The 288,358-nt window shown below is 40.9% G+C and overlaps 1 protein-coding gene across 1 annotated transcript; it reads right to left on the bottom strand.

Moving 5' to 3' along the window:
• Nucleotides 1–83,940: 83,940 nt before the first annotated feature.
• Nucleotides 83,941–219,008, bottom strand: DOK5 (docking protein 5). The gene is made up of 8 exons (XM_065892278.1): nucleotides 218,683–219,008; nucleotides 145,973–146,080; nucleotides 123,991–124,105; nucleotides 123,787–123,906; nucleotides 120,803–120,992; nucleotides 108,422–108,557; nucleotides 93,379–93,499; nucleotides 83,941–84,701 (listed from the first exon to the last, which is right to left on the bottom strand). The coding sequence occupies exons 1-8, from the start codon at nucleotides 218,746–218,748 to the stop codon at nucleotides 84,637–84,639; spliced, it is 921 nt and encodes a 306-aa protein (XP_065748350.1). The 5' UTR covers nucleotides 218,749–219,008; the 3' UTR covers nucleotides 83,941–84,636.
• Nucleotides 219,009–288,358: the final 69,350 nt, after the last annotated feature.

Raw genomic sequence — 288,358 nt, 5'->3', positions numbered from 1 at the left:
TGCTCTGGGCCACCGAGGTGTAAAATTGATTCACCTGCTCTGGGAAAGCACATTGTGTCTGTCCTCCATAATCCATTGGCAATCTTAATTGATTGTAGCACTGCCTGTCTCTGGTTGGACATATAATCACAACCTCAGTTCTATAAAGTATTTTCTGCTGTAGGAGGATAAGAAAAACAATCTACAGGTGTTAACATTAAAGAACTTCATTACATTTTCTATGCAACTCACCCTCAAACCAATCCAGTGGTTTATTAATTTTGCGAACCTAGATGTCGCTCATTAAGGAGAGGTATTCAGGTATTAAATCCCACTGATCATACAGAACGGAATAGTTTATAAGGGAGCTGGATTCTTTTCCCACAGAAATTAAATTCAGAATTTGCAGCTTGCCTCTTCATCATCCATTTCCCCTTTTCCCAGCCATCCATGGATATTTAAGGGCATCTTCCCATTTTCCATTCTCAACCTACATGATCAGAGAATAGCTCTGTTCTCAATCCCAGGACTGAACCAATCAGTCGAACAACTTGCCCTGAGCATGTGCAGGGATGGGCATATTATCTAAGCTGGACCAATCAAAATGAACAGTGGGGCTTTTGCGAGAAATACTAGGGAAAATAGCCTCACTCTTCTCCACTGGATTTGACCTTGGAAGCATTTAGCCTCAGATTGTCCTGGCAGCCATGTTGCAAATACAAAAGGAAAGGTTGTCTGGGAATGGAATCAACAGAGAAGATACAGAATTGAGTGATGGAGAAACAGAAGCAAGTAACTTTTTTGACAGTTTCGGTCTCTGCTTCTAGCCCGATCTGCCATGTTCTATTCAGTTATGTGAGCCAGTACTATTTTCTTCTGCCCAGGACAAAGAGGAATAGATATTTTGACACACCACCAAAGGAAAACTAAAAGATACAGTTCCTAATAGTTGTTAAATAAATAGGGATAATTACCTTGTTCATTTTGATTAAAACATACAAGGGGAGGCCCCATTACACATCTGGTAGGCATGGCTGGAAGCATTTCCTGTCGTAGTCTCGCTACCCTAAGTTCTGCTTCATCCATCTGATATATATGACCACGTAGAGCATGAACTAAGTGCTCAGTCTATGCAGCCAGACTGGCTAGATTCAAAACCTGCTTCACTTACCCACCAGCTGTATGAAACTGGCAAGCCCCCTCAGCTCCCTGTGTTCCAGTCTCCCCATCTATAATAATAACATATTCCTCTTAGGGGCATTATAAGGCTATAATGGGGTAATTTATGAGAAGCCATAGAACAATGTCTGGCATGCTCTTAATATAAATGTATAAAATGTCAGTCTTGAAATCTCATTCACCTGAGAGTTGTCATAGTTATAATAAATGTTCTATATAAATTGACATGAATACATATCAACCATGGATATCAACTTTTAAAGTTTTAAAAATTTATCAGTACTTCCCTCTTTAGTATCACGTCTGCTCTGCTTGGTACCCACTGCCATTTTGCTACCCATGGTCCCACATCCTAAATTTACATCCAGAAGAAGCACATTGGAATTGCTTCCCTGCTTCTCCCCATCCTGTCCCAAACACATTAAACATTAAAAGGCACTTGTAAACTGATTCACATGCATTTGAAAATAGTTGGCTATTATTAATGCACTTACTGCACTTAATTTTATATATCTATATATATCCATCTGTTTAAAAAAGAAGAACATGCCCTAACACAAAAGAACAAATTGAGAACAGTAGAGTCTGAGGGGCCTGAAATAGGTTCATAGAGCAGACAGAGGAAAATTACCAGGATAAACAAATAATTCTCCTTACATGGTCACCTTTTTAAAGTGTCTACTCGGATTATGATCTCAAGAGAAATGTTTCTAGTTAAGGGTCTCAGTAGGCATAGCCCTTCATTAATCATTTTATACCAAAAACATCTATTAACATCTACTTGTATAGCAGATACTCTGAAAGGGGGTAGAGATACAAAAACTAATAAAATACCAACCTCTGTCATGAAGTTGTTCCCAGTCTAGTGGGAGAGACAAAACCAAAATAATACAAAAGCAATGTAATGATTTATTTCAGTAAATATATTCTGATTCTCACACGAGCTATGTTAAATGCTCGTGATACAAAGATGAGTTTTCACATAAATCCTGTCCTTGAAGAACTCACAGCTGTACACTTGTGACACATGTAACACTGTAAATCCAAATGTAGCATATTACTGCAGCACAAAGGAGAGGGAAGCAATTAATGATGTCTCTGAAGAGGAGGTTAGTTAGAAGAATACCAAATTCTGTAACAGGTTTTAATACAATGCTCTCTGGGGCCAGGTGGTTTGGGAAGTTTTTGGGTGCTCTTGGACTAATAGAAAATATAATCATGATGGGATCCCCAGTGTTGAGCATGGCACTGAGCTTAACATGAAGAGCACAACTGTATTTCTTCTCTCCCTGTGAGTGCAAATTTTATCGGCTGAGATGCCATCATTGAATCGCTTGATGATAAAACACACCCATGTAGATGTCAGCTTTCCTTCTAGGGGCCAAGTATTGCAACAGGCTGAAAGCTACATGAAATCTAAGAATTCTGTACAGCTTAAACTCCATAAGCAAAATAAAAGGTTTACCCCAAGATAGGGTTATGTGTTTGCAGGGAAGGGCTTGGCATCCTTATAAATCAGGGAGCAAAAAGGAACATCCCCAGAATGTTAAGCTCCATGAGAACAGGTCCTGAGTCTAATTTACGGTATATCCTCTGTGCCAAACCAGATGACTGGCCAAAGTAGGTGTTTAATAAATAGTCACTGAATAGACTCCTGATTTTTTTTTAATTTTTTTTTTTATTTTTTGCGGTACGCGGGCCTCTCACTGCTGTGGCCTCTCCCGTTGCGGAGCACAGGCTCCAGACGCGCAGGCTCAGCGGCCATGGCTCACGGGCCCAGCCGCTCCGCGGCACGTGGGATCTTCCCAGACCGGGCCACGAACCTGTATCCCCTGCATCGGCAGGCGGACTCTCAACCACTGTGCCACCAGGGAAGCCCTAGACTCCTGATTTTTAATCTAAATTGATGACGATTTATAGACTGTAATTTCCAGAGTGAATGGGGGGGGATGACCTTTCGTATGCCACGGTGAAAACACAATTTGATATGAGCTTCACAGAGGACAGTCTGGCAATATGCACCAAAAGCTTTGAGCGAAACCTTCATCCTCATCCCCATCATTATCATCATTATAAGCTCGATACCTTTTAGCTGATATTCCAGGCACTGTGTCAAGTATTGGGTTGGCCAAAAAGCTCGTTCGGGTTTTTCCGTAAGATGTTACAGGAGAACCCGAGTGAGCCTTTTGGCCAACCCCATACTTGCTATGCATGCTTCCATTTATTCCTCTTCACAGCATTATGCGCTGGATAATCATACTAACTCCAGGCTTCTGTACAAGGAAGCATTCTTGGAGAGAGCCGTGTGCCAAATTCCCCAGCAAGCAAGTGGCAGGACCAAAATTCTAACAGCCATTTCTGATTCCAGACTCAAGCTCCTGACTGCTATGGTAAATGTTCTCTTAACAGACAATATAAGGTTTTTTGTTGTTGTCGTTTTTATCGTGCAGTACCATTTATGCTCAGTATACTGGAAGAAATGTGTGCTGTGCTTCAAAACTTAGTCAAAGTGTTAAGTTTTATTTAACATGTTTGCTTTTTCCCCCTCTTGTTTTGCTAAAATTATATAACTTGAGCCTTTGGTTCACATTTCTCTGCAAAAATGTCATTTTCCACTCAATAGTTTGGAGAATTTGAAGCAACAGAAGAGCTTAAAATTAAACATCAGCTATTAAAATCTATTGGTGTTCCACATTCCAGACCCCTACTGGACATCTCTCTCTTTAGGTCACCATGCCACCATATTTCTAGAATGAGTGTCTTCCATACCAAGTCACTCCTCTCATTGCTTTTCATATTCACCACTATAGACTTCCCTCCCCTCTTTTGGTAAATAGACCATTGGATGAATTGACTTTCAGTGAACTAGCCCATACTTTCTACTCTGGGGCCGTCAAGAAAAACGATATTCAGTTCCTTCATTATGTAGAACAATTGACTTCCATTAACTCAGTCACTCCATTTTAGATTAGACTCTGGGACTGGTTAAGTAATTTACGGTATGGTAATACTATATAATACTTAGAGCAAATCAAAATTGCACACAAAGTTATGAATCTGGCAAGACATTGTAAATATATTGAGTAAATAAATATATTCAGGTTACAAAAAGGATAAAATATATTACACCATTTCAAAGCAAACATTTAAATTGCATTTCTGTTTGTAATGATATACATCACAATTTTTAACAGTATTATTTTCTGCATTGTGGGATTATAGGGTTTTTTTAAACATATAAAAACATATACATAAATACACACAATTACATACATAGAGTAAACCCTGGAAGAAACTTCAGAATACTCTTCTATATTATCTAATTATTCTAAAATAAATATTACAGGTTGTAACTCCACAGAGCAGAAATTTTTGTCCATTTCATTCACTGTCTGTATCCTAGTCTCTACAGAGGTCCCTGAAATATAGTAGGCTCTTAATATATATTTTTGAGGGAATAAAAGGGTATTCTTTTGTAAAATAGTTCAAAACAAGATAGACTATTTTTTTTAATTAAGTGATGCTGAGAAAATCATCTGTAAAGAAAAATAATTGGATATCTACATCATACCATAACCAAAAATAAATTGTAAATAGATACAAGGGTTGGATATAAAATATAAGTCTCTGGTCTTACCTCCAATCTTTTCCTGATACAGCCAGAGTGATCCTTCTACAACACACTGTTGATCTTATCACTCCTCTATTTAAAAACTTTTAAGGCTTTCCCAGTGCATTGCTATTAAAGTTTAAAATGTTAAAAGTGCTGAGCACAGCCTGGAGGTCCTGCAAAAGGTACAGAACCTGCGCGCCGCTCCACTTCATCTTGTCCCCTCTCTGTATCCCAGTTGCATTTGGAACTGGGACTTTTCTCTCCTTCTCCGAGAACTCAAGATCCTTAGCTTCAGAAACTTCCCACATGTGGTTTCCTTCCTTCTGAAACACCTCCCAACAGAATTCTCCTAACTAACCACTCATTTCTCATCTTTCAAATGGTACTTCTTGGATATTTACACCGACTCGAAGTATCTCGCCACAAAACACATACTTATTAAAAAAGGAAAAATGGTAACTCTACACTACAGAAACTGGCAAACGACGCCTTAACCAAGTGGGCAAATCACCCTGATAGTAAGCACTAAAAAGGACACAGCATTGCTTCTGTGGCATTCCTGCCACCAATGTATAGCCTGAAGCTACTCATGGGGAAACACCCCCAAACCCAAACTGACGGGTATTCTATGTACAGCCAAGTGCTCTGCAAAAACTGCAGGTCTTGAAGGACAAACACTGAAGACCTCTTCCACACCAAAGGAGAGTAAGAAGACATGACAGATAAATGCAATGCAGAATTCTAGATTGAATCCTGGACTAAGAAAGGACAGTAGGGGGACAATTGGAAGAATCTGAAAGGTCTGTTGATTAGGTAACAGTATTGCTATTGTTAATTTCCTGGTTTTGTAACTTGAGCTCTGATTATGTAAGAGAGTATCCTTTTTTATTTTTAGAAAATACACTGAAATATTTATAAATGTAGTGGCATCATCTCTGTAGCTTACTCTTCAAACATTTGAGAAGATAAAAATATAAGTATAAATAAGTATATCTATGTGTAAACACACACACACACACACACACACACACACACACACACACACCGGGGGTGGGGCTGGATTATAAAGCAAGAAGGGAGTTAAAATGTTAACATTTGGAGGATCTAGGTGAAGGGTATATGGAAACTCTTTGTTCTATTTTTGCAGTTTTTTAATTAAAATTTTTATCTTGAGTTAATTGTAGACTCAGATGCAGTTGTAAGAAATAATACAGAGATGTTGTTGTGTACCTTACCCAGTTTCCCCCAATGGTAATATCATGCAAAATTATCATACAGTATAACAACTGTGATATTGACATGGACACTGTCAAGATGCAGAAATTTTCCATTACCACAAGGCTCATTCACTGACCTTTTATAGCTACACCCTTTCCTACTCACAGCCCCTCTCTAACCCCCATCCACCACTAATCTGTTCTCCGTATCTGTAATGTACTCATTTCAAGAATCTTATATAAATGGAGTCATACAGTTTATCCGCTTTTTTTTTGGCTTTTTCCACTCAGCAAAATTCTCTGGAGATTCCTCTGGGTTGTGGTCGATATTAAAAGCTTGTACCTTTCTGTTGCTGAGTAATATTCCATGGTATGGATGTACCAGTTTGGTTAACCGTTGAAAAGCATTTGGTCATTTCCAATTTAGGAATAAAGCTGCTGTAAACATAAACGTACAGGTTTTTAATTGAACATAGGCCTTCATGTATCTGAGCTAAATGCCCAGGAATATATGGCTGTGTCATATATTAGTTGCATGTTTAGTTTTTTAAGACACTGCCGAACTGGTTTCCAGAGGGGCTGTGCCATTTTATATCCCTCTCAACAATGTGTGGGTGATTTAGATTCCCCCCATCCTTGCCAGCATTTGGTATTGCCGTCACTCTTTTTACTTTAGCCATTCTAAAGGGTGCATCGTAGTATCTCATTGTAGTTTTAACTTGCCTTTCCCTGTAAGGGGCTAATGTTGAACATCTTTTCATATGTGTATCTGACACCTTATATCTTCTTCACTGAAATGTCTCTTCATGTCTTTTGCCCATGTTTTAATTGGATAGTTTCTTTTTTACTGTTGAGTTTTGAGTGCTTTTATATATTTTTAATACTGGTCCTCTGTTGAATATATGGCTTGCAAATATTTCCTCCCACTTGTCTTTTCATCTTCTTAACAGCTACAGGAAATATTGAACAGCTCAACTCGCAGGAAGGATAACATAAAACTTCATGCTAAGGACCTATTTACCACAGTTCCTATTACCAAATACAACATATTTGGCTTTCCACAAAAAAATTAGACGTAAGGCCTGAAGGCAAGAAAAAACACTATCTGAGCAGACAAAACCAACATTTGTACCAGACTCAGATATGGTACAGATGTCGGAATTATCGGACAGAGAATTTTAAATAACTATGATTAATATGCTAAGTGCTCTAATGAAAAAAGTATTCAGCATGCCAGAACAGATGGGTGATGTAAACAGAAATGGAAAATCTAAGAAAAGAAGGAAAAGAAATACTAGAAATTAAAAAAACACTGTAACAGAAATGAAGAATGCTTTTGATGGAATCATAAGTAGACTGGATACAGACAATGAAAGAATCAATGAACTTAAAAATAGGTTGATAAAAAACTTCCCAAATTAAAATGTGAATAGAAAAAAAAAAGCAGAACAGAATGTCCAAGAACCCTGGGACAATTTCATAATGTGTGTTCTATGTATAACTGGATTATCACAAGGAGAAGAAAGTGAGAATGGAGAAGAAATATTTAAAGTAATAATGGCTGAGAACATTCCAGAATTAATTACACTAAACCACAGATTGAAGAAATTCAGAGAACACCAACAGGATAAATACAAAAAAAACAAAAATCTACATCTAGTCATATCACATTCAAATTGTAGAAAACCAGAGATAAATTCTTGAAATAAGCTGAAGGAAAAAATAAACACCTACATTATAGGAGAATAAAAGAGATGAATTACAGCACATTTATCAGAAGCCACACAAGTAAGAAGAGAATACAGTGAAATATTTAAAGTGTTGAAAGAAAAAAACTCCACCAACCTAGAATTCTAGAGCTAATGAAATTCTTCTACAAAAGTGAAGAAGTAATAGTGATGTTCTTAGATAAACAAAAACTAAAGGGATTGTATCAGCAGCAGAACTGCCCTGAAAGAAATGTTAAAAGAAGTTCTTCAGGAAAAAAATAAAATTATATAGATTAGAAACTCAGATCTACACAAAGAAATGGAGGGCATCAGAAAAGAAATAAATGAAGGTAAAATACAATATTTTATTTTCTTATTCAGAATTTTAAAATAACTTAGGGAATATTTTATTATAAGGTACCTGCAGTACACATGAAGTGGTGTAGTGTTATTTGAAGGTACATTCAGATTAGATTAAAATGTTTATTTTAAACTTGAGGGCAACCACTAAAAATTCAAATAAAAATAATTGATATGCTAACTGAGGAAATAAAATGGAATCATATAAAATGCCCAATAAAACCAAAGAAGACAGGAAGAGGGGAAGAAATGAAACAAAGAACAAATGCAACAAAAGTTACAAACATGGTAGATATTAATCCAATTATATCAGCAATCCATTTGAATGGAATACCTAATTAAAAGACAGATTTCAGAGTGAATTTAAAAAAATACCCAACTATGTGGTATCCAAAAGAAACCCATTTTAAATATAGAGATTCATGTTAAAAGTAAGAGGTTGGTAACACTAATCAAAATACAGCACAAAAATCTATCACAAACTTTGTAAATACAATTACCCTTTGTCCAAACAAATTTCCCTTTATATAGCTCAATATGGATTTTTCCTTTTCATAGACATTTATGTTACAAATGTAAACAACCAAAAAGTGTAGCAGAAATTGGTTGAATCAACAATAAATTGTGCACTTAGGAAAACTGTTTGGAGCATCTACTATGGTAAACATACACATACACTTCAACCCAGGAATTCCTTTCTTGGGTATTTATGCCCACCAAAGGAAATGCTCAAGAACGTTTATAACAGCTATATTCATAATAGCCAAAACTGGAGAACAGGGACCAACAAATGTCCTTCCATAGTAGAATGGGTTAATAAATTATGGTAAATTTATCAATGAAATGCTAGTCAGCAATGAAGACAAATGAAATACCATTATAACACAAAACATTGATGAATCTCACAAACATGATACTGAGTAAATGAAGCCATATATAAGACGTATATTGTGTGAATCTATTTATATGAAGTTCAGTAGCAGGCAAAACTAACCTATCATTACAGATGTCATGACAGAATAGCATTTAAATTTGGGGCTAAACACTGCTGGTGGAATTGTAAACTAGTAATGTCACTTTGGAAAACAGTTTGGTAGCTTCTCCAAATCCTCACCAAATCTTTATATTGCCTGTCTTTTTTTTTTTTTTTTTTTGCAGTACACGGGCCTCTCACTGTTGTGGCCTCTCCCAGTGCGGAGCACAGGCTCCGGACGCGCAGGCTCAGTGGCCATGGCTCACGGGCCTAGCCAGTCCGTGGCATGTGGGATCTTCCCAGACCGGGGCACGAACCCGTGTCCCCTGCATCGGCAGGCAGACTCTCAACCACTGCGCCACCAGGGAAGCCCGCCTGTCTTTTTGATTTAGTTATTCTAGTACATGTGAAGTGCCATCATCCTGTGATTTTAATTTGCATTTTCCTTATGATCCATGACGTTGAGCATATTTTCATGTGCCTACTGGTCATTCAGGTATCTTCTTTGGAGATTTATCTATTCAAATCTTGTGCCCATTTTTAAAGTAAGTTTCCTGTCTTACTGTTATTGAGTTGTAAGTGTTCTTTATATATTCTGGATACAAGCCCCTTACATATTTGATTTGCAAATATTTTCTTCCAGTCTGTGGGTTGTTTTATTTTACTTTCTTGATTTTTGTCTTTTGAAAGGCAAACATCTTGAATTTTTATAAAATTCACAGGTATTGGGCTTCTTTTCATGGTCTTGGGGAATGTAGAACTAAGCCAATGTTAGTTATATGTAAGAAACACAAAAAGCCAGTGGTTAGGGGAGAAATTGACTACCTAGAGATAGTTTTATCTAGAAGAAGAACCTTGTGCCCTAAAAATGAAAATCAGACTAGAATTTCACTAGGAAACTGTTAAGATGTTTCCATCACTAATTTATACACTAAGATGTTAAATGAAATATTTTAACAAAGAACATTTGGTGTTGCATGTTTAATAAGGAATAAGCATATTTGGATATGCTACAAGGTGAAATCCTACATTGCCTTGCTTTTTCCTCTTCTAATAGTTATTAATAAATTATTATACTCAGTTAAACTGATCACCAGTTTATAAAGTCACAATGATCAGAGTAATTATTATGGGATAATCCTTGGATATTTGCTGACCTGGAGATTAAATATTTGTTCAGAGAGGCGAAGTGATATGTCTTAGGGTATGTCTTTTAAACATCCATATTTCGAGAGAAAGCCTTTTATCTGCCCAACATTATTGAGTATTTGATGAGCAAATTCCATATTAAGCCATATGAGTCCAGACTGCCCCCTTCTCATTCATGTATTCAACAAATCTGTAAAACCCTATGTGCCTGGTGGTGTCCACCTTGCTGGTATTTGTGGAGGACTTACTAAAGTATCATGTATGTATATATTCACACAGTAGCCCTGTGTGAATAAGAATTAAGTGAAGAGGACTTTGAAGCGTGAAGAGAATCCGTAGCTTTCTAAAGGAGTCACATCCAGTGAATGGTTATGTCGGCTTTTGTCTTTGAAGCCCAACTTTTAACAGCCATGCCTTATTGTCTGTTTATTAAAAATTTAAGTGTTTTCCAAGTGAATACAAGTCTGCAATCCTTTATCTGAAACCCAAGGCGCAGAATTTGATTCTGCATTGAGAACTTTTCTATGCTATAAAGATAATATAGTTGACGCAGTAATCAATCATCTTACTATCTCTGCAGCCAAGTGTATGAATGAGGGTTACTGCTTGCTTCAGCTCTGTTTAGGTTATGTTTTACTATCGTATTAATTTTGACTACAATTTTACCAAAAACAAAAAGATCGAAATTCAGAACATTTTGTGCTTGAGAATTACAAATAAGGGATTTGTGGGTCTGTTTTTCAAGTCAGAGCTAGTGCCAGTTTAGTTGCATGGAGTTCACCTGGAAGCCCAGGACACATTTTCTGATCCCTTCTGACTGTCGGAGTTGGCTGCCTGAAAACCACAAGCTCTCTAGGGAGGTTACTGCTGTACAAACTCAGAATCTGAGATTTGAAGTCTCTGCAGTAACATGAATTCAGTGCAAAAAACAAAAAATCTCATTATCAAATGATCTTTTTTTAAGTAAAGTCTTCAAAACTCATTTTTTAAAAACTGCTTAGAAGTAAAGAAAGTTACTTACACTTTTATATATAAAGAATTAATCTCATCTAAGTCTAAAAGTATATTCACAGTAAAAAAAATGGCAGAAAGAAAACTAAATTGTTAGCAGGGTGTTATTAACAATGATTTCTCATTTTACCCTTTATACACTTTTTTTTCAGTTTTCTGTACACATTTTCATCATTTACTCCATAAACATTGTGTAAACACCAATTCTATGTTACTTGTTGCTCAATGAACGCATGACTGAATGAACAGTGTGCTTGGGATACAATAAAAAGTTTCTGATTTCCTAATGTCCACAGCCTAGTACAAAGCCAAGGATAAATTTTATTTAGAAAATATACAGGGAAAAGGGCAAATAGCATTTTAAATGGATATATACCAAAATCTCACTGAACTAGTTATATTAGGAAGGAAGTAGAGACAAATATGAATTAATTTAAATTTATATGTTCTTTAGAACTTAGAAAGATTTTTATTTTAAACTTTCAACTGTCTCTACTAATACTACTAAGGAAATGAGGTAAAAAAAAAAAGCTAAACATTTTACATGAAACTTGTAAACGTTTTAGTACCTTCCAGGAATAAAAAACTATTGCATTGTAAAGTTGATGAAAATTTGCTTTTAGTTATTTATTTACCTCATTTCATTACTAATTTCTTTTCCAACCCCTTTTTTAAAAATTGTGCAGAAATATATTCTACCACAAAAGGCCTGAGAGAATGTAATTTTCAAAAGAATGAATTCCAAATTAATGTGGAAATCAGTGTGTGTGATCTGCCTAACAGTAAGTGACTGATAAACACTGAATAAACCCGAGTATAGCTCTAGTATACCACACATAGTATATAGTGTAGATAGTGTAGCTGTAGCATACATGGTACAGTACGTGTCATATATAGCTATAGAATGTAACAGTGCACCTAAAATGATATCTTGAACAAATCTCAGTAAAAGTCCCTTTGACCTAACCTAAAATACAGTCCTTTCTGTTTATAGTTTCACAATACCACATCGAAAAATTCAGTCTAAACTCCATCTTTGATTTCAAACACAAAATACGTAGAGTGAGTGATCATTTTTCTCACTGAACTGACCGTTTGTTGACCCTTGTGGTAAACTGCATGATAGAAACAATTGTCTCCAATGATCAACTGACTGGAAAATGTGGATACCATTTATTTGTTTCCTGAGCAATTATTACATGCCAGAAATGATTCTAATGTTAAAGATGATCATTGAACCTACAGTTAATTTAATTGTATTCAAGTTAATTTTGTTAATTAATAAGTCTTATTTAACCCTATTATAGAGCATGCACTATTATAAACCCTATTTTATAGGCATGGAAACTGAGATACAGAGAGCTTAAATAAATTTCCCAAACAATATAGCTAATAAATTGTGGAGCTGGGATTATATTCTAAAAAGAAGGATCTGAGTGAATTATTTACTTAACTTGTAAATCAGTTGAGAAGAATTAAAGACAGAAAATTAAAATGAGTTTAGTGGAATCACTTAGGAGGACTGTCTAGATATCCCCACTAGAATCCCCCAGAGATCTGCTTTTCTTGTGTCCCAAGATGATCAGAACTTGAGACAGACTTAACACTGTTAAAGTTTCCAAAAGACCAAGGTAGATAGCAAAATGACAATTTATTAACTTCAGAGAAAAATCCAGCTGTCAAATGAATGGTGAATACTTGGGTTGGGAAGACAAGAACACGTTCCCTTTGTTGTCATGTAAATGTCAAGCTTCAGGCAAAATCAAGTCATAATCAGAAGACATTTGAAGAATATGCCATGCAACACTGCTCTCATATACACTGGAAAGCCATTTGTTGAGTCTTTCAACAGTTTACATAGAAATCATAATATTATTGATGCAACAAATAGGTAGAGCAAGCTGAACCCAAAATGCATCAACATCAGCTAAGATTCATTTATTAATTCAATATTCATTGCTTGAACTCCAACAGTATGCCAGACCCTGGGGCTACAGTGGTGAACAGGACACAGTGATCTGATACAGATATAACCTGGTGCCTGACAAAAACGTAACAATGAGTTCTTTCCACAATACAGATGTTTTTACTTATTTAATTATCACTTATATAAAATACAGTGTACTAACTGCTTTGCAAATATTAACTTGTTTATCACAACCATCCCATAAGGTAATGTTAAAAAAAATATTCACAATATTTGTTAAAACAGTAAGACAGACTTTATCCAGGGAGACTACTACAGTGGGATTTTGCAGTAAAGGAGAGAAATTGGGCTTGATTTTTTAATACAACAAAGGAAAATGGGCATTTATAGCCAAGGACCAGAAGTGGATGAGGGACTAGTGGATGCAAAATTACTGAGGGGTTAGGGTAATTCCTGCTGAGTAACCTAACAGGTGAAGGCAGACCAGGGAGATTAGATGTTAAGTATTACTTGAGGCATTTGGTCAGATATCGAGGGAGATCATGTACTGAGGGTGGGAGATTCTGGCTAAACTGACTTAGCAGAAATCTTGCCTAAACTGGACCCCAGAGCTTTCAGGATAGAAGCTGAAGCTCTAGTTTGGACCTAGCTGAGCATAGGACTCAGAGGATCCTGACTAAAGTTTGGTCAAGAAGATAATCTTTGTCAGTAGGATTACTATAATCCCCATTTTACAGGTGAGGAAACCAAGGCAAAACGTGGTTAAGTAACAATCTAGTTACAGACATCATACAGCAGGTAGATAGTCGAGCCAGGAAATCACTATCCATGCTGCCTTAAGAATAGAACCGAATACTACCCTGGTTCTCTTTCACCCAGCACACACACACACACAGAGTATCATTTGCATATAAAAGCACAAAGCCCTTTAACTCAGATTTACCATCTGGGCAGTACTTGGGATGGGAGCTGCCAACATTTCTCATGAACATGCTTTTACTATGCTCCCTCTGCTTGTTGACACGTTCTTTATTAAATAAAATAAATTAGGGACCTAATCTGAAATGAGTTGGCATTTTTTCCTGCCCTGACCAACAATATGGTAGTTTTATATGTTAAACAAGCACTGTTAGTTGCGTACAGGTGTCTTTTCACTGAATTTGTTCTAAGTAGCAATATACTCAGATAAAAGGTTCACCTCCCCAAACTTCCTTACAGCAATAGGTGGACCTGTGGCTGAGATCTCATCTAGGAAATGTAGATGGGAATCTACCACATGGAAAGTTATTATTTCCCTGAAAAGGGTGGTAAACCTGGCTGGCACCTGAATTGTACCCTTTGCCTTTCCCCTTCCTCCTGCTTGGAATGTACATACTACGGCAATAGCTTCTGCATCCATTCTGAGACCATGGGTGGAAGCCACATGACTGACGAAAGCAAAGCAGAACTATAGATGCAACCTGGATCCACACCAGAATCACAGAACTACTTTTTCATGGATTTCTTTTTCATCCCACTTGCTATGTGAGAAAAATAAATGCTCATTTGGATGAGGTGGTTGGACTTAGAGTCTGTCATACAGAGTGAAGTAAGTCGGAAAGAGAAAGACAAATACCATATGCTAACACATATATATGGAATTTAAGAAAAAAAAATGTCATGAAGAACCTAGGGATAAGACAGGAATAAAGACACAGACCTACTAGAGAATGGACTTGAGGATATGGGGAGGGGGAAGGGTAAGCTGTGACAAAGTGAGAGAGTGGCATGGACATATATACACTACCACATAAAATAGATAGCTAGTGGGAAGCAGCCGCATAGCACAGGGAGATCAGCTCGGTGCTTTGTGACCACCTAGAGGGGTGGGATAGGGAGGGTGGGAGGGAGGGAGACGCAAGAGGGAAGAGATATGGGAACATAAAAAAAAAAGAAAATGCTCATTTGGTTAATGCACTATAGTAGGGTTTGTATCTCATGCACCTGAAAACAATCATATAATAAGCAGACTTTCAAAGGAAAGTGATTGATGTTATTTTCTAATACTTGGTGAACATCTCACTATAACTATTAAGTACTTGTAGTAAATATTATCACTGACAAAACTTTATTGAATAAAGTATGAAGTACATATTTTAAGCCATAACATGCAAAAAAAAAGATTACTCAGAAATTGCTTTTCCAACTGTTTCTAGCACTCTTCCTTCTTCTTATTTTCCTACTCATTACATTTTATCAAATGGCTGCTAGAGAAATAAAAGTTGCATTTTGAATTTTGGCACTTTTACTATTGGTCAGTTATTTGAAACAATGGTGACCCTAGAAATAAAAATGGAGGTGGTAGAAATTAGTATTCTGAAATATCTATGGAATAAATGCAAATTGTACAGCCTAAATTTCAGATATAATATGATCTGAATTCAAAGAACCTGAACTGGTACTTTAAATTCAAGTATATTCTCAGTTTTCTGAAAACACACTCATTACTTTCCAAGCATCTTTGGCTCAAAACCAGCCACTTCCAGAAATGCAATCTTCGTTTGTAAGTGGTTTTTCAGGAATGATCAAGGAAAGAAGATCGAAAAATCTGATGGTCCAGATTATTTGGGGGGAGAGGCAGCATGAAAAATGGTCACTGGCATATGATTTCACTTTTGAGAAACAGAAAACTTAGAGGGAAAAAAATATAGACGCTAAGGTCTCTGAACTGCCTCAGAAGGAGAAAAACAGTTTAGATTGCTCTGCTGCCGTAACAAGCAGCAGAATTCATTGTTTTGTTTGCAGACTGAGGTCTGCAGAAAATAAATATCTGCAGCTGAGGGCATCCGAAGATAATGAACATCCTGAAGCGCAGCTACACCCTAAGGTACTCTGGGAATCATCTTGACAGAGAGAAAGAGATAAAGTAGCAGAGAAGAAATATTAGCAGTGGTGAAGCAAAGGAGAGGCTATAAGAAAGAGCAGTTGACTGGTAAGGAATAGAATTCCATCCCCAATCAGCAGCCACATCCATTCAGGGCTTACTGAAGAACAGGATTCACTTAATTTCTGCTGTAGAGTCGTTAACATCTGCAATACTAATCAACTAGGGAAGCAGTTACAATGCCACAAAGTTGAGCTGTATCCTTGTTCGTTCTCTTCCATCAGCTCCATCCCCTTGCTCACAGTGAGACCATCCTACCCAGGAAGGTTGGATGCATATTCATTTTAAGAAAATGCTTCAAGTGAATGGTAGAGAAAAGTTGGTACCAGAAAACTCAAGACAGTGAGTTAATTTCTCTTCCTTTTTTATAAACTATATATGTATCACTCTACCAAATGATAACCAAAAAATGATTTGTTGGAGTTTCTGTCTGTTTCTAATTCACATCTCAGGTCCTAGATTATTTCCACTACCTTGGGGATTAACTTGGAACGTCTGGCTTATTTGGTGTTTTAAAAAGCAAAATTTAAATGATCCGAAGATGAGACTGAGTCATTGCAAAATGATGACGTTTCTGATCAATCAAGCAGCCATTCAGTTGCCTTTATTCAATCACACATGAATTTATTGATTCCACAAATGTCTATCTTGTATCTCCTATACCCAAAGCACTATTCCAGCTGCTGTTCTGTACAGACAAGTGTACTAGACACAGATTCTGCCCTCAGGACGTGCAAAATATAATAGAAGGGGAAAATAAACGTATGTTTACAAGGAACTGTAAAAAGTAGGTGATGACTTCAACGATAGAAATTTATCTGGGGAAAACAGTATGGGAACATTTTCAGCTATGAGATAAAGGAAGACTTCATGAACACAGTGTGTGAATTTGACTCTTAGGACTGTTTAGAATTTAGCTGTGATGACATAGGGGCAACAGAGAGGAAACAGTAAGCTAAGGAATTGTAATTGGAAACTGTGTTGTCCCTGTGAAGAAAGATAAGCATACATCTGGAAAGCAGTATTCATCAAAAGTCAGAAAGTGCAATCATGTGCTATGTTGTCTTTCTCATTATCCAGTCATACCTGGACTGCTGTTATAAAGTTTACATATCAACTCACTTTCATTGACTTGATAAATTTTGTTAAAATTTATTCATTTTTTTCTTAAAAACTGTTTACATTTTACTTTAAAAAATCACAACCAAGCAAAAAACTCAGTATCATTTGACACAAATAGAAAGTAGACATAAAATTTAACTGAAAAGAAAGCAATGTGGTTAAATTCTCCTCAGGCCTTTTTGGTTGCTTGAAGTCTCCTATCAATGTTAAAAATGGAGATTAATGAGAGGGAGGGAGGCATTGATACCTACTGGAACCAAACCAAGAATTTCTCCCTGACACAGTGTAGGAGAAGGAACCAGAGAAAAGAAAACCAATGTCTCATCATTGAACGCTGTTGAATGCTATGTCTGAGTTCCACAAAAATGCAGCTCATATTTACCAAAGACGTAAGAGGTACACTGGGAAAATCAACCTTCAGAGGTAGGAAGGCTTGGATTTTTTTTTTTTTTTTTTTTGGCTTCATCGGGTCTTAGTTGTGGCAGGCGGGATCTTTCGTTGTGGCGCATGAGCTTCTCTCTAGTTGTGGCGTGCGGGTTTTCTCTTCTCTAGTTGTGGTGCAGGCTCCAGAGCCCGTGGGCTCTGGAGCTTGCAGCATGTGGGCTCTTTAGCTGAGGTGCGTGAGCTCAGTAGTTGTGGCGCAAGGGCTTAGTTGCCCCGTGGCATGTGGGATCCTAGTTCCCCGACCAGGGATTGAACCCGCGTCCCCTGCATTGGAAGGCGGATTCTTTACCACTGGACCACTGGGGAAGTCCCCAAATAACTAACAACTCTGTGTGTTAAACTTTCCTGAAAAGATTTCTCTCTCTTACAGATAGATGATAGATAGAGGTAAGATACATATATGTGTGTATACATGTGTATACGTGTGCGTGTGTGTATATATATATATATATATATACAGTTGACCCTTGAACAACAGATTTGAACCACAAGGGCCCACTTATACATGTATTTTTTTCAATAGTAAATACTACAGTACTGTACAATCCAGGGTGTATCCCTGGATATGGAACCATGGATACAAAGGAACTTCAAATACAGAGGAACCGCATATATGGAGGAACCATGTAAACAAAGGGCTGACTATAAGTTATATTCAGATTTTCAACTGCGTGGAGAGTCAGTGCCCCTACCCTCGCAAGGGTCAACGGTATAAAAAATCTATCATACAGGGCCTCCCTGGTGGCATAGTGATTGAGAGTCCGTCTGCCGATGCAGGGGACGCGGGTTCGTGCCCCGGTCCAGGAGGATCCCACGTGCCGCAGAGCGGCTGGGCCTGTGAGCCATGGCCGCTGAGCCTGCGCGTCTGGAGCCTGTGCTCCGCAACGGGAGAGGCCACAACAGTGAGAGGCCCGTGTACTGAAAAAAAAAAATCTATCATATATATGTATGTATTACATATATATGTATATATAACATATATGTCATATGTAAATATGTATACAGGGACAAACATATATACATATATAAAGAGACAGAGAATGACAGAGACAGCTAAATGTACTTTTATGTCTATGTCTATCATTCTATATCTCATATATAGATATATAGATAAATGTATTTAAAAAGAGACATATAGAGAGATAGACAAAGAGACATCTAAATGTACAGATGTCTATTTATCTTGAGAGAAAGAGAGAGGGGAAAAAAACACAGAAAGAGATTGGTATATACTAGGCATGCAGTATAGTATTGCAATCATAAAAATGAAGTTGGGTAAGAGTTTGGGACCAAATTATGGCTCTTTAGGCCAGATATGACTAAAAGTACATATTTCTGAGATGATAAAGGTACATCAGAACCCTAATATAGTGTCAGAAACATAAGAAAAACAATAAAAATGATCTTGGTTAGTGCTAAAATGAAGGCAAAATGTCAACTGAATTCCAGTCTTACAAAGATTCAAATTTAAGTGCTAATCAATATGCATGGCTATATATACAGATATATATAAATTTATTTTAATTTCATAAGATTTTGAAATAGGTCATATAGTTTTTATCAAAAATCTTAAGTAATGTTCTAAGACTTTTCAGGTGAAAAGAGAACAATCCAAATAACCAGTTGCCACCTATACACCTCATCAAGCAATAGGTGTGTCCTTTTGCGGGGGAGGGTGCTCCCCAAGAGATTTTACTGATCTCTTTTTTGTTTGGTAAAATGACTAAGTATCTGAGTATTCTGGCAAAAGAATATAAATGACTGCTGCTTAGTAAAGACTCAATTATCCATATGCAAATAATTTTTGTCGTGTTCATTATCCCAGTCTGCCATTACCCTTCTGCCAAGCAGAGTTTTCTAGGCCAATTTTCCCCACTGCTGATTGGAATATACTTAGGAAATTCACAGTTGCTTCACCATGAACCTCAACAAACCATAATTAGGTGAGTCTGCTGAAACAAAACAGTCAAACTAAATAATGCATTCCAAGACCAAGTATCAATTATAGTAGATGGGGCTTCCCTGGTGGTGCAGTTGTTGGGAGTCTGCCTGCCGATGCAGGGGACGCGGGTTCGTGCCCCGGTCTGGGAGGATCCCACATGCCGCGGAGCGGCTAGGCCCGTGAGCCATGGCCACTGAGCCTGCGCGTCCGGAGCCCGTGCTCCGCAACGGGAGAGGCCACAGCGGTGAGAGGCCCGTGTACCGCAAAAAAAAAAAAAAAAAAAAAAAAAAAAATTATACTAGATGATATAAGCCTCTGGGCTGCTGTCTATTGGCATGGATAAATGAAAACTACATTTTATCTTCATTTTATACTTGAGTCTATATGAAAATGGATGAATAAAACACTTAATTCTCACATCTGCCCCTCCCACCCTAAGTACTCATGTAGAAAAGATAGTTAAGAAAGTTTTTGTATATCCAGAGGAAGTGTCTCTGTCTGTGATGTTGATAAACCTGATTTGCCACTCTTGTCTTTCTTGGTCATCTAATTAGGGAAGTCATACCATTCTTGACTTCTAGTCTCCATCATCTCTTTCCCAGGGGAAATAAAAGCAAAAGAGAATGCATCCTACTGTGATAATATGAGTTTATACCTCACAGGTTGATCAGTAGTTGGCTTGTCCATCTCGTGATTCTAATTGAAGACGAGTTGATGATACCCTTAATTAGAAGAGTGCATAGTGCTCTCATTTTAGCAACTTTCATTTTCTGATTATTGTCGATGAGTATTTACTATGTGCCAGTCACTTTGCTAAGCACTGGTAAAATGAACTGTTACATAACACTTACAACAATACGGTAAGGTGGGAACTGTAGATATCTTCACTTTACAAATGAGGAAACAGACTTGAAAGTGTTAAGTCCCTTTGCCCAAAGACATAGTGGGAAAGTGGCAGAAGCATGACTTGAACCCTGGAATGCCTGACCCAGCATCCAAGTGATGTCTTAAGTCACTTTACTCTCCCACCTCCTCTCCCACTGCCAGATCCATGGACACCATAACACTAAACTATCACAAGCCAGAAACATTCACTAAGCTCAGCAGCAGCTAAACTCAGAAGCTCTCACCCTCAAATGTGATCGAAGCTTGGAGTCCTCACAAGCAGAGAAACAGAAGCTGGAAATTGTCTGGTGGCTGGAGGACAAGGAAGTAAAGGCCAGGAGGCTACAGGTCATATAACCCTCCATGTGGATTTCTGTGTTGGCTGTGTCAAGGATGCTGCTGAATTTTGTTGTCTTTTCTAATTTATTGAGTCAAAAAAGGTCATTTCAACCTCAATGTCTTCTTGGTGGTGGCATACTGATTTTTATCAGAATTTCCAACTGGATTGACTGACGGAAGCCGGAGAAGGTCAATGGAAGTGAGTCAAAGGCTCTGATCACACTGGAATAGAGATTGCATTTGGCTCACTGCTTTTTGCTCTTTCACTAATCACTCCTATTTGTTTAATATTGTGGTTCATTAGACAAAATCTCTTATGTTAGGCTGATGACTCAAAGACTCAACACCACTTCCCATCCACTGTCTGCTCTAATCAAGTTTGAATTAAATAAAATTCATTGGGAAAGCAGGAAGTTGTATTTTATGTAAAACGAACCTCATGTATTAAATTCATTTTTAAAAGAGGATTAACATATGTGCCAGGTGCTATATAACAATAAACCAGAGAGAGAGAGATTTTCTGCTCACACGGAGATTACATTGCAGAGAGCATCTCTTCTTGTGTATATCCAGTCCTCTTTACCGCTTCTTCTGGTTACTGAAAACTGATTATCCTTTGAGGAAACACTGTTCTGCCTCTCTGAGTCCATGTGGTTTGGGTAGACCTGTGCCAACCATGGTTGCTAAGGAGATAATGAAGGTGGAAGCACATGACCCAGCCCTGGCCAATCAGCATTGTCCATTCCATTAGTCATATTTATGGGTTCCAAGACAGACATATGACTCAAGTGAGGCAAATGAGAATCCATTTTTAGGACTGTCCACGGAATTTTGGAAGAGTGACTGCTTGACCAGAAGATAGAAAGTAATCCTGGAGCAACTAGTAGCCATCTTGCCACCACATGGAAAAAGACTGCCTGAGAAAGAAAGAAGAATCCAACACACCACACACACACACACATACAATTACACACACACCACACAACACACACACATTACACACACACACACATTCCACACACACCACACACACACCACACACATTCCACACACACACACCACACATACACAACACACACACATTCCACACACACACACATTACACACACATTTTCCACACACACACACATTTTCCACACACACACACACAGAGCAAAGAGAAGTAGAAAAATTCCTGTGATGCTATTTGAGTCCATAGATTCAGCTGAAGTTCTGTGTACCCCTACATCTCTTACATTGTGAGAGAGAATGAATTTTCCTTTTGTTTTTCTTTTCTTCTTCTTGGTCAGGGTTAAGGAAGAATTTGGTTCAGTTGCAAGCAGAGGAGTTCTGACTAATTCTTCCCCAAGAATAATTTTAGCTTTTATCCTTTTAACAAATATTTCTAAAATGAAGAGTTCTACTTTCCTGCTTTAATGAATGTAGGCATCATAAGCTTTCCTTGCCATGCTGTGGTCTTAATGCAAAATATCAGTTCTCAGGGTTATAGATGGAGGAGGAGGAGATTGGCTCTAATAATTTTGGCTCTGAGGCCACCCTGCAAGTAAGGGATTTTGAAATAAATAGCTGTCATCCATTTATTCCTAGTCATTTTCCATTCGTTCTAAAAATCAAAGGGAATCTATAAAAATGATTATACACATATATATATAACTGATAAATGACTTTTCTGATTGACAGGGACAGAGGTAATTTTGTTAATAGGTCTTGAAAGTCTACCTTCTGTCTGGCTCTTTTCCATTTAGCCTGATTTGTCCTCTGAGGAAAGTGCTTCCTTCCATGCCTCAACTTCCTGAAAGCTGGAGTGGCCAGTGTCATATCTAGTTTGGTGAAAGGGAAATCAGAAGAAGATAAAACACTAGCCAGTCACCTGAGGTCTTAGAAAAGGGTCTGTAATTGATTTCCTCTGGTCAACCAAGCCAACATTTGAAAGCCAAATTATCAGCAAGACAAAAAGAAGAAATCAGCTCTCTGAGGTGATTACATAGATGTTGGGTCACGTGATGGTTACCGAGCCATAGACTATCGAAGCCTCAGTGACCTCAGGAACCATCTAGCTCAATGGCTTCATTCTGCTTTTGCTCCCAATAACATAAATAAAATAAAATAAAATCATGAACTTCTCCTATTGAAACACCACCACCATCTTCCCAATCTACTTAGAATAAAGTAAAAAATCCTTAACCTGACTGATCACACATGTTCTGATTCATGTTCTCTTCATCTCCTGTTCTCTTCATCTGTCTAGACTTTCCCTCCTTCCTTACTCTCTGGCTTTTCTCATTTTCTAACACACCAAGTCCCTTCCAGACTTAGACCTGTTTACTTTGCTTCATTTGTCTTTAATGTCTTTAATCACTTTTCACCCAGGTAATTCCAACTCCTCCCAAAATCTCTGCTTACATTTAATTTGTTCAGAAATTTTCTTCGGTATTACTAAAAGAATCAAGACCTTTCATTTAAAATTAATTTAACACTTTATATATTCTTTACAACAATTCTTATAATCTTTAATTATATAGTTTGCATTTCTTTTTTTTTTTTTGCGGTACACGGGCCTCTCACTGTTGTGGCCTCTCCCGTTGCAGAGCACAGGCTCCGGATGCACAGGCTCAGCGGCCATGGCTCAAGAGCCCAGCCGCTCCGCGGCATGTGGGATCTTCCCGGACCGGGGCACGAACCCATGTCCCCTGCATCGGCAGGCGGACTCTCAACCACTGAGCCACCAGAGAAGCCCTGCATTTCTTTAAATACTTGTTTTTCCCACTAGTTTTTAAGCTATAAGGTCAGGGGCTGTGTTTGTGTTATGACAAAGTAATGGTACTGACATAGAGTAAGTATTCAACAAATTTCTTCAAAGAATTAGTAAAATAAATGCGAATGTCTAGAGGAATGAAATAACTTGCCCTTAGAACTAACAAATATTTTAGATGTTTGCATATTTTCAACCTATAGATTCCAGTTACTCTTTAGCATTTGTTTTTAATGGTAATGAGATACTGGTGTATACGTATGAATCATGGATATTTATATACACTGTAATTTCTTTTCAGCTTTCTGCTAACTTATTAATGTTCAACTGTAAGTTGTTACAATATCATCTTGTGATATAAAATATAACTGAAAGTATCAGAACGTACCGTATATAGTAAGGTAAATGTTATTTTATGTAACTAGTGTTTTATATACAATATAAATATGTGTGATAATCCCTTATTAGTTTCTAATTCTACATTAGTAACTTTTTCTTTTTCTTTTTTTTAAAATAATTTCTTTTGGTGGGTTCTTTTTGTTTTCATTCATTCATTCATTTATTTTTTTGGCTGCGTTGGGTCTTTGTTGCTGCGCATGGGCTTTTCTCTAGTTGTGGCGAGCAGGGGCTACTCTTCGTTGAGGTGCGCGAGCTTCTCAATGCGGTGACTTCTCTTGTTGTGGAGCATGGGCTCTAGGCATGCGGGCTTCAGTAGTTGCAGCACCCAGGCCCAAGAGCGCACAGGCTTCAGTAGTTGTGGCTCACAGGCTCTAGAGCGCAGGCTCAGTAGCTGTGGCGCACAGGCTTAGTTGCTCTGCGGCATGTGGGATCTTTCTGGACCAGGGATCGAACCCCTGTCCCCTGCATTGGCAGGTGGATTCTTAACCACTGCATTAGTCCCTACATTAGTAACTTTTACCCTAGCTCACCACCATACTTTAAAAAGTGACTGTTGGTATTTTATTTTGTATTTTGTGTCATTTTTACCTAAATGTAGAATGAACTTGGGATTCACAGCCAACCAAATTTCCTGAAGAAAAAACACGGATCCTAACTGTCTGAAAGTACATTTTAATATCACAAAACCACAGCAAGATCAATAATTCAAAGCCCACATTCCCAAATCCATCCAAAGGCATATATATATATATATATATATATATATATATATATATATATATATATATATATATATACACACACACACATGTATCTCCTATATATCCACTCCCCACCCCACCACTAAATATTTCTTTTCCCTCAGGCCCTGAGTGCTGCCCATAGAGAAACTAGTTCATAGATTAACCAAAAAACATGGACATGTAAGTCAGGAAACAAGTACTTCTTTGGTGAGGTTTGGGGAGACTAAAAAAGGAATTACAAATGAAAGAAGAACATAATCTTGTGCTCGAAAATCCATTAGGGATCTGGCTCCTATTTCCAACTAGTCTTATGTTTCTGTGGTCTTCAAAAGCCACTACTCTAGAATCTGTCAGATCTTAGTTAATAAATTTTAACTGGACCTTTAGTAGAGGCCAGTATATGATGGAAATGAAAAAAAATAGCAGTGAAGAAGGCTAAAGAAAGGTCTTTTCTAAGACCCAACTTGTCTGGATTGAAATTCCAATTCTGACACACACCACGAGTGGGATCTTAGGCAAAGAGCTTAAGCTCAGGGGATCTCAGATGTCTGTCTCATCTGAGAAGGGGACACTAGCAGTGCCTTGTACAATAATAAGGACAAAATGAGGGAATCCAGGTAAAGTTTATAAGCTTAGCAGCCAGTATATAGAAAGATCCAATGTGTATTTGCTACTGTTATTAACATTATGTTTACCATTATCATTATTAACCTTTTCCTTCAATTCTGATTAATCTGAAGTATTACGGCATCAACTGAGTATTTTCTAATGCTATCATGAAATTTTAGCTTCAGTAAAATAGCAAAAGGAGGAAGTGCTTGATCAGATTTTTGGGTCCCTTTTAACATGGGCCAACATCATTTCTCTTCTACGTGCCCAGAGTCAGATCATCCTTTCTTGCAAATCACACCCAGTGAAAACACTAAGAAAGTGTTCTAAGCTTTTCATCAATAACCCTATAGAATAAGTCTCCAACTCTACAGCAAAAGAAACATTTCAAATAGTACAGTCTTTTCTGATTAAAATATAAATCTTCTAATTTTTCATTGTATTTGCATGTCTAAATTTAATGTTTCACTTTCAGTGTACTGGAAGATCTAAGCTCCAGTTCCATTCAGTTCAACACCATACATATTTGTTGAGCATTTACTATGTGCAGGGCAGTATGCTAACTATTAGGGATGCAAACATGAAGAGGACACAATGCCTGTTTTCTTAAAGATTATCCTAATATTGTAATCTTTACAAACTTCTGGTATAATGGGTGATGTTATATGATCTGTGCACAGTTTCCTCTCTTTCAGGAAGACTTTCAGTAAACATCACTATAATTTTAGCCATATAACAACAGTATAATAACATTGATTAATTCAAAAAGTAAACAACTGCTTAGCTACATTTTCAGCAAAGCTTTACCAAGCCCAAAATTAAACATGTTCTGTTACCAAAGCTTATCTTCTCAAATTCATTAAAGCCAATTGAACAAAAACATTTTTAAGGTGTTCATTTGTTTTTATTAGATTTAAAGAAAAATAAAACTCGACATTTGGATTAAATTCTACTAAAAAAAGGGGACATTTGTAGGTAATTTTGCCCATTATTTGATTTCACGGAAATAATGCAAAATTTGTTTCTGCCATTAGTTAAAAGTTTAAGTACTTATTTAAAAACAAAACCTACATAGTTATTTTTCAGTGAGTCATTTGAACTGACTGAGGGTTTCAATATCATGGGGCCAACCCACAATGTTAAAAGAATAAAAATAACTGACGACACAAAGCATATGATTAAATACATCACTTGATTCTAGCTAGGATATGAAATCAGTTCTGCTTCAGTAATTCTCTTAACAAATTGAAGTCAAAATAGGGAGAAACACGGTATGTCCTGCTCAGATTCAGAACAGAGATGCTCATATTTCATACACTTCACTTTGCTCCCAAGGCTGCATGTGATATAACTGGGCTGAGTGTGCTTGAGAGGCATGATGGGAAGACCAGTACTTCAGGGACACCTGCCCTGTAGCAGACTCAGCAGATGTTATCTCACCTGGTCAAGGACACTGCCTGACAGATCAAAGATGGCGGCCACCTCTTTATATGTAAAATGCCCAACAAATTTAGCCTTCATTTTAATTTAAAACAATCCATTGTTTTTACCGTTACTATAGTTGGATTTTCTATACTCCTTAGCAAGTCTTGACCCCTCCTTAGGAGCAGCCAGAAGCAATGAGGAGAATTAATTAAGATAGAAGTGGCCATAGTGCAAAAGGCTTAGGCCAACTTAAAAAGCCACTAAGATACAGACTCGCCTCATGTTGCATGCCAGGATTATCCCCAACCCAGCTGCAACAGAAGAAGCAGCACACCGGAACGAACCCTTGTATTTGCAACTAAACCTCTTCCCTTTTGATCTCATCCTGCGTCCTCCACCCTCCCTCCCAACCCTCTTCCAAGGCAGTGTTAGCCAGAATACCCATTGCTCTACCTAATTACAATTTACTTAACTTGCGTGTGACTTTCCTCTTGAGGGGATCGGGGAGAGGCATCCCCTAACGGAGGCAAATGGGGAAAGGGCTACACAGTCTAAGCTCAACTGGACTTTTTGTTCCACTTGGTTGAGCCACTCTCTTGTCATCACAACACTGTAATTATTCTGCAGTCTCCTCGTTTTCATTTTGCTAGTTTTTCTCTCAGTGTTTGTCATACATCTTCTCTTTAATACCCTGATTTTTATTTCAATCAGTTAATATGTAAAAATCTCTAAGTATATTTAATCTTATAATTACAAAACCTCATAACTGACAAAATCTCTTGCCAAATAACAACTCTATTCAGAACGCTACATGACAGGAACTGTCTTAAGAGCACCCCCGTATTCAAACAATTACTTCTTAAAGAATTCCCATGGGTAGTTACTAATGTTATTCTTGTTTTATGGAATAGGACAGAAAGGTTACGGTCTCACAGCTAGTAAGCTTTGGTGTTGGGATGCAAACATAAGCCTTTTTAATGCAAAATCCACACTTTTAATTATCATACTTACGTTCCACAGATTAAATTCCCCAGTTTAATTTATAAACAGCATTATTCATCAAACAATAGGGAATCATGTGGAAGGTGGACACTGGTAGTACATTAGGGGACCTAAAAACCAAGTTCACGCAAGATAATGTCTAGACAGGAGGACCAGAGGCTGCCATAATCTCCTGCCCTAATCACTGGTCGCCCTCCTTGCTTCCTCCACGGAGAGGACCTTTCCCACCCTCTCATAGGCTCACTTCCAACAGGCCCTGATGAGTGGGCAGAAGTCCATCTGGTCTCACTGCCCCGCGTTCACCCAGGATCAGAGTTAGGCCCATCCGATTCTCTACCCCAGAGGTTTTGGAATTGGGTTTGAGACTCCCTTGGGCTCTGAACTTGAAAAGGGATGTACTGGTAGGTTGAGGTGGCCTAGCTAAAGAGATGGAGAAGAGCAAATTACATCTATGGAGACTGGCAGAAATGAAATCCCATTTGACCCTTGAGAAATAAAGAGAATAACTTTGCTTTTTATAACTTTAGAGTTTCCAGCCCCTCAAACCTGTGTATGCTTCCTGCCCCTGAGTTCTTATTACACCCTGAGCCTCCCAACATAGTTACACACACGTACTTTTCTAAAATTTAGTCAAGTTGCACTAGTTTTCTGTCACTTGGAATCAAAAATTACTGAAAACAAGAATCAAAATTATTATTACAAATATATCAACAAAGCTAATATCTCAGTTGAGTCTACTCATCCCACGTAAAATACTAACATTCCTGTACTACCAATTCAGTCAACAAAGATAACATATTAAAAAAAATCAGACACCCTGTAATTTACTTTGGTACCTAAATTGGCCACACATCCTATTGATTCCTATTTCATAAAATAGACAAATGCTTATGTTTTCCCTGATCTGGTCCACTGGGGCAGAGTCCCAGATTAGGACTAGATGACACTGGGTCTAGCAGACCATTGAAGAGTCATAAAATTTATAGGGCCAAGATCCAGTAAGTCAGAAATCTGAAATCAGGGATCCAGTTAGCTGCAAGAGTCCTGTGGCCCAAAATGCTATGAGACTCTATATGCGTCTGGTCCCTAAGGTGTTACTCACAGGTCACCAAGGGACATCTTGAGAGAGATGTGGTTTCCCTATAGGTAAAAATGTAAACTTCTCTTAGGAGCCTTGTGTCGCTCTTTTTGTCATTAAGTGGTTTAGACCCTTGCCTGAGTATTACTTCCGTACCAGAAAATGTGTTAATAAAATGTAGGTAACCATGATTGTTTTGTGGTTAAGAATGTAGTTCTCTGGAGTCAGACGGATGAGATGCCAGTGATGTCACCCCTTAGTAACTGCATGAACCTCGGCAAGTTGCTTCACTACTCTGAGCCTCAGCCTCACGGCTGTAAAATGAACACAGTGATAGCACCTCTTTCATAAACGTGTTGCAAAGATTAAATGAGATGATACTTCAGAAGTTCCCGAAGGGGCCCCATTCACAGAGTGAGCATTCATAAATGTGAGCCACCATCACCGTCTGCCCTCTTAGGAAGTCCCTACCACTTTCCATTGTAGCTTGTTAGACTAAGGTCATAAAAAGTATCCCCCTCCTGCTGTTAATCCAATTGTATCCACTTATCTACATTGTCTATGATTTACTCAATAGTTATAATCATGGTTTTTCTCAATCTAAACATTTAAGACCAAAGGCTCTTTTTTTTCAATTCCTTTTTCATACAGATCCTACTTCCTACCCCCTCAAATCCTAGATTCCTAGCAGTTTGGGTCTCTAAAGATTAATAAATCCTAGAGGACTGATGTGGAACTAAACAGGTTTTCCTCTTGTATCTCCTTTTGAGAATGACTCATGCCATTAAGTGAGCTGATGGGCCACAGTTCATCTCCTAAGCAAATGTTGTCTGATTAGTAAACATACTGACGTTATGAGGTGTAAGGTTCGAGACCTGAAAGCAGGAAACCTAAAGCCCCTTATCTGTGTAAAAGACCAACACTGACACTTGGTTGTAACCTCCAGATGTTGTTGACCACGTCCAAGTTTTATGTTAGAAAATAGCTCGCCTGCATTTCCCTGTGTGACTCACTCGTGTCCTGTGGTTAATAGTCGTGTAGTTTCAATTGTTATTCTGAAAACGAGGTATGAGGTCATGTGACAGATACATGATGACATTCTGCTGCTTTAATCTTCAGCACATTCCCTAATTAACATGCAATGTTTGGTATATGAGTGGACATTGTATAAACCAAACCAGTGATAATCATTTAAGAGATCTATTCTAAAGTGCATTTGCTTTATCTCTTTTGAATTAACTCTTTGCTTTTTCTTCCCATATTGTTTCAAGACAAAATTCATCTCTGGGGTTTGGCACAGTCAAATATGCATTCTCAGTGTGAAAGCTCCACTGCTTATAAGCTGCATACGTATTCACACTATCTCCTTGTAGCCCCCATCACTCAGCATTCATCTGCCCACACTTGCTTAATCATAGGTGCCTTCTGAAAGGTGGGAAATTATACAGGGGAACAAGTGGACCAAGAAGAGTAAGCTCCAGTGGAACCGTTCCATTTCCGAAAAATAAATGACACAATTCTTAACTTATCTCATCCCTCACTTCCATTTCCTTTGGGACACAAAGAGGAAACAGCTAAATTCTACTTCCATTCAAAAGCACTTTGTACTTAGGCAGAAACATAAACAAATGGAAGAGTTACATCCAGGAACCAGAATAGACAATCCTGTAACCCTTGCTAAAATATTTCCTTCAAACATATTAGTAGGTTTGGTGTCTCATATGATTAAACAGAGTGAGTCCAAGGTGATGCTTAGAAAATTCAGGGGAAGTCAGAATTTAGAGTTGGTGAGAAGCTCCATGAAGAATTGGAGCTGTAATCAGGACTAAATTCTGCCTGGAAATGTTAAAGAGAAATAGGAATTTTCTCTCAAACATGAAGAAAATGAAAATGTGTACCAAAGGAGATCACCATTAGTTTTATTGTTGCTGCTACTGAATGTATAAGCCAAGGTTTTTTAAATGGCTTTAGCCATGGACTCGTTTTTTCATTGCTATTTGCGGTCACAGTGAATCTTTCCATGGTGCATGGGAAGGAAAGTGCTGCACATCATGCCTGCAATCTTTCCTCCCCTTTATTGTGGATGTCTCAGAAAAGAAAGTGGCCCAGTCAAATCTCCTTGAAAATATGCTAATGACAGACCAACTGGCAAACTCACGGCATTCACTAGTAGGAGAATCCTTATCTACAAAATGCTTTTGGTAGGATGTACCTCGTCTGCCTGGGGTGGTCAGAGGTAAACAAGTCTGGACTCAGTGGATCTGTGGGATATGGGTCCCTGGAAAATGCTACATACTCTGTGAAAATACCAGAGTATAAAATGGAGATGCTTGTATAAGTCGTGTACTGCATACATTTCTTAGGTACCTTGCATGTTAAATTTCACTAGAGCATGCTCAAATAGGGCAAGAAAGGGCAGGCCTGGGGAGCTGTACTGGCAGTCTTCAGCTCCTCCCTGCTTCACCTTCACCTGGTGATCACCTGTATCCTTGAATTAACTACCCAGCTTGATACTGGATAAGAGCTTAGTTTCCATGCTCTTAACAATTTGATCAGTGCCTTAGTATGCAAAATGATGACATAGTATTTAATAGTATAAATATTAATTACTACACTCTAATTAGTTATATTAGTTTACATATAAATGCAAAGTGAAACTAGTTCAAATTATTAAATTACAGAATTGAATCTGTACTAAAATATTTGTTAAAGGTACACATTCACACTCTCACACACATTTGTAACTACTTAAGAATAATCTGGAAGATTATGTATACAAAAATGTTATATGAGATTAAAAATGAGTGGGGCAGATTCAAGAGTCTCTCTCTTCTTCTTTTATATACTTTTCAAATATAATTATGTATTATTAAAATAAAAAGCTAATAGAGACACATTTAAAGTAAAAAGAGTAAGTATTTTGTATGCAATGCCGCGGCTTTGAAGAGCACACCATGTTCACACTGATGATTAGAAACCGTAGCTCAGTCTCCTACAGTCCTCATCATCCAGTTTATTTCTGTTTTTTGCTTTGTGTGCCATAGAATATCAGGTAAACTCTGGGGCATACACGTAGCAGATCCAAATGCTAAGTGTTTTTCACCTTTCCCTGCAAACACTAGTTTTCAATCAACTCATTCAAAAAGTGAGAGTGAGGTAGTAAGTACAGTTGACCTTTGAACAACAGGGAGGTTGAGGGCACCGACCTCCCTGCACCATCAGAAATCAGCATATAACTTTATAGTCAGCTGTCCTTATCTGGGGTTCCACATCCAAGGATTCAACCAACCATGGATCATGTAGTACCGTTGTATGTACTTATTGAAAAACACCCATGTATAAGTGGACTTTGCACACTTCAAACCCTGTTGTTCAAGGATCAACTGTATGTTTGTTTCAAAGTTGGAAATTAAGAATATCTAAAGAATGCTTGATATTTTAAAATAAATAAAAGTGAGACAAGAAATTATAGCTGGGAAATTCCATTCTTACCTATATGCCCTGGAGAAGCTCTCACAGATTTGCATAAGGATATGGTTTGCACAACCATAAACACTACACCATTCTTTATAAGAATGAAAGATTGTAAACAGCTTTTACATACATCAGCTGAGAGATGGATAAATTCGCTGTGATATATTCTTACATTAGTATTACTGCACAGCAATCAAAGTGAATGAAATAGGGATGATTTATCAGCATGAATCTCAAACAAAAAAGTTGAATGAATAGAGGAAGGTGCAGAAAATTGCATACAGTAAAATATTATTTACATCGATTTTTACTGACAAAAATACTATATTGTATTTTAAATACTAGCCTGTGGATCATGCATTTGTGTTAAAATATTAAAATTATGGATGTCTAAGATACAGAGCAGCTTCAGAATAGCACTGAGTGGAGGTGGGGAGAGGAGGCAGGCAGGAAAGAAATGGAATGGAGGAGTAGTCATAGCTGTAGCGTTTTACTTACTTCTTTAAGATGTTAAGTAAAATCTTAAAGGTTGATATCCATTACATGTGGTTAATAGACACATAGGTGTTGGTTATGCTATTATCTTCACTTATCTCTATTTTTGAGATACTTTATATCTCAAATGATATAAAAATGTTTTATATAATATACACATATGTAAAATGTATGCATCTCTAAAGATATTTATAAATGATTATATTATAAAACAATGAATGTATTATAGATGTTCGTTTATAAATATATACAAGATATATGTATATATAAACTAGGTAGCATTATTTATGAAAGATATTTTCCATATAAAAATATATAATGGGTATTCTATAAATATATATATATATATATATATATATATATACACAATTCAAAATGAGAGTAAATTGCAGAGTATATTACATATACACATTGTAATCGGATAAGAAACAATAGGAAACACCCCAAAATGATATGATAGAATCCCTATGTGATGTTATACATTTCCGTGTTACTGCCTGTCTTTGCATAGTTAGCTAATAATATATATACATATAACATAGTTAGCTAATAATATATATGCATATATTTGTACACATATATATGATTATACATATATGAATAGGGCATAGCTTCGAAACTTCCAAATTAATGAAGCATTCATGAAAAGTTCATATAGATTACTGAGATGACAGAAGGTTAATTCTGAGCTCTGCACAGAAGCAGCAACATGAACAAATAAGAACTGATGCTTATTTTGTGATTTCTACGTGCCATACATACTGGCCTAAGTGCTTTACGTTCATTCGCTGCTTACATAGCTAAACGAGTTAGGTGTTATTTATTGTACCCATTTCATAGATGAAGACATGCATCACAAAGAACGCAAGCAACTTGCCATGTTACACAGCTGGGAAGTGCCAAAGGCAGCATTCGAAGCGGACCCTCTGGCTGCCAAGTCTGTTCTCAAAGAGTTAATTTGGCAGGAGAAGCTACTCTCCTAGTATTCTCCAATGGGGACAATTTTGTCTAAAACACACTAGGGTATGCTTGCTTTCATTGGTGTGCTCAAACCATCTGATATATAAGTTTTCAAATGAAATATAGCAACTTTTCACAGTGCCCTTTAAGCAGCTCTAAAGAACTCTAGGGGTCCACAGAAAAATGTCACAACTCATAGCAGGAATCTCTGATATCTGGGAGGTGTAATTTTGGAGATCTTCATGAATCGCATTTTCAAGAATATCAATTAGCATATAGCACTCCCCCATGAGACAAAAACCATGGGAGCACAGGAGTGAGCCCTCAGTTGAAACACTGGTTGGCCATTTTTCAGAAAGAAAAAGCTGTGGAGTGCTTGGGCTGTCTTATGTGGGATGATAAATAGAGACCAGCAAGCCCCGGTCAACATTCACATGCTCACCAGGCAGCTGGGTTCGCTCACTACCTTCTGCACCCCAAGCTCACGATCCCCAAACTTCAAATTCCAGCTTCCTCAAAGCAGCCAGCAGCTGCCCATCAAGGTCTTTGGCATAGCTTGCTGCCGCCATTAGTCTCTTTCAAGTCTCAGGAGAGAGCAGTAAGCTCAGATGTTGGAGGAGGTCATGGAGAGGACATGGGTTGACCCACGAGCTGGACCTGGGCAGTCAGAGGCTCCTCACTCCCTCCCCTGTCCTTGCACCGAACATTCTGCCCACTATTCTCACAGTGGGAGAGACGCAGCATTGAGAGAGCAAGGTGGTTTTGAGACCATCTGGGTGGTATACATGACTGAACCCCATTAAGGCCTCTGTATAAACGTTTAAGATTCTGGCAGGTGGGTGCGGAGATCTACTCATCGTGCAGAGCCCAAGACAAGCCTCATATGTTAGTTCCCTCACTTGTTAAAAGTGCCACCTGCCCATCTGGAGTGACTGCCTCTTTCTTGGTCTCTCCTCACCTTCAGTGTAAAGAGGCCAGCTCCACATTTCACCCGGGAAACTCCTGACCTTGCAAACCGGGAGCAGATGACCTGAGGGAAGGAAGGAAGGCAGCCACTCTCTCAGCAGGTGAGCAGAGTTCATGAACACCCGGACCACTGTGATGCAGGATCCCTACGATGTTTGGGTTGCCACAGGGCTCTCTGCCAGCTTACTCAGTCCTCCTGGGTAACTGGGTCATCTTCCAACAACAGTCAATTGCCGACACTCTCTACTCTTCTTCCAATCTCATCTCCTGTGCCTTCTTGCCATGTGCCTCAACTTTTATTCTACCCCAATTTATCCTGTGTCCCTGTCATGCCAAACCTTCTGAGAGAAGCAACCTGGTCATTAAGTCCCCAACACCCAACAGCCTTCTCGGCTGGAGGTCTCTAGCCAGGCCCTCCCTAAGGCTACTGGCCTCTCTCCAGACTTGGCCATTTCCAGATTTATGTGAACTTAGGAAGTTAATTAATCTCTAAGTGCCTCAGTTTCCCTATATGCAAAAGAAGGGTTACCAGAGCATAGTTTATTAAATGAATGATACATGGGGAGGTATTCAGAAGGTGACCAGGTGGTGAACCCCACTGTTCTATGCCTGGGCCCATGGTGCCCAAGCTCATACCAGTTTATACTGATGCCCCAGCTGAGTATTAATGGAGCCCTTTCCCTCTCCGTACTGCCCTAGTTTTGACCGTAGGTTATTTGGGCCTGCTACCTATGCCCATCTTACAGACACTTACTTTTGGATCAGACAGTAACCTCCAATACAAATTGAAATGGCTGTGTGTCATGGCCCCATGGCTCAAAGTCTGGCTGACTATGACCTGGGAGCTCTGCCAGCTATTTTATGGATAATACCATGTGGGTATGGCAGACCCTCTACGTGTCACAGGCTCCTCTCTGTAACACCTGTGAGTAGTACAAACCACTAATGCCAATCCTTAAGGAGCAAGCATTTTCCATAGAGAAGAAACAAAGCTGCATTTATCCCATAGGACACATAATTTAGGACCTTTAATTTTATTTTTTTTAATACCTTAAACTTTTTTGTTAACAGCAAAGTTGGTTGCCTCGGTTTCTCTTGGATGAGCTGGGAAACTAAGTTACGGCTGGATTCTCTTCTCTTTCTAATAGATTAGCTCTAGCTCTTCCTAAAGCAAAGCTAAGACCCAGACAACCGTTCTCCTAGTCCTGGGCTTCTTCAGACTGAGCATGTAAACAGTCAAAAGCAGAGGAGAAAATGTAATTCGACAGCCTTTCTACACAGAATGCTGAGAGGTACTTTGAGATGCTTTTCAACTGTTAAGAGCTCCAGGATTCCAAATGGCCAGACACGTGCAAGGCAGTCTCATTTGACACTTAGCTTGCCTTGGTCCTTTGGGTCAAAGGAAGCTTCCAGAGAAAGATCAGCAAAGTCAGCACCTTCATACCAAGATGCAAGACACCAGGGCGAACGGAACCATCTGTACCTCCTATTGAACTGGGGAAAGTGGCAGAAGGAGGAACTGGCAGCTACATCTGTTGTCTAAAATTTACTGAGCTGGCACGTACACATACATAGAGCCTTGGAGTTTATTTTTTTTTCTTATGACTAACTCATGCTATAATGATATCCTACATTTAATAGAACACAATAGCAGTGTAAACATATACCAAGAATGAATTTCATGAACCAGACAAATGTCTGAGAGGAGGGAGAAGAGACAAGTCATAGAAGCAAGTATTCAGCAGCTAAAAGAGCTGCTCAAATATTTGAAACGGGATATTTTTATGTGCCTTGAAAGAAGTATTGAAAACACTATGCATTATTTATTTTTTAATGGTATATTTCTTACTGTGTCAGCTAAAAACATTTTCTTCATACTGCTGATAAAACAACAAGCACCACAACAAAAATGATCCTTCATTGAATCAAAGATATAAGGCACAGAAAATTCTGCTTAGAGTGTCTAGCTTTCAAATTCTCACCCAGAGATTTCACTTTGTACAATATTTGCATGATCTAAGTTCAAGTGAACAGAAACCAAATACAAAGAATGTGAAAAACTGACTTTCAACCATTTGTTTTCATGACTTTGAGATTCAGCCCTTTTCTGTGGTATTAGCTTGAAGAATTCAAGCTAATAACACAGAAAGAAGAAAGAAGCCTGAAGAATTCAAGAAAGAAGAAAGAAGCTTGAAGAATTCAAGCTAATAATGTCTTTGAGGGAGAAATTAAAAAGGATGACAAAAACTTAACATAAAAGGCAAGATGCTTAAAGAGGAGATGATTGCTGCACTGTTTGGGATATTTATTCAAGTTCCTGGAAAATAGCACTGGTTTAAACACTTGGTTGTTTATTTCTCTCTCTGTCTAAATTCCCTCTTCTTCTAAGGACACCAGTCACACTGGATTAAGGTTTACCCTAATAATCCTATTTTCACTTAACCCCTATCTCAGATACAGTCACATTCTGAGGTACTGGGGGTTAGAACTTCAACATATGAATTTTGGAGGGATGCAATTCAGCCCATATCAGATAGTTACAATATAAGCACTAACCATGTATTGTTGGCCTCTTTTGTTCTTCAACAGAAGAACTGATTTTGTTTGGAGTCTGCTTTCTCCCACTCTGGGTCTACCTGGATTGAGGAGAGATCCAATACCAGATGCAGCACACCACATTCTGCAAGCCTAGTAGGAGGTTCAGGAACTAACCCAATGAGAATGGATCTCAGGAATTCTGTAAGAATGAGTGGAATGGTGCTTTCTGCTTCTGGCCAGACTTGAATGCAAGAGGTTGTCCTGCAGCCGATTTACCATCATTTGGAGAGACCCTGGAATGGAGTGGTGGGAGGCATGTACACCACATGGACCCTAACATAGCATCAATCCCACTGAACGAAGCAACAAGAGTTGGAAAGAAAGAAAGTTTGATTGACATCGTGTAAACCCCAAATCTAGCCACATGCCTGAAACCAGCATGACCTTCAGACTCTTCAGCTATGTTCTTCTAAAGTAAATTTGGGTTGGTTTCTTTCTCTTGAAGTTGGAAATAACCCTAATCAATCTAAAAGGTGCCCTACTTAATGGAGATGTTGAAACTTCCTCAGCTGTTGCACTGACATATCCTTTCTTAGAAACAGGAGGAAAAAAATTGATAGCATGTCATAGAACAAGTTTAGGCATTAGAAGTGCTGTTAAAAGTTCATTGTAAAAATCATCTTGATGTCTTTGAAGCCACGTGAGATCAAGATCCCCATCTTTGCAGTAAGTAGCAAGCATCCCACTCACCAAGCATTTAAGACATCCATGCTTCATGATATTAAGACATTCTGAGGATCATTTTTGTCCCCCCTCAAATGGTCAGTGTTTCTTCATTCTCTTTGAAGACTTCTAGAACTCATCATGGTATTCTCTCATCCAAGGTAAAATTTTGGGTAAGGGGCTTCAATTGACGCCACCATTCCAGAAACCTCAGAATCAAGGTTACCTCCCTTAAAAATGAATGGGCAATACTGTGTGCACATTTCTACTCTGTTTCTTTGGAAACCTAGTGGAGATAAATGTCATGGGCTTCTCAGTGTTGCACTCAGCTGGCAGAACAAGCCATTCCAGTACGAGTTGGGTCCTAAGTATTTATTATGGGAGGATGTTGATCTACGATGCACTTCAGCCCAGTCAGAATGCTACCTTGGCATTGCTAGAGTCTCTAGCAGAAGGAGACCCCCAAAGCAGTTGGCTTCTATAGACTTAAAAAATAAAATGAAAATGAAACCCTAGAGTCTCTGCATAATGTATGTATGTTAGAGAGGAAACACACCAATTAAACTGCAGCCTTTCAGAACATGATGTCACAAGTCAGATCCTATTAAAGGAAGCAGATGAATGTTTGCTGCAGGCAGCTGGAAGGAGTCAAAAAGAAAATACATTGTAAGTCTTTCCACTGCTCTCCTAAATTGTAAAAGATGACTTTGGGAGTCAAGCAGACTTCTTCCAGTAAATAACTTCCTCCCAAGGAAGAAATTCTAAGCACTCAGTAAATATAATACATGGGTAGTTTGCTTAGCAGAGGGGCGTTTGTGTGTGGTGCAGACCTAGCTGGATTTTAGGGGAGTGACCAGGGAGGTGCTGGAATCCCTACCAAAGTGGATGGGTAGATAATTCAGCAGAATAACTGGATTCACGTGAGCATCCTAACCGAACAATTCATCTTCTTTAAGCGTAAGACACACTTGTGATATTTCCCACAGACTGGACTACATGTGTGATTACCCCGTCTTTCCACCTCATTTAGGCACCTCCTTGGACCTAGAGTGTTGGTTTCGTTATCCGTAAATGATATTAATGGCATTTTATTTGGTAAAGCCTTGAACAGATTAAAACTAAGAATGGCGGGCTTCCCTGGTGGCGCGGTGGCTGAGAGTCCGCCTGCCGATGCAGGGGACACGGGTTCATGCCCCGGTCCGGGAAGATCCCACATGCCGCGGAGCGGCTGGGCCTGCACGTCCGGAGCCTGTGCTCCGCAACGGGGGAGGCCACAATAGTGAGAGACCCGCGTACCGCAAAAAAAAAAAAAAAAAAAAATTAAGAATGGCAATGGGCCTGCCCTCCAGCACCATTTCATAGGCATACATGGAGACAAGGCATGCACCCTATACCATAGTGTGCTGCAAGAGCAAGAGGCCTGCTGGAGGGGAAAGAGGGGCCGCTCATAACCCGATATACGGAAAAGGGAAATCCTCTTTGGAATAGGACCAAGAACCAAAACCAAAGCTACTGTATAATTTCAGAATATTGCTAAATATCTCTTGTATATTTTACTCACAGACATCTGCATACTTCTGGGCAGACAGCCACAGAATACGTCTTTCATTCCATGAGTGCACCTCAGTGATACATGCTTCAAAGCAGCTTAGGTGAATGTGAAGCAAAAGGAACACAAGAAGTGTTGGGGCAGGAAAAAGAGGAACATAAAGGAACAAGGTGACAAGGAAACACACGGAGAGGGAAGAGCTGGGAAAGGATACAGATGGAAAATGGCAAGTATCAGTAGGTTTATTATTAAGTGTTATTCACAGGTCTCCAAATTAGAAACCCACATTCTACTGAGTTGAGATTAATGAGTGGCTGCCATATAGAATTGCAGAGATACTGACTGTTGGACAGAAGGTTAGGTTGAATTTAGAGTGGGAAATTAATGTTCCAATTTATCATTCTAAAATAACAGAACTGGGACTTCCCTGGCGGTTCAGTGGTTAAGACTCCGCACTTCCAATGCAGGGGGCGTGGGTTCCGTCCCTGGTTGGGGAACTAAGACCCCACGTGCTGCATGGCACAGCCAAAAAATAAAATAACAGAATTATCCTCATCCCCTACATATATTGATTGACCTTAACATCTTTGGGGATGAGGAATTCTGCAGTTCAGATTTTCATAAAACATTGATTACAACGACTTTCTAGATAGCAGCCTTCAGGTTTTAGAATGGCTGTTACAAAATAAGATTCAGGGCAACTAATTTTTGCAAAACTCCCAAAGTTTATCCTAGCAATTTCAGAAGTATTTTATAAAATAATAATGTTAAAATGTTAACATACTATAAGGATTTACTATATAATATTTGATTTTTTAAGACATGTGACATGTGGCGAGATGTCAAAAAACAAAGAGCAATGATAAAATATTCAAGGCCCAAAATTTGGAAATCATTTACAGACCCAAGTGGGCGGGAACTCTACAAACCATCTCATCCAGCCATGACAAATATTCTTCAAATTCCATGTCAAATCTATCTGATTCCAAGTCATTACCTGTGTTGAGAAAGCTTCTGAGGCTAAGAGGAAAACAGCTGTTTTCTATTCACATTTCTATTTCTATTTCTACTCACATCACTTCTGGTTTTCCCCACATTGACCAGTTCTCCAACACCAGCTGGGTGTCCTACAACTCAGTTAAATTCTGATGTTATCTACCTGGAGTTAGCATCAGACCCCACAATTTAAGGGTTTAATCCCAAAAGACTGCCCCCACTTCAGATGTTAAATACATCTGACAGACCAGCTATAAACCAGGAGTTCCCGTGACCCCCTCCTCTGGTTCAGTAATTTGCTATAACAGCTCACAAAACTTAAGGAAACCCTTATTTATGTTTACCAGTTTATTATATAATAAAGAATATTTATAAAGTATCCAGATGAACCGCCATAAGAAGAGGTACATAGGGCAAGGTCCAGAGGATCCTGAACACAGGAATTTCTCTCCCTGTGGAGTTGGGGTGCACTACCCTCCTGCCATGTGGATGTGTTCACCAACCTGCAAGCTCTCTGAACCCTGCATTTTAGGAATTTTTATGGAGGCTTCATCACCCCCAGTAGATGGGGGTGGGGCTGAAACTTCCAAGCTTCTAATCATATTCAGTCGTTCTGGTGAACAGCCCCATCCTAAAACTATCCAGGAGTCACCTCCTTACAACAAAAGATGCTCCTATCACCCAGAAAATTCCAAGGGTTTTAGTTTTGTGTAAGACACTCCTATCATCCCCATCACTCAGGAAATTACAAGGGGGATTTAGGAGCCCTGTGTCAGGAACTGGGGGTACAGAGGCTTAGGAGGAAAGAATATGGTCATGAATAGAGAGAAGGTGACACCTCCACCTCATTCCCAATTACACACATATTTCTGTTAAAGATAGAGAAACTGAAGCCCTCATCTTCAGAGAGGTTAAATAAGTTGCACAATGCTATGAAGTGAATTACTAGAAATTCCACCACAAGGTTCTAAGTTTCTTGATATTCTTACCATCATCTGTATATCATTTGTTGCCAAGTCATGTCGCCTCCTACACTGATGGTCTGGTACATTTAATATATAGTTGAATCAAAAGTGAAATCAAGCAAACACTGAAGAAAGCAGATGGCTATTATGAGCAAAACCTTACCCAACCAAACAGTCCAAAATACCATCTCACTGGACCAAACAGTTACCAGGAATGTTTCCAAGTTATCATTTTGGTGAGGGAAATTCCCAAACCACAAATGAACCCAATGCTCCCTTTACTTTATGATTTCCTAAATTGCATCCCAAGGAGTTGGAAAGAAAAAAGAGACACACCACACATTCTTTCTGCAGAAATGTTAAACCATTGGTTAACTGTGAGTTTATGATTAACCAAATCTTCTTCATTTTTTTTGAAAAATAAAACACACAGGCACACATACACACCGCAAAAAGGGAACATAAACAGTTATGCTAAGCACTTTGCCATCGATACCTGTTAATAAGGGGTTTATCTCAACCTAACTGAACTTTTGCTTTTATGCCTGTTCCATGTTGCGTTTTTGGCTTCAATCTGTCATTTCAGGAACTGAGGTATTTTTCAGTGTGATCCCATTGGAAGATTTTGCTAACCTTGGGTCATTTGAAAATGTGAGCAGCATGTCTTTAATAGTCAAGTTGACGTTCAGGCAAAAGGCAATTTGGAATTCTGAGCTGGTGTTTAGGTGTCCAATTTAGCATTTAGATAATAGTATTTATCTTACACAGTCAACCCAATATGAACTAATCAATTAATACACATTAGCCTTTGTGAAAAAAAATCACAACCCTATATAATTCTGCTATCATTTAGCCTGTTTCTTCCTTTTGTCTAGTAGTATATGTGGAGTGTTGCCATATATTTTTCTGCACTCTCAGTATATCCTCTGTCCATGCCATTCATCTATTTTAATAATTTGATCTACCAATTTAAGTTTGATATTTATTTTTGTTAACTCACACTAGGGAGTAATCAATTCTTAGTGTACCTGCTTGTTTAATAACGTCTTCCAATATATCCCAGTGATTGAGCTCAACCCTTCTGCTCTGCGGTTCCCAGAAGTGACAGTTTACCACCTTTCAGAAAATTAGTACATGTGTCTGACTCCAAATCTGATCCTTCACTCAGCTGACAACATCTGTATGGGTGGATGACAGTGATTCCTTAGTCATATCTCCAAGTTGTTCAGGATGTTAGCATACTTTATTCAATAGTAGAGAACCATCTCACATTTAAAATTGACTAAGTGATCTCTCAGGCTCAAACACCAACTTTTTAAAAAAATATTTTTAAATGGTTAAAAAAATCAAAAGTAAAAATAACATTGCATGATATGTGAAAATTACATGAAATTCGAATTTCAGTGCCCGCAGATTAAGGTCTATGAGAACACAGCCACACACTCATTTATATTCACATGTGGCTGCTTTGGGGCTACAATGGCAGAGTTGAGTAGTCGCCACAGAGACCAGAAGTTTCCCAAGACCAAATATTTATGTTCTAGGCCTTCACAAAAAAAGGTGGCCAAACCCTGACTTATTTTAATGTTGTAGTATGTCTTTCATTCTCCCCTTAATGATGCTTGCTTGACACTTTCAGTTTGAAGGTCAGATTTCCTGATAAGAAGATGGAGAGAAAATGAGGATTGAATGGGGTATTGGATATACAAAGAGTAATTAAACGTGATCTAATTGTCAAAAAGTTCTCGGTTTAATTGCTTTAAATATGAATAATTTAAATGCATTTGTATAGATACATTATACGTTGTGTTGTTGTAATACAGAGGAAGTAAGAGAAGTATATTAAATTATGTCTAGGAGACTGAATAACCATATAGTCTGTGGGTAATGAAAAGAAGGTACCTCTGAAAGAAGAATTCGCATGGGCTAGATGACAGATAATTGAGACAGCCTGTGTTCGTGCAGCATTGGGGAGTTTGAACAACCATAAAAGGAGGCAAGGTTAGTTAAGTAGGACGGGGTTAAGAAACAAAAGGTTGTATAGGTCCTCAGAGAAGATTTATGCAACAGAGAACCCATGTTTTGTTTTGTTTTGTTTTGTTTGTTTGTTTTGGTTTTATAAAGCAGGTAACATAATACAGTTGGTTCTGTACAAAGATAACTTGGTTGGGAATGGGGAAGACGAACCAGCAAATTTGCATGGAATGGTTTGAAGCGGGAAACCAATTATTCCATTTAATATGTAAAGATATTCCCCAGATATATTTTCTGACTTGAACACTGGCAAGACAACTGATAACCACTTAGAACTTGGGAAGAATTTTAATTTCCCTGAAATGTGTTAATGTACCTTGCCATCAGTAAACGGAGTATTGAATGACTGATTATATTTATAAGTTATTCTACCACTGTGCAGCCATCAGAAGGCATTTCTGAAGCATATTCCCATTTGGGGGCTCATAACAAATTATTAATGTGTCAGCATGCTGCGGTAGCCGCTTCTTCCCCAAGCTCCAGCGAAATTCACGTGAGCAACATGTGCTTTCTCTACCCTTGACGCTTAGAGACCGATACCAGGGGAAAAAAATACAACACGAAAATGTAAAACAATTTAGAAAGTAAGTTCAAAATAACGTAATTAACATTTCCCAGTTGCCTTCCGCACCCAGATGGCTTTCTTCAATATGAAAACTTACGTAAGTAAGTAATGAAAGTATAAAACATGACTTGGTGCTGTCAGTCCCCATACAGACACTAGGGCAAGGAAATAGATCTCAAAGGCCACCCCCGTCCTACTGGACTGTACCGTCCTGGGCTGTGATATATGGAAAACAGAACGCATGCTATGTAACGCATCCAATCTTCAATTATCTGCTCTAGTGGAAAGGATAATCACCTTTCGTGTTATATTGTAACTCATACCTACATTCTGTCCCAACTAGATTATGAGCAGCCCATGATAAGAAAAGAAAATCCTCATTAAGTAAAAACAGCATGAATTTTGAGGACAATATTTAAAGCCTTTCTTTACTACTGTAAAGGGCATCTGTTGTGTCTGCTAATCTTCGTCATCCTTCTTCTGGCTACATCACCCCAATTTTTATGTTATTGACAACCTCTCCTTCACTCTGTGTCCCTGCAGATGGGTCAGGTCCATTCTCCCCTTACACCTTCCCAACTCCAATTCCACATATGGTCACACAACTCAGATATGATCAATGTTTCTGTTACCATGGTTGCATAACAAATCCCCCCAAAATTTCGTGGCTTAAGATGACAGCAGCATCCTTGTTTGTCCACAAACATGCAATCTGGGGAGAGTCCAACAAGGATAGCTCTTCTCCGCTCCACTCAGTGTCAGCTGGGGCAGCTTGAAGGCAAAGACTTGATCATCTGAAGTCTTTCTCGCTCATGTGCCTGGTAGTTGATGCTTGCTGTCAGCTGAGATCTTAACTTTGTTTCCCAGAATACCCATATGTAGCTCTCCACGTGGCCTGGGCTTCCTTGCAATATGGTGGGGTTTCAAAGGTGAGTGTCTTGAGACAGCGACACAAGTGAAAGCATTCTTTTTATGACCTGGCCTTGGAAGTCCTGCAGCATCCCTCCCGTAACCTTTTCTTCATTAAGGCAATCACAAAAACCCACCTTTTCTAGGAGAAAAGGAACAGACTCTTCCTTTCAATTGAGAGTGACAAGGTTCTGGAAGAGCATACCAGACGATTATTGTTGTAGTTATTTTTGGAAAATCCCAACTTCCACATCGGCATGTTGCATCTCTCTGACATTGGTTCAGGTGTTGGAATTCCACTCCAACAAGACTGAATCCTAAGACTTTTCATGGGGCTATTGTAAAATAGTCTTTCTTTATTCCAGGCATGCAGAGAGGCTGGGAGGGATATTGGAGCTTCTGATAAAATGTGTGTGCTGAGTCAGGCTAATCCAGAAGAACCAAGAAATATAGAAAGACAGATATATAGTAACATGGTTTTGGGGTCTATTTCTGAGCTTTTCAGTTTCACAAACTAACAAACTTCTTTTATTTTCTCAGTCCAGATTGAGGATATTTCCCTTCCATTTTGCTTCTAAAGCTTCCTGATTAATAAAACCATTTACCAGGTGAGTAACTTCAAACAAGATATTAATTTGAGTTTTTATTACTTTCCTGCAAATGGAGTGTGCTGGTCTATACCACATAGAGTTCTTTTGAGCGTATGATGGGAAAGCAAACATAGCTTATGTGAATTAGTCATAGAAAATGACCCTCACTTGCAGGTGCATCTACAAGAACTATTTTACCTCTGTTCAATTCAAGGAACCTGCTCTGAAATACATAGACATCCTAAAGTCATCATGATTAAGATGGGAACACTTCCACCCATAACTGTAAAACCTCAGTTAATCAAGATACTACAAATGGATTCTAGGTGTAAGATGCATTGTGCTCGGGAAACTAGGCATGTGTCCTTCATTGCTAGACCATCAGCTACATGGGAGTGGACATCAAATTTGCCTCGTTCATTCCCATCACCAACACCTGGCACAGTGCTTGCTGCAGTATAGATACACATCAATAGAAAAGGCTGATGATGGGCTAAACCCTTGATGAACTCCTTTAAAAAAACTTATTTTAGAAGAATAAGATACCTGACAAAAATCAAGCTGAAGTTGGTGATTTACTCAACGTTTAACTTCCAGTGGTTCTACTGTGTCTTCATCACTGTGTCTTCTGTCTTGTCTACCTGTAGTCCTATTAAAATTTCTGTCATTCACTTATCAAATACTTACTGGATGTCTGTCATGAGCCAGGCTCTGAAAAGGACTCTGCCAAGGTAATCTCTTAAAATAAACCAGGTTGACTGAAGTTTTGCAAACTCATGGTTCACCTGAATGTACCAAATCCATTATTTGGGTGTGTTACGACCTCAGTTGCTACCCAGGTCATCCACTGGATCTTCGAACAAGCACAGAAGTGTTCCAGGGGTCACAAACTGGCTTCCTGTGGGCTGTTTCCATCTTGGAAGCATGCTGGTTTGACAGGCACCATGATATGTAATAGATACCTTTACTGTACATTGTTTGCAATTGATAGCTGTAAATGTGAGAAATTCCCCCATGAAAATCCATATTTTCAGCTTCTTTTGAAATTTAAAAGATGCGGCAGACTTGTTTCTGCATTCCCAAGTGGCAGTACTCAGCTGGAAGTAGGTGGTGGCCCCCCATTCAGGTGCCCAGTCCTGTTGCCACCAGCTCGCACCTCACTCCTTTAGCTTAGCTGCTCAGCCACTGTAGGGATTAGCCCTCTGTACAGGAGCTAATACATACAGTGGTTCCACTCAGGCTGCTCATGGGGACCCATGGGGCCCCATGCGTGCTTCCCCGCTCTTCACTGCACTGCTTACGTGTTGTTTTATCTCTCTAAGCCTCAGTTAACCTGTCTCTAAAGTGGTGGTAATAACAGAACCCTCTTTAAGGATGCTGAGAAGATAAAATGAACTAAAACATAAAAATGTCTTCATTAGGGGCTGTATTAGTCAGCTAGAGCCACTATAGCAAAGTATCATGGACTGTGTGGCTTAAACAACAAGCATATTTTCTCACAGTTTGAGAGGCTAGAAGTCCAGGGTCAACATGCCAGCAGGCTTGGCTTCAGATGAGACCCCTTTCCTTGGCTTGAAGATGCTCTGTCCTCTCGTGGCCTTTTCTCTGTGTGCCCATACTCCTCGTGTCTCTTCCTCCTCTTATAAGGACACTAGTTCTACTGGATGAGAGCCCTACCTTATGACCTCATTTAATTACCTCCTCAAAGGCCCTCTCTCCAAATACAGTCATAGTGGGGGTCAGGGCCTCAACCTATGAATCTGGGGGAGAGACAGTTCAGTCCACAACAGGCACTTCCACAAATTAGCTTAAAATAATATGAAAACATTTTACGGAAAAAGAAACAGGGGCAAGGGCAACAGCGTTACTCTCCTATCATGATACAGGCAGCAAACGGAGGAAATGCGGTTAAAACTAAGTCAAGCTCCAAATTCTCTGTCCATCCTCTCCACATGGCTGTCCAACCAACTCTCTTCTCTGTATTTTTGATTCCCATCATCTCCATTTTCTCTTTCTACATTTACAGGAATTTGCATAAACTTGACTACGGCTCCTATTTGGAAAATAGTGTTAAAAAAGGAAAGGTCCCCTTTGAAAGGAAAAAAAGAAAAAAGCATCAGCTCAGGTCAACCAAGATAGAGCCTGGCACTGTCACTTCTACACCATGCTTTTTTGGCACCACTGGCTTCATCAAAGAGGTAAGTGACCAACAACTTGTGGGAATGAGACATTCAATTGGAAAGACATGAGGAAAACGTGTAACTTTTATAGTTACTCAAGAGCCATAAGTGAAAGCTAGGGCATCACCAGTGGAGTATGTGGTATAATTTTCACTTTATATATCCACTCTCAGTAATCCCCTGTATCAGTTTTGCATCACTGCTGTAACAAATGACCACCAACTTAATGGCTCAAAGCAGCATACGTTTATCATACCATAGGTTCGTAGGACAGAAGTCTGAGCAGCCTCAACTGGGTTCTCTGCTCAGGGTCTCACCAGGCTGAAGTGAAGGTTCCGTCAGTCTGGGATCTTATCTGGAGGCTCTGGGGGAAAATCTACCTCCAGACTCATTCAGATTACTGGTAGAACTCAGTTCCGTGTGGCTGTATGACTGAGGTCCCCATTTCCTTGCTGGCTGCTGGCCAGGAATAATTCTTAGCTTCTCCAGGATTCCCCACATTCCTAGACTCACAGCCTCCTCCATCTTCCAAATCAGAAAGAGTGCTTCCAGTCCTTCTGTTGCTTCCAGTCTCTCTGAATTATTCTTCTGCCCTCAGGCAGGAGAAAGCTCTGCTGTAAAGACTCATGTGATTACATCAGGCCTGCCCTGATAATCCAAGATAATCTCCCTATTTTAGGGTCAGTTGATTAGAACCTTAATTACATCTGCAAAGTTCCTTTAACCATGTAACAAAACACATTCACAGGCATGAAACTAGGGGTAAAGATCATGGGGACCAAAATTCTGCCAATCACACCCACCCAGCAAACATACACGAGTACAGGTCTTCATGAGTCATGCTACTTCCCAGCTCACTGAGTTGATGATAAACTTCGAAATGCATATAAAACTGGAGGGAAATGCATCACTTCTACTTCTCCTCTAGAATTGTTATTTTTAACACCTAAGGAATCTGATCCCTGGTATAAAGGGAAACACAGGGAGATTGTTGTAGGGTGAGAAAGCCTAAAGAGACATGAGTGCAGTAATCACTCTCTCCAAGAGGAAGGGAGGTGGGTGTTGCAGAGCCTGCAGTCATCCACCTGAATCAAGGAGAGAAGGCTGCTAGGACATAAATAATGAGGTAAAAAGGATTTTATATAACCTAACAACCATAAAAGGTAGCTTTAAAGAAACCAGGAGAAAGGAATATATATACATATATATATGTATACACATACACACACACGCATGTGCACATATATACACACACGTGCATATACACGCACACGCACATATACACACACGTATACACACACGCACATATACACACACGTATACACACACGCACATATATACACACACATACATATACACACATGCACACACACGCACATATACACACACACGTGCATATACACACACGCACATATACACACATGCACGTATACATGCACACACGTATACACACACGCACATATATACACACACATACATATACACACATGCACACACACACACGCACATATATACACACACACACGTATATATTTTCATTTTATTTTATTATTATTTTTTGACCCCATCATGCGGCTTGTGCTCTTAGTTCCCAGATCTGGGACCGAACCGGGACCCCTGGCAGTGAAAGCGCCGAGTCCTAACCGCTGGACTAGAATTCCCTATATTTTACATTTTAGACCGAATTTAAAAAGAAAAAAAGAAAGAAGTGTTCATTGAAAATGATTCGTATACTGTGTGGAGTCTCTGCTAAATGTGGCCGTGGTTTGTCAATGACACTGGTGAGAATTAACCTTTACCAAGCCTGCTGTGTGTGGCAGAACCATCTCATTCAACCCATAAACCTTACAGCATGAATGCTCTGGGGTCATCGCGATCAGCATTGTTTAAAGGTAAGAAAATGAAGTATAGGCACAGTTAAGACATTTGCCCAAAGTCACACTGCTGAGAAAGCTTGAAGCCAGATTAAAACCCCAGCGGTCTGACTCCACGACTCATGCTCTTAAGCATCTCTCTTCTTTTCAGGAAAACATTCTCCAGATTCGACGTGAGGGGTCCTGAAGATGTAAACATTGTAGTGACAAGAGGCTACAGAAATAATGAGGTCACTCATGGCTTCTTGAGCCCAATATAGCCAGGAAATGGGAGCAAAGAACTCAAAAAAGGCAGGGGAGTTATTTCTGTGTTTTAAGACATATGAGAAAAAGTGGATCAGTGACAGTGCCTCTAAGCAAAGACTGCATCTACACAAACCAAAAGGTCCAATGATCCAGGCATCTGCCATCAATGTCCTCAGATTCCTGTTTCTAATTTAAATCAACTTTTAAAAAGTAAGTTTAGTTGAAAGGCTTTGAAACTGGAAACTGAAATTTGCAGATTATGCAATAGGGAAAAGTAAATCTTGTGACTGAGACCCATTCATTTTAGAATAAACCGGCACAGTTCTAGAAACTTTCACAAAGCTTGTGGACCACAGACTCTTCTGTCCAGAGACTTCCAGAGATATTCACAGAAATAGGGTTCTTCCTCTTTCATAACTCTAATTGCTGTGGCCCTGGTATGATAGGCTGAATTATGGCCCCTAAATGTCCACATCCTAATTTCTAGAACCTGGGCATTTGTTCAGTTATGTGGCAGAAAGGACCTGATGTGACTGAGGTAGTGATCTTGAGATGGAATGATGATGAGATCCTGGATTATCCAGGTGGGTCCAAGAGAGGGTCAGAGACAGATGTGCAACAGAGCACACGTTAGAGATAGAAAGATTTGAAGACTGTGGGCTGCTGGCTTTAAAGATGGAGGAAGTGGCTTTATATGAGCCAAGGAGGGCAGGCGGGCTCTATATGCTTAGAAAAGGCAAGGAAGGCGATTCTCCTCTAGAGCCTCCAGAAGGAACAGAGTCCTGCTCATACGCTGATTTTAGGACATCTCACTTTCAGAACTTAAGATGATAAATCTGTGCTGTTTTAAATCACTAAATTTGTGGTGATCTGTTATAGCAGCCATAGAAAACTAATATATTTGGTCATATGGTTTAGCTGTGCATAGCCTCTCCCACCCTCAGTTTTTTTTCCTCTGTTAAAATGGGGGAGTTCTTCTTCTCTCGCAGGAAATAATGAAGATAAAATATTACAAGGTAGGCATGAGACAAAAGTTAATTCCCTTACCTGGCTGTCACAGTCAGCACTCAGTTTAAAAAAAAAAAAAAAAAAGGACTCCTGGGCTTCCCTGGTGGCACAGTGGTTAAGAGTCCGCCTGCCAATGCAGGGGACAGGGGTTCGAGCCCTGGTCCGGGAAGATCCCACATGCCGCGGAGCAGCTAAGCCTGTGCGCCACAACTACTGAGCCTGCGCTCTACAGCCCACAAGCCACAACTACTGAAGCCCGCACACCTAGAGCCCGTGCTCTGCAACAAGAGAAGCCACCTCAATGAGAAGCCTGCACACTGCAACGAAGAGTCCGCTCGCCGCAACTAGAGAAAGCCCGCGCACAGTGAGGAAAACCCAATGCAGCCAAAAAAATAATAAAATTAATTAAAATAAATAAATTATAAAAGATAAAAGGACTCCTGCCACTCCAGGCAACATTTCTTTTTTCTCTACAACTGGGTTTTCCAGTGAAAGTGCAAAAGGGATGAGAGGGGAGAAAACAGAGACTCCTGAACTTTGTCTCATGTATTGGAACTGCTTCAATGGATTCTACCCTTTTCCTTTTATTTGAGCAACTGTAAATTGGGTATCACTATGCATAAGTTGGAGATAAGTTTGTGCAAATTTTTTTACACATAAGAGCAACCTAGTGCCACATAAAAACTACCACCTGAGCATTAACTCTCTGGGAAAAGTCACACCACGTAACTTAGCAGGTGGACACCAGAGTAGCTTCCTTGGAAACACAATTGCTGAGTTCAGAAGCTGAAGCTAGAAAAAGAAACCATTTTGCCAGAAGTTCTCCTGTTGTAGCACATCTTTCTGGACCCTCCGGTCCAAAAACGTCTTCCCTGAGTCTAGAGGATTCATTTAGATTTCACTGCTTTTTGTCCTTGCCTTCAATTTATGATCCCCTCGTAAGTAGAAGTTTGTGACAAGCTCAGCTTTAGCTCCTGCACCTTCACATGAGGTGACAGCTGACTAACAACAGCCAAAACTTTCTTACCACGAAGTTTATTCTCCCCTGACGGCTCGAGTGTGCTTTAATGCACACCAAGCTGAAATTACAAGTGGAGATGCAGCCCAGGTTCTGCAGAATGATATTTTATTCTCTGGCTCTTCTCTCTGATAACTGTTTTTGTTATCCTATTAGCCAGATGCAGACAGGCTCTGAAGTCATCCACACAATGCTTATATTCTTGCCTCTTTTATGAAAACAGTCTTTACTCCCTTTCTCTGTGTGAGGAAAAAGATGTATATTAACAATTTCAGACAGCTCTGCAGCAAAAATGCAAAAGAGGCCACATTTAAACTTCAGTCGAGTATGACAATCTGAAAGTTGCAAATAAAAAGTAACAGATGACATCATGGATAAAGAACTGAGGTTACGAATAATCTCTGGAAAGTTGCGTTCTCTATAGCTTGGGCCAGACCAAATCTATGACTCAATCCTCCTCATCTGGTGGTATTTCTTTTTGCTTTGATTTTGGCTGTCTGGTCCACAGTTGTAGTGATAACAAAAGCCTTGCAATTTAAAGCAATGAAATTCAGTTGATAGGGCTTGGGAAGCTATAACCGGCAAATCTGACTGTGTTACAAAGAACTTTGCTCTCAAAAAAAAGGCAGCGGGAAACCCAGATGCTGCAGCTGCCCACCGAACAAGCAAATGACCACCAAACTCCACATCTGCAAAGATAATTAAACTGTAATTAAATGCTCTGTCCCACTTTAAGCGACGGATCACGCAATCTAAGCACTGTTCCGCTGGCATTGGACAGTCACGTGCCCCAGGAAGAAAACGACTTTGAATCGATTTTGCTTCACTGTATAAACAAGTAAATGAAATATTCCATTTGAGAAGCAAATGGCAGAAGTAACAGGCTTGCTCCGCCCCAAACCTGGTCTAAATGAAATTTGCATTGCACATGGCCGCGTAAGATCACTTCCAAAAACAAAGGATAGAATATAGCAGAGGGAAACGCCCCCGCCCAAGGAAGGGTTGAGGTGGCCCGCCCTGACGACAGGATCTCAGTTTCCCAAGAAATTGATGGTAAAGGAAAGAATACTTTAAAAGTAGAGACTTAGGGCTATCGCAGCTTTCCCCTGACAACGCAGGAACACGCGTGCAGGTGTGTATGTGCACACACATGGACACACACCCAGTGTTCTTTCCCTTTGGTCTCAGAGAGGATGGGAAGATGCTGGGATTTGCTTGGAATCACACTGCCCTGTTACAGAAATCTGGTTTCCCGTCCCTGACCTCTACATTTTGGCTCATACATTCATATCTCAATGGCCCTAAGCCTGTTTCTCTAGTTCCAAAATTCAAGTGTTTACTGAAGGGCTAGTTGTGTCATAATTATGAAAGGGCACAAAAATATAGGCGGTAACATTCCAAGCATATGTGTCCGGCTCTATTCTAAAGATTTGGTACGCTCAGTGAACCCCCCTAACAACCTTACCAAGCAGGTTCTGCCTCTAATTTTTTACCTCCTGGAAGAGGACTCCTCTAACTGTCCTCTCTGAAATACTCCTATCATACTTGTCCTTCCCCACTTAGCACTCATTGGCACCATGTTACAGGGTACTTGTTGTTTCCTTATTGTCTTTTTCTGCTAGTGACACCTAAGTTCCTTGAAGTCATGGACTTATTCACTGAGGATTTGTCAAATCCTCTAATGAATTATGATCCCGTGGCTCAAAGTTGTATAGTAACTCACCGAAGGTGGTAGAGTTCACAGCAGGTCTAGGGTCCAAATTTGAGTCAATCTGAATCAAGGCCTGAATCTTCAGCCAATGTTTTAAATTACAAATCAGGGAAAAGCATTCTCTCCTTAAACATGGCCTGCCACTGCTCTGCATAGGTCTGCCGATGCAGGGGACATGGGTTCGTGCCCCAGTCTGGGAAGATCCCACATGCCGCGGAGCGGCTAGGCCCGTGAGCCATGGCCGCTGAGCCTGCACATCCAGAGCCTGTGCTCCGCAACGGGAGAGGCCACAACAGTGAGAGGCCCGCGTACCGCAAAAAAAAAAAATAATAATAAATAAATAAATAAACAAACAAATATGGTTGCAAAATAATCAAGAAGCAAGCTTTCAAAAGGCCGGAGATCCAAGTTCTATGTTCAACTTGCGGTCTTCTCAATCTCTCTGTCTTTAAATAGATAGATAGATGATAGATAAGGAGATAGATACATACATGTATACATAGATAAAGAGAGAAAGAAACATATGTATATTTCTTTTTCTGCCATCTTCACCATCTGCCCTTATAAGACCCAAATCAGTGAACCGTAAATTATCAGAAGACCAAAAGGCCATCCCCACTACACTAAGCTTGCCTCTTCTCAGATTCAGTCTAGGGCATTTATTCCAGATGATTAATAAGCGAGATGGTTCCACAAGCTCACTGGATAATCCCTTCTGGGACTCAGAGGGATTATCATGATAGAGGGGGAAAATTGAGTTAGAAAAATTGGAACTAGAGAAACAACGCTTAATGTGTGTTCAGAAATTCAAGACCCTTTGATGGAAAGAAGGGCTTCTCAACATCATTGAATCCGAAAGTATTTCAAAATCAGTGTTAAAAATACCACATAAGTCCTCCTCGGTACAGTTTGCGTTTAAGGGGGATGTAATCACATAGATAGCGGTACCTGTCAGTGCACAGACCCCATCATTAGATATCTGAGGCCTAAGAGAAGCAGAACTAAGACACATAATGTTGGTCAAGAAGGTGACTACGTGTGTGTAATGATGCTGAAGACACTGCTGCCGCTGCTAGTGATGGACCAATAATCACAGGAACTGATCAGTAAATTTAAAGCTACTTGCCAGGCACTAGGTTAGATAATTTACATGGTTTTTTCCATTAAATAGTCACAAGTAGTAAATAAGATGAGCGTTATGTTTATCCCCTTTTACAGAGAGGAAAACTGAGGTTTAGAGAAGTTGAGAACTTCCCCCAAGGTCACATAGTCTATGCTGTAATCCATTAACTTGTGGCTTTTAGTGTAGCAAACACATGATTCTGTATAAAGTAAGTAAAACTCAACAATTAAAGTTCTTAAATCTCTCAAAACTAGTGAGATAGATAAATTAGAAAAACAGTAGCCGAGGCAGCTGGGGAGCCAGTAGTCTCATACACTGCTGATAGGAAGAGGAAATCTAGGGCCTTTGTGCTATGTAATTGGCAACATATTGTAATATGTAATTATATCAATCATTTAAGCAATCCAGTGGTAGGCAGACCCTAAGTGACCCCCATGAGTCAGACCCTTATATAATTCCCTCCTCTTGAGTGCAGGCAGGTCATGTGACTTGCTTCTAATCAATAGAATATGGAAAAAGTGATGGGATACCAAACCCACGATTAGATTATGTTATATAAGACTCTATCTTAACAGACTGGAGGGAGAGACTCTCCTGCTTACCTTGAAGAAGCAACAGCCATGTCATAAACTCTCAAGGAGAGGGCCACATGGCAGGGAACTGTGGGAGCCTCTGTGAGCAGAGGAGGACCCTGGACCAGCAGCCACCAAGTGAATGGGGACCTCAGTTACACAGCCCAGAAGACACCTTAGCTGTAGCCTTATGATACCCTGAGAAGCGGACCCAGCCAAGTCACACCTGCCCCACAGAAACTGTGAGATAATAGATGTATGTTGCTTTAAGCTGCTACATCTATGGTCATTTTTCATGCAGCAACAGAAAACTAGTACAAACGCTATTTGGGAACTTTAGCCTACAGAAATGAAGTAGAAGTCCATGAGGTTGTATGTTCAAGGATATTTGTGGAAGCGTTCTTCATAATGGAAAAAATTAAAATAATCTGAATGCATATCAACAGTGGAATGGTTGAATAACTTGTTAGTCCATTTTATAGACCATTAGATAGATTAAATATCAATAAGTAATCAACATCTATTGACCTGGAGGAATATCCATGATGAATTTGTTCAGAATAACATTTACATGTCATTGCTGTCAAGGAAAAGAGAGTGTGTTTGTTTACTTATATCAAGCGTAGAGAAATATTCGAAAGGATACAGTCTCTGCTGATAATACTGGTTATCCAGCTGGGGTAGAGGGAGGCCAGTGGAGGGGGAGGGGAGGCAGAATACAGAAGTATACTTCTCCTGTATCACTCATTCATCGCAACTGACATCTGCACTGAGCAGCGTTTTAGGCATTGGAGGTAACTTTAGTTAATCATGCAATAGGAGGAGCCAGACAATTGAATAAACAAATCAATAAACAGGATTGCATTAGGGAAGAACAGTGGCTATAGAGAAAATATGACAGGATAATAAAATAAAATGTGATCTAGATTGGGTGGGCTCACCCATCTTTTCACCAAATTCCTGCTATTCCATACCAGGACTCTTGAAAGGCATCTTCTGATGCTAAACTTCCAAGACAGCTGCCATTCAGTTTTGGGTTTTTGAGTTTATTCATTGTCAACCTTTAGAACACAATCTAGGGCTGCCAAAGTTATAAGCGTACACCCTAGAACTGAAGACAGAAGCTCATTCCAGTCAAATGTTGCCTGTGCGTTTACAGGCAGACGTGCAGAATGCTTTGATTCTGAGTGGCACTCATCTGAAGAAGTTATTTGTTTTATGCCACTATTTGTGATAAACCTGATTTATTTGTATAATTTTTGTTTATAAAATTGTTTAAATTTTAATTTAAAAACAAGTATTGTTTTTAAACTTAAAAAAAAAAACAAAAAACATGAATGGCCAGAAAGGCCAACCCTAAGAGCGTTTAACTAGACCTCTTCCTTACCCACGGAGCTTGCCTGGACGGTCACACCCCTCCCATTCTTGCTCCTACATGGGGTTTGTGTGCAACAGGTGGGGTGACGACTCACATGCTCTTCCAGCGTGTCAGCCGTGTAGATGGCACAGCTGCTTTTCTCTTACTTACCAGCCCTTTTTACGTATTGTGAAGGACTCAGACTGCTACTGATGTTTCCTCCAGATACCTTTCCTGGGCCTGCATCTGTGACTCCTTCATTCCTAAATTTGTCTCTCCCTGGTTCGTCCCCAAAATGTAGGGATATAATTCAAGTACACAGGGCTGTGACTTGGTTTGATGTAGAAATCTAGAACCAGAATGGACCTCAGAGACCATCACAGACAAAGGTAGCATCCTCCAGAAGAGGAAACCAAAAACTCAATAAAGCAGAACAAATGAAAAGGTTAAGCACGTGGCCTTTGGATTCAGACTCCCAGGTTCACATCCAAGTTGATCCCCTACAGCCTTCATGATACTGGGAGAAATACAGTCCCCCCTCGGTATCTGCAGGAGGATTGGTTCCGGGAATGCCTGCGGATACCAAAATCTGCAGATGCTCAAGTCCCTCGTATTTAAAACTGTGTAGTTCGGTGGACACCCCGCCCCCCCCCCCCCGCCCGGCTGTATCTGTGGGCTCCACATCCGTGGATTCAACCAACTGTGGGTCTGATGCTGGGTTGGTTGAATCTACAAATGCAGAATCCGTGGATATGGAGGGGTGACTGTATTATGTACAGTCTGTGGTTTAGCTTCCTCATCTGTAAAGAGGAGCAGTACGGGACATGTACTGATTATAATCACAATTGTTATAATAACAATAAGAATGTTGTAATAATAATCGTTATTGTTATGGTTATTATTTAACAATAATATACGTAACTACCTCATGGGGTTAGTGTGACGATCAAATAAATAATTTATGTTAAATACTTAGTAAAAACATCTAGAAATTGTGCAGTACATTTCATCTATCGTAATTATTGCTAGGTTAAGTGGTTTTTGCCAAAGGCAAAGAGTAAATTATGGGCAGAGCTGAACTGTGAATTTCTGCCACGTGCCTGAACCATTTTGCACAACTCACAGGCTGTAATACAATTAAGTGATTTCCTATCTGCCTCCCCTGTTCAGCCTTCAAGTATACATTCTATCTGGCTCGGATTCATCCTGCCAGGCCCATGTGGGATCTCTCTCCAGGGCCTCTGCACCATGATTTTAGACAGTTCTGGTATCTGTAGGGACCTTATATCATTATTCATTTATCCTGATTTAAATAAATATTTGGGGAGCCCCTAACAGGCACAACCCCCTCCCAACTGACATGTCCTCAGCATGTGGCATGTCATAGGTGCCCTACACTATAAATATTTATGAATTGGACAAACATGTCAGGTTCCTTCCCCCAATGAGATTAAATTCTAGTGGAGGACAAACTGCTAATGCAGGTCACAACATGGAAGCACCGCAAAAGCAGTACGTCAGGTGAAAGGACCAGGTGCAAACCACCACCTAGTGTATTGTACTGTACTGTACTGTATTGTATTGTATTGTATTGTAATATGTTTCCATCTGTGCTAAGTGCCCAGAACAGGCTAATCCAGAGAGACAGAAACTAGACCAGTGGTTCCCTGGGGGTTCCTGGGCTTGGGGATGGGAATGGGGTTGAAATGAAGATGGCACAAGGGATTTTGGGGAGGGGTGAAGGAAATGTTCTAAAAATGGAGTAGGGTGATAGTTGCCCAACTCTATAAATTTACTAAAATGTGTGAATTTATAATATGTAAATTGTACCTCAGCAAAGCTGTTTTAAACCAAAATATTCTAGTGGAGGAAGACCTTAACCAACTAATTACTCAATTACTTATTTGGTTCCAGCTGTGATATATTCTATGAAGGGAGAGTCGAGGGTCCTGATTACCTACCTCATCCTGCAATCTGGGTAGTGAATGTCAGAGAAAGCATCTCTGAGAAAGAGTTGTTTAAACTGAGTTCAGATGGGGTGGGGTCAGGGGGACTCTGAAAGGCAGAAGACATGGCATGTGAGGGGCTCAGGGATGAGAAAGACCATAACAGTGTGGGCTTTTTGGGGAAATGAGGGAGGAAGGGGGACAGCTGTGTGTCTAGAACACAGACTTTGCAGAGAGGAGCTCAAGGCGAGGTGACAACTACAAAGGGCCTTTTAAGAACTTAGTCATTTAAGGGCTTCCCTGGTGGCGCAGTGGTTGGGAGTCCGCCTGCTGATGCAGGGGACACGGGTTCGTGCCCCGGTCCGGGAAGATCCCACGTGCCACGGAGCAGCTGGGCCCGTGAGCCATGGCCGCTGAGCCTGCGCGTCTGGAGCCTGTGCTCCGCACCGGGAGAGGCCACAGCAGTGAGAGGCCCGCGTACCACACACACACACACACACACACACACACACACAAGCACTTAGTCATTTAAGCCCCAATGGCTGTGATGTGGACAGTGGCACTAGAGCCCACGGCTGGCCAAGAGTCACTGTAAGACTAACGAAGCTGTCCTCAAAGCCAACTTTTGGACTGCCTTGGTTTCCTCCCCTAGTTAGCCAAAGACGTGCATTTATGTGTAGTGTCTCCAATGTCCTGTACGTTGTTGATTCAAACCACGTTAGGAAGAAATCAGAAAACTGTCCTGCTAATGCAAGTCTGATTTATAGAACATTTGAATGGCGGTGAACTCGATTAGAGAACCCTTGGGTTCATCCCCTAAAAGATTTCAAAGAAAGGCTCCTAAAATTTCCCCCCTACACACACCTAAAAAAAAAAACTTTCAGATGAATCCAATACCACCAGTAAGTTATAGTCAGCTTTTAGTAGATGATCCATTAAGAGGATAATATTGGGAGAACACCTGGGTTTGCAGTCAGGCCTTAGAACTTTTGGCCAAAGATGCCCAAGCAGATCCTTGATTTAGACAAAATATGCTCCACAGACTCTTAACTCAGACACAAAACCAGATTATTTTAGTTTGGGGAGAATCTGAGCATCTCTTTTCAATAAGAGCTATTTTTTAAGAAATCTCCATTTTAAAAACATTATACACACATGCACACACACGGTCTACCTGAAACATCCTGTGTTCTCATTGGAAATCACTTATTTTCTTCTCCTGAATTCTTCTAAAAATACACACAGTACTTCATTATCACCAGAAGGTTCTCTTGAGTCATTTTACATTTTTGGAAAAGCAGGCATTCTGTGTAATGATGAACACCAGCTTTTCCAGTGCATTCCTACAGAGCCATGCAGTTATCAAGGGCATCTTAGAAATCATTTCCCTTGCTTGTGTTCTATGTTCCTCACCCTTTCCCCACCATCTCAAACATCTCAGCTTCTAGCTTCTACTTAAGAAAGGGAATGGCTCAGGTCACCACTCTCTGCTAAGATGTCCCCAGGGAGCACATGGATGGACTGTGTCACAACCCGAAAGGGGCTTCTGGGCTTCTGTTTTCTTTTCCATAATGAGTTTCCTGCTTTTAGGGATAAGTGAATTGAGGAACAGGGACCTGTGTGCAGTAGAGATTTAGTGGAAAAGGGGTTCATAGACATAGACGCCAATTATTTTCAAATAATATGTATAACATATACATAACTTTATGCACGCATATATATATATATATATATACCTGTGGCTATACACACACATATATTTACACACAACTTTACACACACGCACATATACCATGTTCCCCTTTAGGAAAATGAGGAAAACGAACCAGCCTTTTAAAATGTAGAAGTCATAGTAGATGAAAGCCCTCTGCTCAAAACCCTCTGAAAGCTCACATTTCACTCAAAATGAAGTTCAAAAGCTGGGACCGGCAAAGCTCCATATAATCTTTATGATTCCACCCCCGCCCCCAGTCTTACCAACCTCCTTTTCTACCATTTTCTTCTTACTTCATCAGAGCCACCCTGGATTCTTTGCTGTTCCTCTAACACATTCCTCCCACTCCTGCCTCAGGGCCTTTGCATGTGCTGTTCCCTCTGCCTGGCATGTTCTTTTCCCAGATAGCTGCTCAGCTCACTCCCTCAGCTCCCTGCCAAATATCATTTCTAACACACAGGTTTCCCTGACCACCCCTCTCACTCCCTTAGTTTTCCCTCCCAACCTTTTTGTCACCTAACACATGGTTTACATAGCATTTACTGCCTGTATCTACTCCATTCTAATGAATTCTCTGTGACAGCAGGAACCTTTTCTTATTCACCTTAGAGCTCCTGTGCCCAGAACAGTGTTGAGAGACTCTCAAATGTTTGTTGCATGAATGATGCTGGACTGATCCCATTGGACCAGACTGCTGCCAGTCACAAAGCTTTGAGCTGGGAGGGATATGGAGATGGCAACTCATCCAGCACCCCTGCCAAGAGGGCAAGACCATGCCCGACACCACATACAGGTGAAGTCGTGCTCTGAAATCAACATCCCGAGAAACATCACAGTTAGGAACAGGCAGCTCAGACGAGAGCCAGCCATTGGCAAAGGGCCCTTTCAGCACAGCCTGTCAGAGAGGTTCTAGATGCCAGATCCTTACCAAGCTGGGCTGTGCGGTTCTCAGAGCTGCAGATGGGGCTGCAGGGCCCAGTGAGGAGAAGCAAGTGGGACTGGGGGACTGCATGCTCCTCTGTCGTGGGGTTTTTGCGTTTGGGATCTCTGTGGGCAGGCCAGCTAAAAACCCCTAGTAGAAAACCTAGAAATCAACTTCAGCCAACTACCTGCAGACCAGATGAAGCCTTCCAGACAAAGTCCATTGCGAAGTGCTACAGTCCAGTGGCCACAGTTGAAGCTCATAGGGCAGAATATGGCTGAGAGGAGGATAGCTCAGCCGCCTGGGCCCAAACTGACTGCCCACCGGGACCTCGTGGCAAGAGGAACAGCAGGCAGGCCCCGTGCACTGCTTCAGCTGAGCCTGATGCTAAAAGCAGGTCTCCTAGTCTGTATCTCTTCCCCCAGTTTTCTACCCCACCCAGCCCCAGCCCACCTCAAAGGGATGTGATTTTTATGTAGCCAAGGAACAGGCTTTACCCCACCCTTCATAGTGAGAGATCCAGCAGATTTGCAGACAACAAATGCACAGCATCACCTTTCCACAAATGAGAGGAGAAGAAGAGGGATGGAGAGATGGAAACCAGGAAGGACCAATGGGAAGGGAAAGAAAAGCACCAGGAAAGAGGAAGGAAGCGTTTTATTCCCATCAGAGGGACAGAGGCAGATTCTGAATGTACAAGTATGAGAAGCAGAATTGGAAAAAGGGGACAAAAGAGACAGAATTGGGGGGAAGTGGAAGCTCTCAGTAACCCCAGAGCCTGGTGCAGAAGAGGAATGAAGTGAGGCTGAGTAGAATGAATAGATGAATCGTATTAACACACTGACCTGACCTCAAAGGAGACATGATAACACTCGCCCAGCACTTTGTAGGTCCTGGCTGCAGACAAGCACTTCCAGGCATTTCCTGTTTCACTGGGTCGTGAACCGGCTCCTATGAATCAAACTCTTTTCTTGCGGTGAAGGCTGACAATGAAACTCCTCAATGAACTGTCCTGATTCAACACTGTCATATGGGGGTGGAGGAAATCTACATGGGTCACCATCTATGGGGTCAAAGAAATAAATGGACAAATTATACCCTGCCTAGTGGTTGCCCCTCCATCACCTCCCACCTCCCCCAAGCCCTCACACAGCTCTGCTCTTTGCCCCTCGCTGTTATTCAGAAACGGGCCATTCACCTCTGGGGGGGTGCTCTGGCACTGAGCTTCTCCAGATAGGCTGAAGAAAAAGACCTTTTAGAAACTGTTGCATATTCTATGTCTTAAAACAGGTCTTTCAGCAGCAGATCTTCTATCTAAATCCACATATCTTGGAAAGCTGGAGTGGAAGACACAGCTTATTTTTCTTCTCCCCTCTCCCTCAAGAAAGTCCTCCAACCACCTATGCACATCTGCTTCTGTTCTGCTCTCTCTTTTGTGGCTCTGCTTCCAGAGAGGATGCTGGGAATAATACAGATGTTCCCCTTGTATATAGTTTGCATAGCAATTGCTGCAGAAATAAATATTATGGGCTTGGCATGGCGGGATCTATGGACACTGCCATAAGATAAATTAAAAAGGGAAACTGTGTAAGCTGTTTTTACTTTATTAGCTATAAAACCCAGGCTTAGGCAGGGATCAGAGAACCCAGCAGACATCATTCAACCAAAAGTGGCGCATTCTTTTGCTCTGCTTTCCTTTTTTTTCCAAATGAGAACATCGCCACCTGGTGGGAATCTCCAAATCACCACCGGCAGTTTCTGAAACAACTGAGACAGAAACCCAAAACCTGAGCACAGAGGTCAGCGGCTGGCTGAAAAGAGGAACTGGATATTAGAAGAGCACAGGTTTCAAATTACTTGCTGGCCTTGTAAAGTCTCTCGTATACAACTTGTTCCCAGGAGACCAAATCTCTTACAAATCTTTCTTTCTCTTCTGCAACTCTCGTCTTCCCTGATTGTGGTTTTCCGGGCCTTCCGGCTCTCCTTGCTACTAGGTACTCAGGTTGAATCCATTATTTAATGCCTAGTACACTACCCACCTTCTCCAAGAGTCCACTGAGACCGCTCCAACCACGCTGGATTTCTCCCTCTTCCAACCTCCCAATGCACCTTTGTGCCACAAAATACACTACTTGATAAAATAATCTGCTCATTGCTCCTGGGCTGTTTGAACTTTCTCCTCAACTAAGGTCTGAGTCCCTGGATCTCTTAAACATTTATGCCATGGTCTCCAACTGGAGGCCACAGAGACAACCCAGCCTGGAGATAGGTTGGGGTTTGACATTCACACAATGAAAACAAAAGCTGTTGTTTCAACATTGGGAGATTTCACATAAAAATTTGAATTTCTAGAATTTCTGTTAAAAAAGCTTAATTTCTGCTAGAGCTGGGCCCACACGAAAGAGGCATGTTTCTGGTTTTTTTCCACAGTCCCCACCGTACTTTGTTGTACCATTAATACCAGGTCTGAATTTCAGTTGCCATTTATCATTATGCTCGCTCTGAGTTTTCCTTATATCTGAGAAACATTTTTATATCCATGTCTCTGTTAAATGTGGGGAAGTAAGTAGTAGCCCAATAGGCAAAAGACAAAGGCAGAGGGCATATTTCTTTGGGATCTTATCTATGTAACGCACATACAATCCACTTTATTTATTTCTGGTATTTGTCTGACCCTTTGTGAGATTTGAATTTCTTAATCCTCGGTTTGCTATAAGAAGCTCTGGACCTCCCACCAGGGTTTTGCTCAATCCAGACGCTCTCCCTGCCAAGCCCTGCCCATGCTCTTCTCTCCCATTGCCTATAGATCAGAGACCGGTATATCTTCTTCTTTAAAGGATAAGAAAACCAGATATGGTTTTGCTTGAGGTCCATATGGTCTCTGTCACAACTACTCTACTGTTATAGCACAAAAGCATCTACAGATAACATGGAAACAAAGAGGCATAGCTGTGTGCCAATAAAACTTTATTCATATAAGCAGACAGCAGGCTACCAATCCCTGCAACAGGATATCTGACCATCGTGCCATCCTCCTTTTGGCATCACTTCCTCCAGCCTTGGTCAGGCTCATCTGTGATATGTTCTCAGTGAAATAACACTTAACTTCAAATCTTTCCTTCCCCACTAGGCTGAAAGCACCAGACTCCAAGAGCAGGGACTCCTGTATCTCCAGCGCTACCAGCAGAGTCCTATGATACACATAAGCGTAGCTAAAGAATGACTGTGAAGGACAGCAGGTGAACGCCATAACCAAGTCCAGAGTGCTCTGGCTGCATTGAGATTGAAGTCGGCTGCTTCTCTCTCCAGCAACAGATCTGACAGAAGCACTCCACAGCTGACATGGGACTTCCACTGCATCAGGGACCCAGGCTCCTTCTAACTTGTTCTGTCCCTTAAGAAACAGCTCCCAAGCCCAGCATCCAGGTGGCTGTACCAACTCCCACCATTGTGTTTGCACAAAAGAGCTTAAATTCTAGAGCACGTTTCTCAAAACATAGGTGAATATCAGTCGAAGTAACTAGAAGAAGTCATTAGAGACTCTGCTACAACCATTTTTACTTCATTTACTCATTTGTACGTAAGTAAATTAGTTCTCCGTAAGGAGTAGTTACTGTTAAAATCCCAAGCACGCCGCTACTCCACACTTCTGCATTGTTGCTGCCTGGAATGTTCAAGATTTCATATGACGCCCCTCCCAGAAACACACAAGCAGAACACCCCTCCTCCATCCTGTGATTTTTTTCATAGAAATTATTACCATCTGATATTTCTATTTGTTTGCCTCACATCTATCTCACTAGAGTATAAGCTCCATGTGAACAGGAAAGGTCTGGTACTTAGTAGGCCTTCAGTAAATATTGGTCAATAAATGAATGACTTTTGTCATTATTTCACAATGAGGAACTTAAGAGAGGATTCTCATTTCTGTAGAATTTACGTAGAGAATTTAACATCCCAGATCACATCTTAGGAAGGTCTTTCTTGCCCAACAAAGGCTATTCTGTTTAGAGTAGCCTTTCCTTCCCATCCCTGCCACACTCTGTTTACCCAGCTTTACTTCTTCCATAGCAATAATCATACCTGACATGTTAATTGTTTGTTTATTTGAATATTTTCTGCCTTCTCCCTTAGAATATAACTCTGAGAGAACAGTGGCTTGGTTTTGTCTACCCTTGTTACCCTAGAAAATAGCCTGTCACAGTGACAGCTCCCAATAAAAACTATTCAATGAGTGAAACCATCCACCCACCCATCCAACTTCCAACACTTAAAGTTCCCACAATGGGACATTCAAGGAGGTAGTGAGCTCACCATCACTGGAGACATCCAAATGGTGCCTGAACTACACTGACAGAGGTGTAGTAGAGATTAAGGTATTTGATGTATGAGAGCACTGAGAGGAGGTTTTCTGTCCTGAGGTCCATGGACAGCTGCATGAATAACCTCAGGGGGTCTGAGATCTTGTAGATTATCTCAGACTTTCATGTACCTGGCTGGATTGTTCCAAAGAGATAATCCTAGCAATGTTTGCTGACTATTCCTCAGATATTGTTGGAAATGCAGAGCACTCAGAGATGAACAAGTCCCTGCCCTTATGAAGGTTCAAGTCCAATAGGAACAACAGGTAGTAAAGAGTCCAAAAAGGTGAATGAGGTCCCTAAGAGGAGCACAGGGGCCACGGCAAGGGCCCTGCAACCAGTGGTCGGGGTCAAGGACGTGACTTGAGTCAAGGAAGTAACAAAGAATGATTTAGACTAGCTCAGGTGAAGTTGGAGATCAAAAAGGTTAAGAACCAGTGTTCTAGAAGATTACTTCCAAGAAAGAAAGAAGAGCACACAAGGAGTAGGGAAGACCCAGAACCGCCCAGTTCGGCAGATGATACCCACACTCTTCAGAGCAAACTCTCCTTGCTCTGAGAGACAGGAATAATCATTACCCGAAGAGCCAAAGCTTGACAACGATCAAGACACCAAACAGGGCTACAAGACAGCAGTGCCCGCGGAAATGCGTCATTAGTGCTCAGCGCCACATCAATCTGTCCTTGTGAAGTTAATGAGGACGTGGAAATACCACAAGGAGACCTGAGCGCTGAGCGGCTAAGGAGCCACGTTATTATGCACCGTTCATAGCTTGACAGAAACAAAGCTGAGACCATTCTTCGCTGTTCCATGCGAGTGCAGGAGTCTCATTTGTATAGTGTCTCCAGAACCCCAGACCTGGAGAGCTTACCACTTGCTGAGCAAACTCTCCAGCCCACAGGAAAGGCTTTGCAGGAGAGGACCCACCTCTTCCACTAGGTAGGACCCCATTGAGAAGGGTAGCTACGTGTGGACCTGCAAGGGCCCGTGGACACTCGGGGTCTTCTGTGAACTGTCCACTCTGTAGAGCCGACGAAGGTAGTGCCTACCAGCCCAGTGACTGTGGACAATTTAAATTCTACATCCCTCAAGTTTCTAATCGATTAAATGGATAGAAGAACGTTACCTCCCGCACAGAGTTGTGGTGACAGATAAGTCAGATGTTTTGAATGCATCATGTGAACTATTGCCAATCCTTCCCCCACCTCCTCAGCTTCCGAGTGAGCTCCGAAAGCACTGACTCTCTGGACTCTCTATAAGATATGTTTAACATACTAGGCACATCTTATCCTGTAATCAGAACCAGCTACATAGTTGGTGGCGCCCACTGCAAAATCAAGCTACAGGCCCCTTGTTCAAGAATTACTGAGAATTTCAGGATGGCCCCAGCAGAGCATCCAGCCAAGCATGGAGCCCTTATGAGTGTGGGGTCCCAGTGACTGCACAGGTCACATATCCATGGAGCCAGCAGGTCAGTTATATCAACGTTAATTTTTATAAAATGGCCACAATTCCCACTACTCCTGTTTATAAACATCTTGATTTGGGGTCAGATTCTTTTTTGTCGATTATCTTATTCCACTCACAATACCTAGGGGATGTGCACTGTTAACCTCCCTGTTTTACAAATAAGGAAACCAGGTTTCAAGGGATGGAGTCCAGTTGAGTGAGTTGATGGAGGGAACATAGATTTGGGAATCTAGGTCTTTATGACTCTGAGGCTGTAACACTAGCAGGGGTCATTCTTGGCTTAACTAAATATTCAGATGCATAAGATCACCATTGGTCACACTTAGCCCCTCAGGGGGATGCAGGAAAGACAGCAAGACAGGAGGACAGCATAAGTCATTCCTCTTCAGGTGGAGCAGACATTCCATGCAAGGGACATGCCCAGTGACAAGTCTTCACTCACAGGGGAACCCAAAGTTGGGGCTTTCCATCTTCTGGTGCTGGGGACCAGAAGAATGGCCAGGGGATGGGAGGCGGTCACTTTTAATTTGAATGGTCAGGTTAGGACACTGAGAAGTGTTCATCTGAGCCGAGATCTTGACCAAAGTGAGGAAAATCACAGATGGAAATTGCTGGTGGAAGAGCAGTGAAGCAGAGGGGCCAGTGCAGAGGCCCCTGCCAGCGCCCAGCGAGGAGCAGAGTGACCAAGGGAGAGAGGACGTGAGGAAATAGAAGCTGGCGGTGGGGGGTGTCGGTGGCAGACCGCGTGGGAGTTTTTGAAGGCCACTCTGAGGACTTCGGCCTTTCCTCCAAGCTTGGCAGGAAAGGATATGTGATTGACGGGCAATGGCCACCATGAATACGGAAGTGAAGGCAACCTCTGCGTATCGATGTAATGACGGTGCATCCTTGGTTGCATCTTCAGACGATCCCTGCCGGCCCACTAATTTATAGAAGGAGGAGTATGGTGGGTGGGTGATGCAATATGACCTTTATATTTCAGATCTGTGCTGGGAACAGTGGGTATTCCAGCACTTGATTCAAACCTACCGGTAAAAAATTGATTTGGCCGTTTCCACGCAGTGACGGAAAGGTGCACACACGCACGCGCACAGGGACAAGGGCGAGAACGTTCCTCTGGATACAAGATGAGCGTTGGAGATGAGCTGATTGACACACAGGTTTTTACTACCAAGTATAAACCCTTCAGCTTTCAGGGGCTGGAAATCGACACCTTTCACAGATGCCACCTGCTCCACGATTCTGGACAAAAGAGATGCCACCTGTACTTTCCTCCCCTAAGTCTTTTCCGTGACGTTCCCCAAACCTGGATGGTCCATGGCACCCTGACCTGCCATTGCATGGCTCCCCCAACAAACTCACTCCTCTCCAGCAAGACCATGGCCCCCACTTCTTGGTCCTCAGACATCCCCGCCTCATGGCTTTCACTCTCACTCCTTCCCTTCTTAGCATGTTCCCAGATGCTAGAAGGCCGAGCCACTCGGTGCTTCTCAAAATCACCTTCTTTTGTGACCTTCCTTGACCACCCCACTTAAAATTAAAAGGCCCCACCCAGAACTCCCTATACCCCTCCCTGCTTGGCTTTCTTAGCAGCAACTATCAACAGCTGGCAAAATATAAATATCACCAAATATTACGTATTCTTTACTTCCCTCAACTAGACTGTGAGCCCCATGAGGGCAGAGAATCTTGTCTGTTTTATTCACCACCATCTCCAACGTCTCAAGCACATAATAACACTTATTATTAGCATGCGCTGAATGGCCGAGTAAGTGAACCAGTGAGCAGCTGCCGGGAGCCCTGCTCATACAGCTTTGCCTCTTCTGCACTGCATCACAAAATCCACTCTCCAGCAGGAAATTATAGCGAGAGGCCTGTTCAATAGTTCCTTGGAATAGTTCCTTGAAATGGGGGCACCAGGGGCTTCTACACAACGAGATGGGACAGGCAGGCTTCCGGTACGCCGGGATGATTGGGAACATTGACCTTGCACCTCTGGCCTCTCAACCTCTCCCACACGGGGTTAAACAGCTGGAGAAAAATCACTTCAGTGTATTAGTTCTTCATATTTCCTAGCATCTAACATGAAGCTGGACACGTACCAAGGTCGTTAGTCACATTTGAGGGATGAAAAGTAAATGCATGAAAGAATGTATGTATATGTGTCACTCTGGGCTTTTTTTGACTGAGAGAATACAGTCATTCAATCAATTATTATTCCCTGCTCCCCTGGAGAAGTTCAGCTTGAAGCAGAAGAGTACGCTGAGAAGAGCTGAAATGGAAGACACGACAGGGAGCTTATTTGGGGGATTTGGGCATTCTTAGCGTCCCTGAATTATTTGTAAACATAATTAAATAATGTGTTGGTTACGTGTGAAACTTCCAGCTATCAGATCTCTTAAAGTAAGTGCCCTGTGCACTGCTGGCCACATCCTAGACATCATCTGATCACAGGCCAAATAAGAAAAGGAATATGCAGTCACCAGGACAGTCCCATGAAGATCTAAACCAGGCTGCTGTGACACGGGAGAGTGGAGACTTGGCAATTGTTGGGTTAATGTGCTACACACCAACGAGGCTTCAGTGGAATTGTTCCTGCTCTGGGTGGAATGCCTCTCTGGGACTCCCGAACCAGGCAGGGAGCAAAGAGGTTGAGAATGGGCACATTTGATAGAAGAGGGAACAAAATCTTGAGTCTCTTGTCTCCTGGAGAAAAGAAGCGCCGCTATTTCTTACATAGAATCTGAATAAGTTAATACAAGGGAAATCTCTTCTCTGCAGGCAACTTTGCATTAGGATATTTTCTTATCACAGGAGGATCTATCCTACGTTTGTCAAAAATTCACTTGGTATGTTCTTCTGCCTGCAGTTGAAAACAATAAAAGCACTCCTTTGCATCAGATATTTGCATACACATTATATTGGGCACTTTTATAATGTACTACAGAATCTTCAGTGTGCACAGTATATTATAATGGGGAAATACACATTTTTCCATTAACCGATTGCTTTTTTCACAGATGGATCTGCAAGGGAGTTACAAGAAGGCAAAAGGAAAAAAAAAAGAGAAAGAGATAAAAATCCCTGCAACCAAAAAATAAACCAGGTCTGAAATTCTGACAGCTTCTTCCAGTGAAAAGTGGTTAAACGGGTCTTTGAATTATCCTACCCTACACTGCTGTCTGATCGTTGTGCTTAGAGAATGAGTTTTACAGACACTTATACAGAACAAAATCATTAGAGAAGAGATAATGGGACACCACAGTAATGATTGTGGGAAGCTGCACTGGGCCTTAATTAAATTCAAGTGAAAAGCACTGTTCTTTTGCAAAAGGTAGATGGATCCCATCTCGAGAAGAAGCCTCTTTCATAATCCCAATGTTCCGTACAGCAAGAAAGAAGATAACAGTGGACCGTGTCCTAGGCTTGGAGCTCACAGCCAAGGGCAAGGGAATTAAAAACAGAATTGAGTACCAGATATTGGGGTTCCTATGCATCAATTCCTATAATCCTCTAAAGATAACTACCCTACAGACAGTGCCTGCTACATTGTGGGCCTTCAAATCACTGCTGAATAAATGTATGAATCAATCCATTTTATAAAACTGGTACCAGGAGAACTTAAGAAATTTGCCTAAAATCACACTGGGGTTCAAACCCAGTTCTGTTGGACCCAGAAGCCTTTCCAGTGCCCCTTGTTTCTTCTGTTGAATGGGGGCATGTTTCTGTATCCAGAGAAGGAAGATTCTGGAATGGAAAATGAGCAGGAAGCAATGAGACCAGTTCCTTTTTGAGATGAGGAGGTATCCCAGGCCACACAATGACTTTCATGGGCCAATAAATACTTTTGCCTTCCTGGGCCCCTTCCTCCATAAAATGGTATTAAAAACTACATTATACGACTGGGTTTGTATGAAGACCAATATAATCCAAATTGGATTTTTTCTTCTGATTTTAAAAGAAAGTAAAAGATTTTTATGGGCCTCTAAGAGAATCACGGGTCCCAGGCACTGCACCTACTGTTGTCTTACGGAGACCGCAGCCCTGACAGCATCACGTAAAAACTCCATCAACTAGAAACATTGCACACACAAAAATTTTATAGTGAGTCCACATCCCTGCAAGGTTTTGATGCTCGCAACATTTACCAAACACTATTGAAATCAGTACCTAACAGGTCAGTTAGGATCATGGTTCACTACCCATGCTAGAGACCCTCAAGTAGGAATTTTTCACATGAAATAAGTCCAGACAAGGGCAGTCCTTATACAAGGGCTGGTCCAGCTACTCACGGGGAGTCATAAAGGACCCTACTCCTTCTCGTTTCCTCTCTGACATCCTTACCAAGTGTCTTTGCTCCTCATGGAAGCAAGATGACTTCTCCACCTCCAGCCATCCCATCTACATTCCAGGCAAGATGAAGAAGAAAGTGCCAAGGATGAGGGATAAAAGCCTTTGCCTTAAAAGCTTTGTTTTATGGGGGAAAGGAAGCCTTCTGCGGGCTGGAATTGGGTCCCATGACATTCCAGAGAATCTGGAAAAGTAAGTATTTTCAAGTAGAATCACTGCCTCCCCCAAAGGGTTGTTAGTAAGGAGAAAGGTTTAGTATAGAAAAAAATGGAGCTTGAGTGGGCAATCAGCAGTGTCTGCTTCAACAGCCCTAATTCCTATAAAACAAAATGACTCCCTGGTCCCAGTGTGTGACCAAATCTTTGAAAATACTACCCAGTTCAGGAAAGTTTCAGCTCAGCAGAAAACCGGGCGAGTTCTTTGGTTTTCACCAGAATTCGATAATCCAGGCCACTCTGCCCTCTGTTAACACGCGAGCAAAATAGACATAATAGCATACTGTCGATTAGCTAACATGTCTACAGTAACCACCTCCCCAGGCTGTATTTATTTTTAATAAATGTCTTATTTCCCAGTACAAGACACTGGAGTTGTCTTTCTAGGCCAATAAAAATAGGTGTGTCACTCGCATCTACTTTTTCCTGGCTGGATCTTACCTGCTTGCTAAATTTTAGCTCGAGTGCTATTCTCTCAATAAAATCTTGCTGTTTGCAGCACAGGTGGCTGCAAATGCCTCTCGGTGCTCTCCCAGGGATCCAAAATTTACCTTATCGGCTCCCCTCCTACCGGACAGTGAGATACATTGAACCCTCGCTACTGAGCACAGTTCTTGGTCATTAAGGTACGCAGTCAGTGTTTGTGAACAAAACGTGAACATGACAACAAAATATTCAGCTGTTCTGCTGGGGTAGGATTAGGGTGACCAACTGCCCAGGTTGGCCTGGGACTCGGGGCTTCCCTGGACACTGGACTTTCTGTGCTAACACCAGGAAAGTCCAGGCCAGCCAGAGGAGCTGGCCGTGGTGAGTACAGCACCCATGCAGCACTCGCTTAGAGCCGATTGGGAATAATATCATCATTATTAACAAAAACAGTTATTGAGTGATAACACTGTACCAGGCCCTCTCTTAACAGTTTACCTGTATTATTTTGTCCTCACAAGAACTCTAAGAGGAAGGGACTAATGTTATTCCCATTTTACAGGTAAGGAAAGAGAGGTGCAAACTTTAAATCGCTGAGCCAAGGATATACAGTTAGAAGCAGCAGAGGTGGGCTCGAGCCCAGGCAGCCTGGCTCTAAAACCCAAGCTCCTGCCTCACCCGGATCCTTCTGAAGACGTCGGGCCCTGTGAGCTGAGGCCCATTTACTTGCTCAGGCTGTTGCCTCGCTGATGTGCATGAGAACTTCCATCTTACAGCTGGGGGAGAAGGAAGAAATCTGTGGGCAGAGGCGTTTTATCCAATGCAAACCAGGAGGCAGTTTTACCCCCAGAAGACACTTGGCAGTGACTCTAAAAGCACCTCACATCTGAAAAATTTTTTACAATTTCCAAAGAGTTTTCATACCTATGACTTCATTTGGTCTTAACCAAATGGACAGAAGAATTGTTGCTGTTATTTTGTTGATGAGGATGTTGAGTCACCTCTGCGTTCCAGCTATTTCTGGAGCTTTTCCAGCTCTTACTCTCTCTTTTATAGTAGCCTGCAAAGCACTTTTAAAAGTTATTATTATTTTTTTAACTTTAATAGCCTGCCCTATTGATTTCAGATTTGCCTAGTGAATCCTCACAATCACATAAACCAATTCTTTCCTAGATCTCTCTCTTTCTTATTTTTTTTAAATAAATTTATTTTATTTATTTATTTTTGGCCGCACTGGGTCTTCATTGCTGTGCACGGGCTTTCTCTAGTTGCAGCGAGCGGGGGCTACTCCTCGTTGTGGTGCGCGGGCTTCTCATTGCAGTGGCTTCTCTTGTTGTGGAGCACAGGTTCCAGGCACACGGGCTTCCGTAGTTGTGGCACGTGGGCTCAGTAGTTGTGGCTCGCAGGCTCCAGAGCACAGGCTCAGCAGCTGTGGCACACGGGCTTAGCTGCTCCGCGGCATGTGGGATCTTCCCGGACCAGGGCTCGAACCCACGTTCCCTGCATTGGCAGGCGGGCTCTCAATCACTGCACCACCAGGGAAGCGCTTAGAAGTTATTTTTATTGTTACCTCTGCTTCAGGAATCAGAGCATAGAGAGGTGGAATGACTTGCGCAGAGTAAAGCAACTACACAATAATCGAGCGAGGGCTCCCAGCCCGAAATTCTTTCCTCCTACACATCAGCTCCTAAAGTGGGGTCCTCGGAACCCCAATCCTGAAAGATGCTCCAGAGAAAAGAGTTACATTCGTTTTAAGCTACATGTTTAATACTTGCAGTACCCTAATGGGAAATCTGCATTCTAGGAGTTGTAAGTTGGCTAAAAAAAAGAAAAAACAAAAGCCAAACAACAGAAAAGCACATTCACCAAACTCCCTCAACTCCGGAAGTGGCTTCAGCTACCTTTCCATCTGGTCAACACCAAAAGCTTGGCTAATTAGCAGAATGGGTGTTAGAAGTGGATTTTCTTGGTGAATAAAGGGGTGTTCAAGCACATACAGAATCACCGAAAACACTGTGAACATTCCCACCCCTTTCGGGATTAGGGATGAGACTCCTGTGGGCCCAAGAACCTTCCTCTGGAAAAATGGTCCCACACAGGCTTCGCAATCTTAACTGTTCCTCTTTTCAATGGATAGCTATGGGACTCCTCCACCCCACTAGACCCTTAGCTGAATCTGCTGCTGGACTACTGTCCCATCTGCCTCAAGGAAATCTTCCCCACACCTCCAGTGAGAACACCTGAAAGTACCGGGGGGCCACCAGTCTGGCCACACCCCTGTTTTTATACCTCCTGGCTAGTAATCCTTAGCATGTTTCTAGACATTTGGTACAGCTGCACTGCAGACAACTATCCGATGGCCCTTTGGAGGGTGAGAAGACCTGCCCTCACCTGTCTCTAATCGCTGGAAACGACTGATGCAGAAACAACCACCACCAGCCAAACTGGTTTAAGACATGTCACAATAAAAAGCTCTGCATCTTATGTTACAAAGATAAGTAAATAAAAGGTAATATATATAAAGGAAAAACACAAACAAGCAAAAAAACCCTCTGCATCCTATAGCCCGCCCTTGGTTATTACATTACATTTACTAAATGTAAGGTGCCAAGAAGTTTGCAAAGTAAAGAAACTGGTTTGAGGTAACATTTACCAAAACTTCACTTAAGGATAAACCTTTTTTTTTTTTGCCCAGGAACTTGAGTTGGCCTCTCATAGGCCGCCCTGGGGAATCCTGGTCTGGCAGTATCTGACACCCGCCCCCCCCCCCCCCCCCCCCCCCCCCCCCCCCCGCGTCGCTGCTGCTGACATTTCCCCCAGCAAAAGGAAAGAACCAGAATTAGACACTGGGCTTTTATGCCTTCAGAGCCGAGTTTTTCCTATTGTTCTCGGCTCTTTCTTCCTTCTCCAAGTAAATCACAGGATCATCAGAAACCCCATTGAAGCCTCTGTAGGACCGCACTGTGATCTTTATCTTCAAAGCCATCCAGCTAGGCCTCTTGCTTGAAATTTGCATGACAGCTAAAGCAAAGTAAATTTGGGGGCTGGCTTCCTTTGATAACCAAATGTTTCTCTTTCTTTCTTTCTTCTGTAGGGACAGCTTTAAAAGGAATTCAGTGATGAGGAAAATAATTCTACACTATTTAGTTCTGGGCAGTCACCGTGACTGGAGCATTCGCTTAAAATAGGAACTGCGTGGCTTGTCTTCAATAGAGGTCAATTATTAAAAGACTGGACTGGAAGGTTTAAAAGGTGAGCAGGGGTCCTGGGTGGAAGCCACATGTGGAAGCAGGAAAGAGGCAGAAAAACTCAACTGGAACCTAATCCTCAGCCCCACTCAGCTTGCTTTCTCTTCAAGAAGCACCTTCTGCACAGGACCGGCCACAGAGCTGGTGAGACCCAGTATACAATTAAAGTGTGAGCCTCTGTGTTCAAAAAGCAAGAAAGAAGTGCCGCTCAAGGAACTAAAATGTAACCTGTTTTCCTTTCTTCCTTATTCTCTCTGTTGGTCACTGTTTCTTTTTTTTTTTTTAACATCTTTATTGGAGTATAACTGCTTTACAATGGTGTGTTAGTTTCTGCTGTATCACAGAGTGATTCAGCTATACATATACATATATCCCCATATCCCCTCCCTCTTGCATCTCCCTCCCTCCCACCCTCCCTATCCCACCTCTCTAAGTGGTCACAAAGTACTGAGCTGATTTCCCTGTGCTATGCGGCTGCTTCCCACTAGCTATTTTACATTTGCTAGTGCATATTTGTCAATGCCACTCTCTCACTTCGTCCCCCTGTCCTCAAGTCCATTCTCTACATCTGCGCCTTTCTTCTTGTCCTGCCCCTAGGTTCTTAAGAACCTTTTTTTTTAGATTCCATATATATGTGTTAGCATTTCTCTTTCTAACTTCACTCTGTATGACAGATTCTGCGTCCATCCACCTCACTACAAATAACTCAATTTCGTTTCCTTTTACGGCTGAGTAATATTCCATTGTATATACGTGCCACATCTTCTTTATCCATTCATCTGTCAGTGGACACTTAGGTTGCTTCCATGTCCTGGCTGTTGTAAATAGGACTGCCATGAACACTGTGGTACATGACTCTTTTTGAATTATGGTTTTCTCAGGGTATATGCCCAGTACTGGGATTGCTGGGTCTTATGGTAGTTCTATTTGTAGTTTTTTAAGGAACCTCCATACTGTTCTCCATAGTGGCTGTATCAATTTACATTCCCACCAACAGTGCAAAAGGGTTCCCTTTTCTCCACACCCTCTCAAGCATCTATTGTTTGTACATTTTTTGATGACGGCCATTCAGACGGGTGTGAGGTGACACCTCATTGTAGTTTTGATTTGCATTTCTCTAATGATTAGTGATGTTGAGCATCCTTTCATGTGTTTGTTGGCAATCTGTATATCTTCTTCGGAGGAACATCTGTTTAGGTCTTCTGCCCATTTTTGGATTGGGTTGTTTGTTTTTTTGATATGGAGCTGCATGAGCTGCTTGTATATTTTGGAGATTAATCCTTTGTCAGTTGCTTCATTTGCAAATATTTTCTCCCATTCTGAGGGTTGTCTTTTCCTCTTGGTTATGATTTCCTTTGCTGTGCAAAAGGCTTTAAGTTTCATTAGGTCCCATTTGTTTATTTTTGTTTTTATTTCCATTTCTTTAGGATGTGGGTCAAAAGGGATCTTGCTGTGATTTATGTCACAGAGTGTTCTGTCTATGTTTTCCTCTAAGAGTTTTATAGTGTCTGGCCTTACATTTAGGTCTTTAATCCATTTTGAGTTTTTGTGTATGGTGTTAGGCAGTTTTCCCAGCACCACTTATTGAAGAGGCTGTCTTTTCTCCATTGTATATTCTTGCCTCCTTTATCAAAAATAAGGTGACCATATGTGCATGGGTTTATCTCTGGGCTTTCTATCCTGTTCCATTGATCTATATTTCTGTTTTTGTGCCAGTACCACACTGTCTTGATTACTGTAGCTTTGTAGTATAGTCTGAAGCCCAGGAGCCTGATTCCTCCTCCAGCTCCGTTTTTCTTTCTCAAGATTGCTTTGGCTATTCAGGGTCTTTTGTGTTTCCATACAAATTGTGTCATTGTGTTTCTTATCTGCTATTAATCTCTTAAGAAAAATCAAGATTTTAAATTAGCACAAACTTTACTGGTCATCTTTTACGTCAATCATGCCATGTCCGTTTTTAATGTTAATATAAGAACATTCAATTCATGTGCTGAATCACCAAAGTTACACACCTCGTATTCCTTAGCTCATATATGCATATGCATTTTGTTCTTGTCAGAACAGGAGAAAAGCTGCACAAAAACTAACACACTTGTTTTTATTTCACTTCTTGACACATGGACATTCTACCAACACCCTTTAGCTTGGCCTTTCTGAAGAATGAGAAAGGATTGAAAGGAAAAGGAACTGTGGGTTTTCCCAGCTTTCCTTTTCCTTCTATGACAGAGGGGAGGACCATGTGTAAGAAAGCATATGATGGACTTCCTCGGTTGGTTGTGTTTCATAGACCACCACTACCTTCCTTCTGCATTTGAAGCAAGTTCTGGTTCAAAGGGAAAGCATCTTGGGCTGTCAAGGCCCCTGCTTACTCCATGATGGATATGACACCCTTGTGTTGTACTTGCTTTGGGGATCCCTGAACTCCCATGCATCCTGGGGCCTCAGGAATTCTGTGTTTATGGGGCACGACAAATGCTATGTACAAACACAGCATCAGGGAGCAGCGAGTAGACGCATACTGCAGGCACCTCCTCTGCTCATACGCATGCTCCATTGTCCAATGGGACTTTACTTACGAACACAAGTTCAAAGATAAAAGTATGAAGGATTTCAAGATGGCCCCAGCAGAGCCAAATGTGGGGCCTTGTGAGCATGGAGTCCTTGTGTGACTGCATGGATTTTGCACCCACGAAACCAGCCCTGCTGTGTGTACGTGTGTACTAGATACAGAACCAGGGGCTTAAATCTGAGAGCCCATATCTGAGGGCTGTTGCACGGCAGGAGAATATAATGGGGAGCAGAGCTTCTCACATTTTCTCTGTTCACAGTGTGTTTCGTAGCTCAGTAAGTTTTCCATAATACCCTTAGGCCAAGAGAAATATTTAGTAGTTCCATTTTTTTTAAACATCTTTATTGGAGTATAATTGCTTTACTCCAATTAGTTTGTTAAGTTTCTGCTAACAGTGTGCTAGTTTCTGCTTTATAACAAAGTGACTCAGCTATACATATACATATATCCCCATATCTCCTCCCTCTTCCATCTCCCTCCCTCCCACCCTCCCTATTCCCACCCCTCTAGGTGGTCACAAAGCACCAAGCTGATCTTCCTGTGCTATGTTGCTGCTTCCCACTAGCTATCTATTTTACATTTGGTAGTGTATATATGTCCATGCCACTCTCTCACTTCATCCCAGCTTACCCTTCCCTCTCCCTGTGTCCTTAAGTCCATTTTCTACGTCTGCGTCTTTATTCCTGTCCTGCCGCTAGTAGGTCCATTTATTAAGCTGTTTGGTCCAAGCCATTTAAGCTGTCCTAACAAATTAGGAACCATTAAAAAATACACCTAAATCAAAAGAAAATCTATTTTAAATTTTATTCTTAACCACAATTGCTTGCTAAGGGGATGTGTGTGTCTATAGGGCACTGAAGTTCCTCAAATCTGGGCATCAGACTGGACACCCACTGCCACCCTCATTTACTGGTCCACACCTCTTTTTCACACAGTACTTTTGCTTCTTATTGCCAAAAACCCAGTTTCACAAAAATGATATCACAGAAATGAATTTAATGTGATCTAATGTTGAAATTGAACAGCCTCCAGCCAGCAGTTCCCAAAGGTTCAACAGACGTTGAATAGCACTGTTTGCTGCAGAGCGCCTCTGTGAACTCACTGTGGCGCCCTGGGCACCTCAGCACGTAGTCTGGGAACCACAAGGGTAGAAGTAAAGCACGTGGGCTCTGGAGTCATCACCGGCACAGGGATGGTGTCAGGGTTATGCTTGGCGCACACAGGAGTTCCAGAAAAGTTAGGGCTCCCCGGCACGGAGCCACGTTAAGGGAGGTATTTTATTCGGTGCTGGGGGGACGAAGCTTAGCCAATTAGATACAGCTCCCGCCCTCAGGGAGCTCGAGAAGCATGGAGAAGGCAGACAATGCAATAAGCACACGAACATGTCACTATAAACAGTAATTAGTGCTACGCAGGAACCGCTCTGAGTACTTTAAAAGCTTATAACTGGCAGCGTCGTCTGGTCTGGGGGGTCCCAGGAAGGAACTCAGAGCCTGGTGTTTTAATTAATGTCTAAAGAAAGTGTTGGTTTTGCAAGAGTAGAAGAAAATAAGGTTTTGCCAGGCAAAAGGAACAGCAGAAAAATGACCCCTGCAGTGAGAGGGTGCAGGCACCGCTCAGGGGAGGGCTAAGCATTCCCTTCCACCAAGAACATTCATTTCACAAGTGATGCTGAGGACGAGCGACGCCTGAAGGACCAGGGTCCCCAGAGGGTCAGCTGGTTCCGGAAGGCCCGGATCGTACAGAGCAGGACTCTGCAGACCTTGCCTGTAGAGGGCACGTGGCCCCTGACACCACCACTCAACTCTGCAGTTGTTGTGCAAAAGCAACCACAGGTAACAAACAAATGGGCATGGCTGTGTTTGAATACAACTTTGACGAAAGCAGGGATAGGCTGGCTTTGGCCAGCATTTACAGACCCTTGCTACAGAAGCCTTCCACGTGTGCCTCATTAGGTAGGCCAAAGGAGGGTAGCTACCTACTTAAAAAAGCAAAGCTAGTGCTGGGCCTCCTAGGGTTTCCAATGGAAAAAAAGTAAATAAACACAACATGTAAGCACAGCAGAGAGACAACAAAGACGAGCAGTCACCGTCCGGTCAAAACTCAGAGCAAAAATAGTAATCCTTACCCTTCTCCGACATCTTTAAATCCACCCAAGCAACCTCTGCTCTTCAGTACAGGAGGGGACTGCATCATTACCAAAGGCCAAACATAATAACATCAAGGAGGAAAGCACTCCGGGGGAAGGGTGGGCGGGGGAAGCCTGATTGGCTAGTGGCTGAGCGCCGGGTCATTAAAAACAGCAGCTGGGTATCCGGCTCTCTGCTTCACCTGGCGCGCTCTTTGCAGTCTGTGCTCTGCTTTCCTGAGCCGCTTCTGGCCGGCTTTTTCCTATTAAAAACAACAGTGCGAGAAGCCCTCGCACTTTAGGCATCTCCGAGAAACAAAGAAGGTCAAACTGAGTCTCCTTATTAGTTGTTATGGCAACAAAGTATTGCAGAGGCGTGGGAAACGCCACTATTGACCTCACTGCCTGAGCTTTAGTCACAACACAGCTCCCCTTCCTGGGTGGAAGCACCCGCCCCTGCGGAATCTCACTGGTGCCCTCAGCCGGGCCGCATCCCAGCTCCGCCTGCTGACTTCCCCGAAGGCATCTTGTTTAAGAATACCTTGCTGACTGCCTCCAGGTAACAAATCTCACCTGATGGGAATTCTCTCCATTTCAATCTCCTCAAGGTTTCTTAAAACGGGATTTATACCTCCTGCATTGGAATTACCTAGAGATGCTGATTGAAAATATAGATTCATCAGCTCCAGCCCAGACCAGCTAAATAAGTTATCTTTTGCCAACATTTGATAACCACAAGCTCAGAGAGTAGAATGTGGGCAGCGGTATTTTTCTTTAGCACAAATGTAGGCAAATGATATCACCTGCTCTTGCCTTGGCGGACCCAAATCCCTATAGGTTGAGCCAAAAGCTCTCTTTGAAATCAGCCAGCACTGACTTTCATCAGAGGATGAGCAGCTTGACCGCCAACATTTAATCAAAAGAACTTAAAATTTCAGTATGAATGAGAAGTACTGAGTTTGTGTGGAAATCTCAAAATGGATTTACTTTTTCTGGGACTGAAAGGAAAAATTTTTGTTAATGGTACAGTATTCCCCTCTGCAAAGGTCAAGATTGCCCCCCCCAAAAAAATCATAAAATATCTCTTTATGTAAATGTACGTTCTCCTTAGTTTTTTCTGTCTCCTGCACAATTGGCTTAAGCACTTTGAGGTCATGGATAAGGCACTGTGAAGGAAGGTACACTGCTGGTTATATTCACACCGTATTTTTAGCAACTAACAGACAGCCTGGAATACCCAGAGACAAGACAATACATGGTAAATGAATAAACGAATCACAGAAACCCAAGCAGTCTTACGTGGGAAGCATCTTAATAACTACTGAATCATGCTGCCTTAAATTGGGTAAAAGGTCTTTTTAGCGCCGGCTACAATAAGCACGCAAAGGGGAAGACAAAACCACACCTTCTGCCAAAAAGTAGGCACTTTTCTCAGTACATAATTAAAACAGAAACAACTACGTCTAAGTGAATCCTGCCGCTTACCCTCTGGGTTTGTTTATTCGCAAGGTTGGTGCAAGTGCTTGAGAATTCAGTTTGGTTTGTGTACAAATCCACCACAGCTTTGAAATGTTCCCCCTTCTCACACTTGGATATTCACCACTGACGTCAGGGATTAGAAAAAGAAAACTCAAAACCACTTCAAATCACTATTTCTCTTATTTAAGGCCAGAAATTAAAGTGTTTAAATTTCTCATGGTTTCTACCAAAAACCTGAAACTGATAAAAGACAGTATTTGGTGTTCTTACGATCTAGGGGTAGGGAGGGGTTGTCAAGTACGGTGTGGGCGAACCCAGCCTGTGGCTTGTTTTTGTAAATAAAGTTTTACTGGCACATAGCCATGCCTCTCCTTTAAGTATTATTGTCTATGGCTCTTTTTTGCAATACAGTAGGAACAGTGACACCATATGACCCCCAGAGCCTAAAATATTTATATTCTGGCCCTTTAAAGAAAAAGTTTGCTGCCCTCCTAAGGCAGCATGTGTGAGGGATTTTACACAGCAGTCTCTGGAATCAGATTGCCTGGGTTCAAATGTGTCTACCATTTAGTAGCTGTTAACATAATCAAACAGGAAGGCCATTAGACTGGGGTGATCCTAACGCCTTGATAGCCTACATGAGCAAAGCAAAACGTAAGCCAGAGTCAGTGCATGAAAATCCGAGAAAACGAAACTTAGGAACAACCAACCACAAACAGCCAACTAGCCCTTCCCAGGTAAGGCAACCACTAGAGTCAGTCGAATAATTGCCTTGCTTTGCTTCCAAGTCTTCTCTGTAAAAACCTCCTGTTCATGGAGCACCTCTAACTACTTTTGGTTGGGCGCTGCCCGATCCAGAGATGGATACTCAAGTAAACTCTTTTCATCTGCCTCAGTTTACCTTTTAACAGAGCTAAGAGATCTTGGGCATATTTTTAGATTATTTAAGCTCCTTAAGGCTCAGTTTCTCATCTGTTAAATGGGAACAGTAGTTATACTTACCTCATGGAGCTGTGGTGGGGATTAAGTAAGATAAGACAAGTAAAGCTCTAAGAATAGCAGAGACAATAAACAGAAACTGTTGGGATAACCTAACAGCACTCTATTTTCTGTCAATATGTCTCTTTTCTGAGAAGTCCTAAAAGAGGCTCTGGTTTGTCGTTAACTATATTCAGCAACATTTCTTCACACACTCATTAGCTGTAGACTTGCTTCAGCAATTCTGACTTCATTAAAATTATAATTATTTCTTTAATTCCATTTGCTTTATCTACTTCTTCAACTTAATCCCCCGTTTTGGCTGCCAAGGCCCTGGGGATCAGGGAGAACCTCTTATGAGGCAGTTTTAGATGAGAAAAATCATTTCTACATCTCTAATCCACTAATTAATTCTTAGCTGAATTTAATCCTCCCTCCCCCAATATTTCTCCACCCCTGAGAAAAACACATCCTAACCAGCAGTGTCCTTGGAAATCCCAACCAACTCAGATCCAGGTGGGATTTTAGCAGGGCCTTTGGGGTTTTATCGGTCAATCTCCATTTTAGGAAATTATGCATTTTTGGAAGGAACATAAATGAAAATGAACCTTCTTAATGTCCCTTTTTTGGGGACTTAGCAAAATTTATTTTTTTCCTGGTGAAAATAATCATTTTGGAAGGGCTAGCCCCGGGCCTGACACTGAGAACGTAAACATACCATCAATGTTAATTTGCCTCCCCTGGTAGAAAGAATTCTATCCCAAGGATAGGAGTTTATTCCTCCATTTATTCAATACATATTTCTCAAGCATGAGCTACGTGTAAGGCACAGTTCTAGGGCCTGGGAAATAGGATTGCCAAACTTAGCAAGGAAAAATAGAGACCATCCAGTCAAATTTGAATCTAAGATGTACAATGGACATCTTTAAGTACAATTATGTCCCATGCAATACACTTATACTTACATAATTATTCATTGTGTATCTGAAATCCAAATTTAATTGGATGTCCTATATTTTATCTGGCAACGCTACTGGGAAGAGAGTCGTGACCGAGACAGACACCATCTCCGCTCTCTCGTGCAGTTTTATAGCAATTCTAGCCTCAGAAGCTCAAAGACTTGATCCCCACCTGGCAGTTTCCTGGTGGGAAAACCTGGGGAATAGAGTGAACACCTCTTTCGAAGTACATCACCTCTCGGGGTCCATTTAGCAGATGTCACTCTGTATTGAAATTGTGTCTCTATTTTCCTTGTCATACTCCTCTGCACTTAAGGTCCCTCGTGACAGAGTCTGTGTCTTTTAATCTCTGTCTCCTGACTGTCTAATAGATGCTTAGCACAGACCCAGCTGAATGAACAAGGGAACAAACGCATAAATGGTTGGATTCCATCAAACGCGATGCCGAACCACACTCATGGCTCATAAGGCAAATATTCACATACCTTCAGAAACACTGGAGATACAGAGAAAACCATATAGCCAGAATCCCACGACCATATGGGTGAAGAATGATCTTTTATTTTAAAATGTTTTGGGAAAGTACACCAAACAAAATAAAGGCTTTTTTAAAAAGGAGGGAGAGGGGAGATGGTGTGAGAGAGAAATTGTAACCCTATAAAGAATATAAAGGGTGCTTGGAAAGGTGATTTATTAACATAATAGGTAATACTGAGTTAAAGCACTGATTTAACTAATGGGGAATACAATAAAATATGATGGCCAACAGTTAAGCGGAACCAGAATATCAATAACAGGAATATGGTATAAACGAGTAACAAATAAAAGCCATTTTATTGTCAGTACTGTCATACAACTGAAACACTCAGAAGGAAAAACCACAAGAATCGGCAAAAGGATAGATTCAGAGAGGTGCCAGGGACATGGTATCTACAATAGAAAATCATTTTGTGGCATCGACTCCTTTCTGTCCAACTGTAAAAGAGGGAAGACGACGTCGATATCTATAGAACAGGTTTCGATTATGCTAAGGTTTTTTTTAAGGGGGAAAAAAAAAGAAAGGAAAAAAAGAAAAAGACAAAATATGGTATTGCAGAGTTTCCCAAGGACCACGCAGTTAGCCAGGACGTGTAGCTTCTTTTCTTCAGCGCTTCCCTCAGGGTCATCCTCTGACCTCCCGGGTGGATCTGTGCCTGACACATCACAAGCATGTCACACAGCAATTCTTGGCAGTTCCATCAGTGCTCAGATGGGTAGGCAGGAAAAGTCTCTGTTCGATGAAGCTTCAGAGGGCTGGTGACATCTTTTCCAAAAAAGATTTAGAAATCGGCAGTTATATTTCAAGAAAGCCCACAACCAGATTAGCTAGTCACAAGTTTCTCTATAGTGGAAATCAGTAACATAGGACATGGGATTTTTTTCCCAGAGGCCACTCACAGGGATATGCAAATGACAGTCATAAGAGATGGTATGATTAACATATCATTTGCATGTGGCCTTTGCACTGAGCTATGATCAGACCAGTAGCAGTTAAGGACAACCTCCTCCTTAATGTTTCGTCTTTTTCAACTCCTATACCCAGAATATTTAGAGGAGATGATATGGAATCAAAGGACTGTGGAATCTTTTGGCGAGGACACTCTTTGGAAACCGGACCAGAAGTAAGACAATATTATATTTATACCCAGGAAATCTTGCAGTACAACAGGACTTCTTAAAATCCATTTAGCCTTTATTATTTCAGGTTTAAGTTCCAAACCAAGAAAAATGAAGAAGCCAGGAAGGCAACACACGAGGCAACTGTGAGCCCCCTTTGTGACACAGGATAGGGCTGAAAACTTTCTCTATAAAGGGCCAGATATGAAATATTTTAGATTTTGTAGACTGTATGGTGTCATAGCAAATACTTAACTCTGCTGCCTGTAGCACAAAGGCAACCAGTTAATATGTAAGGAATGGGCGCGAATGTTCCAAGGAAACATGAAGAGAAACAGACAAGCAGGCTGGATTTGGCCAGGAGGCCAGTTTTCCAGTTCTTGCGGACAGAGCACCATCTGCTGGCTATAAGCGTTACCACAAGCAAAGGAATTCACATTGCAGACCAGGTGAACAGCTCTCTGAAGTGAGCAAAGCAAAACCTACACAACAGTACAGCATTCCTGGAACCAAATGTGTGGATCAAGCCGGCCTAACACACAGGGAGATGGGACCCCAGCTAAATGGAGCATGTTTGCCCCACCAACACGCGTTCAAAACACTGGACCTAGCAAAAAAGGTTCACAGTGGCCTCTTGCCCCCTAAGCCTTAAGCTCTACTTCATTATCACCAACAGCCCTGGCCTCCATCACACCTCGGTTGAGTCTCTTCCTGACATAAGAAATCGTGGATTCAGATATTTGCAAGCCTCAAATCTGAACCATAAGAAAATCTAGTCATACAGTCATTGGTACACAATAGCAGTGATGATTATTAAAGTAATTTGAACATTAAAATATCCCAAGTCACTAGAAATCATTTATTCCAGCCTCCCAGCCATTTTGGACAAGAATTCTATTCTCTTTCCAACACACACACACACACACACGCACACATAAGCACACGCTATAACGTAGAGAAACTGCATTAATGGGTTTGAATCCTACAAGTAAAAATCCAGGCAAATCTTTATTACAGTTTGATAAAAATTCCCTGCAGGAAGTAGACAGCATGCAAACAATATTGATGCAAAATCCATATCTTCAATCAAGTGCAAAGCCCTTCCTGAACCTTCAACGGTAGCTCCTTAGACTCTAAAAGTTTTCGAGAAAAGTGACTGACAGCATTCACTTGGGGTCAAGTCGAAATGAAGACACCTGCAGCTTCTATCATGATGGTTAACTGAAACTTCCTGGCTTGGTTAGAATACTGTTTTTAAGCTTAAATCCAGGAGATGGATTGAGAGATTATTTTTTACATTTTTGCAGTTCACACAAAGGTCACAAGCTGGTACTGGCCTGTGGACACCATCTGGGCCCAGCCCTGTTCTCTGGCCTGTGCAGGGCTTGGAACATTTGGAATTGCTTGTCAATAGCTGAATGACTGCAAACTTCCCGTAAAGGGCGGATGTCCCTGTTTTCTAGGCCTGCACTCTCCCTGCCATTTTTTACTAGGGACCCCACCACTCAGTCCTGGCACGTCCTCCTGGCCCCTACAGACATGTGACCTTGAGACCCTGGTTTATTTGTCATCGTTTCACATTTGCTCAGATCTTAATCTATTACTTCTCTCTTACCAGCTGCATATACAATGTATGTGACTGTGTTAGAATTAATACTGAAAAATCAGTGTTATAGAGAACACATTTTTGGTTGCCAAGGGGGAGGCGGGTGGGAGGGGTGGATTAGAAACTTGGGATTAGCAGATGCAAACTATTATATATAGGATAGATAAACAACAAGGTCCTACTGTAGAGCACAGGGAACTACATACAATACCCTGTGATAAACCATAATGGGAAAGAATGTGAGAAGCAATGTATGTATGTGTGTAACTAGATCACTTTGCTGTATAGCAGAAATCAACACGACATTGTAAATCAACTATACCTCAATAAAAAATAGATTATAAAAGAGAAAGAAAAACCAGTGTTAACTCCTCCAAAGTAGCCACTTGCTCCAAGAATCTATCATCCTTAAAATAAAAATGTGAATCGCATGGCCTGGAACCAACCCGCTGGAGGAGCTATTTCCATCACATGGTATTTGTCTTGGAAACACTTCGGGAAGAGCAGAACTTCCTCCCAAAGGCAAGGACATATGATAAAAGAAAGAGCGAGCCCTGGACTACAAGTCAGAACACTGAAGTTCTAATGTCAGTCCCTCCGCCCAGTGACTATGTGATCTTGAGCAAGTACTCGACCTCCAAGGGTCTCAGTTTCCGCCTTCATTGAAACGGAGAAGATAGTCCCACTCTTGCCAACTCGAGCTGTTGCCAGGTGAACCAAATAAGCAACACGGAAGATGTCCCGCAGAGTGATGCAAACATCTGATGCCACTCTTTGATTTCCTAAAATTATCCAAAGTCACATCTGATCAATGATACGTGCCTATTTTTTTTTTTTTTTAAACAAGGGATGCTATCTTCCGAGGCAATTCCAACAGAAAGGTTCTAAAATATTGAGTAACGGAGCTCCTTAAGATTAAGAGCAAAATTCCTGAGATGTTAACTTGGAGGAGGAGGTGAGGGCGTTTGAGAAGAACATCGCAGTGAAGCTGGACACACCCGCTGTCTCCTAAAGGCCCTTGTGCACCAGCCACACCACCTCCTTTCTGCTCTTTGAACACGCCAGCTCGTTTCTACCTCAGGGCCTTTGCACTTGTTGATCTCTCTGTGGACAATGCTTTTCCCTGCTTCTCAGTATGGCTGTCTCTTCTCAGACTTCAGGTCTTGGGGTAAATGCTGCAGCCCCTCTAAAGAAGTCCCTTTGTCATCATCCTCCCAAAACCGACAACAGCTCTGCTTCACCATTCTCTACTACAAACACTTTCTTTTCAACCTGACATGGACCAAATTTGAAATTAAATATATGTGTGTAATTACTGACTGTGACTCTCCTTTCGACTATAAGCTGTAGGAGGGCAGAAACAAGCCTGTCTAGTAGCCCCAGTGTACTTCCATCACCTAGCACAGTGCTTGGCATAAAGTAGATGCTCAATTAACATTTGCCAAATAAACGAATGCGTCAATGAATGGATGGAGAGATGAAAACCTCAACTCCTTACTAGACAGGTGATCCTGGACACATCACTAACCCTTCAGATCCTGTGTCTTAGCTGCATATGGGTGTAAAATACTCTCAGGTGGCTGCTTTGTGGACTAAATGAGACCATGTATGTTAAGTTCCTAGTGCGAAACCTGGAACGCAGCAGATCCTCAAGAAATGGTAGCTTTTATAAAGATAATGAGTGTGTCCAGTCTCCCTTGTATGGAACAAACCTGGCACTTTACTAGAGGTATGTTAATGTTTGTTTATATAAAGAAGGAGAGACAAGACTGCATGTTTCAAATGAATTTGCAGAGCTCTGATTTAAGCAAGACTAAACAGATTTTTTACCACAGGACATCTCAGAGTCTGAAAAATATAGATTTGCTTTCTGAACCTCCTAAAGGAGAATTTGACATGCAGCATTTTGCCCCAAACTTATTGGAGCATAGTACTTTTCTGGAGGAAGGTGATGTCGACCAGGGTTAGGACAATACAGAAGACAACTGGAAAAAGATGACTCTGGTTATTTTATACAATGAATTCTTAAAAGAATCCTGTGAATACGGTACTCAGCACACCGTTGAATGCTTCCGTTTCATGAATTCCTTCCCAGTTTTCGTGATAAACCTCACAAGTTGATTCTATATATACCTAAACATAGAAGAGAATTTAGTTTTGAAAACTGACAAATGGGGTGGGAAAAGCAGTGAGGGTGGATTGAATACGTCTTAGTGTAGGTGGGTGTGTCCGAACCAGCACCTTCCTCTCTCCACCAGAAACGGCAATAATAAGGTGGTAATTCCAAAACCAACCAGCAGGTGGCTCTCTAAGACTAAATTTGGAGAAGAAAATTTTCTCAGACCAGTTGGATAAATTCCCTCCTAAGGGTCTGATTTCCAAGAATAACCACCAGATCTGTCAGAAGACGTCGGCTTGAAATACATTAGGGTAGGTGAATTGGCCAGAGGAATTACAACTCATGGAAACCAGCAAAACAAGAAGAAATTACGTGCTGTGTAATCTCATCCTATGGCACACAGGGTCATGATGTTACTAGTTTTTCTCAATTTCATTTTTTTTCTGGGGGTGGGCAGAAGGGAAGAAGGAGAGCAGGTGGTATAGGTGGAATAGATGAACTTATCCCATTTATTTGTTGTGTAAATGACCACCCCTGATAATAAGCAAGATAATTTTAGGTAGTCTGTGAACATTTTTTTTAATCAAACTTACTGGTAAGTTGAGCCCCCAAACTGCATGCACAGCACGTGTTAGCACTGTATCTTAATGAATGCTGGCGACTAAACAGCAGTCCACAAGGTAAAATAAATATGGACAAATCTACACAGAGCACGCTGGTGAGGAAATATCTCAGTAAACATCAGTACCAAGTAAACAGCAAAATAAAATACATTTACATTGATTCCTACACAGAACAAAAGTATGTGAAAACAAATAATTTGATGAAATAACTGGTACCAAAAAGTGTATATGTGAAGCAAAAAAAAAAAAAAATGAAGCAATTACAATGCCATTCTCATGCACAGAAATATTCCAAGATAATAGGACATTTCAGTGAGTATCAGTATGCAGTCAAAAGAGGAATAATGTAAGAATTCTACTGGAAATTTGTGTTCAATGAAGGTCATACTATACAACAAAGAGCAAACAATAATAGTTTTATCATCTTCAAAACCTAGAACACAGTCATCTTCAAAACCCTATAAAATTATCAATCACAAAGTCTGATAATCCATCATCTCTGAGGGAATTCTGTGGCATTTTTTTCTCATCACTGGTTATTTATTTCATTAGAAACTAAGCTATCACTATCTTCAAATGACTGTTTTGTAAGTATTACTACTGGGCTCATTTGGAAAATCCATACCAATCAACTTGCACTCAAGTTTACAGTAACGCAGGCAGGACCTTGTTCTATTGCGCTCCACTTTACTATGCTTCGCAGATATCGCATATTTTTAATTGAAGATTTGTGGCACTCCTACGTCAAGTAAGTCCGTTGGCACCACTTTTCCTAACCGCATTGGCTCACTTCGTGTCTCCGTGTCACATTTTGGTAATTCTCACGATATTTCAAACGTGTACATTATTATTGTATGTGTCATGGTGACCTGTGATCTTGATGTTACTACTACGACCTGCTGAAGGCTCAGATGACGGTTAGCATGTTTTACAAGGAAGTATTTTTAAATTAAGGTATGTACATCTTTTTCAGAAATAATGCTATTTGTTGCACACTTAATCGACTGCAGTATAGCGTAAACATAACTTTTGTGTCCACTGGGAAACCAAAAAACTTGTGTGACTTGCCTTATCGCAATATTCGCCTTTTTGAGGTGGTCTGGAATCGAACCCCGAATATCTCCAAGGTCTGCCTGAATCTTTTGAGTGTTGGATTATAAAAATAATAGATAACAAACCTAAAGATAAAGATTTATCAAATAAACCCAAATCCAATTCTGATGAGTCGTTTGGTTGGTGGCTTGCTATTTTTGACAAAAACAACAGAAACTTCTCAAAGAACATGATTTTTTTCCTTTGCGGTGAGGTTTTGCGTTGCTCTGCTCCACTTGTAAACATAACATTATCACTACTGTTATTTTGGAATTAGTGGGTCACTCATCTTTGATGATCATCCCAGACCTGTCAGCTACGTATGGTTTTCCAACCATAATTGGGCTTTTTGCAGGCACGTAAATCTGCGTTTTTTGTCGTTGTGGTTTAAAAAAACTACGTCTGTATCCTGGAAAACAGAGTTGTTTTCTTCGTAGCAAACAGATGTAGACATTGTCAGAGGTAGTTGTATAAACCCAAGGAGCATACAAACCGCATGCTAACAGTATCTAAAACATCTGCTTTAAACTTAAGAAGATGTTTTAAAATATTAAAGGGTCTGATAAGACCCTTAGCCTTAAATCATTTCTGATGAATGCCTACTCATTTTGGTTAAAGGGAGTTAGATTAGTTAAAGTAAGGATTGTAAAGTGAGTGTCTTCTTCATATGACATTTTCTCTGTCCAGATTGTCCTGAGGATTTTTAAACTCTGGGATATCCGCTAATAAATTCTGAAACTGCAACACATACCAAATATTCATGATATCCTCACTCTCATCTTTCCAAACATGGTATTCTGGGGAAATCCAGTGATTCATCAACTTTGATACAAGTTGACTATTCTCAAATTACCAGGCTGTCTCTCAGGAATTCAAGCAATTTATCCATTTTCTCTTTACGAAGTTACATCACTTTGGTTCTCAACTTTCTTTTGCATTCCAGACACACAGAGTCTGAAAAGACATACCTTTTTTGTAAAGATTATTTGGGTTTGTGTAGACAGTCAAGTTACGAAGCAACTCCGTAGCTTTTTGTGAATATACGCTCATAACACATGCTTCTTTTAAACCTTCAGTAATTACTATTGGTATTTGTACAGTTGATCTTATTGTGTATTAGAAAAAATATAGGTAATTGGTATAGCAGTATAAAGACAGAAAAATATACTTTTAAAAATAAATATATTTAAATAGAAGAGACGGAAGAAAACTGAATAATGGTACAAGCGATATGTAAATGACAAAAACTGTGATGATATGAGTCAAATGCTGCAAAAATTTCTGAATTTGTTCTGACATGAAACCAATGGCATTTATAACAACCTGATCTAACCCAACCCTCCCTCTCTGTGTAGCTGTGTCTTGGAAGGCAAGCTTATTTATCAAGTATCAAGGCAGTCACTTGTCACCCCTACAGACACTCAGGACATAATGTCTGAGCATCTACACTACGCCAGGCTCCCCACAAGTGAACAGAGCCTACAGTCATAACGCCTAGAATGTAAGGACCTTCGCTGCCCTCTTAACATTATACGGCCATTCAACAAATATTCATGGACTCCATGCAAGGCACTGGGGGATAAAATAACGAGGAAAAAACAAAGACACAGGTCTCCAGCCCTCATTGGTGTTACTGCTTCTTGGAAGAGCTAGTCCTGAGTCAACTGGCCACACAATTAAATATGAAATGAAAACTGTGGTGGGGCTGTAAAAGAGGGTGCCCTCGTCTGCATCTTAGGGGTACACACGACCAGAGATTCCACACCAGTTATGATAAAGTCTGGGGGACCTGCCCTGGAGTCAGGGAGGGCCCTGGAGGTAAGACCTAGGGATGACAAAGAGTCACCTCGGACAGGGGAAAGGCACAGAATTCTAGGGAGAACGACCAGAAAAAGCTCTCTGGGGGATAGATGATCAGTAGAAAGGGCCACAGGGAAGGCTGGGTGACCAGGGCACAGAGAGCAGGTATTTATGGCCGGGGCCATTGTTTCCTGTGGTCATTCATTCGTTCTTGCATTCATTCATTTAGCAAGTTTCTTGCAGACGAACCAGGTTCCACCCCGTAGATGTTCTTCCATGTTTGGGGATCTTTGCACCTCATCAGTGAAAAAGTCTCCAGCAAGAACCCCCTACACAGACCTAGTCATTTATTTATACGTTACATATACACAGGTATCCTTATATATAAAACATACAAAGATACATCTGAAAGGATAAGAAAATCTTTTAACATTTTTCTAATTGTCCCCCTTGTCCCTCCATGGGCCATTGTGTACCCTGCTCCAGAGACCACTGTTCTGGAAAAGGGGCCTCTTAGGATTGGCTCAGTCACAGCAGAACCAGAGCCCAGAACTCCCTGTCCCCCAGGCCATTCCCTTCCCAGGAGAGCGTGGGTCCCAGGCTTGAGAGTCATGAGCATCACCGGGGGGGGCTTGGTAACACATTCGGGGCCGGGCCCCACCCTCCAAGGTCCTGGGGGGGCCCGAATGTCCGCACCGCCAGCGGCACGCTCCCAAGGAATGCCGAGCTGCTAGACGTGAGTCCGCTCGACTATTTCCCCGACCGCGGGCCAGACCTCGTGCCCAGACCCCGTGTAGGTCGTTAAAAGTGCACGCTGCTCAGCCGCTCCCTACACCTTAGAATCTAGCATCTCTGGGGGTGAGGGCCCAAGAATCTGCGTTTTAAACAATTCCCCCCAGGACATTGTGATACAGTATAAGTGATGGGGAGTGAGACCCCTCGACAGGGGCCAGGCTCTGGGAGGAAGGGGGCTCACCAGCCTGGCACGCATTAGAGGGGAGGAGCTGAGCCCTCTCCCCACCCCTCCCCCCCCAGCCATCTGCCGCCAGCCCTCCCCTCCCCCACACAGTCCGCCCGCGCTCACCTTGCAGGCGGTAGAGCTGCCCCGTGCTGTGCTGCCGCGTGATGTGCTGCCAGTAGGCGCTTCGAGGCAAGGGCACCATGGTGCTCAGCGAGGCGGCCCGCTCACTCATCCTCATCTGGAGCTGTATCAAGGCAGAGAGCGTGTGTCAGCAACCCCGGGGCCGCGAGAGACCTGACCCAGGAAGCTCCACGCAGGGAGCTGCGGAAGCACGAGCTGGCCCATCAGCCAATCAGTGCGTACGGCCCCATGGTGGTGGTGGACGCCTGTCGGTTTCACTGACTTAGCAGCATCTGTTCTTCAGCCGGCTGGCAACAGTGCATCGATTTTCCTCGGGGCAACTTCCCTCCAGCTCAATCGATTCCGTCAGACCCCACCACTGATTCTAGGGGTGACCCGGTGACCTACGTCAGGCCAATAAGAACAATCCCTGGGGACATTTATCAGGACTTTTGTGGAAGAGAGAATCGGTAGAGGTAAATCAAGGGGTTTTTCTGACTGTTTTTTTTTCGTTGCTGAATCCCAGGGTCTAGATTATTTCTGGAACGTGGTAGATGCACAAGAAATAACCGTTGAGTTAAATATTTGAGTTTTCTTGTGGGGTTGCTAAGAGGACAGCAGATGGGCCTGGAGCCTATCTTGGAACAATAAAGGGAGAACATGCCAGTCATTGGACACTATTCCAAAGGAGACAGCCAAGAAAAGGAGGGGAGAGTCCCGACAAGCTCCACTGAGACCCTGGATCCTACCTGAACCAAGAGACTAGCCTGGGACTTCTCAATTATACAGGCCGATTATTTCTGTTCCGTTTAAGCTGATTTGAGTTGGGTTCTATCACTAGTATAAGAAAAAGAGCCTTGTCTGCCCCTACAAGCACCTGACCCTCATTCCAGACACCGAGGGATGAAGAGGAAGTCGTAGCTTTTGGCACCAAACATCTAGGAGTATCCATCCTGAAAGATACAGTGTGAGGCCCCAGGTCTTTGGGGAGTAGTCAATGGCCTGTTCGAACACATGGGGTGGGGTGGGGGGTAGATTCCAAGAGAAGACAGCTTAGTGGGATGGGCAGGAGGGGAACAGAAATTTACATGGGATGGATTGGATTCTTTATCACAATAGCACAATTACCAAAATGAGTCTCCAAGTAGAATTACATAGCACTAGTTTCATGGGGACATTTCTTCCTAAACATGTCCTGTTAAATCAAAAGGGCAAAAAGCTGAAAACAAAAGCTAGTAGAGAGGTTCTGTGGCTGTTTCTCTATTTCTGCAGAAACGAAAAGTCTCAAAAGTTTAAGAGCAAAAACCAAAACCAAACAAACCAAAAAAATCTATTTACCAGTGACTTCTGGTGACATTCAACCTCAATAACATGGAATACAAGAAAATAAAGGGAGGAAAAGAACTGAATTCTCAAGGTACTGATTATAAGATTTTCTCAATGTAAAGGGATTATATTTAATATAATAAAATTTTTAATATAAAGCAAATATTTGGGAAATAGCTGTCAAATTCAAATTACTCACTATATTACTGTGAATGTATTTCTGCAGCCCAGCATGATCTGACTGTATTTTTAGAAAGCTTATTTAGGAACAAAAATAAAATGACACTAATGTCATGTGTCATAGAGAACATTACAAAGCTGGTTCTCTGTTTCTTCCTTAAACCTTTGAAACAATATCTAATTTTATGAAAGAGGCATTTTTTTTTTTTTTTTTTTTTTGCGGTACGCGGGCCTCTCACTGTTGTGGCCTCTCCCGTTGTGGAGCACAGGCTCCGGACGCACAGGCTCAGCGGCCATGGCTCACGGGCCCAGCTACCCCGCGGCACGTGGGATCCTCCTGGACCAGGGCACGAACCTGCGTCCCCTGCATAGGCAGGCGGACTCTCAACCACTGCGCCACCAGGGAAAGCCCTATAACAGCATTTTTAATGTCTACATAGTATTCCATTATATGGACGTATTTTTGTTTTTTTTAAACATCTTTATTGGAGTATCACTGCTCTACAATGGTGCGTTAGTTTCTGCTGTATAACAAAGTGAATCAGCTATACATATACATATGTCCCCATATCTCCTCCCTCTTGCTTCTCCCTCCCTCCCACCCTCCCTATCCCACCCCTCTAAGGTGGTCACAAAGCAGCGAGCTGATCTCCCTGTGCTGGCCCTCATCCTTCTTTATTGCTTTAAGTGACCCTTCCCCTCTGAGCTTGCTACCCTTCCCATCTCAGGCCGCACTATGGCGGGGGGCCTGCCATTGGCACCCACCTGTGGTGCCTCCCCCCTCCCCACCACTGCCTTGATCCCTCAGCCTGAGAGCTGCCCCCACTCCTCACCTGGCTAACACCTACCTTCCCTTCAGGAGGCAGCTCAGGAATCACCTCCTGACGACTCTTCCCCCTTCATGACACCAGGTACTTGTAGCAGACATCCCACAGCTCTGCTCTTACTCTGATCATTCCACTGTTTTGTGACAGCAGCTAAACTAGCCCACCTCCTCCTGTAGCCCATGCACTCCAAGAAAGTGGGGATTATATCTTTTATCTCTGTGTCCCCAACACCTATGTGGGGCCCCTGAAGGCTGAACAAATAGAGGATGGATAAATGAGCCAATGAACCCAGCTCTAGCCCAGGGAATAAATCCTAATCAACCCAGCAAATCAGAAGCACTGTTAGCCCAGAGCTGAATTCCTGCTGAAGCTCCAGGTCCAGGTTAAACTAACGTGGTTCTCAGGGGCTGTGGGGAACGTGGTAATAAGACGGCATCATTCTAAAGACGGAGACGCAGAGAATGGGCTTGAGGACACGGGGCAGGGGGGAAGGGTAAGCTGGGACGAAGTGAGAGAGTGGCATGGACATATACACACTACCAGATGTAAAATAGCTAGCTAGTGGGAAGCAGCCGCATGGCACAGGGAGATCAGCTCGGTGCTTTGTGACCACCTAGAGGGGTGGGATAGGGAGTGTGGGAGGGAGATATAAGAGGGAGGGGATATGGGGATGTATGTATATGTAGAGCTGATTCACTTTGTTATACGGCAGAAACTAACACACCATTGTAAAGCGATTATACTCCAATAAAGATGTTAAAAAAATAAACAATAAGACTGCATCATTCTACTCTGCGTTCAAGTGATGAGCAGAAGCAGGGCCTCCGGGAAAGACCTGCTTGCGTGTGTGTGCACAGTCGGTCAGGACAGTCCGACGGCGGGGGAGTTCAGCTCTACACATTTATTCATTCTACTAACAGTGTTACTCAAGATCCCGCCAGGGAAGAAAGGCAAGGCTCTGTGAATGTCAAAGAAATGCCTTCTTGTACTTCGACACTCAAACTTTCCCCCTAAACAACAGGGATGCACGTAGGTCTCTTCCTAAGTAGAAGTGTATGATTCTATTTATATGCAAGGTCCAGAACCGGCAAATGCAGAGAAAGCAGATCGGTGGTTGCCTAAGGCTGGGTGGATGATGCCTAAAGGAGATGGGTTTCTTTCTGGGGTGATGAAAATATTCTGGAGTTGACTGCAGTGATGCTTTCACAATTCCGTGAATATGGGCTTCCCTGGTGGCACAGTGGTTGAGAGTCCGCCTGCCGATGCAGCGGACACGGGTTCGTGCCCCGGTCCGGGAAGATCCCACATGCCGCGGAGCGGCTGGGCCCGTGAGCCATGGCCGCTGAGCCTGCGCGTCCGGAGCCTGTGCTCCGCAACAGGAGCGGCCACAACAGTGAGAGGGCCGCGTACCGCAAAAAAAAAAAAAAAAAAGGTGATAGGACTGTTCTGAAACAGTTACAAATTATTGAGCAATTACTTGGCATTGGCAGGCGAATTCTTAACCACTGCACCACCAGGGAAGCCCTGAATCAAATATTTTAATCCAAAAGCCTTTTTTTGAAATCTTCGAAGAAATCATAGCTCTTTTCCTCAACTGCATACCATTCCATGCACTAGTTTAAAGAACTTTGAAACTATGCATAAGGCACTGAGCAATATGTGTAAGTGCCCCGGCTCCTCGAAGAACAGGCTTGTAGAGAGGAAAGATATTCCCACTTCACACACTGTCGTTTTATAGGCCCTCCCCAGCCCCAGCCCTAAGCCCCTTGATCCTCTCCAGATGACACTTACTAGAAAATGAAAACGAGGGGAATTTAAAAGGAGAGTAGAAAACAGCTCTCAAAGAAGCTTAACCTTAATTTCAAATTTCTAACCAGAGAGAATTACTCCAACTATCTCATGAATAGTAAACGTGTTTTGAACAGAATCTTTAAAATGTTAGGTTTATACCAAATGCCTCTCTTAAAAGAGAATAGTCTTAGACAATACTTTTTTTTAAAAAGACATAAAAATCCAGCATGTGTTTGTGTAGTATGTGATCTGTTTACCCAGTTTGAGGTAAATCTATATTTCTGAGGTTTATCAAACACCCCTGTAAAGTTCTAGCAAGCTTGTACGGTTTGGTGCTGGGAGTAATTCATTGAGATAAACTACATCTGCTGCATTCTTCAGGGTTCTTTCTGCTTGATGAAGCACGTTCATTTAATCAATACAAACCGCTTAAAATGCTAATTGCTACGCTAAGTGACAGTAACCAAATCCTCTGGAAGCGAGATGCAAATGCTACTGAACAAGTTTTGTAATCATTCTGGGTTGACGACAGGAGCTATATCGTCCTGTCTGAACAGAGGTCTGCAGAGCGGCTCTTGCGCCCACCTTTCCTCCACCTACTGGACAGGTGCGCTCCCACTTCAGTTAGAGGAGTGATTTCTTAAAAGGATCTAGCTTTCTCCAGCGAGAGAGCTTAACCACATGTTCTTGCTTCCGTAAACACACGAAACACCGTGAACGTATCCTGCTGAGATGCATGTAAAGACTGGTTAAGGTCCGATATAATTAGACCAGGAGGGAATTATGGCTGCATTGACACCTCTTTTCTCAGCGCAATGTATGTTCACTGAATGATCGGTGTTAAGTCTTACTGCGGATTTTTGTATGTATAAAGGGCATCAAAGCACGCGGTCCCATGCTGTGCTCTCTCTAGCTCCAGTGCCATTTCTTCCATGGACCAAGGAGCTGGAATCTCAGAGTCGCTTTAGAGCCACAGTTCTCAAAGTGTGGTCCCTGGACCAGCATCAGCAACACCTGAGAACTTATTAGACATTCAAATTCCAAAGCCTCTGGGGCTTCCCTGGTGGCGCAGTGGTTGAGAGTCCACCTGCTGATGCAGGGGACGCGGGTTCGTGCCCCGGTCTGGGAGGATCCCACATGCCGCAGAGCGGCTGGGCCTGTGAGCCATGGCTGCTGAGCCTGCGCGTCCGGAGCCTGTGCTCCGCAATGGGAGAGGCCACAGCAGTGAGAGGCCCGCGTACCGCAAAAAAAAAAAAAAAAAATTCCAATGCCTCACCCACACCTGCCGAAACCCTGGAGGTGGAGCCCATCCACGTGTGGCTTAGTGCCCACCTTTTCTGCTCCCTCAGCTCATCTCCGCCCACACCACAGACACACACTCAGGCCCTAGACATTCTCTCTTCTACCTCCAAAGCCTCCCACATTTCCTCCTTCCTTTCAGCTCCCACTGACTCACACCCTGGGCTTTACATTCCTGTCCTGGCTCTTCACTTACTGACTGTAAGCCATGGAGCCTCAATTTCTCCCTCTGTGAAATGGACCTAATATTGCCAATAAAATGCATACCATTAAAAAGAATGAATGAGACCAAGGTTGGCAAACTTTTCTGTCAAGGGCCAAATATCAAATGTCTTCGGCTCTGCAGGCCATCCAGTCTATGGTGCCAACGAACCCCCTCTTTTATTTCTATGTGAAAGCAGCCATAACAATGTAAAAATGGATTGGGTGTAGCGGTGTTCTAATAAAACTGTACTTACAAAAACAAGCACAGGCTAGATTTTGCTCATCAGCCATAGTTTGCCAACCCCTGAATCAGACCTAGGCTACATGACTTTAAACTACTCCCGTGAGATATTTACTGTTGAATGAGAATACCAGGGGGTAGTTTCTTCAAATGTGTAATATGATCACGATTTTGTAAAATCAACAATGACCCCCAAATACCCATATCTTGTGTAGGTATCTGTGTGTGTCTATCCACCTCTGTGTGTATGTAGATGTCGATTTCTGTGTAGGATTATATGGGTACGGAGGAAAACATGGAAAGATAAGTGCACACTTTTAAGTTTTAGGAGTTGCTAAAGAGGGGAAAGAGGCATGCAAACCAATAATAAAAGGGAAAAAATAGAGCACAAATCATCTTCTATACGGTTACATTTTTGCAGTTAGTTAAAATTTCCATACATGTGTTTGTGTAAAAATAAATTAAATAGGATTCAAAAAACCAATCCCGATCTCCAAGGATAGTTGTGAAAATTTAACAAAATAAAGCATGCAGACACTCAGCGTCGAGCCAGATGGAGCTGCTCACTCCAACTTTAATTATCCCTCAATTAGACGAAGCCTCCGAACTCAGTTTTCCGTTCACGCTCTCCCTGCCTGCGTCCCTGCCTCCCCTCACCCCTTTCAGTGAATTCTGCACTTGGCGTTCTTTGGTTCATTCACTCCCTCATTCCACGCATTTATATACTCCGGGCATCATTTACAAGGCATGCACTCTGCTGGGGGCTGGAAACTTAAATAAAACACAGAACCTCTGTTTCCCCCAGGATTTTACAGTAAATGGCCAGAGAACTAGTTTAAAGCCCAGCTTAGGTCACGTCACCGTCTGCCTGCACAATGGTGTCCCGTCCTCTACAAAAGAGAGCAGACCCTCCCATAAGCAGAGCTCTCCTTCCCGTGGTGGAGAAGATGCCACATCTATGCTCATATACCTAGTGTCTGGTGTGATTCGTATGACGGCACTTAATAAAAAGTGGCTGAATAACTGAGTCACTGATGGACACACTGGCTGACTTGAGTGAAGAGATGAATCCATAAGTGGATGAGAAACCTCCCTCATCTTCCATCCCCTTGCCATCGTATCCTCTCTAACTCCCAAGTCAACATTAATAACGCAGGTGGACTTGGATTTAGTAGGTGCCAGACACGATGTCAGGAAACCACAGGCATTATGCCACCCAGTAAGGTATGTACTAATACAACCTCCTCTTTCACAGGAAGGGGAACAAACACTACAGGTGGGGAAGTGACCCGCCCAAGGACACTGAGCTGGTAAAGATGCCCAGCCAGGATGTAAGACCTGGCCTCCTACTGCAGAGCTAAAGTTCATATCAGAATCCTGTGTATGTCTCAGGAAAGCACAGAAGATATCATGAAGACCTTAAAGGATGGGCTCATGTTCTGTTCATAGTGATAAAAGGCACCTGAATTTTGGAAATAAATTTTATTTTAGAAATAAAATTTTCAAAGCTTAGAGAAATGGCAAACAGTCGAAGGAGGTGCAAGGAGATGGGAACACCCACGCAATCCTGGGGAGTAGAATCTCCTAGTGATTCTCCCAGCCCTTGGAACCCTCACTGTCCCAGGGGCCTCTGCTCAAGTGAAAATCAACCATCTGCCATACAAGTGGCCACCCGCGGCTTTCTCATGAAACCCGGGCTTCTGGGCTGCCGAATCCAGAATCCAGCTCCGACAGATGCTTGGCAGGAACCACCCAAAGAGCTGTCTTCACTTTCTCCAGCTCCTTTCCCTTGTTCTGACATTTACAGCAAAAGGGATGGGTATTCCTATCATCAAAGTGTCACCGAGCTATCACAGAATATTATTGAACTGTCAAGGAAATAGAGCGAGCAGAGGCTTACTTTTGAATGTTACAAACACACACACACACACACACACACACACACACACACACACACACAGAGACAGAAAAGAAAAAGTGAGCAGGAGAGAAAGTTTGCTAAGGGAAAAAATGCAGCAGACATTACTTGGTGAGTAGAACTCTGGCTGAAACAATGCCTCCACTGTCGCCTTGCAGCTTTGATAAAGCAGACTGTTAGTGGAATCAACCATTTGGGGCCAAATTTCCAAATACAGCAACTTGCTGAGCACCAGATGTGCTCAAATGGTTACTTGCATGGGGAATGAAAGTGATTTGCATCAATCTACTCGGAGCCATTTGAATTCTCAGCCATATGCATAAAATAGAATCACCCTTCCCTGTGCTTCTGGTAACTTTTTACAACTCCTTACCGAGGAAACCCTCTCCCCACCTGTACACTGAAATTAATAACCCCTGGGACTATTTTCCCCAGCCTCTCAGAGAAGACTTGCTTGGAACCTGTGCCTTGTTTTGGCACTGGGAGGGAATTGGATTTGGGATTCCGGCTTCATTTTCCTTTTTCTCTATGCTCATAAAATTGTCTATTCAAGGGCTTCCCTGGTGGCGCAGTGGTTGAGAGTCCGCCTGCTGATGCAGGGGACACGGGTTCATGCCCCGGTCCGGGAAGATCCCACATGCCGCGGAGCGGCTGGGCCCGTGAGCCATGGCCGCTGAGCCTGCACGTCCGGAGCCTGTGCTCCGCAACGGGAGAGGCCACAGCAGTGAGAGGCACGCGTAACACAAAAAAAAAAAAAAAAAGAAAGAAAGAAAAAAAATTAATGGAAGAGAAAAACATACAGAGAAATATAAAAGCCCCTTCTCAGACCCTCAAACCCCAGTCCTGCTCCCCAAAGGTAACCAACATTACCCAGTACGTTTGTATCCTGCCAGAAGTTCACTCTCTGTGCTGACAAAGCACGTGTGAGTGTGAGTGTGAGTGCGTGTCGGACTCTGCCTACTGTCCTGCCTCTTCTTCATCCATGTGCTTCACACAAGTTCGATAGTACCAAATGTGACCCTATTAGCTGCCTCATTTAGTTCCTGTTACATCACGTGCCATAACTTATCTAATTATCCCCTTTGGGTGATATCTCTGCTATTACACACAAGCTCCCCAAGAATGGGAACTTCATCTTCTTCAATCACTTCCCCAGCACCCTGCGGACAGCAGGGCTTAGCAAATGTCTGTAAAACAGCGGAATGTAAGCAAAAAGGAATAACTCCCTCCATTTGTGTCCACATCAGCTTTGCTTCTGGTAGTACATTTTTAGAGTAAATTCCTAGATGTACTATTGCTGAGTAAAGAGACATGTGAATTGAATTTTGATCAACAGGGACAAATTGCCCTCTAACGGGCACCAGAGCAAACTGAATCAGGATTATACTGTTGCATGTTTTGAAGGGTTTAAATCATAACTTCTTATCTAAATTTCAAGCTCCTTAAGATGCAAAAAAAAATTTTTACATCTCTGCAAAGATCTACTTTGCAAGCAGTAGACAGATGTTCAGTAAAAGATTTTTGAATTGTAATTAATATACCAAGCTATGAAAAGGGAGTGGATATTCAGGAGTGAAAAAAAGTTGATAACTGCTTTAAGTAGTACACTAAAAAAAGAAAAATCTGTAAGTTAACGCAATTAACTAGAGCTCATAAACAGAAGAGGTAAAAACTGATTTTTTTGTGGGTGTATGAGTGGGGACACAGTTGTGAGAAGGCTGTTTCTACACATAAAATCCCAGCAGGTGTGGGTCTTTTTCAGTCTGAGTAGTAGTGAAATTGATTCTATGCTTTCTTTGATGCCCTCTATATTAAAAAAAAAAAAAGTGTAGACTATCATTTTTAAAATTAGGATGAATATAAATTACTTTGGTTTGCAGAACTGTAGAAGAGTTCCACTTGAATTCTACAAATTGATTAACAAAATTTATTTGCAAAACCAAGTCTGGAAGTAAATCAATTAAACAACACCAGAAAAGAGGGGACACAGAAAGAGCTCAGATTAAACTCTCAAACGTGGGAGCACAGTCAGGACTGCAGAGGATGGGGGAGACGTCACCCTGGGACCTGAATGTCACCCCCAGTGGAGCCCGGCCCTGCAGCCCCCAAGGGAGCTGCTAAATTGCCATCATTCTCCACCTTGTCACTCCCGCCTTGAAGGAAATTCTAAAAATGACAGGCCCGGTCGTGGAATGAGGAACATCCCCACACTGCCACTCCTTGTTCCAAAATTAGACTCTGTTATAGACACTGATCTCCAAGGTGGCAAAAATAGCTGGCTGCTCGGGGGAGTCCCAAACTGTCCCGGCAGAGTTTCCCTGTAGCTGCTCCAGCAAGGCCGTTCGCAGCTTGTGAGCAAACGAGTTTCTGCGGCTCCATCTCATTCAACAGTTAGTCCTTCCCTAATACCCCAGGCCCGCCCACCCTCTTCTACACCCCGTTTAGAATGAATCATAATACACGGAATTTAAAAGGAGAGGAGGTGGGGGAAGAATTATGGAGAAACAGGATTGCTATCTGGTCCCAAAAGTACCAAAAGAAACGAGATTTCTTATAACAGTAATTTTTTAACATATACTCTGAGTTGATATGTATTTCTGAAAGGTACTCTGATATTCAGGGTAATCTGAAAATGCTAAGACAGTTCTCAGTGCGGATATAAAAGAAACAGAAGGGCTTTAAAACCCTTCTGGGGAGTAAGGCATTATGGCCAGAGGTAGAGGTTTAAGAACCAAATAAAAGGATCCTGCATTTCTGGCTCCAACAGTAATGAGCTCTATGGCTGTGGGCAAGTGACTTAACCACTGTGAGCATCTGTTTTCTCATCTATAAGATCTGGAGAGTGAGTCCTTCCAGGTCAAGGGTCATGAATAATACTCCCTTGAATTATAAGACCCATGGGATCACGGGCTTTACCTGTCAATTACCGCTATATCCTACAGCATATTATGTCCACAATAAACATATTTGAATGAACTAATAAATGAGAACGAATGAATAAGTCTACTTCACAGAGATATCGTGGTGATTAGAGAAAAAGCGAGTAAAGTGCCTGGCTTGATAAGTGGTACGGTTGTTGTTGCTAAAGAGCCTGGCATTTAGCAGATGCTTCATAAATAAATGGCATTATTAGCAACACGCCATAAAGCAGGAAACATACTTAAAAGGTAAAATCAAAGCACTAAATAAACATTATTCCAGAAGTTTGCATGGTATGGGGGCAGACACCAAGGTGGCCCCCTGATCTCCTCCTCTAGGTGCGCACACCCTTGTGTGGTCCCCTCTCTCTTGTGACTGTGGGAAGGACTTGTGACTTGCTTCCAACCAATAGCCTCTGATGGGATGATGGGATGTCACGACCATGGTTAGGATACATAGGATTGTGGTCTTGCTGGCTTTGATGAAGCAAGTGGCTATGTTGGGAAGCCCACATGACAAGAAGCTGAGGGTGGTCCCTGGGAGCTAAGGATGGCCTCCATCCACTAGCCAACAAGAAACTGAGGCCCTTGATCCTGCAGCCCTAAGGAACTGACTTCCACTAACAACCACTGTGAGCTTGTGAGTGGGTCGTTCCCCAGTCTAACCTTAAGATGAGACTAGAGTACCTCAGCCTTGTGAGAATCTGAAGCCGGGGGCCCATGTAAGCCATGCCAACATTCTTGACCCATGGCAACTATGAGATAACATACGTGTGTTGTTTTAGGGTGCACAGTTTGTGGCACTTTGTTACACAGCAACAGAAAACTTATACATGTAACATAGGCAGGACATCAATTGGCCACAGCATGGCTAGCAAATGCCCAGAGAAGGACCACTTGCTGAGTGACAATGGAGAGTGGTAGGGACTGCGGAGAACTGAAGATCCCCATTCTACCTAAAGAGGGAAGGCACCACCAGGCATATCCGATGGTTGCCACATGGGGGTGTGAGATCAGTGTGGCCTTTTCACTTTTTAAGATACTACAGAAATCTGAGTTTTATATGAAACCTCTTAACTTTTAAATGTCAGCCGTTAATTTGGAATTTTTAGAAGAGCAGTGACCTGATCTCATGCAGGGCAAAGAAAACGTGTCTAGGGGCTTGATTCCGAGATAAAGTGTAAAGTGGGGTTATCCCAGCACACTTGCTCCAAATTGGAGCCCCACTACTTCCAAGCTGGTGGTGCTGGGCCCTCCCTCCAAGGGTCATTGGGAGGGTTAGAAAGTCCTTAAAATATTGTCTGCTACAGAGTAGAGACACGATACATTTTTATTATTTTTGATATTATTATTGTAGTCGTTACCTATAGCTGTCGTAACAAATTCCCACAACACTGGTGGCATACAACCACACAAATTTATCCCCTTACGGCTCTGGAGGCCAGAGGTCTGAAATCAGATTCACTGTGCTAAAGTCAAGGTGTCAGCTGGGCTGGTTCCTTTTGGAGGTTCCAGGGGAGAATCCATTTTCTTGCTTTTTCCAGTTTCTAGAGGCCACCTATATCCTTTGGGTCACATCTCTTTCCACCTTCAAACCATTAGCACAGACCCTTCAAAAATCTCTGTCTGTCCCTCTGCTTCCATCGCCACATCACCTTCCATGTGGCTCTCACTCCTCTGGCTTCCCTCCTACAAGGACCTTGTGATGACACCGGGCCCACCTGGATAATCCAGGACAATCTCCCCATCTCAAGAGCTTTAACTTAATCACATCTGCAAAGTCCCTTCTGCCATATAAGGTAATGTTCACAGGTTCCAGGGATTAAGGTGGGAAAGATTTGGGGGAGCTATTGTTCAGCCTACCGCAATAATGATGATAATAAAATAAAAGTTATTATTACTATCCGACCCACAAGTCTCCTCTTTCTGACTTCTGGGATTCAAGGTCATATGTCTGATTCAAACCCCTTCACTCAAGGCTGCAACTTCAAACTGTCATGCGTTCCACAGTGAAGCATTCTGTCTTGGGAGTTAGTGGCAGCTAACAGTGGGGTAGGGCTTCCGAATAATGAGGTTAGCGTCACCGTCTTTCTCCATTCGTGACCTTGACCATCTCAGAGAAGCAAGCCAGTAGTGGAATAAAGGCAATTCCTAGTCAAGAAAACAGCCAATCCGTGTGGATCCACTCCCAGTGACCAGAAAACGCAAAACTCTAACTTAGGGGCTTTAGTATCACCTTCATTTGTTTCATTTTAGCACAGTATCTCTTTTCTCCCCTAATCAGAGATGGATTGAAGGATGTTGATTTTTAAGCATTTCACAGTCCCCGGTTTAACTTCCTTGAGATTCAGATCCCGTTTTGAAGCTTACTCATTTCCATCTAAAACAGGATGTGTTTACTTTTAAAATCATTCATTTTATAGAGCTTGTTAAGCATACAGCAAATTAAGAGCAAACAACATTATATTCCAGTTAAATCTGCAAAAGGATGATCTGAACGAATTACTCATACTCCTGATTAATTTTTAGTGGAAGTAATGAGGAGGCGTAAATGGAAAAACATGTGCGTGCAGAACCTGCTTTTCAAGTAGATAACAATGTGTGCTAATCGATGGCTTTACAAAAAGGTAACCTTAAAAAAACTTCTTCAGACCTTTAAAGGCATCTTGTGTAGCGCGTAACTTTAATGCAATGACGTTGCCCTGTAAGTTCAAAACAACTTGAATTCTCCTCCCTCCCTCCTTCTCTCCTTTGCTCGCTTTTGCTTTACAATGGCAAAGTTAAACAGTTGCAGCAGAAACCATCTTTGACCACAAAGCCTAAAATATTACTATCTCACCCTTTACAAAAGTTTTGCTGATCCCTGCTCTAAAATCCCAGAGCGCTGCATGCACAAGTCGTTCGAGAATAATCTGGGGATCCTTTGGGATAGATCATACTACATGCTTTCCCCATCTTTAAATCCAACCACCCCACATGGTTAAATCATAACTTTTCAAACGGCCGTAACCTTACCATGCCAACCCAGCTCCTTTTGGTTTTGCAGATTTCTTTCCAGATGTGAATCTCTATGCATGTGTTTGCAGCCACACTGCATGATTTGCATTATTTAACTGTTGTACATTCATTTCGGATTTTGTAAATTTACTGTTCTTAAAGAAGAAACTCATGAATCATAATTGTCTGTACAATGCACAGTCCCTGGCACTAAGCAGTGAAAAGAGTAGGGGTTCTGGGAGAGCATTTACGTACGCTCATGCGTATTTGCGTTTGCAGTGTTTTTATACGTTGATGACTATGAAGGTTTATCCACTAGAGATGGCAAATGCATGGCTGTGGGCAGGATGGAGTCTTACAGGTAGGTTTCCTTTGTCCCACAAAGCATTACTGGTTTTGGTTGTTGGTTTCAGCTGGAATTAATTTCCAACAGTTACAAATGGGAAGATACTATAAACAGTCAAATTCTTGACTTATCTGGAAAAAGTCAAGAACTCTCCTACACGGAAACCACGATCTCATGTCGACAGTTGTCTGGTCTTGAGCTTTTGGTATTTCACCCCAGTTTCCTCTCAGCCCTCTTCTCTCACCTTCATTTTCTCTCTGACCTCTGCTGACATTTGAAATCACAACTTCTGCTACAGTTAAAAACATTATATATATCTATAGATAGATAACCCACATAGCTGTGTCTATAGATGTCCATACATATCCAAATTGATTTTAATGTACATACACACACACTGCGATGGACTGAATATTGTGTCCCCCACCCCCAAATTCATATGCTCAAATCTTAACCCCCAAAGTGATGGCATTAGAAGGCAGGGCCTATGGGAGATGCTTAGGTCATGAGGGCAGAGCCATCATGAATGGCATTAGCGCTCTTACAAAAGAGACCCCACAGAGATCTCTCACCCTTTCTGCCATATGAGACACAGTGAAAAGACAGCCATCCATGAACCAGGAAGCAGGTCCCACCAGAATCCGCCGGCACCTTGATCTTGGACTTCCCAACCTCCCAGTGAAAAATAAATAAATTTGTTTTTTATGACTCACTCAGTCTATGGTATTTTGTTGTAGGAGCCCACATTGATTAAACACACAGGTAACAACTGAGGCAAAAAGTGGGTAAGCAGATGATGAGACGGTGTAGAGTTACTGTGTTACCAGGTGGCCTTTTGGAGCTTTCCAAGGATGGCATTTAATCCAAGTACTGCACTGCTTAGTGCAGGAGTAAATCTTCTGCCCCCAAATATACTGACCGTATCTTCAGCACCAAGATTCCAAGGCTAAATTCTACAGCGGCATACACTGGGTCATAAGCAAGAAATTCCACACGTACCATTGAATTTTTCACGCTCTGTAGCAAGCGCTCGTGCTGCTCGGCTATGGCCAAGGCAGCAGAGTGGACTTTCTGGTAGATGGCCTCCCCATCTCGCGTCTGAAAGATAAACAGCCCTTCACCAGTCTCACACATCCTGTGAAAACAAAGACAGAGAGCTTCTGAAAACCAGCTCCTACCAGTTCAATGCACCTACAGCCTAGAATAGTCTGACACGAGGCTCATTTATTTTGTATGAGGTTAGGATTCTTGCTCACATGTGCTGTTCGATGAATTGGTATTAATAAGGACAGGGAACCAATCACTCTAAGCCAGAATGGTGCCCAGTGTTTTTTGTCCTGAAGGTTTTGTCGTAGAAGGTTAATAAGCTGTTTCTGGATTCTTAGTATAATCCCTCTACTTCCTGTATGACTCTCAAAGAGGACACCTGTGCTACGGCCTTCCCATCACAGTCCGTGAATCAGAAACTCATCAGAAACGGCGCCACGTAGCTCAGAGGTAAAAGAAGGATTCTATGACTCTCAGATTCTGTCCTAACCTTCCTTACAGACAATGGTTTGAAGAATGATTTCATTCCCAAAGGCAACTATGCTTTCCCAAATCACAGATCAAATTTTACTCTAGGTGTTCACTCCATGAGATGAACCAAACACAGCTAAGAGGTTTTTTTTTTAAATGAACATAACTTTGCTGAATTAATGTGTGGAACATAAGAGAAGTTACTCAAGGAAAGCTAGATGGGTTTCAACATTAACGTTAAGGATTAAGAAGAGGATCATTTCGACCTCAGACTGTTAAAAAATGAATTATATTAATAATGGAAGATAGGTACACATAATTAGGCAAGAACCAAATAAATGTGTTTTAACTTCTATATATACACGCACACACACACATACATATATGTATATATATATGTATAGTGTGTTATATATAATTAATAAATATATTTAATTACTCCAAATATTTTTAAAGACTTGGACAAAATCCTATTATCAAGGATAATTTTTAAAGTTCTGATTTTGATACATACGTATATCAAAGATAAACTAAGAGGTTGTTTTTGTTTTAAAGAACAATATTTAATTATTACATTATTTATAATTATTAATAATTACTTCATTATTCTAAAATACAATTCCACTCCTTCCACCTCAGAATCTCTTGCTGAAAAACTGAATACTGGCCTTAATGCCTGAGTTTTGCTCACATCTAAAGAACTTTTTAACACAGCATGGAAACCAAGCAAATTTTCAAACCTGTTAAATATTTTATCTATTCCAGTCTATGCAGTTAGTGCAATAAGAAAGGAAGACTTATCCTTCTTTCCCACAGTTGGCTCAATACCACGGCCATATGGCAATTTTCAGCACATATAGCATAGCATACGTTAATTGGTCAAAACCTGCCTCACTTGAATTTCACTAATATGGACCATGTAAGAAGAAAGAGAAAAACTAGAAGGCTCTTCGAACCAGCTAATATAAAGAACTAGCTTATGAGGTTGATCATGTGATTTTAATTATTGAGTCATCCTAATCCAAGGAAGAACTAAAAACTAAAATTCAAAGCATATTTACTCAAGTCCCATTCCCTTCCTGAAGACTTCCTAAAATACTTCAGTCCTCACTGCTATCCCCTCTTTATTTGATCCACCATACAAATTTGACTCTGGTACTTGGCACCTAATTCCGCAAGGTTTTAATTTTTTCACACCGCTTTTTTTCCCCATCAAATATTGAAATATAATTTGTTAAGAGGAGGGTAACCTCAATCAATTATTAAAGAGGAAGAGGTGGTCTTCTGTTTCCTCTAGGGCAGAGGTCATTTTTACTTACTTAGATGCCAACCTTGGTTCCAGAAAGGATGAAAGTACCTGTTACTGGGAAACATTTGTAGGAAAATTGATTCATAGCAAACCCTGCAGCTGTGTTTCTAAAACTTGACAATCTAGTGGCTTTTAAGGTTTTTGTAACGGCAACCCGCAGTAATAAGTATAGCTTAGATTGTGACCTAGTACATATCTGTTGATCGATTTATCTACCACCTAGTTATTATTTAGCTATTTATCGAACATCAATTTATAATATGTTAATATTTTCTATTATATATATTTTTTTTTTTCTTTTTTTTTTTTTTTTTGCGGTACGCAGGCCTCTCACTGCTGTGGCCTCTGCTGTTGCGAAGCACAGGCTCCGGACGCGCAGGCTCAGCGGCCATGGCTCACGGGCCCAGCCGCTCCGCGGCATGTGGGATCTTCCCGGACCGGGGCACAAATCCGTGTTCCCTGCATCGGCAGGCGGGCTCTTAACCACTGCGCCACCAGGGAAGCCCCTCTATTATATTTTTTAATACCAGTGGTGAAGTGCTTAATTTACATTATGACTCACTAACTGGTGAAACCTACTCTTTGAAAATCACTCTTTTACCAATGTCTGCTTTTGGTTAACATAACAAAGCCACAACCATCCTTTAATGACATTTGACTCTCTAAATAATTACTGTGATGAGAAACAAACTAAATCAAAACAGAGTATCAAGTTTTCTTCTTGAAAGTACAGACTTTCCCTGCCTCCACCTAAGGATCTGAAAGACACAGACACTCACACACATACACACACTTACACATACACACACTCACACATACACACTTACCACTTACAGAAAGAACCAGGAGTCACAACCTCAAATTCCATCAGGGTTCAGACAAAGAACGTGAATGGATAAAGATGCTCAGACCACTACAACACACAGCCACACAGAGGGAGCGTAGCTAATGGACACCAGCCACCAGTCAGCCCTGGTCACATTTAAATGCGGAAATACGAGCCCAATGTAGCCACACTTCTGAGTGTCTAAGAGAAATCAGAAATCTTGATTTTTATATGAAATAACCTGAATTTTTAATGTTGGCAACTTTTTCCTTTGGTTTTTTTTGTTTAAGCTGTGGGAGCCAAAATGCCTCTAAGGACCAGATCTGGCCAAGAGGCCGCCAGTTTGCGTTAAAGGCACAAACATGCACTAAAGAGCTCTAAACAGAACAGGAATTAGGCCTTTGGTTTGCCTAATTGTTGGGACTTTCATCCATACTGTTCAAAGGTATATGCCCTTCAGTGGGACAGCAGCGACCCAGAAAGCGTGGAGAATGTACAAAATTGACCTCAGATGCTCTTCCATACGGTCTCTTCTAACCTCTACCCACGAGTTCTTTTATTTCATTCATGCCCCTCAACCCAGCAGACTTGTTTGGTGCTGTTTCTATAAATTTATTTAGTTATTTATTTTTGGCTACGTTGGGTCTTCGTTGCTGCGTGCGGGTTTTCTCTAGTTGTGTCTAGCGGGGGCTACTCTTCGTTGCGGTGCGTGGGCTTCTCATTGCGGTGGCTTCTCTTGTTGCGGAACACAGGCTCTAGGTGCGCGGGCTCAGTAGTTGTGGCGCACGGGCTTAGTTGTTCTGTGGCACGTTGGATCCTCCCGGAGCAGGGCTCGAACCCTTGTCCCCTGCATTGGCAGGTGGATTCTTAACCATCACGCCAGCAGGGAAGTCCCTGGTGCTGTTTCATAAGCAGCTTTACAAGCCATTTAAAATGTTATTAGAGGCCTTTGGCAAAATAATATAATGGGCCAACTTCCCAAGGCAAGTAAGAAGAAAATAGGGAAAAAAAGAAAAAAGGAAAGGAAAGGAAAGGAAGTCAAAAAAAAAGCACATCAAAGGGGTAATGGTCTTACATAACCTAATACGGCTACATCTGTTTCACATCTCTGGAGAAAACACAACACAGAGCAAAGACGTTCTAATGGGTTCATCTATCACAGACTTGCAAATACACAGTCTTGACGTTTTTCTTTTTGGCCACACCATGCAGCTTGCAGGATCTTAGTTCCCCAACCAGGGATTTAACCCAGGCCCACGGCAGTGAAAGCACTGAGTCCTAACCACCGAACTGCTAGGGAATTCCCTTCAAGTCTTGACTTTTAATGGTCCTGATTCCTTTCTTTCTCTTTACCCACTGACTTTGACCTTGGACACTTCTAGCATCCGAAGCCGTCCCAAATGCCCCAAGCCTCTTTCCCGATGGCCTTATGCTAACAGAACCAGTGGATGGAAACCCAGAGGAAGTAAAATAATGAGTTTAAGTTGGGCCTTTCCTATGTCCTTTGTGAAGATAAGGTTCAGATATAAGGACTCTGTGACCATACAGATGCACATATAGCGTTGAATTTCTCAGTAACTACTTTGCCTAAATGATACGCCTGTCATTCCAAACCATGGGTTATGCAATTAGTTAAGAATCCATAAGAAAACCGTAAGAAAATCCATAAGAGCTCAGAAAGTATTGGGAAATTCATGCACACAGTAAGCATGTATCAAGGCAGCATGGAATAAAAGGCTTGGTAAAGGTACAGACTTGGGCTCCAGACCGCCTGTCTGGGATTGCCCCTTACCAGCTTTGTGCCTGGTACACGTTAGTTAACTTCCCTAAGCCTGCATATCCATCTGTAAAATAAATATAATGATAGTAACTGTCACCTAGATTTATTAAAAGTATCAAATATGATACTCAGAATGCACAAAGCACATCTTCAAATAATGTGCACTTCCATTATTTCACTGGAATGTAAGCTCCACGTGGACAGAGATTGTTTTCTAATTTATTCACAGCTTTTCCACCAGGGCCCAGCACAGGACTTGGCCTATATTTAGTGTCCAATAAATAACTGTAGAATAGATTAGGAAACAGCAGACAGGGCTAGGAAAGGAGTGACTGAGAACTTGACCCAGGCTTCCTTGAGCAAGTTTTATTTAAACTGAGGGGTCACTGAGCCACCGTGGGGAGGGAAGTGGTTTGGATGAGAAAGCAGGAAGAACAGTGTGACAGAAACAACTGCACACAGAATGCCTTGAGGTGGGACAAAGCTAAGAGACGAGACGACACGTTGGAGAGAGGGCGGGTGGAGGGGCGGCCCGCATGCCGTGACCCACAAGGGCTCTGAAACAATGCTCTTCACTATCTCCAAGTCACCACCTGGATGCAACAGCTTGCACTGGCACCGAACGCCCAACTTTCTAATCTTTGCTCCTTCCCTTTGACAATGACATTCCACACCAACATAGTTTATTAGAAAAATACTAATGGAACTGAAATTATGAAGACCAAAATAAATGACCTCACGGGGGACAGTATTAATAAGCAAACTTATGAAGTTAGAAAGCCAATCAATCGACTCAACAGTTCCTCACTTTCAAGATATATTTTGTGCATGTGCGTGTGTACATGTGTATGTGTGTGTCTTTAGGATATTTAAACATTGCTAAAAGCAGAATGTATCTTACCCTCAACGTGTATATTTAAGATAATCTTTTCTTCTCTCCATCCCTGTCATAGGGGTTATTAGATCAGTATTGATTTTTCACTTTTACGATTACACATTATAACTGAAAGAATGCGGTACTTGTCACACTAACATTAGGCAAATCATAATAGCGGCTGCAATGGATGTAAACAAAGGTAAAGGCACAGGCTTTGTCTTTGAGGAGTTTACAATTTGTTTGGTTAGACAAGATCTACATATGCGAATGGGTTCAAAGATAATATAATGGTAGAGTGAGCCGTTACAGGTCAGAGGAACAATCAAGAAAAGAAAGGTGGGCTTCCCTGGTGGCACAGTGGTTGAGAGTGCGCCTGCCGATGCAGGGGACACAGGTTCGTGCCCCGGTCCGGGAGGACCCCACATGACGCGGAGCGGCTGGGCCCGTGAGCCATGGCCACTAAGCCTGCACGTCCGGAGCCTGTGCTCCGCAATGGGAGAGGCCACAACAGCGAGAGGCCCGCGTACCGAAAAAAAAAAACAAAACTGCACCCCTCCTTTGACACTTTCTATCGAACATCTTTATTTTTCACTGTGGGACTTACACATTCTAACATCTGTTGTACTTTTTCTTAATGTTTGTTATAGTCTGTATCCCCTCTCCTCTAGAAAGTAAGTTTCATAACAACAGAACACATGTAGGTTTTATTTATTGCTACATACATAGTGCTTGGAAACACACCAGGCTCTCAGGGTACACTCAGCAAATGTGATGAAAGAAGGCATGATTCATTTTTTACCAGTCCTTTACTAGAATTCTGAGGTACTGTCATATATAAAGTGGTCACATACACTAGTGGGCCATCACCTACGAAAAGATGGTCGCACCACGCAAAAAGCCAACAGGTATACGAAAAATGCCCCACATCACTAACCATCAGGGAAATCAAAACCACGATGAAATATCACCTCATACCTGTTAGAATGGCTACTGTGAACAAGACAAGAGATAACAAGGGATGGTGAGGGCATAGAGAAAAGGAAATCCTTGTGCACTGTTGGTGAGAATGTAAATTGGTGCAGCCACTATGAAAAATGGTATGGAGGTTCTTCAAAAGATTAAAAACAGAACTGCCAAAAGATCCAGCAATTCCACTTCTGGGTATATATCCAAAGGAAATGAAATCACGATCTCAAAAGAGATATCTGCAACCCCATGTTCACTGCAGCATTACTTACAATAGCCGAGACATAGAAATAACCTTAGAGTCCACTGGTAGATGAATGGATAAAGAAAATGTAGTGTGTGTGTATATACACAGACACTGGAATACTATTAAGTCGTAAAAAAAAAAAAAAAGAAGACAATCCTGCCATTCGTGACAACATGGATGGAACCTGAGGGCATTATGCTAAGTGAAGTAAGTCAGACAAAGAAAGACAAACACTGTATGATCTCACCGACATGTGGAATCTGAAAAAAGCCAAACTCACAGAAACAGGGAGTAGAAAGGTGGTTTCCAGGGGTTGCAGGAGGAGGAAAAGGGGAGATAGATGTTGGTCTAAGGGTACAGACTTCAAGCTGTAAGATGAGTAAGTTCTGGGCGTCTAATGTACAGAATGGTGACTATAATTAAAAATACTGTATTGTATACCTGAAAGTTACAAAGAGAATAGATCTTAAATGTTTCTCACCACAAAAAAAGGTAATTACGTGAGGTGATGAAGGTGTTAACTAACCTTACTGTGGTGATCATTTTGCAATACATACATGTATCAAACCATCACCTTGTACACCTTAAACTTAAAGGATGTTCTGTATCACTTATACCTCAATAAAGCTGGAAAAATAAATAAATTAAATTAAAATACACCTTAATTTTTTTTTTAAAGATGGCCACAAGACAGGAGGCATTGGTGAGTGTCTAATTTCTTTTTCCGAAGGTCACAAGAAAGTCGTCCTTTCCTTTAAGGATTTCATATGCTAGAACCAACCCCAGAAGCTCAAAGGTAAGAGGGGACCTAGCTAAGCTTCTTATGATGGCCTTGTCTTGTCTGTGTTCACACCCACACACCTAGCACAGTGTCTGGCAGAGAACAGACGGGCAATAATGAAAGATCTTTAAAGATGATGATTAAAGAGGTTACTCTGTAGAGTGGAAAGGGGACTCTCCCTTCTGATTTCACACACGCCTCCACTCAAGCAATATTTATAATACAATTATAAATGAAAATTTATAAATAAAAAATCTAAAATTATTTTTTAGATCGATGCTAATGAAGAATGAATGGCCATATAAATGGCACAACTGTAGTTTCTGTTTTCTTTCAAAAGAAGAGAATTTCACTTCCTCTGAGCTAGCCTGTGTGGGATCTAACACATTTGTATTTAAATTTCTCTATTCAACATGGTAGGAAGCGCCAAGTACATTTTATTTGTTAATTTGCTTTCGATCTTTTAGTAAGAATGAATATATGCTCTACAAAATATTTAGAAGTGAGGGATTACTAAGTAGCTTAGAATCAAGAAGACAAATAGAGAATATCCAAAGGTTTATATGAGAATAATGGGCCTTTTACAGGTACACTCATTTACAGTTTTCTTCTCCAATGAAAAGTTATTTCACCAGTTAGACTTGTTTTTAGAGTGATATACACAAGACACAGATGATTTCTTTTCCAAGACTGTTCAGATGTCTTTACAACCAAAAAAAGCCTTTTTCACCAATTTGTGCACTCCATTTAAGGAAAAGAATTTGTATATGCAATGTCAATTTTCACATATTCTTGGCAAACCTGAAAGTTTCTCTTAAAACGATGTCAAAAGCACGAGAGAGACATTCTCTGGCTGGTAAAGAGAGACACCCATGTGTGGTAATTATTCACCACTTTCTGCCAAATGTCACCTGAGCTGCCCTCAGCCCTGCAGGTGCTAAACCGAGGGTAGTCATTTAAATCGGTCAGGAGGTAGGACAGAGCCTGACACTGAAGCAAGCAGCAAACTGGGCAGCCAGCTGTGAAATTCACAGGGAAACTTACTGGACACCTGCCACCATGCTTTAAACAGTAACGTTTCAAGAATAGTTCCATGGGGGATGTTGCCGCAGTTAAAACTTCATGTCAACTGGACCTTCCCATGAAAAAAATCAGAGACCCTGCCAATCTGATGAGCTTCACTGAAGCCTCAAGGCATTCCAAGTGGAAAGAAACAAACAGAGGTACGGTCAGAATTGCCTATATTGGGGAAGAGAGGGAGAAACAGCATCTAGAAGACTCTAATGACCTTTGATCATGATACTGCCGCCCAGGAGAGATGAACAATTCTGACTGCACTCCGAACTAAAAGAACAAATAGGAGGCTCCAGAATTAAAGTAAACTGAGATCATTTATACATGAGTGCTGGTTATGCAGTATGCCTTCTCTTCCTTAGCTCCGGAGAGCTCACTCAGAACTAGGCTAACCTAGTAGAGTGGTGATACTTAGCCTTCTTAGAAATCTATAGGGTTTGGAAGTAAGAAGAGCTGAGCGTGTTCCTGAATCCACCATTTACTTCCTGGTCTCATGCCTTTGGATCAGTCGCACAGACGCCCAAGTTTCCCCTTAGGATGAGCATAATAACATCCCCTGGTTTATATGACGAGCAAATGGCTTAAATGAGACAGTGCATGTAAAATGCTTTAGTACAGCAACTCTTGTACAGTAAGGGCTCAATAAGTATCAGCGTTTATTTTCAATGGTCGATACGCTTGTTAGAGCAGAGTTTTTCACCTGGATAACTGGACCTGATAATTCTTTGTTGTGGGGCTCGTTTGTGCATCACACATTGTGACAACTAAAAACGTCTCCAGACTTTGCCAAACGTCCCTTAGGTGCAAAATCACCCCTGGTTGAGAACCACTCTTCTGCATCGCAGCACCGTTATGAGTGATATTATTAATTACAGTCAAATAGCTGCTTCACCTTATTTGCTTTGAGAAATTATTAAATACTGTATTGGACACATTTTGCTAGTTTGTTTTTAAACCTCCCATCCCTTCTGATGGTGTCAGTAACCTTTTCCTGCTTTGGGAGAACCACGCCCATTCTATCTGTACCCTGTGTGCCTTCCATAAAGTCCTCAGTGCAGTTCCTGACACATAGTGAATGGAATGGTCAATGTATGGCAAGAATCTATCTCTCTTCTATTGGCTGACGGTGTGAGAAGACCTCAAAGCTCCTGGAAGCCCCACGTGGAGCAGAGTGAAGCCAGCTAGAAGAAACAAGACTATGATAGAAAACCTAGGGTCCTCATTTGGACTTTGAATCAACCCAACCCTGAAGCCACCTCTGCTCCCTGGACTTTGGGTTCTGAAGGCCAACAAATTTCTTGTCTGCTTGTGTCAGTTTGTGTTGACACAACTGCCTACTACCTGCCAGGCATTATGCCAGGTGTTTGTATGTGTACCTTTATTTAGTCTTCATGGCCATCTTGTGAGAGACATAAATTATACCCATTTTACAGGCGGCCAATGGAAGCTCAGAGAGTTAGGTCATTCACTCAAGGTCCCACAGCCAGTATGTGATTGACGATAATTTCATTTCGTTTCCTCCACCTCCCAGCCCAGCTTATTACGCGTGCCCCATTGTCAATCCTGGTGCGGTGAAATGGGCCATTCAGCAGGAATAATACTTAGCTCCAAGTCTAACAGAGGCTTTGCCTAGACAGAGCAGAACTTTGCCCAAGGTCTTAGGAAGATTCTCTGCATTCTAGAGGGGAAATGTTGTGACGTTTTTGCAGACTCATGCTGGATATGTGAAAACTATCTGCCTAGAGAGACTTAACTCCTGTTCATCTATCAACGTGAGACAGGGAGAAAATTATCTTAGTTAATATGACACTGTCTTATTTTGAACACATCCAAAAATAGCCAAGGGAAAGAATTATCTTCACTAACAAAGTGAGGCAGATGTGAAACCTTCACACTTGGGGGAACACGAATGATCTTATATCCTGAGCATCTTGATGGTAACTATAAAAATTCATCTTTGAGTTTCAGGCAAAATATAAAATAGTATGATTACCTTGCATTTAACGCTGTCTGGATCCTGCAAACCCAGTCCTGTTCCAAAAGTTATTATGATAAAACCTCAAAGAGACTTTATTAAGAGAAGCCCAGCACCTTCTGGGTCATCTATATGCATTGCTGCTTTTACCTAAGACCACCCCAGAAGGAAGTTATTACTTAGATAAACTTACAAGGGAAGTTAAACACTTTGTAAGTGGCCAACAGCTAATAAAGAATAGCGATCAGGACCTAGGGTCTCTCTGACTCCCAAATCAGTGCTCCTTATACTAGGAACCACACTGTTTGGGAAATGAGCGGGGTCCTAAGAATACATTCCCGATACTTGTCCTTCCGATTGTTCGTTCAGTCTCAGGTTTGCACCGGCCCCATAAAGCATGACCACTGAACAAGATGCTGCTCAAAATCAACAAAGATTCTAAGTCCCTACCATATCCGAGGCACAACACTGTGTGGTACGGGTTGTAGGCACTACAACCATCTAACCACTGGAGTTCGTGGACAAAATACCCAAAAGTCAGACCATAAAGAGACCAAAGTCATGAACCAAAAAGCTCCTTCATTTCCTGAGTCAGCACTTTACAGCTTTTGGTCAAAGACGAATATTTCTGAACTTCATGTCCCCGATACAGCCTCACTTTTCTTCCACCATTTCTTTCACTTGAGGTCCTTCAATTCCTCCCCACATCCACATCTGCTACCTCTATCCTATTATTTACAAAATATGAACACGATTATACACACACAACACCTACTTAAAAATCTATATGGTTTGCGATCACACTCGGGGGAAATATCAAAGTCTTTAAAATAATCTCTTAGATCCTTAGCCGTTCTACTAAATGTCAATATGAAGAAGTTAAACTTTTGCAAGCTATGAGCAGTATTAAAACCTGGAAGATCGAGAAAATTTTTAAACAGTTTCAAGTAGGGCTTCCCTGGTGGCGCAGTGGTTGGGAGTCCGCCTGCCGATGCAGGGGACACGGGTTCGTGCCCCGGTCCGGGAAGATCCCACATGCCGCGGAGTGGCTGGCCCCGTGAGCCATGGCCGCTGAGCCTGCGCGTCCGGAGCCTGTGCTCCGCAACGGGAGAGGCCACAGCAGTGAGGGGCCCACGTACCGCAAAAAAAAAAAAAAAAAAAAAAATTTCAAATAGTCATGAGATACTACAAAGGTTTACTAATTTTTAGCCTTTGGAAGTGACAATAAAAAGCCATACATACCCATTTCCTATTATTATTTCCTATAAATAGAGTGAATCAAAGAAAAGCTGAAAAATATGAAAGTTGGAATAAATGCTGCCCCAAATTGGCCCCAAACATCTTGACCAACGCAGAATTCTTCTGCACGTCAATATGAAATATGAGGTGTACAGTCAATAGAAAAGCCTATTTTCTATGATGAAATATCTTTCATAACCAGATTTCACCGGTTACAGTTAATACATAAATAATTTCTGAGGGAATTCTCTGGCGGTCCATTGGTTAGGACTCCGCACTTTCACAGCCGAGGGCATGGGTTCAATCCTTGGTCAGGGAACTAAGATCCCACAGGCCACACGGCATGGCCAATAATTATTATTATTTCTGAGACCAAAGCAGGGAAATATACCCACCTTCCCAAACAAATTCTTAATTTTCTATCAAGATTTTGCTATAAGGATAATAAATAAGTAGTTCTGACATAAGAAGGACGCTGCACTAAAGATTAAAGTTTTATTTGCTGACTTGAGAACCTTTGTGTCTCTGGGAGATTCACCAATGCATTTATACCATTTCCATTTCCAGGTACTTAAAATTTAAATAGACCAAAGAAGAGCTGTGTGGAAAAGAAGAATTTAAACACTTTCTAGGATAGTTGTAAGAGCATCAAATTGATCATATTTCTGAAAAGTGAATTTTAAATAATTGGGCTTTGCTTATAATGGAGTGAACAAATGAATGTGAGTGGAGCATTATATGACGTGAACCTGGGGAAAAAAATGTAGAAAAACAGTCATGAAACTCACCTCCCTGCCTCAAAAGTGAACCAAGCAGCATCTCGTCCATACCGCCGCAGGGCGCTTAGCGGCCAAGAGATGAGTTTGACTCTGGGATTCTGGACGTCCCAAAGACAGATGTGCTCATATGTAATCTGCAAGGCACATTCGCCATGTACATCTAAGTTAGGAGATGGCATCAAATACACATTGAATCTCTCTGGGAGAAAAACAAAAGGTTAGTCTAAAATCCCCAGGAATAAAACATCAAAGACATTGTAGGAACAAAGAGGCATTTCAAAGTAATTCAAGCTCTTATTCTAGGTTTTGGTTGAATATTCAGGAAGATAAACCTTTCTCATAAATTAACAGTTCCAGTAAATGATTTTTTTAAATGAAGACCATATTAAATAACATACTAATGATACAGTCTGGTTGTCAACATGCATGCAACACTATTTACATGAGCAAAGATCTTTTTAGAATTTTTAAATTTGCATAATAAAAATTTGTATGCCAGTAAAAGACTAAAGCAATGAAACCATTAAAAACAATTTTTTTCTTGCCAAGTACATGTTAATTACACCCACACTTTTGTGTTCACAAAAGATGCAGGTGCAAAATAATTGCATGGTTTAATAATATTAAAATTATATTGATCAATTTATAATTTTCATAACTAAAGGAACACAACTCTACCCCAAATTATTTAAATAAACTAATACTAACTAACACTATGCACTTAACTGACCAACAGTTTGGAAAAACTCCAGCGGATCTATTTGAACTAGTTTTAACAAAGAGCTCTCTTTAGCCAAATACCGGAAAGAAATATTCATTTGCTTATTTGGATGACTGTTACCATTTAACCAAGATTACTCTGAATAAACTACTTGGCTTATTATTGCAACTGAATTTTCATCCCCTCAGATACCGTCATGGTATTTTTATTACATTTCTAGAAAATTCATTAATTTAGGAAGCTATAGAGTCAAAATTTTAAGTGAAATATGAACAAAAATACTATTACTACAGCAAACACACTTTTATCTATCCATTGTTATGGTAGATTGCCTACATCTGAGAAAATAGTGTGGCACTAATAATATCACTGGTATTCTAAATTAATTGTTTTATAATAAGGAAGTCATTAGAATTTCCATAGACTTCAGTTTAGTAAATAGTGTCAAGATTGTCTTCATAAATGTATTCAAGCATCTATTCTTCAAGTTTTCTAAGTTACTTCAAACTCCCAGTAACCAAATATTTACTGCTTTCTAATAACTATTATTTTAAAAGTATATTCTAGTGGAGCACATTTCTCCCTGGAGAGGTCTGAAACAAGTAAGAAAGACTGTCATCATCAAGCAAAAAAGTTAAGAGAGACCATTACCAATTTCTTTGCTTGGAAGTTCTTCCATATAAACTACCTCATCCAAGAAAAACAGCAAAAGTGGTAAGAGTGACTACTTTCGTTACAATTACTTGAAGTCATACAATTAATCTTGTAAAGTGCCTTAAAAGACAGAGCTGAGTTTAATTATAATCCCTAGTAGTTATATACCAGAGGTGTTCTTATTCCTATTTGACAGAAGAGGAAACTGCAGCACAGAAAATTGGTACCAGAAAGGTAACTCCTAGGCACAGGCAATTCTTGAATTCAGTTTGGAGCACTATCTGAATATAGCTTTGTAAATATAAAACGTGAAAAATAAGTGCTGATCTGAGCCCTCTAAAAAATAATCAAAACCTGTCATGCTTTCCTCTTTATGTTTGGCTTCATGTGCATTTGTCGGTGAGGCACTACAGGTACCGTGCAACCCAAGAGCATGCTGAGTTAGTGAACTATGGGGCGAGCAGCTTGGGGCTTGGTCGTATGACCCTGGTAAAGGACTTGATTAAGCTCTCTGCCGCTCAATTTCCCAGTCTGCGAAGAGGCTCCTCTGAATTAGCTAGCACTCCTAAGACTTTGTCAATAACACTTCCCTGGAGATGGATTCTGGCAGATACGAGGCTTCCAAGATAGTCGCCGACTGTAACTGTGTCATGAAGACATAGTTCCAACTGGAGAAAGGGCATTTTTTACTAACAACTGGAGTGTGATTCCACGGAAAGGGTCAGTACAATTCCACCTCTGCCGTGTTCGTAGTCGAGCCAGGTGACCCACAGCCTCTTCGGTTGTGATATATCCTCATAGATCAAGTCAATAGGCTAAGAGGAGAACTATGGGATCCCATCTATCCCATCACAAGGCCCAGTTATTTGGAGCCAAAGAAATGATTCCTCGCCTCCAAGCTCAGACTGCAAACCAACATTGATTCTGTTGAAGTGTTCATGAATGTTTCAGTCATTATTATTTATGATGACGTATTCCCAGGTTGAGTGCTGAGCGTAAAGAGCTGGCTCAACTGTTAGAGCTAAAAAAATATACCACAGGTTTAGGTGGGTTTAAACTTGATGAAACATTCATGAAGTCTGGATTCTATTAAAAACACTGGAAAGTGTTCAATAAAAATTTTAAGTGAAAAAAAGCAAGACAAGAACCCATGGCGTTGTAAAATCTGTACACTATAAATATAGGCTCAAGAGTATAGTCTGGAATCAAACAGTAGTTATTGGAATCGGAGCAAGACCTTTAGCTCTTTTAAGCTTCAATTTCCTCATCTGTAAAATGGAGAAGTAATAGTACTTATATCATAGGGCTGCCAGGAAAATTAAACGGTCTAATGCATCTTCCACACAAAACTGACACACACACAGCAGGTTCCCCATAACTTCTATCTGATATTATTAATGTAGATACATTCCCATTATACGTTGAAAACATGTTAAGAGAAGAAACGCACTGAAATGTCTGCTCAGGTTTTAGGTGAAATAAAAGGTTATTTTTACTTCTTTCTTTATACATTTTTATACCTTCAAACATTTTACATCATGAAGATGTCTCATGTTTCCTTACATGGGGACAAAAACAGTTTTAGAAAAGAGCAAAGGAGAGAATTCTCTTTACATACCACTCTGTTCTCTCTCAACCCCCGTAGCCAGTAAGTCAGGCTCTCCAAGGCTGATGTCATTGATTCGCGTCCCTACACACTCCATCTGGAGAACTTTGCACCATTCATCAGCCTCAAGATCTGCGGAAATGTCCAGAGATTAACGTGTATGCCCAGCACCCGCTGAAAAACAAAAAGCCAAAGCCCTCCCTGCCTCCGACAAACCTGATTCACAGGCAAAGGTCTTGGACGTATCATCATTGAAATAAATCACTATGGCATGCTTCTTGGTGCTTTTTGGCAACCGAGCTACGTTCTTCACGTTGTTGAGCTCTGTAACCTGAAAAACGAACGATGGTGAGTAAGAGGATGCCCCGGAAAGAAAGCTTCCCGTCAACACCATCAAACTGAGTGGAGGCACAGAAGGCAGAAGGCGCGTCCCAGGCGAACACAGCCTGACAGAAGAGTGTGTTTTCAAAAGCGATGAATTATTTCAGTGTCATCCTCAGTGCCTAGCAAGGAAGGTTAACAAACTACCTCCCCTTTTTAGATTTTTTTCTTTTGAAGCCTATTAACAGGCACAGGCTCAGAGCTTCGTAGACGTAGACGCTTGTTTTATTTTTTTAGATTTTTATCCGCCCCTGTCAAAGACTCTGCCTTCTCCATTGTCATCATGTTTATCTCCATCAGTGTGGACAGACTTTCAAATACCCCGTCTCTTCAGAGTACTCCCAACGCAAGCATCTCAAACACACTTACCCCGAGGAAGAGAAGGCAATGGTGGTCTGGTTCATAACTAGATGATCTCACCCTTTGATAATCAGAGATAGAGTCTTAGGATTCTCAAAGATGCCCCTCTACTCAGGGTTGAAGTCATATATTCCAACACAGAGAGCTGGTAGGTGAGGTGTTACTCCAGTCTCTCTGACTTACTCCTAGCTTCTCCATGGTTATGGGGCCACTGTCTTAGGGTCTGAAAATACTGCATGGTAATCACCTTCTTCCTAACAGTAGGGGAAAGCTTTCCCCACTAGCCATTCTCCTCACCTCCCTCTCTCCCTCTAACTCTTTTATGAACCGTTTCCCTCCCACAAGGGGTATTGGCTCATTGTGTTTCCAAAATGCCATCTCTCATTCAGTTACATCCAGATCCCCTGCTGCACTCCAGGGCTGTGATCCTTGAGTCCTGCAGGAGAGAAGGTTTAGGTGGCTTGGGGCAGAGTATTTACAAGATAAATAACCCTCTCACACTAACTTAGTCTATCTCTTCTGTGTTATACAAAAGAATGTGTCTCCCATCAGTCTTTGCCATCAGTAATGTCATGCCACATCTCCCATCTATTACTCTAAATTCAATAAATGCTTGGCTCAGGAAGTAGGTGAGGAGAGAAGCAAATACTCTCCATGCACATCCTAACCTGATGATTTCACTTCCCTGCTTCTTAACCTCCACCGGCTCTCTTTATAGGATAGTGCAAATTTCGTAGCATGAAATATCACAACAGTTGCTATGGACCAAATGTTTGTGGCCCTCCCAAATTCATATGTTGAAAGCCTACCTCTAAGGGGATGGTATTAAGAGGTGGAGCCTTTGGGGTGATTAGGTCACGAGGGTGGAGCCCTTGTGAATGGGATTAGTGCCCTTAGAAAAGAGGCCCCAGAGAGCTCCCTTGTCCCTTCTACCATGTGAGGACACAGCAAGAAGTCGCCTTCTAGAAACCAGAAAGTGAGTTCTCACCAGACACTGCATCTCCCTGTGACTTGACCTTGGACTTCCCAGCCTCCAGAACTGTGAGAAATACCCGTCTGTTGTTTATCAGCTACCCAATTTATAGTATTTTTGTTGTAGTAACCCAAACAGATAACACTGTTTCCCAAAAGCTGCAAACTCTTTAGTGGCTAAACACTACCTATCTCATTCCCCAACTGCACCAAGTCTCTCAGCGTTTACCAGATGCAACTGTTTATTTTTTGCTTATTTCTGTGCTAATACCACAATATAAACCACTATCATCTTGCCATAACTGCCTACTGGTCTCTCCACTTCTATCCTAACCCCATTCATTGACTGTAAACACAGCATCCAGATGATCTTTTCTTTTTTCTTTTTTTTTTTTTAATGTTTTCTTTTGAAAACCCTAGTCAGCTTTGGGAAGGAAGTAGCTTTGGCGGAAGCAAAGATATTTTGGTGAAAAAGGAAAAAGGAGCCTTAACATGAACAGAGGCGCTTGGAAAAGTGAGGGTTAGGGGGCACAGATGAGTTTTTTAAAATGCAGTTCTGACTCCAGCGTTTCTAGGCATAAAACAGAACATTTCAATGACTTCCCTTTTGCACTTGCAACAAAAGCCCAAATCCTTAGAATGATTATGAAAGCCCCCTGCGGTCCTCCTTATAGCTCTCACCAGGCTCCTCTCTGACACCTTCCCGAGCATCCTATGTCCCGGCCACACTGGCCTTTATTCAGTTCCCAGGAGGCATCACGATTCTCCCGGCACAGAGCCTTCCCCATGGTCTCCTTACTTCACTCCCACTGGCCCTGCTGGTCTTAGTTTAAATCTCATTTACCTGCAGAGCCCCACTGGACAACCCCCCAGCCCCCATCAAATCAACGTCTCAAGGCTCTACGATCCAAGGACATCTTTGCCCTCACAGACCTTGGATGGCTACACGGGTTATGGTTTAGTGCCTGTCTTAGAATAAAAGTTCCATAGGGCAGAAACGGTATCTTTTTTGCTCACCACTTTGCCCCCTGAATGTAACCCAGAGCCTGTCACACAGTGAGGATTCAATGAATGTAGGTGGACTTGAACAAAAGACCAAACTCACCCACAAAGTCACGTGTATGATGCTTCTCCAGGGTGCACGCCTCTCTCTCCTGTCTCTTTTCTCCAGGGAAATTTCACTTTTCCTTCAAGGTTCACTTCCTCTGGGAAAGTTGCCCTGACCTCAGTGTGAATTCATTGTTCCCTCTTTTCTGTTTCCATGTCTGCTGCATGAAGCTGTATTCTATTATCTGTTGTTGTAATTAATCCATTTAGCTCTCCAGCTCCCAGCTAGACATGAGTCACCTATCAGTGACTTACTGGTGAGCTGAATCAATGAAAAACAATCATTTGAGAATCAACATTTATTGAGCCTACACCCTACATTTATACACACTCTGCTTAATATTTTTATATAGAACATCTTATTTGATCTTCATAAAAATCCTATGACTGATATTATTATCAGTATTTTCCAGATGAAGAAACTGGGGATGAGAAAGGTTAAACTCATCTGCCCAAGTCCACAGCTAAAAGATGGCACAAACGAGTTGCGAATGAGGCAAACTGACCCCAAAGCTTCCGCTCTTCACCGTCCAAAACTCTAATAATGACTAACCCTGCAAAAGTTCAGCAGAGAGAATCTTTAACTCCGTAAGTCATCTCCTATCGGAGGACCTCTTTCTTTTCATGGGGGTAGGTTTTATTCTAACCCTCTACTGAGATATTATATAAGATTAGTCCACCCTAGCCTCAAACTCAGCAATGACCTTGAAATATGTCATTTCATTAAACATCCACCAAGGGCAAAGAGGAAGGAATAAGTCACCTGAAAGGGTCAGGAAGTGCAGGGAGAGCTGCATGAGTCCAAACACAATCATCCATTTTGGAAACTGGTTTAGATAATAAGAAACCCCACACCCGTCTCAGGGTGAACGTTTAAGGAGCAGAGGAGCGGGTAGGGTTATGTTTTATGTGTGGAAGGACCATCAGGTTCTGAAGCAACAGTTTCTGTCCCCACCTCAGAACTACATCTCAGTGAGCACGTGTACACACACACACACACACACACACACACACACACACACACACGTATGCTCGCGTGCACACCTTACTTCCAAAAGAATTGCACTCTGCTTGAATTCATGATAGAATCTTCCTCAAAACACACGCTACAGTGACAATTATGAGAATTAACATTTTCAGACATATTTATAAGTCACACAAAAACTTCTATGAGACATTTATTTCCACCATCACTTCATTTTGTAAATGAGAAAAACGAGGCAGGACGTATTTTTTTTAATATTCCTTTCCCAAAGAAATAATTGGCCCCTAAATAATTACTTTTGAAGTAAAGAGAGATTCTGATAAGGTCTCAGATTATCATTTAATATGAGCAGTATCTTAAACGGGGGCAACAACAGTGTAACTGACCATCAAAGGTGACTCTATGGGATCCTCAGCCCTGTCTCAAAGAGGATGAGCTTTCGGGACCACTCGCGTGTAATGATTCAGTTCAACTTCAGTATGCATTTATTGTCTTTTCCTTATGCCTCAGATCACCCAGAGGTTCTTTCTTGCCAAGTTCAAAACTTTTAAGGAAAACGCCCTCCTGGGTTTTATAGATTACATTTACAGTTTTCTAGATTTTATTTTTCTTCCACAGTGCAGGAGAACGGACACACCCTAAACTTTACATGAATTATGCTCTTTGTGTAGAGATTAACAGATAAAATGTAAAAATTTCTTGAAGGTGTAACAGCATCAAGGAGGGAACCACTGAAGCACGATTGCAGGAGAACAACATTCCCTCTTCAAGAATCTTCCTTGCATCCATTCGTTCATCAAAATGTTTAATTCATTGTTTATTTACTATTCATTTACTCATTCATTCATTTATTTATTTGCAAAATTTACTCTGTGTCAAGTACTGTTCTATTCACTAGGGATAAGATACGGAAGCTTTGTGCGCTGTTAGTGGTAATGCAAAATGATGCAGCTGCTGTGGAAAACAGTGTGGAGGTTCCTCAAAAAATTAAAAACAAAACTACCGTGTGGTCCAGCAATCCCACTTTTGGGTATATACTCAAAGGAAATTCAAAGGACCTCAAAGGGATATTTACACTCCTGTGTTTACTGAAGTATTATCTACAATAGCCAAGATATGGCAACAACCTAAATGTCCACTGATAGATGAATAAAGAAAATGTGGTATATACCTGGAACGGGATATTATTCAGCCTTAATAATTTTTCTTTCCCTTGTACTTCTTTTTAACTGTTAATTCCTGTTCATGGCAAACAATACCCGTTTCTATTGATGGTAGTAAGAAAATGTTCTTTTACAGTGAATTTATTTAAACAAAGAAGTGATATGATTTCAAGCAAAAAATTAAGTAAATAAGAGTAGAGGTGATACTGTGACCACAAACAGTTACGAATAAATGACAAATGACTAAAAATTAGGAAAAACACCATCAATCTACTACTCCTAATCTAATACTACTATTATGAAACTGATTTTCATTTCATTTTCTACTGAGTCAACAGTCCAGGTGACAACCAATTGACCTAAAGGTCATAGAGTCACCCAGAACAATTCTCATTTGCTTCCCAGAGGCATGACAGTAAATTTCAATAGAAACTTGGTAAAGATTTGGTGCCCACTTGATATCCCAAAGGTCACCCATCTGAATAGGACCATTTGTTTTCTTTTTGCCTTTTCTGTCCATTTCACAATTGCATGTCCTAAATGAGAGACAACAAAGCATTTCAAGCCTCATAACCAAAATCTGAAATATATCTGAGAATTATGATTTAAAGATCAAAAGAACAGTTCCCAAGAGAGGTCTAACATGAGATCCAGTTACAAATTTTCATTACTAACAGAGGGTTTTGACAGTAAGCAGAAAACAAAAAGAAGTCAAATTGTGTGATTAAAAATGGTATATACATAGAGTTTAAATATTTTGACCTATGCTTTTATATCATCTTCATGCTAAGGGAACAGCTGACCAAGTTAGACAATCAAAATAACTTCTGTTTATTTTCTGGGCTGCTACCTGTCTGGTTACTCTTTCAAATTATTCTGTGGCCTCTCAATCTCTAACCTTCCTTTTCTTTTTCCAGGATATATTTAAGCATCCTGACTCCAGAGATTTTTCTCTTGAAATGGAGTTAAAATCTGCCAAAGAAGACCAGAGACATCCATATGGCTTACTGAAAATGTCAATATTAGGACCTTTGAAATGCTTGATTTTCTCTTGAAATTGGGTGTTTACTTTCAAAAGCCCAGGCTAGCTCTAGGCTTAATCTGACTTTATACATCCTGGGCCCAATTCAATCCTTGGACTGATTCTAAATTCATGGAAGGGGCTTCCCTGGTGACACAGTGGTTGAGAGTCTGCCTGCCGATGCAGGGGACACGGGTTCGTGCCCCGGTCCGGGAAGATCTCACATGCCGCGGAGCGGCTGGGCCCGTGAGCCATGGCCGCTGAGCCTGCGCGTCCGGAGCCTGCGCTCCGCAACGGGAGAGGCCACAGCAGTGAGAGGCCCACGTACCGCAAAAAAAAAAAAAAATTCATGGAAGACAGTGGCTCCTTGAAAATTCTGCTGGTAAGAGATAATGAACACTAAATAGGAGCTTCCCTGATACATAAAATATGTTTATGAGCACAGAGGATGGAAAGATTAAGTAAAGGTAAGACTGGGCAAAAATGATTCTCTCTTTAGAATCTGGAAGTATGTCCAATCAGACCAAAGGCAAATTCTGTACCTCACAGCAACCTTCACTGTCTAGATTGAATTATTTGTTCAAAATCATCCATCGCCTCCTGGCCCTCGTGACTCTTTACTGAGTTTGGACTTGGTCACGCAACTTGCTTTGGCCAACAGAATGTGAGCTGATGTCCTCAAGAAGATGCTTTAACTGTGTGTGTAAGTCAGTTCCACTCTCCTTGAGCTTCAGCCCTCCACTACAATAACAATATCCCCCTCCTTCTTCCTGGATCTCTGAATGCAGGACAGATGGACTGCAACTGAGTCAGATTAATCCAGCTATGCTCAATACACCCACAGCCAACCCAGATCCCTCAGGCGACAAGGGCAGAGGATAAAGATGAGCTGCTATAAGCTACTAAGATTTTGGAACTGTTGCCATAGCAGAAGTTGGCTAATACACCCTCTGTTTGATGTCTTTTTGGCCAAGAATTTTCCTAGAGTTTTTCTCTCAAATCCCACTGTATAACAATATTGCTTCTAGTACAAAGGAGACCACATTTCCTACTCAGATACATAATAATCCACTAGAACATTGGTTATCATTTTTAATTTAGTAGTTGAATCATTTGGTTTTAAAATTTTTTTTCAAAGAAAATCTTACAGTGTCACCATTATATATAAGTAGAACTAGTCTAACTACATGAGGAAAATGAATCCCACCCTACTCCTCAGTTATAAATCCACTTCTCAAGAGCGAAGCCTCCCATCCATCACTTCACACCTCACTTCAATCAACCACAGAATGCTGAATGGCTACAATGTAATACTAAATTCTCAGGGTGATATAACGTCCTCGGCACTATTATTAAACCCATTACAAGGATGAATAGTGAGAATCAGAGAAGTAACTAAATTATGATTTCTCAGGTAGAATGGAAGGGTCGAGCCACACTCAAAGCTAGAACTTCTGGCTTCTATAGATGTATGTTATTTCTAGCAGTACACTCTATAGGGTGTGCTCCTTAAAACATACTATAAGTAAATGAATGAATAAGTGACTGGCTGAATAAATGAGCAAATGAATAAAACTAAAGTTGCAAACAGTTTTGGAAACAATTAAAAGTTATTTCTGCAAGTTGTAAATCATATCTTGAGAGAGGAAAAACGAGAAATGCAAATCTTAATTCCTAAGGAAAAATAAAGTACTTGTCAACTCGAAGACACTCTGAACTAAACTCATCTTTCCTACTTAGACCTTAAAATGCTGAAGAAACTCAGTTTTTCAAAAACCACTTGCTTTTATGTGGGTACACCTGGCACCATGGTTTGCATCCCAAGCTACTGTTCTAGTGAAATTCTGCTTGGGACAAGCAAGGAATCCAAATATCAGGTCCTGTGGATCAAGCACATACAGTAAAAGACAGAAATCTCAAGACCACAGTCCAGTGAATCTTGACACATGTACATACCTGGGCAGCCACCAATGTTTTGATTGACATACAAAACATTTCAGTTAATATCACCACTTCCTGGGTCAGTACTGACCATAGATAAAACCACTACTGTTACCTCCATCACCACTGATTAGTTATGCCTTTTAGAAAACTTTATATAAATGGAATCATATCATATGTATTTTTCTGTGTTTGGTTTCTTTCACCCCATATCGTGTCTATGAGATTCATCCACGCTCGGTGATACTTCGGCATCATGTGAATAAGCTGTTACCCAAACACCTTTCAGAGAGTTGTCTTAGCATCCACTGGAGACTCATCTGCATGAAAATACTATTCTTTTTAATCCAACTGGTTTGTCAACCTAAGTCCATATATCTATGAGTGCCAGAGTCAAGATAGATATTGACCAAGGATGCTTTTACTGTTCCCACCTGCATACTGCTTTTTATTAAAGTAATCTGGAAACACAGGTCATGAATATTACTAGAATCACTGTGATTACTCATTTATTTCAAAAATGTGGACTACTGCCTTTAATCAGGTGAGCAAGTTTATGTAGCATTTACTGCATGTTCAGTTGACAGAGGTGCCCACCATACATCCTTTATGCATTTGGACAGCCTCATCTTCAGTTTTTAATTTAGATTTGTCAGTAGGTGAGCTGGTGTACACAACTGGGTAGCTTACTCAAGAAGGGAACCAAGCCATTTGGGACCTGACCCCATCATCAGTCTCTTTACAGTCATTCCAGAAGGACAGCCAGCTAGCTGTTATCACAACTGCAAGTTCTAACCGTAGTTACTTCGAATCTGAAGAAAATCGTGCACAGGTGAGTATGGTGGTCCATTTAGGTTACGCTTCTAGAGCCTGTTGAGAAGGGATGCTGGCGATTCTTTGTTTCTCAAAGCTTTTGGTGGCATTTGCAGACCACCTTATGGGGGACTTCCAATCTTCCCCTTGCACTGAAGCATCCTCCCTTCAACAGAGACTCCAAGCAGATGGAGAAGGCGGTCCACCTCGCCTTTCCTGCGCCAATGCAGAAAATGACAGAAGGCTACCTTGTTGGTGGTGTGCTTTTCTGGCTCTAGCGTGTGATTACATTGGATGGCACTGCCTGAAAATCAGTCTGAACAAACTTTGATTCACTCTTCTCAAGGTAGAGCCCGACCACGTGTATTCCTCCCACACACTCTGTGCTCCTCTAAGAGAAATGGATCTCTTTCCAATAGCTGGAGGAAATAAAAAGCTGCATGCTGAAGTCTCCACCTAGCTCCCACTTATCTACTGGACAGTTCTTTGGGACTTTCAGAATGTCCCTCCAAATACTTCTCTGCACATACAGCCTATTGTGACGCTAGAGGTCATTATATTGAAGAGACACAAATCTACTGAAACAAAGCCAGTGCACAATTTACTGTTTTCCTTATCTTAAAAGCCCAACTGAAATCCCTCTCATTTCTGTGGTCTTTTCAGTCCCGCCAAGCAAGAACACTTGGGCTTGCTCTTCCTTTGCCTGGAGACACTCTTCCTCTATAGGAAGAGGCCTCACTCCTGCCTTCTTCAGCGACTCACACAACATCTTCTCCTGATGACTGTATTTAAAATTGTAGGGGCTTCCCTGGTGGCGCAGTGGTTAAGAATCTTCCTGCCAATGCAGGGGACACGGGTTCAAGCCCTGGTCCGGGAAGATCCCACATGCTGCGGAGCAACTAAGCCCGAGCGCCACAACTACTGAGCCCGTGTGCCACAACTACCGAAGCCCGCACGCCTAGAGCCCGTGCTCCGCAACGAGAAAAGCCACCGCAATGAGAAGCCTGCACGCAGCAACGAAGACCCAACACAACCAAAAATAAATAAATTAATTTTATTTTAATTTAATTTTAAAAAATAAATAAAATTGCAACACTCTCATCCCACATGCCTATCTCTTTTCCCTGCTTTCATTTCCTCCTTAGCATGTATCAGTCACGCCGACACACTATATATTATACTTTTCCTTTATGCTGGAGTCGAAGCAGGGAGTCACCTGCTTTGTTCTCTGCTGGATCTCCAGTGACCCTCAACACGCACACGTTAAACGAAAGCCCCGCTTCCCAATCACCATCCCCATCGTAAAGACAAGGGGACTGAGGCGCGGTGATGTTGTTACCCTGCCAGGGGCTAGACGATTCCTGACCAGTGACAGAGGCAGGATTTGACTCCAAGCAGGCAGACTCTGAATTACGTGCCAGATCTTGGGTTCTAAGCCCTTCATATGGATTATGTTATTGAACTTTCACATCCTTTCTCACTATGATATTACTCCCATGGTACACAGGAGAGTGTCGAGGTCTACAAAGGTGAATTTGCTCACTCAGCAGGTAAACAGCAGAGCTGGGATTCAAACACAGATGATCCAACGACTCTTTTACTAAACCGCCAACTGCCACCAAATGAACATACAGCAACGAATCAGAGAGGCCATCATTCCTGAGTTAGGCATTGTTATTCCTAAGGTGGGTCGTGAAGGATGAGGGGAAGTTTATGAGGCAGAGAAAGGAAAGATGAATTTCCAGACCAAACAGAGCCTACATATGCACAATCACGAAATTGCAGTTTGGTACATAAAAACCTGGGGAAGAGCGGCGGCGAGGCGGGACAAAGCGTGGAGGGGGAGCCACTGGACTGGGGCTACATCCGAAAAGGCCCCGTGTGATGCCGTCAGGAGTTCACTGTGACTCATGAAGTCTGCAGAGCATACACTAAGAGATTTAAAACAAATAAATGGAAGGGTAACATCTACGCATTAGAAAGATTCTTCTACAGGCCAGTGGTTCTCAGTCTGGTGGAGATCTTGCACCTCCCTCCTTCCCAGGGGAAAAGATGTCACAAAGTCCAGAGATATTTTTGGTTGCCCAAACTGGGAGGTGCTACTGGCATCTAGTGGGTAGAGGCCAGAGATGCTGCTATACATCCTACCGTGAACAGGACTGCCCCACAGCCATAATGTTAACTAACAGTGCAGTGGGTGAAAACCCCATTACAGTAAAAGTAGAGAATGAACGAGGCCGATGCATCATGCAACTAGAGAGTTCTATGCACACAGAGTTGATGAGAACGGCACCGTCTGGAGCTGAGCGGCGAACAGCTGGCTTGGGCATACACGGTGGACTTAACCATGGGGAAGGAAGGGAACATCGTGACCAGAGGGCAGAAATGAGGTCCAGAGAGGCCAGGAGGCAACCAGGTAATAGTTATGACTCTAGCGTAGGTTAGAGTGGGAGGAATGGGAAAACACGGAGAGATTTAAGAACTACTTAATTACCATGCATTTCTTGTTTTCTAGCTTTCTGAGTATCAAAAATCCAAAGTACTATGACTCCCTGAAAGAAAAGAAATATTCAACACTCTCCTAAATTTCTGATAAATCTTGAAGTATGCCATGCAATTAGGAATTCCAAAAGAAGGACTGCCAAATCAATTTGTCTGTTTAAAGCCGTATTCCAGATGTCTTATTCGTCATAAATGATAGTAGTCATTGAAATAAATGTTTAACAGCCAACGATGAACCAAGTGGCCATACTTTAAAAGTTTAGTTTGCTACTGATATAGTTCTGCATTAACAACTTGGAGAACAATTACAAATTACACAGCTCAATTTTCTAAGTGGATTATTTTGTAACTAGACAGAGAAACTGCTGAAATTTTTTCTGGCGTTTCAAGGGAAGATTAATACAATCGGATTTTTAAAAGTACACTCCCTTGAGGAACTGGTATATTCCTGTCAGAATTATGCAAGTCGTCAGCATTGCGTGGGAATATTAAGTATGTTTCTGGTGTGCTGCAAAGTCAAAAGCCATTTAGGAAAACAAGGATTTGATTTCCCATTTTTCCCCTTCTTTTGCTGATGATAATTTACAGATAATGATTTATTTATGTTTACAGAGTGAAATGGAGACCGCTACCTAAAAGGCAATTTTTTCGCCTTGCTTTTGTAGGCTGTATCCCAATTATTTTTCCCCTTGTGGGACTGAATGAATTAAGTGAGCAATTCACTTTGTATATGCAAATTGTGAAGCTCTGCAGAAGCTGCAAATTATTTCATTCTAAAATAAATAAATAAAGCCATTATCCTACGGAAAATGAAGAGGCATAAATCCCTTTAACTTTTGTAGGCTGTCTTTGAAAATAAAAGTCAGGTAAAAGCAATCCATTTCTGGGTCCGTAATGTTTTCTCAAGTACAGGATTAATAAAATAATCCATTACATTATTATTATTGTTATTACATTATTATTATCTGTGAAAAGCACTCTGAAAAGCTCTAATAAACATTTCCATTAAAATTTTGCAAGACTTCTTATAATGTATTCCAAAGTTTTTCATATTGTCTTTCCTAAAAAAAGTACCAGTGGGGGCGTCCCTGGTGGCGCAGTGGTTGAGTCCGCCTGCCGATGCAGGGGACACGGGTTCATGCCCCGGTCCGGGAAGATTCCACATGCCGCGGAGCGGCTGGGCCCGTGAGCCATGGCCGCTGAGCATGCGCGTCCGGAGCCTGTGCTCCGCAACGGGAGAGGCCGCAACAGTGAGAGGCCCGCGTACCACACACACACAAAAAAGTACCAATGGTTTTAATGCAGTGCCAGTAAGCAGCGACAAATGAGGAGAGACATCCCGAGTTCTAATCAAAAGTTGTCAGCATAAAACATTTCTATCCACAAGTCTCCCCTCAGGACCTGGAACACAGCAGTTTAAGCAAACATTTTATAAAAGATTTCTTAAGAAAGAACCAGTCTAGACAGTTATATCCCAGCCCCCATAGAGATGGTTTCATTCTTTCCAAAAATATCTATATGCCCTTGGTCACTTAAAATAAATTGGACTAGCGCCTGTCTGAGGTACAAATTTGGACTGTCTTCCCTGAAGAGTGGAGCTTTATTTGTACACATGAAATAATTTAAATAATCTGTTCATTGTGTCTTCCTTAAAAATAAAAAGCCACGCACACACCAAAGTGTACTTACACTGAAAAGTCTGCATCTGAAATTTACAGAGAGAATGGAGTCTGGGGTGAAGGGCACTTTCCTAAGCTGTCCGTGGGTGTGGGATTTTGGATAATCTATCTGGAGACAACTTGGCAGTAGCTACAAAAATGTTAAAGGTACAGGATATTAGCTGACCATCTCACATCTAAGACTTTCCCTTCCAAAAAGATTAGCATGAGCATATAAAGACAGATGCACAAGGTTTTCACCACAACAGAAATTATATTAGTAAAAAATTATAAACCTTTTTGCCCATCAATTTGGGTATTTTTAAACAGATTGTGGTGTACCAATATTAAAGAGTAGTCTGGAGCTGTTAAACTAATGAGGTGCAGACACTACTTATTGACTTAGAATTATAGTCAAAGCATGAGAGAAAGGGTGTAATTAATGTGACCATTTATTTTATCTCATAAACCAGAATATTTTGAATGTGAAAGAAGTTGTCACTAAAAGTTATATAAAGACTACAGGATTATCAAAACATCCTGGGGAAATCTGTATTTATGGTCTCCTTAAACACAATATGCATAGTATGTAATGAATTACTCTATTTTTGCTTTTAAAATGTGCGAGAATATGCTTCTATTTGTGTAGAGAGTGGAAAGAGTTTGAGGGGTGCACATCAGTCTATTAGTATTTTTTTTTTCTGAAGACAGGGACTAGGGCCAAAGGTAGGATTATTTTCTTTCATTTTACTTCATACACTTCAGAGTTGTTTACATTTGTTACAAGGAAGATGCAGGATATTTATAATTTTTAAAAATGAGTGACAAGAAAAAAAGAAAAAGAAATCTGCAAAAAAGTGTAAAATGAGGTAAGTGGATCTCTATCCTTTGTCAACACAACTTCTTGTGCAGTAACTTACTTGGTCAACAATATCCTGTAGTTTCTCCCACACCCAAAAACCATTTGACTAATTTTTTTACCAACTTGAGAAAACCCACCCTTTTCCTTTTGACATCATTTACAGAGAGCTTCTGTATGTTCTTGGATTATAGTCAAGTGTTTCCACATAAACACAAATGTGAAATCACATAGATCAAGTCCTAGAGATACAGGCTTTTAAGAAATTCATGTAAGAAATACATAAGAATGGGGAGGGAAAAGCATTTATACATTCAATGAACTTTGTAGCTAAGTTTGTTTTTTTCTTATTCTTATTTTCCTATGTGTGTTTCTTGAGATAACTAAGTCAAACAAACTAATAGACCAGTGACAGACTAAACAGATTACATTTTCATAAACCCTCAAAAACCTGAGTTTCTTTCCAAAATGCAAGGAAAGCTAATCATTTCAAATGATTAGTCTAATAATTGTGGGGCAGGAAAAAAAACAATTTAAACTGGATGATTGTTTTATCAGATTATAGGCCAAAAATGACTGGTTTACACACAAGTATTTAATTCAAAAGGGCTTTAAATTTAATCCAAATTAAATGAAATAATCACATATAAACTTAGCAAAACATGTACAGGATATGGAGGTTGAACATTACAAAATGCTGATGAAAGAAGTTTTAAAAATTCAAATAAATGGAGTGACCATGTTTATGAACTGAAAGACTTGACACAGAAAAGATGTCAGTTCTCCCACAATTTGATCTATAGGCTTAATATAATTATTTTCAAAATTCTAACATGGGTTTTCTGTAAGCACAGACAAGCTTCATTTAAAATTTTATGGAAAGGCACTAAAATAGCTAAAACAACCTTTAGAAAAAGAATAAGTGGAAGCAATCATTCAACCCAGTATTAAAGATTAGTATATATTTACAGTAATCAAGAGAATATGATACACAGCTCAATGAGAAAGAAAAGAGAACCCAGATATAGACTTCTGCTAATATGCCCAAATGATTTTTGATAAATGTGCAAAAGTAATTCAGTGGGAAAAAATAAATACTTTTCTTTTTTTTTTTTTTTTTTTTTTTTTTTTTTTTTTTTTTTTTTTGCGGTACACAGGCCTCTCACTGCTGTGGCCTCACCCGTTGCGGAGCACAGGCTCCGGACGCGCAGGCTCAGCGGCCATGGCTCACGGGCCCAGCCACTCCACGGCACGTGGGATCTTCCCGTACCGGGGCACGAACCCGTGTCCCCTGCATCGGCAGGCGGACTCTCAACCACTGCGCCACCAGGGAAGCCCAATACTTTTCTTTTTAAAACAAATTGTATTGGAATAATTGGGCAACCTTAGGTAAAAAGAATGAAACTCAACCTACATCTCACACCTTATACAAAAATTAAACTCAGAATGAATCATGAACTTAAATATATAACTTACAACTATAACATTTTAGAAAAAGAAAATGTTCAGCACCCAAGGCTAGGCAAAGAGTTTTTAGACTTGACAGCAAAAGCATAATCCATAAAAGTAAAAGTTCAAATACTGGACCTCATTAGAATTAAAACTTTTGTTCTGCAAAAGATCCTGTTAAGAGGATAAAAGATAAGCTATGGAAAAGGAAATATTTGCAACAACATACCTGACAGAAGAGTAGAATCTAGACTACATAAAAAATCACCAAAACTCAATGGTTAAAAAAAAATCTATTAAAAATTGGTAAAAATATATGAAGAGATATTTCATCGAAAAAGATATACAGATGGCAATTAAGTGCATGAAAATATGTTAAACACCATTAGCCATTAGGGAATACAAATTAAAACCACAATGAGATATCACCATCAGAATGACTGAAATAAAAATAGTGATACCACCAAATGCTGGTAAAGATGCAGAGACACTGGATCAGTCATTCATTGCTGGTAGGAATGTAAAATCCACAGCCACTCTGTTAAGACAGGTTAGCAATTTCTTATAAAAATAAACATGCAGCCACAATATGATCCAGTAGTTGCACTCTTGGGAGTTTATCCAAGAAAGATAAAAACTTTATCCATAATAATAAAAAATTAGAAACAACTAGTTCTTCAGTGGATGAATGTAAATAAACTGTGGTACTCCATACTATGGAACATTGCTTAACAATAAACAGGGACAGAATATTGAAACACACAACACAGCAACTTGGATGACTCTCAAGGGGATTACATTGCTCATAGCAGCACTATTGAAAATAGCCAAGACATGGAAGGAACTCAAGTGCCCATCAACAGACAACTGGATTAAGAAGATGGGGTGTGCATGTGTACACACGCACACACACACACACACACACACACACACACACACACACACAGTGGAATATTGCACAGCCATAAAAAAGAATGAAATACTGCCATATGCAGCAACATGGACGAACCTAGAGAATATTATGCTTAGTGAAATAAGTCAGAGAAAGACAAATACGGTATGATATCACTTATATGTGGAATCTAAAATAATAATACAAATGAATTTTTATGCAACATAGAAATAGACTCACAGATACAGAAAACAAACTTGTGGTGACCAAAGGAGAGAGGAGAGAGGGGAGAGGGGAGGGACAAATTAGGGGTACGGGATTAACAGATACAAACTACTACATATAAAATAGATAAGCAAGGAGGATATAGCACAGGGAATTACACCCATTATCTTGTAATAACCTATAATGGAGTAGAATCTGCAAAAATGCTCAATCACTTTTTAGATTCCACATATAAGTGATATCATATTTGTCTTTGTCTGACTTCACTCAGTATGACAGTCTCTAGGTCCATCCATGTCACTGCAAATGGCATTATTTCCTTCTTTCTTATGGCTGAGTAATATTCCATTGTATATATGTGCCACATCTTCTTTATCCATTCCTCCATCGATGGACATTTAGATTACTTCTATGCCCTGGCTATTGTAAATAGTGCTGCAATGACCGTTGTGGTGCATGTATCTTTTCGAATTACGGTTTTCTCCGGATATATGCCCAGGAGTGGGATTGCTGGATCTCATATGGTAGCTTTATTTTTAGTTTCTTAAGGAAACTCCACACAGTTCTCCATAGTGGCTGTATCAATTTACATTCCCACCAAGAGTGCAAGAGGGTTCCCTTTTCTCCACACCCTCTCTAGCATTTATTATCTGTAGATTTTTTGATGTGGCCATTCTGACCTGTTTGAAGTGATACCTTATTGTAGTTTTGATTTGCGTTTCTCTAATGATTAGTGATGTTGAGCATCTTTTCATGTGCTTTCTGCCCATCTGTATGTCTTCTTTGGAGAAATGTCTATTAAGATCTTCTGCCCATTTTTTGATCGGGTTGTTTGTTTTTTTGATATTGAGCTGCATGAGATGTTTGTATATTTTGGAGATTAATCCCTTGTCGGTCGCTTTGTTTGCAAATATTTTCTCCCATTCTGTGGACTGTCTTTTTGGTTTTTTTATGGTTTCCTTTGCTGTGCAAAAGCTTTTAAGTTTAATTAGGTCCCATTTGTTTATTTTTGTTTTTATCTTCATTACTCTAGGAGGTGGATCAAAAAAGATATTGCTGGGCTTCCCTGGTGGCGCAGTGGTTGAGAGTCCGCTTGCCGATGAAGGGGACACAGGTTCGTGCCCCGGTGCGGGAAGATCCCACATGCCGCGGAGCGGCTGGGCCCGTGAGCCATGGCCGCTGAGTCTGCGCGTCCGGAGCCTGTGCTCCGCAACGGGAGAGGCCTCAACAGTGAGAGGCCCGCGTACGGCAAAAAAAAAAAAAAAAAAAAAAAAAAAAAAAGATATTGCTGTGCTTAATGTCAGAGAGTGTTCTGTCTATATTTTCTTTTTTTTTTTTTTCTGCCTATATTTTCGTCTAAGAGTTTTATAGGGGGAAAGGGGGGGGCAAGGATAAATTGGGAGACTGGGACTGACATATATACACTACTATATATAAAATAGATAACTAATAAGGACCTACAGTACAGCACAGGGAACTCTACTCAATACTCTGTAATGACCTACATGGGAAAAGAATCTAAAAAGACTGGATATATGGTACATGTATAACTGAATCACTTTGCTGTACAGTAGAAACTAACACAACATAATAAATCAACTATACTCCAATAAAAATTAATTGAAAAAAAAACTGAATCACTATGCTGTACACCTGAAACATAATATGTGTACGTCCACTTTACCTAAATAAATAAAGTGAGGTTAGCTGAAAAAGGAAAAAAGAGAGAGAAAGAAAAGAAAAAAAGGGAAAAGAGAAAGTAGGTTTACCAAGCCCAGGGTCAGCATACTTCCCACCATACTAACTGCCTTGGTCTCAAAAACAACAGACAATCGTCTCTCCACTTAGATTTCTTCCCAGTTGTTATTCATCTCAGAAAAGTAAAAGTGGGCACAGAAATTCTCAACCCCCCTTCTGGTTGGTGTAAGCAACTTTGATTTGCTGAGTGAAAACGATAAACTTGTGTTTCACAAGAAGGTCAGGAAGTCGCTGGAGTCCTTTGTCTCAAACTTAAGACAATGACGTATGTCAATTATTTCTCAATAAAACTGGAAAGAAATAAATGAAAAATAAAGTCACTGGAGTCTTAATATCGTTGCAATTACAGTTAATCAAATTCACAGCCGTCTCTGACAGCTGTGGGTGCTTGAGGGGTGCTTCACAGAAGACATGAAAAATGAATGGTTCTGTATGTGCATTATTCATATATTTATTTTCCAATTTTTCATGAGAGCACCTTTGGCTCCCTTGTCAGTGAGGAAAGCACCGAGTTTTAAAATTCTACAGACAATTTCTTGCTTTTAAAACTTCTAAAACGAATCACATACATAAAGCTGGCATTTTTTTCCATAATAATATCTTTAAAAGTGGAACAAAAGAAGCGCTATATTCCCATAAATGCCACAGATGTCCTACAGGAGAGATATCGGTGTATATGCCACATCATCTATGTGTTGATCAAATAGCATAATATACAGTTCTTCATTTCTTTTGGAAATTGCTTTATTTGTATTCAAATGAACTCCTCAATCTGTTCACGGTGTGCTACTTATCACCCTAGTATTATCAAGATTCATAAATTACACAGAATTTAGATAAAAAATGCACATCTCAGAGTTACTCCAGCTTTTTATATATCCCTGAGAGATTCATACTAAACGTATCAGGCCTGAAAGAGTAAGGATGATGAATAGGCTACAGGAACTCATCAAGGGCTTGGAGGCTTAGTGTAGGTAATTCTTCCATTCTAATGCTCTGAGCTTTGGTTAATGAGCTTCGGTTAATGATTATTTGGTTAATGATAGATGAAAGAGAATTGTGGCTTATCACATTCCCCAAAGATTTGCACATTAAATTCCAAAGCCAGCAGGTAGAAGTCTGGGAAATAGGGCAAGTTTGTCCTCAATCTCCCCTTACTTGTTTCACATTCAAGGGGAATCTTTTCAGTCCACTTTGGTTTTACATTTGAGTCTGTCCTCATAAAACTTCCCAATCCTGGCTTTCTGTGCTCCCATCCCCACGCACCCCATTTCCTCCAAATCAAAATTCCTTTTCCTGGTTTCAGATTTCTCAAGATTTTCTGATAAGCTAAATAAAAGTGTGACACAAAGACATCTACATGGATTCCATGTCCTCTGTCGATTATATTCATAGCTTTTCAATCAATAGTTTAAAAAGTGTCTGCTATGTGTTAGGCCCTGATAAGGAGTAGAAGCAGACTTATGCCCCCACCAAAAAAATCTCTGCCCTTGTGGAGCTTATTTTTGGTGGTGTTGGAGTAAAGAAAATAAGAAACAACCAAGTAGATATGTATGTAGTGATAAGTGCTAAAGAGAAAAACAAAGAGAGATGGAGAGGGAGGGTGTCCAAGGATTCCATTTTAAATAATGGGGGCAGGCAATGGTCTCCCGTAGAGGAGGAATTTGAACAATGACCCGAACAAAGTAAGGACGTGAGCTTTGAGGATATTTGCTGGGAGAGCCAAAGCAAAGGGAAGAGCAAGTTCGAAGGTAGGAATGTGCCTGGCATGTTCTGCGGAGAGTGAGGAGCCCAGGGCACCTGTCGCAGAATAAAGTTGGATTGGGGAAACCATGCAGCTGAAGTTAAACAGGCGACAGGCGGTCACATGAGTGATGTGTAGGCCATTTTAAGGACTTGGCTGAGGGCTCTGAGCTAGAGTTTCAGGATGTGATATAAGTGTTTGGAATAGACTTCAGAGGGCTGGGAATTAGTCAGCCTGGTGGCTTCGACCACAGCAGTAGCAACAGAGGTTGTAAGAAACATTGAGAGCCTCTCTGCATATTGAACACAGAGCCAACACCATCTGCTGATGGATTGGATTTGGGGAGTTCCTATAAAATACTCCTCACCTGTCCTCTTTCTTCTCTTAGGAATATATAGGTCTGTAAGTAAAATACAGTCTATTTATTCTTCTGCATTCAGAAAGGTTGGTATAGGGGATTGTGAAGAATCAGACATTTCTGGAAATATATGCAACTCTACCAAAACAAGAAAGCACTGATCAACATCAGTGGCCACACACAGTGAGCAAAGAGAACGAGTCTGACGGTATTCTAGTCCATTCAGGCTGTTGTAACAAGTCACCACAGACTGGGTGGCTGAAAAACAACAGAAATTTATTTCTCAGTGTTCTGGAGTCTGGGAAGACCAAGGTAGAGGCACCCGCAGATTCAGTGTCTGGTGAGGACTTGCTTCCTGGTTCATAGATTCTGTGTCCTCGGCTGGCGGAAGGGAGGAGGGAGCTCTCCCGGGTCTCTTTGATAAAAGCACTAATTTCATTCGTGAGGGCTCCACTCTCATGACCAAATCACCTCCCAAAGGTCCCACCTCCACATACCATCACAACTGGGGATTAGGTTTCAACACAGGAATTTGGGTGGTTGGGACACAAGCACACAACCCAGAGCAAATGGAGACTGTAAAGTTATAGACTGGCTGGGATTCTCAAGAGAAGAACTGATGTATAACCACAAGTTCTGGCTGCCTAGGGGGGAAGCCTTTGGATGACCTTGTTAATTACAGTGTGAAGGCAATGAAGAATGAATGATTTTCAACCACAGCAGAAAGTCTAGTCACCAGGATGTGATGGACCTGAGAGGTGGAGGAGAGGAATCAGTGCCAGGTAAGGGAAGGAGAAAGGAAGCAACTCTGTCCTTGTCCTAGAGATAAACCAAACACCCCTGTGGGCATCTTGAGCTCCGTTTTAAGGCAAGACCTCTCAAATTAAAATGAAGCACGTCATTCCTGTATCATTGTTCGCCATCTTGTTACAAGAACAGACCCTGGGTATGCACGGGATAAGTGGGACATATTACAGCTGGTCCAAAATGACTGGACATCAATAGTTTCAGGTGTTATAGAAATGGAGAGACTGGCTCAGATTATTTTCAAGGGTTCAAAGTTATGCTCTCCCTGGCTTCCTGGATCACCGCTCCTAAATAATAGATTCGCAACAACTCCTTCCTGAGGACAAAAAAAATTTTATTTGAATAGTGGTAATATCTGGCATATGGAGGATAAACAGTAGAGGAAGTCTAGACTCATACAGATGTGTACTTGGGTTCTCCTTTGGAGAAAAGGAAGGCTGGAAATGGGGCTGACCTTGGAAGGTAGAACTTCGCTATGAAATAGTGGGGAAATGAAGCACATGGAAGACGCTACTCTTGACTCCCTTTCCTACTTATCTCAAAAGTCTTGCTCTGTGCTTTTCCTTCCCTTATGTCTATATAGATGCGCCTTTAAAGCACAGCATACACTTTATGTCTCTAAGTTGAGAAGGAATACAGCTTGTTCTACTGCTTTTCATTATTGTATAAACCAAGGTGTCAACACAGGCCCTTAGTAAGATGTTGGAAAGTCACCACTTTTGGAGAATTTGCACAAAAGGGAAGGTTATTCACTTTCCCTCACCTGGCTAAATTTCTGTGCTACTGGATCCACCTCTTCCAGCTTCTTCCCCTCCCTCCTCACCCCACATTCCAAGCACTGACTGAGGATCTATTCTGTATCAGGCACTGTGATAGACATAATGAGATCCAATCCTGACCCTCCAGGGGCTTCAATGTTGGGAGAAGGGCCTACCACGCAATTGAAAATTTACAAAACATGGTGATTTCTACGGTAGAGATTGGAAAAACAACAACAAATAGTAGGACACCAGAAGAGGGACTTCACATCAGTCAATTATTTTAAACGATGAGCAAGTAGATATTATTTTAGAGATGTTTTGTCCTTGGAAAAAGTATCATTTGTACCTTTGTTAAAAAAGCAAGACAAGTTTTCAGACTCAATGAACTTGAGTTCCTTAGTTATGAACAGATTTCTGGCAAGCTACAACAATCGAGTCTTACCTTATGATAACACCTAAAATATGCAGCACGTTCATCGGAAAATTTCTCCAGTCTTTTTGGACCTTTGCTTGAAGCTTTCTTGAATACTAACCAACATCGCTGATAAATCTGCAAGGAAATACAAAGACAGCACTCAGCATCACTACTGACTCAGATATTACTGGCATTTACATTTAGATATTTTCTTTTTTGATGTTTTCACCTGTAAAATATTCATAAGCCATAAATGTGATGTTGCTTTGGGAAAATAAAATTTTAAAACCCCCAGCTGTTTCCACAATGGGTGTATTATGTCGTTCAGAAAATCACTGGAATCAAAAGAAAATAAGTATTTATTTGGAGGCAAATTTCTTCATACTTTGACAATAACACCAGTAGACTAAACACTGCAGAAAAACTCCCAGAAATAAAAATCCCAAATCAGCGCAAATAATATAAGCATTTACGGCACACACTCTAATTTCAAATGCCATAGGCCTAATTTCAAATCATAGGCCTGGTATATGCCAAAGACTTTAAGTCCTAGAAAGAGATAGTCCCTATGTGTCATGTGACATTCCTCATAACTGACGGTCAAGAGTTGGGCCAGACACTAGACTAGCTAATGAATGCTGAAGAACACCAACCAGATTCTCCCTCAGAAAATTCAACCCAGAGACTCAAAGATTATTGCCAGGCTAGGGTGCAGTCCAAGTTAATACTGTAAAAAGTTAATACTGTAAATTAAAGGAAAGAGAATTTCTGTTATTTCTTAAAGATATCAGTAAAATCATTAAAATCAATTCTATTGGCTTTCATCTTGCATAGTCACTGAACTTACCAAGGGTCATAAAAACATGGACAAAAGTGGAAAAGCAATGGAGGGAGGGTAGTCTTTTAAAAAAAAGGTTCCCAAATAACCGAATATCCGTAGGGAATAAACAAACTCCTTAACCCAAAACACTCATACAAAACTTAACAGAGGAGGGAGGGAGACGCAAGAGGGAAGAGATATGGGAACATATGTATATGTATAACTGATTCACTTTGTTATAAAGCAGAAACTAATACACCATTGTAAAGCAATTACCCCAATAAAGATGTTAAAAAAAAAATACAGCTATTCGAAAAATTTTTTAAAAAACTTAACTGAAAATGGACTTAAATATTTAAAAAACTATTAAAAGTTTAGGGGGAAAAAAGGAGGAAATGTTTGGGATCATGGTCTGAACAAAGAGTTCTTAGACCTCATACCAAAAGCACAATCCATAAAAGAAAACGTTGCCACATTGTACCTCATCAAAATTTAAAACTTTCGCTATGTGAAAAATTCTGCTAAGAGAATGAAAAGACAAGCTACAGACTGGGGAAAAAATATCTGCAAACCACATATCTGACAAAGGATTAGTATCTAGAATATATAGAGTCCTCATATCTCAATAGTAAAGAACCAAACAATCCAATTACAAAATGGAAAAAAGACAGACATTTCACCAAAGAGAATATACAGATGATCAAGAAGCACATGAGAAAATGTTCAACATCATTAAGGCTTCATGGAAATGTAAATTAAAACCACAGTGAAACATCAGTACACACCTATCAGATTGGCTGAAATAAAAAATAATAATAATGCCACCAAATGTTGACAAGGATGCTGAGAAACTGGATCACATATTATAACACATTGCCGGTGGGAATGTAAAATGGTACAGCTCTGAAACACAGTATGGCAGTTTCTTAAAAAACTAAGCAAGCAACATATGACTTACAATTGCACTCTTAGGACTCTATGCCAGAGAAATGCAAACTTCCCACACACAAAAAAATGTGAACTCGATGCATAAGCAGCTGGATTTGTAACAGCGCAAAACTGGAGACAACCCGTCTATTCTCCAATGGGTAAATCGTTAAACAATTTGGGGAACGTCCATATCATAGAATACCACTCAGCTATAAAAACAATATGAATGCGTCTTCAGAGAATGATGCTGGGTGGGGGGAAAAAAGCCAAACCCAAAAGGTTACATACTGTATGACTGCATTAATAGCATTCTTGAAATGACAAAATTATAGAAATGGAAATTCGATTAGTGGTTATCAGGGGTTAGGGGTGTGTGAGAAGGGAGCAGAATGGAAGAGGGGCTGTCTATACAGGTAACATGAGGGATCCTGGCAGTGATGAAACTGTCCTGTATCTTGACTCTATGAATGTCATTATCTTGGTTATAATATTGCATTGTTGTTTCAAAGATATTACCACTAGGGAAACTGGATAAATGGTATAGGATCTTTGTGTAATAGTTCTTACAACCAAATGTGAGTCTACAATTATCTTAAAACAAAATGCTTATAAATTTTTAACAAAAAATGTAAAAGATCTTAAAAATTACAGCCTAATCTAAGAACAGTTACCTAATTCTTTTGCTACCAGACTGAAGTCTAATTAACCACTAGACTAGGTAACTTCAGAAAGCCAAGCGGCAAGAGCCACTGGTAAGAATTCAAACCCAAAATCCTTTTCAGGGTGGAGAGTCAGCCATGCAAATTAACATTTTCAGGGCTATGGTTGGCAAATAGAAGACTTACCAACATCTCGCTGATGTCTGAATAACAGATGAGATCACCAGCTCCCTTAAAACCTAACCACCAGAGAGAGGACTGTAATTACATCGGGAAAGACTGTCACCCTGATTGTTCAAATAAAGGATGTGGAGAATAGGTCTCTCACTGTCATTCTATTATTGGCAACCCCTTTCTTCTGGACATGGCCCTGAAAATGTGTTAAAGACAGCACGCTAAGGTATGCAAGAAATATGCCTACTATGGGGAAAAAAATATTTTCACCAAAGGGGATATTTTATATTTCCTAAGTATGCCTCAACTTTTAGACCCAATCTTGAATGACAGTATTTCTACTTTAAAAAAAAAAAAAAACTTATTCATTTTCTTCATTTCTTCTGTCTGAAGTCTATCAAACACAAGCTAAAGATTCCTCAATTTCAGCAGGCCTAGTGATGTCCATCTTTGATTCATCCATATTACCCTTAGGGGATTTTTGTTTTTCTTTTGTTCTATTAAGTATCAATAGTAAGAGCAAAAGTGCAATGTTATAATCAAATAACAGCAAGCGTACTATTGTATAAATTCACACGCAATATTGCTTATAACTATTGGCTGGAAAGTCACCCTGGAACAGATTAAAAGATGTTGGTTCATCAGGAGATAAGGAAAACCCCAAAACTTGGTTTATGAAAAGGGGGTTCAGTGATTCTCCACGTTGGCCCAGCCTCACTCAAGACAGTTGTTAGTTATGCAGATTCCTAGAGATTAGCCAAGGTCGACTGCATCAGAACCTCTAGGGGGTAGGGCCAGATTGGCTCTGTACCTTATTCCCCAGGGATTTTGTGTGTAATATGCAAACCAATGCCATGAATATTCATAAAGACTTTCAGACAACCCAGTGCTTCCCACGTGGGACTGACAACAAAGAGCCCTCCAACAAATGCTCCATCCACGATGACGAGGGCCTCTGGGCTGTGTGGTTTCCAACAAGTGATGTGCAGTGGCTTTGGACGTGGAGCAGCGTGAGATGCTGTCCTGAGATACGGTGAAGGTGAAAGTGAAATCTGCTGAACTACAGTAAATTCCCCATTTCACCTGCCCTACACTCTCGGTCCCAAGAACAGAAGAGCCGCCAAGTATCAGAGAATTAAAAACTTGTCCTCAATATTTCAAAACTGGTTAGAGGAGATGAAACAGGAGGACTCACTGAACATGTGGAGACAAGTTGGAGTAACACTGACGTGGTTAAAAGGACCACAATTGGAGAATAATCTCATTTGCATAATAGCATAGGGCATTTTTTTTCTTAAATTAATTCATTCAACCATCTCCTTCATATTTCATATAACACATCCACTGACCATCTATAGTATTTTTGAGCTAACATTTTTCTTTCAATTGACTTGTTTTTAACTAAAAAATGTTTATCCCAACCATGAGAGCAAAGTGCAGTTTCAAACTGGACACGAGGAGTAGGTAATCCTAATGATAACTATACTCTTAGAGAATCTAATGATGGAATGATTTTCATGTTGAAATATCTCACCTTCTCTGCAGCAGGGTTCCGCATTCTCGGCACAGCTGGCATTTTAGACAAGGTAATTTGGGGTAGTGGGAAGGGCAGGGCTGCTCCTCCAACTGGATGCCAGCAGCACACCCCTCCTACCCTGCCGACAACCGGAACTGTCTCCAGACATTGCCAAATGTTCCCTGGGGGGCAAAGTCAGAACCACTGCTACAGGTGAGTGCACACTGAGCCGTGACTGCAGAGTTGAAGAATATGAGGTTATGGGAATATCTTCAAAGTCCTGGCTTTGGACAAGTCAATCCACACAAGCCACTGTCGAAGCTAAAACAGACAAGCACATCACACAGTTCTGACAACCCGAGTGGATGTACATGAGATTTAGCAGTTACATAAAAATCTCCTTCAGTGTGTATTTTCTTGGTGGTGGTGGTGGTTTTACTACACCTAATTTTCAGCCTTAAATTGTCATCAAACCATATATGATTTCTGTTATTTTTTCCATTGTCTTCCCTTTCTTTAAAACTTGAGATCCTTAATAACTAATTAGCTCTGGTTTCAAATCTCTGATATTTTTACTAGCTGCTTTTCCTAACAAAGTCTAGTCTGGTAAATTCACCAAGGTTTCCAGGGCCTAGGAAGAGCTGAAACTATTTAGAATTTGCTTGGAGTTTCTAATTTCATTAGCAGTCCATCACAACGTCTTGAACAACAGAGTCACAAACTAAACATCTATAGGACGTATCTTTTTTTTCTTTTTCGGCCATGCCACATGGCTTGTGGGATCTCAGTTCCCTGAGCAGGAAACTCCCTATAGGATGCATCTTATGAAGATAACAGAAAGCAAATTTTGGTCACAAAATTTCTGTTAAAAGGAAAATTATATACTGCCTTTACATAAGCTCAAGAAAAGCAGAAAGCTTAAGTAAGATGTGACCATTTAAGACTTCACAGTCTAGTGCAAGTATCAGCAAACTTTTTTCTGTAAAGGGCCAGACAGTAAATATTTTAGCCTTTGAGGGTCACAGGCCCTTGTTGCAACTACTGAACTCTGCAGTGGTAGCATGAAAGCAGCCATAGGAGGATATATGTAAATGAAAGGTGTAGTTATCTTCCAATAAAACTTTATTTAAAAAAACAGGCAGTGGGCCAGATGTCACTCACAGACTGCAGTTTGCTGGTCTTTGGTAGTATTTCTCAACTGTTTAAGCTCAGGTCACCTTTTCATGAACATAAAAAGCTGGTTGACGTGTCCCTCTTCAGGGAAAGAGGGGAGGAAATATCTCCCAGGTGAGGATCCCTATATATCCCATATCTCCACACAAGAGATATATCCCATATCTCCACACAAGTCAAATTTAACTTCAACTTCTATTAAAATGTTGACTTGATGCCTTTCAATGCCCTCCACCACATACGCCACACATTTCTGGTCTCGATGTCCGCTGCTGGAATCCACTGCTCTACAATGGATGCAGATGCTGTCCTAAAGAGGCCTTTTACAGGCAGAGACATTAGCATCTCAGCGCTACCTTCTTATAGTTACCGTATTCTATGCAGGGAAGGTGCTCTTTGGGGAGAAAAGGTAAGTTAGGACTGTTTTCCAATTTGCCAGCATCCGCTTCCTCTACTCAGATTGATTTTTCTCTTCTCAGGGCATTCTCTCCAATTCTAAAGATATATCCTCAGTCTTCTAATGCTAAATTAGCCTCATTTCTCACACTCTAATCCTGTTTTTATTTATTCTCCAAAACAAATCAAATATTCTTCTTATCCAGGGTGTTAGTAACAACACCTAGCATTGGTCGAACGCTTTGTGCATGGCAGAATGCTAATCCCCCTTTGTGCATTATCTCAACTAACCCTACCAACAGCCCTATAAAACAGATGCTGTTATTATTCCCATTTTACAACAAGGAAATAAGGCCTCAGTGAGGTTACTCACTGAGTACTACTCAAGGGCATGAAACTGGTAGAAACAAGCCAGCATTCCAACCTTGGTTTGCTTGATTCTGAAGAACAAGCTCTTAACCATTCCTCCAGGATTTTCCCAGAAAAGTTGATCTCCTAGAGATGCATAAACTTATGCTGAGGGTCGAGCTGTCTGTAAGAAGTTGATTTTCATGCTTATCATAATCTAAAAAGAGACATTTAGCTGTAACCATATGCTCTTTCATCTGGACGACGACTTTATCGTCTAGCTATTTTGGTGTGACATTTGCATTTGTGATTTTAAGTTCGCTGGCACCAAGTGTTCACCAAGAGTGATAGTTTTTAATGGAGTATTTCTGCAATTGGGGTCTGAAGACCCTATTCCAGGACTGCAAGTTAGCCTAGCAGTTTGTAAGATGTGTTTTCTTTGAAAAAGAATTCCACTCTCTCCCTCCTTAAGTAACAAAGTATTCAGTATCCTTGACTGCAGTCCAGAAACTCAAACGTGCCGAGTATTTCTAACTATGTGGTAAGTATCTCATGTTAAGTTCTCAGCTTTTCTTGGCCTTCCTTCCCTCTCTAAACTTTAGTCTCTTGTTATTCATTAGTTACAGCTGCAGTAAACCAATGTCCTAGCTAGCTGGCTCCCTGCTGGTATGTGTAGTCAGCTCCCTATAGAGCTGACCAGTCACTTCTCTAGGAGTGCCCAGCCCTCCACTTTGGCCAACGATGCATGGCCGCAGTAACTAGCTGCCCACCCAGAGTCCTGGGCTCCTCTGTGACTGATGAAACACCACAATCCAAGTTCAACCCAACAGCCATAGAAATTGGCGTTGGATGATGCAATCTGGAAGCAGAGGGATAACCCCCGCTCCATCCTGTCTGCCACTGTCTGCAAATAATCCTTCCACAATATTAGAATTTTGACCGGGATGATCTCTGAGACCAAGATGCTTAAAACTTTCTAGTCTTATGAAGGACTCTGTCATTATGGGATTTCAGAAGGTGACAGATGAAGAGTATAAGAGAAGTAGTTCTTTGGCATCGTGTAACTGTAACAGGTAGGCTGCTACCAACTCCACCTACCAAAATAATGAGCTGGTTCAGAATTATGTATTTTATGAGGGGAAAAAATCTTTCCATTGAGTAAGCAACGTGACTCTATGCCTATCATTTATATATACCTTTCATTTGTAAGGAAAGAAATGCTAATTTGGAGAAGGTTTTGCACAGTGGGTAGCAAGGTTCATTTTAAATTCACTGCAAAGAAAAATACCTGTAAAAATGAGATAATTAATCGTAAAATAAAATTTGTACAAAGAGGATTAAAAATACTTCAAAAGCATCCACAGGCAATAAATTACCAATCCTTTGCTGATGATGAAGTAAAGTAGCACAACCTTTCTAGACAGTAAATCATGCCTACCCTTTGACCTGGAAATACCATTTCTAGGAACTTTCCCCTGAGGAAATCATTGAGGAAATATGCAAACATATGGGAATAGGGTTCTTTGGCATAAAAACTGAAAGCACTCTAAATGTTCCAGGGGACTAGCTTAATTAATTATGGCATCTCTGTAAACTAGAAACTTCCATCATTAAAAATGATGTTGTAAGATAATATTTATACCATAGAAAATGCTATGAGTAAGTTATTAAGTAAAAAAAAGTAGGTTGTCCCTGCTTTTTAATCTGTTTCTACTCCAGTATATATACTCATTCAGTAAATAAGGCCCAGTTGCTCGTCCAAAAGGGCTGAGAGCTATATTTCCACCCTTCCCCACCTCCCCTCACACACACACACACACACACACACACACGCACACACACACACACACACACAAACATGCACACACGACGACAGGAGGAAAATGTCTCCTTCAACGGAAAACTATGCGTTCTCTAAGACACACACATCCAGTATCATCTGCTTCTGATTCTGTGGGAGCTATTCTACAACTCTAAACTGTAGATTACTGATAGAAATGCCAAATAATTCTAGTCCATAAAGATGCAAATTCTGTAGAGGTTCTGCTGATTTCCCTCCCCCACTGTCATGAAGCTAGTTTTGCCTCCTTGGGAACATGTATTTCGCTATGCTGGATATATAAACATGTAGGTTCTTTGGATTCCCCTTAGAACTAGTTATTATAATATTCTGTGTTGCTCTCTCATTCAATTAATAAGCTAAGTAGAATCTTCAACACGTGCTCTTTCTACATATGTATGAGAGTCATGATAAAAACAGTTAACTGTTTTCGAAAAAAAAAATTTAACACAATCCATCGGTCACTGAGTCCTGTGTATTTCACCTTCTGGTTAAACCTGGAATATCTGGTTTTTTGCAGGGACCACCACCCTAATCTAAGCCACCACCTCCTGAGCTTCAGAGTTTCTCTGCTTTCATTCTTGCCACTTTTCAATCCACTTCCTGCAGGACATCTGGGGTGACCTTTAAAACACTCATCTGACCACATCAATCCACTGCTTAAGCATTTCTGTGCCTGTTGCCTTTGGGGTAAAAAACCAAAGTCTTAACAAGACATTCCAGAACCTGCAAACACTGGCCCCCTCCCTACCTTTTTTGCCTTATTTTGCTGATTTATTCATTTATATATTCTTCACATGTAACTATATACACATATTTTTAGTAATAATCAAACAAGTAATACAAGGTTATTTGGAAAAATTCTCATGGAATCAGTATCAGCCACCAGCTGTTCTTGCCACACATAGGAAATCCTTCCCTTGTCAGACAAAGCTGACCACTGTAGAGAGCGGACACTGTAGAGAGGGAAACGTGATGGCTCCTTTTCTTCTCTCCCCAATGCCTTTCTGTCCCCCGGATCCACACAGGAGGAAGAGAAGTAAGAGACAGGAGAGCTGCCTGAAGAAGCCATACACAGTTACATGTCCTTATTTAGCTTCTACTTTTAAGCAGCCTTAGAGAAAAAAACCAAACTACTCTAAGAAATGCTAGAGAATCTTGACTACTGGGTGAGCATTCTATTCAAACAAAAAACTGGGGAGCTGATATCACTCATTAATTCATTCAACAAATATCTACTGGGTGCCTACCATGTGCCAAGCACTGTTTAGGTACTAAGGACACGGCTATAAACAACGTGGAGGAATCTGCTGCCTTCCTTACGCTTACAGACAACCAATAAGATGACATGATATATATGCATACATACATGTTCATGTGTCTTATAGTACACAGGTAATATGTCACAATATGTCATATGGAGTTAAGTACCATGAAGGAAAGTAAGCCAAGAGAGTAGATGAGAATTGCTAGTGGTATTTCAATTTTAAATAGGGTAATCAGGGAAGTTCTCAAAGAGAAAGCGACGTCTGAGCGAAGACCTGAAAGAGACAGGGGGTTTGGGGGAAGGGGGCGCCAAGCAGAAGCAGCAGCAAACGGGCCTTGACACAGAGACATGCCTGGCGTGATGAAGCCATCAGAAGTCCAGAGAATTCAGAGATGGTGGTGGTGGGTAGGCCTTATGGGTCTTATTGTAAAGACTCTGAATTTTTCTCTGCATGAGGTGGGAAGTGAGATGGAGGGTTTTGAATGGAAGTAATATGATCCAATTCACTTTTAAGAACACTGCAGGGAACTAAAGGCAGAATCGAGGCTGCTGCTGCTATAAATCACATGGGAGGTGAGGGTGCCTTGGGTCAGGATGGAGGTGGGGAAGGGAACGAGAAGTCGTCTGAATCCAGTTATATATTTTGTTTTGCGATTTTTTTTGCGGTACGCGGGCCTCTCACTGTTGTGGCCTCTCCCGTTGCGGAGCACAGGCTCCGGACGCGCAGGCTCAGCGGCCATGGCTCACGGGCCCAGCCGCTCCGCGGCACGTGGGATCTTCCCGGACCGGGGCACGAACCCGTGTCCCCTGCATCGGCAGGCGGACTCTCAACCACTGCGCCACCAGGGAAGCCCCGGTTATATTTTGAAAGCAGAACCAACAATACTCACTGATGAGACTGGATATAAGGATGAGAGTAAGGAGAGTCAGGGATAATTCCAAGATTTCTAGCTCAAGCAAGTATTGATAGAAGAATGGGGTTTCCACTAGCTGAGCAAGCCTGGAAGAAGACCAGGATCTGAGGGAGTATATGGAACATGAAGTTGGATGTCAGGAGTCTGTCGTGCCTGTTAAACACCTAAGTTTATATAAACATTATCGAACATGATGAATAGTCAGTTATTTGTGTGTGTTATATATACATATATCTATTATAGAAGGTTTTATTGTACTTTTAAAATAAATTAATAACACTATCTTCTCTACAGGCCTGTTGGGAGAATGGAATAAGTTAGTGCATTTAAAGGGTTTATATTGCTGGGGAAGCACTTCATAGAGGTCAGCAGCTCATACCATCCAATCAGGCAGTGCTTTGCCTGCAAACAAGGACAACACCCATATTGGTTCCTTCAGTTACTCATTAATTTTGCAAATATTTACTGAGCATCTACTATGTGCTAGGCCCTGTTCCAAGCACCAAAGAAATGGCAGGGTATAAAGCAGAGTCCACAGAGTTCACTTTCTCATGTGCAGAGACACATAATTATCTGTCTCCCAGCCCCAAACACAATGCCTAGCATGGGGTCATAATGATTACAGACTACATTTGCAGAATACCGTCATTTGGTAGTATGCACCCAATAAATATTTCGTGAAGTTAAACAAGAAATGATGTCATCGTGGCTTCCAAAGCAGTCTTTAAGTGATCACCAAACCAAAATCACCAACCCTGAGTTCCAATTTCACAGCCTGGCTCTATACAAGCTGACCCGTGCCTATTTGTCAGACCTCTTCACCCACCACTTCCTGCTTCACTCGTGGCACCCCAGTCTCCAAAATGTTCCATTCTTCTCGGATGAGGGATGAGAGAATGTGCTGGAACTCTCTTCCCCTTGCTGTTCACAGGGCTGCTTCCTTCTCATCCTTCAGATCTTGGGCGAAATTTCTCTATCACTTAGCTATTTTTATGTAACAAATCACCCCAAAGCTTAGTAGCTTAAAAGAACAGCCATCTTTCACTTCTCATGAACTGGATGGTGGATCAGGCAGCTCTACTGATCTGACCTGGCTCCCGGCTCATTCACAGGTGAGCAGTCAAGGCAGGTGGACTGGAGTTTGCCTGGGGTGACTCAGCTCTGCACTGCACGGTCTTGGATTCTCCAGAAGGTTAGCTGGGGCTTATCATCACAGAGCAAGCAGAAGTCCGAGAAAGCAAGCAGAAAAGTCCTCTATTCCCGAGGGTCTCTTAATTACTGCTGGGTTGAGGGGGGAGCTCTATCTTCTCCTGTGATCCCCAGTGACACAGCAGTGGGGGTGGTCTCATTACCACTGGGCATTGGTGAAAATCCTGGCCCTCCACCAGGCCCCCTCTGACCCCACCCGAGTCGGGAGAGGGAGAGGCGCCTCATTACTGCTGAGTGAGGTGTACAGACCCCCAACGTGGTCTCTACTGACACCACGGTGGAGAGGGCTAACCACCAAAGGGCCAAGATGAAAATCCTGGCTCCCTCCTTGGCCTTCACAGACACCAGCTAGGCGGAGTGGAGGACCTTGTTACAGCTGAAGAGGACCAGAGTATGCCACCCCAAAAGATGCTACTCTGACATCAGGATTACTTTGAGCTGAAGACAACTGAGAAACAGCAGAAGCAGGAGGATCTCTCTGCCTTCCCCCTTCTCCCTAAAAGCAAGGCATACATCTTTTTTTTCTATGTGACATGGACTTACACGTGTAAATGCGTTTCCGTCTCTTACACCAGGAAGACAAGAGACAGCACCAAGACGAGTCTGTATACCAAACCATACTAAACAACCCTAATCTACAGTAAAAATTTCCTAGTCACCTTCCCACAATTTACCACCCTTAGATGCTCAAATTCCCTTTCCTTTCTCTAGTCACTTCTCCACAACTTACAACCCTGTGTCAAAATGGTGTATAAGATTCTGAGCCTAAAGTAACGCTCATTGTAGAGGGGAATGCTTTAAACAGCTCTGGTGAAAGGTGAGAGCTCCAGGGCACAGGTATTACCAGGAGTCGGGCAAAATAAGAAATGGGCAAACTGTTCTGTAAAAGAGTGATTTGGATTTTTTCTCTCTTTCAAATTCTTTACTTTTTTTTTTTTTTTTTTTGATACTTTGAGAGAAGGAGAAATGAGAGAGAGAAAAGTAAAAGCAACAGAAGGGAGAGAAAGAAGTCATGAATCTGGGCACTACTTGGAAAACAACAGGCAGAACACAAATCTGAGTGGGGGCAAATAAAGGACTTTTAGGAAGAGGAGTGACCAAAAAAAAAAAAAAAAAAGAAAGAAAGAAAGAAAGAAAGAAAAAAGAAAAAAAAGATTCTGAAGGCAGAGTCAAGATGGTGTGGGAAGATGCAGAGTCAACATCTCCCCACAACTAGGGCGCCCGCCAGCCACTGGTAGGGGACTCTGATGCCCAAGGAGATGGGAGGAACCCCAGAGTGAACCGGTAGGAAGTAGGGGGACCGAGGGGGTTGGAGAAGTGGAGGCCAGACAGGATCCGTGCCCCTGAGGCCAGAGACACCAGGAGAGGCAGGTGGGAGGGGAGGGAGGAGCAGAGGGCGATAGGAGGGAGGGAGCCTGGCTCACCACCCAAACCTTGCCCTTGCTTAGGCCCCACCCTCCACAGCCCAGGCCTTTTGGCCCCCTCCCTGTTTTTTCTTTTTTCTTTTCCCTCCTCCTCTTTATTACTACTGTGGTACTGATGTACCTTCCGGTTGTTGATTCATCTATATTTTTATTTTTATATTCTCCCTAACATACCTGTTAGTTTCCCAGTCTAATTTTATTTTTTACTTTGTTATTGTTTTTTTTTTTTTTTGCCACCCCTGGAGGCTTGTAGGATCTTGGTTCATGAGTCCGGGGTCGAGCCAAAGCTCCTGTGGTGGCAGCTCCGAGTCCGAACCACTGGACTAACAGAGAACCTCAGACCCCAGGGAATATTCATCAGAGTGACGTCTCACGGAGGTCCTCGTCTCAGCAGCAAAACCCAGCTCTACCCAAGAGCCTACAAACTCCAGTGTTGGAAGACTCTGGCCAAACAACCAGTAAGACAGGAACACAACCGCACTCATAAAAGAAAAATGAGACAGCAAAAAAATATGTCACCAATGAAGCAGCAAGGTAAAAACCTACAAGACCAAATAAATGAAGAGGAAACAGGCAATCTACCTGAAAAAGAATTCAGAGTAATGATAGGAAAGATGATCCAGAATCCTGGAAATAGAATGGAGGCACAGATTGAGAAAATACAAGAAATGTTTACCAAAGATCTAGAAGAACTAAAGAACAAACACACAGAGATGAACAACATAATAAGTGAAATGAAAAATACACTAGAAGGAATCAATAACAGAATAACGGAGGCAGAAGAACGAATAAGTGAGCTGGAAGACAAAATGGTGGAAATAACTGCCAAGGAGCAGAATAAAGAAAAAGGAATGAAAAGAATTGAGGACAGTCTCAGAGAACTCTGGCACAACACTAAACGCACCAACATTCAAATTATAGGGGTCCCAGAAGAGGAAGAGAAAAAGAAAGGGTCTGAGAAAATATTTGAAGGGATTATAGTTGAAAACTTCCCTAACATGGGAAAGGAAACAGTCACCCAAGTCCAGGAAGCACAGAGAGTCCCATACAGGATAAAGGCTAGGAAAAACACACCAAGACACATATTTTTGTTTGTTTTTTTTTAAAAAAGATGTTGGGGGTAGGAGTTTATTAATTAATTTATTTATTTTTGCTGTGTCGTGTCTTCATTTCTGTGTGAGGGCTTTCTCTAGTTGTGGCAAGCGGGGGCCACTCTTCATCACGGTGCGCGGGCCTCTCACTATCGTGGCCTCTCTCGTTGCGGAGCACAGGCTCCAGACGTGCAGGCTCAGTAGTTGTGGCTCACAGGCCTAGTTGCTCCGCACCATGTGGGATCCTCCCAGACCAGGGCTCAAACCCGTGTCCCCTGCATTAGCAGGCAGATTCTCAACCACTGTGCCACCAGGGAAGCCCCCAAGACACATATTAATCAAACTAACAAAAATTAAATTCAAAGAAAAAATATTAAAAGCAGCAAGGGAAAAACAAAAAATAACATACAAAAGAATCCCCATAAGGTTATCAGCTGATTTTTCAGCGTAAACTCTGCAGGCAATAAGGGAGTGGCAGGATATACTTAAAGTGATGAAAGAGAAAAACCTACAGCCAAGATCACTCTACCCAGCAAGGGTCTCATTCAGATTCAAAGGGATTTTCAGACAAGCAAAAACTAAGAGAATTAAGCACCACCAAACCAGCTTTACAACAAATGCTTAAGAAACTTCTCTAGGTGGGAAACACAAGAGGAGAAAAACACCCACAAAAACAAACCCAAAACAATTAAGAAAACGGTAATAGGAACATACATATCAATAATAACCGGGAATGTAAATGAATTAAATGCCCCAACCAAAAGACACAGCCTGGCTGAATGGATACCAAAACAAGACCCATATATATGCTGTCTACAAGAAACCCACTTCAGACCTAGGGACTCAGACAGACTGAAAGTGAAGGGATGGAAAAAGATATTCCATGCAAATGGAAATCAAAAGAAAACTGGAGTAGCAATACTGGTATCAGATAAAATAGACTTTAAAATAAAGACTGTTACAAGAGATAAGGAGGGACACTACATAATGATCAAAGGATCAATCCAAGAGGAAGATATAACAATTTAAAATGTTTATGCACCCAACATAGGAGCACCTCAATACCTAAGGCAAATGCTAACAACCATGAAAGGAGAAGTCAACAGTAAGACAATAATAGTAGGGGACTTTAACACCTCACTTACACCAATGGACAGATCATCCAAACAGAAAATAAATAAGGAAACACAAGCTTTAAATGAGACAATAGACCAGATAGATCTCATTGATATTTACAGAACGTTCCACCCAAAAGTGGCAGAATACCCTTTCTTCTCAAGTGCGCATGGAACATTCTCTAGGATAGATCACATCTTGGGTCACAAATCAAGCCTCAGAGGATTTAAGAAAATTGAAATTGTATCAAGCATCGTTTCTGACCACAACACTATGAGACTGGAAATCAATTACAGGAAAAAAACTGTAAAAAACACAAATACATGGAGGCTAAACAGTGCACTACTAAATAACCAAGAGATTACTGAAGAAATCAAAGAAGAAGTAAAAAAATACATAGAAACAAATGACAATGAAAACACCATGATCCAAAACCTATGGGACACAGCAAAAGCAGTTCTAAGAGGGAAATTTATAGCAATACAATCTCACCTCAAGAAACAAGAAAAATCTCAAATAAACAATCGAACCCTACACTTAAAACAACAAGAGAAACAAGAGCAAAGAAAACCCAAAGACAGTAGAAGGAAAGAAATCATAAAGATCAGAGCAGAAATAAATGAAATAGAAACAAAGAAAACAACAGCAAAGATCAATAAAACTAAAAGCTGGTTCTTTGAGAAGATAAACAAAATTGATAAACCCTTAGCCAGACTCATCAAGAAAAAAAGGGAGAGGATGCAAATCAATAAAATTAGAAATGAAAAAGGAGAAATCACAACTGACATTGCAGAAATACAAATGATTATATGAGAAAACTACAAACAACTATATGCCAATAAAATGGACATCCACAAAGAAATGGACAAACTCATGGAAAGGTAAAATTTTCCAAGACTGAACCAGGAAGAATTAGAAAATATAAACAGACCTATCACAAGTAAAGAAACTGAAACTGTAATTCAAAATCTTCCAACAAACAAAAGTCCAGGACCAGATGGCTTCACAGGCGAATTCTATCAAACATTTAGAGAAGAGCTAACACCAATCCTTCTCAAACTCTTCCAAAAAACTACAGAGGGAGAAACACTCCCAAATTCATTCTACGAAGCCACCATCACCCTGATACCAAAACCAGAAACAGATATCACAAAAAAAGAAAATTATAGACCAATATCACTGATGAACATAGATTCAAAAATCCTGAACAAAATACTAGCAAACAGAATCCAAAAGCACATTAAAAGGATCATACACCATGATCAAGTGGGATTTATCCCAGGGATGCAAGGATTCTTCAATATACGCAAATCAATCAATGTGATACACCACATTAACAAATTAAGGAATAAAAGCCATATGATCATAACAATAGATGAAGAAAAAGCTTTTGACAAAATTCAACACCCATTTATGATAAAAACTCTCCAGAAAATGGGCATAAAGGGAACCTACCTCAACATAATAAAGGCCATATATGACAAACCCACAGCAAGCATCATACTCAATGGTAAAAAACTGAAAGCATTTCCACTAAGATCAGGAACAAGACAAGGATGTCCACTCTTGCCACTCTTATTCAACATAGATTTGGAAGTCCTAGCCACAGCAATTAGAGAAGAAAAAGAAATAAAAGTAATACAAATTGGAAAAGAAGAAATAAAACTGTCATTGTTTGCCGATAACATGATATACTATACATAGGAAATCCTAAAGATGCCACCAGTAAACTACTAGAGCTAATCAATGAATCTGGTAAAGTAGCAGGATACAAAATTAATGCACAGAAATCTCTGGCATTCCTATACACCAACAGTGAAAAATCAGAAAGAGAAATTAAGGAAACACTCCCATTTACCACTGTAACAAAAAGAATAAAATACCTAGGAATAAACCTGCTTAAGGAGGAGAAAGACTTGCACTCAGAAAACTATAAAACATTGATGAAAGAAATCAAAGATGACATAAACAGATGGAGAAATATACCATGTTCTTGGATTGGAAGAATCAATATTGTGAAAGTGACTATAGTACCCAAAGCAATTTACAGATTCAATGTAACCCTATCAAACTACCAATGGCATTCTTCACAGAATTAGAACAAAAAATTTTACAATTTGTATGGAAACACAAAAGACCCCAAATAGCCAAAGCAATCTTGAGAAAGAAAAACGCAACTGGAGGAATCAGGCTCCCCGACTTCAAACTATACCACAAAGCTACAGTAATCAAGACAGTATGGTACTGGCACAAAAACAGAAATATAGATCAATGGTACAGGATAGAATGCCCAAAGATAAACCCACGCACATATGGGCACCTAATTTACAACAAATGAGGCAAGAATATACAATGGAGAAAAGACAGCCTATTCAATAAGTGGTGCTGGGAAAACTGGACAGTTACATGTAAAAGAATGAAATTAGAACACCACCTAACACTGTACACAAAAATAAACTCCAAATGGATTAAAGACTTAAATGTAAGACCAGACACTATAAAACTCTTAGAGGAAAACATAGGAAAAACACTCTGACATAAACCACAGCAAGATCTTTTTTGACCCACCTCCTAGAGTAACGGAAATAAAAAAGTAAACAAACGGGACTTAATTAAACTTAAAAGCTTTTGCACAGCAAAGGAAACCATAAAAAAGACAAAAAGACAACCCTCAGAATGGGAGAAAATATTTGCAAATGAAACAACAGACAAAGGATTAATCTCCAAAATATACACACAGCTCATGGAGCTCAATATCAAAAAAACAAACAATCCAGTTAAAAAATGGGCGGAAGACCTAAATAGACATTTCACCAAGGAAGACATACAGATGGCCAAGAGGCACATGAAAAGATGTTCAACATTACTAATTATTAGAGAGAGCAAAACTACAATGAGATATCACCTCACACAGGTCAGAATGGCCATTATCAAAAACCTAGAAACAATAAATGCTGGAGAGGGTGTGGTGAAAAGGGAACCCTCCTGCACAGTATGGAGGTTCCTTAAAAAACTAAAAATAGAACTACCACATGACCCAGCAATCCCACTACTGGGCATATACCCTGAGAAAACCATAATTCAAAAAGAGACATGTACCACAATGTTCACTGTAGCACTATTTACAATAGCTAGGACATGGAACCAACCTAAATGTCCATCGACAGATGAATGGATAAAGAAGAGGTGGCACATATATACAACAGAATATTACTCAGCCATGAAAAGAAACAAAATGGAGTTACTTGTACTGAGGTGGTGGACCTAGAGCCTGTCATACAGAGTAAAATAAGTCAGAAAGTGAAAAATACTGCATGCTAATGCATATATATATGGAATCTAAAAAAAAAAAAATGGTACTGATGAACCCAGTTTCAGGGCACGAATAAAGAGGTAGACATAGAAAAGGGACATTAAGAACAAGGGGTGGGAGGGTGAGCTGGGGCAAAGTGAGAGTAGCATCGACATATATACACTACCAAATATAAAATAGTTGGCTGGTGGGAAGCAGCAGCATAGCACAGGGAGATTGGCTCGGTGCTTTGTGATGACCTAGAGGGGTGGGATAGGGAAGATGGGAGACAGGCTCAAGAGGGAGGGGATATGGGGACATGTGTATGCATATGGCTGTTTCGCTTTGTTGTACAAGAGAAACTAACACATTATTGTGAAGCAATTATACTCCAATAAAAATCTATTTAAGAAAAAAAAAAAGATTTCTGAGCCTAACCATTTCTTTAGATTTTCACTTTTTTTCTGTTAGTCCCCATAGATATGAAGCTATCAATGACATTTGTATGCCTTTTGTCAGTTTAATTCACAATGGCAAGGTACCGCACCTAAGAGGGTAGAGGAGAATATCTGACTCACAGAGGCTCACAAGGATGGAAGTCTAGACTCCTTACTCAGCTTCTGCTGGCATGAAGGGGGGCGGGAGCACAGTCTATTCTGTGATGTTTGGCTGATATTAGAACAGATATTTTCTAAAAGTTTTCTGTGTTGCTCGGCTGCCGCATTTCCTGGTTCTTTGACCAGAAAATGGGTTTTTGTTGGGGCTTTTTCTCTCTGTACGTGCTGGCATTTCTGGTTTGCTGGCTTCTTTAGCTCCAACTTTGGGATATACGAGACAAAATGAAAACCCAGGGAAATCACCACTATGTTGCTCCTCAGAAGCTGAGGTCTCTAGCCAGTCTGGGTCTCTCCACCTTTCAGAGTCTTCTTAGTTTGATTTATATATAAAGTCCAGGGTTTGTCATTGCACTTAGCCAGAACAATAGGGAAAGGTATGTCTATTCACTCATCCCAGAAGCAGCAGGTAAAAGGTTTTTACAGGCTTTGTGTAAAATGCTTTTATAAGCCTCTGCTTGTGGCAAGTTTGCTAACAGTTCATCTCACATGTGTTTCACCTCACAAGCCCAGAGTCAGGGCAAATAGAGACAATCAGAATAAAGGTCATGGAATTAACTGAGGCCATCAATGTACTCACATGCTATCACGATCTCACCTCCTCAGAAACATCTTCCTTCCTACAAAATCTAAAGCACTCCCCTACCCATCCCCCTTGCAACTTCAAATCAATCTCTGAAATCATCTTGCTCATTGATTTGTCTGCATATTTATGTTTTATCTTCCTCCCTAGAAAGCAAAAAAGCATCCTATTTTATCTTGATCATCCTGAATTCTCAGGACCTAGGAGAGCATAGGTTCTCATTTGTTTTTAATGGCTGAGTGAATATACTAATGACCAAACAAAAGCATGGGAAAAGCCATACTCAGGGCTCACGAGCTTCCACTGTTTCATAAACGATGCCCTTGGATATCAAAGTACCTCAGAATGGACCTGACATTTTCAAAAAAGCCTTAACATCTTTATACAAGAGAGCATTTTTTTAAAAAAAGACTTAAGATATGTAGAGCACACACATTCACATTATATTGACAGAAATTCTTTTAAAAGAAACAATTATAAAACCACACTTTTCCTTAAAAAGTGCATTCCACAAAATGCTATTTTCTATACCATGAAGAAAGTCTCCAGTGGCCATTTGTTACATCAGTGTTTTCAAACATCAATGGATTTTCTTCTAAAACCACAGAACCTCAAGATGACTATAATTCCCTAGAGACCAAAGCAAATATTTTCCTATAATTAGAAGCAGACTCTAACCAAACTGGAGAGAGATCTATTTGCCATGACCCCCCCGCAAAAAAATAAAAATTAAAAATTCCAAATTAGGGAGTTTTCATTAGAAATGCTACTTCTGAAGTTGAGCCACTGTACCGATTTCAGAAGGAAACATTTCAGCAAAGCTCGCCCTTCCACATCTCCACGTTATTGGGGCACAACACTGAGTAAAAGTCATTCCGTGAGAGGGCTCAGTACAGAAAATTAGAATGTCACTCTCAAAGAAAGGAAGAGAAATGAATTCCATGGTTGAGAAAGCACTCTTAAAAAAATACACACACATAAGGAACAGATGTTGCCAGAAAGGGGCAGAAGGGTGAAAAATAATAGCCCTGTAAAAAATTCTAAGCCGGGAAATTCAAGAGAAGGAAACTGGGTGGCCACAGAAGAAACAGTTTCAGATTTTCATGGGTAATTTACAACAAAGAAGCATGTTTTCAGAAATTATTCTTGTTGTGAAGAGACTGACAGGACCTGGAAGATTGTTGGTTGGTTGTTTTGTTTTGAGGGGTTTCCTTTTTTTTTTGGCTCAGTTTGGTTTAAGGATGAGTGGTATTAAACATCATCAACACATTAACTATTTATAACATACCATCACAACCCTTCACTAAGTGCTGACTTCATCACAGGGACCTGAGTTAGTATTCCACAAGCATTTTCTCATTTAAGTGCCACCCATGCCGGGGTGAGCTAGGACCTATTAACGTCCCCTTTACACAGATGAAAAAACTAAGGCCCAGAGACTTCAGCAATGTGACTGCGGTCACACTAATGTATTACATGTCACACTGATATATTAGCTAATATATTACCGAGTCAACACTTGACCAGCACCTGAACACTTCATCAGGTCTTTCTGATCTACATGACCTACATTCTGAGCTCAAATCCCCCATGTCTGAACAGAAGCAAATCTTCAGGACCAACCATTTTATAATCATTGGTGGTCCAGCCATACTAGCTATTTTCTTTTCGAATTCATTCTTCAGTGATTGAATTTACTCCTGACGGTCAAGTGATACTTAAACTAGGTCATTAGTGGAACAGTCAAAAATGAGATGATTATCAAAGAACTCTAATCCAGTTGCTGTCCACAGACACTGCTGCTTGGAAACAGGGTTTGGGGGACATATTTTTTTCTAAAATTACAAAATCAATCCAAAAATACGATTCTCATCCTTTAATTTTTGACATTTCTTTAGAAAAAGGTAATAACTTATCTTGTGGAAAAAATCAAATAATATACAATGGTCAAAAAATAAAATTACTGTTTGTTATATCACAAATTTAATATTAAGAGAGGTACACCCCAAGCTCTAAAAACGGGAAGCCTTGGTAAAATCAAGGTTAATAAAAATATGATCAGTATTTTTATCAGACTTCGAGCAAATAACTTACCCTTTTTGACATTCAGTGTCTTCATCTGTTAAAGGGTGATAATAGTACATATTGTGTATAAGGTACCCAGTGCATCATTAATGTTCAATAAAGGTTACTTATTATTTTATTATTTACACATTGTTTTCCTGATCTGGTTATTTTATTACTATTCATATTAATTTAATTACAACAGGTTAGGAAAAACTGTCTAAATCTCAGATAATTAAAAAGCTGTGGGACTTCCCTGGTGGCACAGTGGTTGGGAGCCCGCCTGCCGGTGCAGGGGACACGGGTTCGAGCTCTGGTCCGGGAGGATCCCACATGCCGTGGAGCAACTAGGCCTGTGTGCCACGACTGCTGAGCCTGCACTCTGGTGCCCGCGAGCCACAACTACTGAGCCCACGTGCCGCAACTACTGAAGTCCGCGAGCCTGGAGCCCATGCTCTGCAACAAGAGAAGCCACCACAGTGAGGGGCCCGTGCACTGCAATGAAGAGTGGTCCCCGCTCGCCACAGCCGGAGAAAGCCTGCGTGCAGCAGCAAGACCCAATGCAGTCAAAAATTAAATAAATAAATAAATTTATTAAAAAAGAAAAAAAGCTGTGAAATAGGCTTCTGCTATATATCATCCAGGTGAAAAAAAAAAACAATCTACGTCTGAATGACAGAAGCCTGTAAGTGATGAAGAATCCTCCCGTGTGATTAGATCAGTGGTCCTCAACTAGGACAAGTATGTCCCCAGGGGGCATTTGACAATGTCTGGAAACATATTTACTTGGCACAGCTGGGGAGAGGCTGACCAGTGTCTAGGAGGTGGAGGCCAAGGATGCGGCCAACATCCTATGATGCACAGGACAGGCCCGCAATACAAGGAATTATCTTCCCTAAAATGTCAACACTGTTGAAGGCAAGAAAAAGAAGACATCAGGTAAACAGTCTTCTCAAAATTAAAGCCTTTATCCCAGATTTAAAAGGACTCATTGATCAAAGTTAAGTCTATTTGATGAGTTATAAAATACAGTGAAACCAAGTATTTGACATGTTGGAAACCAAACATCAGGATGCCTGAACACTTCTGTCAACGTGATACTTTAGGGTCAGGTAGACACCGATCCTAACAAGCTGAGACATGCCCACAGTCCCAGCACGAGATATTTCAAACTCCAAAGAATTTCTGAAGTCAGGTGGCAGTAATTAGTTCTGGGCCAGGAGGTGTAGATAAAGCCTGAGGAACTGCCACTCAGACCGCAGGTCTCCAAACCTCCTGGCACCCTGCTCAAACTTGAGCCTGCCTAGAAAAGTCACTGCCGATCAAGATAGGGAAAATATGAGAAAAAGTGGCATGGTGAAGAGTAATCAGGAGGAAAAGAAGCACAGCAAAGACCGTGAACAGCAGCAGTCCTCGTACATGAAGACTCAAGTCTGCATGAGACTCAGAAGTTGGCTGCCAAGCTGGGCACATACCCTGCAACCTTCCACACCACCACGCTCCTTTCTTTGCCCAAACTATCCACACCTTCTTTCCTGCACCTGGGTGGAATGCCTCTACATGGGTCAACCCTCCCATTCACACCCTTCAACTTGGATCCTTATCTGCCATGGGTCGTGTTACTTCCTCTAGAAAGCCATCACTTCCTGTCACCCCCCCACCCAAGCCAATATACATACAGACCATACAAAGAAGCATATACAGCAGAAGTCGGGAGCACAGCCTCAAGAGTCAACCTGCCTAGGCTCAAATGTGGATTGCAAAATGTACACACTGTGTGGCCCTGGGCAAGTTCTTCGTGGGATAACTAAGTGTCATAGGACCCACCCCACTGGGCCTTCAAGAGGATCCAATGAGTTACTATATTTAAAGCACCTTGGAACAATGCTTGACACATAATAAACCTTTAATAAATGACAGACCCTCTTAGGAGAACACAACCACCATGACTAAAGGATACTTGTCTATATTCTTCATTGCTTTATCCTCAACTCTAGCACAGCGCTTGCCATATTGCAGGAACTCAATAAACAACTGCTAAATAAATGAACTGCCAGAGGCCCCTCTTATGCACACCCAGAGTACCTTGACCTTCCACATCATAAACAAACTATACTTCATGGCAATCGTGTCATTTTTTTCTCTCTCTATAGTAACTGTAAGTTCTGTGAGGGGCGCTGTCTGCTTTATGCACCACTCTAATTATTGAATCATGGTAAGCACACACAAAATAGTTCCCAAATGGAATTAAGAAGTGAGTGAATGTCAAACTTAAAGAATAAATACAATTGAATTATACCCAATATCTTTTAATAACCTATAATGGAATATAACCTGCAAAAAAAAAAAATAAGAATCAGGGCTTCCCTGGTGGCGCAGCAGTTAAGAATCCGCCTGCCAATGCAGGGGACACGGGTTAGATCCCTGGTCTGGGAAGATCCCACATGCCGTGGAGCAACTAAGCCCGTGCGCCACAACTACTGAGCCTGCGCTCTAGAGCCCGCAAGCCACAACTACTGAAGCCGGGGCGCCTAGAGCCCGTGCTCCGCAACAAGAGAAGCCACCGCAATGAGAAGCCCACGTACTGCAACGAAGAGCAGCTCCCACTCACCGCAACTAGAGAAAACCCACGTGCAGCAACGAAGACCCAACGCAGCCAAAAATAAAATAAATCAAATAAATAAATTTTTTTTAAAAAATCACTATGCTGTACACCTGAAACTAACACAAAATTGTAAATCAACTATACTTTAATAAAATAAAAATAAAATAAAGAATAAATAAGACTGTCAGTAGAGCCAACAGAATTCATATTTTGTTTTCTTATAAACTTGTCTCTACTAAGTTTTACTGGAAGTGCCTTTGCTTTTACAAAGGATATGAAGAAAGGGGGAGTTTTTCCACTAGAAACGAATTGGAAACCAACTCCCCTAAGACTTCACCTCCAATAGTAATATGTGGAGGTAAGAGGTTCAACTTTCATCCTCCTTGGACCCCAGGCCAGCAGGAAGCTACAGAGGAAGCTGCTGAATATTACAAGACCCTGGAATGGCATTCTCATTCCGAGTCATCATGAAATGAAGCAAAGCTGGTGCTTTCTCTCCCCTATAATGTCAATTCTTCCTTAGGTGTCCTAACTACAGTAGATTCTACTCAGACTCACCCAAAATTTAATAGCTTCCCTGTCTTATAAACCAGGTTCTGTTGTAGTTTCAGTCTTTTGGAGCTCTGAGGTCCTCCAACTAGAATCTAAGTTGGTTCAAGACTCATCCAAATGAGAATTTTAAGATCCAATGTAATGCTTTTCCAGTCCCACAAGATGGGCAAAAATGAAGACATTAACATAAAAATCCATAAGGTACTTCCATATGCTTATTAATGCTGGACCACAAAGTTGGCTCTAAGCAAGTAATATAATACAAACCTGATGAATTATGAGTCACATTCTCCATAAGATAAAAACAAACCAATTGCTGAGGAAAGTCACAATAATTCTTTATACTAGGTCCAGACAGAAATATTTCCTTAGGATCTTTACAACAGATGGGAGTGCAGTTTGGACAATCTCCATGGAGGGCAATTTGGCAAGATCTTTCCCAAAAATGTACACACTCTTTGACCCAGCAATTCCACTTGCAACGATTTAGCTTACCCTTATATGCTTACATGTGTGAAATAACGGCTAGGAGTATTCACTGTAGCACTATATGTAAAAGCAAGCAAAAGATTGAAAACAACTAGAGTATCCATTATTAGGGTACTGGCAGAGTAAAACAAGAATGTCATGGAAGGCTATGCAGTTGTTAATAAGACTGAGGCCACCCTGCATCCACTAAAATGAACCGGTCTCCTCCAAGAATGACTGCTAAGTGAAAATGCAAAGTGAATACGCAGAAGAAATTCAAACATGTCTACACAAAACCTTGCACACAAATGTTCAAAGTAATATTATTCACGATAGTCAAAAGGTAGAAACAACCTGAATGTCCATCAACTGAAGAACAGATAAACAAACTGTGGTGTATCTATACTAAGGAATATTATTCGGCCAGGAAAAGGAATGAACTTCTGATACCTGCTACAATGTGGAGGAACCTTGAAAACATACTAAGTGAAAGAAGCCCGACACAAAGGATCACATATTTTATAATTCCACTCATATGAAATGTCCAAAAGAGGCAAATCCATAGAAATAGAAAGTAGATTAGTGGTTGCCAGGGATTGAGGGGAGGAGAAAATTGGGAGTGACTGCTAATGGGTAGATTTATTTATGGAGTGATGAAAATATTCTAAACTTGGATTGTGGTGATGTGCTAAAAATCACTGAATTGTACACTTTCACAAGACTGAATTTTATGCTACATGAACTGTATCTCAATAAAGCTGTTATAAAAAAAAAAACCCTAAGTATTACCCTTATAGACTTGTGGGTCTTGGGGGTAAAATTCAAAATAACTATAGAACTCCTGACACATAGTGTGCCAGCAACAAAAACATCATCATCACCTTGATCTTGAGCACTTATTAATGGCCAGTCACCTGACGGCTACATCTTCTTAAATTCTCATGAGGGTTCAATGCTATAGAGAGGAACTCTTATTACCATTTTAGAGGTGAGAAATTGACGTTTAGGGTATTTAAAGTACAAATAAAGAGCCATTCTGATTCAAGAGCTCACATGCTTCTCCATCAGACGAAACTACCTCACTAAAGCATTCAATCTCTGTTGGTCTTACTCCTACAGTTGGACCTCGAACAACTCTGGGGTTGGGGGCACCGATTCTCCTCCCAGTCAAAAATCTGAGTGTAACTTTACAATCATCCCTCCACACCCTCGGTTCTGCATCCGTGGATTCAAGCAGCTGTGGATCGTGTAGTACTGTAGTATGTATTTATTGAAAAAAACATCCTAACGTATAAGTGGACCAGTGCAGTTCAAACCTGTGTTGTTCAAAGGTCAACTGTGTAATTATGTCTCCAGCCTTGAACATCCAAAGGCTGGAGCAGCTATTAGGAGGCTGAGTGGCAGCTAAGGATGAGTACTTGTCTTAGAATTCTACCTCTGCAAACAGCTTTAATACAGATAAGAAAATGATGAAATCTAAACTGAGTTGAAATCTAAACACCCTTTCATCTGACACTTTTTGGGGCCCAGCACTGGGTCATGACAAGAGGATCCGTTCAAACATGCCAAGATGCTCTGACATCAAAAGAGAGGTTTCAAACAAGCCAGAGAACTATCATTTCTATCATGCTGCTAATGGTGGACTCCTGGGTCACCGTGTATCTCCTTACATTTTTATTTCCTCTTCTTTAAAATATGCATTTCTTAATCTTTTTTTTTTTACTGTTTATGTAAAAATGCTCATTTAAGACAATCGATGATATGGAAGTATAGGAGGTTGCCACCTGGCCATTCTAGCAAGTTGCCACCCAATCACCTTTCTCTTCTTATTCAATAGTAACAAAATCCTGGGCAATGTGCCACCTGAGGGACTGTATTCTCTAGGCTTCTAGGTGAAGCCAGGTGACTAAATACTGACCAAGGAGATAGAAGAAGCAGTTTTGTGTTAGTTTTCCAAGAAGGCTTCTTAAAATGTGAAGGGTCAAAATTATTTTGCACTTCTCGCCTCTCCTCTTTCTTCTGGCCTATAAGAGATATGATGCATGCAGCTCTAGCGGCCATCTTGGGCCATGAGGTAACCTATAGGTGAGAAGCCACATAGCAGGATGGTGGAGCAGCCACATAGATGAAACCTGGTTTCCTGATGACCATGGGACTGCCATACCATACAAACTTTGACTTCTTTTCTATGACAGAAAACTAAACTTCTACTTAGTAAGCCACCATGATTCTGAGTTTTCAAGTATAGGCAGACAAACCCAACTCAAAAAGTGATATCAGTCTACCTTTCTATCTATATATAAACATTTCTATTTTTTTAATAAAGAGGATCACACCAACCATTACGTTTCATAACTTTCTCCTTTATTTTTCCACTTGGAAACAAATCAAAAGCACCTTTCCACTTCAATATGCATAGCCCTAACTCTTTCTTTTGAATGAATGCATAGCTTTCCACTGTTAAAGTTTCAAATGGCTCCCCTGCATCCCTCTGCCACTTTGTTAAATTCAAATTGCTCTCTGTTACTGAAAAAAAAAAAATCTATTTCTACTCAGCTCTGCCTTCCCAGTTCATTTTGCTCTTAGACAAGCAACTTTGCTTCCCAGCTTCTATTTTGGGAAACTAACAAAAAGCCCTTTGGGGTCAGCATCCCCCATAGCGAGTACTGGAGTGGATACTATCTAACAACACCAATGTGAGAGGTCTGCCCTTCTATTTGAATTCAGCAGTGGATGTCCTGACAGCATATGGTTCTGTAAGAGGAAAGAAGCTCAGGGCTGTTAACCTAGGGAGCAACCAGGGAGTTGCAGGTACAAAGAAGCTTCGTGAAATTCTAAGCACAGGAATATACACTTAAAATGTATCTTCATTTGTCAAACCACAAAACAGCTATTAATTGTCAGAGAATAAAATAAAATAAAAAAACTTTTAAAGCCACCATTCCCAGAGAGAAAGCAGATTGTGAAACCACAGAACCTGAATTTTGCCATTGGACTTGAAATTACAATTGTTTAGGTAAAACACATCTCATGTATCATTCGAAGACCAAATCCATGTTTTCAGGCAAGTTGCTCAAGCTTTGAAATTCTCAAGATTACCCTTCCTGCTGAAAGAGCAATTATTTCAGCGTCCTTATCAGATGGACACAGAAACCACAACTATTTTGAACCACTTCTCGGTAAAATACAAGACCAGGCAAACTGTACCTTAGCAAACATTGTCTCTGATAAATAAAATCTCATTATTTCATAGACAGTACCTGCTTGTGGTAAGCAACGGATTTTAAAACATCTCTGCCTCTAAGAAACTGCACTCACTTTTCACACTGGTGTTCTGAAAGAAACGGCAAAAAGGCTGCTTTCTCATAACAGGCAGCCCTACAGTTTTCTCTGGGAGTTCAGACATAGCCATGTGCATGAAGAGATATCTGTTATTGGACGATGGACTTGCTCCAGGTATTTCTGAAAAGCACAGTTTAATTACATGGCTCAGGAAGCATCCAGCAATTGGACATCTTTTTTTGGGTTTTCAAGTTTTGTGTGTGTGTGTGTGTGTGTGTGTGTGTGTGTGTGTATTTAACCAAGAATACATCGTTTGTGCCAAATCCTCACTTGATTTATAATCAAACCACAAGTTTGCAGCAAGAAAGTTCAAATCCCCAAGAGAAAATCATTATTTCTAACGTTCTTAATACCCGAGTAGTCAGTCTCTACATCTTCTTCCCCTTTCCAGCTGCCCCCACCCCGCCCCACCCGCCCCGGCAGCCAGCTCTGGATCACAAGGAACAAATTCATTTCTTCCCTGAATATTCACCAGTTAGAACTCCACGAATCCTGGCGCCAGACTGTCGGTGGCCCAGCTTTGGGGCCTCGCCCTTCACAATGCAGAGAAAGGACACCTCTCAGATGGGAGAGTGTTCTTTAAACAGCCTGCCTTTATCCAAACTTATCAATGGAAGAAGGAGAAAACTGACAGGTTGGCAATTCTGAAATCTGACCTCATCAAACCTAAAAAGAGAGGAATGTGGGAAACGGTTAAAAAAAATTCTTGGTTTCTTTTTACGCAGGCTTCTCGGCCAGAGATCAGAGAAGCCTGAACTTTAAGTGGGAGGAGCGGCCAGATTTAAAAAGAAGACTTACTGAGGGGGTTAGAGCAGAAAGGGAACAATGCAGCCTGTGGCTGGGCAGTGGCGTGAAAAAAAATCGCACACTCACGCAAACACACTGAAGACAAAAAAGCGATTTGGTTCTTAGCATTTGGCCCCAAATCTGCAGGCAAATCTTCAAAATAAATCGAATCACCAAGTGGGAAGCATTAGAAGACCTGAATACAACTTCTACCAAATCGCTTTATGATTTCAGTAAAGATGAAAGGACTGCCTAAATTATTAGCTTTCTATCATTACCTAACTTACTATAATAACAATGTTTAAGTTGTCAAACTAGGCAGCACAAATTTTAAAGTAGTTTACTTTCAAATGGATGATAATAAGGGTCAATTTTTTTTTTTCTGTACGCCCCGCACGGCGTGTGGGATCTTAGTTCCCCAACCAGGGATCGAACCTGCGTCCGCTGCATTGCAAGCGTGGAGCTTGACCACTGGACCATCAGGGAAGTCCGGGGTCAGTATTTAACAGGAGCTTCAACTCTGGGTTTCTCTATTAACACAGCCCATTTACCTCTCCCAACAAGGGGACTGTTATTATCATCTCCACTTTATGCATGAAGAAATTCCCCAAAGGTTAATGAACAGACTTTGACATCCTGAAACCAGATCGGCATCCAGATTTTTCCATAATCCCTCTCACCTGTAGCCAAAGGTAACCCACAATTATTATAAGCCCCGAAGAAATGACACAACTAACAAAAACATAATGTGTTTCCTGCTCTTTGGGGCATCTCAAGGAATGTTTTTCCTACAAGTACTTATTCCTTGCATTAAAACATTTGAAAAACTCACATTTGAAAATGAAATAAGAATTGTAATGCTCATGTCCAAAAGAGAATTCATTCCGGCTTGTTTGGTGAAATTCCACTGGTCCCTGTAAATATCTCTCTGTATCCCGTAGTGAACAGGATGACTAATATAAAGGCTTCTAACCAACCAGGGGAGCAGAGTAGGATTCCACCCTCTCCTGCCTGAGCTCGGGCATTCTTTAGCCAGTCTCCCATCACCCTGGGGGAAAACGCTTCCTTTCAGGGCAGGGACAGTCATAAGCAGACCCACTATAAATAACCTGGATGTTCAGAACTGTGCCACTCGGAATATTTAACATGTGAGCAGAGCAAGAACTTCCTCCAGACAGTGACCATTACCCACCGAGGAACATCCTTGACTAATGTTCTTCTCCAAAGGGCTGTTCTCTGGTTGAAAACTAATTGCAACCAAGCACCCAAAAATTAAAAGCTATAGATCGACAACAACCCAGTCTTTCTTATTCTCTTTTGAAGGCCTGATTTTTAATCTGATACAGATAAATTTCAGCTGCAAGCTCAAGAGAATGCTAATTATCTTAGTGAAAATTAGTTATTAAGATAAAAATAAGACAGCAGAGGGGAAATATCAAAATGCCAAGCTATGAGGTGTGTTGTAAATTTGCTTTAAGAGTCACAGAACGGCTTCCCTGGTGGTGCAGTGGTTGAGAGTCCGCCTGCCGATGCAGGGGACACGGGTTCGTGCCCTGGTCCGGGAAGATCCCACATGCCGCAGAGCGGCTGGGCCCGTGAGCCACAGCCGCTGAGCCTGCGCGTCCAGAGCCTGTGCTCCGCAACGGGAGAGGCCACAACAGTGAGAGGCCCGCGTACCACAAAAAAAAAAAAAAAAAAGTCACAGAACATTGATTTGGAAACCCGCTCTCCTCCTACTGTGTGATCGTGGGCAAATATAAATAAATCTCCTAACTCCCCTGAGTCTTAGTTTCCCCTGTGCTGAATTACAAAGAAAATACAACCAACACCTTCATTGCCCCCATAGCATAGTTGCAGGAGGAGGGAAGGTCTGGATGGCAGACAATGGTCCATGTCAGTGTTAGTCACCATAATAGATATTCCTAAAATCAGATCATTCGAGGAGATTATGTGAACAGAAAAGCAGAGACTGGAGTTTCTGGGAGCTGTAGGGGTTTCAAAGGGCAAATTTTTGGTTTGCCCTTTGAAAATTAATTTCCGGTTAATTTTCACTGCATCCTAACAAAGACGCTTACCCACACCTAACTGTCTACGTTAGCAAGTGGACCAGAATGACAGATGAGAACAAAGGGACAAAGGGACGAAAACTCCAAGTTGCGTCTTTACCTGCAGCAGACCAGTCCCTTCATTTCTTCCTGCTGTAGCATCAATGCCACTCCCTTCTTCAATCCTAGACTTCACTTCCACGATCCTTCCTCCCGTCTCCCAGCACACTGCTTTCCTCCCTCAGCCCTCCGCCACCGCAAAACTGGACGGCGCTCAAGTTGGGTTAGACCGGAAGGTGCAGGGGGCGCGCGTGAGAGGTAACGGGGCTGGGCCATGGCTAACCCTGTTTCACAGCCTTTAGCCCAGCGCCAGTTTTCAAGCCGGGTATGCAGCAGATTAGCAGGACTGCATCTCAGTGCTTCAATTCTGCAGACAGAATAAATTTGGTCCCTGATGCTGACCTTAAAGACAGTTATTTAATTAATCCTTGTAACATTTTTATTGGAGTTTTGAAGTTATGCGCGCTCAAAGAGGCCGTGGTCGTGGTCGGTGTCTCCTTTTAGAGTGCCTAATGGGTTTCCGATTTCTGCCCTGCACTAGCTAGCAATAACATGTGTGGGCCTTCTCCCTCTAGTCAATGGGAAATACAAGCCTTTCTCCTTTGAGCAATCATTCATTCTTCAGAAAATATTTAGGTATTATATAGAGAAAAAAACAGAGCCCCTAAAACCCTTGGAATTTCCTGAGTGACGGGAAAGACAGGAATTTAGAAACATCTTTTATTATTCATAACTCCTTTCAACCACACCTAAATTTATGCTAATGAGGTGACTCCTGATGGGCCAGAGGAAGCGGGCGTGTGATTGGAGGGTTGCAACTCTCAGCTCCACGCCCCAATCCCCCCACCTCTGGGGAGGGGAGAGGGGCTGCAGATTGAGTTCAATCACCAATGGCCAATGAATTAATCAATCATGCCTACATAATGAATCCTCCAAAGATACTCCTAAGAAACCCCTATTCTAAGATTTGAGACTTGTGGAATTTTGAGCAGAGGGGTGGCATGATCTGATTTACAGCCTCAAAAATAATCTCCACTAAAGATGGGCAAGGGCAGAAGCAAGGCAGCAGTTAGGAAGCTGCTGTAATAGTCCAGGTGATAATACAAGGAGTTTTGGCCCAGGGCGATAACAGTAGGGGTACTAAGAACTAAATCCTAGATGCACTTTGAACAGAGAGCTAACAGAATTTGCTAAGGGATTACCAAATAAAATGTGAGAGAAAGAGAAGAGCCCAGGACAACTGAAGGTTGACAGCCCCAGCAACTGGAAGGATGGAGCTGGATTAGGAGTTCTATTCAGATGTCTTTGGTCCCGTCAACTGAAAGAGGAGAAGCCCAATAACATGAGCATTGGGATAAGAGTCCACGTGTTGAGCAAAGGCTGTAGGTCAAAGAGCTTTCACAGGCAGGTGTGTGCACTACTTAAAACACACTCGATTTTCAAAGAGCAAAATGCTAAGACGACAGGATTCTCTCTTGAGAATTTTAAATGGACTGTTACTAAAAGCCTACAAGTAAGATTTGCTACAGATGATCTGCAGTGTCTACTGCACCACCTTTCCTTGAAGCCAAAACAAGTAATAATTCAAAGATAAAAATCGGATAAATTGGTTACTTCATAGCATAGAGACAAATTCACAAATACAGTTACTGAGTGCATCACTCACTCTGAAATGAAGTAGTAAACCATCATGTTTAAATAACCCATTTATCTTAACCGAATCACGAGGTGGTGGTGTTATACACTTAGTGACATTTGCTTAAGATCCAAGCTAGTCATTTGAAAAAATGAGTGCATCATATTCAAACTTGTAACGTTGACCGAAATAAAGAATTTGTTTCTGACTTTCTATAGATATTATGGAAACCCTGTCATTCTCTCATCTTCAACTGCATGGGCACTGATAACCTTTGGATCTCTATAGAGAATGAATAATTTAATCACTTCAAGATGGTTTTAAATGTTAAAGGCGATAATAGAAATGGAATGAATAAAGATTATAATTCATAAGTAAAAAGAATAGATGTAATATTAATACCTCATATTTATGTAGCATTTACTATGGGATGGATGCTAAACATTTAACATATATCTCTTTTCATCTTCATAACATCTGACCTCTTGATACAAAAAAAAAAAAAAGCAGTTCAAATCACTAGAGCACAATAAAAACATTAAATGAAAAACAGTACACATTAAAAGTCAATCACATCTACACTGGAGCCCTAGATGAGCTAATTCCTACCTAGACGAACCTGGACATGTTAACTCCATTAAATCTCAACCTTCTCATTTAAAATAATGAGATTATAACAGTAGCTAGCCCAGAGGGTTAGTGAGAATACTATGAGGTGATGCATATGGAGTATTCAGCATGGTACCTGGCAAAAAAGTAAGGGCTTAATAAATGTCAGGCATTTTCATCAACATCATCACCATCATCACCATCATCGGCACTTTATCATCCCCACCAGCACCTTCATTATCATCAATCCTATAAAAGGAAGCCTATTATTATTCCTATTTTACTGACAAGGAAACTAAAGCTCAGAGAGGTTAAATAAGTTACCCAAAGCCACACAGCTTATGAAAGTCAAAGCCAGCATTTACGGTAGGCATGTACTTCAACGACTATATAATTCATATTCAAGCTGTGTGACTTCAACATACAGGTCAGTCTATTTTAGTGTCCCATGTTGCCTAAATCATAATGCTTCCAATTTATTTCAGAATTTAAGCCTGTGATGGCATTATTTGTTTCATGGAACTCCTATACAGTAGCATTTGATCCTTGTAAGAATCCACACCTATGCCCATTATTCAGGTGAAGAAACTGAGGCCAAGTTAGCTCAACTGAGTTAACCAAATGCTAATAAAAACTTGACATAAGACACAGAAGGGATGAGAATTCACATCTATTGAACTCAGCGGTTTAACTCTGCATATCACGTGAGAACTTATATGGAATCAAATAAGCCCTGCTAATTCTTTAGGGATTTTGTACAAAGCACCACATATTTTTCAAATTCTCAAATAAATTAAAGAAACTGGGGCTTCCCTGGTGGCACAGTGGTTGAGAATCTGCCTGCCAATACAGGGGACATGGGTTCGAGCCCTGGTCTGGGAAGATCCCACATGCCGAGGAGCAACTGGGCCCGTGAGCCACAACTACTGAGCCTGCACGTCTAGAGCCTGTGCTCCGCAGCAAGAGAGGCCGCGATAGTGAAGAGGCCCGCGCACCGTGATGAAGAGTGGCCCCTGCTTGCCGCAACTAGAGAAAGCCCTCGCACAGAAACGAAGACCCAACACAGTCAAAAATAAATAAATAAAAGATTATTATAAAAAAAAAAGAAATTGAAAATTATAGAACAAAAAACATGAATCCTTGTACATGTTGTATTTAAAAGCAAATTCATGGCTCTCAAGAAACTTGATGATATGAGGAATTTTGAGCCCACGTGACAGTTTGTAAAAACGGAATTGCTTCTGAGAAAAACTGGTTTTAAAGTCAGTGTTTCTGAATAAAAGCAAAGACGTTAAAAAGTTAATTGCTGGATTAGAAGTGGGTTCCCCCTTACCCTGTAAATGCTTTGAGGGCAGAAACTAAATCTAACTTCCATATTGCCCAGTCTAGCAAAAAATGTCAATCTTTAATATTGTGCTATAGTAACAAATAGGTATTTGGTCTCTGTCCCTGCTTCCTGTACAGAGCTCCTAAAACCCTTAAAATTTCCTGAGTGACAGAGGTGAGAGGAGCTTCCTCTGTCATTCATAATAAGCCTTTTCAATTTTACCTGAGTTTATGCTAGGGAGGCAGCTCCTGGTGGGGCCCTAGAGAACTTCAGGAAGAGGAGCTGTTTGACCAACCAAATAATTATCGGGTTGGAACTTGCAGCCCTTCCCCCAACCTCAAGGGAGGGGAGAGGGGCTGGAGATTGAGTTAATCACCAGCGACCAAGGGGTGAATCCATCATGCCTATGTGATGGAATCTCCACAAAAACTCTAAACAATGGGGTTCAGAAAGCTTCCGGGTTTGTGAATGCATCCATGTGCCAGGAGGATGGCACACCCAGCTCCATGGAGGTAGGAGCTCCTGCACTCAGGATCCTTCTGGGCCTCAGCCTGTGTACCTCTTCATCTGGCTTATTTATATCCTTTATAATAAACCAATGGTAGTAAGTAGCGTTTCCCTCAGTTCTGTGAGCTGTTTTGGCAAATTATCAAAAAAAGAATAGGGGGTCATGGGGTCCCCCAGTTTATAGCCAAGTCAGACAGAAGTGTGGATAACCTTGGCAACCCAATACTTACAACTTGTATCTGAAGTGGGGAGCAGTCTTGTGGGTGAGCCCTTAACCCGTGGGGTATGCACTAATTCTGGGGAGTCAGTGTCAGAATTAAATTGAATTATAGGACACCTGGTTGGTGTCTGGAGAGTTGGGAAAATTAGTTGGTGTGGGAAAACCCCATGAACATTTGGTGTCAGATGGGTTCTACGAGCAGAAAATGATCAGAGTTAGTAATATGTACCTATTTAGTAACTGAATGAATGAATGAATGAATGAGTAAATATCTATGTTAATTTTTTCATTATTTATTGTTAGGCTAGAACCTGGGTTGAGTGTAGAGCACACATCTGGAGCCAAACCATCTGAGCTGGAGTCCCATCTCTATCACCTGGAGGGACCTGAGTTTTTGTAGGATAAAGCTCTTAGCCAAGTATGTTAAAAGGGGGAAATACAGCTCAGACACGACAGCATACTCTACCAGACCCAAAGAAGACAATCAAGTGTCCCCAAAGCTAGAGTATTTCCAAAGGGTTAAATTTAAATGATTTTCTTCTCTCACTTATGTCTTTCCATCTGTTGCAAAAGCCTCTTTATTTAAATAAAGCAGGGCTATAGATACATGTACACATGCTGTCTCCAGAAAGGCTATCATTTAAACAACACTGCTCAGTTCTTTTTAGACTGAATTAAAACGCTAATTTGAATAAAATCAACTCCCACATCATATTTAAATTCCCAGGTTTTTTTCCTTACAGTATTTAAATATGTATCTGTAGCTGACAATGGTTTCTCCGCATGCATAATTAAATATAGCTCCTTTTCCCACTATAACAGGGTTATATAACAAGACACACTTCTGCCCACTTAAGGAATTACATACCGGGAAATCAGAATATGGGAGCTGGATTCTGAGATGCTGTCTATCTTTAGCCTAAGGGCGCACAATGCACTGCAAGTTAACATTTCACTATTATACACACCTTTCTTTTCGCTTCCCCCGTCCACTTTAAGAGTCAGAAGTAACTAGAGCTAGAAAGAGATGGATGGTGTCAGGGATCGTGGTCAGCTAATGCATCACCCAATTAATTCAGCATCACGGAACTGTATAAAAGCATACTCTAGACACTTATGCCATCACCTGACAAAACTGGCTGATGGCCAGCAATCTGACTTCTCTGTATTACTAGCATACATTTCTGGGCACCTAGCATCTCCTCAGGAGGTACGGAACCCATCTTGGCATGCTTTCTTCGGTTGAGCCATGCCTCTTTTCATGGGCAACATTAAGACATGATTTCTCTGCTTGGTAAATAAATTTACGTTCTGAAACGGATTAAGCAAAAGAGAACACAAGCTCAAAACTCTATAAGTTTGCATCTGAAGTGACATTGGTAGGATGTCCTCCATTATAAGATCTCAAAATAAGAACTAGTAGTTAATAGCAACAAGATATACTAGGGTATATCTAAATGTCCCCCTAGGACTTCCCTGGCGGTCCAGCGGTTAAGACTCTGCACTTCCAGTGGAGGGGGCGCGAGTTCCATCCCTGGTCGGGGAACTTAGATCCCATATACCACACAGCGCAGCCAATAAATAAATAAATAGAAAACAAAATGTCCCCCTAAAGATGTCCACATCCTAATGCCCAGGACCTGTGAAGATGTTGTCTTAGACGGCAAAAGATACTTTGCAGATGTGATTAACCTAAGGATTTTGATATGGGGAAATTACCCTGGAGTATCCAGGCGGGTACAGTATAATCATAGGTGTCCTTATAAGAGACAGGCAAGAAGGCAAAATCAGGAAAAGGAGATGTGACAATAGAAACAGGTTGGAGTGATGGGCTTTGAAGACGAGGAAGGGGCCATGAGTCAAAAAGTGCAGGCAGCCTCTAGAAGCTGCAAAAGCAAGAAAACGATTTTCCTATGGCCTCCAGTACTGCTGACACCTTGATTTTAGCCCCGTAACGCTCAATTCAGACTTCAGACATCCAGAATTGTAAGAAAATTAATTTGTGTTCTTTTAAACCACTAACTTGTGATAATCTGTTACAACAGCAATAGGAAAGTAACACATGTATCATTAAATTTTTTTAAAGGTACAATTTCAGACAAATGTATCTGGAATTAATTTCCACTTCTCAAAATTGAATCCACATATAACTTATGATATATGAGAATTATAGTAACCTGAAATCATTCTTTTCAGTTCTTAAAAACGTATTTATGTATTAGTTCCTCATTTATTTGTCTGGTATCACACATTCATTTAGTCATTCATTTAATTTTTTTTTTCACTTGTTCAACAGCCTTTATTGAAAGCCCACTCTGAGCCAAGGTTGGTTAGGAAGACAAAAATGAAAACTTCAAGTCCTACCCTCCAGACGCTCGCAGTCTAATATAGAAGGAACACGTGTCAACATTTTCAGTGTTGTGCCATAAATGATTTAATGGAAACATGGATATGATGCCAAGAGTACAAAGAAGATCTTTCCAGGTCAGTATATGTACGTGTGTATTTCATTCTGTATCTCCTTCGTTCTTTTTAAAACTGTATAGAATCCCATGGTACACATAATTAATAGTTATTTGGCCACTCCTCTATTAATGGACTTATATGCTGTTTTTAATTTATACCACTACAAGCCATGATGCAATAGTCATCCCACTATATCTCTGCTTATACACATGTGTTCCTCTCTAGGTAAGTAAATAAAACATCTTGCAGTACACTCTGTATAGGATATCATTTAAATAAAAGAACACATGTCCCAAAGAACTATATTTCTAGGGATACACATATTTATGCAAATACCTAGAAACTATATGTAATAACTGATAACAATGGTTACCCCTTGGTAAGGAGTTAAAGGCAGGATGATATTGCCAAGGGACACTAGCCTTGACACTTATTTGTAATATTTTAACTTCCTACAACGAGAATGTTCTATGCATTATTCACACAATTAAAGTTAATAATAAACTATTACCGCAGCATATGTTCCCAAATCAGAGCGAGGAGGAATCAACTGGGTAGAAATTGAGAAACTGAGTCAGCCATACACAGAAAAGAGAAGGAAGTTGTGATCATGGCATGGGGCTTCAAAGGAACACAGAAAACTTGTGCATCCCTTCCAAGGCTGTGCTCCTAACAAGAACTCTAAAGAACAGTTAGTAGAAAGAAGTAGAAAGAACAAGGTCATGGTCTCTCCAAAAGGTTAGATGGCAGCTGGCTTTCCCTAAAACATACAGCGCCAACATCATACCTAAAACCATCGTGAGCCAGCCCAGACGTCTGTTAAACTATTAGTGCATTTTACCTTCCCTAAAAAACACTTGTTTCCTAAGCAATTCCAGAGGGTGTTCACTGGCAGCCTTAGAAACAGGCAAAGAAGAAAAGTAGAGCAAAGAAAAGAAAAAGGCACGTTATGGTAAAACTTCTAGAGGTTTTACGTTACAAATTGCTCATAATTTACCTGAGATTATTATGCATATAAAAAGGAGTGGTATACTAACACTTACTAAGTCTCAGGATGTTTTCACTTGTATCAGTAGGACAACTACCCTTGGCTTATTTTCAGACTTGGGATTCTCTTTCGCTTTTCTTTTTTTAATTTTTTATTTTATTTTATTTATTTATTTATTTATTTATTTATTTATTTATTTATTTATTTAGGCTGCGTCGGGTCTTAGTTGTGGCATGCGGGATCTTTGTTGCGGCACCTGGGCTCTTTGTTGCGGCCCACAGGCTTCTCTCTATTGCGTGTTTTCTCTCTCTGGTTGTGGCACGCAGGCTCCAGAGCACACGGGCTCTGTAGTTTGCGGCACACGGGCTCTCTAGTTGAGGCACGAGGGCTCAGTAGTTGTGGTGCGCTGGCTGCCATGTGGCACGTGGGATCTTAGTTCCCCGACCAGGGATCAAACCCGCGCCCCTGCACTGGAAGGTGGATTCTTTACCACTGGACCATCAGGGAAGTCCCCTCTTCTGCTTTAAATGGATGCTTCAATATTTTTATACTGTCGTATTCTCTGTATCACCATAGTTCACTCATCCTTGTACTCATCACACTCTTAAAGACAGGAAGACATCAACACAGTGGATGAGTTAAGTAGTTGTTCATAAGGAAACAGGATCATTACCCAAACTACCCTGCTAAAAAAACATGTCTTGAAGCCCATTTTGCTGACCTTTGCAAATGGGATATAGAAGAGTGGTCATAACTTCTTGAACATTGCCGAATATTGCCTAGACACTTTAAGCAAAACTTTTAGTTGTATTCCATTAGAAATCTGTTCAAGCCCAGCCTTGGTTTCAAACATCTTACTAAGCTTTTTCTTCATGTAATTTCATACACATATATATATGAGTATATATATGTATATATATATATGTGTGTGTGCACATATATATTTTTTTTTACATCAAATATGTCACAATTATTGATATACCTGGTTGTTTTGGGTTTTATTTTTGCTTTTTTGACTTTTATGTCTTTTTCGAAATAAAAAAATAAACCTGTAATTTTTAACTAAAGAAAAAAGAAAAAACACTTGTTTCAAAGTCTAGCACCCTTATACTTTTAGAAGACTGAGATTTCATGAACTGGGAAGGAATGTTCTAGGGGCAGGTACCTTGCTTGTCTTGTTCATCATAATACACTGAATACATGTGTCTGGCTCAGAGATGGTAACTAATAAATATTTTTTAAATGAATCAAGTCTAGGTTTCCTGTATCACACAGTACTAATAGTTCTATTAACTTAAATTGCATTTTCCCTCAGTTTTCTTCTTTCTGTGTCAAAGAGTAGTAAAAAAAAAAAAAAAAGAGGAAGAAAAGAAGAAAGAAAAATGGAAGGAAAGGAAACAAACACAAATGATCCTTGGGTATAGAAAGATGCACCAAGTACTACTGTAAGTTCACAAAACTCCCATAATCCCCACAGAACTCTGCAAAGTTCAACGTGCAGCTCATTAAGTTAGTTCCAAACCTGGACTAACTCAGTAAAAACATCTTGATCAGTGGCTTTTCACCTTAATCAGTGGTTAATTGTTTCCCACTAGGCTAAAAGAAGCAGAATTAGGAAGAGAAATAAATTCAGTTATGAAATCAATTACTTCTAACTTGTATCTCAAAGCCTGAAGTCAGGTCCACAGAACACTAAGATTACCTACACTATTTTCTGTGGAATGAACTGTGTCCTCCCCAAATTCACATGTTGAAGCCCCAACTCCCAATGTGACTGTATTTGGAGACAGAGCCTTTAAGGAGGTGATTTGTGTTAAATGAGATCATATGGGTGGGGCCCTGATCCGATTGGATGGGTGTCCTTATAAGAAGAGGAAGAAACACCAAACATCCTTCTCTCCCTGCCAACACAGAAGAAAGACCATGTGAGGACACAGCAGAAGGCAGCCATCTACAAGCAAGAAAGAGAGTCCTCACACCAGACAGCAACCCTGCTGGCACTCTGATCTTGAACTTAGCCTCCAAAACCGTGAGAATATAAATTTCTGCTGTTTAAGTTGCCCAGTCTGCAGTATTCTTTACGGCAGCCCAAGAAGACAATTACACTGAAAAAAAGAAGAATGAGAAGGAGAAAGAAGAGAAGAGAAGAAGGGAGAGACAGAGAGAAAGAAGAAGAAAGAGGATATTTTCATAATTCCCTATGATGCACTTCACTCAAACTATTCAGCATAAGCAAAGATAAAGTAGATGATTTCCTTGAACTTGTTCATTGCCTCAGACACAAACCTAGTGTTACATGTGCCCTCTAACATCAGTTTTATGTGACCCCAAACTCCCAAAAGTCACTTTATTTTTCATTCATTTCTCGATGAACCCCATCTCCCATTACTCTTCCCTGACAGCCCTTCTGTAGCAAAAAGAGAGAGAGAAAAAAATTTAAAAACCTGTCTTACACAGCCAGTGAAGCTGTAGTTACTAGGCAACCCTCCATATATTTTAAAATAACTTTCAGTTCTTCAGCAAAAGGAAAGAGAATATTTAAGACTGTTAAGCTTCGAATTTTTAAAGCACACCTGAACCAAAGTTAGTACAAGAAGAGATCTACTGCCATTTCTGGAACTGTTGGAATTCCTCTTCTGTCTGAAAACTGAAGTACGACCATGGACTCCTAGAAACTCTTGACATCTTTTGACAAGTGGAAAAGGCAAATTCTCATGCTCGGTACAGCATGGAATGGAGGAGGGCTTTGCAGAATTATTCAGAATAATGAAAGAGGAGGAAAGCATCAAGTTGGCATTCGTCAAGCTGAGAGATGTGACTTCCCCAGGGGAAACTTCATTTCTGTATCTCCAAAAGGAGGCCTCTATTCAAAGCACGTGTCCAGTAACTGGAGCAGTTATGGCATATGAGGGGCAGAAGACTCTCAGGGAATCAGAATCCAAAATCCCTAAGGACTTCTCTTGAATTGCACCTTGCACTGAGTGCAAAAGGTTGTTTGCAGCTATTGAATCCCTTCAGAATAAGTCATCGAAGCCTCAGCATTCCAAATGGGGGGGAGAGGTCATTCCAACATCATCCAAACTATACAAACAAATCCCTCCGATAACCTGTCCTATTTCTTTAAAGTCTTTTACAAAATAAGGGTCCACAGACTTTTCTCCTGTTCTGTCGAAAACTTAATAACTCCCAGTATCCAGAATTTTTTTTCACATTTATTCATAATGATTCTCCTTGAAATGAATCCATTTTCTTTTTGTACTGCTCTCTAAAAGACAGAGGATAATTAGTCGACATCAACTGTTTAAAATCCCTTCATGTATTTAAAAACTTAATTAGCCAACCCACAGCCCACTCTTCTCCATCATTAATAATCTCAATGTCTTTTATCTTCCTTTGAAGATTCTCCGGCCGTTTTTGTGACTCACTTCTGAATTACCGTAAACCTCTCCACAGCTTGTTGAATGGATCAGTGAAATGAATGAATGATCAGTGGTGGCAAAATGGCAGCCTGCAAAGGCATATGGAGATTTTTTTTTTTTTTTTGCTCACAGAACATTTAAACATATATAAACAAACTAATATTTTATAATCAAGTTTCACACAGAATTGGACTTCAGATTTTGCTTTAAAAATTGAAAAAACTGACAAAGCCAGATCCCTGGGCTGGATATGAGGAGTGACTGCTTCCTGAGAGAGGGTAGATGCAATTTTACCAAATCCCTACCCAGCCTTCTTCACTTATTTATGTGGCAATTTGCCCCACGGGCTTCTGAGTTTTTGACTTTTTAGAATAATGTCTTTGACAATCACAGCTCATTTTTGAGTACTTACCAGGTGTCAGTCATCTAGAATTGATACTTACTGATCATCTACTATCTGTCAATTACCCATTAATTCCCATAATTCTCACAACAGCCCTATTGGCTAGGTCTCACGGTTATTCCCGCTTTATAGAACTGAGTTTCTGAGGTTAGGTAACTTGATTACAAAGTGAAGTGGTAGAGATGGGATTTGAACATATGTTTCTGAAACCAAAGCATGTGTTCCCTCTACACTGAGCCATCCCTCTCACCAGGAGCAAAGTGCTTACCACGGATATGGAGGTGAAAAGGACAGACTCACAAGGTCATCAGTGATAGAGAGGTCATGATGAACAATGAAAAGGAGCAGTTAATTCCCACTGCTAGTTTATTAGCCCACAGCTAGTTAAGTGGTAGTTAAGAACTGGGATTAGATTTCCCAAATTCTAGAAGCCATTCTTGACTTCAGGCAAATTCTGACCAGTTTTAAGATTTGGGACAAAAGAATTTAACTAACTTCTCCGCTCTTTACTTTGTCAAATGGAATATATGATACCCTTGTTTCTCCTGAAATCGCATATAGCTATGAACATGCTCTAGGAGGCAGAGTTTTTGCTTACATGTTTTTTTAGCTTATTTTTCATTCACTTTTACCTGCCAACGTAACACAAGCTCATTATAAAAAGTCAACCTATCTTCTTAAGAGCAGAAGCTTTGCTGTGGAACAGACCTACATTCACACTTAATCACTCAAGGACAAGTAACTTATAATCTCTAAGCTTCAGTTTCCTCATTTGTAAAATAGGGGTATCGCTGTAAGTATCATTAACTATATGGCTGTAGTAAGGATCATAAAGTAAGGTAAACGAAATCATGAATATAAACCATTTGGCACACTGCCTGGCAGACAGCACACACTCTGTTGAAGCTCAGTAAACTCCTATTACTATTATTCTACTTACTGGGAATTGCATTCAGCTGAATGTAACAGAAAACCAAGTATATCAGCTCATAGTCCCAAGTGGATGCTCAACCTCCAGTAACATCTCCATGTTACACCCTGAGAAAAGGGTAAGAGACAAGTTGCCAGCTGACTCTGCCCCTTATTAAAGCGTTTTACCATTAGCCCCATCCAGTGACTGAGCCCCAGCCAAGAAGCTGGTTACTTTAGCTGGGTATACCATGACCCCAAACAACCTGGGATCTGTTGGTAAATAAGAGCGAGAAGAGAGTATCGATTAGATGTCCAGCAGCATCTAGGAAACAAACCTACATCACAGGCTTGTTATAAGGAACAAATAGTCGATGCAAAATTTCTGAAACATGCTCAGCACTGCACAAAAGCTCGCTCTTGCTCCTCTCTCCTTTATCACTTTATGTCCTGTTCTTCCACCTCCAGCTGTAGATCCTCTTATGATCGTCTTCTCCAGAACCATGGTACAGTAACTACACAAAGACTGAGGCCAAAATCAAGTCTATATCACTGAAAGAGTTTACCCTTCATAGCATTTCTATTTTTAAAAAAGTATGCATTTTTGAAATAGTAAAGCAAAGTGCAGATTTCAATATGAAAGAATAATACTAAAGGGGAAAGGAAGGGGGAGGGATAAATTAGAAGTATGGGTGGAACAGATACAAACTACTATATATAAAACAGATAAGCAACAAGGGTTTACTATATAGCACAGGGAACTATATTCAATATCTGGTAATAACCTATAATGGAAAATAATCTGAAAAATATATATGTATATAACTGAATCATTTTGCTGTACACCCAAAACTATTGATAATACAATATTGTAAATCAACTATACTTCAATTTAAAAAAAGAAAAAGAAAATCTCCATCAAATGGTAGCTATTACCATTGCTGTTGTTGTTGGAGTCCGGTGGCTCTGACCATCCTCAGACATAAATGCTGTTATTCTGTGCTGTCACATTGAACACCATGGCCAGACAATGGTGATCAAGCCATCCTTGCCCTCTGGCTCATTCCCATTGCAATGGGCTGCTCTTTCAACTCCAGAATCCCAGAAGTGAAATCAACTGGATGAATTTGGGGGGTAGTGGGGAGAAGCAGTGTGCTCCCAATGGCCAAGCAGGGAGAGTAATTCTGGCCCAGGGATCACACAAAGCCAGGCAGCCTTTCAATCCAGCACAACCTGGGGCAATGTAAAGGAACTAGAGCAAAGCAGAAGGGGAATGGGCTAACTGGATTCCTGCAGATCAGGAAGGAGAAGTGTTCTCTCTTGAACCAGGCCATGGGATCCTATGCTGTACCCACTTCGAAAGCCCGAATGCTATTTCTCTCAATGTTCCAACAGCATTGTCCATTTTTCCAATTAGTCATTATGATAAAGTGATTTTGTGAGTATACATCTCTGGCTGTGGTTTAAATAGATTAGCAATAAAACACCTCTCTTCACCATGACCAAAAACTTAACATGAAAGGGCTTATTCTCCCTTTAATTCTAATCAGAAGCTGAAAATTGTACAAGTACAAAGTTTAAAATAGGCTTTTTAAAAATGTTATGTTATTTCACGTACATATATTTTAGGATTAGGCATAATGTGTGACTGTTAATTACTGAGCATTTGTGGATAGAGAAACAGCCCCTTTCACACCAGCCTGCCTCATCAAGGAAGGCAAAAAAGAGAACCTGCCAGCAAAGGAAAAGGAATAGTTCTGCTTCTTAGAGTAAAATGATTTCCAGGAAATTTTGTGTGAGCAAAGAATGTAAATAAAAGGAAATGTAAATCAGTATTTTTTAAAACGTCCATACTCTTGTCCAAAAGCTTCCGATGGACGTTTCTACATCTCAGTAGAACTGGACAGTTTTTACTGGATTAGCCCCGAGGCAGTGTTTTTCTCCTGGAGCCATGGAGGTAGGGGTCAGGGTGAGCTGGCGTGCAGTCTACCCTGGAATGAAAATCCTCTCTGTGATCAAGGCTGTGGTCTTTACCAGCATGAGTTCAACTTACAGAATTTAATTAGAGAAAGTGGAGGGGAGAGAAAGGAGAATATTCTAATTAATAAGCAATGTTCTTGTCATCACCTTGCTTTAAACCCTTCCACTTGTTCTTGCGTTGCACCTATTAAAGACAAATGAAATGAGAAAATGAAGGTAAAGTGCTCACCAAAATGCTAGACACCCTCTCGAGCTTAAAACCCACCAACGGCCTCCGGTCATATAGGTATTTAGATTATCTATCAAAATCATTCCCACAGCATATAAGCTCTTCATGACCTAGCCCTTGCACAGCTCTCCAGAAACAGCTCTGAACACTTCCTCACCATCATCGCACCCACCTCCCTACTTACACCCTTCCCTCCAGATGTGCTGAGCTACTGCCATTCCCCACCTGGGTCATGCTTTGTTGTATCTTCAGGCCTTTGCCTGTGCAATTCCCTTTGTCGAGAACAGTCATTTCCAAAACAGAGTGCAGTGAAGTGAAGGAAAACATTTTAAAACTTGTATTTACTTATGTATGTCTGGAATAAATAAGAAAAGTTTTTCTAAAATATAATACCATAGTATATGGATTGAAAATAGAACACATGTAGAAGGAATAAATATTAAAATATTAGGGGGCTTCCCTGGTGGCGCAGTCGTTGAGAGTCCGCCTGCTGATGCAGGGGACACGGGTTCATGCCCCGGTCCGGGAAGATCCCACATGCCGCGGAGTGGCTGGGCCCATGAACCATGGCCACTGAGCCTGCGCTCCGCAACGGGAGAGACCACAGCAGGGAGAGGCCCACGTACCGCAAAAAAAAAAAAAAAAAAATTAGGATTTGCTTTTTTTAATTGAATGAAATATGTAATCAAAAAAGTTCAAAGACTATGGGTCTAAAACACTCTCTGTGTCTTACAATCCCATTGTAAGACACCCTCTGTGTCTTAATGATCCCCAACTTTGCCTGGACAAGTCCTCTTTATGACATACTTCCTCCAAGTCATCCTGGACCTTCCAAAGCTGGACTAGATACATGTCCAATGACTTCCATTCTCCAACAGGAGCATTCTATTCTACTTCCACTCTTGCCTCTTAATATTCCACTTTCATCTCTCACCATGGTAGCCAGCGATAGCTTGATCATATCACTTCTTACTTAAACCTTTTCAATGATTCTCAACACACTTAGAATTCATCCACACTCCTCACTATGGACTCTGAATTCCTACAAGATCTGGCCCCATGTAGCTCTCCAACCTCATATGTCTATCCTCTTTGTCCTCTGGGCTCTGGCCCCACTGACTTCATTGATCTGTTCTCAGTTACCACAGGAAGCCCATTCTCGACCTAGGCTCTTTGCCTGGTTCTGTCTTCTACATTGAAGGGCTTCCCCCAAATCTCTGCATGGCAGCCGATGCTTCTTGTCACAGGTCTCAGCTTTCCCTGACCACTCAATCTAAAGCAGACACCCAGTCACTCTAAAGACCTGTGCTGTCCAACACAGCAGCCATTGGCCTCAAGTAGCTTTCAAGCACTTGAAATGTGACTAGACCAAATGGAAATATGCTCTAATAAATCAAATGCCAGATTTTGAAGACTTAGTAGAAAAAAGAATGTAAAATGTCTTACTAATTTTTTTATACTTATTACATGTTAAAATAACATTTTCGATATATTGGATTAAACAAATTATTAAAGTTAACTGCACCTGTTTCATTGCACTTTTTCAACACGCTTTCTAGAAAATTTAAAATTGCACGTGTGGCTCACATATATGGCTTGCTTTATATTTCTATTGGACAGTGTAGCTCTAGAACATACATATTTTTAATTTTCCGTGTAATTTTTAGCTTGACCTACCATTTTCATTGATTTGCCATCTGTTCCCACCTCAGCCTCCATAGGATCTCCTTAAAGGTGGGGTCTTCATCTGTCTTATTCACATTATACCATCAATGCCACGCAAGCTCCTGGCACATGGTGAATACTCAACAAGTATTTGTGAAATGAATGAATAATTTTACAGCACCTGTTGTCCTAAGATACTGTTTACTGAGCACTTAGATGCATTATAAAAAATAAAGTTGATATATGGAGAGATTAAGTAAACTGCAAGTGACTAATTTCACAGAAATCATGATTTGGGCCCAGGCAGAGTCTGTGTGATTCCCCCAAAGCTGCAATGCCCCAGACCAGTGATCTCACATATTATCTCCGAGGATTCATCTGTCGCCCCACCCAGCACCATGAGGACAGGGATGGGAACACAATCACTGTTGTTTCTCTAATGCTGACACATAGTAGGTATTTATATACATATATAATTTTATATTAAATTTACATATATTAAACATAACAGTTAACATTTATCAGTTATTACTATGTGGCAGGCGTTATTCTAAGCATTTACAGTCCCACCTGGGTCTTTAATAGACATCTCAAAATTAACATGTCCAATTCTGAATTCTTAATCTTTGCTTCAAAACTTACCCTATCGCCTATTTTCCCACATTTCAGTTCATGATAATCTCATTCTCCCAGTTGACCAAATCAAAGGATTGAAGTCATCCCTGACTTTTTCCCCCCGTGCATTTCTAGTCTGTTAGGAAATCCTCCTATTGTTATTTTTACAATAGGTCCAGAAGCTGACTGCTTCTCACCACCTCCACAGCTATAAACTTGGTCCAAGCGCCCAGAGCACTGCAACAGCTGCCATATGAACTCCTGGCTCCTGCTGGCACCCTCTGCAGACAGCCAGAGTGATGCTTTTAAAATGTAACCCAAGGGCTTCCCTGGTGGCACAGTGGTTGAGAGTCCGCCTGCCGATGCAGGGGACACGGGTTCGTGCCCCGGTCCAGGAGGATCCCACATGCCGCGGAGCGGCTGGGCCCGTGAGCCACGGCCACTGAGCCTGCGCATCCGGAGCCTGTGTTCCGCAACGGGAGAGGCCACAACAGTGAGAGGCCCGCATACCGCAAAAAAAAAAAAAAAAAAAATGTAACCCAGGGACTTCCCCGGTGGTCCAGCGGTTAAGAAAGACTCTGTGCTTCCAAGGCAGGGGATGCAGGTTCGGTCCCTAGTCGGGGAACTAGGATCCCACATGCTGAGTGGTGTGGCCAAAAAATTAAAAAATAAATAAAAATAAAATAAAATGTAACCCAATGCACACCATTCTCCAGCTTGCCACTATCTAGTGTCTTCCCTCTCTCATGCTCAGGACAAAATGCAACACCCTTGTGTCGGCCAAAGAAGTCCAACCTCACTGACCTTATCTTCTATCCCGCTCCTGCTGCCCACTCTGCTTCAGGTACACTGGCCTCCCTGCTTGTCTCTGAACACTCCCAACACACTCCTACCTCAGAGCTTTTGTCCTTTTGCCCTGCTGCTCCTTCTACCTGGAATATTCCTCCTCACGTGTCCATACAGCTCCATTCCCCACCTCCTTCCAGTCATTGCATAAACGATACTCTTTTTTTCCTGATCACCCCAGTTAAAATTGCAACTTACGCCATATACACATACACACACACACACACACACACACACACACACACACTCTTTCTCTCCCTTTCCTGATGTTTTCTCCACAGCACTGATCACCACTTGACATATAGTTCACCTTTTTTTTTATGCTTAGTCTGACACCTTCTCTAGACTGTAAGCTCCGTGAGGGTAGAGGTCTTTGTCTGCATATCTTCCCTCTTGTACGCCCAACACCTAAACATAGCAGCCAATAAGCATTTGAATTGAACTTATATGTACGAACTTATTTAATCGAGGGGTCGGTGCTCTCCCTCAGTAAATATCTTAGGCTCTGTGGGCCATAAGGTCTCTCTCTGTCACAATTACTCAACTCTGCTGTGTTCGGTGAAAGCAGCCACAGACAATACATAAACAAACAGGCATGGCAGTGCTCCAATAAAAGTGTATTTGCAAAACTACGGAAGAGGAAAGGGCATATTTGCCCCGTGGATTCGCTGTTTACCAACCCCTGATTTAAATCTCACAACTGCCCAATGATTTGGAAAGTGTAATCTCCCTAATTTATCAGGACCTTTAAGTGGCTTGCCCAAGATCACTTAGCTGGTCAACTGCAGAACCGATTAGAACCTGTGCAGTCAGGCGAGGGGTATTCAAGGATGCTGGGAAACCAAGAGAGACCTGAGAGACACCAATGGGACAAATAAGAAGTGGAAGCGTCTCAGTGAGAAGCCAGCCCCTGGCTGCTTCCATCCACACTTACAAAGGAGGTGCCTCAGAGACTCAAAGTCGGGAGGTTTCTTCAGCCACCCCACGTTCCCCAACGAGTACCAGGAAGACCACCAAACCCTCTGAGATCAGAGCCAGACTGTGCTTGCTTCTCACCCATCCCCTCAAAAGCCAACGAGGCTTTGATGCAGATAATCCTGGCCCTTGATGTGTGACAGGGCTTCAATGAGCGGGGTCTAAGATGATAAAATCACATCTGGCCTGGCTCTTTTCCCCCCTGTCTACCATATTGTCCTCCCCGTTGCCATTACCTTCACTTAAGAAGTAGAAATGGAGAGAAGAGCATGCAAAGCATGACCCCATCTCCATTCACCACCATGTATTCCTTAAATCATGAGAGGACTGGGAGAAATTATATTGGGAAAGGAACTAAACAACATGGAACCTCACAGTGAGAAAGATACTCATGTTGTCTTTTCAGTCCTTCTGAATGAGTCATGGAGAACATTCCAGTCAGTTGGTAGTAATGATTCTAAAAGGTCTCTAAAACTTGTTCATCTTCCTTTTCAACAAAGAGAAACCCTCAGGATCGGTGCCTTCACGGAGTGATGTGTCTAGTTAGAATTCAATAATATTGTTTGGTTTTTATTGCATTTACTTTTTTTTTATTGGAGTATAATTGCTTCACAATGTTGTGTTAGTTTCTGCTGTACAATGAAGTGAATCAGCTATATGTATAATTATATCCCCTCCCTCTTGGACCTCCCTCCCACCAGCCCGCATCCCACCTCTCTAGGTCGTCACAGAGCACCGAACTGAGCTCCCTGTGCTATACAGCAGGTTCCCACTAGCTATCTATTTTACACGTGGTAGTGTATTTATGTCAAACCTAACCTCCCAATTTGTCCCACCCTCCCCTTCCCCACTTACTTTTATTGTAGTTACTTTTGTGGTGGATTCATATTATGCCAACCCAGTTAAGCGAGAAATAACTTTTTAAAGAATTGCCTTTCCTCCACACGTCAGTTAGTGTGGACCACAAGACCTGGAAGGAGGAACTGAAGCCACACCTTATTATTTCTACACTTTGGAGCTCAGCGCAGGGCACTGCTCATGTACATTGTCTGAGATCTGAGGGTTCACCTGGTGGGCGTGAGGAAACAGCTGCACTGCAGCTTCTTCAGCTCCTGCCAGATCCTCCTTAAGCCCCTCAGAAACCTGGGCCAAGTGTCTGTCTAGCTCCGTGATGATGGGTGCCATCTTCCCATTTCCACCCTGCAGGGCGCCCTCATTGCTAAAGATGGTGGACTGGAGACTTTGCCGATCAGAGGCTTCCATCCCAGCCACATGGCTTCCAGTTTGTCTCTGTTTCCCCCACATCACGTCCGTCTTCGCTGCTGATGTCAGGCTCCAGCATCGGGTACACCTACTCAGTAAACCAGCTCCCACAATTCTGTAAGAACTAATCCTGAAAATAAATTCCTGATGAAGTATCTCCTAGTGGCTCTGCTTCTCTGATAAAGCCCCCGCTAATATAGCTTCTCTTATGGAAAATATTGGTTTTCTTCATGAATGGCAGTTCTATAAAATTTCCACATAAAGAAAATAACTCTTTTTAAAGGAAAACTAGTAAGTGAATAACAGTAAAAGTGGTCCATAGCTATGACAAAGATTGTGGAAGGGGTGTGTGAATGACTGATGACTTGGAAACACCTATTATTTTCCCCTTCTTTTTAAGAGTTAGGCCAGGAGGGAGAGGGGAAGGGATAAATTGGGAGATTGGGATTGACATATACACACTACTATATATAAAATAGATAACTAATAAGGACCTACTGTATAGCACAGGGAACTCTACTCAGTGCTCTGTAATGACCTATATGGCAAAAGAATCTAAAAAGAGTGGATATATGTGTATATATAACTGATGCACTTTGCTGTACAGCAGAAGGTAACACAATATTGTAAATCAACTATAATCTAATAAAATATTTTTTAAAAAAGAGTGAGGGATAAAAGCAGCAAACCTCTGAATTAGATCCTATCAATGAACAAGTTCCATGACCAAGTGTACTTTGTGAAAAATTTCACTTAATGGTACCGTTTTTGGATACCCCAGTATTAAAAAAAAAGCCATTCATATTCATAGATTGAAAATGGCAATATAACAGAGGATTACACTTCACTTTTTAACTTTATAGTTAAAATTGAAATTTTATTATTTTTAACTGTTTTTAAAAGTGATATATTCACATGGTTCAAAATTCAAAATGATTTCAGTTGTATATATTGATTAGCCTCCCTATCTGTTTTATATCCCCTGAACCAGTCCCTGTCACCTATTTGCAACTACATTCATTAGTTTCTTATGCAAATGCTAGCATATACACACAAATGTAACTATACAGCCTTATCCCCCTCCTTTTTTACACAAAATATAGTATTCCATACATACTGTGGATCAATACTTCCAGGTTATAATTTGAAAAACATTTTTCAATAGTCAGAAAAATTGTCCCACTTTTTTTTTTTTTTTTTTTTCTGGTACGCGGGCCTCTCACTGTTGTGGCCTCTCCCGTTGCGGAGCACAGCCTGGACGCGCAGGCTCAGCAGCCATGGCTCACGGGCCTAGCCACTCCGTGGCACGTGGGATCTTCCCAGACCGGGGCACGAACCCGTGTCCCCTGCATCGGCAGGCAGACTCTCAACCACGGCGCCACCAGGGAAGCCCCAAATTGTCCCACTTTTAATGCGCAATTTCACTTATCAAGAAAAAAGATCTAAAGGAATAAAACTTATGTACAAAAATTTTATTTGCAGTACTATTTATAATAATAAAAAAGGAGATAATAAACTTAAGAATTCCAAATTAATAGAATATTTAACTATGCACCAGAAAGATGGAATACTATGCACCAGAAAGAAAAAAGAAATGAGACTGATCTTTAAGTAATGATGAAGAGAGATTTCCAAATTTATTAAGTAACACAAGGTAGGTGCAGAATAATATATATAGTATGTATACCATATATGTGGAGAAAAAGAAGTATACAAAATAACATATATATAAGCTTATCTACATATGCATATATGTATATGTTGATATATGCCTGAAATACAGCTGAAAAAATAAAAACCGTAAGAAACTATAACATTAATTGCCTATTTGGATAAATTTGGGGAAAGGGACGAGAGAATTTTTGACGTGTACTTTTTTTAGTTTTAATTCTGGAATTTTGAGCCTTGTGAATACCTATAAAGTTTTTAAATAGCATATAATTTAACATTAAAAATATTACTATATATATATATATATTTTTTTTTTTTTTTTTTTTTTTTTTTTTTTTTGCGGTACTCGGGCCTCTCACTGTTGTGGCCTCTCCCGTTGCGGGGCAACAGGCTCCGGACGCGCAGACTCAGCGGCCATGGCTCACGGACCCAGCCGCTCCGCGGCATGTGGGATCTTCCCGGACCGGGGCACGAACCCGTGTCCCCTGCATCGGCAGGCGGACTCTCAACCACTGTGCCACCAGGGAAGCCCTATATTTTTAATATATATAAAATTATTATAGTAATATTAATTATGAGTCAAATGAGTACATTTATCATTAATATATTTTCCGGTTTCCTTTGATCCACCATTTATCTGTTAGTACTGAGAACTGAGCCTTACACATAGTCGGCACTAAATAAAAAGGTGTTCAATAAGTGAATGCATGTGTGGAATGCATGGAGCCGCAAATGAATGTATGTTCATTAAATACTTTAAACTAGAAGAATGATTAGGTCACTGATGTAATAGGTCTCAACTGCTGGTGTGGTTTCTGATAGAGCCACGCATATACCACGAATTACCAGAGGCGCACATTCACTCACGACAGAACTCACTAGAAAGAACACACTCTTTCTTTATTAACTTTCCCAGCTTCACAGGAGATGTAAATCGCTTTATCGATGGAGTATAATTAATAAAGGGCATAAGCCACAAGACCAAATCCAATGCCCTCCGCTGTCAGCAGGTATAACAAGTAAATTGCATTCAGAGTATCAGCTGAGGAATTAAAATCTGCTCAGAATTCAGAAACAGATATCATGGGTCCTCTTTCCAGTTTTGGAACAAATAAAATCAAAATGGTCATTGAACCCATTTGGCAGTAGTTTCTTAATGGGCTTGAGACAGCATAGCTCACCATTGCAAATAGCGTACTCAATTTTTCTCTGGTTATAATGAAATTCCTAACTGAGCTAAAGAATTTCCAGAGTGTCTAAATGATGGAAGTCATTAGTCAAAATACTGTATATATCTTCATGCTAAGGGTGGAAACTTACACTGAGGACTGTAGGTATGACTTTATTTTATTACTTAGTTCGGGATCCCAAGCCAAGTTCTGTGACCAGGAAAGGGAAGACTGCAAAACAAACAGAATGTCAGCATCATCTGTGGCAGGCTGCTAGATTTCTCATCTTAAAAACTGGACTTTGTCCCTTCACACATTGCTGACAGCAATGTAAATTGCTGTGGATCTTGGGCACGTTAATTCACGATGCATATCAAGGGTCATAAAAATATTCAAACACTCTAGCTTCATAATCACATTGATTATTAGGGAACAGTCCTTTACATGGTCAAAGTTATAGGCCTGGGCATTATTTGAATTTGAAACAGTTTAACTGTTTTAACTATCAAGTAATCATGTACCTACTCAACAGAGTATCACAGACTTTAAAATTATGGTTTGAAAGATTATGTAATTATTTGAGAAAATATGTATAACGCAATACATTTTAAAACATACACAGGACATGACACTGTAAATATATAATAATAGCAACCATGTGAAATTTTAGAAGCATGGGGGGAAAGTGGAATGAGATATACTAAAATAACAGTTTTGTAGTGAGGTATTAGGTTTATGTAATTTTTTAATAAATAATATCTAGCAGTTTATTAACCAATGGAGTATACTGTACAACAAACTACCTCACATCCTTCAGGAAGAAAAACCACTAAATTTGAAAAGTAAAGACATGACCCACTGAATTCGAACACAATTAAAATGTGCTTTAAATTGTTCTTTGGGGGCGGGGACACAACACTTCTACTCAAGAGAGACATTTGTATGGTCCAGGTCTGTTCTTTACACCCATCATGCCATGAATTCATAGGAAATGAGAGATACCAATGATTAAATGTTATTCCAAGAGTTAAGGAAATGCCGAGCTCAATTCCAGGTTCATCTTGGTCTGCCATATGACCTTGAACAAGCTACGTCAGTGTTCTGACCCTTATTCTGTTCATCTATAAAATGGCGTCACGAGTAGTAACTAATTCCCCTGTACACGTATATAATGTTTTGCCTAGTGGCACCAACTATTATTAAGTGTCCTACTATTATTAAATCTTAATGGCACTAGCTATTATTAAGTGTCCTACTACTGTGAGGTGCAAATTCAGTATATTGATTCATAGAACTCACACTAATTTCTATCAATATTTCTATGTCCAAATTACCACCAACCACACTGACATGGTAATTAGATGGCATTATGCTTCCACAGAAAAATCTTTATTTGGCTGTAGGGCCAAAACCTACAAAAATACTATTCAATAGCTTTTGGAAACAAACCTTTATAAACCCAGCTCAAAGCAACAAGATTTCCTCTCTCCTTCCCTGCATTCTATTATTGTCCTAAACAAAGGACTTGGGTTATACAAATTAAACTGTTCACCAAGACCTTGGGTCTGAAATATTGGATGTAATTTTGCTACATAAGAGTGAACATCAACACTTGTAAAATGGCACAGAAAATTGGAAGTAAACAAATTATCAAGATATACTGAAATTCCAAATCAGTGTGATTTGTTCTGAAAATCTGACCCAACTTTCTTCTCCCCTTTGTCCAGTCCGACCACAGTCTCTCATTGACGAAGCTGCCATGCTTACGTATTTAAGTATAGAATCCAAATACCGTCTTTCTCTCTTGACAAACTACAGCTGTTGTTCCCTAGATAAACTTTATGATATGTAAAAAGACCACTTAATCCTCCAATTTATGACCGTGAGATGCTGCTGAAAGCCTGAGCTCTCAATGCTCCTAATGAAAACGTCAATAGTGATCACTAAAGGAAAATATATTTCATTAGAATTGTGAGGATGTCTCACAGTGTTTCGGGCAAAGCCATAATGATTACGTTAAGGTGCAGAAAGCCACGAGGCCGAGCTTTCTCTCCTGCAAAAGAAAATATACAGTGAAAGTCATATGTGATGACTTTACATAGGAATGAACATAATCTGTCGCTCTTCCGAGTTCCAAGAGATACAGGAGAGAAAAGGTCAGTGATGTTACTGGACCATGTCTTTCAGGACAAGACAATACGTGAGGATATGCCCTTGTCATGCGGAGAATGAATTTCAATATATTTTAAGTAAAATGAGTTCACTAATAAAAAAGTCTTATCTTCCAACTGCTATCCTCCATCTCTGCCCAATTAGGGTCGTGATACTATTTTTATTGCACTACAAAAGGTATGAATGTGTATAAACAAACAAATGGATAGATAAATAAATTAAAAAGCATAAAATTTAAGAAGCAAATGACCACCCACCTCACTTTACCTCGAGTGTTCTACTTCTTAGAGGAAAGCACAGTTACTTTCCAAGAGTTATGACCAGAACTATTCCGTCCTTCATCTACCCACATGTAGAAACACTCATGTGCACACATCTGTGCCAAAATCCCTCTTTGTTTCTGCCACTTGCTTTTTTGCACACTTCACAATATATCAGGATAATTCCACATTGTAGATTCCACACTGTAGCTTAAAAATATGATTTCTGAGGGGCCAGAGCCTCGGAGAAGTCATGAAATTGCTCCTGGCTTCAGTTTCCCCATCCGCAAAATACAGGGATCAAACGAGTTCATATCAAATCTCTTCGCACCATGAATGTCTTATCATTCTGGCCTTTTCTCTCCCCTCTGGTTTCAAAACTTGAATTGATATTATTCTTTTTATATGTTACCCCTTAAATTTAATATAATCTTCACTTGCATGCCTAGATCACAGAATAGTGAGAAATATTCTTTTAATAACCCTTATATTCTCCTTGTTGGTCGTTTCTACAACTAACATGCCAATGCCTTTCTCCATCTGAACCTTTACAAGATAAAATGAAAATCTGCTCATTTCTAACTCCATATGCCTAAATACCCATCTAAAAATCACGATTACAAATTCTCTAGAATGCATGACCTTAACTGATGGGGAGCTGACCCCTTCTTTAATATTAGAGAAATTAGTCTAACAAAATGACTTTTTCGTCTTTGAAAGATCCAACTTCATCTATCTCTGAAAAATAAGCTTCAAAGTTAAACACCAGTAAAATGTCCAATCTGCTTCACACACACTTTATCCTGTATCCATCTCTCTCAAACGGATTTAACTTAAGAAATTTATTTCTGTATGATAAAGAACTTTTTTAATCCCATGTGTAAAACCTGTCAATCTCATTAAAAGGTAGTCCAGCAGCCTGGGGACTTACTTCTTTCTAAATCTTTAATCAATCTTGAAACATCTGCCCATCAGCATGTCTTCTGGAACTCCATTTATGTTACAAATGTTCTCCAGAAATTCACAGTTGCCCAATGAAATTGACAGTTTTAAAGAAAAATCAGATTGTCTCCTCTCCATGAGTGGGCTACGCCCCTTTCAGGATTAAAGTAGACTCAAATCCGCAGACAAAAGCATATTCCTTCCCTCTGGCTACAAGAAGCTATAATCAGAATTCTCCTTTTATGATGGTGTAAACAAGTACTCAGGAAAAAGAACTGCCATCAGGCCTTTCAAGCAAAAAAAGCTAAAGTGATTTGCATATAAATCTTACCTACTGCTTATCTGGAGCTTCTTCCTCCCAGAGAAAACCATGGTTGATATTAATAATTTACCAAGTCCAAATTCAATGTAATGAACCAGTGGAGGTATTTTCCTAATTCATTCATTAGATGAGTCTGCTGAAGAGACCAGTGCATTTTAACAACATAAGAAATGAAATGGGACTTCCCTGGTGGCGCAGTGGTTAAGAATCCGCCTGCCAACGCAGGCACACGGGTTCAAGCCCTGGTCTGGGAAGATCCCACATGCCGCGGAACAACTAAGCCCGTGCACCACAACTACTGAGCCTGAGCTCAAGCCACAACTACTGAGCCCGAGTGCTGCAACTACTGAAGCCCACGTGCCTAGAGCCCGTGCTCCATGACCAGAAAAGCCACCGCAATGAGAAGCCTGTGCACCGCAACAAAGAGTAGCCCCCGCTCACCGCACCTAGAGAAAGCCCGCGCGCAGCAACAAAGACCCAATGCAGCCAAAAATTAGTTAATTTTTTTTAAAAAAAGAAATGAAATGAGCCATCGAACTTTCATTTTGTGAAAAGTAAATTAAAGGACCGTTTTGGGGTTTTTTTTATATTTATTTATTTGTTGGCTATGCTGGGTCATTTCTCCGTGAGGGCTTTCTCTAGTTGCGGCAAGCGGGGGCCACTCTCCATCGCGGTACGCAAGCCTCTCACTATCGCGGCCTCTCTTGTGGAGCACAGGCTCCAAAAGCGCAGGCTTAGTAGTTGTGGCTCACCGGCCTAGTTGCTCCGCGGCATGGGGGATCCTCCCAGAGCCAGGGCTCCAACCCGCGTCCCCTGCATTAGCAGGCAGATTCTCAACCACTGCGCCACCAGGGAAGCCCACCATTTTGGTCTTGAGAACACCGGGTAAAATACAGGGAGAAACCATGGGCCAGCAAATCAAGCAAAACACATTCTTGCAAAAGGTCTTGGCTCCCTCTTTGGAAGGCTGAGCTAAGGCTGCAGGTTTGCAATTACAAATCAAGTTGCTGCAAGTTGGGTTTAGCAGAAAGCAGATTCTAAGAAGGAAATTTGCGTTCAGAATGTTTCGTGGGGAGGGCTCTGGAAGCAACACCTAGGAGGTCGTCAAGGATGCCGGTCAGGGCTTCCCTGGTGGCACAGTGGTTGAGAGCCCGCCTGCCGATGCAGGGGACACGGGTTCGTGCCCCGGTCCGGGAATATCCCACATGCCGCGGAGCGGCTGGGCCCGTGAACCATGGCCCCTGAGCCTGCGCGTCCGGAGCCTGTGCTCCGCAACGGGAGAGGCCACAACAGTGAGAGGCCCGCGTACCACCAAAAAAAAAAAGAACAGGGACAGAGTATATAACAGTACTTAATAATATCATGTGCAAAGCAAATTATACACACACAAAAACACGTGCATTTTTATATATGCCTATACATATATAGAGGCATATACATATCGCCATACAAATATACAAGAATCTGACTAGAATTGCCTGGAAATGGAGACAAGTCTGGCGTAGGAGGGAACTTCCCTCTTCATGCTATCTTTTTTTGCCTTGTTTCCTTTACCATGTACACGTAATACAAAACACCAGTAAATTAAAAAGACTTCATATATGCAAAAGCCATCTTTCATTGTAGGTAGTGTGGGCCTGTTTCTCCTTCTTTCCTTCCTTCTTTCCTTCCTTCCTTCCTCCTTCTTCCTTCCTTCCTTCCTTTCTTGTCAGAAATTCAACACTGCCTTTTGAAATCCAAAGTAAATCATAAAAAATAATTGTTTTTCAAGTCACCTGTTCTTGTTTTGTGGTCTGACACAAGTCATAGCAGCACAGTGGCATCCAAAGTCTTCTCTGCTATTTTCCACTCAGGTGGCCTAGAGCAGGGCACTGCAGAGACCAATTTGGGACTAAATGGGATATTGTGTGTGCTTGGGCATGCTCTTCACATCCACAATCATGCTTCTGGCTCAGAGGCAGACAGGTGGGAAGAGAGGGAGCTCAGACATTTGTATCTCCATCTTGCCACAGTGGAAGCTGAGGCGTGAGAAGTTCAGTGACATGCTTTGGTCGCAGCAGAGGGCCAGCGGCAGGACAGGGGGAAAATATCAGGCCATTCTTATTCCAGCCAGGTTTCTCATCTCCACATGTTTGTCCTGTGCCGAGGACTGCAGTTTGGATACTGCAAAAGGGCTACCAACAAACATCACCCAATAGAATTCCTCAAAACTCTTGGGATTTGTGGATATACGTACTCGTGAGATGCTAGGGCTACTGTCTGTTTCATAACTGAATATGCAAAATGTTATTTCAGGGTTTTATTCCTTTACTTAAATGTTTATTGAGCATTTACTATGGGCAGAGATGCTAGTCTATCATCCCTCCTCCCAGCTGGACCCACTTGAAGCATCTTACAAGATTGAGTGAGTTAATAAATATATTGATTGGGCAACATTAGTTCCTATGCATTTGTTTGATTCAATAAACATATTTTTTTACCCAATATATGTTGAGCAAATTTTCAGTTTTATCATTTTAACTTCAGAATAAAAATAACAAACACAGCCACAGTTAACATATGATTTATCATATCTTGTAGGTCAAAGATTTGACACAGCATTTCCCAGGAAGGTGCTGTTCTAAGAAAATAAATCATCGTTTATGTGTTTCTAAATCCTTACTTAACGACCACTTTTTAAATTGTGTAAATGTCATTCCTAAAAGAAAAAAGACTGCAAAACTGGAAAGATTCTAATTATAAAATTGCCAAGAACTCAGCATCATGCTTGAGAAAATCTATGTACAAAACAGATTCACTTTTCACCTACTGGATTAGCAGAATCTTGAAACAGCTCTCAAATCACACTTTTGCAAAATGGGAGGAAACGGGTGGGTTCACAGATTTCTGGGAACATCCTCCAAGGCAACTTTGATAAAATTTTACATGTGAATATGCTTTGGACAATAAGTCCACTTCTAGGAATCTATTCACCAATATGCTTTTCATGGGATGAGATGGGGGGGGGGGGTGGTTGCAGCACTGTCTGTAACAGGGAAAAAGGAATTACTCAGATGCTCCACAAGAGAGAAGCAGCCTGAACTCAAACTTAGGCACTGCCACGTGTGACTTGCACAAAAATTTAACATCACAGTTAACTCAGTCTTTTGATCTCTAAAATGGACATAAAAACTCCTACTTCCTGCACATATTTAATAGTAAGTAAAAGGAAGAAAGGAAAGAAGGAAGAATGGATAAATAAGCAAGCAAATACAGCAAATATACCCGTACAGTGGAATTCTATCTGATTATTGAAAACAATGATATGTTGCTAAATAAGAAAAGCACAGCTCAGATGAGTATGTAATTATATATATCACGTACACACATACATTCACGCACACACACAAAAAAGTTTTTATACATAGGCTCTTCTGGAATAAACTATTCACAGTGGTTGCTTCTGTGGAAGGAAACTAGACGATTCCTAGGGACAAGGATGAAAAGAATCTTACTGTTCAATGTAGAAATTTTGTACCTTTGAATTTTGTACCAAGTATACATATTACCTATTCCAAAAAACATCAAATAAAATTTAATTTTAAGGGGGCCAACTCAAACCTCGCGCGTTAATTGCTGAATTCCCTGGTACTGAATTTGCAGATTACATACCAGTAGCAATTATGAGACATCTTAGAACATCCTACCACTCAAAAATAGAAAACACCACAAAATCAGGTGGGACATAGGCACAGTTTTTTCCTTGTCTTCTTGAATGTCTCATTCCATTATTCTGACCTGCAGTAGAATCATTTATTCATTCAATCAGCAAATATTGAGCATTTACCATAGGCTAAGAGCTGGGGATACAGCAGTGAATAAGATAGCCAAGGTCTTTGGTCTCGCAGAACTTACAGCCTAGTGGGAGAAGACATACCCTACAAAGAAATAAATTAAGAAAAAAATGTATCTGGCACAAAAATAAGAACAATGTTCTAGAGGGATGCGAGGGGAAAACTTTGGATGTGATGATCCATATAGGTCTCAGGCAGGAAATATAAGGCTAAAATCTGGATACCAAGAGAGGGCCAGCCGGAAGAAAATCAGAGAAAAATCATCCATCAACGGAGACGATGGATTCAAATGGATTAAGACCTCTCCTGGGGCCAAGTCCCCGGGAATGTTCCTTTCAAACCACACTTCACACAACATTTTCCATCTGAATTAACGGATGTTGAAGACCAGACTAGTTTCATAACATCTAGATTTTGGGTCACTGTTGGTGAAATACAACCCAGGCTCAAAAAGTGGTTCTTTGGCAAATGAGCTAAAATACCTGCTATTGGTAAATGGAAAGCTGGAAATCTGAAGAAATTGTTCATATGAAAAGTCAATGAACTCTTTCACTAGGGGATTCAAAGAGGTATGATTTCTCAAAGTTTTTTTAGAAATAATTTTCTTTTATTAAGGTAATGTGTGGTATTAAGATAATAAAATGCATTTTAAGACTACAGCACTTTCCTGAATAGTGTAACTTGTAGTAAGTAAAAGCTTTGAACTCAAGCTCGTGTTTTAATTTAATTGGAGTTAGTAGTCCATTCATAAGACAGGCTAATTTCTCTTTCTATTAACCACTAAAGTATTCATTGTATAAATGAATTAAGGGAAGACAAAATAAAAACTTAGGCAAATTGAGACAAGTCTGTGGGTTTGGGGGAGTTGGGGGTGGGAAGGGACACACACACCCATAGTCATATCAGACGGAAGTTCCTTAGAGGATGGTATTGAGTACGTGGGATATCTTTTCTTAGAACCCAATTTTCAATATATTTGTATGGAATCAAGCCATACGGCAGGTACAAGTAAAGAATTTTTCACGAAACCCACTTAGAAAGATAAGTACAATCCTTCTGTGTTTCCCAAACTTCAGTCACGCACAGCCCACCAGTTGGATTTGTGCTACATCTGAGTTCCACCACCTACCCCAACAGTTTTCGCTGCTTCTTTGTAACACTTGCACTATGTGTTAATTATCTATTTTAAGACTTCGCTTTTTAAATTAAATAAATTTATTTAAAGAGGAAACTATATATTCTTATCTTACATGGAAAAGCGGTATCACTTGAAGGTAAATGTAAAATGTAATACAATATAATGTTAACGAATACAATAAAATACGATACTTTTGAAGACTCTGCACCTAAGTATGGTTTTCTATTAAAAGGCCTCCTAGCCGACAGCTCCTTAAGCTGAGTTAAACAAGAAGTAGCACTTTTTCTCATTTTATGATTCAATGTTGTTTACTGCCCTAAAATGGTCTCTCAAGACCTGATTCTCACATTTGGGGAAGACGTCTAGAGCTAATAAGCAAAAATATGATGGTCAATCTTTAATCAAAGGTCTGCCGTTTTTGTCGAACATATTCAACTACATATTTTCTAATACAGTGTTTCATCAGGGGCTCCTAAATAAACCCGATGTTATAAAAATGAATCGCTAAAGTTAACGGCAAGAGGAAAGTACAATGCTACCTGTTGCCCATTACCAAAGCCGCGCCTCTTCTGCTGAGATACGAGTGAATTAATTTCTACCAGTTTATGGTTCTTACAGACAACAAACAACAAATATCACCTCAATCTCTTAACAATAAAAAATAAAAATCAACATTACAGACCTTCACGAAGTTTCTACTGTGAGTCAGCACAGGATCAAGAGTTTGATATCTTTTATGAGAAGCATATTATTACCCTCATTTTTGTACATGAGGAAGCTAAATTTCGGAAAGAGTAAGCAAAGTCAGTAAGTGGCCAAGTTGAGATCCAAACTAAAGTGTGAGTCCCAAATGTACGCTCTGTCCACCAAGGAAAAAAATAATGCACCAATTCAATTATGAATGAAAGAAGGAAGGGAGGGAGGGAAGAAGGAAGGAAGGAAAGAAAGAAAGAAAAAGAGAGAGAAAGTGTCCCAGCAAGATTTGTAGTAGTTATTGTCAAGACTATTCTAAAAATGCACCAATTCAACGGAGGAAGAAGGAAGGAAGGAAGGAAGGAAGGGAAGGAGGATGGGAGGGTCCCAGCTAGACTTGTAGTAGTTATAGTCAAGACTATTTGAAAATTCATATTGAAACCAAAGGACCTAAAATACCTAAAACAATTTTGAAAAAGAAAAATAAAGTGGGAGGAACCAGTTTACCCTATTTCAAGACACTGGACAGCTACACATGTAGACATATATAGACATATCACTGTACAATGGAGGCCCACAAAACAATGGAAGAGAGTAGAGGACCTAGGAATAGATACACATAAATATGCTCAATGGAGAAAAGACAGGCTTTTCAACAAATGGTTCTGGAGCAGCTGGACCTCCATAGGCAGAAAATGAACCTACACGTAAAATGCACACTGTATATAAAAACTGACTCAAAATGGATCATGGACATAAATGTAAAAGGTAAAACTATAAAATATTTATAGTAGGAAAGAAAAAAAGTAGGAAAAAATAGTTGGGATCTTGGGCTGGACAAAGCATTAGTACCAAAAGGGAAAAAAAACCCTGATAAATTGGACTCCATCAAACTTAAAAATTTCTGCCCTGTGATAGACCTTGTTAAAAAAGGATTAAAATAATAAGCTACATACTGAGAGAAAACATTTGCAAACCACATGTCTGAAAAGGATTGATATCTAGAACATACAAAAAACTCTCAAAACTCAACAGTTAAAAGCAAACAACCCAATTAGAAAATGGGCTGGGCTTCCCTGGTGGCGCAGTGGTTGGGAGTCTGCCTGCCGATGCAGGGGACGCGAGTTCGTGCCCCGGTCCAGGAGGATCCCACATGCCGCGGAGCAGCTGGGCCCGCGAATCATGGCCGCTAGGCCTGCGGTCCGGAGCCTGTGCTCCGCAACGGGAGAGGCCCCAACAGTGAGAGGCCCACGTAACGCAAAAAAAAAAAAAAAAAAAAAAAAAAGAAAAAAGAAAATAGGCAAAAGACATGACTAGGCATTTTACCAAAATGTATGTACAGATCGCAAATCAGAACACGAAAAAATGTTCATCATCACAAGGAGATGTCAATATACACACATCAGAACGTCTAAACCAAAACTGACGCACCAAAAACTGGGTGGCAACACCAAATGCTGGCGAGGATGTGGAGAAACTGGATCACTCATGTGTTGCTGGTGTGAATGTAAAATGGTCCAACCACTGTGAAAAACAGTCTGGCGGTTTCCTGAAAAACTAAACATGCACCTACCAATACAACACAGCAATTGGACTCCTGGGCATTTTCCTAGAGGTATGAAAACTTACGTTTGCACAGAAACCCAGACCCAAATGTTTATATCAGCCTATACATAACAGCCTAAAACTGGAAACCACCCCCAAATGTCCTTCAGTGGATGAATGGCTAGGCAAACTATGGCACATCCATATCACAGAATACAACTTAGCAATAAAAAGGAATGAAACTTTGATACCCACAATACTGAAGACAACCACGACAATTCCAGAGAATTATGCTGAGTTAAAAAAAAAAATCCCCAAACATTACACACTGTATGGTTCTGTTTATATAATATTTTTGAAATGATAAAACTATAAAAATGGAAAACAGATTTGTGGTTGTCAGGGCTTTAGGGTTATGGGAAGGGGGAGCAGAAGGGGCAACTACAAAAGAACAACACGAAGGACCCTGTCATGAGGGAATGCTTTGTATCTTGATGGTACCAATATCAGTATCCTGGCTGTGATACCAGGGATCACAACATCCCTGTGATACCAGGGATGTTACCATTGGGAGAAACTGGGTAAAGGGCAGGTGAAATCTCTCTGTGTTATTTCCTACACCTCATGTGAACCTACTATTACCTAAAATCTAAAAATTTAATTTAAAAAAATGAGACAGTGGTTCTTAACCTTTTTGGAAATTGTGGAGGGTGGGAGGTGACAGAGTTTGGGACACAAAAGTCCTGATCTCTCTAAGAATCTCATAAAAGCTATGAAGTCACCTGAGAACAATCATTTGCACCTTATCCATAACACAGTACACACGGCTAACGTTTATGTTCTCTGAGACCCAGGGCATCAACAGAGGCTCAGAACACTAAAAAAATAAACATAGCCCCCCAACTGCTCCAAAAAAATCAGCTTCCTGATACTCATCCAAAACGTAGACATCTGCATTCTAGAAAGATGCTATTTTAGCTTCAACATTCACATGTATCTGTGGCATTTCTAAACTCCCCATTTCATTTTGAATTTCACAGAAACAGGGGTTTGCAGCAGGGAGGTATCCTAATCTCTTCCTGGCTTGGAAACCCCCCAAATTTTATTTCCACCCAACCGGGATCAAATTTCCCCTTCCTCGTTTCATGAAAATGAAACTGGAGATACCTGCAGATGTCTTTTCACTTCAATATTTGACCCGTTACTCAAACTAATTCATCCTTAACTAGAGTGAATATATTAATCTCATGTTAACAATACTATTCCACAAATAGACTGTCAATTCCTTGAGGAGGTTGACTGTATCTGTCTTATTTAAGGTGGTTTTCCCTGAGCGTCTTAAAATGAATATTCACTCAATAAACATTTGATGCATGATAAAATAAATGAAATCAAATATATCCCAAATGAAAACTAAATTCTTAAAATATCAAAGATAATGATCCACAAAAATTACAAAGCTGCTTAAAAAATAAATATTTCTAGCCATCTAATGAATATCATAAAAAAAATACATTGGCAGATGTGGGGAAAATCATCACACAAGTAATCTGGTTTATGCCTACACACAAAATCACTAAATTGGCCATTCTTTGCTTAAATCAGTTTTGGGGATGATTAAAGGCTGACTTTATGCATAATTAATCATACCATCCACAAAGACCATTGAATAAAGATGACTAAAATACCAGCTGGAAAGCACTTCCGACATGGAAACCAGGGAAGCTGATTCAAATGGAGCTAAAATACTGAGTACTCTTAGGCAATACTTAGCAAGTGTATTCAGTCTAACTGACCGTAAATTTCACTACTGGAAGTTAGCCCCAGACTCTCTGTTCCTTGAGGAAGGAAAAGGATGCTTCACGAATCTTACTGAATGGTTGTATGTGTTTGTGTGCATGTGTGTGTACATACACTCATGTACTGATGTTATATGATGAATTTATTCAATTCCTATGATTTTTTTTTTTTTTTTTTTTTTTGCAGTACGCGGGCCTCTCACTTTTGTGGCCTCTCCCGTTGCGGAGCACGGGCTCCAGACGCGCAGGCTCAGCGGCCATGGCTCACGGGCCCAGCCGCTCCGCGGCATGTGGGATCTTCCCGGACCGGGGCACGAACCCGTGTCCCCTGCATCGGCAGGTGGACTCTCAACCACTGCGCCACCAGGGAAGCCCCAATTCCTATGATTTTGATGTTATGAATGTAACTTTGCCACGATATCATTAAAAATGCACAGATCCCTGATCATCTATAAATCTAAAACCCTAAATGAAATATGAAGCCTCTTTGGCATACTGGGTCAAGTGCAACAGAGAAACAAAGGAGTGAGAAAATATTTCTGCCTAAAATTTGGCCATTAATTAGCCAGTTTTTCGAATCTACTCTGCCACCCAAAAAAAAGATCCCCAAATTAACAGTTACGCACTAGTACGATGAGCTCGCTCAAACCCAAGTACATGGAGATGGGTTTCTCTGGTCCTGATACCTTTGCCATTTATCTAAGGATCATGAAAAGTCCTACAAAGGCAAATATCCCTTCCATAACCTAACATTGGTGCTTGTACATTAATTATTTCACGGATATTAAGTTTTGTTTTCCTAACTAAAGAGCAAGGTCTTTGAGGATGAGAGCTATTGCAGTGAAAGAGATGAAAATAACAACCATGTAAGCATCATCATCCTCGAACAGCACCAGGAGGAGAGAGAGCAGTAATAAACATTAATTGGGTTTCCACCGTGTCGAGCATTGTGTTAAGCCTTTTATGAGAATGCTCTATTAGGTGGATATTATGAGTCTCCCTATTATTACAGAAGACTGAGGCTTATAAATGCTAAATAACTCACCAAAAGGCACATAACCAGTCGCTGAATTGGGATTTTAACAGTCTCATGTCAGAGCGTATGCTCTTAAACCAATAGGTAGTGATGGATTCATTCATTCAATAAATCTTCATCGAGTGCTTCTCCATGCTGGAAACTGTTCCAGGCACTGGGGTTCAGCCCTCATGGAGTTTCACATACCATTTGGGAGATACAGGCAATCAACAAGTAAAACATACAGACTGGTTAAGTGAGGGGGTGATAAGTCTAGAGACAAAAAACACAATGGGATATAGGGGGAGAAGGAGGGAAGAGATAAAAGAGGGTGGCTGGAAGCCCTCAATGAGAAGGTGGCATTTGCAGAAAGGCTGAAAAAGGTGAGGAGCCAGCCAGGAAGAGGTAACGTGGGGAAACAGCATTCCAAGCAGAGGGAACAGCAAGAGAAAAGATTCTGAGTCAGGGGACTCCCCTGGTGGCGCAGTGGTTGAGAAGCCACCTGCCAATGCAGGGGACACGGGTTCGGTCCCTGGTCCGGGAAGATCCCACATGCCGCGGAGCAACTAAGCCCCTGCACCACAACTACTGAGCCCGCGTGCCACAACTACTGAGCCCACGTGCCACAACTACTGAGCCCGCGTGCCACAACTACTGAAGCCCGCGTGCCTAGAGCCCGTGCTCCGCAACAAGAGAAGCTACCGCAATAAGAGGCCCGCGCACCGCAGAAAGGCATGGCCCCCACTCGCCGCAACTAGAGAGAGCCCGCGCGCAGCAACGAAGACCCAACACAGCCAAAGATAAATCAATAAATAAAAGATTCTGAGTCAGCACAGGGCCCCGGAGCCCGCTGTAGGGCTATAACTCTTGGTGGTCTGAGCAGTGAGGGAGATAAATTAGGAGGTTATTATTCTGCAATATCTGGGGGCTTGGGCCAGAGCGGCAGTGGCAGATGACGTGAGAGCTAGTCGGATTCTAGACATGTTTCCAAAACAGAGCTTACAAGACCTCCCGATAAACTGGTTGTGGGGTTGTGACAAGGAGGGAGTGGGAAGGGGGGCTGAGTTTTTACTGTTTGCTGCTTGCTTGCTTGCTTGCTTGACTGTCTTTTACCAGGGCAACTGAAATACTGGGACCTCTAGTGGCTGAGATGCAGCCTCCGGGGAGAAGCAGGTTTGGATGAAAAAATCAGGGGTGGCTGGACATATTGAGACCAGGAGACGTCCAGATGAGGATGCAGGCTAGACGGGAGAAAAGGTCCTTGGTACAAAAGAGCACAGAGATGCTATTGAAAGTCGGGTAATCGAGGGGGACTGCATGGAGATAAAGTGAACAGGTGTGAGTTTAAACTCCGAGACTTGCAGGGTGGACAAGCCATAGCAATTACTGACTGGGAAATCCTCTCCGTTGCAAAGGAAGAAACCAAGTGAGGGCAGTTATATGATGCCATCTAAGCCACGTGATAGGTTAATGATGTGCAAATTGCCTAGTTCACCATTCCTCTAAGAATACATTTTTTAGTGCCTTTTGTGGATTTGCCAGATAATTGTAGACACACCCCTCCCCAGCCCTCAAAACAGCAACATCAACATTATCCTGGAAAAGTATTGCACCCAGAGCCCAGCTTGACACCTCCATGAACCAACGGATGATGAAGCCAGAGAATAAAGATACTGAGACTTTCGAGTTAAATCAGTTGAATTTCTTTAAGCTTTTTGATGTTTATAGAAAAAAACAAGTCTACAAATATTTGATTGTTTAATCACTTAAGCTGCTTAGTATCTCAACTAAAGGTGACCACTTATTTGCAACCCATCTGAATGCGGATCGTCTTAGACTATTTCATGCCCCACTGAAAAATCACTTACATGTGTATAATTTGTAAAAAACTGCATCCAATGAAAATGTTCGAGAGCTACATAAACATTTATGCCTTTGGACACATCTAGATAGAAAGATTAAAAAAATCAATCATTCCTATATCCTTCCATCAATCCTAACTCATCTCTGATTACACCAAAGAAATAATGAAATCAGAATCAATGCTGTATGCTTTCACTGCATTTTCACAAATATTATCTTATCCAATGTTCACAGCATCACTAAATAGTGTTCATTGTACAGATAAGAAAACTGAGGCCAAGAGAGGTCAAGGGTCATAGAGCTAACGAGTAATAGAAGGAAGATTTGTTCTCTTTTCTTCTCTTATCAAATCTGAGGGGTCATTCCAGCTGGCACACCAGCTGCTTACGATGAAATGTTGTTTTCTTGTTTAATTATAAACCCTCCCAAACATGGTTCTAATCCACAGACACTTGTCTGAATTCCATTAATAAAACCACCATGTCATATCAGCTCCTCAAGGGGCTTACGAGTTGCAAAGTCAGGCCTTCACTCTGTAGTTCAATCCATGTTCAACGTGCACTAACTGAGTGCCTACTGTGTACCTAACGCAAAGCCCTCCAACTCTTTGAGACTTCCACATGCTGCTTGCTGTTCTAGGCTATCTGCAGCCTAGATTAATACCACTAACATTTCTTACTTTGGACGGAGGGTCCCTGTGCCGTTTTCCTGAAGCATTCCTCTTGATGCCTCCATTATAAAACTTTAGTTTGCAGTGCTTTCTGACAATTATGTAATCAGCCTCTTCAGTTTATATAAATAAATTATATCATTAGGACACTTTTTGAAAATTAACTGGTGATAAAATCAAACTGAACAAATAAAACCAGATTTTGTTGATTATATTTTTGACGTTTTCTCTCCATGAGCAATAACCATCATTCAATAAATATTCTAAAATCTATTTGAGTGTTAACACAGACACAATGAATAAATCCTGAGAAAGTACACTTCTGGTCGGCATCCAAGATACTGTAAAATATAAAGGGATGCAAAGTAAACTATATTTCCTTTCCTTCTGCTTCAAATATCTGTCCGTAAACACTGGCACACACGGGACTATATAGTGTCAGTAATATTACAGAAAAAAGTCTCAATTACTATAAACTAGAAAGTTATGGTAACTAGTCTTTCAAATAAATCACCATGTGTCACAATTTGGCGTAAACGCTGATCCTTATGAATAATTCACATTTTGTACATTAATAATTCATGTCCTCTTTCTATTGGAATGCTCTCTAGCACAGAATGGATGTCTCTTATCAATTTCCTCAGTTGACATGATGGAGTAAATCTAAAATTAGAATGGTGTTTTCTAATGCTCCTTTTAACACTGTAACAGTCGGCTGGCCCATGAGGTATAAAAAATATAAAGTTCCTCTTATTTCTTGCCCTTTGCATGAAAGTCACTATGTTAAGTACCCTAACAATACTTGGTCCCCTTGATGAGAATATCTGCATAGCAAAAAAGAAAACCAAGGAAACTAAGGGTTGATAGGGGTTGGTTAGTTCTGTCACATTTCTCCCTAATTATATATTTATATATTCACTATAACATGGGGCCTAGTTGCTAAAACATGGTAACCGGCAGGGAAAGAAAAAAAAAAAAGAGAGAGAAAGAAAGGGAGGGAGGGAGGGAGGGAGGAAGGGAAGATGGAAGGAAGCAAGGAAGGAAGAAAGAAAAGGACCAAAACAAATCAGGTAAGAGTTTTTAATAATTATAGATGTTTCCCATCAGCAGGTTTTCCTCCCTAACTGTTTAACACTGTGAAATTGCCTTTCAATTTTCAGTAAAATTATCTGGTACATAAAAAAGTCCAAAGACCAAATAAGAGAAAGGTGCCAATGACGTATATTTGTGGAGAAAGATGTTCAATTTATTACTATTAACTCTATTCCCACTGTGGCCATTCTTCATCATTACTGACATTTTTTCAGACATTAGGAAAGTAAACTTTTCTCCCCAAACTCCCTCGCCCCAAAGCACACAATAAACAAAAACAGCAACAGCACTGACACAAGGCAAAGAGAAATGAGGTAGTTTGAAATTTAAAAAAATCATTCCAGTATCCCCACCTCCCTCAAGAATTCCTTTGCCATCCCTCAAACCCAAAGAGAAGCAGAATGAGTTCTCTGACGTCCATCAGTGAAGAGCAAAGGGGAAAAGGGCAAAAGAGAGGGGGTTTTAAGAGAGAAGCTATCCCTGGGCCAACATCCGATCCCTGACAAGCAGCCTCTGGTTCATTCATTCTTCCTTTTAGTACATATTTAGCGAGGGAGCACTTGCTCTGTGCCAGGTATTATGTTCCGCCCTAAATAGTCCTCCAGCGGGCATCCGGTGTGTATTCCAGCAATGAATCCACTACCCAGGCTCAGGACCATGGAACCTACCCACACCGCCTTTGCCAGCACCTGGGCCAGGGGTGGGTCACTGTCCAGGACCCGGAGTCTGAAAAGACTTCTCCCTGGGGTCAGAGGGTCCCTGACCTTGTTCACACTCAGACCGTCTGCCCTTCCTCAATCAGTCCATCCATCCCCCGGAAAAGTTAAGTTGGCGGCGAGTGGGAAGAGGGGCACCGGGGGCATCCGGCGGGCTCAGCAACCCCGCCCGGGTTTCTCAGCTCTGACTCCCATGGCTACCGAGAAATATTTATTTCCAGTAGACGGGCTCCAGTGGCTACTGAAGCCGACCACAGGGCCACCATCAGAAGGCCAAGTCATCCGAGAGATAAAGATAGATCCATTACATACCTAGACCCGGCCTTACAGTAGCAGCCCCAGGAGATGTGGGTTTAGGCTGAGAAACCACAGCGCAATTCTCCGGCGCGCTGCCGGGAATCTCCTTCCACCCTCTAGGGATGCTGGCTACAGATAAAGACAATTGACCCGGTGAACAGGGGGCGGGGGGAAAAAAAAAGGATCGATACTTACCCCTAGGCGTCTGCTCCGGATCCTCACGTACCCTTGCTTCACTATGTCATTAAAATTGGAAGCCATCCCGGACAGCCAGTGACAACCCCCCTCCTCACCCAGGCGCACGCACCCTAAGTGGCTTTGGGGAGGGCTGAGGCCAGGGTCAAGAGAAGGTTTTGGGGTGTGGAAGGAGAAAGTTGACAAGGTGAAGCGTTTACGGCTGCGGTCCGGCGTGGCTTCAGAAGGCGCACATCACTTTCTCTGTCCCCCAAAACCTTTAAGTGGGCGGCCGGTTTGCAGCCACTTTGGGGGAGCGCAGAGAGCGCGGCGCCGTGAGGCGAGGCTGGAGCGCCGGCGTCAGCTGACTCATCAGCGAGCCTGCCCGGAGGAGGAGCGGCGGCTGCTCAGGGATCCAGCCCAGCCTCTTCCCGGGGCCCAGGAGGAGAAGGAGGAGGGGGGAGTGGGGAGGGCGAGGGCGAGGGGAGGAGCCGCGCGGGGCCGGCGCCCGGCGGTGGCCACCCGCAGGCAGACACACGTGGACGCGCTCACCCTCCTCCTCCCCTCCTCTCCCGCCCGCCTCGCCCGCCCCCATTCTCGTCCCGACCCCGACCCTCCTCCGGGACCCAGAGCTTGCCCCTGCCTGCCCCGCACCTCGCCCACACCCGCCGAGATAACGCTCGGTCTCTTCCGGCTCTGGGCTTATTTTAGATGGAGAGGAAATTTCACTTTTTTCCCAGACGCCGCCGACCCCGCCTCTCCCTTCAGCCCCATCTTTGCCCTGAGAAGGGCTGGCTTTTGCCTCTGTTGTGCCTGTGTCTGGGGAGCGGTGTTGCCATGGTTTGCCTTGACCTTGGCATATGAGGGGAGGGATATTGCCCTGGCTTAAGCTGCATGCTTCCTCGGGTTTCCTTGGCATCCTGGTCCCAGCCCTTGCGTTGATATCATTTTCCTTGTTTGAGCTTGTCTTTCCCGCCGGATTGTGAGTTTCCCAGGGGCTGACCCTTGGCCTCATTAGTACGTGTACCGACGAAGCCTGGCCCAGAGCAGGTGCCAAATAAATCCTTAGTGTCAGGCACCCGCTAAGCCCTTAGCTTGGGCTCATTTAAACTCCCCTGTACTTTATGAGCTACCCACCCCCCTTATGTGAATACCAGGACCATATTTATGCCTCCCTAGCCTGGCAATAGAGCTCATGTTCATAGCTATTGCTGGATGCTGCCTATAGAATACGATAAAAGGGAGACCGGATTTCACATTCACCTGCCCCTGGCTGCACTACCTTCCTGAAACATGTCTGAGTTGATAACGGCTATCATTTATTGGCACCAGGCATTAGGCATTGTGCTAATCTTGTTCAAGGAATAATGAGATAGGTACCATCATCCACATTTTATAGAAACTGAAGCTCAGAGGAATTAAGAGATTTGCCCCAGGTCCCACGGGAAAGGAGGTGTGTGTGACACCAGCTCTGGTAAACACTGGATGGTAAACACTGTCCTATACAGTGTTGTCATGGGGGAGGGAGGTTACTAGGTGGTTTCCAAGGAAGATCTGTCTAATCACTTACACTGTCCACAAAGGCAAAGATGGCATCAGAAATTTGACAATTCTTGTTCACTGGAGGTGACCAAACCAAGGCTGGGTGACCTCTGGTCAGAGCTATTGAGGAGAGGATTCATTCATTTAGTGGATTCTTTAGCCTGATGACATTCAAAGGCTTTTCAACTCTAAGATTATATGAATCTTTCCTTTCTCACTGGGAACACTAGCTTTTAGTCATCTTGGTTTGATGGGTGTCAGTTAAAGAAGAGAATCACCCAAGAATGTGTCATAGGGGAACTGAGACTAAATTGGGACAATCAAAAAGCAAATCTTCTGGCAGGGAGAACTCTTTTTGTTACATAGTAAACCATTAGCTCTGTCATCATGTTGTCATTCAATGAAAATGATGTTTTAAGTTTAAATCTCTCACCAAAAGAAGATGAAGTGATTAAAAATATCATTTGGAGAGTTCTTTTTGAAGGTTTAAAACTTAAAAAACAATACCATCCATGGTTGCCATGAAACAGACATGTTCTCAGAAGGCATTTATCCAACACATCATTTGTAGACCAAACCCACAGAATCATAGAAACCAAGAATTAAAGAATTTATGCATAAGGAGCTTGAGTGAATGGCTCAAGGTAACAGAAATAATTACTGACAAAAACTGAGACTGAGGGACTTCCCTGGCAGTCCAGTGGTTAAAACTCCGTGCTTCCAATGTAGGGGGCTCAGGTTCGATCCCTGGTCGGGGAACTGAGATCCCACATGCCACGTGGCGTGGCCAAAAAATAAATAAATAAATACATAAATACTGAGACTGAGAAATACATCCTTTGATAATTAATGTTGAGTTCAATCAATATCCATAAATAATTTAGGTAGAAGTGAGTAAACTAGAATCACTCTAGAAAATATCAAACTAGATGTGAAGAAACAAATGCTTTTCTTTTTTAATTGCAAGATTGAATCCAGTGTATGGTTTTGTTGGTTTGTTTTGGGTGAAGTCAAACTGATATACATGCAAAATACACAAACTGTGCTCTACTATTCAGAGGACAGACAGCCGCTTTACACTTGTCCAAAATATGCATACACAACTGTTGTAGGGGAAAAGGAGTAATTCACAGAGATACACAATGTAAGTAGTGCTTATAGAGTTGTGCAGTGTACAACTCCCACAACTATGCGTGTCAGACAGACACACAGCCACACACAATTTGGTTTCACTAGAGGTAAGTCTGACATAGAAAAATCATTATTTCAATCCCTGTTTTTAACTCAATTTTTAACACTCAGAACTTCATATTTACAGTATCCATTTTTGTTTGCTTCCTTAGCACGCAATTCCTTTCTTCCAATAGTGGTCACCATTGTCATTGGGGGTATAATTATCCCCTGCTCCCAGTACAGGTGTGCAGCCTTGTACATGCCTTCCTTCAAAGATACTGATTGGTTTAGACATGGACACATGACCTAAATTGGCGCATTAAGAGTTAATTACATTCCTTTTGCTGAATACTGGGCCAAAGGTTCATACTGTGTTTGGCTGAAATAGAGTCTGGATGCACAGAGCCCAGGAGCTTCGGGAGTGGAGGCTACACAGAAGAAGCAAAGCCAAGAGATAAGGAGAAGCAAACCCAATCCTGATGGTACTGTTTGGACCCCCCTATCCAGTACCCCAGGAACCTATTACATTATAAATACTCGAGAAGCTGGTGTAACAATTAGACCCCAAAATGCAATGACTTAGATTGGGTAAAAGTTTATTGATCTCTCATGGAACAATCCAGATGGGCAGATAGGAAGCTCAGTCTCCAAAGGTCATCCAGGGACTCAAGCTGGTGGGTCAGCTGTGGACATGGTGTCCATCCTTGGGTCCAGTTAACCGCCACTTCCCGGGAAGGGAGAAGAGAGCGTGGAGGGAAAACAGCCTCCAAATAAAAAAATTCATCCAGATATTTCAAAGCTCTCTTTCTCTGGCATCCCACTGACCAATATATTGCCACATGGCCACAGCTGTCTCCAAGGGAGAATGGGGAATATAGTCTCCATTCCAACATGGCTCTATTTCTGGAAGAACAAAATTGAATTGGTATTGCATGGGTCAGCTTGTATTTTCTGCCTCAGTGGAGCCACTCTTGGACTGTTTAACGGCACAAGGTAAAAAATTCCCCTTTTTTCTTAAACCAGCTCAGACTGAGGTATTCTGTCATTTGCAATCAAAGGAGTCCTGTTGAAGGTACCATAGTACAATCTGAACAAGCATCTCAACTAAATTGTATGTAGACACACCTATAAGGCCCAGATTACTTGAGAAAATTCCAAAACTTTTTGTGGCATTTTCCCATAAAGCATAGACAAAGGTGAAAGTGACCTCAGCTCCAAACGGGTCTGATCTCCGTCATTGGGAATCACTACTCTCTCAACTATGAGTGATTCTGGGGGAGTGGGTCGAGACAGCGACTATCTCATTCACCACAGGGCTGGACACCTGATCAAGTCTGGCCAATCAGCACACACCATTCTTGGACATGAAGACTGGCGCAGAAACGGGCACGTGACCTAGAAGATCCAATCAAAATCTTCCCTGAGGTGAACAGATGGACACACTGAGATACACATCTGCATGGCCATATTGTTTGCAAAATGTGAGCCTAGTTGAGAATAAAGCCAAGGAAGGAGAAAGTGGGATGAGAGACAGAGCTAGAGATACAACCATTCCTGAAGCCAGAACTACCTCTTCCACTTCTCAATGACACGATCTACTTTTTTTGTTTTGTCTTGTTTACTTGAGCCCATCTGAATTGGGTAATGAAGAGCATGTTCCCCAGGGCTGGGACAAGGGTGAGGCAAGTGGGGCACTTACAGTGCAAAATTTAAGGGGACACCCACTCTCAAGGCTGCGTGAGTACTGAGCCTCCATTTGCAAGACCCTGAGGGTGAATGCTTCCTTAGATCATCCCTTCAAGGAGCTTCTTGCTTCCTCCAGTCCTGAGCCTGATACTACCGCCTTTCTTAGTCAGCTCAGGCTGCTATAACAAAATACACAGACTGGGTGGCTTAAACAACAGAGGTTTATTTCTCACAGTTTTAGAAGCTGGGAAGTCCAAGATCAACTGTGTGCAGATTCTTCTTCCTGGCTTGCAGACAGCTGCCTTCTTGCTATGAGCTCACATGCCAGACAGAAAGAGAGGGCTCTGGTCTCTATTTCTATTCTTATAAGAGCACTAATCCTATTCATGAGGGCCCCACCCTCATGACCTCATCTAAATCTAATCAACTCCCAAAGGGCCCACCTCCAAATACCATCACATTGGGGGGTAGGGTCTCAACGTATAAATTTTGGGGGGACACATTCAGTCCATAATGCTATCCTTATTAAAAGCATATTAATTAAAATGAAAGGACTGTCAGTTCAAAATAGAATACATATACATATAACAGTATTCTTCTCCTACTTGGACATCCTCTTGTTATGAAACAAAACTATGTCATGCACTGAAATAGAACTTTATAACCATAGCATCACAAAGGCAGGAATTAGCCCAGAGGCTGCTTAGTCCAATACATTCAGAGCAGAAATCCACTCTAGCTTGAAACATGAACAATTCATGCCTTGCTCTCGGCATTCCATTTAGCCTATTACTATTATTATTATTATTATTCTTTAGTTCTTCAGAACAGAAAATGCAGAGGCAACTGGACTTTTGCAGAGCAGGTGCCCAAGCTTCATCAAAGGATGTTGTACTTTCACCAAGTACCACAAAGTACCAGGGCAGAGGCTGAAATGGCCCTTGTCCAAAATCTTTACCAAAAATAACTTGAGCTTTGGCCCCGTCGCCTGCTGCTCTCAGTGGGAGTGTCACAGAAACATAAGCAGCCTTTCCTCTGGCAAGGTGACACAGCGCTAATGAGAAGGATCGGGCTGGGGCTGAGGAGAGAGGTTGTGTGCTCTGCCACCGGCTCCCTTCCCCAGCCCTTAACCAGCTAAAGAAGGATGACTTGGGAGAATGACGCACCGAAATCAGGTGGGAGAAAGCCTGGGAGCAGGTCTGCTTCAGTTATTCACTGCTTCCCTGCCTCGTTCCTGCACTGGAGAGATACTGATTGAGCACCTGCTATGAGTGGACAGTGTCCACATTAAGCTTTAACACACACACACACACACACACACACACACACACACACTCACCACATAGATGAACAAAGTCCATGTCCTCAGGAAGCTTATAACCCAGGAGAGATAACAAGTAAACAGGTAAATAAACAATGTAAACAGCTGCAGATGGTGATAGGGAAGTGAGTGGAGTAACACGTAGGGGCTAACCAGTGGCCTCCTCGAAGCCAGAGAGTCGGGAAAGTCTTCTCTGAGGATGTGGCACTGAAGCCCAGACAGGAAAGAGAAGAAGAAGCTGTGTGAAACGTCAGGGGCAGGGCATTCCAGCCAGAGGGAAGAGCCCTCGAAAAAGCCAGGATGAAGGAAAGAGCTTGGCAAGTTCAAGGAGCTAAAAGGGAAGGAGAGTGTGTCTCAACCCAGAGGAGGAGGGACTGATGGGGAAAACAGTCCCAGCGAAAGGACAGGACAGCCCAACTACATCCTACTCGAAAGGAGAAAACATGAAGGAACAGCTGATTTATATTTTTTAAATATTATTCTGCCTGTTGAGTAAAAAATGGATAAGAAGGGACTGGACTGGAAATCATGAGACCATATAAATACCTAGTTCTAAGGACCTTTGCCAAAAAATCTTTAGGAAAAGAGAAATAAAGCTTCTGATGAGAATGTAAATTTATATCGATTGATATAACTGTTTTGGAGCATGAGTGATGCTATCCTAAAAATTTTTAACTTTGATAATTGCTTACCCTAGGTCCTCAACAATTCCAGTTCTGGAAATGTATCCAAAGGCACAAATATTTAGGTACAAGAATATTCACTGCAGTGTTGTTTATGATTTTATATCATAAACACACACACACACACACACACACATATTTTTTCACATGGAAGAGTGTGTATATACATGTAGCCAAATTTCCGAAGAAGCTAGGATCACTGAGATGTAATCGTTCCCCATTAAACTTTGCTTATTGAGAAGTGCTTTCTCCAAGCCTAAATGAAATCTCCAGAAGGTCCTTGGCCCTTCTGACTACTACGGGGTACTAAAGAGTCCATTGCAGCCTAACAAACACAGAACACTCCCCCCCCCTTTCAATGTAGGGTTTATCCCCGAGCCCAGTTCAGGCCTGGGAGTGTGGTGGGGCTTAACAGAGTCTTCACTGATTTTCTGCTCTGCCTCTTCTTCCACGTAATAACTACAGGCTCCTGAGACCCCCAGGACTGGAGCCCAGGGGAAAGGAGAGGCTAGAACACAAGTTCCACTTACGCCAAGGTTTGTCTGCAGGTGGATGCCCTCTGGGCTGCAGGCATATATAGGCTGCACTTTCTCTCACTGAGCTTTTGTGGGTTCATGAGGCACCAGCCCCTGTGTCCTCCACACTCACAGGGACTCACATCCCAGGCTTCTAAGTGAATCTCTTGAAAACCGCTCCCTTGCTGTAAGGTAAGGAGAAGCTCTCCCTTCCCTGCCCCAGGGAGAGAAGAAGAGCTCTCTGCCAGGGACCCTTCCTTCGTTAATCTCTTTATCCACAATGTCCTATTTAGGCCGGAGGTGTGTGATGGACTGACGCAAACAAAATGGTTTCGAACTACATTTTTTTGGAATTTCTGCACAGACAGCCCAGCACCTTGCTTTGGAATGTTCTCTGAATATGCCCCCCACCCTTCCCCTGGGCTTGTGAGGCTTCCTAGTAATTTTATCGTTCCGTGACAAATCCATATCACAATCATTAAAATGCATGTGAAAGAGGCCCCTTCTTATTTGTTCGTTCAACAAATGTTATATGAGTCAGCCTCGCTAGGCACTGAGGAATTGGTGGAGCAGATAGAAAGAGACCAGGCTCTGCCCTTGTGGAGTTGATGGTCCAGTGGGAGTGCAAGACATTAATAAAATATTCCAATAAGTGTAAAATTATGCACCGAAGAAAGTTACATGATGTTAGGACAAGGAGAGAGGACCTGACCCCTTTGGAAGATGGGGGATGGAGAAATTAGGGAGCTGAGATAGGAAGGAGAAGGTGATATTACCCAGGTGAGGGGGGAAGAAGGCCATGAGCAAATGTCCCAGACAGGCAAGCATGTGGTAAATTTAGAGCAGAAGGAAGGTCAAGGTGACTGGAACTTGGAGAATGAGAAGAGAGTAGTGAGTGATGAGGCCAGAGGGGATAAAAGGGCTTCTCATACACTGATTATAAATGATCTATGCAGTATGGTCCTGTTTTTTAAAAAAAAATTATACACACACACGCACACCCTGGGTAGAATATATCTACACTAAAATATTAGCAGTGGTTATTTGTGGGCAGAAGTGAAGTTCCGAAGGTGTTAATTCTTTCCTGTATGTTTTTTAAAATATAAATTCCAAATGCGATTAAAAAAGAGAGAGAGAGAATGACTCTTTCTTTCTGCACAGGGGGACCTCACATCTTAAGTTTTATAACCAAGGACACCAAAGCAAACATAAACCTCTAGTGAACTTGACTGGGATTCAAATTTTGGAGTCTTGTGATCCTTGGGCTTCTCCCAGATATCCGAGTCTCTTTTCTGATGAGGAGAGGCCTCCTCTCTGCAGGTCAATGCAAAGCCAACACAGGAAAATCTAGGCCAACACATGAGAAAGAGACCAGAGAGAAGTAACTAGATGACAAAGGCATCTGGCTTTTACAGAGCCCTTTTTCAAACTGAAGCGTGTATTCATTGGTTGTTGCAAGATTAGAAGTCAATATTCCGAAGGTCTCCTCACGGCGCTCCCCCAGTTCACTGAGCGACTTCGGGCAAGCCTTTAATGTCTCCTGCCTTATAACCTGATCTGGAAAACAGAGGTAAATGGGACTAGCCTTATTGGTACAGTGTGTTGAAGTCCCTGGATAAAATGTGCAAAGAGGGCAGAATCTTATGTTTAAAGTGTTCTGCCAATGCTAATTAATCCTCACAGCACCCCCAAGCCCTGTAATGTTATCCACAATTCGCGTCTGAAGGACCTGAAGCAGAAAGAATAAATGACTTGTCCAGGGACACAGAAGGAGCCTGCTGGAGAACAGGAATTAGCCCTCGATAGCATTGGCATCCAAAAAAGTGGCATTCTAACATCACTCATAAGACACAACTAAATTGTGTGGAATGTTTTTATTTTGAAAACAGGGTTTCTGTGTCGATGAATTATATAAGGCAGCGAAACCCCAGATGCATTTACAATAAAATATGGCAGGCAGACAGATCCATGTGCAATTTTAGTAACTCCTTTCTTACACTGATGACTGTGATTAGCTGCTCACATCAATTCTACTTCTATCTCATTGGCCAGAGTTTAGCCACGTGACCTTGGCCTCACAAAGAGAAGGCAAGGTGGGGAAATGTAGGTTTTACTCAAGGCAGCCATGAGCCCTGCTAAGGGTGGGAGTCTATGGCAAAGGCAGAAGGGCTGCTTGCTTGGGGACTGGACCAGAGACAACCTGAGAGGATGGAGTGACCAGTTAGGAAGCTGCCGGGGACAACTAGTCACCATACCGCCCCAATCTTAACATGGCTAAAACCAAATTCACAGTCTTCCCAACATTATCCCCCTCCAATATTTCTAAATCATATCAGTTAGCATCTTTTTAGCTGAAAATAGCATAAAGCTCAACCACCAGAATCTCAGATCAAAGGCATTTAAGACGCTACTAATTTTAAGGTATGCTACCACTTTATGCCCTAGTAAGGAAGAAAAATTACTACCAACTTAACTTTTCATGCCAATGACCAAGCATAATAATTTTTCATAGCTTTACTGAGGCATAATTGACATTCAACAAACTGCACATATATAAGGTGTAAAATTTCATAAGTTCTGACCAATGTGTACACCTGTGGAATCATCACCACAATCAAGATAATGGATATACCCACGCCCCCAGAAGTTTTCTAGTGCCCCTGCTATCTCATGCCACCATGCTACAGTGTTCATCATTTTGCCATATATAAATGTACCCAAACAACATTTGTGTACCTTAAACTTACACAATGTTAGGTGTCAATTATATCTCAATAAATCTGGGGGAAAATGGATTTTTCTATACCTATTTTACTACAGCCTACTTTTCCCTTCTCATTCTGTGGAGACTGGTACAGTTTGATACACTTAGATCTAGTCATTAAACTACTGAATGATATTTCATCATATGATAACACATTTTATTTCTCCTTTTTCCACTGACAGACATTTAAATTATTTCTATTTTATCCCATTACAAGCAACAGACATTAAATTGTTATGCCTAAAATATTAAAATACGATCATCACAGTAATATCTTTCTAAAAAAACCCTAAAATCACTGACAGCTATTGACACTCAATATCAGAATTCTTAAAGAATACAGATGCTTGTGGGCTCTTTTTAATGAAATCAAATAGTAGACCTTCTAAGGAACCAGTGCAATAAAAAAAAGTCTGTTTTGCAGAAGCTCTGCAGCGAGAATAAAAGCTAAACTAATATATTTTAAATATTTTTTTGATTTCCCTTGTAAGTTTCATATGTTTAGTCTCACATCAGTCCATTTCAATACCAGCAAACTTGTACCTGTGAACGATGGAAGCAAGAACGTGTAGGACGCTGCATTGGTATTTTAGCTCGAAGACAGATAACATTTGGTCTTCCTTTTGAAGTGGCTTCAACAAAATCATGCTGCATTCGCATATAGAATAAAATCCATTGGCTGACAAGGTCAGACACGTCCCCAGGTCCTCCTCGTCTGCCTCCCGGATCCATCTACCTCCTGCTTCTGCTCACCCTCACCATCCACCAAGACCTTCTTCCTGTTCCCGAAATACACCAAACTCACTCCCTGCTCAGCATCTTAGCGTTTGCTTGCTCCTCTCTTCCACACACCCTTCCCTCAGATTTTCGCATGGCTGACTCCTTCCTGTCACTAAATTCTCAGCTTGTGTCACTTCCTCTGGGAAGCCTTCCTTGATATCTGAGTCCAAATTAGCTTCCTTCTTCCAGCCAAGTCACTTGCCCTCATAAACTTTTTTTCAAAACACTTAGCACAAATTGAAACTATCTTGTTTCATGATGTGCTAACATGTCTCCTGTCTGTTCTCCATCCCCCATTAGACCGAGCACGAGTTGAGACCTTTCTGACTTGTGCACTGTGAGCCCCTGTGCCTGGTACAATGCCCAGCATTGCTGAATGAATGAGTGAATTAATGAAATGCAGGCTATTATTTGACATTACATGTGTCCTGAGATGTTCAACAAATAATAGAAAACTAAAATAATGTCTGCAGCACCATCTCATGTGTATCTTCCTCCAGGGTGAGCCATTTGTAGGTAAAGATCCCTTCTTACGGCATTGCTTTAAACAAATGCAGTTAAACATGAATGGACAGTGCTCAAGAGAGACCTGTTCAGAAAGGCATTGCACACTGAAGTAAGAAATCTGGACAAACAAGTAAAAACAACCAACAACTATGGGCTCTGGCGTCGAAAAGATCTGAATTCCCGTCCCACCCCTCACTCTGTCTCTGAACCAGTGGTTCTCCACGGGGGCAATTCTGTCACCCAGGAGATATCTGTCTGGAGATGTCTTGGTTCTCGCCATGGTTGCGGGGTAGGGAGCTCTTGCTTTTAGTAGAGAGAGACCAGGGATGCTACAGAAAACCCTACGGTGCACAGGGCAGCCTCTCAGCAAAGAATCTTCCAGCCCCAAAGGCCAATAGCATGGAGGTTGGGAAACCCGGCTCTAAACAAATTACTTAATCTCTCCTGTACTCAGTTTTCTCAGACGTAAATTGGCAACAAACAATATCAACCATGTAGGATTAGGGGAAAAAATGGGTTTAAGGCACCAAGAACTGGGTCTTGAGCATAATCTACAAATACACATTGTTTTTATTATGAACATCACATATTATACTTATTACTTGTTTCTATTTATTACTTATTTATTAAGGCATGTGGCTCCTTCTATGGCAGGGTTTCTCCTTCTTTATCTTTGATCCTCAGTTCCTAATAGAGGGTCTGGCAGATGCCTTAATAAATGTGGTCTGAATTATTTAAATTCAATATTGAATAATCTAAAACATCTTATATTTTGCTGTCGTTTTGTCCCTCTCTCTCAAGATTAGTTTGACCACCCCGATCAGTGCTGTCCCCTATATGTTTAAGTTTCTTTTTATTTTTCTTATTATCTTGCTAGCCTCTTAAGTCAAGGATTGAATGATATGACACGAAAATTAATGATCTGGACCCTTACCTGTCTTTGTCATCATCTTCCTCCTTCCTCTCTCTGGCTCACTAGAAGCAACACACTGGCCTTCTTGCTATTTCTTGACAAGCCAAGCAGGATCCTGCCTCAGGGCCTTTGCACTTCCTCTGGCTTGAATGCTTTTCTCCCTGGATATCAACATGATATCTTAATGTTCATTTTTCTCGTTCTGATGGTGTTGAGCATTGTCATATGTTTACTTCCTGCCCATGTTTTATATTCTGTGCAACGTTTGTTCATGTCTTTTGCCCATATTTTTGTTGTAGGAGTTTTTTGTTAATGTGTTCCAGATAACAATCTTTTGTCAGTTGTGTTACAAAAGTCTTCTGGCTTGGGGTTGTCTTTTCTTTTTCTTTGTGGTGCTTTTTAATAAACAGAAGTTTTAATTTTCATTGGAGTCAAATTATGGGTCATTTTTTTCATGGTTAGTCATTTTTGTGTCTTAGGAAATCCTTCAGTATCTTTTTTTTTTATAGCTTTATTGGAGTATAATTGCTTTACAATGTTGTGTTATTTTCTGCTGTACGACAAAGTGAATCAGCTATATGTATACATATACCCCCATAACCTCTCCCTCTTAAGCCTCACTCCCACCCTTCCTATCCCATCCCTCTAGGTCATCACAAAGCATCAAGTTGATCTCCCTGTGCTATGCAGCAGCTTCCCACTAGCCATCCATTTTACATTTGGTAGTGTATTATGTCAATGCTACTCTCACTTCGTCCCTGCTTCCCCTTCCCTCCCTGTGACCTCAAGTCCATTCTCTACGTCCGCATCTTTATTCCTGCCCTGCCACTAGATTCATCAGTACAGTTTTTTTAGATTCCATATACATGCATTAGCAACCAGTATTTGTTTTTCTCTTTCTGACTTACTTCACTCTGTATGACAGACTCTAGGTCCGTCCACCTCATTACAAATAACTCAATTTCATTCCTTTTTGTGGCTGAGTAATATTGCATTGTATATATGTGCCACATCTTCTTTATCCATTCATCTGTCAATGGACATTTAGGTTGCTTCCATATCCTGGCTATTGTAAACAGTGCTGCAATGAACACTGTGGTACATGACTCTTTGAATTATGGTTTTCTCAGGGTATATGCCCAGTAGTGGGATTGCGGGGTCGTATGGTAGTTCTATTTTTAGTTTTTTAAGGAACCTCCATACTGTTCTCCATAGTGGCTGTATCAATTTACATTCCCACCAGCAATGCAAGAGGGTTCCCTTTTCTCCACACCCTCTCCAGCATTTATTGTTTCTAGATTTTTTGAAGATGGCCATTCTGCCCAGTATGAGGTGATACCTCATTGTGGTTTTTTTTTTTTAATTAATTTATTTATTTATTTTGGCTGCGTTTGGTCTTCTTTGCTGTGCGCGGGCTTTCTCTAGTTGCAGTGAACAGGGGCTACGCTTCGTTGCAGTGCATCGGCTTCTCATTGCGGTGGCTTCTCTTGTTGCAGAGCACAGGCTCTAGGCGGGCAGGCTTCAGTAGTTGTGGCAAGCGGGCTCAGAAATTGTGGCTCATGTGCTCTAGAGCACAGGCTCAGTAGTTGTGGCACATGGGTTTAGTTGCTCTGCAGCATGTGGGATCTTCCCGGACCAGGGCTCAAACCCGCGTCCCCTGCACTGGCAGGCGGATTCCTAACCACTGAGCCACCAGGGAAATCCCTCCTCATCGTGGTTTTGATTTACATTTCTCTAATGATTAGTGATATTGATCATCTTTTCATGTGTTTGTTGGCAATCTGTATGTCTACTGTGGAGAAATGTCTATTTAGGTCTTCACCCATTTTTGGATTGGGTTGTTTGTTCTTTTGATATTGAGCTGCATGAGCTGCTTGTATATTTTGGAGATTAATCCTTTGTCAGTTGCTTCGTTTGCAAATATTTTCTCCCATTCTGAGGACTGTCTTTTTGTCTTGTGTATGGTTTCCTTTGCTGTGCGAAAGCTTTTAAGTTTCATTAGGTCTCATCTGTTTATTTTTTATTTTATTTCCATTACTCTAGGAGGTGGATCAAAAAGGATCCTGCTGTTATTTCCTTCAGTATCTTAATGTCATACATAATCCATATTTTCTTCCACAAGTTTTAAAGTTTTGCTTGTCACATTTAAGTCTTGAATTCATTGTGAACGATGATTTTATTGGGAGAGAGTGGTGCCATGGAAGACTGGCATCTAATTTCTTCCTTTCTATGTGGAAACCACTGTAGTAGCCCCCTTTCCACATCAGCCTACAACGTCTCATCTGTCATGGATCTAATTTCCCTACATGGGTCAGTTTCTGGATACTGGACAACACCCGCCGCATACCTCAGCTCACTGCCTCAATAACTGGCATCTCTTAGAGTCCTAACCCCAAACCACACACTCACGCATCCTTAATTCTTCTTCCTCTTACATTCTCTCACCTCAGCAGTTTTTGATTTCTGTATTTTGATGCTCTTTTATTTTATACATAAAGATACATGACCGTAGTTTTTCAGAGTTGGGCAACACCAAAATAAAACTAATTTCTTTTACAACATTAATAATTTTTACTCTGAATTCTAAATTCATACACTAATGTATTCTCTCTTAATGTTTTTGTGATGGTCTGAGACATCACTGCCCATCCTTTATTTCTAATCTTTAGGTATCATTTTAAAGTATGTTAGTCTTCAATTAGTATATAATGGAATGCATCTTTTCCCGAGATAGTTTAATCCACTTTCATTTTTAACATTTATTGGTGTGTTTGGTCTTCTCCTTAATTTCTGTTTTCTGATTTTATGCTCATTTTATTATTCATCTTTCCTCCTTTGGTTTATATAAGCTATGCTTTCTTTTTAATTTTTAGTAAGGCTGAAGTTTAAAAAAATGTTGTTGGCAAGTGATACCATCTACATCAACACAACTTACTATCTACATTAACATGGCTCTATTATGCCAGGAAATTCTTGCCCAGAAAAATGAAGTTGCAATAACTTTATTGCTTCTTTCAGGAACTTGCTGAAAATCCACTTATCTGAACAATAGACTATTCACCCTGTTCTCTTCAGTATAAGGAACAAAAGTCCTTTCTTCCTATTAAACAACGGCTTGCCCAAGTGGATTCATCAAATTATTGTTTCTTCATTAAAGACTCACTTCAAAAATCTCACCTCTCTGCATCCATCAATCCTCAACTATTATACCACAAACTTTGCCAACTCCCAGTCAAGTCCCTGCATCGAAAGATCTACCTGAAATCAGATCACAAAAACCTCACAGATCTCCCACTTTGGGCTTTTCCCTTTAGACATGCTACTAAGACTCTGCCCTCCAGCACTGCAGTAAACAACAAACTTGGCTTTGCTTGATCTGTAGGTTATTTTGATGATCTCTTTGGGGAGTCAGCTGTCAACACCATCTTATTTTTATTCCCTCAGCAGTTAATTTTATAATTTTATGCATGTATTTTTCATGTCTATGTCAAAAATTTTTGAAGTCTAACTTTTTGTAGAAGATGAAAATGCAGTTTTTATTTCACCTAGACCTGACCCCTTTTCCTAGCTTTTGTTCATATGATATAATACGGAATTATAATGACAAAGCTGACGATTCTACATTATACATGCTCTTTCAATAATTATTTTTGACATTTGTATTCGATTTTATAAATACATAAACATACATGATGGAAATTTTAGCACATTTCATTTTATATCAGCTCCATTCTACCTCTTCTAGCATCTACTATATAGTATCTATATAATGTAAGATTTTCAATCCATAGATCTAGTATTCATTTTTTTCTGCACCTTCTCATTCAAAAATTATTTTTGAAATTTAATATTACTACCACATTTAAACCCTATTATTAAATTGCATCTCTTGATTACTGACAGTTTTTAAAAAACTGTCATCTTCCTTCTCTGAAATTCTTTAAAAAACTGTCATTTTCCTTCTCTGAAATTCTTTGATCCATTCTTTTGAATAGCAGGAGGGTGTCTTTGATTTTATTTTTAGGAAGAGGGCCTACATTTTCCTGCCATCAGAATGACCTCATGAGTTTAAATGCAAATCAGACAAAGGCCACGTGAGGTATACAAAATTCTACTGGATATCATTCTTAATGTCTCCTCAGTTATATGAGTTTGAGAATATATATTTTAAAAATGAGCTCACTGAACTGACAAGTCTTTATCCTGAGGTAGAAATTATATTTATACGTCTCTAAAATGCCACCAAATTTGTAAGTCCGAGTTAGCAAGGATCAACGTAATGTACTTCAAGATGGGGGAAAAAGAAGCCAAAGTCAAATCAAATCAGTGATTTGGGTAAAAGTTACGGAATCTGTAAACAGACAGGTGAATTAGAAAATATGTATAACTTGAATTTGAGGAAATAGGCAAATTGATCACACCTTGGAGTTATGGACACATAACAAGGAGACTATAAAATAGATCTCAATGAGTCCCAGCAGGGTAGTCACTAAAAATCCAGGCAGTCTCTGGTCATGAATAAATCCAGTTAATTAAAAGTATAACTATATTCCTTAAATTTGAACACAATACTTAAACTTTATAATTAAGTATAAAAAATTTGAGAGTAACAAAATCATAGTATTAACATTTTTTCTGTAAATACTAAATTTGTACATACTATAAATATGCCTTTGAAAAATTTTAATAAAAACTTTAAATTTTTGTAAGTTTAAACATTAATAAATGAAAAAGACTCGATAAATATTCTACAAGGTTGTTTTTATTAATTCAGTCTCTTGGGGGTACTTAGAGGAAGCAAATATATTGAATTTCTAAAAGCTGCTTAAAATATTTGAGATCTTCAAGCTTGGAAAGGGAACCAAATATTTGCCAAAGATCCCTTAAAAGTGATTGCTAATAATATCTGCTGGACTTTAAAATAATAGATTTGTGAGCTATGCTTAAAGCCTAAGAAAGACTTAGTTTTCTTTTCACAGCTGTAACTTTAATAAATTGAATAGTTATTTTTTAAAAAAATAAAATACTTCTGAGTAGTATTTTTCTATATGTACAAGCATCCCTTGGGGGCACCAAAGAATTCTTACATAAATATATCCTTCCTTTCATGTTGCTCATCAAGCATTTATTTAATCATTAAACATAGATCTATTAAATGCTTATTATAATCTATGTGATGGGCAAAATACTGGTGATACACTGAGAAATGAGGAAGGGTAATATGTTCACACAGACACATATTTTTGAGTTTCTGTAAATTTTGTAAGAGTAAGATGTCTAAGCATAACTAAGTTATAGACTGCTGCTTCCTTTCCCACCAAATCCCTGCCTGTTACACTTCCCTTTTATCAGTGGTATTAGAGTGGTGGTGAACATTTTTTGTATCTAGCTAAGGGAAAGATGAATTTAGGATACACTGATCTTGGTTTTAGTGGGATATATGTATGTGATTCACAGTCATTGATGTGTTCAATTAAGTTTTTGCTAACTGGTCTGGTGAACTGCTTCCTGGAAAATTCTCAGTGCCTACAGGGTTGACTGTCCTGGCGTCATGACACAAAGATACAAGGACAGAAGGATCACAGTGGAACCATGCCCCTGACCTCACAAGTATGTGGGTCATGGAGGAGAAGCAAGGCCTGTAATATCCAGAGTCAGATGACAGTCTATGGAAAATTCTGACAGCAAAGGTCTCTATCATTGAGAAGCTACTTGATAATATAGCATACATAACAATAAATGCACCATACATTTTCATTCCTCTTTGGATGGGAATTATGAGAACTTCAGAATTCTTGATTTCACATTGGACAAATTGAGTAGCAGCATATTAAATCACATCTCAGCTCCTTTGACACAACTAGTCCTGGTGACATCTTATGAATCCAGACAAAAGAGCACACAAAACTGCTCACAAAACAGAAACAATCAACCATAGCGGAAGAACGATTGAATTATCCTTCAATTCTCCCTCTAGGAAATAATATTGTGAAATCACTGTCACATGAAAGAAAGAATGGTATCAGTGATATCAAAAGATATGCGCACAAAAAATGCAGGGAAAAGAGTACTATAGAGGTGTGACTCAGTTAATTAAAAAAAAAAAAATAGGGCTTCCCTGGTGGCACAGTGGTTAAGAATCCGCCTGCCAATGCAGGGGACATGGGTTCGATCCCTGGTCTGGGAAGATCCCACATGCCGCGGGGCAACCAAGCCCGTGCGCCACAACTACTGAGCCTGCGCTCCAGAGCCCGCAAGCCACAACTACTGAGCCTATATGCCACAACTACTGAAGCCTGTGCGCCTAGAGCCTGTGCTCCACAACAAGCCACTGCAATGAGAAGCCCACGCACCGCAACGAAGAGTAGCCCCCGCTCGCCACAACTAGAAAAAGCCAGCGCACAGCAATGAAGACCCAACACAGCCAAAAATAAATAAATAAATATATTAATTTAAAAAAAAAAAAAATACTATTTTTCTCGACTTTGTAACACGTGTGGGATTTTTTTAAATAGGCTTTAAAATCATTTGTGATTTATGATTTTTAATGATTTATTATTTATTTCATGATTTATTTTCTCATTCTAATTAAGTATCAGCCCTGTGCCTAATTCTTTTTTCATAATTTTATATACATTTTTCTTTTTCAAGAAGGCTGTAATCATTATAAAAGCTCCAGACCTCAAAAACCAGGATTTATCACTACTAGTGGGCCAAACAGCTGAAGTTCCCGGCTTAATGGAACTCAGATTGCAGTGGGAAAGTGTCCATCATTGCCCTTTAACAGTAATAGCGATGGTTTGGCTTAGATTTTTGCTTTCTTAAAATCTTTTTTTACTCCTAAACCTGTAGACATCATTTTATTTAATTCTGGGTTTTAATATTGTAGAAGACTGGCATAATGGGAAACAGAAGACAACAGGGCAATGAGAGGTAGATTGGCATTACGACATTAAAAAAAAAGAAAGTGCTTCAGTGGAAGACAACTCATGTCTATAGCACACCCTCTGAGTTATCAGAATCTAGTTCTGTTCCTTGACTTTGAGCTATGTTACAACTCTGTAAATTGTGGATAACTGATAGATATGCAAAGTATGTCTTATCTGGTAGAGGTTCAAACTGTCTTCACTCCCACCCTGGTTTTTGTCTTTGCTTGCAATTCATCTCAACATTCCTTTACTCCAGATAAATTTGTGCTGTTTGTGCTGTGTGTTGTCTTTCTCTTTGAACAAGTTATAACACCAGCCTGGGCCCCCCATATGAGTAAAATAAAATCTTAAATACACATGTTCATGTTGATATCTGTATGTAAGTCATGATTTTATCTCTTCCCAAAAATTGTCTTTCAATAATGGTCAGGTCTATCTAATTCCCTCTCTCCCAGAAAAGAAAGTCGAATTTAGCCTGATTTTTGTCTCTGTATAGATTACTTGATTTTTCCCTCTAGATCTTAAGCTATGTTTCTTTAGACTTAAAGATATAAAGTGTCATCATAGATGAATGTTAGTAGTTTATTTTGACATGGTGCATTAAAACATATAGTTGACAACCTCCAACTTAAGTCAAAGCACAATTTTTAAAAAATCATTCTGATTATCTTAAGTATTTGTGAACTCTCTGGTTTAGTGGGATTTGTGGATGTTACTGAATATTGCTGAAATGCAACAAACTACTGATTTTTCACATTAAAGCATTAAACTATTTTAGAGTTAGACACAGCCCAAGAGACATTGTGTAAGTCCACATTCCTGTGCAGTTTTTTTATTTCATGCCCACTGAGCCTATTTTGATCCCTTCTAATGGTATTATTATCTTAAATTCCAAGGATACATTTAAAAAATCACGTGTACTATGATGTTATTTTGAACTAAGAGTTGTTCTCCAGACAGATTATTTGAGACTCTGTTGCAATGTTGTCACCAAAGCTTATGTGTCTTGTAATGATGCAGTTTATGGAAGTCTTAGGCTTAAAGTATCACATATTTAGCATGCTCAGACTGTCAGTTTAAATAAAGAGGAATGATTATTTTTAGAAAATAAATGCGCTGCTTAAAACCTGCCATTTTTCTGCATCTGTATTTTCTTTTTCAAGATTTTGTTTCATTTGTCACTTCCCCTTTATAAAAAATGAAAATTTTAATAATTTTTTATAAATGTATAAAAAGTCCCCTTCATAAAAAATGAACCAGGGCTTCCCTGGTGGCGCAGTGGTTGAGAGTCCACCTGCCGATGCTAGGGGACACGGGTTCGTGCCCCGGTCCGGGAAGATCCCACATGCCGCAGAGCGGCTGGGCCCGTGAGCCATGGCCGCTAAGCCTGTGCGTCCGGAGCCCGTGCTCTGCAACGGGAGAGGCCATAACAGTGAGAGGCCTGCGTACCGCAAAAAAAAAAAAAAAAAAAAAAATGTAGGTATATCATAATACTAACTAGAAAAAAATTCTTTCAGGACAAAGTCTACAGTATAATGTTAAGTGAAAAAAGAGAAAGACAGAGAGACAAAAATCGTATCTATCTTAACATTATAATAAAGTTAAAATAAATACGTTATAATGAATTTATTTAATTATTTTTAAAAGACTGAAAGATACACGTAAAACACAAAAGGCTTTATCTCTGGATGTTGGGATTAAGAGTGATTTTAATTTTCACATTTATACTTTTTTACACTTTAAGTTTTATATAACATGCTGAGATGAATTTAAATAAAGAAAAAATAGTATTAAGGAAATGAAAAAATTAATACTCTATGATGGTAGAGTTTAAATTCTTCGGTTGACACATAAAGCAAATACGTACACTATGGCCCCAGCCTGCCTCTCAGACCTCACCTCCCTCATCCCACTCTCCACACACACCTCACATCCTACACTCCAGCCACACAGAGAATATGGAGTCTATACCCCACACCCTTTGCACAATCACATTCCCTGCTTTTGTTGTTTCTGCCTCCAGAAAACCTTCCCTGACTTCCTTCAATGGTATCAGTTGTATCCACAGCATTTCAGAAATCCCTCTTCAGTGAAACTTATCATATTTGGGCTATTTCTTTACATTTTCTCCACTCACCTGTGGGTTCTCTGAGTTCAGGGACCACATCTGATACATCTTTGCACCTCCAGTGTCTCTGCCTGAATCTAGTGGGCTCTACATTTGTTGAATAAATGAGTGAATGAACAACGCAACCCAAAAAGGATTATGGGAGCTTTTGTTCCCATTTCATGTGAACTTCACTTCTTGAGAAGCCCGAAAGTACTTCCGGCATCCTCTATTGTCTGAATTGACATTCTTTTCTACAAGTTCAGTGAAAAAAGCCAAATATGGATGGTCTGTGTTGGTGAAAACTTCCTTTTCTTCCAGAACAAACAGAAGAAACACTTCTTTGTATCTCTGGGGAGAAACTGGTTTTCTCTTAAGAAATGTCCAGTTTATAAATAAAGAAAGCAATTTCTGAAACTTGCTGCAGATAATATCTAGGTCAGAAATTATCATCCTTTTGTGTATATCTCACTTATTTTGGAGTTATGTATTATTCTGGTAAAAATACACCATGGGGAGCTCATTAGCTCCTGTAAAAAGGAACTTGGTTGAGTGTGTAATAAAAAAATTCTAGATTTCATACAGTCAGTCCCATGAATATGTCCTCATCTTTCAGATAAACCTGGCAGTGATATGTTTAATAATTACAAAGTACTTTTTCCTCAAAGGACTTGGATTTCTTTACCCTCCCTTTAGCACTCCTTTGGAGAAGGTAATCTTAACATCATAAAACAGATGAGAACATGGAAACCTGGTGTTATGGGTTGAGCTGTGTCCTCTCAAAAGATAATGTCGAAGTTCTAACCCCCAGTACCTCAGAACATGACCTTATTTGGAAATCAGGTCCCTGAGACATAATTAGTGAAGATGAGTCCAAATAACATAGGGTGGGCTCTTAACCCAATAGGACCGGTGGCTTTGTAAGAAAAGGAGAAGACACTCAGAGACAGAGACACAAGGGGCAAAGCTAAGTGGCAACAGAGGCAGAGATGAGAGGGATGCATCTATAAGCCCAGCAACGGTGAAGATCACTGGCAAACACTAGGAGCTAAAAGAAGCAAAGGGAGATTCACCCCTAGTGTCTTCAGTAGCTCGATTTCAGACTTCCAGTCTCCAGAACTATGAGACAATGTACTTCTGTTATGTTAAGCCACGCGGTTTGTGGTACTGTGCCACAGCAGCCCTAGGAAACAAATACACGTGGAGAGACTCAACCCATTTCCCAGGATTTTGCATCTAATTTAGATGAAAATAGGACTAAGTCCAAGTCTTCTGTCCCCTGAGTCAGTCTATGGTCAAATAGCAAACAACTGTAACTCTGTAGTTGTAATTCTCCCGGTTGTGCCATAAATGTTGTCCATGACTATTGAGTCCTGCAAGCTGTAGAAGGTGAAACATGAATTTGCAGAGAGATAAACTTGTCTTTCCCTTAATTTTCCATTTAACCTTTTGCAAGGTTGGTCTAAGAGTCAAGAACAAACCCAGTGGGGTTAAACTAGCCTATAATTCTGCATTATCATTCATGTAGTCATTTATCTGTCCTGATGTACTGTGAAGTCAAGATTTCTGCCTATTAACCTTCCAGCCAAAGCAAGCCTGACTCTTGGGTTAGAAGCTAAAATGTTAGAAGCAATTACCTTAAATGGCACTGCATTGCACACAAGGAATTTGGTCTTGTGGTTGCTCGTTTTTTTAAGCAGCCATTTGTTACCTAAAAGAGGAAAAAGGGATGAGAATAAAGGATGAGACAAAATGAATAAAATGTATATAGATTCAAACCAGGAATTAATTTAAGTGCCTGTAAGTGATCAACTTGTGAGTCTCACTGAAAGCAAACACGTGACATGAGAGGCAGAAGGGTGTCATTTTTTTTTTGGCTGCGTTGGGTCTTCGTTGCTGCGCGTGGGCTTTCTCTAGTTGCAGCGAGCGGGAGCTACTCTTCATTGCGGTACGTGGGCTTCTCACTGAGGAGGCTTCTCTTGTTGCGGAGCACGGGCTCTAGGCGTGCGGGCTTCAGTAGTTGTGGCACGTGGGCTCAGCAGTTGTGGCTCGTGGGCTTCAGTAGTTGTGGTTCACAGGCTCAGTAGTTGTGGCACACGGGCTTAGTTGCTCCGCGGCACATGGGATCTTCCTGGCCCAGGGCTCGAACCCGTGTCCTCTGCATTGGCAGGTGGATTCTTAACCACTGCACCACCAGGGAAGCCCCCGAAGGGGGTCATTGTTAAGAGTACCAGTATGGGTCCAAACTTTCAGTTTTAAAATCCTGGCTCTACCATTTACCAGCCTTAAGATGCTGGGCAAGGCACGTAATCTGCCTCCATCTCCTCAAACATCAAGTTCAAGTTTGAGATGAAAAGAGTATCTCCTCATAGCATTGTTGTGAGTGTAAAATGTTCTTACTATGCAAACTCAAGGGACACAAATGCTGACGGTACTTTGACCTTAGTCTATACCTAGTCCGTCCCAATCCATCCACGACAACTCACCCAGCGCCACCCTTCCACAGGGCACCCTCAGCAGCCTCAGGCAACTAACCAGACCTGGAGAACCAGCAGTAAGGCATCCTCAGCTCTGCCTCTGAAAGCCCACCAATCCTTGAGGTCCACACTTCCCCAAACCGCAAAGAGGTCCACTTTTTCGCTGCTTATTCAAAGAAAGACTCAACCAGAACAGTTTGGATAGGTCTGCCTTCTTAGCAAGCAAGAAATTAAGCTTTTTATTTCAGATCTTGAACGTGGCTTCTTCCATCAACATCATAAGGATTAAATCACTGAATATACACACAGATCCCTTAGGCAGTGCCTGGTGTACAGTAAGCAGTCAATAAATGTGCATTATAGTTATTCTAAACTGTGGTGGCCCTGACCTATTGGATAGACCAACAGGAAGCAGAGGCAGTAAATGTAGTATTCAAAATTGAGCATTCGGGAATCAGGACAACTGAGTTCAAAATCTAGCTGCCACTTAGCTATTTAAATACAAGCAAATTACCTACCCTCTGTAAGAGAGGTTGGCAAACTACAGCCAGCTAAATCCAGCCCGCTGCTTGCTTTCCTAAACAAGTTCTTATTGGAACGCTGCCACACCCATGTGTATATTTAATGGCTGTGGCTGCCTGTGAGCTCCAACAACAGAGCTGAGTAGTTACAACAGAGACCGTATAGCTCACCAAGCCTTAAAATATTTACTATCAGGCGTTTTACAGAAAAAGTCTGCCCTGCTCTGTAAACCCCAAGCACCGCATTTCTAGTAGTCCCTCAGAATCTTCAGGGGATTGGTTCCAGGACCCCCGTGGATACCAAAATCAAGGGATGCTCAAGTCCTGTATATAAATGGCATAGCATTTGTATATACTAGGTATACTTTACATCATCTCTGGATTCCTTGTAATACCTAATACAGTGTAAACGTTACACAAATAGTTTTCGGTTCACGGCAAATTCAAGTTTTGCTCTTTGGAGCTTTCCGTTTTTTTTTTTTCTTCTGAATATTTTCAGTCCCATTGGTTGGATCTGCAGCTGCAGAACCCGCAGATACTGAGGGCCGACTGTATAAATGATGTCAATCACAGGACCTCCTTCACAGGGTATAGTGACAGTCAATGAAAGAATATACGTAGCGTGTGCAGGAAAGCATTTAGCAGAGCACGCGCGGCATCAGGATCAGAAGCTGGCCAGCTGAAGCAGTGGCCAAGGCTACCGTTTTTATTTGTTTTTACTTTTTTTATTGAATTTGAATGATCTTAGGTGAGGCATAACTCTCGAGTTGGGGCACAGCTCTCACCCTTTCTCTTTTCTTTAAAATTAGGTTGACTTCACACTGTTTACCTGCCCAGCTCCTGCAGCCATTTCAACTGGAATGCACCATTCTAAATGTTAGTCATGCTTCCTTCCAAGAGAACCTAAAATCCCACGAGTTCTCCTTCAGTTTACGTATACACCTAAATGTTTTCTTTAAAAGAGAGCACTCTGCACATCATAGAAGCATCCTTCATGTGATTTAAATTAATTAAGTACTAGCACCTATTACGTGTTTGGCCTTGTTCCAGGCACTGGAGAAGGAAGAATTACTTTAAGTCGAGTTGATAAGAAAAGCCTCGGTGGGATGGAAGTATTTGAACTGAGCCAGTCATGGAAAAGGTAGAGAAGAGCATGCTGGGCAGAGTAAAGTCCTTGAAGCTGTCTCAGTTTAGCTCCTTCAAGGAAAGGCAGTAAGACAGGAGGGCTGAAGCCGAGAGACAGGGACGGTGACACAAAATGAGACAGAGCCAGGCAAGGTGCGGATCAGGCCGGGTCTCGTGGGCTAAGGTAAGAGGACAAGCTTTTCTTTCAGATGCATGAGAAACTGCTGAGGGTTTTTAAACATTTCAGAATGTTTGTGATTGGATTCAGTCTCTGATAGGTGTCTCTGTGTGCTCTTTGGAGAATGGAATGAACGAATGAATGAATGAATGAACGAACGAATGAATGGTGATAGCCAGGTTTCTGTGTTCATTATTACAAAGTCAACAGGGGAGGACTTAACAAATCTGCTGAAAGCAGGGGGCTGGAAAGCCCATCGGAACCCTTCCTGTAGTGAGTGCTGGGTGTCCTTGGAAGTTGCTCAGTGCTGCTGTGTGCCAGACCCAGAAAGAGGAAAACACTAACTGGGTGACGATAAGCCGATCTGGAATCACAGCAGGTGGTATAACTGTCCCCCCAAAACGTTCTTGAAAAAGTCTGCTGTGCAGATATTTAAACTTTTGAGGTTCAAGCCAGAAACAATCAGATCTACATGCAAACATGTGGAAATCTTTCAGGCTCTGGTTCAAAAGAATCTAGACAAGGGATCCTTTGCTGTTATGTGTGTTTTGTGAATTCTGGCAGGGTAGGATATACTTTGAAAATCCTTTGCCCAGAACACCTTGGCATTGCCTCTAAAATTAAGTAACTAACACAGGCTGGAGCTCTTTGTCTGCGTCTAGATACCTAATTGGTCTGTTCCATTTTGACTTACTTGACCAGTTCATTCATTCACAATATTATTTTGGCTAATACACGTTTTAAAATATTTACAACATATGACATAGTGTGTTAGGCACATAACATTGCATCTTATCCTCACAAGCCTCTATAATTATTAACGTTAATAATAGCAAATGGGTGAATACATGAGAGGTGCTTAGAATAGTCCCTCTCACTCAATACCTATTAGCTAGTATCATCACCATCATTATCATTACTATTATTATTGCCATAATTTAATACTCTTATTTGCTATTGTTAACTCAACTGATAGATGAAGAAACTGAGGCTCAGAGAAATTAAATAACTTTCCCAAGGTCAAATGCCAGGGTGAGAATTGGAACCCCAGAGTCTGACTTCAGAACCACCAGGCTCCCCAGATCTACAATGATAATTATCTGGTTGAAAATGTATTATTATTTGGGCCAATATTTGAATCAGTTGTTTATACGATTTCTCCCTGATGTCACTTTAAGATTTCCTATATACCAACAAACACACACACACACACAAGCACACACACACACACACAGAGCTGTCCATATAAAAACACAGTTGCAGTACACTTAGGACCTCTAATAAATAACAATAATAAACTCTTTGTGTGATAAATGTGCTGTCTTCTAGTAAAAAAAAAAAAAAAAACACCAAGAAGTTATTTTTTAAGCCTTTAAATTACATTACAGACCTAATAGTGTAAAATAATTCTCAATGAAAAATATCTCATGATTATGACTCCAAATCATAGCAATAAATCTCCTAATGTTGCCACTGCCATTTCGGTGGGTACAGTACATTATGTGCAAAGGCCTGGAGAAATTCCCAAAGACATTTTCTGATTAATGCACAATTTTAACATTTTTATTTATTTATTATTTTTGCTTGGCTCAGGTGTTTCCTGAACAAGGTCTCAGGAAAGCAAAAAAAGAGGATTATTTCCGTGGGAACATATGCAGAACTTAAAAACCTGCAAATTACTGTCAATATGGTAAATATTATTAAAGTGGAGGAAAATAACACTGACTAAACCTGCGAGCAAACAGACTGTGCTGAATCCTGGGCCGTGTTACCCACTGAGAAATGCAGCATTCATTTGGCTTGTTTGGGATTTTTGTGACAGGTTCCAGGAGTACAAACAGCTTTCTCTCCACTCCCTTCTGCTTGTGGCCATTGATAGCACATGCCAAGAAGACCTTCTCCTCGCTCTATTTAGTGACTCAGGATCACGCAAGGCTTGAGTCAGATTACAAAATAATTCCCATTTGTCCCCTTTTGTGCTCTTTATTTAAAGTTCACTGAAGGAGAGTTTCTTTGCCAAATTAATTGGCAGGCTCTGTACCTATCGCCAAACCAGGCTGGCGTAAACGACAGAATCCCTCCTCATTTTTACCCCTGGGAAACCACCTACAAAGCCACGACTTACTTTAGTGATTATGGGATTTCCAGTTCATCCTTCCTGCCAGGAGCCCCTGTCTAAATGCCAGAAACTAACTGGGGTACAACTGTGCCAACCCAAAGACTAAAAACTCCTTTTTTCCTCTGTCACAGAACCTCAATTTCATTCAAATGTCTGGCAGAGGTCCGTCGGGAAAGAAAGGAGCAGACCCCAATGTAGGGGTGGTCATGTGACCCAGATGGTCATGTAAGCTGGGTATGGCCAATGAGAGCTAAGCAGAAATCTTCTGGGGGCCCCTGAAACAGTGAGTTTTCACCCCTGCCAAGAGTATGGCATTGGAAAAGAAATACCCTGCACGCCTCCTCCTTGCTTTGGAAATAATTGGGTAAAGACCTCATGCTCAGATGAGTCAGGTCTATTTTACAACTAAGTGGAAAGTTTACAGAATTGCAGGGTTACTGCTGAGCCACTGAATCATCACTAGCAAATCACCTTTTGCCAGAACTTTATGTGAGAAAACGAAAACCTCCTTAAAGATCCTGAAAAGTGCATATTCACTTACTTGCAGCCAAAAGCATTCAAAACTCTTACACCAATACTCTGATCTCTTATGCATTTCCCTGACTTTTCTAAAACAGTATGAGGGATAAGCCGGGACAGATTCTTGCATCAGTCCTGAGGAAGTGGCTCTTACAAAGGTGGCTGCTGTTTGCATTGGGGTAAGTGGAGAGTAGGCCTGGCTGGGGCGGTGGACGGATGGACAGGCAGCTGTCACGGGCCCTGAAGCCTTCCTGCATATTCTTGCTGGGTGTGCCAAGAAGGCAAGGCCCTGACTGCTGTTTATCCAGGTCACTTTTCAGGGCTCTGTTTACAGCAAGCAACTTTAAAGGACGAGGTAACATCTCCTCCAGACAATGAGCAGGCTTGCTTACAGTTTACTGTAACAGCAGTGGATTCCCCAAGCTCAGGGCTCCTCAGTTGTAATGCAAACCCACTTGGGCCCCCTCTGCACTGGCAACTCTCCCTTTCCTCACCTCCTGTGGGACATGGAGGGCAATGGGAACCAAGCCAAACATGAAGCTCATGCTATTTGCTGTGCATAATAAAGTCCTTTGTCTCTGACCCAAGAACCTCATGTCTCCTGTCAGCATGTATGAAACTGTATGCATGTATGAAGCAGGATAAAACCTCAGACCCTTCACAGTTGTTAACAGAGCTGTGGAGCAAAATGTTCCTCTTGGTGACAGTCAGATTCTCCCACATCCTCAGACTATGGCCTTCACTCCCATCATCCCTCCCATGAAAATCTACAGCAACTACTTCCTTGAAGTCCTGATATTACAGCACTCAAGAGCACAGTGTTTGAAATTTGACCAACTCATTGTAGAGTCTGCCATTTACCAATTATATTAACATGTGCAATTTTTTTAACCTCTCTGAGCTCCAATTTTCTCACCTAAAAAGTAAGAATAGTAATAGTACCTTTTCAAACTGTTGTTAGTTATAATATTCTTGAAGCATGAATGCAATGTCTAACACACTGTAAGCAAACAATCTTCACGGCTTCCCCCCGAGACCAAACCACCACAATCTCTTTCCTATGTAACAGCAACTGTCCCTTAACCAGTTTCCCTGCTTATACTCTTGCCCCGTTTCAATTCATCTTCTACATAGCAGCCAGAATAGCATTTTCAAAATCAGAAATCATTTTAGAAATTCCTGCCCCCAGCCTCTTCAGTAGAATAGACTCACACACCAAATCCTACTTGTGGCTGATAAGACCCTACATCTTTCCATCTCTGTGTACCTTTCTAGCCCAATTCATCAATTTCTCCATTTTTCACTGTGCTCCTTGAACAAGTCAAGTTCATTCCAATGTCTGGGCATTTTTACCTGTTATTAATGCTCCAAGCAACGCTTTCTCAGTGTATCTTTACATAGCTCACTAGTGCCCATCATTCGATCATAAAATGCACTCCTGGGCTTCCCCGGTGGCGCAGTGGTTGAGAATCTGCCTGCCAATGCAGGGGACACAGGTTCGAGCCCTGGTCTGGGAAGATCCCGCATGCCGCGGAGCAACTGGGCCCGTGAGCCACAACTACTGAGCCTGCACGTCTGGAGCCTGTGCTCCCAACGAGAGGCCGCGACAGTGAGAGTCCCGCGCACCGCGATGAAGAGTGGTCCCCGCTTGCCGCAACTAGAGAAAAGCCCTCGCACAGAAACGAAGACCCAACACAGCCAAAAATAAATAAATAAAATGCAATCCTTCGGAAAGACTCTCTCTTATCATTCTATCAAGATTTGTCTCTACCAATTACTCTCTTCCTTTATTTTTTTGTTTTCATAGAACATCCTGCAATTACCATTCTTTATTTACTTAGGAATTTAATGGTTTTTTCTCTCTTCATTAGGATGTGTTCTATCTTGTTAATTGCTATAACTTTTGCAACAAGAAGAGTGCATGGAATCTAGCTATTTTGTTGAGTGAATGAATAAGTGTTATGCTTTATCATCAGGATATTAAAGAAGCAAAACTCTATAGTTATTTAATATCTCAAGGCAGGACGGTGCACCAAAAAAATAACAAGCCTCAAGCCTTTCTCAAACCCATGTTTATTTGTGGAAATTCAGCAGTTTGTAAACAATATTATATCTTAACTTTTTTTGCAAATACAGTATGGAGGGGATTCTTTCTTAAAGGTAACCTTTGTGAATTTTGCAGAGAACTTCCTGGAGATGGGCTGTTTTTAATTCCAAACATTCCCTTGACAACTATGCCCACCAGGACTCAGGCTCCTTGTGGAAGCTAAAACATCATAGGGATTGAAGGGCATCATGGTAGGCTGAGAAATGCCCACAAAACACGTAGAAAAACACATTTTACATTGTTGACTTTTGGATAAATGACTTTTTTTGAGAATATGAGCTTTTCTAAGACATTTATGGTTCAAAATCACATTTCCTATCTATAGTAATGTATCCCACAGGAAATGACTAGCTGGGGGATAATCATCTAAAGTGTATTTTCCTTATCATTTGAAAATAGTATTTTGGGGGTGGAGGAAGGACTTTTAAGAACTATGATGTCCTGCAGAAGCATCTTTTAGGCTGGATTCTTATCAAATATTAAGTGCAAGTAATACATAGCCATAACATCCTAGGGGAAATCTGGCTATAGGTCCTTTACAACTTCTTGGCAACATTCAGGCTTTGGCTGCTGACACAGTAAAATAATGAAACTACACACTGGATTGTAAACATCTTACCAGTTTACAAGCAATCTGAAAATCTGCATTTCTCATGATGTTTATCACATGCTTGGCAGGTAGTATGTGTTTAACACAAATGTATTTATTTGTTGGTTATAAGAATAAGGAAAAGACTTCTGTTATAAAAAGAAAATATGTTAGTATAACCTATCAGAGTCTAGGGATTTTATGATGACTCTAAGGTCTTAGTTTCCCTCTATTTTTGGTTTTGCTGTTCCTAGTGTGTGGCTTCATTCTTACGTTTGCCTCATGATAGCAATATGGCTGCTGCTCTTCCAGCCACTAAGTCTACATTCCAGCCAGGAAAAAGGAGGAAGGGCAAAAAAGTACTTATGAGTTGAGCTCTTTAGGTGCTTCCTGGGAAGTCCCACTGTAAGCAAAAGTGGGGTCTGGCTGCTCGCCCCTCAAAAGCCATTAAAGAGGCAAGGTTGGTGGAAAGGAAAGTTTGCTTTCCTTTGGATGCCGGCAACTGGTGGGGAGGGCAGACACCTGTCCAAAGGCTGACTCCCCACCTCCTACAACCAGTGGGCAAGAGTTTTTATGGAGAGAGGAAGGGGGCTACATGCAGAAACGATACAGTCAGCTCTGACAGTCGTCTTGAAATTGGTCATGAGGTGGTCTGTTCAGCATCACCTTGATTGTTTCAAGTACCTTTAGTCTTCAGTTCCAGGGTCAGTTTGTTCCCATTCCTTTGAGGCCAATTCTCAGAACTGTGGCAGCTTATGTCATGGCTACAGGCTGGTCATCGTGTAGTTAACTGCTTCCACCTGGTGTGGGTTTCAGCATCTATAAGACAGCTCACAGGACATGGCTCAGAATATGATCTGTATCCCCTAAGGAGGAACTAAAGGTCCTTGACTCTGCTTAATGACTAAACTATTATTATTTGGTCTCCTTGGACTATTTTCCTTTGTTTCTGGATTTTCTCATTTCTCTGATTAGACTTATTCTTTGGCTAAAGTTTTTCCACAGACAAAAACGGGCTGAGGACATGGGGTGAGGGTGCGGGGAGGACCACAGGGTCCTGCTCCGTTTCACCACCAAGTAACTTCCATTCACATCTCACCGGCCTGAACTTGTCAAATAGCAAGCCCTATCTTCAGGGGATGACAGAAATATAGACTTTTACACAGGCATGTTGTTTTCATCATCAAAATTATGGTTTATCTTAGTAAAAAAGAAAGGTTAAAGTGTTATTGGGTGATTATGATCCCTTTTCTGCCTTAATAAAGTAATATAAGCATCAATTTCTCTTAATTTGGGAGGACAGGCATACAAGGTTGAGAGATGGAAGATAAAATTTTTGGTACGGACTAATTTATGACCTTCAATCCATATATCCTGATGGGTCTACTCTCAAATTCTCTAAAAAATTAAACACCTAAAATCAGGATGTTTTTTCCTAAAACGATGAAAAATAGAATAATGTGGCAGGTAAAATTAAAATATTATCATTTTTACTATTTAGTGATGATGGGCATTGAATGCTAAATGTTGAATAGTAAAGGTATTATGATACAGTAGATGCTACTAGATTATCAGAGATTATGATACACCTGATAAGCTTAAATGTAATTTTTAAAAAACACATCAATGAAAACCATTTAGAAGAGTCCTTTTGGAAAGCCAGCATTATCACTTAACACTGTGGATAGGATGTTGCTGCTGAGGGTGGGGGGGTGGTCAGGGGTGGGTGGAGATGGTAGCTGATATACAATTGGAGCCTACTATGTGCCCAGTCCTGTTCTAAGCACCTGACACTTTCCCATCTTGTTGAAAATTCACATCCCTCCTATAAAACAGCTAAATATTTTTAACCCCATTTTATGGATGACTGAAAACAACAGCTAACAGCCCAAGGGCATCAGATTGGTAAGAATTTGAAGTGTGACTCCAGAGTTTGACTCTTAATTCTCACATTACACCACTTCTCTGGAAGGATGAGTTTGGGAGGTCCAGCAGGACCCAGAAAATCTGAATCCTCATCACAATGCAAGGCGGCTACCGCTGGCCTTCTATCCACCTTGTTCTGCCCTCACCTAGAGACCGGGCCCTACTCCTTTGCAAGTCCCCGATACTGGAACAACGCAGAGCCTGCAGGTGAGCCATGTTGGGGAGGAACCCTTACTAGTCTGTCCATCAAAAACCACACACATCACGAAAGACACAACGTATGGAGAATCTTGCTCTGGGACTGACACTGGTGAGTAGTAGAATCTTCTTTTATCGGTTATTTTATAATAACCAATAGATTTGATCCCTTTTCTGATCATTTTCAGGTATTTATTTTTATTGAAGTAAAGTTGATTTACAATGTTGTGTTCATTTCTACTGTACAGCAAAGTGATTCAGTTATACATATATATTCTTTTTCATATTCTTTTCCATCATGGTTTATCACAGGATATTGAATATAGTTCCCTGTGCTGTATAGTAGGTCCTTGTTGTTTATCCATCCTGTATATAATATTTTGCTTCGGCTAACCCCAAACTCCCAGCCCAGCCCTCCCCACCCCCCTCCACAAATACCATATGATATCACTTTTATGTGGAATCTAAAATATGACACAGATAAATCTATTTAGGAAACAGAAACAGACTCACAGTCATTTCCAGATATTTATAACATCCAAAAATCAACTTTGTACCGACTAGGACACTCCTATGATGGACACTGGTGTTGAGCAGGGAGGGATATTTACACAAGGACTACTTTTTGAAGCAGTTTATTAATCAATACTTTTATACCACAATAAGTTTTTTTTTCTCCTGAACCACAAGGTTCAGATAAAGAAATCTTGGATAATGAAGACCCTATTATGTAAATGGTATACTACAGAACTATTGTTTTTAACTTGCTTTGATCACTTAATAATGTACCATGAGTATTTCCCATATTATTAAATATCCTTGTGCAACATCCTTGCAAGTGAATATATAATATTCTATTGTGAGTACATACTATATCTAACAGTATATTCTGGATACTTTGACTCCAAGAATTAAATATTATTAATAATGCTAAACTATATATTTGCAGTTAATATCCACACATATCCTTAACTCTTTGAGGCAGTATATTTCTAGAAGTGAGACTGTCACATTGCAGGATTTATGCATGGTAAGAAAATTTTTAAATAAGTACTTTTTAATTAGCATTTACCAAGAGGTTGCCTTTGCCAATTTCCTTCCTTAGAGTCATATGAAGACATGACTCCCAATTTCTATCTATTAGCCGTGGCATCCAAGCTATATATTATTGCTACTAAAAAATGGAAGCCCCTCTGGCCAGGTATCCTCCTGGAAATTGCTTTTCATCCACCCACACACTGTTCTGTGTTTTTCTATTTCATTGTACTTTCCTCCCTTCCAAACTCTTGTGCTTTGGGGGAAACCAGTTACACGGTTACCTGATTCCCCTAGTTCCTCAAACCACGCATCTTCCACGCTCTCTATTCCTTGGTGTCACTGATCTCTCGCTCTCCTCGGAGAGCACTTTGTTTCCGGAGACCAGTGCAGGGGAGTTACTCTCTCTTCCACATCCCTGTTCCCACAGGGTGAGGGATGCCTCAGCCGTCTCCTAGCTCCCTGTTGCCTCTCCCCAGCCACTGCATTGCACCCTGACGTGATCAGCTCGGTGCTTTGTGACCACCTAGAGGGGTGGGATAGGGAAGGTGGGAGGGAGGGAGACGCAAGAGGGAGGAGATATGGGGACATATGTATATGTATAACGGATTCACTTTGTTATAAAGCAGAAACTAACACACCATTGTAAAGCAATTATACTCCAATAAAGATGTAAAAAAAAAACAAAAACACCACCCTCTCCTTTGGGAGTCAGAGTATCTGCTGTCTGTCCACCTTTCTCCCCTTCTCCCCCTCTTATCCCCGCACTCACACAGCAGTCAAAGGGGTCTTTTAAAAATACATAAATCAGATCATGTTGCACTTTGCCTAAAACCACATCATGGTCCCCATTACACACAGAGTAAAATCTGGAAAGGTCCTAAAGGATCTGTGCCATATTCTCATTCTTTGCTACTGTCCTGGGACACCCTCCCCCCGCCCACCTCCGGGCTGCCACACAGTCCATCCTCCACCTCCCACAGGTCGTGGCTCCAGCATCGCCTTATTACAGAGTCCTCTCCAGCCAGCTCATCTGAAAGAGGGTTGGATCTCCTACCCCGATCTCGTTCTCCATTCTCTATCCCTACTTTGTTCCTATTCGTCGTAGCCCTCATTCCCGTCTCCCGAAATGAAACGGCGTGCCTTGTCTTTGTTCAGTGGTGAATCTCCAGTATCTTCCATCCCTGGCACATCAGAAGCAGTCAAGCAATATTTGGTGAATGAACGAATGAAGAATCGATTACCAGCTTATCTTTTGGTCCCTCACCCACGTTTATTTTGACACTCTCTCTCTAGATTACACCGTAATTATCTCTGTTTTCCTGTCATGCAGAACAGACTACAAACTCCCTAAAGGCAGGCCTTCCTCCTACTTTTTGTCTCACATACACTTAGGAAGGACCTGACATGTGATAGAGACTCAGGAAAGTATTTGTCGAACTGAACCCTCCTCCCTTTAAGACAGCTTTCTTACCTTCCTGATTATTCCCATTTTTCAGAGGAGAAACACAGAAGGCCAGAGAAATTCAGAGATCTCCCCAAGCTAGTAAATGGTTGAGCCATGTGACTTGAACTCACATATTTTTACCCCAAGTCTAGCTCTTTTTTTTTCTCTTCTAATCTTGTTTTTCCTACTAATGGCCTCTCCTCATCTTAAACTGGTATATACAGAAGCTTCCAGTATTATGCACATGCTGTGAAAAGTTATGCTTGAGACCTTGGGATCCTTAATTTGACAAGTGTTTGGAAGAAAAATATACCGCTCTAATTATAGAATGCAGATGGCACTTTGAACACTTACAAACTATGTCATTTAACAAAGTAGAACAAAAGAGAATCATGCTTTATAAAGTGACCTTATTTTCTTAAAGAAAACAACTTGGGGGAATCTTTGAAAGGCATAAACAGGCTGCCTACACGTTCTTGATTATAAGAATACCTAAAGGAAACCCATTAAGTACCAGTTACAATCATTTTAACCATCAATTATAAAAGTGGGCCTTTCTAATTATAGGCAACATTTAGCATCTGGGACTGAGTTATTGCTGGTTATGTAAGTTGCAGATCTAACGAAAGCCAAATATACCCTAGCTGGATTTTACCCCACATTTCTATATTTCTAATTATATTGTGATAGCATCAGCATTACTCATTGCAAACGTCTGAAACCTCATGACTCAAAAATAATCTATAGGGAAGCTTCCAGAAATGAGGGGAAAATGTGAACAAGGATGTGGCCTAGTCTCAAAATCAAACACCTGGAGAACAAGCTCTTAAAAACACAGGTAGCGGCAAAAAACGCGACTATTTTTTAATGAGTTTTCTAGAAGGGACACAAAGTTCCCAATTTTTTCTATGAAATTATTTTTTCTTGAAATTATTCCCACATGCCGCGGAGCGGCTGGGCCCCTAATATAAAGCATAGCTGTAAAACACACGATGACAAGTCCCATCTCACCCCCAGAGCAGGACATGAAGAAAGAGACGGAACAGCTGAATGAATGAATGAATGAATTCTGGAACATGTATGGATCAGTGAAGCAGACCACAGATCCCACCTTTTTAGAGTATATATTCTTGCTGTAATTAAGAGCGATTATAAAACCTACTCAAAGTCTTTAAAAATAAGCTTGTCAGCTCCCCGAGACGGTGAAAAGAGGGCTCCTGTCTAAAGCAGAAACTCATTAATGTTTCCGACAATGTGGGATATGAAATGCATTCAGGGGTTAAGCTTTTTAAAAACCTAATGCCTTTATTTTAATATGTGTAACATAGAGAGATATAAAGATACATTATGTGTAGAATATGCATTTATTTATATATATATATCTTTACATATACATTTAAAGGACAAAAGAGAAATTTTTTTCATTTAAAGAAAAATAGTAAAGAAATAAAACTAGAAGTGGTATGATACACAGATTATGGCAAAAATTATGATGGTGACACATGATCAAAATTTTACAAATGCTGATCTCTTCAGACAGTGAATGTAACTCACATAATTCCAAATTGCCTACGTGCAAATGCTTGCTATTAGAAAAAATCGCTTAACCCTGAAATGTTTCATCAAACACATGGATATATATATATATATATGCACACACTAATTGTGCAACAGCAATTATATTGATTGTGGTTTTATTAAATTCAGACACTGCTCTAATCATTTTACATATTTTATACCATTTAATACATAGAACAAAATTATGAGATGAATACAATTTCTGTTTCATCTTACAATTTAAGCAACCACAGCACAACCAAAAAAAGTAATTAGAGGGACAAAAAATTAGGGAAGGGTAAAGATATGCCTATTTTGACATGACATATTTATCTGTAAAAACAAAGCTAAACAAATCTGCAGGAAAATACTGCAGATAATAAGATAACCTAATAAAGTAGCAGGTGTAAAATCAACACACTAAAACCAATAGCCTTTACATAGTTATAAGACCATAAACTGTAGAAAGTATAATGGAAGAGAAGGGAAATAAAAATGAACATATGAATAAAATACCAAGGAATAAATGTAACAAAAAATGTTCAAGGACTATGAAGAAAACTATAAAATAGTCTTGAGGCAAACAAAAATTAATACGCACAAAGGGAAAGACAGCATCACAGGAAGATATGACAATAAAAACGTCAATTCTCTGCAAACTTAACTTATGAATTCAACATTATCCCAGTAAAAATACAAAAGCACTTTTCTGAGCAAGACAAGTTTATTATAAAGATTCCTTGGCAGAACAAAAAAGCCCCCCAAAAAAGTCAGGAAAACCCTAAAAAAGAAGAATAACAGTGGTGTGGAGAATAGCTAGCCCAACCAGGTAATAACCTATATAAAGCCTCTAAAATTAAAATGGTGTGATATCAGTGCATGAATGGACATAAAAAACAATGAATCAGAAGAATCATCTAGAAACAGACCCAACTGTATAGGCAAATTTAGTTTGCAATAAATTCAAAATTGCAACTCAGTTGGGTAAAGATGGACATTCTAATAAGTGGAGTTCAAATAACTAGATTGTTATAAGGAAAAAGAGAAAATTGAATATAATCCTCACACTACATAATGATGATTATGGTCAAAGATGTAAAAAAAAAAGAAAGAAAGAAAGAAAAGAAAGAAACAACACAAAAATTTTTTTAAAAAGTTGATGAATCTCTCTGTAACTTGAGTTTGCAGAAAGCTTTCCCTATTATAATTCAAAATCCAGGTGCCATAAAGAAAAAGACTGGTTAATTTGACGACTTAAAAATAAACTTTTGCACCCCAAGCAAAGTAAAAATATAAATTACAAAACAGGGAGAAAACATTTTCAACTTATACCAAAGGATTGATACCCCTAAGACCTAAAGAGCTTCTAAAAAAAAAAAAGTTCAACTAGACTACTAGAAAAATAAGCAATGAATATGAACAGATGGTTCACAGAAGAAAATGCCAATAGACCTTAAACAGAAGACAAGGTGCTCAGCCTTGACTCAGGATAATATCACCAAGATAATGCGAAGGAAAACAGCAGACCTGGGGTTCCCTCCCCCTCTTCTTGGATTTACCACAAATGAACTTCTTTTTAAACATTTTAACACCTTTACCAGGATACAGCTGGTCAATCGAGATTGCCTGTCATAAACAAACTCCTGGAATGTATTAATGTGTGGAGCAAGGAAGGCTGGAAAGTGGAAGTTGTCGCACAGACTCTCTCTGCATAACTGAGTCTAAAAACCCAGAAGCCCCAAACTAGAGACGACTTCCTCTGGGCTCACTTGTGTCACACACACTGTCGCTATTCATCTCACTCTTGACACTGACAGGGGTTCCAATGGAGGTGAGAAGAATAGTCTTTTGGAAGCTGCATCTGATAGTTTGGGGTCCCTCCAGAGAAGCATGCTGTGTCTTTGCTTCTACTCACTTTATTTTATTGTGAATTATTAGTGGAGGTCAGTGTTAGATAAGATCTATGGTTTGCTGAGTCAGCTTTCACAATGTGACATTTTGCTATGAGGTCATCACTTTCATTAACCTGTCACATTGACAAAAATAGCCTGTTTGTGTAGCTGTGGGGAAAGAAGCATGTTTATACATTGCTGGTAGGAAAACAAAATAATAACGTAGAGCACAATTACATTTGCATCTACTTTTTGATCTATTAGTACTTCCTCTTCAAGAGATGGATCCTAAAGATATATCAACAAAAACTAAAACCAAATAAAGCCAACAAAAGCAACAACAAATGGAACCCCCATATGTACAAGACTATTACTTGCAGCCCTACTTGAAATAGCAGAAGACTGGAAACATCACAAATGCCCACCCGCAGAGAACTGATTTAACAAGCAATAGAACGTCTGCACAATGGACTACAATGCGACAGTTGAAAAAAATAAGGAATATCTTAATATGGTGCTGTGGAAGTTTCCAGAATATATCGTTAAGTAAAAAAAAGCAAGGTATAGAACAATACATATAATATCTACATTTTATCTAAGAAATGAGCATTATACTAATGTATATATACATTTGCTTATATTATAAATAAACAATGGAAGGATAAACCAGAAATGTTAAAAATAAAAGATTATCCATAAAGCAAAGGAGAAAATAGGTCGAGGGGCACAGATAAAAGCTAAAATTCTCTGGATATTTCTTTTTTTTTTTTCTTTTTTTTTACCCTTCCCCCTCCCCATATCCTCAAGTCCATTCTCTAGTAGGTCTGTGTCTTTTTTTTTTTTTTAACATCTTTATTGGAGTATAATTGCTTTACAATTGTGTGTTAGTTTCTGCTTTATAACAAAGTGAATCAGTTATACATATACGTATGTTCCCATATCTCTTCCCTCTTGCGTCTCCCTCCCTCCCACCCTCCCTATCCCACCCCTCTCTGGATATTTCTTGATTTATCGATTTAACTTTTACATGGTTATAAAACAAAAATAAAACAAATTCTTTTAAAAAAGAAAAGCAACCCCTAAAATGAAAGCAAAATAAAACAAAGCAAACTAGTGAGTGTTGATTGGTGGCTTAAGCAAACAGACAGAAATTATTTTAAGTGATTTTAAAACACAGTAATTTGATGGTATATCCTTAGTGGGATACATTATGAGGGCAAAACTGTTTTAATAATCGTGGTATTAATTTTCTCACAGACACACAGACACATGATTAATCATGTAAACAGTAATAGCGATATTATTATTCCAATACACACACTTTTATAAACATGATTAAAGTTAAAGCAAAGAGGTAATTATGTTACTATCATTAAAAACCAGGATTTTGCAGCATAAAAGTAAAGAAATTCAAATATAAAATCAAAGAAATTAAGTTAAAATCTTGTAACCACAAATTTAAATGGGTAATAGCAGTAAAAGCTCACAGTTTACCTTTTGTTAAGAAGCATATATCCTGTCTCTGTCCACTGAAAGGCCAAGAGACAAAGACCAGCCTGGTATGATTAAGCAACCCCAGCACCTAGACTGTGCTCTTTAGATGCCAAGAACCAGGGTTCGTTGGAGAAACGGCAGAGTCCAGGTCTGGGGCAAAGCACAGAAGGAGTTAGGAACACCTTGTGCCAGAAACTAAGAAAGCTATAAAAGACTCTTGAAATTATATCAAAAGGACTCAGGAGTGATTTGAAGGAGCTCCCTTTGGCCAAAGATAAAAAGAATTGAGCCTCGGGTTTCCCTGGTGGCGCAGTGGTTGAGAGTCCACCTGCCGATGCAGGGGACACGGGTTCGTGCCCCGGTCCGGGAAGATCCCACATGCCACGGAGCGGTTGGGCCCGTGAGCCATGGCCGCTGGGCCTTCGCGTCTGGAGCCTGTGCTCCGTAACGGGAGAGGCCACAACAGTGAGAGGCCCGCGTACCGCAAAAAAAAAAAAAAAAAAAGAATTGAGCCTCAAAAAAAGAAAAAGAAAGACAGTGGATGAAAAACAAAATGTGTTAAAAATATACTCATAATAATACTAAAAAATAATACTAAAAACAATCATACAGAAAAAGAAACCCTTGTTGGTTACCTTTGTGAAACTCTGGTAAACATAAAGGAAAACAATCAAGCATTTTTCCTGCCAGCCCTGCTTGAACTGCACCTCAGAGTGACCATATGATAGATCAGGGAAAGTTCTCAGCCCAGAAGAGTTCCAGGTAATACACGTAGAAGGACTGCTAGGATGAGACAATTTGCCACTTTCAAAGCCTATTGAAATAATGCATCAGGGATTGCTAACATCATTAGGTGAAAAGCTTATAAGGAACTCTGTAATGGATGAGTCAATCATGACATCACACAAACAGCAGTAGACATCCTATGCTTCCTGATGGGCTGTGGAAGGAAGCACCACCTCCCACCTATATTCTTGGGGTGAGGAGGAGGGAACTCCACTCCACTTACAAAAATATCAAAGGACAGAGTGATCTCTTAAATGATACCACAGGAAGCAATCAACAAAATCCACAATGGCAATGTTACAGAACAATCTAGTTTCTCCAACCAATAAATGGCAAGAGAAAGGAGGGAGTGGGAGGTGAACTTGCACATTGAAAGACACAGCAATCAAAGGCAATGTGTGGACTTTGAATCCTGATTTGAAAAAAGAAAATCATCTAAAAAGAAAATGTATATGATATAAGCAGGAACTTTTTAACATTGATTGGATAGTACATAAAACTAAGGAATTATTATTTTTTGCATGTAATGATGGTGTTATGGTTATGTTAAAATTAGAAGTACCTAAGGAAGTTCTTATAGATGAAAAGAATATGATATCCAGGACGGGTTTCAAAATAATCCAATAGTTAAGGGGTAAGGAGCAAAGGAAGGACATTTAGACAAAAAGCACATGTGCCCATGAGTTGAAAATTGCTGAATCTGGTTGATAGATGCATGGGGGTTTCATTATACAATTCTCTGTTCTTTTGTATATGTTTGAAATTTTCCACAGTAAACCAATACACACACACACACACACACACACACACACACACACACACACACACACAGAAACATGCACAAAGATGTTAACTAACTTGCCCAAGATGGCTAAGCCAGTCAGTGACAGAGTTGTTAACCACTACATAAAGTAAAAGTGTGTTAAAATGATGAAAAATATGAGGAGAGGGTTTATGTCTTATCTTTTTTTTAAATCTCCAGATCTTAACAGTGTATTCAGCACATAGTTGCCCAATAAAACTTTGTTGCATGAAATATTTTTAATTACTTACACTGTTTTATATCAAAAATGATTTAGAATTTAATGAGTAAATAAAATCAATATGCAAAGATTTTTATGAAATTAGGACCTTTATTTAGATGAGATAACCATATTTCGGTCGGATATCCATGTAATCCATCTTGAAAATACAAACTTCATTATTCAATTTTTTCTACCATTGGCATTCAATCATATAATACAGCTTCTCCTATTTATTCAGCTTTTGAATGTGCCTGGATTTAATCATTTGTTTAGGAAAGTGCTTTGCTGAATAAAGTACAGAGCTCTAATGGCAAAAAGCTATAGTGGTCCAAGTGGTCCAAGGATACAATCTTTTGTATCCTTAGTGGATATCCTTAGTGGATATCCTTAGTGTATCATTGTATCCTTAGTGGTCCAAGGATACAATCTTTTGCCATGCAGTCCTTTATTCCACAAACTCTGTTTGGGCACCTACTGTATTCCAGGTGTTTTGCTATGTTTGTATTCAAAACCAGAGTTGCAGTTAAGAAAAGTGCAATATATAAGTCGATCCACTTCTTTGACATTCTCTTTCCCCTAAACTTGATACAGTATCCTATCTATTACGTACTGAAACCCCAACTCCATTATCAAACATCCACACCAAGACCAGCCTCCTACAGAGAGCCCGCCCTGACTACCCCGTATATATTTCTTTTTCAAACTTATCGCATGATGCTTATATTAGTTTGGTTCCTGATTCCCCATGACGTGAATTCCTTGTCACTCCGTCTATGTCCCTGAAGACAGAGCCTGTCTTTCATGTTCCCATTTCCTACTGTACCTAGGATAACATCTTGCATACGGCAGAACCTCTGAGAATAATGACTATGTTATATGCTCTAGGCAAGAAAGAATTAAGGTTGCAAGTATAATTAAGGTTGCTTATCAGCTGACCTTGAGATGGAGAGATAATCCTGGATTATCCAAGTGCCCCAATGGAATCACAAGGATATTTATAAGAGAAAGAAGGAGGCAGGAGAGTCAGTGTCAGAGAGATGCAATGTGAGGAAGACTCGACTGGCAGTGGGTGTCTTTGAAGACGGAGGAGGCCATGAGCCCAGGAATGCAGGTGGCCTGTAGAAGGGGAAAGGCAAGCAAAGGGCTTCTCCCCTAGACCTTGCAGAAGGAACACAGCCTTGCCAATACCTTGATTTCTAGCCTAGTGAGACTCATTTTGGACTTCGGACCTCCAGAACTGTAAGATGGTAAGTTTGTGTTGTTTAAAGCTACTAAATTTATAGTAATTTGTTAGGGCAGCCATAGGAGACGAATACAACCTGTATACAAAACTGACTCTACCACTTAACTTGGTTGAGCCATGTGCCTTTTCATAGCGTTCAGCCACCTTTTCAGCCTCAGTCCATTATTCTTCCAAGATGTGTACTTGACTCTAAAATGAACAGTGACTCATCTGTTCCATAACACTAGCACGACTCTCCAGCCCTCTCCATCACTATCGCCACCATCCTGGTTCAAGCCAGCAAACCTCTCACCTGGGCAACAGCAGCCCCTTCACCAGCCTCCTGACTTCTATTCTCCCTCCCCCGAACCCAGCCCCTGCGACAATCTATTTTAACACTGCCAAGCAACTCAAGTTCTATCATTCTTTGATCAAACAGTCTGTACTTTCTTTTCCTGTTTTGAATAAAGCCCAATACTTCTACTATGGCTAATAAAGCCCTACTCAGTCTTATCTCTACCAAGTTTCTTTTATGATTTTATTGGAAATAGTACAAACATTCAGAAAAGTATAATCAAGAACCAGTGTAACATACCACAAACCCAAATTTAAGAAACGTTAACATTTTGCCATAACTGCTGCAGATCTTGTTAATGTCACGGCTTTATTGAGATATAACTCACATGCCATAAAATCCAGCCACTCAAAGTACAGAATTAAATGGATTTTACTCTTGAACATTGTCATCACTGCAAAAAGAAACCTCTTGCTCATTGGTTGTCACCCTCCATTTTCCCTCAATCTCCCCAGCCGCTCAGAAACCACTAGTCTAATTTTTGCCTCTGTAGATCTGTCTACTTGGGGCATTTCATATAAATGAGATCATATGCTATGTGGTCTTTTTTGGCTTCTTTCGCTTAGTATGACTTTTTAAGGTTAATCCACAGTGTAGCGCGTTTCCACATTTTATCTGTATTTCATTCCTTTTTATAGCTGAATAATATTCCATTGTATGGATGCACCACAATTGATTTATCTGTTCATCAGTTGATGGACATTTGACTTGTTTCCATCTTTGGGCTGCTATGATTAACAATGCTATGAACATGTGTGTACAGGTTTTCATATGAGTACCTGTTTTTGTATGGACATTTGTTTTCATTTCTCTTATACAGAATTGCTGGGCTATAGGTTATCTTTATGGTTAAAACTTTGAGTAATTTCCAGACTTTCCTAGAGTGGCTGCGGCATTTTACATTCCCACCAGCAGTGTATTAGAGTTCCAATTTCTCCATACGTTTGCTAATACTCACCGTCTATCTTTTTGATTCTTGCCATTCCAGTAGGTGAGAGGTGGAATCTCATTGTGGTTTTTATTTGTATTTTTCTCTGATGGCTCATGATGTTGAGCATCTTTTCATATGCTTATCAATTATTTGTGTATCTTTGGAGAAATGTCCACACTAGATCTTTGCCATTTACTCTTTTTTTGTTTTAAATTATTAAGTTGTAGGAGTTTGTTATATACTCCAGATGTAAGTTCCTTATCAGATATATGATTTTCTCCCACTTCTTCCACTGTGCGGGTTGTCATTTCACTTCTTTGATGATATCCTTTCAAGTTTGGAAGTTATTAATTATGATGAAGTCCAATGTATCCATTATTCTTTCAATGCTTGTATTTTTGTCATATTTAAGAAGGTTTTCGCCTAACCCAAGGTCATGAAGATTTATTCCTATTTTTTTCTAAGTTTTATAATTTTACTCTTACATTTAGCCTGTGATCCATTTTGAGTTAATTTTTGCGTATGGTGAGAGGTAGGGATGCAACTTTATTCTTCACATGTGGATATATCACTGTCCCAGCCACCATTTATTGAAAAGATTATGCTTTCTCATTTAGGTGTATTGGCACTCTGATTGAAAGTTAATTGACTATAAATGGGAGGGTGTATTTCTGGACTCTCAATTCTATGCCGTTGATCTATACGACTATCCTATACCAGCACCTCTTTATCTTAACTACTATCTTGATTACTTACTTGATTGTAGTTAAGTTTTGAAATCAGGAAGTGTGAGTCCTCCAACTTTGAATTTCCTTACGAATTTCAGAATTAGCTTTTCAATTTCTGCCAAGAAGCTAGGTGAGATTTTTATTGCAAAATACCATTGAATTTATAGATCAACTTGAGGAGTATTGCCTTCTTAACAAGATGCTATCTTCCAATCCATGAGCAAGAGCTGTCTTTCCATCTATTTAGGTCTCCTTTAATTACTTTCAATAATGCTTTGCAGTTTTTAGAGTGTGAGTTTTGCACTTCTTTTGTCAAAATAATTTCTAATTATTTTATTCTTTTTGATGCTATTACAAATGAAACTGTTTTCTTAATTTCCTCTTTGGAGTTTTTATTGCTCATGTATTAAAATACAGTTAATTTTTTGTGTAATGGTTCTGTCCCCTGCAACCTTGCTTAACTTAGTTACTAGTTCTAATAGTTCTTTACTGAATTCCTTATGATGGATACTATATGAGATCATGTCATCACGGTCTTTGAACATGCTGTTCTCTTTGTCAGAAATACTTTCCTGCTCTTAATGTGGCCAACTCATTCTCTTCCTTCAGATCTCACATTAGAAGTCACCTCCTAGTCACCTCTTCATCACATCTTTTCCTGAGCACTTCAGACTCAAGATGGCCAACACTATTACTTTATCTCAACCCCCTGATTCTGTCTTACATGGCATAATAAACAGGACTTGTATGTTCATCATGAAAATGTCCAAGCAAACTGAAAAGTAATGAGACTATCATAATGGAGTCCCTTATGCTCATCAACAAGATTTAATATTTTTCCATTTTTTAATTTACATTTTTCTTGTTGAATACTTTTAAGGAAAGTTGCAACTATCTTGACATTTTACCCTATATAAACTTCTGTATAAATCTCCACAAACTAGACATTTTGCTTCATAACTGCAGTACACATACAGAGACACACACAAAAGCATTTCCTTAACATCACAAATATCCAGGCCATATTCAAATTTCCCCATTGTTTCAGTCATCGTTTTCAATTGATATGCTAAAACGTGAATCAAATCAAGCTCCACAATTTGCATTTGATTATGTCACTTTAAATCTAGAACAGAATCCCCTTCTCCGTTTTTAAAATAACACTGTAGAAATTGGATCAGTTGTTTCATAATTATTTTGTGTATATGCTTAGTTTATTTGCTTTTTATTTGAGTCTCAACTGTCAGCTCTAGAAGAGCACTGGCTTTGTCTGTCTTGTTCCTTGATGAATCCACATTACCTGGACTATAGCTGATACTCAGTAAATATTTCTTAAACAAGTAAGTGAGTGAGCGAATGAATTTCTATGATAGGGATATGAACAAAGTGCTATGAGAGCACTGGGGGGGGGTCATTTTTATATAGGTCCCCCTTTAAGACCACCAAAGGAACTGTAGAATGTAGATAATAGGGACTATTAGGTATCTTAAATTTTACCCTGTTTTCAAGGAGAAGTATCTCTCTTTGAAATGTTCTCATTGACAACAGGCATATAGCTGGATCCTTATCTAATTAGAAGATGAGCCATGGTATTAAACTTTAGTGTCACCTTCTTCTTTGATACTCAATTGGTCTTTTCACCTTTCTCAAACCTCTCCTACTTTTGTATTCATCTTCCAAGAGAGACAATTAAAATTCCAGCTTTGTGGCACGGGCACAAATCTTTGGGCTTTAGAATAAACCCTTTGGTTTCTGAGGTTCACAAGTATAGTACAGAATCCATATGGGGCTGGGGAAGGCGTAACTTCTAGCTACAGCTTTCCTCCTGGAACTTAACACTATCTCCCTCTTTAGTTTCAACGTGACTCAAGGAAAATGGGGCCTGTGGCAGTAGGAAGAATTTAAAGTCTGAATGCACTCACATTACTTTACAAGCTGTACAGCCTTAGACCTCCTGACAGAGCCCATTTCCTGGACATTAAAATTTAACACCAGCATTTCTCCTCTTTTCAGTTTGGTGTTTAAAAATGTAAGCACTCATATTCAAGCTCTCTTTAAACAATCCTATCCAGTTTCAAAATGCCTGATGTGAATCCTGGAACTTCTTTTTTCCTTTAGAATATTGAGGTCACTGGTAAATTTCAGTGCTGTCATCAAGAATAAAACGCAAGGAGCTTGCAATAATTTTCAATGTAAGGTACATAATGAGTTGGATTGTATGAACCTCTTTCGAAGGAAGGCATTGAACAGAAGCTGGTAAGGGATAGTAAGGTGGCTTAATAATGTACTTTCCCAAGGCTTGATACAGTGGGCATAGTTTGACTATTCTCCTAGATTAGAGACCCCAATAAAGGAAATGTTGGGGATGTAGATGATTTTTGATGTCAATGGCCTTCCCACCTCCATTCCCAATAGATGAACAGTTCTGTTGCTTGTTAGATTTATTTTTACAGCTCATCACACATTCTCTGTTCTTTAGTAACAGCCCATCTTTTGGCCTTTGGAAGGAAATCCTCCTTAACTTAGTCCATAAAGTTTACGTAGGATTGAACCTACCCACTTTGTACCAGCAGTAATCACATGACTAAGGCATGTCCAATCAGAGCATTTCTTTTACCTGGATACCACGTTTGGTTCAGGAATGTACACAGCCAGACCAATAAGACACAACTTTAAGATTCTGATGAAATCATCACGAAAAAAGAAATTATTTTTACGGTGGGGTTGCTATTCTAATAGGATGTATATCTAGAACTGCTGGAAGCCATTTTGCTATGATGACTCAAGAGCCTGACCAAAGCTGAAACAGAATAAAGCAAAGAGAAGAGACACAGATAAATGCCTAATGACAAAGTCTGAGCACCTGAATTCAGCCATGCCTGAAGATGACTCTGAACTTTTCTGTTACACCAGCCAATAAATTAGTACTGAAAAGAGTCTGAGTCATACTTTTGTCTTTTGAAACTGCCAGCATACTGACAAATATAAAACATGGTTGTCTGATCATCACTGGCCCAACTTTTGGAATCCAGGAATAGGCCAGGCAGTTCTCACATTAAGTGCTCTAAGCAAGGATTTCCATGCTGTTCATCCAGCGCCAAGGGATTTTGCAGGAAGATTTATTAAGAAATTAGCCTTTTAGGGGCTTCCCTGGTGGCGCAGTGGTTGAGAGTCTGTCTGCCGATGAGGGGGGACACGGGTTCGTGCCCCAGTCCGGGAAGATCCCACATGCCGTGGAGCGGCTGGGCCCGTGAGCCATGGCCGCTGAGCCCGCGTCCGGAGCCTGTGCTCCGCAACGGGAGAGGCCACAGCAGTGAGAGGCCCGCGTACCGCAAAAAGAAAAAGAAATTAGCCTTTTAAAAAGGATCTAGTCTTGTAAGAGAGCGCTAACAGGACACTGTCTATTTTCCTTCTGGTTGTATTCTTGGTAGACATTGAAAAGAAAAATGTAAGTTTAGAAGTAGTAGTTTTCCAGTCCATGTTCAATTCTATTTATTTATTTATTTTGCTTTTTTTCCCCTGAATTTCTGCTGTAGGTTCAAGTCAACCTTGCCAGAAGGCCAGATTGGAATATTGATTTAGCACACAGATAACTTTTTGCCAGCATGGCCAAAGCACCATCTGTGGCAAATGAAATCTGATTGCTTTGCACAGTCTTCTAGATCCCGGTTGCAGATAAGATACAGAGTCTGTGAGGGTGAAAATGAATCCAGAAGCTTGTCTCTCCTTAAATCACCCACATTCTTGGGACAATGAGGAAAAGGGAAGAAAAAGTCCACCTACAAGTGACAAATGATCAACACTGCTTGCTTGCTAAGCGAAGCTGACTAATCTATTACCTCTGAAATGATTTCAAGGTATTACAAAATGAGCTTGCCTATATTTCACATTTTCTAGGACATAAGGCAATAAATTTCTAAGCATGCTTCATTGTCCTGTAATAAGTTACTCACATCATCTTCACTCTAGTTGATTACTGATCACATCATCAGGTGACCATGATTGAGACCGCAAGCACACTTTTGCCAAAGCATATGTACTGCAAAATGTTTTCATAGCATTTGGAAATGCATGGGAAGGCATCTTCCTTGCATGGGAAGATGCAAGGAAATTCTTATTTAGAAGTTCCCGATCTCTGATTTCAGTTGAATAACAACTCTTGATTTATTCAATCATGGCACATTATTTGCAACCTGTGTAATTTGTATGTACTTATTTCTAAGGAATCCAAGAACATTCACGTTGTAACTTCATTTATCTCCATAATTTCCCTAGGTAGAAAAAGGACGGGATTGGTTGGCCAACCAGACCCAAATCATCATGTTTTGCAAATGAAGACCTCCCACCACAAAAAGTTGGATTTGTTTGCCCCAGGGTACTCACACACAAAATCTAAATTATCAAGGCTATATTGATTTTTCTCTCTCACCATTGGGTCTCAAAGACCCGGAAGTAGAAAATGAAACTAAACCTATTGGTCATGATGGTAATTACCAAGCAACCCCTCTCCCTTCACGCCACATGTAACCTCTTTCTCTCAACAGTGCAGTTCAACTCAATACACAGGATTTCTCACTATCCCTGTGCCTCTATCTGGAAGATGAATGTATGGGGACTCCTGCCCTCCAGAACCTCTTAATCAGATGGGAGAGACAGAGTTAAACATATCAACATTTCGGTACTATCTCAAACACTGTTTCTTCCTCATTGATTTAATAAACAAAAACGAATGAATGAAAAGCTAGCAACCTCCATCTACTCACCTAATTCTAAACCCTGAAGCAATAATGTAAACAAAATTGGTATGGCATCTTCCCATTTCTTTCTTTTGGCTTATCAACAATAGAAATTTATTTTTTCCAGCTCTGGAAGCTGTAAGTCTGAGAGCAGGGTTGGATGAGGACCTTCTTTTGGGGGGCAGATTTCTCACCATGTCCTCACATGGTGAAAGGCCCCCACCGTTTTTTTATGCTTGTGTAAATTTACACAAACCTATGTGGGCTTTTTTTGTTTTCCAGATGGAATCATACTACGTAACATACACTGCAACTTGTGTTTTTTTTGTTTAGTAATATCATATATATGCTTTTAAGCATACATGGAGAAATCTAACTTTGTAAACAACTGTATAGTATTCTATTTATGGATATGCCACACTTTATTCAACCAACCCATAATTGGTGGACATTTCACGTTAACATTTTTCCAGTGATTTTTCTCCTCTTTTCTCCTTTCTCCTCCTCTCCTCTTCTTCTGAAGGAAAGAGTCACAAAAATGGGATTTCCAGGACAAGAAAAGTTTTAATGTCAGTATATACAATTGTTACTTCACCTGAAGTCTTTTGTACTTTTGTTAAAGTAGTCACATTGTAGTCAACTTATTTGCTTATATTTATATCTCTTCTTTATTGAATGATTTTTATGATAATAGGGGCCTGTTGTAACAGTCCTGTGATTTTTTTTTTTTTTTTGCGGTACGCGGGCCTCTCACCGTTGTGGCCTCTCCCGTTGCAGAGCACAGGCTCCGGACGCGCAGGTTCAGCGGCCATGGCTCACGGGCCCAGCCACTCCGCGGCACGTGGGATCCTCCAGGACCGGGTCACGAACCCGCGTCCCCTGCATCGGCAGGCGGACTCTCAACCACTGCGCCACCAGGGAAGCCCCCTGTGATTTTTTAACTTATGCTTATTGGCCTAGCAACTCCATCAGCACATATGCTGTTCTAAAAGCTTTATTTCTGTCAAATCATCTAACCTTACAACAACCTATGTGCCATTAGGGTCCCCAGTTTACAGAGAAGGAAACTGAGGCAGAGAAAGGCTAAGTCATGTGCTGATGGTTACACAGTTCCAAGGGGAAGGGCTAGGATTTGATAGCAGGAAGTCTGGCTGGAGCCCAAATGCCTGTCCACCACCTTTCAGTGAGCAAAGAAGGGCCTGGGAACTAGAAGGTAGATGACTTGGGTTCAACTGTTGACTCTGTTACTGATAGTCTCAGAGCCAGGAGAGACTACTTATCATTTCTGAATCTCCATTTTCTCATCTTTAAAATGGGTCTAATATCAAAGTCTTGGAAGGGGCATCATGAGAACCGAATGAAGTAATGAGATAGAGTATCTGGCATACAGTTCACTAAGTCTTTGTTTCTCTTCTCCCCTCTTTCCCTTTCCTTTCCTTTATTTTTTCCTTTTATTCTTTCCTTGTATTTCTAGCCACTCGTTCATTGTCTGGCCTGCAATATTCTCTTCTTTCTTTCTCTTCCTTGTTCACATCTGCTCAACCGACTTCTTTTTCACTTAGAAGATATTCAATAATTGAAGGTTGAAGTTAGCAAACTTTGGTCTAGCATTGAAATCCACTTGGATATTTAAAAAATATGTATTTATGTACATACATAGAGAGAGAGGCACATACCCCAACCCTTGAGAGTTGATTGGGTCTGAGCATCAAGGAATTTAAAATTTCCCCAGGTGATTCCAACGTGCAGCCAGAACTGAGATCCACTGGTCTAACAGGAAAGCCTGAACTCTTAGCCAGTTTGATGTATCAAGGACTCAAACTTGAGACGCATCAGAATTACTCACCCGGAGGGCTTATTAGAACAAAGATTGCTGGGTCCCTTCCCCAGAGTTTCTGACTCAGTAGGTCCGGAGGAGGACACAGACTTTGCATGTACAAAAGTCCCCAGTGAGGCTTATGATGCGGATAAGTGGATCATATTTTGAAAACCCCTATGCTATATTTTTGTCTTCCAGGAACTTTGCGTTTAAATCCCAAACTGGGCTATGAGCCTATTCTATGCTTCCACAGCAGCCAAGACATACCTACTTCGCGCTTCCATCATAACACTTGGCATATTTGTTTCCCTAACTAGACTCTTCTCCAGTGTTGAAACCATGATTTTTTTTCATTCCTGTAACTCCCCAGGGTTAGTCTAGCCCTTGACATGCGGTAGGAACTCATCAAATATTGAATGAATGGAAGACTTCTACCTAAGAGTAGAAGCAGTAAAGGCAGTTCTTAATTAATCATCATATAGTACCTCACTTGCATGGCATTAAACTCATTGAACATTAGAGAGGCAAACGAAGTGGGTAAAATAAAAGTGCTTCATTCCACATCACATCCACCCAATTGCTAGTTTTCCTGGAACAGAGATGTAGATAGACACCTCTGGCTGGGGTTTTCATATAATGAAAATCAATTTCACATCCCCACAATGGCGACATTCAACTACTCCATATTCCTTGCTTCTGCCACCCACCTCATTTTAATTTAGCAGATGTTTAATAGTACAGAATTATATCTCACTACTGTTTGGGATAGAGAAATCAGAAATCCAATTTGCATTTTAAGAATAATTTGGACACATAAAAGCTAATTATCTAAGATCAGTTTTGTCCAAATAGAATAAGCTGGTTCTCATTATTTATCTGAATAAATTCAAGAATTGGGCATGAACCCATTTATAAATTGATGTTTTTTAGGTAATACTCTTAGTAGGGGTCACTTTATTTTTTGCCTGTCCATTCTATGTCTTTTGTTGCGGGGGCGGGGATCCTCTCTCCCCATTTCTATGCGGTCTTGGTAGTAGGATAATCCTAAGGGTTGCCTCTTCCCAGGGAAGCTAGTGTGGGAAAAAAATACTTTATTTTCTTGGCATGAGAAAGGGAATTACTTGTGAATAAACCTGCACCATCAGGCACTCCCTCCCAGGATTTTAATTTTAACAACTGATAAAAAAAAGAGACGAAAATGTTGCTGGCATCTTCAACCAGGTCATTCCAGATATACTAACGTTCCTGTAGCCTTGGTTCCGGGTCATTCCCAAGCCTTGTGTACCAGTTTCCTTTTAATACTGTGAGTCTTCCAACTCTATGGCTCCACACTGTTCTAATAAATTCTCTGTGGTTTACATTTGCCATTTTTGGTTGCTGTTGCATGCAACCATAAAACTCCTGAACAGATTGGCCCTAGCACAAATATATATTTTTTTAGTTGCTTCCTGCTCACTATCCTAGTCGAGCTTATTTTTGGCATTAGCTGGAACTTTGTTTTCAACACTCACGTTCAAATTAAATATTTCAGTTCTTCCATAGCTTTTTCCTTTTAAATGAAATCCCCGACCCAAAATTCCGCAGATTTTTATTAGCTACGTTACTACATACAAGAGTTACGGGTTATATTCAAGCCCCATGAACCATAGTGCGTTTTAATGAGATTGTCTTTGTCCTTAAGTATATCCTGTGTTCTATAAGAAATAAGTTTCTTATTTCTACAAAGAAAACTTTATGGAAAAACATCTGTGTCACCAGAATTTATCAATGCTCAGCAAATGCTTAGTTTTTGAGTGACTAAATATTATTTCAAACAAGGATATTTGAAGGGATATTAAGTTCAATGAGATCAACCTTTTACTTACTCATTTAGAAAGAGAGATGAGGAATTGTTGATTTGCTTGTTCAGGGACACCCAAAGCCCAACTATCATGATCTCTTAGACTTCATGTTCAGACATATATGGGCACTACACACATCACTTAAGATCTTAGATATTCTATTCACTCAAATTTATAATGAGGATAAATAACATCCATCTCTTTCAAGGTACAAAGGTTTAGTAGAGCCAATCCCATAATGAGTGCTAAATAAATAGTACCATTATCATTGCTGCAATTAAAGTTTTCATCTTTCCAACGTTTGATACCCCAGCTAAGAGTCCTTAATACCACTGCTGAATTTTTCAAAGTGAGAATTTATTATTTCATTATTGATGTCTTATTTAAAGAATTCTTTATAGGAGTGTTGGCAGTTCTTGGAAATATGGAAGGACTGCATGCCAAGGAAAATCAAGGCAAACTTGGCAATTTCAGAATTGAGCTGAGTTACTTTAAAAGATGGTATTTAAAGACACAAAGATGACAGGCTACTGATCAAATTTGAGTAGGTAGATATGGAAGGTATACATTTTTCAGGTTGTGGGATAAAACAAATATCTTCTGCTTTATATGAAATATATAAAATAGATCAGACGTCAGCCGAGTACAGTCCGTGGGCCAAATCTGGCCTAGCACCCGCTGTTGTAAATAAAGTTTTACTGGAACACAGCTGCAGCCACCTAGTTGTGTGTTGCCTGTGGCTGCTTTCCTGCTACAATGGTAGAGTAGAGTAGTTGGAACAGAGACTATGTGGCCTCTAAAATACTTATTAGCTGTCCCTGTACTGGAACAGTTTGAAGATCTTTGAGCTAGATGATGTGCTGCCCCTCCCTTATTGGTTGAGTGAAATTCCAATAGCTGCAAATTTCAATTTCTGCGAAATATTTCCAGGCCTGATTGAAATGCTTGCCTTTTCCTTAGGTCCGCCTTCTGCCTTCTACACAGCATGTACACAGGTTCACTCTCACCTACAGTTAATCTGCCTTCTGACTTATATCTGTATTTACAGTTCCACATGCCTGTTGAAACACCCCACAGTGATGGCTGGAGAAAAAGAAGTCGATTTGCAAAAAGAAATAAGTAGAGAACGCCTTTGGTTTGGGAATACTTCTCTAATAGAAAATGTTGGTCAAAGTCATCACACACACGTAATACAAAATTCTGAGAGTGGAAAAAGCCAGGTCTCAGAAGAACTGGGCAAACCAGATAAACCAACCTTATGTCCACCTCAGGCTGTGTGTGTTTCGAGAGGGCTATGGCCATTTCACAATAGTCGCAAGCACAGACCATTCACTGAAAGGAATTTTCTGGATGCTATCACAAGGGTGTGACAGTTAGAAACGGGACCCTTTCCTGCTTCTCCTGGAGTGAAAGAGAAAAGACCTTGCATGATACCTTCATGGAGAGAAGAGGGTTTTTTTGTATTTTTGGCTGTGTTGGGTCTTTGCTGCTGTGCGGGCTTTCTCTAGTTGAGGCAAGCAGTGAGCAGGGGCTACTCTTCGTTGCGGTGCGCGGGCTTCTCACTGCGGTGGCTTCTCTTATTGCGGAGCACGGGCTCTAGCTGCGTGGGCTTCAGCAGTTGTGGCACGCGGGCTCAGTAGATGTGGCTCGCGGGCTCTAGAGTGCAGGCTCAGTAGTTGTGGCACATGGCCTTAGTTGCTCTGCAGCATGTGGGATCTTCCTGGACCAGGGCTCGAACCCGTGTCTCCTGGATTGGCAGGTGGATTCTTAACCACTGCACTACCAGGGAAGTCCCAGAGAAGAGTTTTAACAGGAGGCGCAGCAACCAGATGACAGAGGAAATGGGACACGCCAGACATGGGGAAAGGGGGCAACTTCAGGTCCATAACACTGAAAATCAATCTGCCAAACATTCAACTTGCTGAATGACCTACCTGTGCCAAACTAGGAGAAGAAATCACAAAATAATTTCGGTAGCATTTACAGCAGCTCTTTTGACACAGAACCTAGAGTACGGGGGACCATTCTTCCCGTCTCCTGTGGGAGTGAGTTCAGAGAGCGGGGTAGGGAGTTCTCAGGAGAATCCTAGGGCCTCTCGGTTATCTGTGGGCGTGTCCACGGTGATCACATGGAAGGCAAGTCCAGGAGGTCGTTCCCTAGTGTTTACGAAGACTGAGCTGAGGTGCAGTTGTGAGGCAGGTCCACTGTGGCAGGAGGTACCCACCACTCACAGACAGCAGCCCCGTGCCCACTGTGGAGAAACTGTGGCACACCCACGGCAGAACACGCAACTTTATGGGAAAAAAACAAACAGGGCTAAAACCATCCTGTATGACACAAATTGCCCTGAACTTTAATAATAATAAAACACATTTTGGCAGCTGAGAACTACTTCCAAAGCAGGACAGCCAAGGCCGCCATTCATGAGGAGGGCGGGAGATTCCACCGAGCTCCTGGGACCCTGAGTGAGCAACGTGGAGGGGGAATCCCAGCAATTCTGCAGGTGGAGGCTGACCTTGAGAGCAGAGTTTCTAAAGCTTAGTTACTATGCCTACTTGCTCCACGAGATGCATTCCTTGGCAAATCACATTGGAGAGAGCTTCTTAAAGGCCTCCATCGGTCCATCCCTCTTTGGCTCAAACACCAGTTTTATCCCACTTTTGGGTGATTGCCTGTATGGCCATGCAAACATGTCTGTTGGAGTGTGGGCAAATGATTCCGCTCCCCGGTTCTGCAGCTCTAAGCAAGCAAATGGCCAGCCCAGCTTCAAGGATGTGAGTCAAGAGCTGTGGTGCAAAAACTCTGAGAGGCTATTAAGCGGCCAGATGGCTGCAACATTTTACAGAGACCTTGAGTGTCTGTAGTCAGCCACGGTGACCTTCACTCCTCTGTACACCCCCTGGATGAATATACCCTTTCGTAAAACCCCTCTGATGAGTTGATAAGGCCCAGCCGATGCTTATCAACGTAGCAAGGTACACAGAACTCACACACAAGCCTCCCCTGTTTCCAACCCTCCCTAAAGTCAGTGGTCCTTTTGATGGGGATTGAGTAGGATAATCAAATGTTATTTGGGGCTTATTATTTCAGCTTAGAAACCCCATTAGGGGGTTGTAGGTAGAGAGGGAACTTTAAGGGGGCTTTGGGAGACCACAGCAAGATTAATGATCACTCAAGAAAGTAATGGGAAAATCCTGAAACAATGTGGGCTTTTGCTTGACTCATAAAGCAGAACAAGCAGCTTAGCATCAAAGCCAGATTGGCTTGGTTAACAACAACATCAAACTAACGTGATTGGCAACAAAATCACGCGACAGAAGCACGAGACGTGCCCCAAAACAATCAAGCAGTGATTGCATGAGACCTACATCCCGCCCGTGAGCTCAGTAAGTTAATGATCCCCAAAAACACACTCTTTAACCCCTAGGACATGCTCTTTGCACAATGCCCTAAAAACAATAAATCAATAGTGGAGAATAAGACCTACAATGTCAAGTTAATGACCCCCAGGACATGCTCTGTGCACACAAAAAAAACAATCACTTATGGAAAGGTGACATTTCAAAGTGAAAGACCCTCATTGTACTGAGACCTGAAATAATTTTTCCAAAGTGCCGTGACAATGCTGACCTGACCGGGAAGGGACAAAAAACCCAACCTGGAGGAGGAACTGATGATGAAAGCGTGATGTCTACTCAAGAAAGACAAAGAAGGTCTTCCCCCCCTCCCTTCTCTTCCTTTGATTATAAAAATGTAACCCACTAACTACTCGGGCAGAGGAATGCTTGCCTGCCTGCTTGTAAGCTTCACAAGCATCCTATCCTAATAAATCACTTCTTATCTATCACTTTGCCTCTCGCTGAATTCTTTCTGCCCTGAGACATAAAGCACCGGGCTCCTCAGAACCCCCGAAATGACACCCTAATGGTTTCACTCTAGCTAAAGCTGGCTATGCTAGGCATGTGGGGAATGGATACAGGCTGCATATTCCACTCTACCGAAACCATCGGAACATAGCTGACTAATTTATTCCAGTAACCATTTGACCTGGCGGACACCATAGTCCAGGTTTGGTCCACAAGATCTCCACGATGCCTTCTTCCCACCCAAGCTCAATTTCAACACACAGGCTTCCAATGAACGAACATTCCCTGCGTGCCAGGCACTGTGCTGTTCCTTACATGTATTACGCTTACTGAGTCTTTACAACAATGCTACAAGTTAGTTAAGTACTATCAACATCCCCATTTTACAGATGAGGAGACTGAGGTTAGGTAGGGTAAATAACTGACCCAAGGTCACACGACTTATAAAAGGGCAACAGCAAGGAAATAGTACTGCTCTAACCCCTGTGAAGGGGTCCTGACAACTATACAACACTCAGTCTCCATAACAGTTTTTGACAAAAGGCTAACCAATGAATGCCACCGTCCTGGGATTGGCAAACTATGACTCGTGGGCCAAATCTGGGTTTCTACCTGATACAGCTCAGGAGTTAAGTAAGCATGTTTATTTTACATTTTAAATGGTTGGGGGGGGGAATATCAAAAGAAGAACGTGACACATGTAAATGATATGAAATTGAAATTTCAGCAAAACCATAAATAAAGTTTTCCTGGAATACATGCTCATTCATTTACTTATTGTCTGTGGCTGTTTTGTGAGGCCATAGCAGACTGGAGGAATTTTGATAGAGACCGTATCTGGCCAGCAATGCATCAAATATTTACCCACTGGCTCTTGCAGAAAGTGTGCGGACCCGTGCCCGTCTCTGATCTGTGGAGGACAGCAAGCCTCCGTAAATTGTTTACAACAATCAGAAGTTTGTGAAATGAAAGGTCAAAGATGATTAAAAAACAAAGACCCTGCGTTTTGTCCTTCTTAGACTCAAAAATCATAACAGCTGTAGGTGCCTATTGTTTGAGGCAGAGCTGGAGTTGCCATTTTCTCGCTTCGGGTTTAAAAATATCACTCGCTTCTGTTCAGAGCCAAGATAGACAGCAAGGCTGCCGTTCCCCGCTCCTCCCTTCCGAGGTCTGCCGCGTGAGTAGATGCTACATCCACACTGTTGCTGCTGAATTTCAGCCCGGCAGCGCAGTTAGGAGAGAAACGTAATGAACTGCCACAGTAATTCATTCAACAGCAACAGTGGCCCCAACGATAGATGCAGCTGCTGGCCGTGATATTGATAATTTCCGATTTGTGAGCGTAAAAATATATCTTAAACATTATCTTCCAGCCCGGAATTGCAGTTTTTCCTTTTTTTCTCGTCTTGTGTTTCCGTGGAAAAGACTGCTTACCACGTAAAGTCTTAATCCATTAAGAAAGTTATCCCTTTAAGAGCGACTGAGATAAATAAAGGTTGACACATCCCACAAGTAGCACCCCTTTCCCACACTCCCTACTTCCATCTCTTCTTGCATCATGCCCATTAACGAACGTGCCAGAGAGAAATCTCATTACCCAGCACTTGGCTAAGTGAATTACCACTGATAAGCCAAGCAGATTGGAGCTCAGGTTCTAATGAGTAGGAGTTGATGGGTTACCTTTTCCAGATAACTGTTCTCTCTGTTGAATTTGCATTACTCCAATAACCAGGACTCTCCTTTATTCCTGTTTTATTCTATGTCCCTCTGAAAAGTTGTGCTTTCTTAAAAATTTGGTCCTGCATTTTAAAAAAATGTATTCCCAGGTGTGTGTGCTTGTGTGTTTGTGTGTACGTATAAATATATATATTTTTTATTACTGTGAATGTGACCTTATATTGCATCATACTTTCTAACTGATGATTTTTTTAGCACGTGGAAAAGCTACTGATTTTTTTGCAAATTTATTTTACTGGCCATCTTTTGGAACTAACTTATTTTAAGTTTTTTTTTTTTTCACTTGGATTTTTAGGAAGAGAAAGAATGAATCTGAATATAATTTTATCTTCTACATTCTAATATTTATAAACTGTACTCTTTTTCTTGTCCTATTACAAATGTGGACATCCTTAAAATTGATCTTTATTATAAGAAGCCTACATGTATGAACTTTTGGTAGTGACCTATGTTCTTTCTTAAAAGTTGTCATACATAAATAAATTCATACATTCTGATCTGCAGAGTCATTTTGCAGAAGTTACTTTTCCATCTGTGAACTGGAAATGAAAATTTCTGATGTTCTTATTTCACAGGATTATTGGGTAAGTAAAATAAAATAATACATATAGCTTTGCTTAATAAAGTTATCAAAACACTAACTCTATAGGAAAGTGTGACATTTATGAATATTAAAATGATGCTATTGAGGTGATATCATTAAGACGGTGACATAGGTCACTCCTGACTTCAGTCTCCCTCATAAGAAGACCAGCTGGTAACTATCCATAGACAAGATGCCATTGTGCAAATCCCAAAACCTGGGGATGAGGCTAAAGTACCCCTGGTAGACCCGGAAGAACCACAGTACAAGGCTCAGACGAACACCTACACTCTGACTACATTGCCCACCCCCAGGCTGGCATAGCATTGCACCTAGAGGCCCCCCCTGGAACTAGTTCCCTCCTGTGGGAGAAGAGAGACCAAGGTGGACATCCAGCTCCCCCAGTGTGGCGGGTCACTTCCTGGGAGGCCCCCTCTATGGCCCTGCCCAACTGCTGACCACAGCCTGCAGTTGTGCCCAGGTGGTGACCCTGCCCAATCATGGAGCGTAGCCTATAGCCCCACCCGATAAGGGAGCCAGGACAGCAATGCCACCCTACTTTGGAAAATCGTCTCTAGCCCCACCCAACTGTAGGATACAGCGGGAGCCCCTCTTGACCAGGAAGCCCAGCCAGCAAACTTGCCCAACAGCAGATCACAACCAGCGGCTGACCTAACTGTAAAGCCTAGCTTGTGGCCCTACCCAACTCTGCAGCCTAGCCTGTGACCCCACCTGATCACAGAGCGTGGCCTGGGGCCCTGTGCAACCGTGGAACCCTGCGTCTTGCCCTGCCTAAACCTGGAGTCCAGCCAGCAGCACCGTCCAGCTGGGAAGCACAGCCTGAGACTCCACCTGATGAGTGGAAAATGAGGGGCCAGATGTTTTGGCTTTCCCAGGTTCTTTGTATTTCCATATAAACTTTCTAATCAGATGGTCAATTTCTAACCCCCACCCCCTCAAAAAAAGTCTGCTGGAATTTTGATTGGGATTGCATTTAATCTATAGATAAATCTTAGAGAATGTTCATCTTAACTATATTTACCTTTCCATCCATGAACCTGGCATACCTGTTCCCCATTTAGATGCTCTCTAATTTCTCTCTGCATTGTTTTGTGTACAAGTCTTGCATGTCTTCCAGACATGAAGAGTACCTATTGTATGATTCTATTGATATGATTCTAGAACAGCCAAGACTCATCTATGGTGATGGAAGTCAGATAGTGAATGCTCTTGGCAGATAAAAGTGGGAGGGCAGTGACTGACTGGGAAGGGGCACAGGGATACTTCTGGGGGTGACAGAAATAGTCCAGATTTTAGATAAATTGATAGGTTTGTGGGTTATATGAATGTATTGAATTTTACACTTAAGATCTGTATATTTTATAATATAGTCTATTAAAAAATAACTCATGTAGATGCATACATGTAACATATACTTCCTAGGTGTTGGCTACTATTGTTAATTATGATGTAGTCTCTTGCTAATACACACATATATAATATATAATAGATACATAGGATACCTATTATATACATTATTTATAATATTTTATATATTACACCAAGTTAATCACAGTTAACCCTTTAAAATATATGGATCGTTACTTTATGTTACTAACGTTGCCTAAGTTCACCAGCAGCCTGCATAGTTTTGCTCAGCTTTACACACACTGAAGAAAATACCTAATATCACATGAAAGACATATGAACTGAAATGCAATTCATGCAATACAGTCTTCCATAAGATCAACAGAATCCTGTTTATCTAGCTCTTAAGTGAATGTTCTTTTTGCAAAATCCTATCAGTTAATTTAATGTCAGATACGTGTCATTCCATATTTTAGCATCAGTGTGGTCCACTTTTTGGTAGTGGCTTGGATGCTAAGGCCAGACCAGAGGCCTGGAGCAAACAGCTCCATCATCAATTAAGGATGCAGCCGCCGGCACCTGGGCAGGGCCAGGGCCCACAGTATGCCTGAAGGGAGCAGCTGGCATCCTGGACTTAAATAGCTAAAACTTATGAAATAATTCAAATATATGTGCAAAATACTAAACATATACTCAACTGAATTTAATCTCTCTTTGATGATTGAAAAGAAATGTAAAGATACTTTAACACAGCAGGCTCGTCATTGTGAAGATTCGTTGTTGGACTAACTACAAATTTTTTGTTTGGTTGCAGTCTGGGTAACCAATCATTTATTGTATATCGAATGGCTGTGTGTTTACATAAAAGTCCCTTTAATTGAGAAAGCATACACAGAGGAAAACATCAACCCTATTTTAGACAGTGCTCGTTTATGAGATTTCAGTAACATGAGGCAAGACTTCCACAAGATGACAGGCATTCTCCCAGTCAAACTGAATCCCTGGACGTCACTCTAAGCCTTAATGAGCATATACTTCATCTGCCGGAACAGCAGGAGAATCGCTTTCTTACTCCCTGCATTCACAACAGTTTGAATTCCAGATGTTGGGGGCTGCTCAGCAGGGTTCTGGCAGCTCCGCACATTTCCTGACAGACAGTTCTGCTTTCACTGCCTGGGGGAAAAGAAATGAGTTGGCAAATTTGCAATGCCATCTTTTCAAAGGAAATAAGAAGGAAGAATGACCTGCATATTTACTAAGCTGTTCGTTACAATTTTCACCATCTTTGCTCTTTTTTCAGGACCAGGCATCACTGGGGAGAGAAAAGAAGAGAGGGGCTGAATCCACAAAGCCCCAACAAAAATCTCGCATTTGGTTTCCTGACTTCAAGCCATCGAACGTAAAACTACACTATTGTATGGCTCTTCAGAGAGAAATCAGAGCTCGGTTGTTTATCTGGAGGAGCCACATGTCTACTGTAATAAAGCCACATGCCTGCTTTATCAGAGGGCTATTTCATTTTTCTTTTCAGAAATTCATCCCAATACAGAGCGGGGTTTGGCACATTCATAAAATCCCACCTCCTCGCCCTCTCTCTTCTCTACCTGGCTCACCATTTGCGAATAAAATTATAGATAGAAAACCTTCTTTTCTTTCAAACACAGCTTTGTGCAGCATTAAGACACGCTGCTGAAAAATGATCAAATATCATTGTACCTAAAATCCGTGGATGTGAAAGATCATAAAGTAAACCTTCTTCGTGGGTGATGGGGAAGAAGACACACAAACTTGAAAGACAAGCCAGCTGGTTACAGACTTGGTTCTGACACTGATTTACTGAACCAAAGATACATTATAGGTTCAGATTCGGGGCTCTGGAGTCAGAGATCCTGGGATAATAGCCCAGCTCTGTCACATCAGCTGTGTGAGCTAATCCATAGTTTCTTCCTCTGTGAATTAGGAATACACTATGCCTACTTCCAAGGATTTTCACAAGGATTAAAGAAGATCACACCTGGGAAGTGCTCGCACAGTGCCTGACCCAGAGTCAATAGTGAGTAAATGTTAGCCACTGTTTCTAGAAATTGAGTAAATTATTTCTCCTTTCAGGGCTTCGTTGTGTGTGTGTGTACATGTGAATATACACAAACGTCAATATTCTTTTCCAAATGTGTCTTGAAGATGTCTAGGGACCCTGTTGAACTTCTTAATGGCTAGTAAGGTTGGGGGTATGGTGCATGGGGATGTGAGACTCCCAAAAGGAAGGGATACTTCTGATTGAGAGAAGCTGGGACAAATTCACGTTGGAGGTGACGTTACAAGTGCCCACGATTAATAATAATACATAACAACAATCACTGAGGGCTTACTATCGTGCCAGATATTGAGCTTCGTGCTTTACATAAATTATCTTGTTTAATTCTCCAAGAACTTAATCACTAACCTCAACATAAGTGTTTAGAAAAGGGGCACCACTGCTCTAAGTGGGGAGGTAGTGTTTGAGCAAAGTCACCAGCTCTGTGTCTGGATCGTAGTTACTCAGGTATACAACATCCTTAAGGCAGCCTGACTTTGACATGTGAAGACCAGATTCACTGTTCTAAATGCACATTTCTGTGCACATTTTCTACCTCAGAAATCGGGATGCATCTTACATTCAATAGCATGCCATAGATTTCTTGGCAGCATTTTTCTCTCCTGGTGGCACAAATAATGGTGCACCACAGATGTCAAAGGCATTTCCGATTTGATGAAATGGGAAGATATTTTGGTAGGAAGCTAAGGAGGTGGGACACCCCAGAGAGAGGAACCGGCATGTAGAAAAGTACAGGGGCAAGAGCTGGCATGCTGTACTCAGGGAGCAATGAATTGATTTAGGGGATTAGTGGGCAAAGATTAGGAGCTGAAGCTGCAAAGGCGGAATTGGGCTACAACGGGGCTTCTTGGCAAGCGTTGGTGCTTCCCAAAGGAAACTGTGGAAATACATAAGGGCGTTTCTCAGTTGTCCTGGTAATGGGGGTTCTATACACTTAGTGAAGACAGGAGGCGGCTTCAGAGGCAAGTGTCTTGCAGTGCACAAGACAGTCCTGCCCAAGGAAGAAGTGTCTTACCTTCTGCCTAACTTTCAAATGCCATTCAAAAGTGAAAGACCTGTTTACAATGAACTGAGATTAGAACCTAAACTTCATTTATAGGAAAACAATGTAGTTTTGTGGGATTCTAATATTCAGTGACTTCCCCAAATATAAAACTATTGTGTCAATCAAGAGAAGCCTGTACTCTGTCTTGTTGGAACTTTACTAACTTTTCCTCTTTTGTAAAATCCTATCTACCCCCTGATAATCATGGTATTTGAATTGCTGTCCACACACCTGAATTAACCTGTATTGGAAGCTGCCAAATCCACGAGGCTTGCATCTATGTTACAAGCATTGAGGGATTTCATCGTGACCTAAGTTCAAGCGTTTATTCTTCAGAATGCATGTTATTTTATCAAGATTTATTTTGCTTTTATTTCTCCCTCATTATAGTTACAGCATTGAATTTATCTTCTGTGTATAGTTAGATTATATTATTTACTAATTTAATTTCACGATAACGAAGAGGATTTTACAAATATTTGCTATAAAAAGGTGGGAAGAAGCTTGGGTCTGCACGGTTGAGATCAAGTTTTGGACATTTGACAAAGATTCAAAACTGAGACGTAATGAGAAGGAATCAAAGAAATTTTGACAGATTTTAGAAATTTTGAAAAGTACAGAAAAAATTCTGGGAATAAAATAAGAATCATCCATAAGTTAAACATCCAGAAATAAGTATTGTTAAAATTTTTGTCCCTCTTTTCCTACCCATGTGTATTTTCTTTTTTTAAAAAAAAAAAAAAAAGTTGAGATTATATTGTTTTTGGAATTTTTTCCTACACAATGATCCATGTCATTAATTATTCTTTTAAAACCCCTCTTTTAGTGGCTCCATAATATCTCATCAAAAGTAATTTTATCTATTTACTTTTGGATGCATTCAGAGGGCTGGTTAATTTTCCAATATGTTTTGTAAATTGTATATAATAACAGAATTTTAGTGATAAAAGGGGCTTTAGAGTTTGCCAGATTTATCTCCATATAAAATAGATGAGAAAATGGAGGCACAGAAGAGAACAAGTCACAGAGTCACTTGCCACCCTGCAAGAGCTAGAATCCTGGGTCTCCTGATTCTCAGACTAATGTTTTCTTTGTATTATTCTAAAGCTGTCTTCCTCGGTGCCCACTGTTTAATGAATTGAGCCACGACTGGCATCTCCATGCTGTATTTAATCACTTGCTGTAACTATTTTGGCTTTCCACCCAAACAAAAGCTGGGCCTTTCCAGGTTGTACAGCTAAAAGGCGTTGCTTGCTGCAGCAGGAGCAGAACATCCACAGATAAACAAGTCGCCCTCTCATTCTCAGTGCCCAGCAGGCCACAGCAGAAATTCTTCACGGTGGAGACTGAAATACTATATGACTCCAAGAAAGCTTATTATCAGAAACGTGGGAGGACGGATTTAATGCCAGATCACTTTGAGCTATAATAAAGATAATAGCTTGACTTCAGACATGGTATGGAAACATAAGATTCTGCAAATTACAGTCAGCTTACCTGTTCAATGTAATGAATCCCATCATGCACATGTATAATGCAGATTCAAAACAGAGTATTGATGGCATTACATTTAACTGTGGGATATGTACTTACAGTCCACTAAGCAGATGCAAAAAAAGACCTGTTCTGGAAATGGTCAAGGGTGGCTCTCAGTAAGGGATAAATACACAGCCCAAGTCACCCGCTGGGAATTGGGTGGGGGTGGGGAGAGGCAGGAAGTGAGGCCAGAGGAGAAGGGCAATTAGTATTATCTCAGGCAGAAGTGAGAATGATGTTCCTGGTAACGGCAGTCAACAAACCCAGGAGAAGTCTGGGGCGCTGGTTGCTGGTCAAGCCTTCTAACGCCATCGTATCTGCCTTAATGACTGCAGTAGAGTCCCTGCTTCCATTCTTGGCCCCCAGAACGGTATGCATGGTCCTATTAAAACCTAAGACATGGTCCTTGGAGTTGGGCTGGGGCGAAAGTAGAAGTGATGTATACAGCCTCCAAGCCAATGCGGTTCCAAGCCAGTGTGACCCCTCCATCTCCCTCTTTCTCTGCCTCAGCCACCTTGGAACCCCATGATCCGGAGGAGGAGGAGGGCTGCCTGACCAGCCTTAGACTGTGACACGAATAACACATAAACTTGCTTTTTGTTAAGTCACTGACATTTGGGATGGGGAGTGTTTGTTACTCTGGCATTACATAGCTTGTCTTGACTAATACAACTATTATTTTAATAAAGTCATAGAAAGCCTTGCTGAAAAAAATAGTCACATCTCACAAGCTGAATTTATTTTTCAATGTATATTTTGTTCTGTAAGAAATTAAATGCATTGGGACTTCCCTGGTGGTCCAGTGGTTAAGAATCTGCCTTCCAACGTAGGGGACGCGGGTTCGATCCCTAGTCGGGGAACTAAGATCCCACATGCCGTGGGACAGCTAGGCCCACGCGCTGCAACTACTGAGCCCGCATGCCACAACTAGAGAAAAGCCCATGCGCGGCAATGAAGATCCCGAGGGCTGCAACTAAGACCCGATGCAGCCAAGAATAAAATAATAAATAAATATTCTTTAAAAAAAAATTAAATGCTTTGTGTACGATCCAAGGTGCTGAATTAAATTACCGCATCTCCCCAAATACATTATTCGTCTTGGCAATCTTGTAGATACTCATTCAAAGTTCCTTTGAAATGCAGCTTTGAAGGATAAGTGACTTTCATTGGACTGTTTCATTAAGTGCTTTCCCCCTCTAGGAATTAAAAAGAGAGTCCAAAGATGCAGGTCTGTGAGATACTTTACATAATTACTGATGGGTGTAGTCGAGGCCAGGATCAAACAAATTAGCTCAGCTCTGCTGAGAGAGAAAATAGCTCACTGAAAAACAAAACAGAAACTTCTCTACAAATCGCAACGTGCGTTGGCTATGAGCACCGGGTGATCTCAACTCCGGTGAAAAATTTGTGTTTAGATGTGCTCATGGTTAGGGCAGCGCTGATACTGTTAAGATACTGGTGACTGAGAAATGGGTCAGGCTGGGCATCTGCCAGGATCGAAAAGTGGAAATAAAGATGATGACAGTTTTCAGTTTAGGAAGAACAGATATAACAATCATGTCACCACATTAATGAGAGTTTGGCATCAAAGTAAGAGAAATGTCATGTCGAAAAGGAACAGAGTCTGTGAAAATGGAATCTGATCCGCAACAGGCGTGGAGGGTACAGGGGTGTCAGGAAAGATTTCCTTGAGGAAGTGATGCTTGAGGTGAGATGTTTGAGTGATGCTGAAGGGTCAGGAAGGGAAAAGAGTGTTCTGACAGAGGGAAGATGGTGTGTAAACACCCAGAGGTACAGGGGAGCATGCAGCATCTGAAGAACTAAAAGAAAAGCACTTAGGAAGTCATGGGATTTGTAGCAAGAGGTGTAGGTGGAGATTTAGGAGTGTGGGGAACAGGACATATGGGGCCTTGAGGCTGCGTTAAGAGGTGTGATTGCTGTTCTCAGAGCGACAGGAAACAAGGTAAGGGCTTCAAGGGGAAACAGGAAGGGGAAGGGCCTGGCTGTGCTGCTGACGTCAGGCTTTCAGTCCGAGCTACTTTTGGCCTAAAGTCCAGGCAAAACGGGTGGACACAGGAGAGTCATGCTTTTATTTTATTTCATTTTTTAATATAAAATTAACCATTTTGTTTTATTAACAATAAATTTTTTATTATTACAACTTTTCAATTTAATGATTGTGTACATACATCAAAATGCTGATCCTTTTTATTGAAGTATAGTTGATGTACAATTTTATATAAGTTACAGGTGTACAATATAGTGATTCACAATTTTTAAAGATTGTACTCCATTTGTAGTTATTATAAAATATTGGCTATATTCCTGTGTTGTACAATATATCCTTGTTGCTTATTTTATACCTAACAGTTTGTACCTCTTAATCCCCTCCCCCTATCTTGCCCCTCCCCGCTTCCCTCTCCTCGCTGGTAACCACTAGTTTGTTCTCTATACCTGTGAGTCTGCTTCTTTTTTGTTATATTCACTGGTTTGTTGTATTTTTTAGATTCCACATATAAGTGATATCATACAGTATTTGTCTTTCTCCACCTGACTTATTTCACCGAGCACAATGCTCTCCAAGTCCATCCGTGCTGTTGCAAATGGCAAAATCTCATTCTTTTTTATGGCTGAGTAGTATTCCATTGTATATATTACCACATCTTCTTTACCCATTCATCTATTGATGAACACTTAAGTTGCTTCCACATCTTGACAATTGTAAATAATGCTGCTATGAATGTTGGGGTGCATATATCTTTTCAAATTAGTGTTTTTGGTTTTTTTTTTTCCAGATATATACCCAGGAGTGGAATTGCTTGTTCATATGGTAGTTCTATTTTTAGTTTTTTGGGAAACCCCCATACTGTTTTCCACAGTGGCTGCATCAATTTATATCCAGGAGGGTCATGCTTTTAAATGGGGTGGTTCTGAAGTCCTTAGTGAGGCATTATCTGAATAAAGACCTGAAGCAAATGAAGAGAAGAGCCATGCAGATATTTGGAGGGGAAAAAGAAGACATTTGGAGGAAAAAAATCGAAGAAGAGAAGTATTTGTTATATGGATGAGATCTGGAAACGGTATTTGTTCTAAGGATGAGATCTGGAAATCTCGGATGGCTCTTGGAGAGGCTGAGGGGCAGACAATATACATCTGTGTGTGTGCGCTAGCCATGGGATGTAGTGGTTACAGAGCTGCCCAATGGCAGTGTGGCCTTAGGAGAGGTGGTTGAGCCAAGTGGTTACCTGCAGGGGCTTAGGAATCAGACAGCCTTAAATCTGAGTCGCGACTCTGCCACTCTTGCGTACACCACAGCAATTCCCAGTCTTGGTTTGTCTGTCTGTAAAGTGGAGGAAATACAACCAACCTCATAGTCACTGGGAAGATAAGGAAGGTGATGATGGAAAGGAGCCGAGCAGGTACCACCCAAGGCCCACCCACGTCACCCCAGCGACTGCACAGGCCAGGGAAGGCTACTGCAGTCCACACCTACAGCTCCTCTCTGGAGACCAGGATGGAGGTCTCTGGCCTGGCCTGTTGCTTAGCATGCAAATGAGACAGAGCAGGACTAGGGAGGGATTTCCCAGGAACGACCCTCAAACAACACCTCTGCTCCCCGGCCTCTCGGGGCACAGCCCTGGGTTGTGTTCTGCATAGTCTCCCACGGGGTCCCAGCAGAATCCGGCCCCAGTGGCCCACAATGGTAACGGCCCTTCAATGCACAGGTCACACCCTCTCCTGCCATCCCGGTCTCACGTCACCACCGTCTTGCAGAATTTCCCAGGAGAGCTCCCAAAGGAAGTGCTTGCACGCCACTGCTTCCCTCTGGAGTAAGTAAGTCTGTTCCTGTGCAGAGAGCCTGGCCAACAAAGCATTCAAGCAAGGTGGGTATTTACAATTAGAGTTATAGGGGTGAACAG

Source organism: Phocoena phocoena, chromosome 15 (genome assembly GCF_963924675.1).
Source record: "Phocoena phocoena chromosome 15, mPhoPho1.1, whole genome shotgun sequence".
NCBI lineage: Eukaryota > Metazoa > Chordata > Mammalia > Artiodactyla > Phocoenidae > Phocoena > Phocoena phocoena.
This window is presented reverse-complemented; position numbering and strand designations above follow the sequence as displayed.

Bases quoted from the DNA above. Each gene is read 5' to 3' on its own strand.
- DOK5 (XM_065892278.1), bottom strand. From the start codon at position 218,748: ATGGCTTCCAATTTTAATGACATAGTGAAGCAAGGGTACGTGAGGATC. The intron at 124,106-145,972 runs GTAAGACTCGAT...TTCGTTTTTCAG, and splicing joins ATTTTAGGTGTTATCATAAG to GTTACAGAGCTCAACAACGT. The intron at 120,993-123,786 runs GTATGTAAAGAG...TTTTTCTCCCAG, and splicing joins GGTTGAGAGAGAACAGAGTG to AGAGATTCAATGTGTATTTG.